Below are 288358 nucleotides of genomic sequence, written 5' to 3'. Positions count from 1 at the left end.
AATAGTATCTCTGATGATGCAGCACCCCCTCAGTGCTGCACAACAATCTCAGCCTGGATTATGTGCTCAAGTCCCAGTGTGGGACTTAAATCCACAGTGTTCTGACCACAGGTCTCCCAACAGAAGTAACTGCTACCAACTGAGCCAATCTGACTTACATTTCCATTGTGTAGTAAATTCATGAAGTCATGTGTTGTAATTACTATGGTGATGGAGATGCAGTCGGGCATCATTAGTAACCAAGGAGATTAGCAGCTAATGCAGACGACAAGTTGGAACAAAGCAGATTAGAAAGCTTACATGAAGGAGAGAGAGGAAATGTCAGGAAATATCTTCCTCTCCTTAGTCCTCTTGTGTCACACACCATTCAGTTGGGAAGGTAGGTCACCCTAATACTGCTCTTGAACTGATTCACTAGAAGATTGCATGTTGTAGCTGTGGGTGTTTTGACTCTGTATTCTACCTCCTTCTCCTCTGCCTTCCACAACTGAACTCACTACTGGGGAATTCCCAGCATGCCTCATGTGGTTTCCCCTCAGTTAACTACCTAGTCCCCTATCTCTGTAACCTCCTCCGGCCCTACAGCCCTCCAAGATCTCTGCGCTCCTCCAGGACTGGCCTGTTGCGCACCCCCGATTTCCTTTATCCCACCATTGGCGGCCGTGCCTTTAGCTGCCTAGGCCCTAAGCTCTGGAATTCCCTCCCTAAACCTCTCCGCCTCTCTACCTCTCTCCTCCTTTAAGATGCTCCTTAAAACCTCCCTCTTTGACCAAGCTTTTGGTCACCTGTCCTAATATCTTCTTATCTGGTTTGGTGTCAGTTTTTGTCTGATTAAGCTCCTGTGAAGCGACGCGGGATGTTAAAGGCGCTATATAAATGCAATTTGTTGTTGTGGGGGGGGTGTTACATTGACCGCAATGTCCCTGGGCTAGGGAGAGGAAAGGTTTACAGCGTCCACCGATCTCTGCTGGAAATTGCATGCGTGTTGTGTACATCGCACAAGGACAAGCCCGGGCACGTCTGATGCCCGCAGAAATATCCTGCTGGTGGTCACAGTTTACAGTCACACGTGATGAATGACTACATAGCCAAGGCATCGGAGGGCAGCTAGGGCCCGTGGAGCTGGACTTACGTCCGAGTCAAGAGGAGGGAACAAAACAGGGTGAAAAAAACATTGGGATATTTATCATGCATTGATTTAGTGAGAAAACTTGAGAATGGAATCATGGCAGGAAATGAGAGACCAATATTTGTAGAACTGGGAGAGAATATAGCCAACTCTTTCCAGTGTATTCTCCTCTGCCCTCCCCTCTCCTGGGCCTGTCCCCATACCTGACACAATCCTCAATTAGGAGGGCAAGCTAATATATCTCCCCCAGGTGACGGAGGTGGGAGAGAAGGAGCTCATTTGGGATGTAGGTTACATTGAGTTACATTGAGTCTACAGCATAGAAACAGGCCATTCGGCCCAACTGATCGATGCCAGCGTTTATGCTCCACACAAGCCTCCTCCTTCCCTACTTTATCTAACCCAATCAGCATACCCTTCTATTCCTTTCTCCTTCGTGTGCTTATCTAACTTCCCTTTAAATGCAGGCAATATGAAGGGTGGGATCTTTGACAAGACCTCACCCTGGGCCTCTGCCGATTGCGTTCCATGACCTACTGCTAACAAGATGGCCTGTGCTGATTTGTTTCCCCTGATTGTTTTTCTTTCTATCCCTCTCCCATTTTATCCAGGACACCCTGACATTAAACAGTGCCGCAGAGCATGACTCTCCAAACTTGAAAAATAAATCAGCCGTTCCATAGAAAACCACAATCCTGCCCCAAGCACTGAGCTGAATTCCACCCTTTGAACACCCTGCAGACTGAGAAATACGATCAATGATTCCACACAGCTGTGAAAGAAATACAGAGTGACGCAGTTTCCCCTGTCAACCTGGAACTCAGCCAGGGTGGGTAACTGCAGCTGCAGGTTTCCATCTGCCGCCTGCCTGACTCAGTTTCCCTGGAAACAGATTTAAACGGGACAGACAAAAGAAACTGACCATTACATCTATCCCAGAGAAGCACAGAAGTCTACAGGTCTGGGCCACTTGAATAAATAAGACATCGGACTGTCATCCCTGGCCTTCCACCAACTGAGCCAAGGAGACACTGTAACGGTCCCTGTAAGGGAGGGAGGAGGCTCATGTGGAGCATAAACGCCGGCATAGACCAGTTGGGCCGAATGGCCTGTTTCTGTGCTATAGACTCAATGTAACCTACATCCAAATGAGCTCCGTCTCTCCCACCTCCGTCACCTGGGGGAGATATATTAGCTTGCCCTCCTAGCTGAGGATAGTGTAAAGTACGGGGACAGGACAAGAGAGGGAAGGGCAGAGGGGAGTATGCTACATAGAATTGGCTATATTCTCTCCCAGTGCAGGGGATTAGACACAACAAAATCAACAACAACGTGCATTTATATAGAGTCTTTATCGTAGTAAAACATCCCAAGGGGCTTCACAGGAGCGATTATCAAACAAAACTTGACACCAAGCCACATAAGGAGATATTAGGACAGGTGACCAAAAGCTTGGTCAAAGAAGTTTTATGGAGGTCTGAAAGGAGGAGAGAGAGGCAGAGAGGTTTAGGGAGGGAATTCTAGAGCTTAGGGCCGAGGCAGCTGAAGGCACGGCCGCCAATAATGGAGCGATTAAAATCAAGAGGCCAGAATTGGAGGAGCGCAGAGATCTCGGAGGGTTGTAGGTCTGGAGGAGGTTACAGAGATAGGGAGGGGGCGAGGCCATGGAGGGATTTGAAAACAATGATGAGAATTTTAAAATTGAGGAGTTCCCGGACCGGCAGCCAATGTAGGTCAGTGAGCGCAGGGATGATGGGTGAACGAGACTTGGTGCGCGTTAGGACACGGACAGCAGAGTATTGGACGAGCTCAAGTTTATGGAGGGTGGAAGATGGGAGGCCGGCCAGGAGACCATTGGAATAGTCCAGTCTACAGGTAACAAGGGCAAGGATGAGGGTTTCAGCAGCAGATGAGCTGAGGCAGGAGCGGAGACGGGCAATGTTACGGAGCCAACTGATGTTACGGACACTGGCCTTTCACCTCTGGGAGTGGGCAGTGTTTGGGGTTAGACACTAGCCTCACCTCTGGGACTGGGCAGTCAAATGGATGTCCAACCCTGATGCCGGTTGATGCTATGGGTTACACCCTGGCTTTTCACCTCTAGGAGCTGGGTTTGAATCCAACCCGACTAGTGGATGACAGTGTTTCTCTCTCTCTCTCTCTCTCTCTCCCTGCCAGCTGTAAGAGAGAGCCCTAACTCAGTCCACAGCATCAGAGTTAGCATCAGACAGCTGAGAGCCTGGTGTGGAAAATGGAAATCTCACCCTGATGCAGAAAAGGGTCCCTTACAGTGTCTCCTTGGCTCAGTTGGTAGCACTGTCCCCTCTTAGTCAGAAGATCGCAGATTCTAGTGCCACATAATGCAGGCTGACACTCCATAGAAACATGGAAACATAGAAAATAGGAGCTGGGGTAGGCAATTCAGCCCTTCGAGCCTGCTCTGCCATTCAATATGATCATGGCTGATCCTCTATCTCAATACCATATTCCCGCTCTCTCCCCATACCCCTTGATGCCTTTTGTGTCTAGAAATCTATCTAGCTCCTTCCTAAATATATTCAGTGACTTGGCCTCCACAGCCTTCTGTGGTAGAGAATTCCACAGGTTCACCACCCTCAGTGAAGAAATTTTGCCTCATCTCAGTCCTAAATGTCCTACCCCGTATCCTGAGACTGTGACCCCTCATTCTGGACCCCCCAGCCAAGGAAAACATCCTCCCTGCATCCAGTCTGTCTAGCCCTGTCAGAATTTTATATGTTTCAATGAGATCCCTTCTCATTCTTCTAAACTCGAGTGAATACAGGCCGAGTCGACCCAATCTCTCCTCATACGACAGTCCTGCCATCCCAGGAATCAGTCTGGTGAACCTTCACTGCACTCCCTCTATGGCAGGTATATCCTTTCTTAGGTAAGGAGACCAAAACTGCACACAATACTCCAGGTGTGGTCTCACCAAGGCCCTGTATAACTGCAATAAGACATCCTTGCTCCTGTACTCAAATCCTCTTGCAACTGCTTGCTGCATCTGCATATTTGCTTTCAGTGACTGGTGTACAAGGGCACCCAGGTCCCTTTGTACATCAACATTCCCCAATCTATCACCATTTAAATAATACTCTGCCTTTCTGTTTTTCCTTCCGAAGTGGATAACTTCACATTTATCCACATTATACTGCATCTGCCATGTATTTGCCCACTCACTCAACTTGTCTAAATCACCTTGAAGCCTCTTTGCATCCTCCTCACAACTCACAATCCCACCTAGTTTTGTGTCGTCAGCAAACTTGGAAATATTACATTTGGTTCCCTCATCCAAATCATTGATATATATTGTGAATAGCTGGGGCCCAAGCACTGATCCCTGCAGTACCCCACTAGTCACTGCCTGCCACCCCGATAAAGACCCATTTATTCCTACTCTGTTTCCTGTCTGTTAACCAATTTTCAATCCATGCCAGTATATTACCCCCAATCCCATGTGCTTTAATTTTGCACACTAACCTCTTATGTGGGACTTTATCAAAGGCCTTCTGAAAATCCAAATAAACCACATCCACTTATCTATTCTATCAGTTACATCCTCAAAAAACTCCAGTAGGTTTGTCAAACATGATTTCCCTTTCATAAATCCATGTTGACTTTGTCTAATCCCATTGATATTTTCTAAATGTCCTGTTATCCTTTATAATAGACTCTAGCATTTTCCCTACTATTGATGTTAGGCTAACCGGTCTGTAGTTCCCTGTTTTCCCTCTCCCTCCTTTTTTAAATAGTGGGGTTACATTTGCCACCCTCCAATCTGCAGGAACTGTTCCATAATCTATAAAATTTTGGAAGATGACAACCAATGCATCCACTATTTCCATGGCTACCTCTTTTAGTGTTCTGGGATGAAGATTATCAGGCCCTGGGGATTTATCGGCTTTCAGTCCCATTAATTTCACCAGCACTATTTTTTTACTAATACTAATTTCCTTTAATTCCTCCTTCTCACTAGTCCCTTGGTTCCCTAGTATTTCTGGGAAGTTATTTGTGTCCTCTTCTGTGAAGACAGAACCAAAGTATTTGTTTAATTACTCTGCCATTTCCTTGTTCCCCATTATAAATTCTCCTGTTTCTGACTGTAAAGGACCTACATTTGTCTTCACTAATCTTTTTCTTTTTACATACTTGTAGAAACTTTTACAGTCCACTTTTATGTTCCTTGCAAGTTTACTCTCATACTCTATTTTTCCTCTCTTAATCAATCTCTTGGTCCTTTTTTGCTGAATTCTAAACTGCTCCCAATCCTCAGGCTTGCTACTTTTTCTGGCAACTTTATATGATTCCTCTTTGGATCTAATACTATCCTTAATTTCTTTTGTTAGCCATGATTAGGCCACTTTTCCTTTTGTGTTTTTGTGCCAGGAAAGAATGTTTAATTGTTGCAATTCATGCATTCGTTCCTTAAATGTTAGCCATTGCCTATCCACCGTCATGCCTTTTAATGAAGCTCCCTAATCTATCATAGCCAACTCACTCCTCATACCTTCGTAATTTCCTTTGTTTAGATTTAGGACCCTAGTTTCGGATTGGACTACTTCACTTTCCATCTTAATGAAGAATTCTATCATGTTATGGTCACTCTTCCCTAAAGGACCCCGCACAACAAGATTATTAATTAACCCCTTCTCATTGCACAATACCCAATCTAGAATAGCCTGTTCCCTGGTTGGCTCCTCAACGTACTGGTCTAAAAAACCATCTCTTTCACTCTATTGCAGTAGTGAGGCAGTGGTGACTAACTTATTGGAGATGACGAGGGAATTCTCCTGGTGTGCTGGCCAACATCCCGTTCATCCCATTGCTGTTTGTTGGGCTTCGCAGTGTGTAAATTGCCTGCTGTATTTAACCACATAATGACAGTCACCGCACTTTGAAATAATTAGTATCAGCTTTGGCTCAGTTGGTAGCCCTCTCGCCTCTGAAGTTAGAAGGTTGTGGGTCCAAGCCCCACTCCAGAGACTTGTGCACATAATCTAGGCTGACACTCCAGTGCAGTACTGAGGGAGTGCTGCACTGTTGGAGATGCCGTCTTTTGGATGAGATGTTAAACTGAGTCCCTGTCTGCCCTCTCAGGTGGATGTAAAAGATCCCATGGCACTATTGGAAGAACTGTAGGGGAGTTCTCCTGGTGTACTGGCTGATATTTATCCCTAAACAGCATCACTACAACAGATTATCTGGTCATTATCACATTGCTGTTTGTGGGAGTTTGCTGGGCACAAATTGGTTGCTACATTACAACAATGACTACACTTCAAAAAGTACTTTATTGGTTGTGAAGTGTTTTGGGCCGTTTTGAGGTTGTGAAAGGCACTATATAAATGCAAGTTCTTTCTTTCTTTAATTCATTGTATGTGAAGCTCCCTTTGGGACAGTTGTGATAAGGCACCATATAAATGCAAGATATCCCTCACTTCTGAAGCTGACACTAATACACATTTAATGATAAAGAGTCTGACTCGATCTAACCCTGCTACACCTGACCAGGGAGTACTTGACGCTGACACTGGTGAGTGTGTGAAATGGAAAGTGTTCTATTCCCGAGCAACAGCATCCCTCAGCTCTATGAATATGATGTATAGAAAAAAATCAATATCGCAGATACTTATATATCTAATTATGGGAATTCTGCGATGCATTTCGAGAAACAAAATGTGCCAACAGAGTACTGACAGGAGACTAGGAACAGGCCAACAAGTAATACCAGTGATCTAAGAACCACCCATGTGCTAAAGTACAAGTGAAGAGGCTTATGTCAGGGTGTGCTGAGTAATTCACTTTAATGACATTGCAAATATTGTGTTACTCAGTTACGCCCCAGTAGATTATACAAGCGTGACTCCACCTGTTTTGTTAAACAGATGTGAAGTGTTTGCTTTCCCTGGTGCAGTGTAAGTGCTGCTCATTCCCTGTACGAGTGTGAGTGTGGTTGTGAGTGTAAGTGTGATTGTGAGAGTGATTGTGATTGTGAATGTGATTGTGAGTGTGATTGTTAGTATGAGTGTGATTGTGAGTGTGAATGTGATTGTGAGTGTGATTGTTAGTGTGTTAGTGTGAATATGATTGTGAGTGTGATTGCTAGTGCAAGTGTTAGTGTGAAAGTGATTGTGCGTGCGATGTTTAGTGTGAGTGTGAGTGTTAGTGTGAATGTGAGTGTGATTGTTAGTGTGAGTGTTAATGTGAGTGTGAGTGCGATTGTTCATGTGAGTGTTAGTGTGAATGTGATTGTGAGTATGAGTGTGATTGTTAGTGTGAGTGTGAATGTGATTGTGAATGTGAGTGTGATTGTGAGTGTGATTGTGAGTATGGGTGTTAGTGAGTGTGAGTGTGATTGTTAGTGTGAATGTTAGTGTGAATGTGACTGTGAGTGTGATTGCTAGTGTGAGTGTTAGTGTGAATGTCATTGTGAGTGCAAGTGTGAGTGAGTGTTAGTGTGAACGTGATTGTGAGTGTGAGTGTGAGTGAGATTGTTAGTGTGAGTTTTAATGTGAGTGTGAGTGTTAGTGTGAATGTGATTGTGAGTGTTATGAGTGTTAGTGTGAATGTGATTGTGAGTGTGAGTGAGATTGTTAGTGTGAGTTTTAATGTGAATGTGAGTGTGATTGTTAGTGTGAGTGTGAATGTGAGTGTGAATGTGATTGTGAGTGTGATTGCTAGTGTGAGTGTTGGTGTGAACGTGATTGTGAGTGTGAGTGTGATTGTTAGTGTGAGTGTTAGTGTGAATGTGATTGTCAGTGTGAGTTTGATTGTTAGTGTGAATGTGAGTGTGATTGTGAATGTGAGTGTTAGTGTGAATGTGAGTGTGATTGTTAGTGTGAATGTTAGTGTGAATGTGATTGTGAGTGAGTGTTAGTGTGAGTGTGATTGTTAGTGTGAGTGTTAGTGTGAATGTGATTTTCAGTGTGAGTGTTAGTGTGAGTGTTAGTGTGAATGTGAGTGTGAGTGCAGGAGTTAGTGTGAGTGTGAATGTGACTGTGAGTGTGAATGTGAGTGTGAGTGTGATTGTTAGTGTGAGTGTGAATGAGAGTGTGAGTGTGATTGTTAGTGTGAATGTTAGTGTGAATGTGATTGAGTGAGTGTTAGTGTGAATGTGATTGTCAGTGTGAGTGTTAGTGTGAATGTGAGTGTGATTGTGAATGTGAGTGTTAGTGTGAATGTGATTGTCAGTGTGAGTTTGATTGTTAGTGTGAATGTGAGTGTGATTGTGAATGTGATTGTCAGTGTTAGTGTGAGTGTGATTGTTAGTGTGAGTGACATTGTGAATGCGAGTGTGATTGTTAGTGTGAGTGTGAATGTGATTGTGAATGTGAGTGTGAGTGTGATTATGAGTATGGGTGTTAGTGAGTGTGAGTGTGATTGTTAGTGTTAGTGTTAGTGTGAATGTGACTGTGTGTGTGATTGCTGGTGTCAGTGTTAGTGTGAATGTCATTTTGAGTGCAAGTGTGAGTTTCAGTGTTAGTGTGAATGTGATTGTGAGTGTGAGTGTGAGTGAGATTGTTAGTGTGAGTTTTAATGTGAGTGTGAGTGTTAGTGTGAGTGTGAATGTGATTGTGAGTGTGATTGTGAATGTGAGTGTGAGTGTGATTGCTAGTGTGAGTATGAATGTGAGTGTGAATGTGATTGTTAGTGTGTGTGTGAATGTGAGTGTGAGTGTTAGTGTGATTGTTAGTGTGAGTGTTAGTGTGAATGTGATTGTGAGTGTTATGAGTGTTAGTGTGAATGTGATTGCGAGTGTGAGTGAGATTGTTAGTGTGAGTTTTAATGTGAATGTGAGTGTGATTGTTAGTGTGAGTGTGAATGTGAGTGTGAGTGTGATTGTGAGTGTGATTGCTAGTGTGAGTGTTGGTGTGAACGTGATTGTGAGTGTGAGTGTTATTGTGAATGTGAGTGTGAGTGTGATTGTTAGTGTGAGTGTGATTGTTAGTGTGAGTGTTAGTGTGAGTGTGAATGTGATTGTTAGTGTGTGTGAATGTGATTGTTAGTGTGAGTGTTAGTGTGAGTGTGATTGTTAGTGTGAGTGTCATTGTGAATGCGAGTGTGATTGTTAGTGTGAGTGTGAATGTGATTGTGAATGTGAGTGTGATTGTTAGTGTGAATGTTAGTGTGAATGTGATTGTGTTAGTGTGAATGTGATTGTCAGTGTGAGTGTGATTGTTAGTGTGAATGTGATTGTGAGTGTGAGTGTGAGTGTTAGTGTGAGTGTGAGTGCTAGTGTGAGTGTGATTGTTAGTGAGTGTTAGTGTGAATGTGAGTGTGATTGTTAGTGTGAGTGTGAGTGTGATTGTTAGTGTGAGTGTTAGTGTGAGTGTGAGTGTTAGTGTGAGTGTGATTGTTAGTGAGTGTTAGTGTGAATGTGATTGTGAGTGTGAGTGTGAGTGTTAGTGTGAGTGTGAGTGTTAGTGTGAGTGTGATTGTTAGTCAGTGTCAGTGTGAATGTGAGTGTGAGTGTGAGTGAGATTGTTAGTGTGAGTGTGATTGTTAGTGAGTTTTAGTGTGAATGTGAGTGTGATTGTTAGTGTGAGTGTGAGTGTGATTGTTAGTGTGAGTGTTAGTGTGAGTGTGATTGTTAGTGAGTGTTAGTGTGAATGTGAGTGTGATTGTTAGTGTGAGTGTGAATGTGATTGTGAGTGTGAGTGAGATTGTTAGTGTGAGTTTTAATGTGTGTGAGTGTGAGTGTTAGTGTGAATGTGATTGTGAGTGTGAGTGTTAGTGTGAGTGTGATTGTTAGTGAGTGTTAGTGTGAATGTGAGTGTGAGTGAGATTGTTAATGTGTGATTTAATGTGAATGTGAGTGTGAGCGTGATTGTTAATGTTAGTGTGAATGTGATTGTGAGTGAGTGTTAGTGTGAGTGTGATTGTTAGTGTGAGTGTTAGTGTGAATGTGATTTTCAGTGTGAGTGTTAGTGTGAGTGTTAGTGTGAATGTGAGTGTGAGTGCGGGAGTTAGTGTGAGTGTGAATGTGACTGTGAGTGTGAATGTGAGTGTGAGTGTGATTGTTAGTGTGAGTGTGAATGAGAGTGTGAGTGTGATTGTTAGTGTGAATGTTAGTGTGAATGTGATTGAGTGAGTGTTAGTGTGAGTGTGATTGTTAGTGTGAGTGTTAGTGTGAATGTGAGTGTGATTGTGAATGTGAGTGTTAGGGTGAATGTGATTGTCAGTGTGAGTTTGATTGTTAGTGTGAATGTGAGTGTGATTGCGAATGTGAGTGTTGGTATGAATGTGATTGTCAGTGTTAGTGTAAGTGTGAGTGTTAGTGTGAGTGTTAGTGTGAATGTTAGTGTGAATGTGATTGTGAGTGTGAGTGTTAGTGTGAGTGTGATTGTTAGTGTGAGTGTTAGTATGAATGTGAGTGTGAGTGTGATTGTTAGTGTGAATGTTAGTGTGAATGTGATTGTGAGTGAGTGTTAGTGTGAGTGTGATTGTTAGTGTGAGTGTTAGTGTGAATGTGATTTTCAGGTGAGTGTTAGTGTGTGTTAGTGTGAATGTGATTGTCGGTGTGAGTGTTAGTGTGAGTGTGATGTGATTGTTAGTGTGAGTGTGATTGTTAGTGTGAATGTGAGTGTGAGTGCGGGAGTTAGTGTGAGTGTGAATGTGATTGTGAGTGTGAATGTGAGTGTGAGTGTGATTGTTAGTGTGAGTGTGAATGAGAGTGTGCGTGTGATTGTTAGTGTGAATGTGATTGAGTGTGAGTGTTAGTGTGAATGTGATTGTGAGTGTGATTGCTAGTGTGTTAGTGTGAATGTAATTGTCAGTGTGAGTGTTAGTGTGAGTGTGATGTGATTGTTAGTGTGAGTGTGATTGTTAGTGTGAGTGTGATTGTGAATACGAGTGTGATTGTTAGTATCAGTGTGAATGTGAGTGTTAGTGTGAATGTGATTGTCAATGAGAGTGTGATTGTTAGTGTGAGTGTGAATGAGAGTGTGAGTGTGATTGTTAGTGTGAATGTTAGTGTGAATGTGTTTGAGTGTGAGTGTTAGTGTGAATGTGATTATCAGTGTGAGTGTTAGTGTGAGTGTGAGTGTTAGTTTGAATGTGAGTGTGATTATGAGTGTGAGTGTGAGTGTGATTGTTAGTGTTAGTGTGAGTGTGATTGTTAGTGTGAGCGTTAGTGTGAATGTGAGTGTGATTGTGAATGTGAGTGTTAGTGTGAATGTGATTGTCAGTGTGAGTTTGATTGTTAGTGTGAGTGTTAGTGTGAGTGTGATTGTTAGTGTGAGTGTTAGTGTGAGTGTGATTGTTAGTGTGAGTGTCATTGTGAATGCGAGTGTGATTGTTAGTGTGAGTGTGAATGTGATTGTGAATGTGAGTGTTAGTGTGAAAGTGATTGTGAGTGTGATTGTTAGTGTGAATGTGAGTGTGATTGTTAGTGTGAATGTTAGTGTGAATGTGATTGTGAGTGTTAGTGTGAATGTGATTGTCAGTGTGAGTGTTAGTGTGAGTGTGATTGTTAGTGTGAGTGTTAGTGTGAATGTGAGTGTGATTGTTAGTGTGAGTGTTAGTGTGAGTGTGATTGTTAGTGTGAGTGTTAGTGTGAATGTGAGTGTGATTGTGAATGTGAGTGTTAGTTGAATGTGATTGTCAGTGTGAGTTTGATTGTTAGTGTGAATGTGAGTGTGATTGTGAATGTGAGTGTTAGTGTGAATGTGATTGTCAGTGTTAGGATGAGTGTGAGTGTTAGTGTGAGTGTTAGTGTGAATGTGAGTGTGATTGTTAGTGTGAGTGTGATTGTTAGTGTGAGTGTTAGTGTGAGTGTGATTGTTAGTGTGAGTGTTAGTGTGAATGTGAGTGTGATTGTGAATGTGAGTGTTAGTTGAATGTGATTGTCAGTGTGAGTTTGATTGTTAGTGTGAATGTGAGTGTGATTGTGAATGTGAGTGTTAGTGTGAATGTGATTGTCAGTGTTAGGATGAGTGTGAATGTTAGTGTGAGTGTGAGTGTGATTGTTAGTGTGAGTGAGTGTTCGTGTGAGTGTGATTGTTAGTGTGAGTGTTCGTGTGAATGTGATTTTCAGTGTGAGTGTTAGTGCGAATGTGATTGTCGGTGTGGGTGTGAGTGTGATTGTTAGTGTGAGTGTTAGTGTGAATGTGAGTGTGAGTGCGGGAGTTAGTGAGTGTGAATGTGAGTGTGAGTGTGATTGTTAGTGTGAATGTGAATGTTAGTGTGAATGTGATTGTCAGTGTAAGTATTAGTGTGAGTGTGTGTGTGATTGTTAGTGTGTGTTAGTGTGAATGTGATTGTGAGTGTGATTGCTAGTGTGAATGTTAGTGTGAATGTGATTGCCAGTGTGAGTATTAGTGTGAGTGTGATTGTTAGTGTGAGTGTTAGTGTGAATGTGATTGTGAGTGTGAATGTTAGTGTGAATGTGATTGTCAGTGTTAGTGTGATTGTGAGTGTGAGTGTGATTGTTAGTGTGACTGTCCCCACGCTGCAAATGAAGAAACTGGAAGCAAAGCCAACAGTTGCTGTCAGGAATCGAGTTTTTGTCACACTTGGCTAGTGTCTTGTGACTTCCCCATGCAATGAGCTGCTGATCTCGGCTGACTCACCAGGAAAGACTCAGGATTGAGGCCTAGATTAAAGGCTAGCTCTTTCCCAAAAGGAACTGTTGGGAAAAACTTCCCGAAAATGCTGGAAACACTCAATCAGCATTTGCGGAGAGATCAGATTAGTTATTGTTTTGGGTGTAACTTTACTATTGGGATGGTTTTGCATCTAGATATGTTAGAGGCCTGGCAGCAGATCCCAGTCCCCTCTCTTAACACAGCCACACGGTCAATATAGAGGACGTTCAAAGTACCCCCCATTAGAAGAGTACAAGCTGGGTGTCTCAGTTAATCATCAAATCCAAAGCATATTCCTTTAGGAAGGTGAATGCATGTGGACAGAGCTGGATCATCTATGATGCTTCAGATACACGGACATACACAAACAGAAATGACAAAAGTAAAAGAGAGGCTTTGGTTGGGCAGTGGGTCTGGGTCACTGTCCTGGGCACTGTAGGTTGGGCAGTGGGTCTGGGTCACTGTCCTGGGCAGTGTAGGTTGGGCAGTGGGTCTGGGTCACTGTCCTGGGCACTGTAGGTTGGGCAGTGGGTCTGGGTCACTGTCCTGGGCACTGTAGGTTGGGCAGTGGGTCTGGGTCACTGTCCTGGGCACTGTAGGTTGGGCAGTGGGTCTGGGTCACTGTCCTGGGCACTGTAGGTTGGGCAGTGGGTCTGGGTCACTGTCCTGGGCACTGTAGGTTGGGCAGTGGGTCTGGGTCACTGTCCTGGGCACTGTAGGTTGGGCAGTGGGTCTGGGTCACTGTCCTGGGCAGTGTAGGTTGGGCAGTGGGTCTGGGTCACTGTCCTGGGCACTGTAGGTTGGGCAGTGGGTCTGGGTCACTGTCCTGGGCACAGTAGGTTGGGCAGTGGGTCTGGGTCACTGTCCTGGGCACTGTAGGTTGGGCAGTGGGTCTGGGTCACTGTCCTGGGCACAGTAGGTTGGGCAGTGGGTCTGGGTCACTGTCCTGGGCACTGTAGGTTGGACAGTGGGTCTGGGTCACTGTCCTGGGCACTGTAGGTTGGGCAGTGGGTCTGGGTCACTGTCCTGGGCACTGTAGGTTGGGCAGTGGGTCTGGGTCACTGTCCTGGGCACTGTAGGTTGGGCAGTGGGTCTGGGTCACTGTCCTGGGCACAGTAGGTTGGGCAGTGGGTCTGGGTCACTGTCCTGGGCAGCGTAGGTTGGGCAGTGGGTCTGGGTCACTGTCCTGGGCAGTGTAGGTTGGGCAGTGGGCCTGGGTCACTGTCCTGGGCACTGTAAGTTGGGCAGTGGGTCTGTCTCACTGTCCTGGGCACTGTAGGTTGGGCAGTGGGTCTGGGTCACTGTCCTGGGCAGTGTAGGTTGGGCAGTGGGCCTGGGTCACTGTCCTGGGCAGTGTAGGTTGAGCAGTGGGTCTGGGTCACTGTCCTGGGCACTGTAGGTTGGGCAGTGGGTCTGGGTCACTGTCCTGGGCACTGTAGGTTGGGCAGTGGGTCTGGGTCACTGTCCTGGGCAGTGTAGGTTGGGCAGTGGGTCTGGGTCACTGTCCTGGGCAGTGTAGGTTGGGCAGTGGGTCTGGGTCACTGTCCTGGGCACTGTAGGTTGGGCGGTGGGTCTGGGTCACTGTCCTGGGCACTGTAGGTTGGGCAGTGGGTCTGGGTCACTGTCCTGGGCACTGTAGGTTGGGCAGTGGGTCTGGGTCACTGTCCTGGGCACTGTAGGTTGGGCAGTGGGTCTGGGTCACTGTCCTGGGCACTGTAGGTTGGGCAGTGGGTCTGGGTCACTGTCCTGGGCACTGTAGGTTGGGCAGTGGGTCTGGGTCACTGTCCTGGGCACTGTAGTTTGGGCAGTGGGTCTGGGTCACTGTCCTGGGCACAGTAGGTTGGGCAGTGGGTCTGGGTCACTGTCCTGGGCACTGTAGGTTGGACAGTGGGTCTGGGTCACTGTCCTGGGCACTGTAGGTTGGGCAGTGGGTCTGGGTCACTGTCCTGGGCACTGTAAGTTGGGCAGTGGGTCTGTCTCACTGTCCTGGGCACTGTAGGTTGGGCAGTGGGTCTGTCTCACTGTCCTGGGCAGTGTAGGTTGGGCAGTGGGTCTGGGTCACTGTCCTGGGCACTGATGGTTGGGCAGTGGGTCTGGGTCATTGAATTATCCCTGGACCAAGTGGAAAAATGACCAACTGTGGGATCCTCGAGTATGTCACGACCACTGTCACTGAGGCTGTCTGAGAGGAAGGCTCCGGAATACCAAAATAGTTTCTGTACAGTGAGCCAGAACAGGGCAAGAAGAAGGAAGATGGGCAGCGGAAGGATACGCTCAAGGACACCCCCGAACTACGTAATATCAAGGTCAAGAGCTGGGAAAATGTCACAGCAGATCTCACGAGCTGGTGAGCAGTGAGGCCAGGCAGTGTAAGCTGGTACGAGCACTGGCCCATCGAAGGGGAGGCAGTGGCAGCCAGTCGATAGGCTATTGGGAAGTGTGGAACATGCGGGAGATCTCGTCTCTGAAATATTGACCTTAACCATTGTCACATTTCGAGATTTTTGATCATTTTTCTTTTCTTTATGGAAAGGATTTTGGGATTGAGTTATGTTTAAGGGTTGGGTTTTAACACCAAGTGAATTTGGAGAGGGTTTAAAAAGAAAAGTCCCAGGTTACAGGTATTGAAGCATATCTATTAAAGCCAGATAAGCCAATAGGGGAGAATGTCACATTTCAAACTGACACACTGAGGACCTATTGTATCATCACAGGCCCATTATCCAGGACGACCAGAGACTTTAAGCATTTCCTCATCTGGTTAACAGATGTTCACACCCATCGTATGAGGATATGGGCACGTGATGAGGTGTCTGCAGAGAATATACTCCCGGGAGAGAGGGTAGTCGGTTTTGCTGACCTGCTACCTGCGAATCCCTGCACAGAGAAGGAGTCTGTTTCCAGGGGTCAGAATTAAAACACGTTCAGGGGGCAGACTGGATTTGAACAAAGACAATTTGCCTTTAACGTAGTAAAACGTCCCAAGGCGCTTCACAGGAGTGATTATCAAACAAAATTTGACACCGAGCCACATAAGGAGATATTAAGACAGGTGACCAAAAGCCTGGTCAAAGAGGTGTGTTGTAAGGAGCATTGTAAAGGAGGAGAGAGAGGTACTGAGGACAAGAGGTTTAGGGAGGGAATTCCAGAGCTTAGGGCCTAGGCAGCTGAAGGCACGGCCGCCAATGGTGGAACGATTAAAAATCAGGGGATGCGCAAGAGGCAAGAATTGGAGGAGCGCAGAGATCTCAGAGGGTTGTAGGGCTGGAGGAGGTTACAGAGATCGGGAGGGGCGAAGCAAAGCCATGGAGGGATTTGAAAACAAGGATTAAAATGTTAAAATTCAGACCAATGTCAAGGATTGTCCCAAGAACTTGCAGGGATTGACCAGCAGGGATTGCTGACATTGATTCTTTAACCAGCACCACTGTATAAACAGACACCTGGAATTTCCATGGGGGTTCTTCAGATCTCCCACGGTCACTTTGGCAGAAGACAGGCGGGACTCCGGGACAAACAGCATTAGCGGCTAAAAGCAGCTGTTTGTGCTATTTCATGGGGGATTCTGCAGATAGTAGGGTGGGAGATCGGAGAAACCTGCGGAAATTCTACCCCGGATTACCCGGTCGTTTATCTCAGTTGCTGTTTGTGGGATCTTGCTGTGCACAGATTGGCTGGCACTGTAATGGAAGGCATTCCATTTCCCAGTGCCACATCCCTTATCTTCAAATCACAAAAATAAGTTAATAAAAGTTAAGCCAATAAAACAAATTCAATTTTGACATGCTCCTTTTCTTGCAGCTGTGGTTGGATGTTGCTGACGACTCAGTTTGCTGGGGCCTCAAATCTAAATCTAAACTATTTAAAAAGGAATGAGATCATTCAAAAGAAAGGGGATGTTGTGGTTACAAAGATGCTTCTGTCAGGAAAGAGTGGGTTTAATCTCAGACTTTGTGTCACGCAGACTGTGACCTTTGAGACATTTTAAAGTTATTTGATAGTGGAATATGTCAAATGGGAAGAACACTCAAACACAGAAACATACATAGACACACACATACAAACAGAAACATACATAGACAGACACACATACAAACAGAAACATACATAGACAGACACACATACAAACAGAAACATACATAGACAGACACACATACAAACAGAAACATACATAGACACACACATACAAACAGAAACATACATAGACAGACATACAAACAGAAACATACATAGACAGACACACACAGAAACATAGATAGACAGACACATACACACAGAAACATAGATAGACAGACACACATACAAACAGAAACATACATAGACAGACACACATACAAACAGAAACATACATAGACAGACACACATACAAACAGAAACATACATAGACAGACACACATACAAACAGAAACATACATAGACAGACATACAAACAGAAACATACATAGACAGACACACATAGAAACATAGATAGACAGACACATACACACAGAAACATAGATAGACAGACACACATACAAACAGAAACATACATAGACAGATACACACATACACACAGAAACATACACACAAAAAGACGCACATACACACAGAAACATAGATAGACAGACACACATACAAACAGAATCATACATAGACAGACATACATACAAACAGAAACATACATAGACAGACACACATACAAACAGAATCATACATAGACAGACACACATACAAACAGAAACATACATAGACAGACACACATACAAACAGAATCATACATAGACAGACACACATACCTACACAGAAACATACATAGACAGACACACACACATACATAGACAGACACACACATACACACAGATAAACATATATAGACTGTCACACATCCATTCATAGACATTCAGACAGACAAACACAGAAACATACACAGACAGATATGCACACACATACATGGACAGACAGGCACACGTACGCACACAGAACTAACATAGACACATACATACATAGAAACATACATAGACAAATAGACACACATACATAGACAGACAGACACATATACATACACAGAAACATACATAGACAGACACACATGCATAGAAACATACATAGACAGACAGATACACATACACAGAAACATACATAGACAGACACACACAAACATAGACAGACAGACGTGCATACATACACAAAAACATATACAGACAGACAGACACACACATACACAGAAACATACATAGACACACACACATACACACAAACATACATAGACAGCCACACATACATATGCACATACATAGCAACATACATAGGAAGACAGACAACATACATTCACAGAAAAATACATGGACAGACACACATGCATACATTCAAAGAAACATACATAGACAGATTCACACACACATATGGACAGCCTGGTACACATACATACAAAAACATACATAGACAAACACACACACACACATACATAGACAGAAACACACAGACAGACAGACAGATAGACACACATACATACACTGAAACATAGAGACACACACCAACACATATACATAGACAGACATGTACATACACAGAATCATAGATAGACAGACACATACACATACATACATAGACAGACAGACGAACACAGAAGCATACATAGACAGATATGCACACACGTACATGGACAGATAGACAACATACATATACAGAAACAGACATAGACAGACACACACATACACAGACAAACATACACACATATACACAGAAACATATATAGACAAATAGACACACATACATAGACAGACAGACACACATACATAAACAGACACACATAGATAGACAGACAGACACACACATATGTAGGCAGACACACATACATACACAAAAACATACAGACACAGACACACCAACACACATAGACAGACACACATACACAGAAACATATATAGACAGAGACACACACATACTCAAACATGCTTAGAAAGCCAGACACACACATACATTGACAGACAGGCACACACATACTTAGACAGACACACATACATACACAGAAACATATAGAGACAGAGACACCAACACACATACATAGACAGACACGTACATACACAGAAACATACATACACAGCCGCACACACATAACCAGAAACGTATATAGACAAGCACACATACATACACAGAAACACATAGATACACACACACACATACACACACAGACTTGCATGCATACCATGCACAGAAATATACATAGACAGACAGACACACACATACATATATAGACGGGCGGGTCCTATAACTGGCGGACGATATGATGCGCCAGGCTACTGCCCAGGCGCTAGAGACAAACTATTACCCCAGTATTTGTAATGCAGCCCCTACAGCTTATAGCGGGTGTGCCCGTGGGAACACGATTTGCCCGCTGTATGGGATGGCCAGTCGAACGGGGTAGAGGTATCACAGTAATCAACAAGAATGTGGTAGATTATGCAGAGACTAAACAAGACTGTGTACAATGCAACTATCTTTATTTAAACTGCAGTCAGTGCTGAGTACAAGCTGTAAACCCACACCACATGGAGGCGATTAGTAGGCCTTATGTACACAAAAGGTAATTGAACATTAACGAGGTGTTATTAACTTATCCTTGTGGTTGCATTCAGTGCACCGTAATGAGGTGTGAACAAGTGAGTTAACACTGCTGTTTTGGCCCGAAATAAACAGAGCTGTTAAGACGCTGTAACCGGCAACTTTAAAATTAACGTTAGTGCAAACGGATAATGGTTATTGCTTTGTGGCCGATATAAGAGACTGCCCATTTTACACGTGGATATTTTAAGTGGCGGGGACAGTATTGTTTAACCACTACCTCATAACATGTGTTTAAAATTCAACTAACTTTATTCTTCTCTCCTGAAAACCCATTCCCAGTTCCTTACGTTAGAAGTTTTTTTTTGCTCTGCCTCCTATGATCAGTTTGCAATATTTCCTGGCTCCGAAATCCCAAAGGGCCATTTATGCTGCTGTTTCACCCTTGAGCTGGACCTTGCCCGGGCCTCTCTACCACTGCAGGGTCACTTCATTTAAATCTCCATTGGTATCAGTGGGAGAGCATTTTGGTGGTAGTGATCATAATTCAGTTAGATTTAGCATAGTTGTGCAAAAGGACAAAGATAGAACAGGAGTAAAAGTTCTGAATTGGGGAAAAGCCAATTTTACTAAGCTGAGAAGTGATTTAGCAAAAGTGGACTGGAAACAGCTACTTGAAGATAAATCAGTGTCTGAGCAGTGGGAGGCATTCAAGGGGGAGATAGTGAGGCTTAAGAGTAAACATGTTCCCACAAAGAAAAAGGGTGGGACTGCCAAATCTGGATGTCAAGGAGCGTACAGGGTAAGATAAGACAGAAAAGGAAAGTTTATATCAGATACCGAGAGCTCAATACTGCAGAAAGCCGAGAGGAGTACAGAAAGTGCAGGGATGAAATTAAAAAGGAAATTAGGAAAGCAAAGAAAGGGCATGAAAAAATATTGGAAAGTAAAATCAAGAAAAACCCAAAGATGCTTTATAAATATATTAAGAGCAAGAGGATAACTAAGGAAAGAGTAGGGCCTATTAGAGACCAAAAAGGTTACCGATGTGTGGAGGTGGAAGATGAGGGTATGGTTCGTAATGAATACTTTGCGTCTGTCTTCACAAAAGAGGGGGATGATGCAGAGATTGTAGTTAAGGAGGAGGAGTGTGAAATATTGGTTGGGATAAACTTAGTGAGAGAGGAAGTATTAAGGGGATTAGCATCTTTGAAAGTAGATAAATCACCAGGGCCGGATGAAATGTATCCCAGGCTGTTAAGAGAAGCAAGGGAGGAAATAGCGGAGGCTCTGACCATCATTTTCCAATCCTCACTGGTTACAGGCGTGGTGCCGGAGGACTGGAGGACTGATAGCATTGTACCATTGTTTAAAAAGGGAGAAAGAGATAGACTGAGTAATTACAGGCCAATCAGTCTAACCTTGGCGGTGGGCAAATTATTGGAAACAATTCTGAGGGACAGTATTAATCGTCATTTAGAAAGGCACAGATTAATCAAGGACAGTCAGCATGGATTTGTTAAGGGAAGGTCGTGTCTGACTAACTTGATTTAATTTTTTGAGGCGGTAACAAGGAGGGTCAATGAGGGTAGCATGTTTGATGTAGTGTACATGGATTTTAGCAAGGCTTTTGACAAAGTCCCTTATGGCAGACTAGTCAAAAAAGTAAAAGCCCATGGGATCCAAAGGAAAGTGACAAGTTGGATCCAAAATTGGCTCTGTGGCAGGAAGCAAAGGGTGATGGTCGATGGGTGTTTTTGTGACTGCGGGGTTCCGCAGGGCTCAGTAATAAGTCCCTTACTTTTTGTGGTATATGTTAATGATTTAGACTTAAATGCTGGGAGCATGATGAAGAAGTTTGCAGATGATACAAAAATTGGTCATGTGATTGATAGTGAGGAGGAAAGCTGTAGACTGCAGGAAGATATCAATGGACTGGTCAGATGGGCAGAAAAGTGGCAAATGGAATTCAATCCAGAGAAGTGTGAGGTAATGCATTTGGGGATGGCAAACAAGGCAAGGGAGTACACAATAAATGGAAGGATACTGAGAGGTGTAGAGGAAGTGAGGGACCTTGGAGTGCATGTCCACAGATCCCTGAAGGTAGAAGGACAGGTAGATAAGGTGGTTAAGAAGGCATACGGGATATTTTCCTTTATTAGCTGAGGCATAGAATATAAGAGCAGGGAGGTTATGCTAGAAATTTATAAAACACTAGTTAGGCCACAGCTTGAGTACTGTGTACAGTTCTGGTCACCACATTACAGGAAAGATGTGATTGCACTAGAGAGGGTACAGAGGAGATTTACAAAGATGTTGCCAGGACTGGAGAATTTTAGCTGTGAGGAAAGATTGGATAGGCTGGGGTTGTTTTCTTTGGAACAGAGGAGGCTGAGGGGAGATTTAATTGAGGTGTATAAAATTATGAGGGGCCTAGATAGAGTGGATAGGGAGGACGTATTTCCCTAAGCAGAGAGGTCAATAACCAGGGGGCATGGATTAAAAGTGATTGATGGGAGGATTAGAGGGGAGCTGAGGAGAAATTTTTTCACCCAGAGGGTGGTGAGGGTCTGGAACTCACTGCCTGAAAGGGTGGTAGAGGCAGAAACCCTCATTACATTTAAAAGGTAGCTGGATGTGCACTTGAAGTGCCGTAATCTACAAGGCTACGGACCAAGTGCTGGAAAGTGGGATGAAGCATGATAGATCTTTTTCGGCCGGCACAGACACGATGGCCTGATTCGTCTCCTTCTGTGCCGTAAATTTCTATGATTCTATGATCGGCAGTTCAGTTCGTGCAAATCCGATGTAAAATGGGATCACTGCACTGGGAGATTAAGAATGCAGCCTTTAAAAAGTCTAGAAAGGCCGTTGTTTGACGCAGCAGGATGGGGGTGTGGCAGGTATGCAGGACAATGTTTGGCTCAGTGAGTTAACTGTCAAGCAGCTGCAATAGGTGGCTCATGTGTACTATAGCATACTATAGTATAATATACAGCAGAGTGAGTTCTTACAGTAAAATATACAGTACAATGTGTTACTATAGTGTAATATACAGCAGAGTGAGTTATTATAGTAAAATATACAGTACAATGTGTTACTATAGTGTAATATACAGCACAGTGTGTTACTATAGTATAATATACACCAGAGTGAGTTATTATAGTAAAATATACAGTACAAGGTGTTACTATAGTGTAATATACAGCACAGTGTGTTACAATAGTATTATATACAGCACAGTGTGTCACTATAGTATAATATACAGCACAATGTGTTACTACAGTATTATATACAGCACAGTGTGTTACTATAGTATTATATACAGCACAGTGTGTCACTATAGTATAATATACAGCACAGTGTGTCACTATAGTATAATATACAGCACAGTGTGTTACTATAGTATAATATTATAGAACAGTGTGTTACTACAGTGTAATATACAGCATATTCTGTTATTATAATATAATATATAGCACAGTGAGTTATTATAGTAAAATATACAGTACAATGTGTTTCTATAGTGTAATATACAGCAAAGTGTGTTACTATAGTACAATATATAGGATGGTGTGTTACTATAGTATAATATACAGCACACTGTGTTACTATAGTATAATATATAGAACAGTGTGTTACTATAGTGTAATATATAGCATATTGTGTTACTATAGTATAATATAAAAGCAGTGTGTTATTATAGTACAATATACAACACAATGTGTCACTACAGTATAATATACAGCACAGCGTGTCAGTATAGTATAATATATAGCACATTGTGTTACTATAGTATAATATACAGTGCAGTGTGTTACTATAGTATAATATACAGCACAGTGTTTAACGACAGTATAATATACAGCACAGTATGTTACTATAGTATTATATACAGCACAGAGTGTCACTATAGTATAATATACAGCACAGTGTGTTACTATAGTGTAATATATAGCATATTGTGTTACTATAGTATAATAAAAAATGCAGTGTGTTACTATAGAATAATATACAGCACAGTGTGTCATTATAGTATAATACACAGCACAGTGTGTCACTATAGTATAACATACAGCACAGTGTGTTACTATAGTATAATATAAAGCGCAGTGTGTTACTATAGTATAATATACAGCACAGAGAGTTACTATAGTATTATATACAGCACAGAGTGTTACTATAATATTATATACAGCACAGAGTGTCACGATAGTATTATGTACAGCACAGTGTGTCACTGTAGTATAATATGCAGCACAGAGTGTCACTATAGTATAATATACAGCACAGTGTGTCACTATAGTATAATATACAGCACAGTGTGTTACTATTGTATAATATACAGCACAGCGTGTCACTATAGTATAATATACAGCAGTGTGTCACGATAGTATACTATACAGCACAGTGTGTTACTATAGTATAATATACAGCAGAGTGTTACTATAGTATTATGTACAGCACAGAGTGTTACCATAGTATTATATACAGCACAGAGTGTCACTATAGTATAATTTTCAGCACAGTGTGTCACTATAGTATAATATAAAGCGCAGTGTGTTACTATAGTATAATATACAGCACAGTGTGTCACGATAGTATAATATACAGCACAGTGTGTTACTATCGTATGATATACAGCACAGTGTGTCACTATAATATTATCTACAGCACACTGTGTCACTATAGTATAACATACAGCACAGAGTGTCACTATAGTATAATATACAGCACAGTGTGTTACTTGTGTGAAATATAGCATATTGTGTTACTAAATTATAATATAAAGCGCAGTGTGTTACTATAGTATAATATACAGCACAGTGTGTCATTATAGTATAATATACAGCAGAGTGTGTTACTATAGTATAATATACAGCACAGTGTGTCATTATAGTATAATATACAGCAGAGTGTGTTACTATAGTCTTATATACAGCACAGTGTGTCACTATAGTATAATATACAGCACAGAGTGTTACTATAGTATTATATACAGCACAGTGTGTCACTATAGTATAATATACAGCACAGTGTGTTACTATAGTATAATATACAGCACAGAGTGTTACTATAGTATAATATACAGCACAGTGTGTCACTATAGTATTACATACAGCACAATGTGTCACTACAATATAATATACAGCACAGCGTGTCACTATATTATAATATACAGCATGGAGAGTTACTATAGTATAATATACAGCACAGTGTGTCACTATAGTATAATATACAGCACAGTTTATTACTATAGTATAATATACAGCACAGTATGTTACTATAGTATTATATACAGCACAGTGTGTCATTATAGTATAATATACAGCACAGTGTGTTACTATAGTCTTATATACAGCACAGTGTGTCACTATAGTATAATATACAGCACAGTGTGTTACTATAGTCTTATATACAGCACAGTGTGTCACTATAGTATAATATACAGCACAGTGTGTTACTATAATATAATATACAGCACAGTGTGTTACTATAGTATAATATACAGCACAGAGTGTTACTATAGTATAATATACAGCACAGTGTGTCACTATAGTATTACATACAGCACAATGTGTCACTACAATATAATATACAGCACAGCGTGTCACTATATTATAATACACAGCATGGAGAGTTACTATAGTATAATATACAGCACAGTGTGTTACTATAGCAAAATATACAGCACAGAGTGTTACTATAGTATTATATACAGCACAGAGTGTTACTATAGTATTATATGCAGCACAGAGTGTCACGATAGTATTATATACAGCAGTGTGTCACTATAGTATAATATACAGCACAGAGTGTTACGATAGTATTATATACAGCACAATGTGTCACTATAGTATAATATGCAGCACAGTGTGTCACTATAGTATAATATACAGCACAATGTGTCACTATAGTATAATATACAGCGCAGTGTGTTACTATAATATAAAATACAGCACAGTGTGTTACTTTACTATAATATACAGCACAGAGTTTTACTATAGTATTATATACAGCACAATGTCTCACTACAATATAATATACAGCACAGTGTGTCACTATAGTATAATATGCAGCACAGAGAGTTACTATAGTATATTATACAGCACAGTGTGTTACTATAATATAATATACAGCACAGTGTGTTACTTTACTATAATATACATCAGAGAGTGTTACTATAGTATTATATACAGCACAATGTGTCACTATAGTATAATATACAGCACAGCGTGTCACTATAGTATAATATACAGCACAGAGAGTTACTATAGTATAATATACAGCACAGTGTGTCACTATAGTATAATATACAGCACAGAGAGTTACTATAGTATTATATACAGCACAGAGTGTTATTATAATATTATATACAGCACAGAGTGTCACTATAGTATAATATACAGCACAGTGTGTCACTATAGTATAATATACAGCACAGTGTGTCACTATAGTATAATATACAGCACAGAGAGTTACTATAGTATTATATGCATCACAGGGTGTTACTATAGTATTATATACAGCACAGAGTGTCACTATAGTATAATATACAGCACAGTGTGTCACTATAGTATAATATACAGCACAGTGTGTGACTATTGTATAATATACAGCACAGCGTGTCACTATAGTATAATATACAGCAGTGTGTCACTATAGTATAATATACAGCACAGTGTGTTACTATAGTATAATATACAGCAGAGTGTTACTATGGTATTATATACAGCACAGTGTGTTACTATAGTATAATATACAGCAGTGTGTCACTATTGTATAATACACAGCACAGAGTGTTACTATAGTATAATATACAGCACAGTGTGTCACGATAGTATAATATACAGCACAGAGTGTCACGATAGTATTATATACAGCACAGTATGTTACTATAGTATAATATACAGCACAGTGTGTCACGATAGTATTATATAAAGCGCAGTGTGTCACTATAGTATAATATACAACACAGTGTGTCACTATAGTATAATATACAGCACAGTGTGTTACTATAGTATAATATACAGCACAGTGTGTCACTATAGTATAATATGCAACAGTGTGTCACTATAGTATAATATACAGCACAGTGTGTTACTATAGTATAATATACAGCAGAGTGTTACTGTAGTATTGTATACAGCACAGAGTGTTACTATAGTATAATATACAGCACAGAGTGTTACTATAGTATAATATACAGCACAGTGTATCACTATAGTATAATATACAGCACAGTGTGTTACTGTAGTATAATATACAGCACAGTGTGTTACTGTAGTATAATATACAGCACAGTGTGTTACTATATTTTTTTCTTTATTCGTTCATGGGATGTGGGTGTTGCTGGCAACACCTGCATTTATTGCCCATCCCTAATTGCCCTTGAGAAGGTGGTGGTGAGCTGCCTTCTTGAACCGCTGCAGTCCGTGTGGTGAATGTTCTCCCACATTGCTGTTAGGAAGGGAGTTCCAGGATTTTGACCCAGCGACGATGAAGGAACGACGATATATTTCCAAGTCGGGATGGTGTGTGACTTGGAGGGGAACGTGCATGTGGTGTTGTTCCCATGTGCCTGCTGCCCTTGTCCTTCTAGGTGGCAGAGGTTGCGGGTTTGGGAGGTGCTGTCGAAGAAGCCTTGGCGAGTTGCTGCAGTGCATCCTGTGGATGGTACACACTGCAGCCACAGTGCGCCAATGGTGAAGTGAGTGAATGTTTAGGGTGGTGGATGGGGTGCCAATCAAGTGGGCTGCTTTGTCCTGGATGGTGTTGAGCTTCTTGACTGTTGTTGGAGTTGCACTCATCCTGGCAAGTGGACAGTATTCCATCACACTCCTGACTTGTGCCTTGTAGATGGTGGAAAGGCTATGGGGAGTCAGGAGGTGGGTCACTCGCCGCAGAATACCCAGCCTCTGACCTGCTCTTGTAGCCACAGTATTTATGTGGCTGGTCCAGTTAAGTTTCTGGTCAACGGTGACCCCCAGGATGTTGATGGTGGGAGATTTGGCGATGGTAATGCCATTGAATGTCAAGGGGAGGTGGTTAGACTCTCTCTTGTTGGAGATGGTCATTGCCTGGCACTTGTCTGGGGAAAATGTTACTTGCCACTTATCAGCCCAAGCCTGGATGTTGTCCAGGTCTTGCTGAATGCAGGCACGGACTGCTTCATTATCTGAGGAGTTGCAAATGGAAGTGAACACTGTGCAATCATCAGCGAACATTTCCATTTCTGACCTTATGATGGAGGGAAGGTCATGAATGAAGCAGCTGAAGATGGTTGGGCCTAGGACACTGCCCTGAGGAACTCCTGCAGCAATGTCCTGGGGCTGAGATGATTGGCCTCCAACAACCACTACCATCTTCCTTTGTGCCAAGTATGACTCCAGCCACTGGAGAGATTTCCCCCTGATTCCCATTGACTTCAATTTTACTAGGGCTCCTTGGTGCCACACTCGGTCAAATGCTGCCTTGATGTCAAGGGCAGTCACTCTCACCTCACCTCTGGATTTCAGCTCTTTTGTGGAGTGAATCGAATTGGCTGAAGACTGGCTTCTGTGATGGTGGGGATATCGGGAGGAGGCCGAGATGGATCATCCACTCGGCACTTCTGGCTGAAGATGGGTGCAAACGCTTCAGCCTTGCCTTTTGCACTCATGTAATGGACTCTGCCATCATTGAGGATGGGGATGTTAAGACAGCCTCCTCCACCCATTGGTTGTTTAATTGTCCACCACCATTCAGGATCGGATGTGGCAGGACTGCAGAGCTTTGATCTCATCCATTGGTGATGGAATCGCTTAGTTCTGTCCATAGTATAATGTACAGTACAGTGCATTACGATAGTATAATGTACAGCACAGTGTGTTACAAAAGTACAATGTACAGTGCAGTGTGTTACTGTAGTATAGTATACAGCAAAGTATGTCACTATAGTGTAATATACAGCACAGTGTGTTACTATAGTATAATATACAACACAGTGTGTTACTATAGTATAATACACAGCACAGTAAGTTACTACACTGTAACATACTGCGCAGTATGTCACTATAGTATAATACACAGCAATGTTCTAATATAGTATAATATACAGCACAGTGTGTCAATGTAGTACAATATACAGCAGAGTGTGTTACTATAGCATAATATACAGCACAGTATGTTACAATAGCATAATGTACAGGACGCTATGTTACTATAATATAATGCACTATAGTATATTATATTATATTATATTAATAGTGTTTTACTATAGTACAATATACAGCACAGTGTCTCACCATAGTATAATATACAACACTGTATATCACAATAGTATAATATACACCATAGTGCATCAATATAGTATAATATACAGCTCAGTGTATCCCTATAGTATAATATACAGCAGATTGTGTTACTATTGTATAATATACAGCACAGTGTATTACTATTGTATAATATACAGCACAGTATGTTCCTATAATATAATATACAGCACAGAGAGTTACTATAGTATTATATGCAGCACAGAGTGTTACTAGAGTATAATATACAGCACAGTGTGTCACTATAGTATAATATAAAGCGCAGTATGTTACTATAGTATTATATACAGCACAGTGTGTCACTATAGTATAATATACAGCACAGAGTTACTATAGTATTATATGCAGCACAGAGTGTTACTATAGTATTATATACAGCACAGAGTGTCACTATAGTATAATATACAGCACAGTGTGTCACTATAGTATAATATAAAGCACAGTGTGTCACTATAGTATAATATACAGCAGTGTGTCACTATAGTATAATATACAGCACAGTGTGTTACTATAGTATAATATACAGCACAGAGTTACTATAGTATTATATGCAGCACAGAGTGTCCCTATAGTATAATATACAGCACAGTGTGTCACTATAGTATAATATAAAGCACAGTGTGTTAAAATAGTATAATATACAGCACAGTGTGTCACTATAGTATAATATACAGCACAGTGTGTTACTATAGTATAATATACAGCACAGTGTGTCACTATAGTATAATATACAGCAGTGTGTCACTATAGTATAATATACAGCACAGTGTGTCACTATAGTATAATATAAAGCACAGTGTGTTACTATAGTATAATATACAGCACAGTGTGTCACTATAGTATAATATACAGCACAGTGTGTCACTATAGTATAATATACAGCAGTGTGTCACTATAGTATAATATACAGCACAGTGTGTTACTATAGTATAATATACAGCACAGAGTTACTATAGTATTATATGCAGCACAGAGTGTCCCTATAGTATAATATACAGCACAGTGTGTCACTATAGTATAATATAAAGCACAGTGTGTTAAAATAGTATAATATACAGCACAGTGTGTCACTATAGTATAATATACAGCACAGTGTGTTACTATAGTATAATATACAGCACAGTGTGTCACTATAGTATAATATACAGCAGTGTGTCACTATAGTATAATATACAGCACAGTGTGTCACTATAGTATAATATAAAGCACAGTGTGTTACTATAGTATAATATACAGCACAGTGTGTCACTATAGTATAATATACAGCAGTGTGTCACTATAGTATAATATACAGCACAGTGTGTTACTATAGTATAATATACCGCAGAGTGTTACTATAGTATTATATACAGCACAGTGTGTCACTATAGTATAATATACAGCATAGAGAGTTACTGTAGTATAATATACAGCACAGAGTGTCACAATAGCATAATATACAGCACAGAGTGTCACTATAGTATTATATACAGCACAGTGTGTCGCAATAGCATAATATACAGCACAGTATGTTCCTATAATATAATATACAGCACAGAGAGTTACTATAGTATTATATGCAGCACAGAGTGTTACTATGGTATAATATACAGCACAGTGTGTCACTATAGTATAATATACAGCACAGAGAGTTACTATAGTATTATATGCAGCACAGAGTGTTACTATAGTATAATATACAGCACAGTGTGTCACTATAGTATAATATACAGCACAGTGTGTCACTATAGTATAATATACAGCATAGTGTGTCACTATAGTATAATATACAGCAGTGTGTCACTATAGTATAATATACAGCACAGAGTGTCACTATAGTATAATATACAGCACAGAGTGTTACTATAGTATTATATACAGCACAGAATGTTACTATGGTATTATATACAGCACAGCGTGTCACTATAGTATAATATACAGCATAGAGAGTTACTATAGTATAATATACAGCACAGTGTGTCACTATAGTATAATATACAGCACAGAGTGTCACTATAGTATAATTTACAGCACAGTGTGTTACTTGTGTGAAATATAGCATATTGTGTTACTATAGTATAATATAAAGCGCAATGTGTTACTATAGTATAATATACAACACAGAGTGTCACTATAGTATAATATACAGCACAGTGTGTTACTTGTGTGAAATATAGCGTATTGTGTTACTATAGTATAATATAAAGCGCAGTGTGTTACAATAGTATAATATACAACACAGAGTGTCACTATAGTATAATATACAGCACAGTGTGTTACTTGTGTGAAATATAGCATATTGTGTTCCTATAGTATAATATAAAGCGCAGTGTGTTACTATAGTATAATATAAAGCGCAGTGTGTTACTATAGTATAATATACAGCACAGTGTGTTACTATAATATAATATACAGCACAGTGTGTCACTATATTATAATATACAGCACAGTGTGTTACTATAGTATTACATACAGCACAATGTGTCACTACAATATAATATACAGCACAGAGTGTCACTATAGTATAATATACAGCACAGAGTGTCACTATAGTATAATATACAGCACAGAGAGTTACTATAGTATTATATACAGCACAGAGTGTTACTATAGTATTATATGCAGCACAGAGTGTCACGATTGTATTATATACAGCACAGTGTGTCACTATAGTATAATATACAGCACAGTGTGTTACTATAGTATAATATACAGCACGGTGTGTTACTATAATATAATATACAGCACAGTGTGTTACTTGTGTGAAATATAGCGTATTGTGTTACTATAGTATAATATAAAGCGCAGTGTGTTACTATAGTATAATATACAACACAGAGTGTCACTATAGTATAATATACAGCACAGTGTGTTACTTGTGTGAAATATAGCATATTGTGTTACTATAGTATAATATAAAGCGCAGTGTGTTACTATAGTATAATATACAGCACAGTGTGTTACTATAATATAATATACAGCACAGTGTGTTACTATAGTATAATATACAGCACAGTGTGTTACTATAGTATAATATGCAGCACAGAGTGTTACTATTGTATTATATACAGCACAGTGTGTCACTATAGTATAATATACAGCACAGTGTGTCACTATATTATAATATACAGCACAGTGTGTTACTATAATATAATATACAGCACAGTGTGTTACTATAGTATTACATACAGCACAATGTGTCACTACAATATAATATACAGCACAGAGTGTCACTATAGTATAATATACAGCACAGAGTGTCACTATAGTATAATATACAGCACAGAGAGTTACTATAGTATTATATACAGCACAGAGTGTTACTATAGTATTATATGCAGCACAGAGTGTCACGATTGTATTATATACAGCACAGTGTGTCACTATAGTATAATATACAGCACAGTGTGTTACTATAGTATAATATACAGCACGGTGTGTTACTATAGTATAATGTAAAGCACAGTACGTACTTTAGTATAATATACCGCACAGTGTGTTATTATAGTATAATATACAGCACAGTGTGTTACTATAGTATAATATTCAGCGGAGTGTGTCACTATAGTGTAATATACAGCACAATGTGTCACTATAGTATAACATACAGCACAGGATGTCACTCTAGTATAATATACAGCACAGTGCGTTACTATAGTATAAAATAGAGCACAGTATGCCATTATAGTCTAATATACAGCACCTTGTGTTACCATAGTTTAATATACAGCAGTGTATTACTATAGTTTAATATGCAGCAGAGTGTGTTACTAGGGTATAATATACAACACAGTGTATTACTATAGTATAATATACAGCACAATGTGTTACTATGGTATAACAGCACAGGATGTCACTCTAGTATAACATACAGCACAGTATGTCACTATAGTATAATATACAGCACAGTATGTCACTATAGTATAATACACAGCACAGTGTGTCACTATAGTATAATATACAGCACAGTGTATTACTATTGTATAATATACAGCACAGTATGTTCCTACAATATAATATACAGCACAGAGAGTTACTATAGTATTATATGCAGCACAGAGTGTTACTATAGTATAATATACAGCACAGTGTGTCACTATAGTATAATATAAAGCGCAGTATGTTACTATAGTATTATATACAGCACAGTGTGTCACTATAGTATAATATACAGCACAGAGAGTTACTATAGTGTTATATGCAGCACAGAGTGTTACTATAATATTATATACAGCACAGAGTGTCACTATAGTATAATATACAGCACAGTGTGTCACTACAGTATAATATAAAGCACAGTGTGTTACTATAGTATAATATACAGCACAGTGTGTCACTATAGTATAATATACAGCACAGTGTGTCACTATAGTATAATATACAGCACAGTGTGTCACTATAGTATAATATACAGCAGTGTGTCACTATAGTATAATATACAGCACAGTGTGTCACTATAGTATAATATACAGCACAGAGTGTTACTATAGTATTATATACAGCACAGAATGTTACTATGGTATTATATACAGCACAGCGTGTCACTATAGTATAATATACAGCATAGAGAGTTACTATAGTATAATATACAGCACAGTGTGTCACTATAGTATAATATACAGCACAGAGTGTCACTATAGTATAATATACAGCACAGTGTGTTACTTGTGTGAAATATAGCATATTGTGTTACTATAGTATAATATAAAGCGCAATGTGTTACTATAGTATAATATACAACACAGAGTGTCACTATAGTATAATATACAGCACAGTGTGTTACTTGTGTGAAATATAGCGTATTGTGTTACTATAGTATAATATAAAGCGCAGTGTGTTACTATAGTATAATATACAACACAGAGTGTCACTATAGTATAATATACAGCACAGTGTGTTACTTGTGTGAAATATAGCATATTGTGTTACTATAGTATAATATAAAGCGCAGTGTGTTACTATAGTATAATATACAGCACAGTGTGTTACTATAATATAATATACAGCACAGTGTGTTACTATAGTATAATATACAGCACAGTGTGTTACTATAGTATAATATGCAGCACAGAGTGTTACTATTGTATTATATACAGCACAGTGTGTCACTATAGTATAATATACAGCACAGTGTGTCACTATATTATAATATACAGCACAGTGTGTTACTATAATATAATATACAGCACAGTGTGTTACTATAGTATTACATACAGCACAATGTGTCACTACAATATAATATACAGCACAGAGTGTCACTATAGTATAATATACAGCACAGAGTGTCACTATAGTATAATATACAGCACAGAGAGTTACTATAGTATTATATACAGCACAGAGTGTTACTATAGTATTATATGCAGCACAGAGTGTCACGATTGTATTATATACAGCACAGTGTGTCACTATAGTATAATATACAGCACAGTGTGTTACTATAGTATAATATACAGCACGGTGTGTTACTATAGTATAATGTAAAGCACAGTACGTACTTTAGTATAATATACCGCACAGTGTGTTATTATAGTATAATATACAGCACAGTGTGTTACTATAGTATAATATTCAGCGGAGTGTGTCACTATAGTGTAATATACAGCACAATGTGTCACTATAGTATAACATACAGCACAGGATGTCACTCTAGTATAATATACAGCACAGTGCGTTACTATAGTATAAAATAGAGCACAGTATGCCATTATAGTCCAATATACAGCACCTTGTGTTACCATAGTTTAATATACAGCAGTGTATTACTATAGTTTAATATGCAGCAGAGTGTGTTACTAGGGTATAATATACAACACAGTGTATTACTATAGTATAATATACAGCACAATGTGTTACTATGGTATAACAGCACAGGATGTCACTCTAGTATAACATACAGCACAGTATGTCACTATAGTATAATATACAGCACAGTATGTCACTATAGTATAATACACAGCACAGTGTGTCACTATAGTATAATATACAGCACAGTGTATTACTATTGTATAATATACAGCACAGTATGTTCCTATAATATAATATACAGCACAGAGAGTTACTATAGTATTATATGCAGCACAGAGTGTTACTATAGTATAATATACAGCACAGTGTGTCACTATAGTATAATATAAAGCGCAGTATGTTACTATAGTATTATATACAGCACAGTGTGTCACTATAGTATAATATACAGCACAGAGAGTTACTATAGTGTTATATGCAGCACAGAGTGTTACTATAATATTATATACAGCACAGAGTGTCACTATAGTATAATATACAGCACAGTGTGTCACTACAGTATAATATAAAGCACAGTGTGTTACTATAGTATAATATACAGCACAGTGTGTCACTATAGTATAATATACAGCACAGTGTGTCACTATAGTATAATATACAGCACAGTGTGTCACTATAGTATAATATACAGCAGTGTGTCACTATAGTATAATATACAGCACAGTGTGTCACTATAGTATAATATACAGCACAGAGTGTTACTATAGTATTATATACAGCACAGAATGTTACTATGGTATTATATACAGCACAGCGTGTCACTATAGTATAATATACAGCACAGTGTGTCACTATAGTATAATATACAGCACAGTGTGTCACTATAGTATAATATACAGCACAGAGTGTCACTATAGTATAATATACAGCACAGTGTGTTACTTGTGTGAAATATAGCATATTGTGTTACTATAGTATAATATAAAGCGCAATGTGTTACTATAGCATAATATACAGCACAGTGTGTCAATATAGTATAATATACAGCACAGTGTGTCAATATAGTATAATATACAGCACAGTGTGTTACTATAATATAATACACAGCACAGTGTGTTACTTTACTATAATATACAGCACAGAGTGTTACTATAGTATTATATACAGCACAATGTGTCACTACAATATAATATAGAGCACAGCGTGTCACTATAGTATAATATACAGCACAGAGAGTTACTATAGTATAATATACAGCACAGTATGTCACTATAGTATAATATACAGCACAGAGTGTTACTATAATATTATATACAGCACAGAGTGTTACTATGATATTATATACAGCACAGAGTGTCCCTATAGTATAATATACAGCACAGTGTGTCACTGTAGTATAATATACAGCACAGTGTGTTACTTGTGTGAAATATAGCATATTGTGTTACTATAGTATAATATAAAGCGCAATGTGTTACTATAGCATAATATACAGCACAGTGTGTCACTATAGTATAATATACAGCACAGAGTGTCACTATAGTATAATATACAGCACAGTGTGTTACTTGTGTGAAATATAGCATATTGTGTTACTATAGTATAATATAAAGCGCAATGTGTTACTATAGCATAATATACAGCACAGTGTGTCAATACAGTATAATATACAGCACAGTGTGTCACTATAGTATAATATACAGCACAGTGTGTTACTATAATATAATACACAGCACAGTGTGTTACTTTACTATAATATACAGCACAGAGTGTTACTATAGTATTATATACAGCACAATGTGTCACTACAATATAATATAGAGCACAGCATGTCACTATAGTATAATATACAGCACAGAGAGTTACTATAGTATAATATACAGCACAGTGTGTCACTATAGTATAATATACAGCACAGAGACTTACAATAGTATTATATACAGCACAGTGTGTTTCTATAGTATAATATACAGCACAGAGTGTCACTATAGTATAATATGCAGCACAGAGTATTACTATAGTATTATATGCAGCACAGAGTGTCACTATAGTATATTATACAGCACAGTGTGTCACTATCGTATAATATAAAGCGCAGTGTGTTACTATGGTATAATATACAGCACAGTGTGTCACGATAGTATAATATGCAGCACAGTGTGTTACTATCGTATTATCTACAGCACAGTGTGTCACTATAGTACAATATACAGCAGTGTGTCACTATTGTATAACATACAGCACAGACTGTTACTATAGTATTATATACAGCACAGAATGTTACGATAGTATAATATACATCACAGAGTGTTACTATAGTATAATATACAGCACAGTGTGTTACTTGTGTGAAATATAGCATATTGTGTTACTATAGTATAATATAAAGCGCAGTGTGTTACTATAGTATAATATACAACACAGAGTGTCAATATAGTATAATATACAGCACAGTGTGTTACTTGTGTGAAATATAGCATATTGTGTTACTATAGTATAATATAAAGCGCAGTGTGTTACTATAGTATAATATACAACACAGAGTGTCACGATAGTATAATATACAGCACATTGTGTTACTTGTGTGAAATATAGCATATTGTGTTACTATAGTATAATATAAAGCGCAGTGTGTTACTATAATATAATATACAGCACAGTGTGTTACTATAGTATAATATACAGCACAGTGTGTTACTATAGTATAATATGCAGCACAGAGTGTTACTGTTGTATTATATACAGCACAGTGTGTCACTATAGTATAATATACAGCACAATGTGTCACTATATTATAATATACAGCACAGTGTGTTACTATAATATAATATACAGCACAGTGTGTTACTATAGTATAATATACAGCACAGTGTGTTACTATAGTATTACATACAGCACAATGTGTCACTACAATATAATATGCAGCACAGCGTGTCACTATAGTATAATATACAGCATAGAGAGTTACTATAGTATAATATACAGCACAGAGTGTCACTATAGTATAATATACAGCACAGAGTGTCACTAAAGTATAATATACAGCACAGAGAGTTACTATAGTATTATATACAGCACAGAGTGTTACTATATTATTATATGCAGCACAGAGTGTCACGATTGTATTATATACAGCACAGTGTGTCACTATAGTATAATATACAGCACAGTGTGTTACTATAGTATAATATACAGCACGGTGTGTTACTATAGTATAATGTAAAGCACAATACGTACTTTAGTATAATATACCGCACAGTGTGTTATTATAGTATAATATACAGCACAGTGTGTTACTATAGTATAATATTCAGCGGAGTGTGTCACTATAGTGTAATATACAGCACAACGTGTCACTATAGTATAACATACAGCACAGGATGTCACTCTAGTATAATATACAGCACAGTGCGTTACTATAGTATAAAATAGAGCACAGTATGCCATTATAGTCTAATATACAGCACCTTGTGTTACCATAGTTTAATATACAGCAGAGTGTATTACTATAGTTTAATATGCAGCAGAGTGTGTTACTAGGGTATAATATACAACACAGTGTATTACTGTAGTATAATATACAGCACAATGTGTTACTATGGTATAACAGCACAGGATGTCACTCTAGTATAACATACAGCACAGTATGTCACTATAGTATAATATACAGCTCAGTATGTCACTTTAGTATAATACACAGCAAAGTGTGTTACTATAGTATAACATATAGCACAGAGTGTTACTATAGTATAATATGCAGCAAAGCGTGTTACTATAGTATAATGTACAGCAGAGTTGTTACTATGGTATATTATACAGCACAGTGTGTCACTGTAGCATGATGTACAAGGCAGTGTGTTACTATAGTTTAATATACATCACAGTGTGATACTACAGTATAACACACAGCACAGTATGTCACTATGGTACAATATACATTGCAGTGTGTTACTGTCGTATAATATATAGCAGTGTGTCACTATAGTATAATATACAGCACAGTTTGTTACAATAGCATAAAATACAGCACTGTGTGTTACTATAGTAAAATATATAACACAGTGTGTTACTATAGTTTAATATACAGCACCGTGTGTTACTATAGTATAATATACAGCACAGTGTATTACTATAGTGTAATATACAGCACAGTGTGCCACTGTAGTATAATATACAAGGCAGTGTGTTACTATAGTTTAATATACAGCACATTGTGTTACTACAATATAACATACAGCACAGTGTGTTACTATCGTGTAATATACAGCACAGTGTGTTACTATCGTATAACATACAGCACAGTATGTCACTATAGTATAATATACAGCATAGTGTGTTACTATAGTATAGCAGAGAGCACAGTAAGCCACTATAGTATAATACACAGAAAAGTGTGTCACTATAGTATAATGTACAGCATAGTGTGTTACTGTAGCATAATATACAGCACAGTATGTCATTATAGTATAATACACAGCACAGTGAGTTACTATGGTATAATATACAGCACAGTGTGTTAATATAGTATAATATACAGCACAGTGTGTCACTATAGTATAATATACAACATAATATGTCACTATAGTATAATATACAGCAATGTACATTACTATAGTATAATATGCAGCACAGTGTGTTTCTATAGTATAACATAAAGCATGGTATGTCACTTTAGTATAATATACAGCACAGTGTGTTACTATGGTATTATATACAACACAGTGTTACTATAGTATATTATACAGGACATTGTTACGAACATGAAGCACAGTGTGTCACTATAGTATAATATACAGCACAGTGTATCACTATAGTATAATATACAGCTCAGTGTGTCACTATAGCATAACATACAGCACAGGATGTCACTCTAGTATAATTTTTAATGTTGCATTTTATGCTATTGTAACACTCTGCTGTATATTATACTATAGTGAGGGCAAGGCTGAATGGCATCTATTTTAATGCAAGGAGTCTTGCGAATAAGGTGGATGAACTGAAGGTGTTGATAAACACATGGGAGTATGATATTGTTGCTGTCACAGAGACATGGTTGAGGGAGGGGCAAGACTGGCAGCTCAATATTCCGGGGTACAGAATCTTCAGGCGAGACAGAGGGGGAGGTATAAGAGGAGGGGGGGGTCGCAATATTAATTAAAGAATCAATTACTGCCATAAGGAGGGATGATATATTAGCAGGTTCCTCTAATGAGGCCATATGGGTGGAGCTTAAAAACAAAAAGGGGGCAAGCACTTTGATGGGAGTGTACTATAGGCCCCCAAACAGTCAGGGGGAGATAGAGGAACAGATATGTAGGCAAATCTCAGAAAATTGTGCAAATAATAGGGTAATAATAGTGGGGGATTTCAACTTCCCCAATATTAACTGGGATACTCAGAGTGTAAAAGGCTTAGAGGGTACAAAATTCTTAACGTGCATCCAGGAGAGCTTTTTGAGCCAGCATGTAGAAAGTCCTACAAGAGAGGGGGCGGTACTGGACCTAATTCTAGGGAATGTGGCCGGCCAAGTGGAAGAAGTGCTAGTAGGTGAGCACTTTGGTGACAGTGACCATAATTCGGTGAGATTTAAGGTGGTCATGGAAAAGGACAGGGAGGGGCCGGAAATAAAGGTTCTAAATTGGGGGAAGGCCGATTTTAATAGGATAAGGCAGGATCTGGCCAAAATGGACTGGGATCAGCTGCTTGTAGGAAAATCCGCATCGGAGCAATGGGAGTCTTTCAGAAGGGAGATTGAGACCATACAATGGCAACATGTTCCCGTAAAGGTCAAGGGTGGTTCCAAGAACTCCAGGGAACCTTGGATGTCAGGGGATATACGAGAATGGATTAGGAAAAAAAGGAGGGCTTTTGGCAGATACAAAAGGCTAAAGACGGAGGAAGCCCTAGAGGAGTACAAAAAGTGCAGGGGGATACTTAAAAAAGAAATTAGGAGATCAAGGAGGGGCCATGAAATAACACTGGCGAGCAAAATAAAGGAAAATCCTAAGATGTTTTATAAGTATATTAAGGGTAAGAGGATGACTAGGGAAAAAATAGGGCCCATTAGGGACAAAAATGGCAATGTGTGTGTGGAGCCGGCAGATGTAGGAGGGGTTCTAAATGAATTTTTTGCATCTGTTTTCACTATGGAGAAGGACGATGTAGACATAGAAATACGGCAGGGGGACTGTGATATACTCGAACATATTAACATCGAGCGGGAGGAGGTATTGGCGGTTTTAGCAGGCCTAAAAATGGATAAATCCCCAGGCCCGGACAAAATGTATCCCAGGCTACTGTGTGAGGCAAAGGAGGAGATTGCGGGGGCTCTAACACATATATTCAGAACCTCTCTGGCCACAGGGGATGTGCCAGAGGACTGGAGAACCGCTAATGTAGTACCATTATTCAAGAAAGGGAGTAGGGAAAAACCAGGGAACTACAGGCCAGTGAGCCTAACATCAGTGGTAGGAAAATTATTGGAAAAAATTCTGAAGGACAAAATTAGTCTCCACTTGGAGAAGCAAGGATTAATCAGGGATAGTCAACATGGCTTTGTCAAGGGAAGATCATGTCTGACTAATTTGATTGAATTTTTTGAGGGGGTGACTAGGCGTGTGGATGAGGGTAACGCAGTGGATGTGGTATACATGGATTTCAGTAAGGCCTTCGATAAAGTCCCCCACAGGAGACTGGTCAAGAAGGTACGAGCCCATGGAATCCAGGGTGCCTTGGCACTTTGGATACAAAACTGGCTTAGTGGCAGAAGGCAGAGGGTGATGGTCGAAGGTTGTTTTTGTGACTGGAAGCCTGTGGCCAGTGGGGTACCACAGGGATCGGTGCTGGGTCCCTTGCTGTTTGTGGTCTACATTAATGACTTGGATATGAATGTAAAAGGTATGATCAGTAAGTTCGCTGATGATACAAAAATTGGTAGGGTGGTAAATAGCGAGGAGGATAGCCTCAGTCTGCAGGACGATATAGATGGGTTGGTCAGATGGGCAGAACAGTGGCAAATGGAATTTAACCTGGAAAAGTGCAAGGTGATGCACTTTGGAGGGACTAACAAGGCAAGGGAATACACAATGAATGGGAGGACCCTAGGCAAGACAAAGGGTCAGAGGGATCTTGGTGTGCAAGTTCACAGATCCCTGAAGGCGGCGGAACAGGTAGATAAGGTGGTAAAGAAGGCATATGGGATACTTGCCTTTATTAGCCGAGGCATAGAATATAAGAGCAAGGAGGTTATGATGGAGCTGTATAAAACACTGGTTAGGCCACAGCTGGAGTACTGTGTGCAGTTCTGGTCGCCACACTACAGGAAGGATGTGATCGCTTTGGAGAGGGTGCAGAGGAGATTCACCAGGATGTTACCAGGGCTGGAGCGCTTCAGCTATGAAGAGAGACTGGGAAGATTGGGTTTGTTTTCCTTGGAGCAGAGGAGGCTGAGGGGGGACATGATTGAGGTGTACAAAATTATGAGGGGCACATATAGGATGGATACTAAGGAGCTTTTTCCCTTCGTTGAGGGTTCTATAACAAGGGGACATAGATTCAAGGTAAAAGGCGGGAGGTTTAGAGGGGATTTGAGAAAGAACTTTTTCACCCAGAGGGTGGTTGGAGTCTGGAACTCACTGCCTGAAAGGGTTGTGGAGGTAGGAACCCTCACAACATTCAAGAAGCATTTGGATGAGCACCTGAAATGCCATAGCATACAAGGCTACGGACCAAATGCTGGAATATGGGATTAGAGTAGACAGGGCTTGATGGCCGGCGCGGACACGATGGGCCGAAGGGCCTCTATCCGTGCTGTATAACTCTATGACTCTATGACTCTAATGCCACTATAGTATAATATACAGCAGAGTATTACAATAGCATAAAATGCAGCACTGTGTGCTACTATAGTATAATATAAAACACAGTATGTCACTATAGTATAACATACAGCACAGAGTGTTAGTATCGTATAATATACATCACAGTCTGTACTATAGTATAATGTACAACAGAGTTTGTTACTATAGTGTAATATACAGCACAGTGTGTTGCTATAGTATAATATACAGCAGTGTGTCACTATAGTATAGTATAGAATACAGCAGTCTATTACTTTAGTATAATATACAGCAGTGTTATTATAGTCTAGTATACAGCACTGTGTATTACTATAGTATAACATAGAGCACAGTGTGTCACTATAGTATAATATTCAGCGGAGTGTGTTACTTTTGTATAACATAGAGCACAGTATATCACTATAGTACAATATACAGCACCAAGTATTACTATAGTATAATATACAGCACAATGTGTTACTATAGTATAACATACAGCACAGGATGTCACTATAGTATAATATACAGCAGAGTGTGTTACAACAGTATAATATACAGCACAGAGTGTTCCAAAGTATAATATACAGCACAATCTGATACTATAGTATAATGTACAGCAAAGTTTGTTACTATAGTATAATATACAGCACGGTGTGTACTATAGTATAATATACAGCACAGTGTGCTGCTGTAGTATAATATACAACACAGTGTGTTACTATAGTTTAATATACAGCACAGTGTGTTACTACAGTATAACATACAGAGCAGTATGTCACTGTGGTAAAATATACATTGCAGTATGTTGCTATCGTATAATATACAGCACAGTGTGTCACTATAGTATAATATACAGCATAGTGTGTTACTGTAGTATAACGGAGAGCACAGTATTTCACTATAGTTTAATTCATAGCAGAATGTGTCACTATAGTATAATATACAGCACAGTACGTCACTATAGTATAATATAGAGTATAGTTTGTTACTATAGTTTAATGTACAGCACAGTGTGTTACTATTGTATAATATACAGCACATTGTGTCACTATGGTATAATATACAGTGGAGTGTGTTACTATAGTATAATATACAGCACATTGTGTCACTATAGTATAATATACAGCACAGTGTGTTACTATAGTATAATATACAGCACATTGTGTCACTATAGTATAATATACAGTGGAGTGTGTTACTATAGTATAACATACAGCAGCGCGTGTCACTGTAGTATAATATACAGCACAGTGTGTTATTATGGTATAATATGCAGCACGGTGTGTTACTACAGTATAATATACAGCACAATGTGTTACTACAGTATAACATACCACACAGGATGTCACTCTAGTATAATATACAGCACAGAATGTCACTATAGTATAATACACAGCATGGTATGTTACTATAGTATAACATACAGTGCAATATGTCACTACGGTATAATATACATCACAGTGTGTTACTATAGTATAAATATACAGCACAGTATGTCATTATAGTATAATATACAGCACATCATGTTACTATAGTATAATGTACAGCATAGTGGGTTACTATAGTATAAGATACAGCCCATTGTGTCACTAAAGTATATTACACAGCACAATGTGCTACTGTAGTATAATATACAGCAGTCTGTTACTATAGTGTAATATATATGTATTATACATATATATTACATATATATGTATATACACATGTTATACATAAAATAATATATGTATAATACAGCACATTGTGTCACTATAGTATAATATACAGCACAGTGTGATACTTTAGTGTAATGTACTACACAGTGTGTTACTATAGTATAATATAGAGCAGTGTGTCACTATAGTGTAGTATACAGCACAGTCTATTGCTTTAGCATAACATACAGCAGCGTTATTATAGTATAGTATGCAGCACAGTGTATTACTATAGTATAATATACAGCACAGTGTGTTAGTGTACAATAATATATGGCACAGTGTGTTATGTTAGTCCAATATACAGCACAGTGTGTCACTATAGTATAAACAGTAGTGTATTGTGTTATAATATATAGCACAGTGTGTTACTATAGTATTATATACAGCACAGTGTGTTACTATAATATAATGTACTGCATAGTGTGCCACTATAGCATAATATACAACACAGTGTGTTTCTGTAGTATAAACAGTAGTGTATTGCTGTGGTATAATGTATAGTGCAGTGTGTATAGTACAATATGCAGCACAGTGTGTTACTGTAGTTTAATATACAACACAGTCTATAACTATAGTATAAACAGTATTGTATTGCTATGGTATGATATATAGCACAGTGTGTTACTATATATATATATATAAAATAGAGTATTGCTAAAGTATTATATATAGCATAGTGTGTTACTATAGCATATACAGTAGTGCATTGCTATAGTATAATACATAGCAAAGTGTGTTACTATAGAATAATATAAACACAATGTGTTACTATAGTATAAACAGCAGTGTATTGTTGTGGTATAATATATAGCACATTGTTTTATTATAGTATGTACAACAGTGCATTGCCATAGTGTAATATATAGCACGGTGTGTTACTATAGAATATACAGTCGTATATTGCAGTGGAATAATATATGACAGTTTGTTGCCATAGTGCGTACGGTAGTGTATTGCTTTGGTAGAATATATAGCAGTGTGTTACTATAGAATATAGTATAATATACAGCGCATTGTGTTACCATAGTATAATACACAGCACAATATGATACTATAGTATAATATACAGACAGTGTGTTACTATGGTATAGTATACTATACAATATACTATATAATGTAATATACTGTGTTACTGTAGTATAAATAGTGTATTTCTGTGGTATAGTATATAGCACAGTTTGTTACTATTGTATATACAATAGTATATTACTATAGTATAATATACAGTGCAGCATGTAACTATAGTATAAACAGTACTGTAATGCTGTGGTATGATATATAGCACAGTGTGTTACTATAGTATATACAATAATGTATTGCTATTGTAGAATATATAGCAGTGTGTTACTATAGTATGTACAGTAGTACATTGCTATAGTATAATATATAGCGCAGTGTGTTACTATAGAATTGTTGGCTAGGGGCTGCAGATGGCTGCCTGGAACCAGTTTGAATTAACCAAGTTTTGTGAAAGACAAAGGAAATGTGATAAGACACAAGTCATTATTTACAAAAGGAGTAATGAGGTAATGCTACCTAAGTCCTTTGGACAGAGCCAATGAGGAGAAGACCCAGGCAAAAGCGAGCAGGCCTTAACCAAAGGGAGAGAGACAGCACAGCTTGAAGAGATAAGATTCGGAATAAGAATGAAGGCTCTGGGGCGTGGAGGCAGAGCAAAGACTCCGGAGACCAACCATCGCAGAAGTGGAAGACCCTACATCAGGGACGTAGAGACGATGTCGAAAGAGAGAGAGAACGGAACGCCTGGCCAGCGTCAGCTCTCCTTTTCGGGTATTATCCTTTATATTCTGTGACCACTCAGGGAGTGTCAGAGAAACCTAGTAGGTGTGCGTTTAGATCTTAGTTTGGGTATAAGACTGTATAACCTGGTGTAAACTGCATGCCTATATCTAACCAGACGTATAAGCTATATGTACATGATCTAACGGCGTGAATAAAGTGAATTGAGAGTTAAGAGAGAATTGACTCTTCTCCTCTGTGTACTAAGCCAGTAACCGTAACCGGTGACCTCCGGTCAACAGAATTTACAGTAGTCTATTGCTGTGGTATAATATATGGCAGTGTGTTACTATAACACATATGGTTGATTATTGCAGTGGTATCATATATAGTAGTGTCTTACTATAGAATATACAATAGTTTATTACTATAATATAATATACTGTGCAGTGTGTTACTACAGTATAAACAGTAGTGTATTGCTTTGGTAGAATATATAGCAGTGTGTTACTATAGAATATAGTATAATATACAGCGCATTGTGTTACCATAGTATAATACACAGCACAATATGATACTATAGTATAATATACAGACAGTGTGTTACTATAGTATAGTATACTATACAATATACTATATAATGTAATATACTGTGTTACTGTAGTATAAATAGTGTATTTCTGTGGTATAGTATATAGCACAGTTTGTTACTATTGTATATACAATAGTATATTACTATAGTATAATATACAGTGCAGCATGTAACTATAGTATAAACAGTACTGTAATGCTGTGGTATGATATATAGCACAGTGTGTTACTATAGTATATACAATAATGTATTGCTATTGTAGAATATATAGCAGTGTGTTACTATAGTATGCACAGTAGTACATTGCTATAGTATAATATATAGCGCAGTGTGTTACTATAGAATTGTTGGCTAGGGGCTGCAGATGGCTGCCTGGAACCAGTTTGAATTAACCAAGTTTTGTGAAAGACAAAGGAAATGTGATAAGACACAAGTCATTATTTACAAAAGGAGTAATGAGGTAATGCTACCTAAGTCCTTTGGACAGAGCCAATGAGGAGAAGACCCAGGCAAAAGCGAGCAGGCCTTAACCAAAGGGAGAGAGACAGCACAGCTTGAAGAGATAAGATTCGGAATAAGAATGAAGGCTCTGGGGTGTGGAGGCAGAGCAAAGACTCCGGAGACCAACCATCGCAGAAGTGGAAGACCCTACATCAGGGACGTAGAGACGATGTCGAAAGAGAGAGAGAACGGAACGCCTGGCCAGCGTCAGCTCTTCTTTTCGGGTATTATCCTTTATATTCTGTGACCACTCAGGGAGTGTCAGAGAAACCTAGTAGGTGTGCGTTTAGATCTTAGTTTGGGTATAAGACTGTATAACCTGGTGTAAACTGCATGCCTATATCTAACCAGATGTATAAGCTATATGTACATGATCTAATGGCGTGAATAAAGTGAATTGAGAGTTAAGAGAGAATTGACTCTTCTCCTCTGTGTACTAAGCCAGTAACCGTAACCGGTGACCTCCGGTCAACAGAATTTACAGTAGTCTATTGCTGTGGTATAATATATGGCAGTGTGTTACTATAACACATATGGTTGATTATTGCAGTGGTATCATATATAGTAGTGTCTTACTATAGAATATACAATAGTTTATTACTATAATATAATATACTGTGCAGTGTGTTACTACAGTATAAACAGTAGTGCATTGCTGTGTTATCATAGAATCATAGAAATTTACAGCACAGACGGAGGCCATTCAGCCCATCGTATCTGTGCCTTCCGAGAAAGAGCCATCCAGCCTAATCGCACTTTCCAGCACTTGGTCCGTAGCCTTGTAGATTACGGCACTTCAAGTGCATATCCAAGCACCTTTTAAATCCGATGAGGATTTCTGCCTCTACCACCCTTCCAGGCAGTGAGTTCCAGACCCCACCATCCTCTGGGTGATTTTTTTTCCTCAGCTCCCCTCTAATCCCTCTACCAATTACTTTAAATCTATGTCCCCTGGTTATTGACCTCTCTGCTAAGGCAAATAGGTCCTTCCTATCCACTCTATCAAGACCCCTTATAATTTTGTACACCTCAATTAAATCTCCCCTCAGCCTCCTCTGTTCCAAAGAAAACAACCCCAGCCTATCCAATCTTTTCTCATAGCTAAAATTCTCCAGTCCTGGCAACATCTTCGTAAATCTCCTCTGTACCCTCCCTAGTGCAATCACATCTTTCCTTAATGTGGTGACCAGAACCGTACACAGGACTCAAGCTGTGGCCTAACTAGTGTTTTATACAGTTCTCGCATAACATCCCTGCTCTTATATTCAATGCCTTCTTAACCACCTGATCTACCTGTCCTGCTACCTTCAGGGATCTGTGTGTTACTATAATATATACAGTAGTGTATTGCAATAGTATAATATATAGCAATGTGTTACTGTAGTATATACAGTAGTAAATTGCTGTGGTATAATATATAGCAGCATGTTATTATACTATATACAGTAGTGTATTGCTATAGCATAGTATATAGCACAGTGTGTTATTATAGTATATAGTATATATAGTAGTGTATTGCTATAGTATAATATATAGCAGTGTGTTACTTCAGTATATACAGTAGTGATTGCTGTGGTATCATATAAAGCATATACAGTAGTGTATTACTATAGTATAATATGTCACACAGTGTGTTACTACAGTATTTATAGTAGTGCATTACTATAGTATAACATATAGCACAGTGTGTTATTATAGCATATAGAGTAGTGTATTACTATAGTACAATATGTCGCAAAATGTGTTACTATAGTATTTATAGGAGTACATTACTATAGTACAATATATAGCACAGTGTGTTACTGATTCCAATACTCTCCTGGCCGGCATCCCATCTTCCACCCTCCATAAACTGGACTTCATCTAAAGCTCTGCTGCCCGTATTCTAACTTGCACCAAGTCCCGTTCTCCCATCACCCCGAGCTTGCTAACCTACATTGGCTCCCGGTCTACCAATGCCTCAAAATTAAAATTCTTATCCTCGTGTTCAAATCCCTCCATAGCCTCGCCCCTCCCTATCTCTGTACCCTCCTCCAGCCCTACAACCCTCCGTGAACTCTGGCCCCTTATGTATGCTCCACTCCCTTAGCCCCACCATTTGTGGCCATGCCTTCAGCTGCTTAGGCTCTGAACTCTGGAATTCCCTCCCTAAACAGATGCATCTGTCCATGACAGTATTGGTAGGAGTGATCACCGTACTGTCCTCGTGAGACAAAGTCCCGTCTTCGCACTGAGGACACCATCCAACGTGTTGTGTGGCACTATCACCGTGCTAAATGGGATAGATTCGGAACAGAACTAGCAGCTCAAAACTGGGCATCCATGAGGCACTGTGGGCCATCAGCAGCAGCAGAATTGTATTCCAGCACAATCTGTAACCTCATGGCCCGGCATATTCCTCACTCTACCATTACCAACAAGCCAGGAGATCAATCCTGGTTCAATGAGGAGTGTAGAAGAGCATGCCAGGAGCAGCACCAGGCGGACCTAAAAATGAAGTGCCAACCTGGTGAAGTTACAACTCAGGACTACATGCGTGCTAAACAGCGGAAGCAGCATGCTATAGACAGAGCTAAGCGATTCCACAACCAACGGATCAGATCAAAGATCTGCAGTCCTGCCACATCCAGTCGTGAATGGTGGTGGACAATTAAACAACTAATGGGAGGAGGAGACTCTGTAAATATCCCCATCCTCAATGATGGCGGAGTCCAGCACGTGAGTGCAAAAGACAAGGCTGAAGCGTTTGCAACCATCTTCAGCCAGAAGTGCCGAGTGGATGATCCATCTCAGCCTCCTCCCGATATCTCCACCATCACAGAAGCCAGTCTTCAGCCAATTCGATTCACTCCATGTGATATCAAGAAACAGCTGAGTGCACTGGATATAGCAAAGGCAATGGGCCCCGACAACATCCCAGCTGTAGTGCTGAAGACTTGTGCTCCAGAACTAGCTGCGCCTCTAGCCAAGCTGTTCCAGTACAGCTACAACACTGGCATCCACATGACTATGTGGAATATTGCCCAGATATGTCCTGTCCACAAAAAGCAGGACAAATCCAATCCAGCCAAATACCGCCCCATCAGTCTACTCTCCATCATCAGCAAAGTGATGGAAGGTGTCGTCGACAGTGCTATCAAGCGACACTTACTCACCAATAACCTGCTCACCGATGCTCAGTTTGGGGTTCCGCCAGGACCACTCAGCTCCAGACCTCATTACAGTCTTGGTCCAAACATGGACAAAAGAGCTGAATTCCAGAGGTGAGGTGAGAGTGACTGCCCTTGACATCAAGGCAGCATTTGACCGAGTGTGGCACCAAGGAGCCCTAGTAAAATTGAAGTCAATGGGAATCAGGGGGAAATCTCTCCAGTGGCTGGAGTCATACTTGGCACAAAGGAAGATGGTAGTGGTTGTTGGAGGCCAATCATCTCAGCCCCAGGACATTGCTGCAGGAGTTCCTCAGGGCAGTGTCCTAGGCCCAACCATCTTCAGCTGCTTCATCAATGGCCTTCCCTCCATCATAAGGTCAGAAATGGGGATGTTCGCTGATGATTGCACAGTGTTCAGTTCCATTCGCAACCCCTCAAATAATGAAGCAGTCCATGCCCACATGCAGCAAGACCTGGACAACATCCAGGCTTGGGCTGATAGGTGGCAAGTAACATTCGTGCCAGGCAATGACCATCTCCAACACGAGAGAGTCTAACCACCTCCCCTTGACATTCAACGGCATTACCATCGCCGAATCCCCCACCATCAACATCCTGGGGGTCACCATTAACCAGAAACTTAACTGGACCAGCCACATAAATACTGTGGCTACAAGAGCAGGTCAGAGACTGGGTATTCTGCAGCGAGTGACTCACCTCCTGACTCCCCAAAGCCTTTCCACCATCTACAAGGCACAAGTCAGGAGTGTGATGGAATACTCTCCACTTGCCTGGATGAGTGCAGCTCCAACAACACTCAAGAAGCTCAACACCATCCAGGACAAAGCAGCCCACTTGATTGGCACCCCATCCATCACCCTAAACATTCACTCCCTTCACCACCGACGCACTGTGGCTGCAGTGTGTACCACCTACAAGATGCACTGCAGCAACTCGCCCAAGGCTTCTTTGACAGCACCTCTCAAACCCATGACCTCTACCACCTAGAAGGACAAGGGCATCAGGCACATAGGAACAACACCACCTGCACGTTCCCGTCCAAGTCACACACCATCCCGACTTGGAAATATATCGCCGTTCCTTCATCGTCGCTGGGTCAAAATCCTGGAACTCCCTACCTAACAGCACTGGGAGAACCTTCACCACACGGACTGCAGCGGTTCAAGAAGGCGGCTCACCACCACCTTCTCAAGGGCAATTAGGGATGGGCAATAAATGCTGGCCTTGCCAGCGAAACCAACATCCCATGAACGAATTTCAAAAAAATACACCTCTCCGCCTCTCTAACCCTCTCTCCTCCTTTAAGTCGTTCCTTAAAACCTACCTCTGACCAAACTTTTGGTCACCTGTCCTAATACCTCCTTCTTTGGCTCAATTTTTGCCTGATTACACTTCTGTGAAGCGCTTTGGGATGTTCAATATGTTAAAGGTGCTATATAAATGCAAGTTCTTATTGTAAAAGCAGTACAAAAATTACTGCAGTATTGATCTGAAATCCTGCTGGGCCTGTGGTGAGTGTGCCCCCCAGTGGTGCAGTTAATGGTGTGGGGACCCATCCTTAATATTTAATTGACCCAGTCCTGGGATTTGGGATGGGATCGAGCCCAGAGCAGACAGTCAGGCGGAAGTCCTACCCTGCCATACATCTGGCAGTGCAGTACCAGCTGAGGACTGATGTTTTTCAGTCAGCGTCAGCGATTCCAGTTACAGCTGGATGGAGACAGGCAATGGTCTGCACATGGACCAGGCAGAGTATCAGCACGGGTGGAGATGGCGTCATTAACCATAGCAAGGGCCCAGGCCAGCTCTGTCTCTTTGCTGGGGGTGGCTGTGTGTAAGGTGAGGAGGGGGCCATTGTAGACTGTGGTCACGGTGCTTCTGATGCAGTGTGTTGTACTGCAGTACCGACCCATCCTTCTCAGGAGTCCGTCTGGGCCGAGCACAGTCATTCACTCATCAGATTGCAACGCGATGTCTTATTACTGAAAGCAGGCCGGCTGATCGACACTAAAGCCAAAATAAAATACTGCAGATGCTGGAAATCTGAAATAAAACCAGAAAATGCCCAGCAAGTGAGGCAGTCTTTGTTGTGAAAGAAACAGAGTTAACGTTTCAGGTCGATGACCTTTCATCAGAACTGGAAGACGTTAGAGATTTAGCAGTTTTTAATCAAGTACAGAGCCAGGGAAACACCCTATCACAGACCTTTCCCTTTGCTCTTCCCTCCCCTGCCTTTTTCCTGACTCTGCTTAAGAAGTGTCAAATCTCTAACTTCTTCCAGTTCTGATTGGGAAGACATGCTGATTGGGAGAGTTGGACCCCTTCTCCAGCACCCATCCCGTTACATGTGTCAGCGGCCCCTCAGTCCCAGGTGGCACTACTTGTGTGTGACCCCAGGCAATGGGCAGCAACTGCCTATTCCACCATGGCGGGCATCACAGTCCGGTCCCCATCCGTTGTCCAGCAGGAGCCACTGCGGACAATCCTCCAACTGCAGTCATCATATCGTATCTTCACAATCCTTCCCTTGGAGAATAGTGTGAAGCAGTGGAAGGATTCGCAGGCTGACAGGCCGTGATGTGAACACGCCTTCCATGGCCGTGACCATCCTTACACCAGCCGATCAAGTGGTTAGTCCTGTACGGTGGGAGGATTTTATGGGCTCCCACAACCCACACCCACCAGACTCGAGTATTCTGTATGTTCTCCCAGATTTCAGAGCTGGAGCTCCAGTCTCCGCTCAGCGGGGCTGTCCGGAGCTCCAGTCTCCGCTCAGCGGGGCTGTCCGGAGCTCCAGTCTCCGCTCAGCGGGGCTGTCCGGAGCTCCAGTCTCCGCTCAGCGGGGCTGTCCGGAGCTCCAGTCTCCGCTCAGCGGGGCTGTCCGGAGCTCCAGTCTCCGCTCAGCGGGGCTGTCCGGAGCTCCAGTCTCCGCTCAGCGGGGCTGTCCGGAGCTCCAGTCTCCGCTCAGCGGGGCTGTCCGGAGCTCCAGTCTCCGCTCAGCGGGGCTGTCCGGAGCTCCAGTCTCCGCTCAGCGGGGCTGTCCGGAGCTCCAGTCTCCGCTCAGCGGGACTGTCTGGTGCAGGGTTCAAACTCTGCATCTCCTGTTTCTGAGGCCATGGGAGGGCAGGGCTGGGGCATTTAAGAAAATAACTTTTCTTAAATTGCATTAAGGCAAAATCATTTCAACTATTGTGTCTCTGTGTCTCTATCTCTTTCTCTCTGTCTAACTCTCTGTCTCCATGTCTATATCTCTCTAACTCTCTCTCTGTGTCTCTAACTCTCTGGGCCCGATTTTACCAGGGGTGCGGGTTGGCAGCGGGTGGTCAGGCGGGCTCGAGGAAAACGCGCCGGCCAAATTGAGTGCGTTGCGCACGCGATCGCGGGATGATTGATGTAATTAGCCGGCAGTTACGGGTTCCGCGCTTCTCAGCTGCGTGCCGGCGGCCTGCGCATGCGCATTGACGTCTGAGCGATGGTTGCGCTCTATTTAAAGGGGCAGTCCACCAAAGCCCCTCCAGCCACAAACTACACTCCATCAAGGATGGAGGAGCACAGGGGTAAGGCTGCTCCCCGTTTCACGGACCACGCCCTCCAGGTGCTGCTGGACGGGGTCCGCATGAGGAGGGAGACGCTGTTCCCCACGGATGGAAGGAGGTGCCCTGCCAGCGCCACCAAGAGGGCATGGGAGGAGGTGGCCGCGGAGGTCACAAGCAGGGGCAACACCACCCGCACTTGGATTCAGTGCCGCAAGAGATTCATTGACCTCACCAGGTCCGGAAAAGTGAGTACACTAACGCACTCTGCCTCACTCTGTCTTCCACATCACCTCAAACACCTCACAACCCCATCTCCACTGACAGCACTGCGCTCCCGCACCAATCCTCACAGCCACCCAACTATCATCCTCACAGTGCCTGCACGTACCCACCGTCCCTGTCCCCACTCGACCACTACCACACACCCCAATGCCCATACAATGGGATGGCCATGTGGCACACGCATCCTCCCATCCATCTGGCACACGCTCAACCCAATCACACCAATGCTTGAAGCGTCTCACATTGTAATCATCACTCAATAATGTTTTTGAGTTTTGCCCTCACAGGAGAAGAGGGCCAGGAACGCACGCGATAGGGCACGCACCGGAGGGGGCCCGCCACACGAGGTGGCCCTGACAGACGCCGAGGTCGAGGCACTGGAGATCAGCCGCACGCTGCATTGCCTGTCGATGGCGGATGGCAAGTCTGGTTCTGGCGAAACGGCCGGTAAGGGAAAGCTGGCACTCATCACTCATGATCGTGAATGATCTTAGCATCACATGGCATATGCCGCACCGCCACATTTGGTCACATGCCTGATATTTCCCTCTGTTCTCTTGCAGGACCGTCTGCGATCGACATCTCGGTTGAGGGCGATTCCTCAGAGGACATGCCCGTCTCTGAGGGTGCATCGTCACACATGAGCCTTGCATCCACCAGCGCAGATACACAGACCTCGGTGGGTCCCCCCCCTCAGCTAGTTGGGATTGCACATGGTGAGTCACCGCGCACACGTGAGCATGAGCAGACCCTGGTGGCAGGGTCAGCTGCGGAGGGTCCGCGTCGGTGGGAGCACTCTTCTCCAGGCTTTGCTCAGCCGGACCCAGATGCTGAACCCAGGGGGCCACCTGTCAAAAGGAGAGTCGTCAAGGGGCACCAGAACATTGCTGAGGTACTGGGAGAGGTGCCACGCGCACTCTCCACAATCGCACGGAGGATGGAGGAGTCCAACTCCTGCATGAGGGGAATGGTGGCACAGGTGCAGGAGGGTATCGCCGAGATAATGTCGCAGGGACGTGAAGGCATCTCTGAGATAGTGTCGCGGGTAGGTGTGGGAACGTCTGCGGTGGAGGACAGGCTAGCCTCCCTCGAGCGTCACGCACAGCTCACCAATGAGTCCATCCAGGCCCTCACAACGGCTGTTCGGATTCAGGGTGAACAACATTCTGCCGCCATCAACAGGTTGACAGATACATTGGAGGTGGCCTTGCAAGGTCTCACCCACGTCATCCAAACTGCCGTCCAGCAGGGTGGAAGGGGTGATGTGGGCCTTGGCCATGAGAGGGAAGATGGTGAACGGGGAAATGGAAGTGTGGACGCTACTCAAGGCGCACGCACGTCTCACCCGTTGCCCCCCTCTCAACCAGTGCCCGCAATAGTCCATCCTCTCCAGGTGGCCGAGTCTGCCCCTGCACAGGTGCAGGAGGAGCAGTCTGTGGAGGTGCCCTCACGGGCACCGAAACCCAGGGGGCGTCGGCCCAAAGCATCTACCCAGTCAGGGCACGAACAGGAGCAACCTGCCACCACCTCTGCTGGAGCCACAGGGGTAGCACCACGTAGGGGGTCCCGAAAACGAACGCCTAAAGTTCCGTGAGCACACAGGGATTGCACCAGGGTGTTTGTCTATTTTAAAAAAAATTTTCCACTCTTTGAATGTCACCACAAAATAAACTCACTTTTTCTCACCAATGCTGCCACCTCTTGTCCATAATTCTGCGGCTTGTGCAACATGTCCCTTCCGTGCGCCTCATCATGACGACGACCACCCCGTCCCACCCATTGGGCATAATCCAGTGGGTGCAGGTGTACAGGCACCACTCTTCTGTGGAGGGAGCCTGTATGGACCCTCGTCTGTGCACGTTATGACATGTGAACGCCTCACACAGTGTGATGTTAGGAGAACCGTTGGCATATGAGTGCCTCCCTGGCCTGACGAGCACGCAGGTGAGCCGGTGTTCGGCGCATGGGTCGTTCCTCCTCCTCTCCCTCTTCCTCCTCCTCCTCTTCCTCCTCCTCCTCCTCCTCATTGTCGTCCTCAATGTGGGTGGCGGGTGTGCATGGGGCCTCCTCCAGCGGCACCCCTCTCTATAGTGCCATGTTATGCAGGGCACAGCAGACAACTATAATTCGTCCCACTCTGAATGGCGTGTATTGAAGCGCTCCCCCGGAACGATCAAGGCACCTGAAGCGCATCTTGAGCAGCCCTATAGCCTGCTCAATTGTAGACCTGGTAGCAATGTGGCTGTCATTATATCGACGCTGCGGCTCGGTAATGGGGTTCCTCAGAGGTGTCATAAGCCACGTGTGCAGGGGATATCCCTTGTCGCCGAGGAGCCAGCCGTTGCCGGCGTTGGGTGCGTGGAAGAGGGGCGGGACGGTGGACTCCCTGAGGACGAAGGCATCGTGGCAGCTGCCGGGGTATCTGGCGCACACGTGTAGGAATCTCTGGCGGTGGTCACAAATGAGCTGGGCGTTCATGGAGTGATACCCCTTCCTGTTGATAAACAGCCCTGGCTCATGTGGAGGTGCCCGTATTGCGATGTGGGTGCAATCGATTACACCCTGCACCCGTGGGAAGCCAGCCACATCATGGAATCCAACCGCCCTCTCCGTCTGGCTGCGCTCATCCATGGCGAAGTTAATGTAGGTCGAGGCCCTGTGGAACAACCCATCGGCGACCTGCCTTATGCACTTGTGTGCAGAGGACTGACAGACCCCGGTGATGTCCCCGGTGGCACCCTGGAAGGATCCGGAGGCGAAGAAGTTGAGGGCAGTGGTGACTTTGACGGCGACGGGTAAGAAGATGCTGCTTGGTCCATCCGGGAGCAGCTCGTCATTGAGGAGGCTGCAGATGTCGGCGACTACCTGGTGAGTGACTCTGAGCCTCCGTATGCACTGCTCCTCGGAGAGGTCCAGGAAGCTGAGCCTCGGTCTGTAGACCCTGTGCGGAGGGTAGTGCCTCCTGCGACGCATCTCTCTCTGCGGATGCCCTCCATCCTGCTGTGCAGGTGGATGTGCCGCAGCACCGTGTTGTGGGGATGCACATCTCTGAGGCGGACGGCGTGGACTGCGAGGCTGGTGAGGCTGGTCATGCTGTTCATCCTCCGAGGATGTCAACGCAGCACCCATCTGGCAGGTTTAGGTTTGCGGGGTTGTGCACGCTAGAAAAGTGTGTCCTCGCACAGGGGTTGGACTTCCACGCCGGTGAATCTTCTTGCTTGGAGGAGGGTGGTGGAGGGCAGGCGTTGCCCAATGTTACGGAGTGGCCTCCTGCGTTGGTGAAGGCTCTCCCCCCATCCCCCCCGACCTGTGGAATGCACCTTGGCAGCTGCCACGGGCTGCTGGCTGCAACACGTCCGTTGAGAGTGTGAGTGTTTCCCCCAGTATGGGAAACAGTCTCATTTCACTGTAAAATCCCACACCTGTTAAATAAACAGCTCAATCAGGTCATTTAATGACCTGAAATACCAAGATAAATACACTCAAGAGGAACCCCGCTGGCTTTAATTGCCTGCGGGATTCCCACCAGCGGGGCCAACGCACACCCCCCCGCACGTCAGCGCGCAACTCGGAAGTGGGCGGGATCGAGGCGCGATCCGGTCCCGCTCCTCGAAACCGGGATTTTAGAGGCCCCCCCGCCGAGAACGCACCCGGAACCGGGTGCTAAAATCGGGCCCTCTGTCTCTGTGTCTCTAACTCTGTCTCTCTAACTCTCTCTCTTGAGTCTCTAACTTTCTCTCTGTCTCTGTCTCTCTAACTCTTTGTCTCTGTGTCTCTGACTCTCTCTCTCTGTCTCTCTAACTCTCTTTCTGTCTCTGTGTTTCTAACTCTCTGTCTCTGTATCTCTAACTTTTTCTCTGTCTCTGTGTCTCTGTCTCTCTAACTCTCTCTCTGTCTCTGTCTCTCTAACTCTCTCTCTGTCTCTCTAACTCTGTCTCTGTCTCTCTAACTCTCTCTCTGTCTCTGTCTCTCTAACTCTTTCTCTGTCTCTCTAACTCTCTCTCTGTCTCTGTCTCTCTAACTCTCTCTCTGTCTCTCTAACTCTCTCTCTCTCTCTCTGTCTCTAACTCTCTCTCTTGAGTCTCTAACTTTCTGTCTCTGTCTCTCTAACTCTTTCTCTGTCTCTGTCTCTGTCTCGCTAACTCTCTGTCTCTCTAACTCTTTCTCTGTCTCTGTCTCTCTAACTCTTTCTCTGTCTCTGTGTCTCTAACTCTCTGTGTCTCTAACTCTTTGTCTCTGTGTCTCTAACTCTCTCTGTTTGTGACTCTCTAACTCTCTCTAACTCTCTCTCTCTGTCTAACTCTGTCTCTCTGTTGTTGCAGGATCCCAAACTCCTGCCTCTTTGCCAGCTGTTGCTGATTTATATGCAGTACCTCGGGCCCATTGCTCAGTATTTGCATTCTATTATTTATTACTTTGTGTCCCCAGGTCTTGTTTTAATTTCTCTATAATTTAGGAGACATTCACTATCTCAGTTACAGTGAGGTCCTTATTTGGATTCCTTCCCTGCTGAGATTTATTTTGCTGGACTGTCGTTTAATTCTTCTACTGTATTATGTTGATTGGTTTTCACCATTATTTTTATATTTATTTTGACGCTGTCCCTAATGTAAACTGATCAGAGGAGCTGAGTGAATTCCCATTGGTCCCATTACCAGTCATGGACTCCAGACTCGGAACCAGCCGCACACTCCCAGCTGGGGCTGGCTTAGCTTCACTAACTCATCCCATTTCCCAGCGAGTGGACTCTGACCCAGCCACTCAATCTCGATAGCCTATTGAAAGCCTTTGGCCCTATAACACCCAATATTTCACATTCCTCCGACTCTGGCCTCTTCTCCATCCCCCACTTCCTTTGTCCCACCACTGGCGGCCGTGCCTTCAGCTGTCTAAGCCCTAAGCTCTGGAATCCCCTCCCTTAAACCTCTCCGCCTTTCTCATCCTTTCAGATCCTCCTTAAAACCTATCACTTTGACTGAGCTTTTAGTCACCCATGCTAATATCTCCTTCTTTGACTTGGTGTCAAATTTTATCTGGTCTGTGCAATGTTAAATCACCAGACCGAGATTAAAATAGCTCACAAATGGATTTCCACTCTCAGTCAATTTTTACGTGAAGTTTTTTTTTTCTTCTCTGTGTTGAGATTTTAATCCCAAAGCTGATGGAAGCATGGCACGATGCAACGTAGGTGGGAGCTCCTCCTTTAAGACATTCCTTAAAACCTACCTCTTTGACCAAGCTGTTGGTCTGTAAATGTACAGATTTTGGAGAACACTTTTGGAGTGCTGTTATGCCCAGTTGTCAGGATGGCCGAGTGACCTAAGGTGCCAGACTTAAGGACTACTTATCCTTACCTTACAAAAGTTGGTGAATTCTGGTCCCTTTCTAGGGACGTGGGTTCAAATCCCACTTCTGACATCAGCGTTTTATCCACACAAATGCCGTCAGCGTCAAAGAACCTGCTCAACTCTGCTTCAATGTACACGTGGCTGCTTTAAGTACCTCAACGGTATTGCTGTTTGCTGACAAAAGGGAATTAGGGGCCACAGTTTAAAAATAAGGGATCTCCCATTTAAGACGGAGATGAGGAAAAAATTTTTCTCTCAGAGGGTTGTGAGTCTGTGGAACTCCCTTCCCCAGAGAGCGGTGGAGGCAGGGTCATTGAATATTTTTAAAGCTGAGTTAGATAGATTCCTGATTAACAAGGGAGTCAAAGGTTATAGTAGGTAGACAGGAGAGTAGGGTTGAGGTCACAATCAGATCAGCCATAATCTTATCAAATGGCAGAGCAGGTTCGAGGGGCTGAATGGCCTACTCCTGCTCTTAATTCGTATGTTCGTATAGATCAATACTTGAAGGGAAAAAATTGCAGGACCATGTGGAAAGAGCAGGGAATGGGACTAATTGGACAGCTCTTTCAAAGAGCCGGGCACAGGCACGATGGGCCGAATGGCCTCGTCTTGTGCTGTACCTACTATAATGCTATGACACCTGTCCTAATATCTCCTTATATGGCTTGGTGTCAGATTTTGTCTGATAACGCTCCTGTTGGAGGTTTTACTATGTTAAAGGCGCTATATAAATGCAATTTGTTGTTGTAGTTAGTCCCTGAGACTGGCTGCTCCTCTCCTTTCTGGCGGTCCTGGGCATCTTTTTGAGCCCTTGGGTTTTTTTTTCAGCTTCAGGAACAGTTCCCGTTGTTCCAGGATCGATATTTTACTGTGAAATCTGCAATACTAAATAAAAGAAAAAGCCGGATGAAAACTGGACAGAACCCCCCAGAGTAAACTAAATGGTGCAATTTTAACGGGGTGCAGGAACAGAGAGACCTGGGGGTGCACATACAAATCTTTGCAGGGGGCAGGACAAGTTGATAAAGCTGTTAAGAAGGCATATGGGATTCTTGGCTTTATTAATAGAGACATGGAATACAAAAGGAAGGAAGTTATGCTAAACCTTCATAAATCACTGGTTAGGCCTCAGCTGGAGTATTGTGTCCAATTCTGGGCACCGCACTTTAGGAAGGATGTCAAGGCCTTGGAGAGGGTGCGGAGGAGATTTACTGGAATGGTACCAGGGATGAGGGACTTCAGTCGTGTGGAGAGATTAGAGAAACTGGAATTGTTCTCTTCAGAGCAGCGAAGGTTAAGGGGAGGTTTAATAGAGGTGTTCAAAGTGATGAGGGGAGTTTTGATAGAGTACACAGGGAGAAACTGTTTCAACTGGCAGCAGGGTCGGTAACCAGAGGACACAGATTTAAAGTAATTCGCAAAAGAACCAGAGGGGAGATGAGGAGACATTTTTAGGCAGCGAGTTGTTCTGATCTGGAATGCGCTGCCTGAAAGGGCGGCGGAAGGCGATTCAATAATAACTCTCAAGAGGGACTTGGATAAATACTTGAAGTGGAAAAATTTACAGGGCTTTGGGGAAAGAGCACGGCAGTGGGACTAATTTGATAGCTCTTTCAAAGAGCCGGCAGAGGCACAGTGGGCTGAATGGCCTCCTTCTGTACTATATCATTCTATAGTTCTATGATTCTAATAATACACTCTGCTGCACAGATTACATCAAAAGTAGAGAGCCCGCATTAAACCAAATAGAAATAAAGACTTGCATTTATATAGCGCCTTTCCCAACCTCAGGACGTCCCAAAGCGCTTTACAGCCAATTAAATAGTGCAGTTACTGTTGTAATGTCGGAAACACAGCATCCAATTTGCACACAGCAAGCTCCCATAGAAACATAGAAACATAGAAAATAAGAGCAAGAATAGGCCATTCGGCCCTTCAGGCCTGCTCCGTCATTCAAAATGATCATGGCTGATCGTCTAACTCAGTACCCTGTTCCCGCCTTTTCCCCATATCCCTTGATCCCTTTAGCATTAAGAAATATATCCATCTCCTTCTTGAATACATCTAATGACTTGGCCTCCACTGCCTTCTGTGGTAGAGAATTCCACAGGTTCACCACCCTCTGAGTGAAGAAATTTCTCCTCATCTCAGTTCTAAATGGCATACCCCATATCCTGAGACTGTGACCCCTGGTTCTGGACTCCCCAGCCATCGGGAACATCCTCCCTGCATCTAGTCTGTCTAATCCTGTTAGAATTTTATATGTTTCGATGAGATCACTTCTCATTCTTCTAAACTCTAGTGAATATAGGCCTAGTCGACCCAATCTCTCCTCATACGTCAGTCCTGCCATCCCAGGAATCAGTCTGGTAAACCTTTGTTGCACTCCCTCATGGCAAGGACATCCTTCCTTAGATAAGGAGACCAAAACTGCACACAATACTCCAGATGTGGTCTCACCAAGGCCCTGTATAACTGCAGTAAGACATCCTTGCTCCTGTACTCAAATCTTCTTGCAATGAAGGCCAACATACCATTCGCCTTCCTAACTGCTTGCTGCACCTGAATGCTCGCTTTCAGCGACTGGTGTACAAGGACACCCAGGTCTCATTGCACCTCCCCTTTTCCCAATCTATCACCACTCAGATAATAATCTGTCTTTCTGTTTTTACAATCAAAGTGGATAACCTCACATTTATCCATGTTATACTGCATCTGCCATGTTCTTGCCCACTCACCCAACTTGTCTAAATCTCATTGGAGCCTCTTTGCATCCTCCTCACAGCTCACATTCCACCCCAGCTTTGTGTCATCTGCAAACTTGGAAATGTTACATTTAATTCCCTCATCCAAATCATTGATATATATTGTGAATAGCTGGGGCCCAAGCACTGATCCCTGCGGTACCCCACTAGTCACTGCCTGCCACCCAGAAAAAGACTCTCTGTCAACCAACAGACAGCAATTTGATAATGACTAGATAATCTGCTATTTTAGTGATGTTGGTTGAGGGATAAATATTGGCCAGGAGACCGGGGAGAACTCCCCTGCTCTTCTTCGAAATAGTTCTATGGGATCTTTTACGTCCACCTGAGAGGGCAGACGGGGCCTCGGTTTAATGTCTCATCTGAAGGACGGCACCTCCGACAGTGCAGCACTCCCTCAGTACTGCACTGGGAGTGTCAGCCTAGATTATGTGCTCAAGTCTCTGCAGTGGGGCTCACAGTTGAACCCACAAACTTTGGACTCAGAGGCGAGAGTGCTACCAATGAGCCAAGGTAGATGTATGTGGAAGTAGAGAGTATAAGTAACTGAAGGCTGTATTGAGATTGTGTGTTCATGGGTTTGTGATAGTAATGCTGATTCCACTAACATAAATTAGGCAGGAGTGCTACCACTGAACCATACCTCATGAATGGGTTAGTGTTAGACTCCATGCAACATAGCGAAAGTCGAGTGGGATTCTAACATAACACTGTTACTGAATTCAACTTGATGTGGGGGAGGGGATAGTTTCTAACAGGAGGCCTGACACAGAGGGAGGGGGGCACCAGAGGCAGAATCTTCCAGGGCCATTCTGTGCATGTCCTGAGGGGAGAGTGGCAATAACAAAGGCCTGAAGGCAGATTTTCTGAATCCTCTCCCTCCCCTCCGCTGAGCATAAATTGATTAAATCTTTTTTTTACTTCCCTCCAATTTTCTTTCCCCCAGGGAACGGCTAAGGAACGGCTGACACGCCTGCAGGGTGGGGAGGGGAGAGGGGAGGGCCTCATGCCTTCCGTTACCTCACCCAGAGCGGCCATTCTTCCCGCGGGAGCCCGGACAGCGAGGCCCTGAAATTCCGTGGGTGTGGGGAGAGGGTCGCTCCCCGTCTCCTGCTTTGACCTCGGGGTGGGAGATCGTCTGATCAGCCACAGCAACGAGCGCAGAGGGTCGTTTTATCTCTTCCGCCACAGTTAGTGCAGGAGATTCCCAGCGGAGTTTCCTGGCAGGAGTGTCGGCAGGCAACCCGACCGAGCCTGATTCTGATCCTGATCCTGATGCTGATCCTGGTCCCGATCCTGATCTGATCCTGATCCTGATTCTGATCCTGCTCCTGATTCTGATCCTGATCCTGATTCTGATCCTGATCCTGTTGCTGATTCTGATTCTGATCCTGGTCCTGATCCTGATTCTGATACTGGTCCTGATTCTGATCCTGGCCCTGGTCCTGATTCTGATCCTAATTCTGATTCTGATCCTGATCCTGATGCTGATCCTGGTCCCGATCCTGATCTGATCCTGATCCTGATTCTGATGCTGCTGCTGATTCTGATCCTGCTCCTGATTCTGATCCTGATCCTGATTCTGATCCTGATCCTGTTGCTGATTCTGATTCTGATCCTGGTCCTGATCCTGATCCTGATCCTGATGCTGATTCTGATCCTGGCCCTGGTCCTGATTCTGATCCTAATTCTGATTCTGATTCTGATCCTAATTCTGATTCTGATCCTGGTCCTGATTCTGATCCTGATCCTGATTCTGATTATCATTCTGATCCTGATCCTGATTCTGATTCTGATCCCGATGCTAATGCTCAATCTGATCCTGATTCTGATCCTGGTCCTGATTCTGATCTTGATCCTGATCCTGACCCTGATTCTGATCCTAATTCTGATTCTGATCCTGATCCTTATTCTGGTACTGATTCTGATTCTGATCCTGATTCTGATCCTGATCCCAATGCTGATGCTCAATCTGATCCTGATTCTGATCCTGGTCCTGATTCTGATCTTGATCCTGATCCTGATCCTGATTCTGATCCTGATTCTGATTCTGATCCTCATCCCAATGCTGATGCTCAATCTGATCCTGATTCTGATCCTGGTCCTGATTCTGATCCTGATTTTGATCTTGATCCTGATGCTGATGCTCAATCTGATCCTGATTCTGATCCTGGACCTGATTCTGATCCTGATTTTGATCTTGATCCTGATGCTAATGCTCAATCTGATCCTGATTCTGATCTTTATCCTGATCCTTATTCTGGTACTGATTCTGATTCTGATCCTGATCCTGATTCTGATCCTAGTCCTGATTCTGATCCTGATTCTGATTCTAGTCCTGATCCTGATCCTAAGCCTGATTCTGATCCCGGATCCTGATCCTGATTCTGATTCTGATCCTGATCCTAATCTTGATCCTGCCCTAACTCCAATGCCGATACAGGTGCACTCTCCTGTAAGTGCCCCTCCCTCCGTGAAGGGACCAGGAGCAGTGACCCTGCCTGAATCCACCCCTCTCTAGCCCACGATGCTGCGAGACTCAAACCTGGAGCCTCCCTGATCTCGACTGCACCAATCCACACCGGGCAGTCGATCCATCAATCTACTGACAGGAGGGAGGGAGGGGGGGGCAGTAAAATAATTCATGGTCCAGAAACTGCTGGAAAATTAACGGTGCGTTTAACGCACGTGTCGTTATTAGCGGGTAAATAACCCAGCAACTTGTGGCGAGGGAGAGATACGCCCAGAGTTGCGAATCACCACAAGTTGCTGGACGATTTGCCACCAAAAGCCTCGCGAAATCAGGAGCTCGCCGTCAACCTCCCCGTGAGCGTCAAGAAATTGCTGCATTTGCGCCGTAAAAACAAACTAAACTCACTTAGTGACGGCGTAAGGACCCGATTAATGGGATAATTTATGCTCCTGAAATGCGCTCAGCCTTGGGGGCCAGAAACTGTGGAGTCTCATTCCTGTGGGTAGTAAATTGTCACTAGAAGTTTTATAAACCTAATATTTAAGAAAAAAAAGCCTTACCTTTCTGTCCCTTTTTTCTTTCTCTCTTAATTTAATTTTACTTTCCCTCTCTTTATTTCTCTTTCTGCATCTAATTCGACTCTAATTTTCCCTATTTCCTCCTCTGTGGTATGCTCGGTGTCTTTATCTTGAAATTTCATTGATTAAGGCGATCGACTGTTGGTCCCGTTGTTCAGGAGGTCCCAGATGGTGTCACCGTGCTGTTATCAGCCTCTGCTTCCAGCAACTTGCAGCACAAAAACAACAGGCCGGATTTTGCTGTGAGCAGCGAACGAACGTTGCCAGCAGTTCACCGGACTTGCAATCGCCCGCAGACTCTCTAGGAGCTTTTGTACGGCAAGTTCCTGGAAATTAGAGATCCAAAAAAGCACGGCGCCCTCTGCGGGGCATCTGGGACCTGTGTGAACGGGGCAAGCAGCTGGGTACCTCCTTAACCAATCAGATTGAAGCATCGTTAATAACGGCACAGAGTCTGAACCAGGAAGTGTTAGTTAGAAAAGTGAATTCAGATCAGGTACAGAAAGCAAAATAAAAAGAGGGAAAGAGAGATTGAATTAAGGGACAGAGATAAAAGAGACAGAAAGAGAAAGCAAAATAAAATTTACATTTTTCTTTAATGTCCAACAATAATTAAAATCTGAAGGAATGAGACTCCACACTTGTAAAAGTTAATTCTCAGTGTCAGAGAGGTTGTTTGGCAGCAATTAAGACTCACCGCGCCGTTAAAAGAGTTCTTTTAGATTTGAAATGACTTGACTTAACTTTTTTTGGCGAATTTAGTTCGTATCTATCAGGTAAGTACAGGAACTTCACACCGTTCAATACATTTGAACGGGGAGCCAGACAGCGAAATGCCATCTTCGAGCAGCTTTTGGCGGAGGATTACATCTCATACTGCGACCGATTTCCATGTTTAACTGCGCACGTGCGGCCACCGGAAGTTACTGTCCGATTTGCACATGAATAACGGTGATCGCTGTTAGCCTCACCATTACTTTTACATTAAAACCCGGCCCATTCAATCTGAAGGCTGAGGAAATAAATGCAATTCATGCAATCGCTGCGAGATGCCCCATTCCGGAAAATTCTGGGCCGATGTTTTAAAAATGGAGGAACAAACAAATGGAATATCGCAAAATGTCATCGTAGAACCTCATAAACAAAATTCATGTTACTTTGACTCCAAGAAATACCAGCCCAGTATCCTAGTTCAGAGCATTCGGCATCTCCGGGTAGCTGAATAATGCCTTTCCCTCCCCCACCGTCCCCGAACCTTTCTTTGATGACCACATTTCAAGACTGGTTGTCTCGGCAACCGTTTGGACCAGAGCTCATGAGCATCTGTCTCTGTGAGAAAACATTAGCACAGCTGAATCTTAACTGGCGCCCAGTAATTGAGCAGGAAGCATAATTTAGCAACAAGGAGCTCAATTAGCCAGCAGGGCAAGCAGGCCTGGGGTGATCGATTTGGGCCTGTCACCAATCTCCTGCGCTCGGAGGGCTTTGAGCTTTGGGCTTTGAGAAACATTGCTATCCTCATGTAGCAGCTTTTCTTGAGGTGATGGATTGTGCTGCTCTCCATCGAATCCTTTATTAAGAGCTGCTGATACGGAGGAAAGAATTGAGACTTTTTTTAACAGATAGTGTGGGAGGTTTTAACTATTGATGCGCAGGACTTGGAGAGGAGTCAGGGCACCTTTTCATGGTAGGGTTGCCAACCCTCCAGGACCGCCCTGGAGTCTCCAGGAATTGAAGATTAAATTGTTTTTTCTTTCATTTCCTTTGAACACCTTCGTTTATTAGTTATAAAAATATTGAAGATGGTGAAAACGATGTTTTGCCAGACATTCAAGAATCGTCCAATCGGCTTTCAAATTGGCCGTGGGAAGGCGGTGCATTGTGAGGATGGGCGTGTTGGGCGACCAATGGCGGGAGGGTGGGGGCGGGGCTGTTGAAGACAGGAGGTCATGTGATGAAACTTCTAGGCCTACATGCAACCAAAGTTGGCAACCCTATTGCAAGGCCGCACCCCACTTTGTGACGCACTGTTTTGGGGGGAGAGGACACAATAGGTCGTCCACCCAGCCTCGTGATGTTGGGAAAGGCTCCCCCCACACCGAGCTCCTTGCCTGCATTAAATGGAGATCCCTGGGATCCGGCCTGCTCAAGTAAGCTTCTTAAAGGGAGACAAAAGTTCTCTTTTCACATTTTCCATGACATTCTACTCCACGTGTTGCTTCATCTCGCTGGGCAGCCCGCCGTCTTTGCATTGCTTTCCCTGCTGGTGCCTCCATTCATCATTCTTCCTGCTACTAGCCTTTAAATAGTACCACACAAAGTGGTGAAGTCAGGTATTCCTTTGGATTTTACGAGTGGCACTGTATGGATTAAATAAGAAGGAGTAATTCTTGAGGGAACAAGTGCAGCAACAAGGGCAACAACGACTGAGGTGTTTTGTCGCTACCCTGGGATCCATTTTAATGGACCCTTCATACAGACCTGGCCACATTAGAGCAGACCTGCCTTCACTGCCTCCAAACCCGCGACCTTCACCACCTAGAACATAAGAGCATAAGAAATAGGAGCAGGAGTAGGCCAATCGGCCCTTCGAGCCTGCTCCGCCATTTAATAAGATCATGGCTGATCTGATCCTAACCTCAAATCTAAATTCATGTCCAATTTCCTGCCCGCTTCCCGTAACCCCTAATTCCCTTTACTTCTAGGAAACTGTCTATTTCTGTTTTAAATTTATCTAATGATGTAGCTTCCACAGCTTCCTGGGGCAGCAAATTCCACAGACCTACTACCCTCTGAGTGAAGAAATTTCTCCTCATCTCAGTTTTGAAGGAGCAGCCCCTTATTCTAAGATTATGCCCCCTAGTTCTAGTTTCACCCATCCTTGGGAACATCCTTACTGCATCCACCCGATCAAGCCCCTTCACAATCTTACATGTTTCAATAAGATTGCCTCTCATTCTTCTGAACTCCAATGAGTAGAGTCCCAATCTACTCAACCTCTCCTCATATGTCCGCTCCCTCATCCCCGGGATTAACCGAGTGAACCTTCTTTGTACTGCCTCGAGAGCAAGTATGTCTTTTCTTAAGTATGGACACCAAAACTGTATGCAGTATTCCAGGTGCGGTCTCACCAATACCTTATATAACTGCAGCAATACCTCCCTGTTTTTATATTCTATCCCCCTAGCAATAGATGCCAACATTCCGTTGGCCTTCTTGATCACCTGCTGCACCTGCATACTAACTTTTTGATTTTCTTGCACTAGGACCCCCAGATCCCTTTGTACTGCAGTACTTTCCAGTTTCTTGCCATTGAGATAATAACTTGCTCTCTGATTTTTCCTGCCAAAGTGCATAACCTCACATTTTCCAATATTGTATTGCATCTGCCAAATCTCCGCCCACTCACCCAGCCTGTCTATATCCCCTTGTAGGTTTTTTATGTCCTCCTCACTCTCTACTTTCCCTCCCATCTTTGTATCATCTGCAAACTTTGATATGTTATACTCGGTCCCCTCCTCCAAATCGTTAATATAGATTGTAAAGAGTTGGGGACCCAGCACCGACCCCTGCGGAACACCACTGGCCACTGGTTGCCAGTCCGAGAATGAACCGTTTATCCCAACTCTCTGCTTCCTGTTAGATAACCAATCCTCCACCCATGCCAGAATATTACCCCCAATCCAGTGATTCTTTATCTTGAGCAATAATCTTTTATGTGGCACCTTGTCGAATGCCTTCTGGAAGTCCAAATACACTACGTCCACTGGTTCCACTTTATCCACCCTATACGTTATGTCCTCAAAGAACTCAAGCAAATTTGTCAGACATGACTTCCCCTTCGTAAAGCCATGCTGACTTTGTCCTATTAAATTATGTTTATCCAAATGTTCCGCTACTGTCTCCTTAATAATAGACTCCAAGATTTTACCCACCACAGATGTTAAGCTAACTGGTCTATAATTTCCAGCCTTCTGCCTACTACCCTTTTTAAATAAGGGTGTTACATTAGCAGTTTTCCAATCTGCCGGGACCTTTGCCGAGTCCAGAGAATTTTGGAAAATTATTACCAAAGCATCCACAATCCCTACTGCCACTTCCCTCAAGACCCTCGGATGTAAGCCATCAGGTCCAGGGGATTTATCCGCCTTGAGTCCCATTAATTTACTGAGTACCAATTCCTTAGTGATTTTAATCGTATTTAGCTCTCCCCCCCTAGAGCCCCCTGTTTGTCCAGTGTTGGGATATTCTTAGTGTCATCTACCGTAAAGACTGAAACAAAATATTTGTTCAGCATTTTTGCCATCTCCATAGAAGGACAAGGGCAACAAACGTAAGGGAACACCATCACCTCCAAGTTACGCACCACCCTGACATGGACATACATTGGCTGTTCCTTCACTGTGGCTGGGTCAAAATCCTGGAACCCCCCACCTAACAGCACCGTGGGAGAACCTTCACCACACGGAATGCAGCGGTTCAAGAAGAAGGCTCACCATCACCTTTTCAAGGGCAACTAGGGATGGGCAATAAATGCCAGCCTTGCCAGCGTGCCCATACCCCCAGAATTAATTTTTAAAAACTCCATACATCAGGCAGTCACAGAGTTGTGCCGTCTGCTGCCAGGTGACCTGCAGCCAACATCTTGATTGAACAACAGCTCTTCCTGTAGAAGTGAAGGTTTCTACGGCACGAAGCTTTCGTGTTACTGGGTCCTTCCAAGCCACCGCAGGGGACATCTGCCACGTCAGGCAGCCTGCCCGGTGCACGTCTGTGTGTCAAACAAGCGGTAAATGCCATGGTTACAAGGGCCCACGCCATCACCACTCTCTCTGTGGAAAGGAGGCTTCGGCTTTTAGAGCACTGAGTTTTCACTGGGTGCCAAGGGTTCCCTTGAATGTAAGGAATTGTAAGATGGCACTGATATGGGCATTGGGGCTTCTCAGGCCAACCCATGGCCTGCATGAACAGCAAAGGGGTACATAATGTTCAGGTGCCATCTGGAACGTCACCATCTCAGTTAATGCCCATTACCCAGGAAGCTTCCATGATGCCTTCATTATAGAAGCAGTCGACGGTGCCTACATTTTTGGAAGAAGAACAAAAGAGATCAGGGCTATTCCTGAATCGCTGGCTGTTGACCCCACTGAGAGACCCTCGACCCCAGAGGACCTCCCCCCCCCCACCCCCCCGCCACCTTAGACTCAAAACCTCGGCATCTGTTTGTTGTTCCACAGACACCGGTTTCCACTAGTGAGAGATGTGGTCCACCCGGTTTGGACGTACTGTGAGCAATTGTGCAAAAGGGCAATGGTTGTGTAAACTGCTTGAAATGATGCCTCCCAGGAAGGTGGGCGTTTCCAGTTTGAGTCTGTGCTGTGCTTGAGGGGCCAGACATGAAATATGTCCAAAAATGAGGAACTCTCTGATTGTCATCTTCCTCTTGACTCAAGAAGACTTCGTCCCTGTTAACAGCCAGGTACGAGGGGCCTGGGTAACTGCATGACATTGACCAAGGAGGTCCCTTTCATGCAGCTTTCACCTGTGCTGGGTGTGCTAATGAGTAGTGTGGCATTGATTGTGAGCATGTTAATGGACAGTGTGACAGCATAAGTGTGCTAACAGGCAGTGTGCATGTGTTAATGGGTGGTGTGTGTGCTCATGGATGTTGTGGTAGTGTGTTTGCTAATGAGTGGTGTGGCAGTGAGTGTGAGTGTGTTAATAGAAGTGTGGCAATGAATGTGTTAATGGCTGGTGTGGCAGTGAGTGTGAGTGTGTTACTGGATGTTGTGGCAGTGAACTCACACACTGCACACCATCTGTGCAAATAGGTGGTGTGGCAATGTGTGTAAGTGTGCAAATGGGTGACGTGGCAGAGTGTGAGTGTGTAAATGGATGATGTGGCCATAAGTGTGAGTGTGTCAATGGGTGGTGTGGCAGTCAGTGCAAGTGTGTTAACAAGTGGTGTGGTAGTGAGTGTGTGTGCAAACAGGTGGTGTGGTAGTGAGTGTGAGTGTGCAAACAGATGGTGTGGTAGTGAGTTTGGATGTGTAAACAGATGGTGCGGTAGTGAGCATGAGTATGTAAATGAATGGAGTGGTAGTGAGTGTGAGTGTGCAAACAGATGGTGTGGTAGTGAGTGTGAATGTGCAAACAGTTGGTGTGTAGTGAGCGTGCACACACAGTGTGGTAGCGAGTGTGGGTTTATGAACAGATGGTGTGGTAGTGAGTGCGAGCGTACAAACAGATGGTGTGGTGGTGAGTGTAAGTGTGCACACAGATGGTATGGTAGTGAATGTGGGTGTGCACACAGACGGTGTGGTAGTGAATATGAATGTACAAGCAGATGGTGTTGTGGTGTCTGAGTGTGCACACAGATGGTGTGGTAGTGAGTGTGAGTGCACAAATAGAAGGTGTGGTAGTGAGTGTGAGTGTGCAAACAGATGGTGTGGTAGTGAGTGTGCAAATAGATGGTGTGGTAGTGAGTGTGAGTGTGCACACAGATGGTATTATGGTGAGTGTGAGTGTGCACACAGATGGTGTGGTAGTGAATATGAGTGTGTAAACAGATGGTGTGGTAGTGAGTGTACACACAGATGGTATGATGATGAGTGTGAGTGTGCACACAGATGGTGTGGTAGTGAGTGTGAGTGTGACACAATGGGGATGTACACTGGTTGAAGTCCGGCTTCACTTAGTACTGGACAGGTCGGAGGGAGAATCAGGGGGGCCACATCTCGGGGCACCTGACACCTCCCAGGGAGGGGCTCATTAACAAGCTGAGAACAAGATGTCGGCTGGCCCTTGAGATTATCTGAAGTATCAGAGCAGGTGGGTGAAGAAGATGGAAATATAAAAGGGGGCAAACAGACCCTCTAAAAAATAAAACCTCCATCAAAAAATAAACCAGAAGAACGTAGGGAAACAGCCTCTCTGTTCCTTTGTTTCCTTAAGGATTATCCATTTTCTTGCGCTCTGTATAATTGAGGGGCTTCTGTTGCCGTGGAAACGCTGAATTGCAGGTTTGTGTTGTGCTTGTGACGGTGGGTTTGTAGAAATTTGTGTTTGTCTTAGAATTGAGATTCAGGGAGAAGGTTTTGGAAGCGATAATCTGGTTGAGAGTGAGGGTTTGTGGACTGCTAATAAATGTGGTGAGCAGTGGGGAGATGGTATCTGTGATTAGGGGCATTACATCAAAATGGTGGACGCCACTGAACCATTAGTTTGTGCAATAGCTGCGCATTACTCAAATTGGTGCAGCTTGCGATCACAGACTGGCTGCTTATTCCTGACAAATGAGTCAATGTACTTAGTATAGATGGAGTACGTACAATTTCAAGTTGAGAAAAGTGCAGAGAGAGAGTGGCCTGTGCTTGTGTCCTGGAGCTGGGGGGAGAGTCAGTTGCCGCTCCTCGCGAGCCTGGCTAGGCCATGGTTGAGATTTTACAGATTAAACCCTTCTTTCATCGCCCGGCCCACGGACACACGGGCTCCTCACAGATCAGTGGTGTGGTTTTCCAGTATTCACTCCCTGAATACTATCGCTGGCGGACTTTAATGACCGATGAACTTACCCAGCATGCACTGCTCACATGCCTCACTTGCTCTGGTGGCGCAGTCTGTAATTGGCCCGTCTACTGAGGAGGGACCCAACCAGCTGATGTTCCACTAACCAGTGTCCCCCTATTGAGACGTCTGCGTGTGGATATTGCACGAGGTCAGGTATGAAGCTCTCACAGCTGACTAGCGTATCAGTCCCCACTTTCTAAGCTTACCCAAGAAGGACGACCTTTCGGCTGAGAGGTCAGAGGGCTGGAAGTGCCCGGGAGCCTTCGTGTGACAATAAGTTTACTGACAATACCACGAGCCCACTCTTCATTGAAGTCATGTCAGTTCTGGGTTTATTTTGCCAGTTTTTCTCCCCATCTGTGAGAAAGGTAAGGAGAGAGAGAGAAGGGAGAAGAGAGAAGGGGAGAGAGAGAGAAGGGAGAAGAGAGAGGGGGAGAGAGAGCAGGGGAGAGAGAGAGAAGGGAGAAGAGAAAGGGGGGAGAGAGAGAAGAGGAGAGAGAGAGAAGGGAGAAGAGAGAGGGGGAGAGAGAGGGAAGGGAGAAGAGAGAAGGGGGAGAGAGAGAAGGGAGAAGAGAGAAGGGAGAAGAGAGAAGGCGAAAGAGAAGGGGCAAGAGAGAGAAGGGAGAAGAGAGAGGGGGGAGAGAGAGAAGGGGGAGAGAGAGAAGGGGCAAGAGAGAGAAGGGAGAAGAGAGAGGGGGAGAGAGAGAAGGGGCAAGAGAGAGAAAGGAGAAGAGAGAAGGGGAGAAGTAAGGGGGAAGATAGAAGTATGGAAAGGAGGTGACGAGAGAAGGGAAAGAGAAGGTAGGGGGTGAAAGGAAGGAAGAGATAGACGGGGGAGATGGGAGAGGATAGAGGGAAGGAGAAAGGGGAGGGGATGAAAAGAGAATGGGGAGGGGCAAGGTGGGGACAGAAGAGGGGGAAAAAACTGACAATAAAAGGAACTGAAATGATTTGGGTGGAGAATGGGAGAGAGACGGTGACACTGTCAGTACAATACTCACACGATGCACAGAAACACGCAGGAAAAGGGAGTTTATTCCGCAACGGTGAAGCATCTTTACAGAATAATTGAAACCACAGTGTAAATTGTGAGGTCTGAACCATGAACAATTGTAATTCAGTGTCTAATAAATGGTGCAAAGAAAAATATGCTAAATAAAAGTCATGTTTTAATCATGAGATGGTAATCGTTACCATGCAGCAAGATGGCGTGTCTTTACGAAATTTGCCAGCAGCTTTAATTCCCTGTCGTGTGTGCTGGGCCTGTCAAAGAGCAGTTTCCTTGACGACTCCCTTCGTAAGCTCATGACATTTCCTGCATGCAGCTGGTCTGTCACTCGATCGCTGACTGCAGGGTCACACAGAGAACTCCACCGCCAATTGCTGCAGTCACTAGGTCTTCCCATCATGCCTTATGCTCTCTAACTGTTAATCTTTAATACTGCTGGTATCTGCACTATTAGATCACACGTTCCTCTCTCTCTGTCCCTCTCACCCTGCCTTCCTCTCCCTCTCTCCCCCTCTCTTGCTCTGCCCCTCTCTCTTTGCCCACTCTCTCTCTCTGCCTCCCTCTCTCTCTCCCTCTCTCTCACTCTGCCTCTCTCTCTATGCCCCTCTCACCCTGCCTTCCTCTCCCTCTCTCCCCCTCTCTTGCTCTGCCCCTCTCTCTTTGCCCACTCTCTCTCTCTGCCTCCCTCTCTCTCGCCCCCTCTCTTGCTCTGCCCCTCTCTCTCTGCCCACTCTCTCTCTCTGCATCCCTCTCTGTCTCCCTCTCTCTCACTCTGCCTCTCTCTCTATGCCCCTCTCACCCTGCCTTCCTCTCCCTCTCTCCCCCTCTCTTGCTCTGCCCCTCTCTCTTTGCCCACTCTCTCTCTCTGCCTCCCTCTCTCTCTCCCTCTCTCTCACTCTGCCTCTCTCTCTATGCCCCTCTCACCCTGCCTTCCTCTCCCTCTCTCCCCCTCTCTTGCTCTGCCCCTCTCTCTTTGCCCACTCTCTCTCTCTGCCTCCCTCTCTCTCGCCCCCTCTCTTGCTCTGCCCCTCTCTCTCTGCCCACTCTCTCTCTCTGCATCCCTCTCTGTCTCCCTCTCTCTCACTCTGCCTCTCTCTCTATGCCCCTCTCACCCTGCCTTCCTCTCCCTCTCTCCCCCTCTCTTGCTCTGCCCCTCTCTCTTTGCCCACTCTCTCTCTCTGCCTCCCTCTCTCTCGCCCCCTCTCTTGCTCTGCCCCTCTCTCTCTGCCCACTCTCTCTCTCTGCATCCCTCTCTCTCTCCCTCTCTCTCACTCTGCCCCTCTCTCTATGCCCCTCTCACCCTGCCTCCCTCTCCGTCTCTCCCCCTCTTTTGCTCTGCCCTCTCGCTCTCCCCCTCTCTGCCCCCTCTTTCCCCCTCTCTCACTCTGCCCCCCCTCTCACTCTGCTGCTCACTCTCCCTCTCTCGCTCTGCCTCTCTCTCTCTGCCCTCTCTCACTCTCTCTCTGCCCCCCCCTCGCTCTGCCCTCTCTGCCGTCTTGCTCTCTCCCCTTCTCTCGCTCTGCCTCCCTCTCTCTTTCCACCTCCTCTCTATCTGCCCCCTCTATCTGTCTCTGCCCTCTCTCTCCCTTTCTCCCCCTCTCTCTCTGCCCTCTTGTGCTCTGCCTTCTCTCTGCCCCTCTCTCTCTGCCTTCCTCTCTCTAACCCTTTCTCTCTGTCCCTCTCTCTCTCTGACCTCCTCTCTCTGCCCTCTCGCTCTCTGCCCTCTCTCTGCTCCTCTCTCTCTGTCCTCCTCTCTTTGCCCCTCTCTCCCTGTCCCTCATTCTCTCTGCCCTCCTCTCTCTATGCTCTTGCACTCTGCCCCCCTCTCCCTCTTCCCCCTTGCTTTCTCTGCCCCTCTCTCTGCCTTTCTCTCTGCCCTCCTCCTCTCTTTCAATGCCTCCTATTTCTTAGCCCCCCTCTCTCTTTCTGCCCTCCTCCCTCCCTCTCTCTTTATGTTCTGCTGAGTTTGAAATTCTGATATTATAGTGCTGGGACCAGTTGCCCTGGTTACCAGCTTAGCAAGCTGCAAGTAAGGCTTGTGTGTGTATCTATATCTGTGTGCAAGAGTGTGTGTGTATACCTGTGTGCAAGTGTGTGTGTATACCTGTGTGCAAGTGTGTGTGTGTATATCTGTGTGCAAGAGTGTGTGTGTATACCTGTGTGCAAGAGCGTGTATGTATACCTGTGTGCAAGTGTGTGTGTGTATACCTGTGTGCAAGAGTGTGTGTGTATATCTGTGTGCAAGTGTGTGTGCAAGCGTGTGTGTGTATATCTGTGTGCAAGTGTGTGTGTATATCTGTGTGCAAGTGTGTGTGTATACCTGTGTGCAAGAGTGTGTGTGTATACCTGTGTGCAAGAGTGTGTGTGTATACCTGTGTGCAAGTGTGTGTGTATACCTGTGTGCAAGTGTGTGTGTGTATATCTGTGTGCAAGAGTGTGTGTGTATATCTGTGTGCAAGTGTGTGTGCAAGCGTGTGTGTGTATATCTGTGTGCAAGTGTGTGTGTATATCTGTGTGCAAGTGTGTGTGTATACCTGTGTGCAAGAGTGTGTGTGTATATCTGCGTGCAGGTGTGTGTATGTATATCAGTGTGTACGCATGTGTGTATCTCTATCTATATGAGATGTTTCGATAGTAAATGAATAGCTGAGGTAATAAGTCAATGTGACTGTATTGTAAGTGGGTGAGGGACCTGCCCCCTCCCACACTGAGAATGATATTTGTCAAAACTTTTGATTGCGAGCTGGCGATGCTGGGCACGGAGGCTCTTAATAGGCAGAGGTGTGACGCAGGGGTTACAGCATCCACCCACTCCCTCCCCCACCTCCAACAAGTTCCAATACTGAGCTGCACTAAGTGGGGAGATGCCAGGCTGATGGAACCCCTATCCGATACCCCTCCTCCTCCCTTCCTGCCAGCCGGGTCAGGGTATCATCATTACGTGCCATCTGAAATTAACCCAAGAGGTCCTACACCCACCCAGGGATACGAGAGTTAGCTAGAGGCTTGAAATGGGGCGGGGGTGTGGGGAGTTGGGGAGGGGGTCCTCGGGATGTGTGCCCTTACGCTGCCCTTGGGACAGGAACATTCGGGAAGAGGAACATTGGTGGTGTTGGCTTTTTCCAGAACCTGATTTCAAGGAGACTGCCTGGTGCTGAGTCATCCTGTATTAATGAGCCGTGAGTCAGTGCAAGAATGTGGAGCTTGTAACCTCTGTACAAGAGAGAACCTGAATGGGCTACAAATCAGAAATTAGGCCAATGTTACTTTGACGTAAGCAGTTCAAAGTCAAGAATTCTGTTCAACAAGCGTTGTTATCCAGATCAGTCTCGCTGCCTTTGAAATGTTTAGTCACTGCACCAAGGTCATGTCGCAGGGCGTCAGTTTAATTGAAAGTCTTTCTTTTGTTCTCTTTCCAGTCCATACATAAGCCCTGATCTACCAGACAATAATGCCGAACGAGCTAATTCCACACTTCTATACCACGGACACAAAGAGCAGCTGTCGATGGGCTGACAGGAAGGTGGCAGTGGGTCGGGGGGAGGGTGGGGGGAGGGTATAAAGTGAAAGGTGACGTCACCCAAGAGCCAATTAAAACCCCAAACAAGCTCCGCAGATCGGGGCAGCGTCGGTGGAGAAACAGAAGTTAGTCAGTCGAGGTCTCAGGTGCAAGCCCCTTCCTCAGGACTGGGGAAAGAGGATAAAACAAACACAGACACAGGAGGAGAAATGGAGTGACCCGTGAGGTGCTTGGGTGGAGAACTGGAGATGGTTCGATCCCTAGTCCCTAAGCTCTGGAATTCCCTCCCTAAAGGGGAACCCCATCACTTCTGAGAGGGGGGAGAAGGGGTGAGGGCAGAAGCACAGGAAATGGGACTCAGTCAAAGGTTCTATCAACCAAGGTGGAGGGGAACCCTTGGCTGCGGAAAAAAAGACATTTTGGGAGCTCTGGTGTGGAAGGTGGCATCATCAGAGGACATGTGGCAGAGATGGAGAAACTGGGAGAAGGGATTGGTGTCCTTAAAGGAGGTGGGGTGAGAAGAAATATAATCCAGGTAGTTGTGGGAATCAGTGGGCTTGCAATCGATATCAGTGGATTGCCTATTCCCAGAGATAGAGATAGAGAAGTCAAGGAAAGGAAAAGAAGAATCAGAGACAGGGTGAGATAGAGGAGTTTAGGGAAGGAATTCCAGAGTGTGGGGCCTAGACGCCTGGAGGCACTGCTGCCAATGGTGGGGTGAAGTGGGTGGGAGTTTCACAAGAGGCCAGAGTTGGAGGAACGGAGAGTTTGAGGGGGTGGGTAGGGCTGGAGTAGATTACAGAGATGGGGAGGGGCAAGGCCATGGAGAGATTTGAAAACAAGGAGGAGAATTTTAAATTGGAAGAAATAAATTCAATTTTTTAATGTTGTAAAGGAGCTGAGGGTAAAGAGCCTAAACACATAGTGCAAGAGAAAGTTGGAGAGAGTGGGAGAGAAGATTGTAGATTGGAGGAGGAAAGGAAGACTGCGGATGGACGGGGGGGAATTCAATGGAAAGAGAAATCTGAAACAAAAACAGAGAGTGCTGGAAATGCACGTCAGGTCAATCAGCGTCTGAAATGGGATTAGGGGTTTGTGATATTTCAGTGTGTACTCCTCAAAACCGAAAGATAAACCAGCATTTTAGTAGAGCTGGAAAACAAATGAGGGCAGGAATACCAATCAATCTCATGGATACATCAAGCCTCTCTTTAAATGCATCAATACTCTCTGCTTCAACCACTCCACGTGGCAGTGAGTTCCTCATTCTCACCGCTCTGTGTAAAGATCCTATATTCTTTATTTGATCTGTTGGTGTTTACCTTATATTTCTGCCCCCAGTTTCTTGACTCACCCACAAGTGGTAATAGTTTCTTCACATTATCATCCTCCATTCTCCATGTCGCACTCCTTCATAATTGTAAAGACCTCGATCAGGTCTCCTCTAAGTCTTTCCAAGAGAAAAGAGCCCCAACCTGTTCAGTCTTTCCAGATAGTCATATTCTCTCAATTCTGGAAAGCTAATGTCAGAAGTGGGATTCGAACCCACGCCCCTAGAAAGGGACCAGAATTCACCAACGTTTAGTAAGGTAAGGATAAGCAGTCCTTGAGTCTGGTGCCTTAGACCACTCAGCCATCCCTAAATTTTGGTCTTTAGCTCAAGGGAATTGTAATTCAAAAGTGAGGAAGTGATGCTTCAGTTGTACAGAGCCCGAGTTAGACCCCATCTGGAGTACCGGGTTCAGTTCTGGGCACTCGCACCTCAGGAATGATATATTGGCCTTGGAGGGGGCACAGTGCAGATTCACCAGAATGATACTGGGGTTTAAAGGGTTAAATTACGAGGCCAGGTTGCATAAACTTGTATTCCCTTGAGTTTAAAAGATTGAGGGGTGATCTAATTGAGGTGATTAAAATGATAAAAGGTTTCAATAGGGTAGATACAGAGAAACTATTCCCTCAAGTGGGGGAATCCAGAACAAGGGGGCACAATCTTCAAATTAGAGCCAGGCCATTTAGTTTTGTCGCCAATTAGTTTCTCAACTAGTTTACTAAATTTGTTGACAGTTATTTTTAAAATTCCCCAATCTTGATAACTAAATAGTAATTAAATTAAATGACTAAAAATCCTGTCAACCAGTCACTAAACCCCAGAACCAACAATCAAATCTGCCACAATCTGAGTTCAGGCAGTCTCAATAATCTGTGTTAATCATAAAGCTCCCTCTATTGGTAGAGAATTAGTACTGTACCAATAAGAATAGCAAGAATCATAGAATCATAGAACGATACAGCACAGAGGGAGACCATTCGGCCCATCGTGCCTGTGCCGGCTCTTTGAAAGATCTATCCAATTAGTCCCACTCCCCTGTCCTTTCCCCATAGCCCTGCAAATTTCCCCCTTCAAGTATTTATCCAATTCCCTTTTGAAAATTATTATTGAATCTGCTTCCACCGTCCTTTCAGGCAGTGCATTCCAGATCATAACAACTCACTGCATCAAAAAGTTTTGCCTCAACTTGCCTCTGGTTCTTTTGTCAATTACCTTAAATCTGTGCCCTCTGGTTACCGATCCTTCTGCCACTTATTTACTCTATCAAAACCCTTCATGATTTTGATCATCTCTATCAAATCTCCCCTTAACCTTCTCTTGTCTAAGGAGAATAATCCCAGCTTCTCTAGTCTTGAAATTATGCCCTGGATATCCAAGTCCAGATCATTAATATATATCAAAAAGAGCAGTGGTCCTAATACAGACCCCTGGGGGGACACCACTGTACACTTCCCTCCAGTCTGAAAAACAACCGTTCACCACTATTCTCTGCTTTCTGTCCCTTAGCCAATTTTGTATCCACATTGCCACTGTCCCTTTAATCCCATGGGCTTTAATTTTACTCATAAGAAATGGTGAGATAACATCCTCACTATAATAACAACTTGCATTTATATAGCGCCTTTAACATAGTAAAACGTCCCAAGGCGCTTCACAGGAGCGATTATCAAACAGAATTTGACACCGAGCCACATAAGGAGACATTAGGACAGGTGACCAAAAGCTTGGTCAAAGAGATAGGTTTTAAGGAGCGTCTTAAAGGAGGAGAGAGAGGTAGAGAGGTTTAGGGAGGGAATTCCAGAACTTAGGGCCTAGGCAGTTGAGGATGCCCGAGAGGTCAGAATTGGAGGAGCGCAGAGATCTCGGAGGGTTGTAGGGCGGGAGGAGGTTACAGAGATAAGGAGGGGGCGAGGCCAGGGAGGGATTTGAAAACAAGGATGAGAATTTTAAAATCGAGGTGTTGCCGGATCTTGAACCAATGTAGGTCAGTGAGCACAGGGGTGATGGGACAACGGGACTTGGTGCGAGTTAAGATACGGGCAGCAGAGTTTTGGATGAGCTGAGTGGGGCTGCCCTCGTCTGGTTCCATTCCTATCTATCCACTTGTAGCCAGAGAATCAACTGCAATGGCTTCTCTTCCTGCTCCCACACCATTACCACTGGAGCCCCCCAAGGATCTATCCTTGACCCCGTTCTATTTCTCATCTACATGCTGCCCCTCAGCGGCATCATCCAAAAAAACAATGTTAGCCCTACAACCCTCCGAGACCTCTGCGCTCCTCCAATTCTGGCCTCTTGTGCATCCCCAATTTTCTTTGTTCCACCATTGGCGGTTATGTCTTCAGCTGCCTAGGCCCTAAGCTCTGGAACTCCCTCCCTAAAACTTTTCCCCTCTCTACCCCTCTCTCCTCCTTTAAGACGCTCCTTAAAACCTACCTCTTTGACCAAGCTTTTGGTCACCTGTCCTAATATCTCCTTATGTGGCTTGGTGTCAAATTTTGTTTGATAATCGCTCCTGTGAAGCGCCTTGGGACGTTTTACTGCGTCAAAGGTGCTATATAAAGGCAAGTTGTTGTTGTTGATCTCTCCTAACTCTTTGCCCATGGATTTTCTGTCTCTAGTCCTACCGTCCCTGGCCATCTCAAGGAACCTATTCCACCCGACCAAACCAATTCCTTCATCAGTTCCTTCATCATTTTAAAGGTCTCACACATGCCCTCCGCCCAAAGCCTGTGTTTCTCTAAAGTAAACAGCCTCAAGGCTGCTTATCAATCAGGTAATCATCCTCCGCACCTTCTCCAAGGCCTCGATATCTTCCACCATGTGCAAGGGATCAAAACGGAACACAATACTCCAAGTAGCGGCATATCAAAGCCTTGTATTGCCTCAGCATAGTGCTCCTTGTTTATGCTCGATGACAGTCTAAAACTCTATTTGCCCTTCCCTGCAGCCACTGCTTGTGCACTTTTGACGAGCTATCAACTATTATCCCCAGGGCTCTCTCGTGACCTGTAACCTTTACTGGGTACCCCTGCACCATATCAACATGCCGAGACTTTCCTCACACCATGTTCATGACATTGCACTTATCCACATTGAAGGCAATCTGTACTGGGATGCAGCCTATTAATTTGGTCTGAAATACTCGCTCTGTGCACATTGTAGTGTCGTTTTATGGTTCCATCAATTCTTTCATCCAAATGATAAGTGAAAATGATGAACAGCAATGGATCCAACACCAAGCCTTGTGGAATTCCACTTGTTACCAGGTCCCATTCAAATCCATAAATGACAACACTCTTCCTACACTATTTCAACTAGTTATCTATCCAGCGTGATATCTATCCTATAATCCAATATAACCTTCTATGCAGTCATTTATTGAAGACCTTTTGGAAAACCTAGTGAACAATGTCAACAGGACTACCATCATGCACCATTCTGGTCACTTCCTGAAAGAACCCAATCAGGTTAGTGAGGCAATATCTCCATTTATTGTAGTGATGCTGGAATCCCTATTAACTGCTGAACTCTCTAAATGATCCTAAGTGGCATCCTGTTTAATGCCTTCCAACAACTTCCCTATAACTGATGTCAATCCGATGGACCAACAATTCCCTGGGTTTCATTTCTCCCCCTGCTTAAATAAGGGGTCACATGAGTTCCACCCAATCCATTAACACCAGCCAGACACCAGCGAGCCAATAAATATTTGAGCTCATTTGTAACCACTCCCTTCCTTAAGCACCCCAGCGTATATGGCAGGCTATGGCAGCCTACTGGTTATGGTATTGGTTATGGTACTGGACTAGCAACCTAGAGGTTGTACATTCATAATCTCACCATGGCAAATTGTGAAATGAATTCAATAATTTCTGGGCTGGCACCAGAAAAGGAGCATGAAAGCTTCTGGAATATTGTACCAATCCAACTGGTTCACTATTCTCCTTCATGGGAGAGGAACCTGCTACTCATATCTGGTCTGTCCTATACATGACTCCAGGTCTACACTATGTGGTTGACTCTTAATGCCCTCAGAGTAAATAGGGATGGACAATAAATGCTCCCTTGCTAGTGTTGTCCACATCCCAAGAGCAAAATAAAATAAACAGAATCAGTTCCAACTGGACAAAAAGCTTTAAGTGCCCCAATCCTAGTCAAAGCAGTTAATTCTACTAAATCAACTCTAGTTGCATCCTCTCCTGTACCACCAGGATTGTAACATCAATTGCAGAAATAGAAACTGATCCAAAGTATCTATTCAACTCATTGGCCATATCTCTATCCTCACACCTAACCTACCCTGGTCAATCCCTCAATGGACCAATGAGGCCTTAGACTGACATAAGTGAAAAAAAAGCTTGGCATCGTTGTTACAATTATCCACTATCATTTTTCCATAACCTTTTTTGGCTTTCCTTTTTTTAACTTCATTTTCAGGATGTGGGTGACACTGGCAAGGCGGGCATTTATTGCCCATCCCTAGTTGCTCTGAGAAGGTGGTGGTGGGTCTTCTCCTTGAACTGCTGCAGTCCTTGTGGTGATGTTGCTCCCACAGTGCTGTTAGGTGGGGAATTCCAGGATACTGACCCAGCGACGATGAAGGAACAAGGATATACGTCCGAGTCCAAAATCCAAGCTGACACTCCAGTGCAGTATTGAGGGAGTGTAGTCTTTCAGATGAAATGTTAAACCGAGGCCCATCAGCCCCCTCAGGTGGATGTAAAAGGTCCCATGGCACTGGCCAACATTTATCCCTCAATCAACATCACTAAAACAGATTATCTGGTTATTATCACATTGCTGTTTGTGGGATCTTGCTGTGCGCAAATTGGCTGCCCCATTTCCCACATTACAACAGTGACTAGACTTCAAAAAGTACTTTATTGGCTGTAAAGCGCTTTGGGACATCCTGAGGTCGTGAAAGACGCTATAGAAATGCAAGTCTTTCTTTTTTCTTCAAGTCAGGATGGAGTGTGACTGGAAGGGGGAATTGATGGTGTTTCCCCGACTTTGCTGCTCTTGTCCTTCCTGGTGGTAAAGGTCGCAGGGGGAGGGAGGTGCTGTCGCAGTAACCTTGGCGTGTTTCCTGAACCTGTGCTGACTTATCCTCAGCTGGTTTTTATACTCGCCCCATCTCTTTTGATAATTGGTCTTTTTATGTCCAGTGAAATTTATTTTTTAGGTTAATTTCTCCACAAACCTCCTTGATTAGTCATTTAAGCTTCACCATGACTCTTCCTTTTAATACACAACCCCTCTCTATTTAGCGTCTTTCTCTTATTGTTTCCTGAGAGAAAATGATACTCACAGACAGATAAAACTACACCCCTCCTTTGTGACCTATCCGACCTCTTCTGAATCCCTTGTACCCTTTCAATTGATCTTCCAATCCATCACTATTATCCAACCTAATTGATAGCCATGGTTAGTCAATAATTCCATTATCGTTGTATATTGCGACTACCAGGATGGTGGAAGGTGAGTTAGATGGACTTTGGACTTTCTTCGTCCATGAATTCCTACGTTCCTAGGTAACCAAGTTTCAAATACCTGGAATACCTCCATATACCTGCACAAACAAACCAACATACGAATTAAGAGCAGTTGGCCATTCAGCCCCTCGAGCCTGCTCTGCCATTTGATAAGATCATGGCTGATCTGATTGTGACCTCAACCCTACTTTCCAGTCTACCTAATATAACCTTTGACTCCCTTGTTAATCAGGAATCTATCTAACTCAACCTTAAAAATATTCAATGACCCTGCCTCCACTGCTCTCTGGGGAAGGGAGTTCCACAGACTCACGACCCTCTGAGAGAAAAAATTTCTCCTCATCTCTGTCTTAAATGGGAGACCCCTTATTTTTAAACTGTGGCCCCTAGTTCTAGTCTCTCCCACAAGGGGAAACATCCTCTCAGCATCTACCCCTTCTAGTCCCCTCAGGATCTTATATGTTTCAATAAGATTCTCATTCTTCTAAACTCCACTGGTGACAAGCCCAGCTTGTCCAACCTTTCCTCATAAGATAACCCCCTCATCCCAGGAATCAGTCGAGTGAACCTTATCTGAACCGCCTCCAAAGCAATTATGTCCTTTCTTAAATAAGGAGACCAAAACTTCACACAGTATTCTAGATGTGGTCTCACCAATGTCCTGTACAACTGTAGCAAAACATCTCTACTTTTATATTCCGTTCCCCTTGCAATAAATGCATTCCATTTGCCTTCCTAACCATCTGCTGTACCTGCATACTAACTTTTTGTGATTCCTGTACTAGGACACCCAGATCCCTCTGTACCTCAGAGTTCTGCAATCTCTCTCCATTTAAATAATATACTGCTTTTCTATTCCTCCCGCCAAAGTGGACAAGTTCACATTTTCCCACATTATAGTCCAACATTTCCAACATTTTATCTCCAACACACCTAGCTTTTGCATAAAGACATTCTAAGGAATTCCCAGCATGCCTCATATGGTTTCCCCTCAGTAAACTACCTTGTCCCCTATCTCTGTAACCTCCTCCAGCCCTACAACCCTCCGCAATCTCTGTGCTCCTCCAATTCTTGCCTCTTGCGCATCCCCGATTTTAATCGCTCCACCATTGGCAGTTATGCCTTCAGCTGCCTAGACCCTAAGCTCTGGAATTCCCTCCCTAAACCTCTCCGCCTCTCTACCTCTCTCTCCTCCTTTAAGACGCTCCTTAAAACCTTCCTCTTCGACCAAGCCTTCGGTTCTAATATCTCCTTATGTGGCTCGGTGTCAAATTTTGTTTGATAATCGCTCCTGTGAAGTGCTTTGGGACGTTTATCTATGTTCAAGGCGCTGTATAAATGCAAGTAGTTGTTGTTGATTAGGTTTGGTTAGGTTTATATCATCGTCAGCTGCTCTAAGCTCACTGTGTTTTCGAGGAACTACACACACTGTCAGCTCCATTAGCCCCTGCCCAAGATTAGTTTAAATAGCTTACAACTGATGGAAATGAACTGAAAACACCATAACACGCAAGAGAACGCAGTGGGGGAGAAAATGCAGAATTAAATTTTTTTTTTCAGAATGGACTTTTGTCGTCCAGGTGCCATTTTGGAAGGTTCCAGAAAGCCCGATCAAAAATCAGATTGCTTGACTATAAAGCAGCTGTAGAATCTGAGGGAGTAAGGAGTTCGTTCATCTTCCTTCAGACCCGATTGAAGTCCGGCAGACAGGGAGTTCTATCTCTCGGAGGTCTGACAGCACTTTCTATCTCCAGAATATTCTAGATACAGCTGCCCCTCCCCCCAGGTCCCCCCGGTGCTGTGTTTGATGAGCTGGGCTGTGCCTCTGCTGAAACAGGGGCTGAGGTTCTGCGTCTGCAGAACAACCTGGCTCCTTCCCAATACTGCGTAACGAGCAATATTGCTGGTCGACCAACCCCACTGATCTGCATCACACCACCCAAACAGGAGCCTGCACCACACTGAGCACTTAATCCGAGCACCAACCTCCAACGCACCAAACCCCTTCCCAACCCCATTGTTCCAAATTACTGATCCAACTGGAACATTTAGACGCATAAAAACAATCGACCATTACACTGCTTGGCATAGTAAATACGGTCAGTCTATTGTCAAATCTCAATCAATCAGCCTGCATGAGAGAACTGGCACTTTGTTTTACTTCCTTTCCATGTTGCTCTGAAGGAGAATGAAACACCCAAAACAAGAGACAGAGAGAGAAAGAGAGACACCGAGAGAGTCAGAGAGAGAGAGGCACAGATAGAGAGACAGAGAGAGAGAAAGAGACAGAGTCAGAGAGAGAGAGACAGAGAGAGTCAGAGAGAGAGAGACACCGAGAGAGTCAGAGAGAGAGACAGAGAGAGATACAGAGAGAGACACCGAGACAGAGAGAGAGAGAGACAGAGAGAGTCAGAGAGAGAGAGAGACAGACAGAGAGACAGACAGAGAGAGACACCGAGACAGAGAGAGAGAGAGAGACAGAGAGAGTCAGAGAGAGAGAGGCACAGATAGAGAGACAGAGAGAGAAAGAGACAGAGTCAGAGAGAGAGACAGAGAGAGTCAGAGAGAGAGAGACCGAGAGAGTCAGAGAGAGAGAGAGACAGAGAGAGTCAGAGAGAGAGAGACACCGAGAGAGTCAGAGAGAGAGAGACAGAGAGAGTCAGAGAGAGAGAGACAGAGAGAGAGACAGAGAGAGACACCGAGACAGAGAGAGAGAGAGAGACAGAGAGAGTCAGAGAGAGAGAGAGACAGAGAGAGACACCGAGACAGAGAGAGAGAGAGACAGAGAGAGTCAGAGAGAGAGACACACAGATAGAGAGACAGAGAGAGTCAGAGAGAGAGACACACAGATAGAGAGACAGAGAAAGTCAGAGAGAGAGACACACAGATAGAGAGACAGAGAGAGAGAAAGAGACAGAGTCAGAGAGAGAGACAGAGAGAGACACAGATAGAGAGACAGAGAGAGAGTCAGAGAGAGAGAGGCACAGATAGAGAGACAGAGAGAGAGAGAGTCAGAGAGAGAGAGACAGAGAGAGTCAGAGAGAGAGAGGCACAGATAGAGAGACAGAGAGAGAGACAGAGTCAGAGAGAGAGAGACAGAGAGAGACAGAGAGAGACACCGAGACAGAGAGAGAGAGAGAGACAGAGAGAGTCAGAGAGAGAGACACACAGATAGAGAGACAGAGAGAGAGGAGAGAGTCAGAGAGAGAGAGACACAGATAGAGAGACAGAGAGAGAGAAACAGACAGAGTCAGAGAGAGAGTCAGAGAGAGAGAGAGACAGAGAGAGTCAGAGAGAGAGAGAGACAGAGAGAGTCAGAGAGAGAGAGACAGAGAGAGTCCGAGAGAGAGAGTCACTGAGAGAGTCAGAGAGAGAGAGTCAGAGTCAGAGAGAGACAGAGAGAGTCAGAGAGAGAGAGGCACAGATAGAGAGACAGAGAGAGAGAGAGTCAGAGTCAGAGAGAGAGAGACAGAGAGAGTCAGAGAGAGAGTAGCACAGATAGAGAGACAGAGAGAGAGAGAGACAGAGTCAGAGAGAGAGAGAGAGAGAGAGTGTCAGAGTGAGAGAGACACTGAGAGAGTCAGAGAGAGAGACAGACAGACAGAGAGAGTCAGAGAGAGAGACAGAGAGAGTCAGAGAGAGAGAGACACCGAGAGAGTCAGAGAGAGAGACAGAGAGAGTCAGAGAGAGAGAGACACCGAGAGAGACAGAGAGAGAGACACCGAGACAGAGAGACACCGAGAGACAGAGAGAGAGAGACACCGAGAGAGACAGAGAGAGAAAAAGACACCAAGAGAGACAGAGAGGGAGAGACACCGAGAGACAGAGAGAGGGACAGAGAGAGTCAGAGAGAAAGAGAGACACCAAGAGACAGAGAGAGAGACACTGAGGGTCAGAGAGAGAGAGATAGAGAGAGTCAGAGAGAGAGAGACACCGAGAGAGACAGAGAGAGAGAGAGATAGAGAGAGTCAGAGAGAGAGACACCGAGAGACAGAGAGAGAGAGACACCGAGAGACAGAGAGAGAGAGACACCGAGAGACAGAGAGAGAGAGAGTCAGAGAGAGACACCGAGAGACAGAGAGAGAGAGATAGAGAGAGTCAGAGAGAGAGACACACCGAGAGACAGAGAGAGAGAGAGAGAGTCAGAGAGAGAGAGACACACCGAGAGACAGAGAGAGAGAGACAGAGAGAGTCAGAGAGAGAGAGAGACACCGAGAGACAGAGAGAGAGACAGAGAGAGTCAGAGAGAGAGAGAGACACCGAGAGATAGAGAGAGAGTCAGAGAGAGAGACACACACCGAGAGATAGAGAGAGAGACAGAGAGAGTCAGAGAGAGAGAGACACACCGAGAGATAGAGAGAGAGACAGAGAGACACCAAGAGTCAGAGAGAGAGAGTCAGAGAGAGAGAGAGACACACCGAGATAGAGAGAGACAGAGACACCAAGAGTCAGAGAGAGAGACACCGAGAGTCGGAGAGAGAGAGACACCGAGAGAGAGAGAGAGAGAGACACCAAGAGTCAGAGAGAGAGAGATAGAGAGAGTCAGAGAGAGAGACACACCGAGAGACAGAGAGAGAGAGATAGAGAGAGTCAGAGAGAGAGACACACCGAGAGACAGAGAGAGAGAGAGAGAGTCAGAGAGAGAGAGACACACCGAGAGATAGAGAGAGAGACAGAGAGAGTCAGAGAGAGACACCAAGAGTCAGAGAGAGAGAGTCAGAGAGTCAGAGAGAGAGAGAGACACACCGAGATAGAGAGAGACAGAGACACCAAGAGTCAGAGAGAGAGACACCGAGAGTCAGAGAGAGAGACACCGAGAGTCGGAGAGAGAGAGACACCGAGAGAGAGAGAGAGACACCAAGAGTCAGAGAGAGAGACACCGAGAGTCAGAGAGACACCGAGAGACAGAACGAGAGAGACACCGAGAGACAGAAAGAGAGAGACACCGAGAGTCAGAGAGAGAGACACCGAGAGTCAGAGAGAGAGACACCGAGAGACAGAAAGAGAGAGACACCGAGAGTCAGAGAGACACCGAGAGACAGAAAGAGAGAGACACCGAGAGACAGAAAGAGAGACACCGAGAGTCAGAGAGAGAGAGACACCGAGAGACAGAAAGAGAGAGACACCGAGAGACAGAAAGAGAGAGACACCGAGAGTCAGAGAGAGAGAGACACAGAGAGTCAGAGAGAGACACCGAGAGTCAGAGAGAGAGAGACACCGAGAGTCAGAGAGAGAGACACCGAGAGTCAGAGAGAGAGAGACACCGAGAGAGAGAGAGAGACACCGAGAGACAGAAAGAGAGAGACAGAGAGAGTCAGAGAAAGAGAGACACTGAGAGACAGAGAGAGAAAGAGACACAGAGAGAGACAGAGAGAGACAGAAAGAGAGAGAAAGACAAAGATAAAGAGGGAGAAAGAGAGAGAGAAAGAGATAAAGGGAGAAGGAGAGAGAGAAAGAGGGAGTGAGAGAAAGAGAAAGAGAGAGAAAGGGAGAGTGAGAGAGAGAGAGAAAGAGAGAAAGAAAGCAAGAAAGGGGGTAAGAGACAGAGAAAGAGACAGAGACAGAGACAGAGAGAGAAAGAGAAAGAGGGAAAGAGACAGAGAAAGAGAGAGAGAGAGAGAGAGAAAGAGAGAAGCGCAGGTAGGAGCCGGGAAATAGAGTAGTAAAACAGTGCACCAGGAGGGAGCAAGTCAGTCAGCAAGTTGGGGCTGAGATCATAGTATCATAATATGTTACAGCATAGAGTGAGGCCATTCGGCCCATCGTGCCTGTGCAGGCTCTTTGAAAGAGTTATCTAATTAGTCCCATTCCCCTGCTCTTTCCCCACAGCCCTGTAATTTTTTTCTTTCAAGTATTTATCCAATTCCCTTTTGAAAGTTACTATTGAATCTACTTCCACCGCCCTTTCAGGCAGTGCATTCCAGATTGTAACAACTCGCTGCGTAAAAAAATGTTTCCTCATGTCGCCTCTGGTTCTTTTGCCGTTCACCTTAAATCTGTGTCCTCTGGTTACCGATCCTTCTGCCACTGGAAACAGTTTCTTCTTATTTACTCTGTCAAAACCATTCGTGATTTTGAACACCTCCATCAAATCTCCCCTTAACCTTCTCTATTCTAAGGAGAACAATCCCAGCTTCTCTAATCTCTCCTCGTAACTGAAGTCCCTCATCCCTGGCACCATTCTAGTAAATCTCCTCTGCACCCTCTCTAGGCCTTGACATCCTTCCTAACGTGTGGTGCCCAGAATTGAACACAATACTCCAGCTGAGGCCTAACCAGTGATTTATGAAAGTTTAACATAACTTCCTTACTTTTGTACTCTAAGTCTCTATTAATAAAGCCCAAGATCCCATATGCTTTTTTAACAGTCTTCTCATCTTGTCCTGCCACCTTCAAAGATTAGTATACATACATCCCCAGGTTTCTCTACTCCTGCACCCCCTTTAAAGTTGTACCATGTAGATTATATTGCCTCTCCTCATTCTTCCTACCAGAATGCATCACTTCACACTTATCTCCATTAAATTTCATCTGCCATGTGTCTGCCCATTCCACCAGTCTGTCTCTGTCCTCCTGAAGTCTGTTACTATCCTCCACATTGTTTACTACATTCCTGAGGATTTGTCAACTACAAACTTTGAAATTATACCCTGTGTACCAAACTCCAGGTCATTAATATATATCAAAGAGAGCAGTGGTCCTAATACCCACCCCTGAGAAACATTTCCCCTCAGTGTGAAAGACAACCATTCATCACTATTTTCTGTCCCGTAGCCAATTTTGTATCCACTGCCACTGTCTCTTTAATCCCAGGGACTTTAATTTTGCTAACAAGTCTATTATGTGGTACTTTATCAAATGATTTTTGAAAGTCCATATACACAACATCAACCGCACTACCCTCATCAACCCTCTCCGTCACTTCATCAAAGAACTCAAATCAAGTTAGTCAAACATGATTTTCCTTTAACAAATCCTTGCTGACTTTCATTTATTAGCCCATGCTTTTCCAAGTGCCAATTAATTTTGTCCCGGATTATTGTCACTAAAAGTTTCCCCACCACTGATGTTAGGCTGACTGGCCTGTAATTGCCGGGTTTATCCCTCTCCCCTTTTTTGAACAGGGATATAAAATTTGCAATCCTCCAGTCCTCCAGCACCGTCCCCATATCTAAGGAGGATTGGAAGATTATGACCAGAGCCTCCACAATTTAAACCTTCCTTCCCTCTGTACCCTAGGATGCATCTCATCTGGACCAGGTGAGTTTTCTACTTTGGGTGCTGCCAATCTTTTAAGTACCTCCTCTTTATTTGTATCCTATCCAATATCACTACCACCTCCTCCTTTACTGCTACAATGGCAACATTCCATTCTCTAGTGAAGATGGATATGAAGTATTCATTTAGTACCTCAGCCATGCCGTCTGCCTCCATAAGAAGATCTCCTTTATTGTCCCTAATCGGTCCCACCCTTCCTTTGACTACGCTTTTACTATTTATATGTTTATAAAAGATTTTTGGGTTCCCTTTTATGTTAGTCACTAATCTATTCTCATACTCTACATCATGAGTGAATACATTTCAAAATAACATAAGAACATAAGAAATAGGAGCAGGAGTAGGCCATCCGGCCCCTCGACCTGCTCCGCCATTCAATAAGATCATGGCTGATCTTCTACCTCAACGCCATTTTCCTGCACCATCCCCATATCCCTTGATGCCTTTATTATCTAGAAATCTATCGATCTCTGTTTTGAATGTACTCAACGACTGAGCCTCCACAGCCCTCTGGGGTAGAGAATTCCAAAGATTCACCACCCTCTGAGTGAAGAAATTTCTCCTCATCTCAGTCCTAAATGGCCGACCCCTTATTCTGAGACTGTGACCCCTGGTTCTGGACCCCCCCAGCCAGGGGAAACACCCTCCCTGCATCTACCCTGTCGAGCCCTGTAAGAGTTTTATATGTTTCAATGAGATCACCTCTCATTCTTCTAAACTCTAGAGAACACAGGAACACAGGCCTAGTCTACACAATCTCTCCTCATACGACAATCTCGCCATCCCAGGGATCAGTCTGGTGAACCTTCCTTGCACTCCCTCTATGGCAAGTATATCCTTTCTTAGGTAAGAAGACCAAAATTGTACACAATACTCCAGGTGTGGTCTTACCAAGGTCCTGTATAATTGTAGTAAGACATCTTGGACACTAAATTGGGCCGTGTAGCGCCTGTTGTTTCAGCGCTAAATGGACTCTCCAACATCCAAGATGGCATCTTAGATGCACATGCATGTTTCCAGCGTGACATGTGCCAGACGCCATCTTGGTATAGGAGTTAGCACAGGCGCAGATAACGAATACTGGAATCATGTAAAGTAGGGAGAAATTGGCTTCAATCAGTGTACAACGTTAATTTAAAGTGATAGACACCATTTTGGGACGTAACGCTCAACTCAACGCACAGTCTTAACCTCGACCATCTGAATGTGTCTTAGAGTGCCTGGAGGACCCCCCACCAGCGCCAGTTAAAGGGACCATGCAGGATTTACAGGTTAGTGGCTGGATTATTGCTTCTGGCTGCCGAGACATTTGTAACTGTTTTTGGAGGTCTCCTAGACTTGAATACTGGGACGCGGGTACATAGCCTAATATTTAGAGCCAGGACGTGCAGGAGTGAAGTTAGGAAATGCTTCTACACGCAAAGGGTGGGAGATGTTTGGAACGCTCTTCTGCGGATGGCAGTTGACACTAGCTCACTTGTGAATGTTAAATCTGAGATTGATAGATTTCTGTGAACCAAGGGTATTAAGGGATATGGGGCTAAGGCGGGTATATGGAGTTAGGTCACAGTCCACCATGATCTCAATGAATGGTTGAACAGGCTCAAGGGGCTAAATGTCACTGCCACTTGCTGCCTCCTGATATGTGCCACTTTCTCCTGCAAGAAAGTGGGATGTGTGTCTGGGTGATGTGCCTGTCATGGATGAATAGCTAGTGTGTGTGGCCTGTGAGTTGTGGGTGGGCGGCTTGAAACAGTGGTAATGTGTAAGGGCAGGAGGAAGCATCTGGTTGGAAGAGTTGAGTACTGATGGAAAGAGTTTATTGGTATGTGGGTGAGGGGGGGTGTAGTGCGTGGTGCAGTTGGTAGGAGACACCACTTGACAGTTGACCTCACTCACCTTGACCACTCATGTCAAAGCATTGAACTTCTTCCTGCACTGCATCCATGTTCACGATGCTGTGCGCCTGGCATTGACTTCGTCCCCCGCTGCCTCCCACTGCCTTTTGGATATATGTCTGGAGGGCCTCTTGCCCCCACCCCACCCCCCCCCCCCCCACCCCCGTGGATATAGGATGCCCCTCCTTCTGTCCACCTCTTGCACCAAGATCTCTAGTGCATCAACAGAGAACCTTGGTGCACGCACTCTCGCAGGCCTGGTACCAACTCAGATCGGCAGATTGGTGATGTCTGGTGTCCAGATTGGAGGATGTGGGATTTAGTAGTGCACAGCCTTTATTCAATGTTTTAATATAACTTATCAATATGTAAACATAGGATAGGAACTGCATCTGTGTTTTACGCGTGCGATGTCTGATCTCCGTTCAGATTCCGTGCAGACAGTAGACTGTTATTTTCAGCAAATAACAGGTACCAGCTACCTTTAAGAGATTTCTAAGAAACATCCTCCCTTTAAGAGATTGAGCTCCCCCTGGTGGTGGAAAGTGCAAATTGCATTGATTCCACGTGCAAGGCCCGGAATGGAACGCTGATTACAGGTGAGTCTTCGGGCCGGCTGAAACTTGCATCCTCCTTGCGCAGGGGTCATTGGGCGCGGGGTAATAGCACATCACGCTACCTACGCCCAAAAACGGTCCTTATCCAATTATTCCCCCCTTTACTCCTGTACTCAAATCCTCTTGTAATAAAGGCCAACATACCATTTGCCTTCCTAATTGCTTGCTGCACCTGCATGTTTGTGACTCATGTACAAGGTCACCCAGGTCCCTTTGAACATCAACATTTCCCAATGTATCACCATTTAAAAAATACTCTGCATTTCTGTTTTTCCTACCAAAGTGGATAACTTCTCATTTTTCCACATTATTGTCCATCTGCCATGTTCTTGCCCACTCACTTAGCCTGTCTATATCCCCTTGAAGCCTCTTAGCATCCTCCTCGCAACTCACATTCCCACCTAGTTTTGTGTCATCAGCAAACTTGGAAGTATTATATTTGGTCCCCTCATCCAAATCATTGATATAGATTGTCAATAGCTGGGGCCCAAGCACCGATCCCTGTGGTACCCCACTAGTCACAGTCTGCCAACCTGAAAAAGACCCGTTTATTCCTACTCTCTGTTTTCTGTCCGTTAACCAATTCTCAATCCATGCCAGAATATTACCCCCAATTCCATGTGCTCTAATTTTGTTCACCAACCTCCTGTGTGGGACCTTATCGAAAGCCTTCTGAAAATCCAAATACACCACATCCACTGGTTCCCCCTTATCTATTCTACTAGTTACATCCTCAAAGAACTCCAGTAGGTTTGTCAAACATGATTTCCCTTTCATAAATCTATGTTGACCCTGACAATGCTATAATTATTTTCTAAGTGTCCTGTTATCACATCCTTTATAATAGATTCTAGCATTTTCCCTTCTACTGATGTCAGACTAACAGATCAGTAGTTCCCTGTTTTCTCTCACCCTCCTTTCTTAAATAGTGGGGTTACATTTGCTACCCTCCAATCTGCAGGAACCGTTCCAGAATCTATATAATTTTGGAAGATGACAACCAATGCATCTACTATCTCTATAGTCACCTCTTTCAAAACCCTGGGATGTAGATCATCAGGTCCTTGGGATTTATCGACTTTCAGTCCCATTAATTTCTCTAGTATTATTTTTTTACTAATACTAATTTCTTTCAGTTCCACATTCTCACCAGACCCTTGGTTCTCTAGTATCTCTGGGAGGCTTCTTCTTCCGTGAAGACAGACACAAAGTATTTGTTCAATTTCTCTGCCATTTCCTTATTCCCCATTATAAATTCTCCCGTCTCTGTCTTTAAGGGACCCACATTTGCCTTCGCCAGTCTTTTCCTTTTTACATAACTATAGAAGCTTTTACAGTCCGTTTTTATGTTTCTCGCTAGTTTACTCTCAAATTCTATTTTCCCTCTTTAACAATTTCTTGGTCCTCCTTTGTTGAATTCTAAAATGCTCCCAATCCTCAGGCTTACTGCTTTTTCTGGCAACATTATATGCCTCTTTCTTTGATTTATTACTATCTTTAATTTCTCTTGTTGGCCAGGGTTGGGCCACTTTTCCTGTTGAGTTTTTGTGTTTTAAAGGAATATATATCTGTTGCAAATTACAAATTCCAAGATTCGCAACCACTGCTGTAAATCCCACACATGTGGTCCCTGAACATCTGGGCAAACAGTTGTTGACTCCACAGAGAGATAAGTACAGTTAGAGGTCTGTCCCACTGGACTGGCAGCCCAGAAGTAGTGAGTTCAAATCCCTTGCGGCAAGTTGTGATATTGAGTTCAATAAATCTGGCAATTTGTGGGCTGGCACCAGAGAAAATGACCATGAAGACTGCGGGAAGGCCCTAAAAACCCAACTGGTTCATTAATGATTCAATATTATTCATAAAAAGTAAATAAACAGAGGGCAGGAGAAACTTCTTCACACAGAGAGTTGTGGGGCTGTGGAATTCACTTCCAGGGTTAGTGGTTGAGGCAGAAACGGCTGAAGACCATTGAAGATTGGTGGATGTGGGACGAAGGGATCTGGGAACAGGGCGGGTAAACGTGATGGGAATTATTTGGTCACATGGAGGGTAAACACCGACACGGACTGGTGGGGTCGAGTGAACTGAGGTAAGAGCGAGGCCATGTTCTTTGGCAGGTGGGAGAGCCAATACTTTGTCCCCTTCACCGTCAGGTCCGACTACCTGAAGGTGCTGGGGATCTGGTTCGGGGGGCCCCTGGCCTGCACAAAGAAGTGGGAGGAGTGGATCGCCAAGGCCAAACAGAAGCTTGGTATTTGAATGGGGCGATCCCTCTCCATAACCGGCAGAACCTGGTGATAGGGTGTGAGGTACTCGTGGTGTTGCTTTATGTGGCCAGGGTCTGGCCCATTCCCCACAACTCCGTCGTCACAGTCACCCGAGCTATCTTCCACTTTGTCTGGAGGTCCAAGGTAGAACGCGTCTGCAGGGTCAGCATGTACAAGTCCCCAACGCTGCTTTGATTCTAATGTAAACAATTTTACAACACCAAGTTATAGTCCAGCAATTTTATTTTAAATTCACAAGCTTTCGGAGGCTACCTCCTTCCTCAGGTGAACAATGTGAAAATCGTTCACCTGACGAAGGAGGTAGCCTCCGAAAGCTTGTGAATTTAAAATAAAATTGCTGGACTATAACTTGGTGTTGTAAAATTGTTTACAATTGTCAACCCCAGTCCATCACCGGCATCTCCACATCTTGATTCTAATGGCCACCTTTGTGTGTAGCTGCCTCAGGATATGTGTAGAGTCCCAGTGCACAAACACCAAGTGTCACGACGTGCTGAGTTTCTACCTGTCCACCACATTGAGAAGGCTGGATCTGGCCACGCTGGCCGAGCGGGCACAGGACATCCCGTCCAGTTGGACCCTCGCCCCCCACCCTCCCCCACCACCTGTCCCAGATGGAGAAGTTCCTGAGACGGAACCCCTCCGACTACAAGGCCGTCAGACAGCGGTCGACACGGAACGTTCTGAGAGTCCTGTAAGGAAAGGAGAGAGTGGACTCGATCGGGTTTTTCCCCGACCAGATGGTTGATGCCATTTGGCAGAACGTCTCGTCCCCAGAGCTGACAAACAGACACCAGGACGCAGCCTGGAGGGTGATGAGAAAGGCCCTCCCAGTGCGGTCCTTCCAACATGCACGGAACCTCAGCGCCACCCCGAGCTGCCCTCGAGTTAGCGACGGGGAGAAGACCGCCATCCACCTCCTGATGGGCTGCCCTGTCGCACAGAGGGTGTGGAGAGAGATGCGTTGGTATCTGTCCCGGTTCATCCCAAACAGTTTGGTAACACAGAATGCTGTGCTCTATGGGCTGTTCCCCGGGACGCATACTGAGACAGATATCACCTGCAGCTGGAAGACCATCAACTCGGTGAAGGAGGCCCTTGGTCCACCAGAAACCTGCTGGTCTTCCAGCTGAAGGAGTTGTCCACGACCGAGTGTTGCTAACTGGCACACTCCAAGGTCAAAGAGTACGTGTTGCGGGACACACTGAAGCAAGGTGTGACCTAAGCAAAGGCCCTATGGGGAAAGGCCACCGTGTAAGGCCACCGCACCTTGTGTTGTACACCATGAGTCATAAGAAATACTGTGTTTGAATTGTAATATGGGGACCGTATTGTGTACAATCTGTAATGAACTGCTTTGAATTGTACTGGTTTGGAATTGTGATATTTACGTTGAACTTTTTTTATTCGTTCATGGGATGTGGGCGTCACTGGCGGGGCTGACATTTATTGCCCGAATTGCCCTTGAGAAGGTGGTGGTGAGCCGCCTTCTTGAACCGGTGCAGTCCGTGTGGTGAAGGTTCTCCCACAGTGCTGTTACGAAGGGAGTTCCAGGATTTTGACCCAGCGACAATGAAGGAACGGCGATATATTTCCAAGTCGGGATGGTGTGTGACTTGGAGGGGAACGTGCAGTGGTGTTGTTCCCATGTACCTGCTGCTCTTGTCCTTCTAGGTGGTAGAGGTCGCGGGTTTGGGAGGTGCTGTCGAAGAAGCCTTGGCAAGTTGCTGCAGTGCATCATGTAGATGGTACGCACTGCAGCCACCGGTGGTGAAGGGAGTGAATGTTTAGGGTGGTGGATGGGGTGCCAATCGAGCGGGCTGCTTTGTCCTCGATGGTGTTGAGCTTCTTGAGTGTTGTTGGAGCTGCACTCATCCAGGCAAGTGGAGAGTATTCCATCACACTCCTGACTTGTGCCTTGTAGATGGTGGAAAGGCTTTGGGGAGTCAGGAGGTGAGTCACTCGCCGCAGAACACCCAGCCTCTGACCTGCTCTTGTAGCCACAGTATTTATATGGCTGGTCCTGTTCAGTTTCTGGTCAATGGTGACCCCCAGGATGTTGATGGTGGGGGATTCGGCGATGGTAATGCCGTTGAATGTCAAGGGGAGGTGGTTAGACTCTCTCTTGTTGGAGATGGTCATTGCCTGGCACTTATCTGTTACTTGCCACTTATCAGCCCAAGCCTGGATGTTGTCCAGGTCTTGCTGCATGCGGGCTCGGATTGCTTCATTATTTGAGGGGCTGCGAATGGAACTGAACACTGTGCAGTCATCAGCGAACATCTCCATTTCTGACCTTATGATGGAGGGAAGGTCATTGATGAAGCAGCTGAAGATGGTTGGGCCTAGGACACTGCCCTGAGGAACTTCTGCAGCAATGCCCTGGGGCTGAGATGATTGGCCTCCAACAACCACTACCATCTTCCTTTGTGCTAGGTATGACTCCAGCCACTGGAGAGTTTTCCCCCTGATTCCCATTGACTTCAATTTTACTAGGGCTTCTTGGTGCCACACTCGGTCAAATGCTGCCTTGATGTCAAAGGGCAGTCATTCTCACCTCACCTCTGGAATTCAGCTCTTTTGTCCATGTTTGGACCAAGGCTGCAATGAGGTCTGGAGCCGAGTGGTCCTGGTGGAACCCAAACTGAGCATCGGTGAGCAGGTTATTGGTGAGTAAGTGCTGCTTGATAGCACTGTCGACGACACCTTCCATCACTTTGCTGATGATTGAGAGTAGACTGATGGGGCGGTAATTGGCCGGATTGGATTTGTCCTGCTTTTTGTGGACAGGACATACCTGGGCAATTTTCCACATTGTCGGGTAGATGCCAGTGTTGTAGCTGTACTGGAACAGCTTGGCTAGAGGTGCAGCTAGTTCTGGAGCACAAGTCTTCAGCACTACAGCCGGGATGTTGTCGGGGCCCATAGCCTTTGCTGTATCCAGTGCACTCAGCCGTTTCTTGATATCACGTGGAGTGAATCGAATTGGCTGAAGACTGGCTTCTGTGATGGAGGGGATATCAGGAAGAGGCCGAGATGGATCATCCACTCGGCACTTCTGGCTGAAGATGGTTGCAAACGCTTCAGCCTTGTCTTTTGCACTCACGCGCTGGACTCCGCTATCATTGAGGATGGGGATGTTTACAGAGCATCCTTCTCCCCTGTGTGTATCTTTAAATTCTGTGAAATAAAGTATATTTTGAAATTTAAAGAAAGTTGGGGTCGAATGGCCTGTTTCCGTGTTGTAACTTCTGTGTCCTTTAGGGAAGGGGACCTGCCACCCCTACCTGGTCTGACCTACACTTGACTCCATCCCCACACTAGGGGTTGTCTCTCAACACCCTCTGATGTGATCTAGCAAACCACCCAGGTATAAAGCAAAGGCTAGTAGGTCCCCCCACCATCTGCTAAGGGTAACTAGCGCTGGGGTAGTGAATGCCAACCTTGCCAGCATCGCCCACATCCCAAGGACAAACAAAAATAAATGATGCATCTCGTTGAGGCCCAGTTATGGTTCAAGTGCCTCTTACTCTGATGTTGAGCGGGAGAGTCTAGTTTTTTGAGCAGGCTGTTCAGAAATTCGTGAAAGATAAACCAGCCACTGGAAATCTTTTAAATCAAAGTCGATTTTTACACTTTGAGGCAGGGATACTAATTATTAAAATTTTCAACAAATTTTCATCAGTTTCAAACCAGTTGTGATGTGACCTCCTGCTCTGCCGAGGGGCGAGGGTGACACGGGGGACCCTTGTGCAGAGGTTGGGTTTGGGCCCCTACACTTTACTAGACAATGATACTAAATATTACCGACTTAACCTAGGATCAAATCCCCAAACGTACAGTCGTGAAAAGGTAGGTAAAATAAAAATAATGGATAGTGATAAGCACGAGATAACACAAGAGTAAAGGACATAACAAAGGTCTTGAACTGTTATTCAGTATATGAGCCCGATGTTGTCAGACACTAGGGGGTCATTTTAACTTTCCGCGATGGTGGAAAATGGACAATATTGAATCAGCCGCCCAATATACACCTCACCTGATTTTCCCATTGAAGTCAACGGAAGGGAGATCGGGCGTGGTGTATAACAGGCGGCCAATCCGATATCGCCAAACTTACACCGTCAGCCAAAATTAAAATTACCCCCTAGCATTCCGTACATTGTCTGCACAGACTCACACACACACGGAGTTACACACTCACACACACACGGAGTTACACACTCACACACACATGGAGTTACACACTCACACACACACACACACAGAGTTACACACACACACTCAAACACATGCTCAAATACACACACTCACACACACAGAGTTACACACACACTCAAACACATGCTCAAATACACACACACAGAGTTACACACACACACTCAAACACATGCTCAAATACACACACTCACACACACAGTTACACACACACTCAAACACATGCTCAAATACACACACACAGAGTTACACACACACACACACACTCAAACACATGCTCAAATGCACACACACACACTTACACACACATGGAGTTACACACTCACACACTCAAACAAATGCTCAAATACACACACTCACACACACATGGAGTTACACACTCACACACACACACTGAGTTACACACACACACACTCAAACACATGCTCAAATACACACACACAGAGTTACACACACACTCAAACACATGCTCAAATACACACACTTACACACACAGAGTTACACACACACATACTCAAACACACGCTCAAATACACACACTCATGCACACACACACTCACGTGGACACACATCACACACATTCTCACATACATACGCTCACACACTAACACTCATGCACACACACATAGTCATGCATACTTACACACTCACACACACATACACTCACACGTCCACTCACACAGACACACATAGAGACACACACACTTATGCCCACAAACACGTACACACACTCACACACAAACACATACACACACTCACACACACATGCACACATACACGTATGTACACTCCTGCCCACAAACACGTACATACACTCATATGTACACACACTCACACACACACACATGCACACATACACGTACATACACTCACACAGAGACACACACATGTCTGGCCACCATGAACTAACTACCAGATGTAGTTCCCAGGGGAGTCCTGCTGTTAGTCTTTGTTCCCCTATCCCTGGTATCCAATAATCATTCGTCTGATGTGGTTAAAGGTGATGTTGGTTGAGGGATAAATATTAACCAGGACACCAGGGAGAACTCCCCTGCTCTTCTTCAAATAATGCCATGGGATCGTTTACGTCCACCTGAGAGGGCAGACGGGGCCTCGGTTATATGGACCATTTGGGTGAGGCACGGGAAGATTGCCAGCAGCCTATGGAACTGTACCCCAGGAGAGGAGAGGAGACAATTCAGAAAACACAAAGAAGTTTTGGGTAGAAGCTACTCTATAAAGATTAACTTGTTAGGAGGTATCCCAGCGACCCTCCTTATATGGAGGTTAACAGGTGGGGTGGTGTCTCTTGCAGCTCAAACAGAGGTTCAGCTGATGTCAAAGACAAGGAAAGAAAGACTTGTATTATTCAGCATCACCCACGACCTCAGGACGTCCCAAAGCGTTTTACAGCCAGTGAAGTACGTTTTTTGAAGTGTAGTCACTGTTGTGATGTAGGAATCGCAGCAGCCAAATTGCACACAGCAAGATCCCACAAACAGCAGTGTGATAATGACCAGATAATCTGTGTTAGTGACGATGTTGGTTGAGGGATAAATATTGACCAGGACACCGGGCAGAACTCCCATGCTCCTCTTCCAACAGTGCCATGGGATCGTTTACCTCCACCTGAAAGGGCAGACGGGGTCTCGGTTTAACGTCTCACCCGAAAGACGGCACCTCTGACAGTGCAGCACTCCCTCAGCACTGCACTGGGAGTGTCAGACTTTGCTCAAGTCTCTGCAGTGGGATTTGAACTCACGGCCTTCTGACTCAGAGGCGACCAACTGAGCCAAAGCTGGCACCTAAATATATAAATATTTCACAAAAACAATTTCATGCCGTGGAGTGGATCAAATATTGACCAGGATGACCTATCTTTTTGTTCCACTTGTTAATAAAATTGAAGGATGAGGTGGAGCAGAGGGAATGCTTACAGCCCCACCATGTGGCCACTACTGGGAGCTGACAGTCGGATGTCCTGTACAGATCGAGAGGGGCTCATTAATGTACAGGGTTATAGGGGCTCGTGCCCAGGGGGTTCAGACAAATATAACCCCGGTAAAACTCGCCATAACGCAACGAGGAACTGCAAACAATCGCTGGATCGAGATATCCTCGCATTTAAAAATACTGTCAGAAGGGGGCGAGGTGATCGGGAGATATGTCACAACATAAACACATAAGCAGTGTGTAAACATTCGACCAGCCTGTATCTTCACGCATTTTATTACACATTTGTGTTTAATAGATTGGGAAGGGGGAGGGGTGGAATTCTTAACCACAGATTCTTTTACAATATAGTGGTCTGAATGTATGTACCTCGGAACAGGAGTAGGCCATTCAGCCCCTCGAGTCTGTTCCGCCATTCAACTAGATCATGGCTTGATCTGTATCCTAACTCCATCCTCCATCCACCCTCCATGGCTCCATATCCCTCAATACCCTTGGCCATCAAAAATCTAGCAATCTCAGTTTTTATATTTTCAATTGACCCCCAGCCTCAACAGCTTTCTGGGGGAGAGAGTTCCAGATTTCCACTCCCCTTTGAGTAAAGTAGTGCTGCCTGACGTCACCCTTGAACGGCCTAGCTCTAATTTTCAGATTATGCCCCCCTGTTCTGGATTATGCCCCTGTGTTCCCGATTATGCCCCCCTGTTCTGGATTATGCCCCCCGTTCTGGATTATAGCCCCAGTTCTGGATTATGCCCCCGTGTTCCCGATTATGCCCCCAGTTCTGGATTATGCCCCCTTATTCTGGATTATGCCCCCTTATTCTGGATTATGCCCCCTGTTCTGGATTATGCCCCCTTATTCTGGATTATGCCCCCTTATTCTGGATTATGCCCCCTGTTCTGGATTATGCCCCTGTGTTCCCGATTATGCCCCCTGTTCTGGATTATGCCCCCCCGTTCTGGATTATAGCCCCAGTTCTGGATTATGCCCCCTTATTCTGGATTATGCCTCCTTATTCTGGATTATGCCCCCTGTTCTGGATTATGCCCCTGTGTTCCTGATTATGCCCCCTTATTCTGGATTATGCCCCCTGTTCTGGATTATGCCCCTGTGTTCCTGATTATGCCCCCTTATTCTGGATTATGCCCCCTGTTCTGGATTATGCCCATGTGTTCCTGATTATGCCCCTTTATTCTGGAATATGCCCCCTTATTCTGGATTATGCCCCCCAGTTCTGGATTACGCTCCCCTGTTATGGATGCAGTAGAAAAAATGGGTGATTTCCAGCCTCGCACTCCCTGTCCACTGGTTAGACAGTCGCTGCTCCCACACCAAGGGTCCCGCCAATGACTTTTATTTAACGTGGGCCCATTTTGTTACATTCCCTGACTGGCCAGTTTGATGACACGGGAGCTCCAGGTTTAAGGGCTCCGATTCCCAGGCTGCTGAGTGAATCCCTTGCATCTTCTTCCGTGTTTTACATTTTACCACCCGGTCCCACGGTGGATCAGTGGCCGTGATAACACGCCACAGACTCCCGGTTCATCACCCCGGGCTCTCCCACTCGGCCCATCTACCTGTCAGGGGCCGGGAATTTCCTCGGAGCTGCTTCTGCTCTGCTCCGTGCACCCCCCGCCCCACCCCCACTGTAGTGTGGCGCAAATCCCAGGAAAGGCACCAGGACGGAGCAGCAGCAGCTCGGAGAGAATCCCCCGCCCCCCTCCCCCCTCCCCCCTCCCCCACCCCCCCCCTTCCCCGTCTCATCCACTTAATATTCCCGAGGGGACCTTCTCCACAAACACTCCCAGCTCCTCAAAGGTAATCGAGAAAACAATCCAGACTATTCCTCCATCCCGCCTCTCCGCTGTTCAACCGGGACAGGCAGCTTCCTGGAGGAGATATTTCTATTTTTGCAACCTCCCAGGAACCCCAGTGTTTATTATCTGGTGAATTCGAGGATATTTACTGGTGTTTTAGGATCAAATTCTGCAATTTGACCACCCCTCAATCATCCATTCCCTTGAGTGTAGGAGACCGAGGGCTGATCTGATTGAGGTGTTTAAAATGTTAAAAGGAGTTGATTGGGTAGATGGACAGAAACTACTTTCTCTGGCGGCGGAGTCCGGAACAAGAGGACGTAATCTGCCCTTTGCTGTAGCCTGGCGTCAGGGTGGAGACAGGACTGGCCGGATGTCTTCGCCCGCCAGAGTTCCTGCCAGTCTGGCCTGTCGGTGCTGCCAACGTACTGAGGCCAACAGGAGTGGAAGTGGGGGCCACCAGAAGAGGCTAAAGCCAGTTTCCTTATAGCGGCCAGGATTTCTGGTGTTCCCCCTGAAGGGGGGCTTTCCCTGAGGCCAGGAATTCAAATGAGACGGGGATGGGGGCACAACTGTCCCTCCCTCCCCCTCATTCCCCCCCACTCCCCCCCCCCCCGCGGCCATCTTGAGGGGCAGCATAAAGGAGTGGGCCGAACTGGGCAAGGGGCATGCAGCAAAGGCCAGAAGGGTGAAAAAAAAAGGAAGTCTCTCTTTTTCTTTCGGAGACAGTAGGACAGTGTTCAGTGTTGGAGGTTCTGAATCCAGTGGCCATTCTCACTGCTTTAGGTCGCTCAGGTTTTAGCAGAACAGGCGATCTCTGGGGTGAGGCAGGATTGGCAGGAGAGCCGTTTGCTTTGGAATGGGCGCTCGTTTTTGGCTTATTGGTAGTATTCCTGCCTCTGAACCAGAATGGAAATTAGGGAGTGCCTCCCCCCTGCACAGGGTACTTACCCTGGGCACAAACGGTAGAGTCTGAGGAGCCCCAGATATTGGGCCATGGACCTCATTTCCAGATGAATGGGGAGGTGGGAGGAGGCCACATAGGTAAGTGGAGGACGTGCAGGCCACTGCCAGCGCCGCAGAAGCCCACCGGGGTGGGGGGGAGTTTCCTTTCAAAATCCTAAAAACCTCAATCAAATCAGCCCGTAAACGTCTATATTCCAGCGAATACAAGCCTAGTTTATATAATCTCTCCTCATAATCTAACCCTTGGAGTCCTGGTAACATTCTGTTGAATCTGCACTGCACTCCTTCCAAAGCCAATATATCCTTTCTAAGGTGACAGTGCCCAGAACTGTACACAATACTCCAGTTATGGTTTAACCAGGGCTTTGTACAGCTGTAACAGAATGTCCTCCCCTTTATATTCTAGCCCTCTAGTTATAAAGACTAACATTCCATTAGCCTTTTTGAATATTTTTTGGACCTGATCACTATATTTTAATGATCAGCGTACATGAACTCCTAAATCTCTTTGGACCTCCACTGTTTCTAGCTTTTCACCATTTAAAAGTACTCGGATCATAGAATCATAGAAAGGTTACAGCACGGAAGGAGGACATTCGGCCCATCCAGTCCGTGCTGGCTCTCTACAACAGCAATCCAGCTAGTCCCACTCCCCTGCCCTAACCCCGTAGCCCTGCAATTTTTTTCCCTTCAAGTACTTATCCAGTTCCCTTTTGAAGGCCATGATTGAATCTGCCTCCACCACCCCCTCGGGCAGTGAATTCCAGATCCTAATCACTCGCTGTGTAAAAAGTTTTTCCTCATGTCACCTTTCGTTCTTTTGCCAATCACCTTAAATCCATGTCCTCTGGTTCTTGTCTCCTCCGCCAATGGGAACAGTTTCTCTCTATCTACTCTGTCCAGACCCTTCATGATTTTGAATACCTCTATCAAATCTCCTCATAACCTTCTCTGTTCTGAGGAGAACAATCCCAGCTTCTCCAGTCTATCCACGTAACTGAAGGCCCTCATCCTGTAAATCTCTCCTGCACCCTCTCTAAGGCATTCACATCCATCCTAAAGTGCGATGCCCAGAACTGGACAGAATACTCCAGTTGTGGCTGAACCAGTGTTTTATAAAGATTCATCATAACTTCCTTGCTTTGGTACTCTACACCCCTATTTATAAAGGCCGTAGAAACATAGAAACATAGAAAATAGGAGCAGGAGTAGGCCATTCAGCCCTTCGAGCCTGCTCCGCCATTCAATATGATCATGGCTGATCCTCTATCTCAATACCATATTCCTGTTCTTTCCCCATACCCCTTGATGCCTTTTGTGTCCAGAAATCTATCCAGCTCCTTCTTAAATATATTCAGTGACTTGGCCTCCACAGCCTTCTGTGGTAGAGAATTCCGCAGGTTCACCACCCTCTGAGTGAAGAAATTTCTCCTCATCTCAGTCCTAAATGTCCTACCCCGTATCCTGAGACTGTGACCCCTCGTTCTGGGCCTCCAGCCAAGGGAAATATCCTCCCTGCATCCAGTCTATCTAGCCCTGTCAGAATTTTATATGTTTCAATGAGATCCCCTCTCGTTCTTCTAAACTCGAGTGAATACAGGCCTAGTCGATCCAATCTCTCCTCATACGACAGTCCCGCCATCCCAGGAATCAGTCTGGTGAACCTCCGCTGCACTCCCTCTATGGCAAGTATATCCTTTCTTAGGCAAGGAGACTAAAACTGCACACAATACTCCAGGTGTGGTCTCACCAAGGTCCTGTATAACTGCAGTAAGACATCCTTGCTCCTGTACTCATATACTCTTGCAATGAAGGCCAACATACCATTTGCCTTCCTAACTGCTTGCTCCACCTGCATGTTTACTTTCAGTGACTGGTGTACAAGGACACCCAGGTCCCTTTGTACATCAACATTTCCCAATCTCTCACCATTTAAATAATACCCTGCCTTTCTGTTTTTCCTTCCGAAGTGGATAACTTCACATTTATCCACATTATACTGCATCTGCCATGTATTTGCCCACTCACTCAACTTGTCTAAATCGCCTTGAAGCCTCTTTGCATCTTCCTCACAACTCACGATCCCACCTAGTTTTGTGTCGTCAGCAAACTTGGAAATATTACATTTGGTCCCCTCATCCAAATCATTGATATATATTGTGAATAGCTGGGGCCCAAGCACTGATCCCTGCGGTACCCCACTAGTCACTGCCTGCCACCCCGAAAAAGACCCATTTATTCCTACTCTCTCTTTCCTGTCTGTTAACCAATTTTCAATCCATGCCAGTATATTACCACCAATCCCATGTGCTCTAATTTTGCACACTAACCAGTTATGTGGGACTTTATCAAAGGCCTTCTGAAAATCCAAATAAACCACATCCACTGGTTCTCCCTTATCTATTCTACCAGTTACATCCTCAAAAAACTCCAGTTGGTTTGTCAAACACGATTTCCCTTTCATAAATCCATGTTGACTTTGTCTAATCCCGTTGATATTTTCTAAGTGTCCTGTTATCACATCCTTTATAATAGACTCTAGCATTTTCCCTACTACTGATGTTAGGCTAAGCAGTCTATAGTTCCCTGTTTTCCCTCCCTCCTTTTTTAAATAGAGGGGTTACATTTGCCACCCTCCAATTTGCAGGAACTGTTCCATAATCTATAGAATTTTGGAAGATGACAACTAATGTATGCAATATTTCCATGGCTACCTCTTTTAGTGTTCTGGGATGCAGATTACCGGGCCTTGGGGATTTATTGGCTTTCAGTCCCATTAATTTCTCCAGCACTATTTTTTTACTAATACTAATTTCCTTTACTTCCTCCTTCTCACTAGTCCCTTGGTTCCCTAGCATTTCTGGGAAGTTATTTGTGTGCTGTTCTATGAAGACAGAACCAAAGTATTTGTTTAATTGTTCTGCCATTTCCTTGTTCCCCATTATAAATTCTCCTGATTCTGACTGTAAGGGACCTACATTTGTCTTCACTAATCTTTTTCTTTTTACATACTTGTAGAAGCTTTTACAGTCCACTTTTATGTTCCTTGCAAGTTTACTCTCATACTCTATTTTTCCCCTCTTAATCAATCTCTAGGATCCCGTATGCTTTTTTAACCGCTTTCTCAACCTGTCCTGCCACCGTCAAAGATTTGTGCACATATACCCCCAGATCTCTCTGTTCCTGCACCCCTTTTAGAATTATACCCTCTAGTTTATATTGCCTCTCCTAGTTCTTCCTACCGAAATGTATCATTTCACACTTTTCTGTGTTGAATTTCATCTGCCACGTATCTGCCCATTCCACCAGCCTGTCTATATCCTCTTGAAGTCTATCACTATCCTCCTCACTGTTCACTATCCTTCCAAGTTTTGTCTCATCTGCAAATTTTGAAATTGTGCCCTGTACACCCAGGTCCAAGTCATTAATATATATCAAAAAAGCAGTGGTCCTAGTACCGACCCCTGGGGAACACCACTGTACACCTCCCTCCAGTCTGAAAAACAACCGTTCACCATTACTCTCTGTTTCCTGTCACTTAGCCAAATTTTTTATCCATGCTGCCACTGCCCCTTTTATTCCATTGGCTTCAACTTTGATGACAAGCCTATTATGCAGCACTTTATCAAACACCTTTTGAAAGTCCATATACACATCAACCGCATTGTCCTCATCGACCCTCTCGGTTACCTCATCAGAAAACTCTATCAAGCTGGTTAAACACGATTTGCCTTTAACAAGTCCGCGCTGACTTTCCTTTATTAATCCACACTTATCCAAGTGACTGTTAATTCTGTCCCGGATTATTGTTTCTAAAAGTTTCCCCACCACCGAGGTTAAACTGACTGGCCTGTAGTTGCAGCATCTTTATCCACGGTAAATACAGATGCAAAGTACTCATTTAGTACCTCAGCTATGCCCTCTGCCTCCATGAGTAGATCTCCTTCATGGTCCCTAACTGGCCCCACCCTCCTTTTACTACCTGTTTACTGTTTATATGCCTGTAGAAGACTTTTGGATTCCCTTGTTTGTTAGCTGCCAGTCTATTCTCATACTCTCTCTTTGCCCCTCTTATTTCCTTTCTCATCTCCCCTCTGAACTTTCTATATTCAGCCAGATTAACCTGACATCTGTCATATGCCCCTTTTTTCTGCTTCATCTTACTATCTCTTTTGTCATCCAGGGAGCTCTGCCTTTAGTTGCCCTACCTTTCCCCCTTGTGGGAATGTACCCAGACTGTACCCGAACCATCTCCCCTTTAAAGGCCGCCCATTATTCAATTACAGTTTTGCCTCCCAATCTTTGATTCCAATATACCCGGGCGAGATCCGTTCTCAACCTAATGAAATTGGCCCTCCTCCAATTGAGTATTTTTACTTTATAGTCATCCTTGTCCTTTTCCATAACTAATCTAATCCTTATGATACTATGATTGCTGTTCCCTAAATGTTTCCCCACTGACACTTGCTCCACTTGACCCACCTAATTTCTGAGAACCAGACCCAGCAATGCCTCCTTCCTCGTTGGGCCGGAAATGTACTGGTCAAGAAATTCCTGCCCCTCTTTGCCCTTTACACTATTACGATTCCAGTCTATATTAGGATAGTTGAAGTCCCCCATTATCACTACTTTATGGTTCTTGCACATCTTTGTAATTTCCCTGCAAATTTGCTCCTCTATATCCTTCCCACTAGTTGGTGGCCTGTAGAATATACCCAATAGTGTAATGGCACCTCCATTGTTTCTTAACTCTAACCAAATAGATTCTGTCCGTGACCCCTCCAGGACATCCTCTCTCTCCAGCACTGCAATATTCTCCTTAATCAATACCGCCACCCCCCCTCCTTTCTTTTCTTCCCTATCTTTCCTGAACACCTTGTATCCAGGAATATTTAGTATCCAATCCTGCCCTTTTTTGAGCCAGGTCTCCGTTATCACCACAACATCATTTTCCCATGTGGCTATTTGCACCTGCAGTTCACCAACCTTATTTATCACGTTTTGTGTGTTTACACACATGCACTGAGACCTATCTTAGACCTTCTTGTATTCTCTCTTAGTCTGATCCCACCTAATACTGTACTATTTCTTACTCTAGTGCTATCAGTCTCTCCCAATCCTTTGTGGTCCTTGTTTCTCCTCTCTAATGCTACATCCTGGTGCCCATCCCCCTGCCAAATGAGTTTAAACCCTCCCCCACAGCACTAGTGAACCTCCCCGCGAGGACATTGGTCCTAGCTCTGTTGAGGTGCAACCCGTCCGGCTTGTACAGGTCCCACTTCCCCCAGAACTGGTCCCAATGCCCCAGGAATCTAAAGCCCTCCCTCCTGCACCATCTCTCCAGCTACGCATTCACCTGCTTTATCCTCCTATTTCTATACTCACTAGCGCGTGGCACCGGGAGTAATCCAGAGATTACTACCCTTGAGGTCCTGCTTATTAATCTCTTTCCTAACTCCCTAAACTCTTCCTGCAGGACCTCATCCCTCTTTCTACCTATGTCGTTGGTACCAATGTGCACCACGACCTTTGGCTGTTCACCCTCCCACTTCAGAATGTTCTGCAGCCGTTCAATGACATCCTGGACCCAGGGAGGCAACGTACCTACTGGAATCACGTCTGCGGCCGTGGAAACGCCTGTCTGCTCCCCTACCTATTGAATCCCCTATCACTATTGCTCTCCTGACCTTTCTCCTCCCCCCTGTGCAGCTGAGCCACCCATGGTGCTGTGGACTTGGCTCTAGCTACACTCCCAAGAGGAACTCTCTCCCTCATCAGTATTCAGAACTGAATACTGGTTAGAGAGTGAGATGCCCTCAGGTCCTCCTTGTCTGTCTGGCGGTCACCCAGTCCCTCTCTGCCTGCACTCTCTTAAGCTGTGGGGTGACCGCCTCCTGAAACGTGCTATCCACGTGGATCTCAGCCTCGCGGATGCACTGCAGTGACACCAGCTGATGTTCAAGCTCCAAAATCCGGAGCTCGAGCTCCTCCTGCTGTCAACACTTCCTGCACCTGTGGTTGTCCAGGACACGGGAAACATCCTGGAGTTCCCACATGGCACAAGATGTGCATTCGACGGGCCGAGGGTCCCCTGCCATGGCTCAATTTATTATATTATTCACCAAACTTAATAAAAATAAAGATAAAGGCTTAAAAAAAACACTCACCAGAAAAAAACACTCACCAGCTACTCACCAATCAGCTCCTTCCCTTGTGCTGACGTCACTTTAGTTGTTTTTTCATCTCTCTCCCAGCTCGTGCATCACTCTCTCTCTCCTCTCTCTCTCCTCTCTCACTCCTCACTCCTCTCTCACTCCTCTCTCTCTCTCCTCTCTCTCTCCTCTCTCACTCCTCTCTCACTCCTCCCTCACTCCTCTCTCACTCCTCTCTCTCTCCTCTCTCACTCCTCTCTCTCTCCTCTCTCACTCCTCTCTCACTCCTCTCTCTCTCCTCTCTCTTCTCTCTCACTCCTCTCTCACTCCTCTCTCTCTCCTCTCTCTCTCTACTCTCACTCCACTCTCTCTCTCTCTCCTCTCTCACTCCTCTCTCTCCTCCCTCTCCTCTCTCTCTCTACTCTCACTCCACTCTCTCTCTCTCTCCTCTCTCACTCCTCTCTCTCCTCTCTCACTCCTCTCTCTCTCCTCTCTCTCTCCTCTCTCTCTCTACTCTCACTCCACTCTATCTCTCTCTCCTCTCTCACTCCTCTCTCTCTCCTCTCTCACTCCTCTCTCTCTCTCTCTCCTCTCTCACTCCTCTCTCTCCTCTCTCACTCCTCTCTCACTCCTCTCTCTCTCCTCTCTCTCTCCTCTCTCACTCCACTCTCTCTCTTCTCTCTCTACTCTGACTCCACTCTCTCTCTCTCTCCTCTCTCACTCCACTCTCTCTCTCTCTCTACTCTCACTCCACTCTCTCTCTCTCTCCTCTCTCACTCCACTCTCTCTCTCTCTCCTCTCTCACTCCTCTCTCTCCTCTCTCACTCCTCTCTCTCTCTCCTCTCTCTCTCCTCTCTCACTCCTCTCTCTCCTCTCTCTCTCCTCTCTCTCTCTACTCTCACTCCACTCTCTCTCTCTCTCCTCTCTCACTCCTCTCTCTCCTCTCTCACTCCTCTCTCACTCCTCTCTCTCTCCTCTCTCTCTCCTCTCTCACTCCTCTCTCTCTCCTCTCTCACTCCTCTCTCACTCCTCTCTCACTCCTCTCTCTCTCCACTCTCTCTCCTCTCTCACTCTCTCTCTCACTCCTCTCTCACTCCTCTCTCTCCTCTCTCTCTCCTCTCTCTCTACTCTCACTCCACTCTCTCTCTCTCCTCTCTCACTCCTCTCTCTCCTCTCTCACTCCTCTCTCTCTCCTCTCTCTCTCCTCTCTCTCTCTACTCTCACTCCACTCTCTCTCTCTCTCCTCTCTCACTCCACTCTCTCTCTCTCTCTCCTCTCTCACTCCTCTCTCTCCTCTCTCACTCCTCTCTCACTCCTCTCTCTCCTCTCACGCCTCTCTCTCTCTCTCTTCTCTTCTCTCTCTACTCTCACTCCACTCTCTCTCTCTCTCCTCTCTCACTCCTCTCTCTCCTCTCTCACTCCTCTCTCTCTCCTCTCTCTCTCCTCTCTCTCTCCTCTCTCACTCCTCTCTCACTCCTCTCTCTCTCCACTCTCTCCTCTCTCTCACTCCTCTCTCACTCCTCTCTCTCCTCTCTCTCTCCTCTCTCTCTCTACTCTCACTCCACTCTCTCTCTCTCTCCTCTCTCACTCCTCTCTCTCCTCTCTCACTCCTCTCTCTCTCCTCTCTCTCTCCTCTCTCTCTCTACTCTCACTCCACTCTCTCTCTCTCTCCTCTCTCACTCCACTCTCTCTCTCTCTCCTCTCTCACTCCTCTCTCTCCTCTCTCACTCTCTCTCTCACTCCTCTCTCTCTCCTCTCTCTCTCCTCTCTCTCTCCACTCTCACTCCACTCTCTCTCCTCTCTCACTCGTCTCTCTCCACTCTCTCCTCCCTCACTCCTCTCTCTCTCCTCTCTCTCTCCTCTCTCACTCCTCTCTCTCCTCTCTCACTCCTCTCTCTCTCTCCTCTCTCTCTCCTCTCTCACTCCTCTCTCTCCTCTCTCTCTCCTCTCTCTCTCTACTCTCTCTCTCCTCTCTCACTCCTCTCTCTCCTCTCTCACTCCACTCTCTCTCCTCTCTCTCTCCTCTCTCTCTCCTCTCTCACTCCTCTCTCACTCCTCTCTCTCTCCTCTCTCTCCTCTCTCTCTCCTCTCTCTCTCTACTCTCACTCCACTCTCTCTCTCTCTCCTCTCTCACTCCTCTCTCTCCTCTCTCACTCCTCTCTCTCCTCTCTCACTCCTCTCTCTCTCCTCTCTCTCTCCTCTCTCTCTCTACTCTCACTCCACTCTCTCTCTCTCTCCTCTCTCACTCCACTCTCTCTCTCTCTCCTCTCTCACTCCTCTCTCTCCTCTCTCACTCTCTCTCTCACTCCTCTCTCTCTCCTCTCTCTCTCCTCTCTCTCTCCACTCTCACTCCACTCTCTCTCCTCTCTCACTCGTCTCTCTCCACTCTCTCCTCCCTCACTCCTCTCTCTCTCCTCTCTCTCTCCTCTCTCACTCCTCTCTCACTCCTCTCTCACTCCTCTCTCTCTCTCCTCTCTCTCTCCTCTCTCACTCCTCTCTCTCCTCTCTCTCTCCTCTCTCTCTCTACTCTCTCTCTCCTCTCTCACTCCTCTCTCTCCTCTCTCACTCCACTCTCTCTCCTCTCTCTCTCCTCTCTCTCTCCTCTCTCACTCCTCTCTCACTCCTCTCTCTCTCCACTCTCTCCTCTCTCTCACTCCTCTCTCACTCCTCTCTCTCCTCTCTCTCTCCTCTCTCTCTCTACTCTCACTCCACTCTCTCTCTCACTCCTCTCTCACTCCTCTCTCTCCTCTCTCACTCCACTCTCTCTCTCTCTCCTCTCTCACTCCTCTCTCTCCTCTCTCACTCTCTCTCTCACTCCTCTCTCTCTCCTCTCTCTCTCCTCTCTCTCTCCACTCTCACTCCACTCTCTCTCCTCTCTCACTCGTCTCTCTCCACTCTCTCCTCCCTCACTCCTCTCTCTCTCCTCTCTCACTCCTCTCTCTCCTCTCTCACTCCTCTCTCTCTCTCCTCTCTCTCTCCTCTCTCACTCCTCTCTCTCCTCTCTCACTCCACTCTCTCTCCTCTCTCTCTCCTCTCTCTCTCCTCTCTCACTCCTCTCTCACTCCTCTCTCTCTCCACTCTCTCCTCTCTCTCACTCCTCTCTCACTCCTCTCTCTCCTCTCTCTCTCCTCTCTCTCTCTACTCTCACTCCACTCTCTCTCTCACTCCTCTCTCACTCCTCTCTCTCCTCTCTCACTCCACTCTCTCTCTCTCTCCTCTCTCACTCCTCTCTCTCCTCTCTCACTCTCTCTCTCACTCCTCTCTCTCTCCTCTCTCTCTCCTCTCTCTCTCCACTCTCACTCCACTCTCTCTCCTCTCTCACTCGTCTCTCTCCACTCTCTCCTCCCTCACTCCTCTCTCTCTCCTCTCTCACTCCTCTCTCTCCTCTCTCTCTCTCCTCTCTCTCTCCTCTCTCACTCCTCTCTCTCCTCTCTCTCTCCTCTCTCTCTCTACTCTCTCTCTACTCTCTCTCTCCTCTCTCACTCCTCTCTCTCCTCTCTCTCTCCTCTCTCACTCCTCTCTCTCCTCTCTCTCTCCTCTCTCTCTCTACTCTCTCTCTACTCTCTCTCTCCTCTCTCACTCCTCTCTCTCCTCTCTCACTCCACTCTCTCTCTCTCTCCTCCCTCACTCCTCTCTCTCTCCTCTCTCTCTCTCCTCTCTCTCTCACTCCTCTCTCTCGCCTCTCTCTCCACACTCTCTCTCCTCTCTCACTCCTCTCTCTCTCCTCCTTTTATCACTGATCCGTGCTCCAGTCTCTCTCCTCTCTCTCTCCTCTCTCGCTCCTCCTTTTATCATTAATCCCACGCTCCTCTCTCACTCCTCTCTCTCCACTTTCTCTCCTCTCTCTCTCCTCTCTCTCCTCTCTCGCTCCTCCTTTTATCACTGATCCCACGCTCCACTCTCTTTCGTCTCTCACTCCTCTCTCACTCCTCTCTCACTCACTCCTCTCTCTCCGCTCTCACTCCTCTCTCTCTCCGCTCTCACTCCTCTCTCTCTCTCCTCTCTCTCTCCTCTCTCACTCCTCTCTCTCTCCTCTCTCTCTCCTCCTTTTATCACTGATCCCACGCTCCATTCTCTTTCGTCTCTCACTCCTCTCTCACTCCTCTCTCACTCACTCCTCTCTCTCTCCGCTCTCACTCCTCTCTCTCTACTCTCTCTCTCCTCTCTCACTCCTCTCTCTCCTCTCTCACTCCACTCTCTCTCTCTCTCCTCTCTCACTCCTCTCTCTCTCCTCTCTCTCTCCTCTCTCACTCCACTCTCTCTCCTCTCTCACTCCTCTCTCTCCACTCTCTCCTCCCTCACTCCTCTCTCTCTCCTCTCTCACTCCTCTCTCTCCACTCTCTCCTCCCTCACTCCTCTCTCTCTCCTCTCTCTCTCCTCTCTCTCCTCTCTCCCTCACTCCTCTCTCTCTCCTCTCTCTCTCTCCTCTCTCTCTCACTCCTCTCTCTCTCCTCTCTCTCCACACTCTCTCTCCTCTCTCACTCCTCTCTCTCTCTCCTTTTATCACTGATCCGTGCTCCAGTCTCTCTCCTCTCTCTCTCCTCTCTCACTCCTCTCTCACACACTCCTCTCACTCCTCTCTCACTCCTCTCTCACTCCTCTCTCACACACTCCTCTCTCTCCTCTCTCACTCCTCTCTCTCTCCTCTCTCACTCCTCTCTCACTCCTCTCTCACACACTCCTCTCTCTCCTCTCTCACTCCTCTCTCTCTCCTCTCTCACTCCTCTCACTCCTCTCTCACTCCTCTCTCTCTACTCTCTCACTCCTCTCTCACACACTCCTCTCTCTCCTCTCTCACTCCTCTCTCTCTCCTCTCACTCCATTGTCCCTCCTCTCTCGCTCCTCCTTTTATCATTAATCCCACGCTCCTCTCTCACTCCTCTCTCTCCACTTTCTCTCCTCTCTCACTCCTCTCTCTCTCCGCTCTCACTCCTCTCTCTCTCTCCTCTCTCTCTCCTCTCTCTCTCCTCTCTCTCCTCTCTCGCTCCTCCTTTTATCACTGATCCCACGCTCCACTCTCTTTCGTCTCTCACTCCTCTCTCACTCCTCTCTCACTCACTCCTCTCTCTCCGCTCTCACTCCTCTCTCTCTCCGCTCTCACTCCTCTCTCTCTCTCACTCCTCTCTCACTCCTCTCTCACTCCTCTCTCTCTCTCCTCTCTCACTCCTCTCTCTCTCTCCTCTCTCACTCCTCTCTCTCTCCTCTCTCGCTCCTCCTTTTATCACTGATCCCACGCTCCATTCTCTTTCGTCTCTCACTCCTCTCTCACTCCTCTCTCACTCACTCCTCTCTCTCTCCGCTCTCACTCCTCTCTCTCTCCGCTCTCACTCCTCTCTCTCTCCTCTCTCACTCCTCTCTCACTCCTCTCTCTCTCCTCTCTCTCTCCTCCTTTTATCACTGATCCCACGCTCCACTCTCTTTCGTCTCTCACTCCTCTCACTCCTCTCTCACTCACTCCTCTCTCTCCTCTCTCTCTCTTCTCTCTCTCCTCTCTCACTCCTCTCTCTCTCCTCTCTCACTCCTCTCTCTCCTCTCTCACTCGACTCTCTCTCTGCTCTCTCTCCTCTCTCACTCCTCTCTCACTCCTCTCTCACTCACTCCTCTCTCTCCTCTCTCTCTCTTCTCTCTCTCCTCTCTCACTCCACTCTCTCTCTGCTCTCTCTCCTCTCTCTCTCCGCTCTCTCACTCGTCTCTCTCCTCTCTCACTCCTCCTTTTATCATTAATCCCGCGCTCTGCTCTCTCTCCGCTCTCTCTCCGCTCTCTCCACTCTCTCTCCACTTTCTCTCCTCTCTCGTTCCTCCTTTTATCGCTGATCCCGCGCTCTGCCCTCTCTCCACTCTCTCTCCACTCTCTCTCCACTTTCTCTCCTCTCTTGTTCCTCCTTTTGTCGCTGATCCCGCACTCTGCTCTCTCTCCGCTCTCTCTCCGCTCTCTCTCCGCTCTCTCTCCACTCTCTCTCCACTCTCTCTCCACTCTCTTTCCACTTTCTCTCCTCTCTTGCTCCTCCTTTTATCGCTGATCCCGCGCTCCACTCTCTCTCTGCTCTCTCTCCGCTCTCTCTCCGCTCTCTCTCCGCTCTCTCTCCGCTCTCTCTCCACTCTCTCTCCACTCTCTTTCCACTTTCTCTCCTCTCTTGCTCCTCCTTTTATCGCTGATCCCGCACTCTGCTCTCTCTCCGCTCTCTCTCCGCTCTCTCTCCGCTCTCTCTCCACTCTCTCTCCACTCTCTCTCCACTCTCTTTCCACTTTCTCTCCTCTCTTGCTCCTCCTTTTATCGCTGATCCCGCGCTCCACTCTCTCTCCGCTCTCTCTCCGCTCTCTCTCCGCTCTCTCTCCACTCTCTCTCCACTCTCTTTCCACTTTCTCTCCTCTCTTGCTCCTCCTTTTATCGCTGATCCCGCGCTCCGCTCTCTCTCCGCTCTCTCTCCGCTCTCTCTCCACTCTCTCTCCTCTCTTGCTCCTCCTTTTATCGCTGATCCCGCGCTCCACTCTCTCTCCGCTCTCTCTCCGCTCTCTCTCCGCTCTCTCTCCACTCTCTCTCCACTCTCTCTCCGCTCTCTCTCCTCTCTCGCTCCTCCTTTTATCGCTGATCCCACGCTCCACTCTCTCTCCTCTCTCTCTCTGCTCTCTCTCCACTCTCTCTCCACTCTCTCTCTGCTCTCTCTCCACTCTCTCTCCACTCTCTCTCCTCTCTCTCTCCACTCTCTCTCCGCTCTCTCTCCGCTCTCTCTCCTCTCTCGCTCCTCCTTTTATCGCTGATCCAGCGCTCCACTCGATCGATCCTTTTTTGGTCCAAAATGGATGACCTCACACTTACCTGCATTCAAATCCATCTGCCACAGGTTTGCTCACTCACTTAATCGATCAATGTTTCTTTGTAATTTTACGCTCCCGTCTACACTACTTACTATGTCACCAATCTTTGTGCCATTGGCAAACTTAGATATATGGCTCTCTATTTTGTTATCTAAGTTATTAATAAATATAATAAATAGTTGAGGCCCCAGCACAGATCCTTGTGGGATACCACTAGTCACTTCCTTCCAATTCAAGTACATACCCATTATCCCTACTCTCTGTCTTCTGCTGCCTAACCAATCTCCTAACCAGGTCAATAATTTGCCTTTAATTCCATGAGCTTTAATTTTAGCTACAGTCTCTTATGTGGAACCTTATCAAATGCCTTCTGGTAGTCCATATACACTACATCCATAGTCATTCCCCTGTCTACTACTTTAGTTACTGTCTCAAAAAATTCAATTATGTTCATTAGACATGACCTTTACAAATCCATGTTGGCTCTCTAATCAGCTCAAATTTCTCTAAGTGCTCAGTCACTCTGTCCTTAATTCTAGGTTTACAGGCATTCTCTAGGCCTGGTTTACCTGACTGCAGCCCATGATGACACTGGTTGCCTCAGGACAAACCAGTCTTGGAACAGGGACCTCAAACAGATGTTCGGCCCCTTATTTCCATAAGCAAAGGGCCTAATGCCTGTTTCAGGCGTGGGTAAAGGACGCCTCTTATTTGTTCTTTTCCAATATGGCGGGTGGCACACTTTCGGTCGGAAATGCACGCATGCTTCCTGCCCGCCCTTTTGGAGACTTAGGAGGCTGCGTAGCGCCCGAAAAACGCCTGTCTTACTCAGTGCAGTCAATCACAGTGCGCTTAAGATTAAATGAGGCTTTAATCATAGTTGTCCTTCGGTCAGACCCCATCGGCCTGTTCACAGGCTAACGTCACAGTCAACTATAACAAAGAAACACAAAGATGCTTCATCTGTTTGGAATGAAAGAAAGAAGAAACAAAGAAACTCTTGCATTTACATAGCGCCTTTCACAATCTCAGGTGCTTTACACAACCAATGAAGTCATTTTGAATTGTAGTCACGGTTGTAATTTAGGAAACATGGCAGCCAATTTGCACAGGGCAAGTTTCCACAAACAGCAATGTGATAATGACCAGATCATCTGTTTTCTTACAGTTGTTGGTTGAGGGATGAATGTTATCCAGGGCACCGGGAAAACTCCCTTCTTCGAATGGGATCTTTTACGCCCACCTTAGAGGGCAGACAGGGCCTCGGTTCAACATCTCATCCAAAAGACGGCCACCTCGACAGTGCAGCCCCCCCTCAGTACTGCACTGGGACTGTCAGCCTGGATTATCTGCTCAAGTCTCCGGAGTGGGACTTGAACCCACAACCTTCAGAGTCAGAGACGAGAGTTGAACATAAATGAAGGGATATAAGAAGCTATTAATCGATGTTTGGACATCTGTTGCTGGTTGTTAAGGAATGACCTTGCTCCTGTGGGCGGAGTCTGTAAATTGTAAATGTGTAAAAGTGATACAGATCCATCGAAAGCTGATAGTAAATTCTCAAACCCCGTCTCGTATCTCCAGTGACACTGATTTTGTCCCTCATCAAACGTGCTGAGATCCTGTGGCCTTGATTGGCGTTCGATGACTGAGCTTTGAGCTTCGAGACGTCACCAACTCGTGAGCAGAAAAAAAAAGGTGTTTAAAACAATGAGAATACGGAATTCCACAGGGATTCTCCTGGTCAACGGGGAAAATGTTCCGCCAGGCCTGGGTAAGGAACATTTCTCAATGTCTGGCACCCGGTGTCAGCACCAAATACTTATACATCAGATATAACAGGGTTTAACTCCCTTGATCCTGCCCGAACAATGCACCTTGGGGGTAAAATTAGTCTTAAATTGAAAAGGAAATTGAGTGTGTTGTAAAACGGGTGGCCAATTCACCATGTGCACATCTCGGACTAGAGCAAAGATTAACCTCACCCCCTTAACGCCAATCTTAGAAGGCAACCTCCTACTACTCCAGTATGAGTTATTCCATTCACCCCCCCTCCCCTCACCCCGGCCATTGTGTGGCCTCCCTGCGTGAGATTGGGAATTTAATTCCAACCAGTGCCCACGTTAGGGGCAAGTCTCCCTTGTGGGCCTGCACCCATTTGAGGGTTTGGCTTGAAATCCAATTTCATTATTTGCCGTCTCCAACATCAAACATCAAATGCTGCTCCCTTTCCAATTTAGTTGTAATTACTCAGGCCTCTGAGTCCTGGGAGGGGCCAGTTCTGGAAGCCCGAGGAGGTTCTTGCCATGACACAAAGAGGCCATGAAATGTGATGGAGGTTATCCCCGTCTCCTGCCGTAACTGTGACAGCACCTCCCAAACCCATGACCTGCACTATCTAGAAGGACAAGGACAGCAGGTGCATGGGAACAACACCTGCACGTTCCCCTCCAAGTCACACACCATCCCGACTTGGACATATATCGCCGTTCCTTCATCGTCGCTGGGTCAAAATCGTGGAACTCCCTTCCTAACAGCACCTTCACCACACGGACTGCAACGGTTCAAGAAGAAGGCCCACCACCACCTTCTCAAGGGCATCTTGGGCAGGAAATCAGTGGCACCCCAGCATTAATGGTCATCACCAGCCGTTTCACCGGTAATTTCGCCGATCTCCGGCCAATGTTACGGCAGGAAATCGGGACAATCTCCGAGTAATTTCCAGACCAGAGTATCGACAAGGAGCTCAGAGTGGTCACACTAAGAAGGCCTTGGCAATCATCTCACATATTCCTCGGGCTCCTGGAAAGATTGTGTGAGGATCCTTCTGATAGGACATCAAACTGTGGTGTCCTGGAAGCAGTGCTGGGAAACTAACCCCTTCGCCTCTTGCTTCACCATCTCCTCGAATCACCAGGATTTCTTACACGGAAAAGGCCCGCTCATTGAGGTCTCTTGTGGCCAAGTGCTGCCTTGTATTGTGGACTACTTTCCCCTTTAACAAGTGGATGAGGGTTAGAACATACTGAGGAGAGTCACTGAAGAAGCCGGTGTCAGAAGGGGGGGGGGAACTGGTAAGAGGAAGAAGGGCTTGTTGAAAATTCATTCTCAGGCAAGTTATTGCCCATCCCTTGCTGGCCTGAAACAGTGGTGGTGGGCCGCCTTCTTAAAGCGCTGGCAGCAGTTTGATAACAACTGAGCGGCTCGCTGGGCCTCTTCAGAGGGCAGTTAAGAGTAATCATGTTGGTGTGGGATTGGAGTCACATATAGGTCAGAATGGGTAAGGACGGCAGGTTCCCTTCCCTTCCCTTCCCTTCCCGTTGGGTTTTTACGACAATCCGACAGTTTTATGGTCACTTTTACTGAGACCAGCTTTTTCTTTCCAGATTCTTTTTAAACTGAATTCAAATTCTCAATCTGTCACGGTGGGATCTGAACTCAGGTTCTGCTAGATTATTAGTGCAGGCCTCTGGATTCCTAGTCCAGTAACAAAATCACTGCATTACTGTGCCCCTGCTCCCAGGGCACCTGCGAAACAAGAGAGGTTGCAAGGAGCAGGATGTGTACTTACCTTCTCCTGGGTGAGGGGCAGTGCCACCCGCTGCCCGATCTTGCCCTTTCAGATGAGGTGGGAGAATTTATTCCGGCGCTGCGGTGAGCAGGTCAGTCGGAGCTCGGTCCCTGTGGCGTCTGCCGTTGTGCTTTGTGTGCAGCTTTCTTCGGAGACAGGGCCGGAAATTGCTCTGAGTGGCAGATTGGCAGTGCTCGCCACTCATTAGATTTAAAGTCGGCCACTAAGTCACCGCGTTCCCTTTTTGGCGGCAACTTCCTTGAACGGCGAGTTCAAAAAAAACGTCAGCGTTCTTTCCCGGGCTGTGTGAGCGGGGGAAGGATCGCTAAGGCCCCTCGACCAATCAGCATGAAGCAAGCCACGCTGTGAGAACCAGGAAGTGCAGTTCATTCAGTGCCAGAGAGGTTGTTTGGCAGTCATTGGTACTTACCACGCTGTTAAAACTTAGTTCAGTCCTAAAAAAACTCAGCGTAGCTGTTTTGTGGCGAGATTAGTTCTTTTCCAGCTGGGAAGTGCAGCAAGTTGGCGCTGGTCCATTGATTGCAGTCAGCGAGGTCCCTTTAAGGCGAAGCTGACAGATCACCGGTGACCCAGGAAGAGCAAGTTCCAGATTTCTGCGTTTGACTGCGCCTGTGCGATTTCATCGCTAATAGCGAAAATTGTGAGCAGCTCACCGTCATTTTGAAAGCAATTTCCGGCCTAGTGTTTTATTTTTTGGCCCAAAGCCTTCTCCAGAACCCACGGCAACACCCACTGGTCTGCCCAACTGCGGGTCCCTCGCGCTGCTGCCACTCTCCTCCTGCCGGAGATACAGAAAGACATGCTGAAAGGGATGGATTGTAAAATCGGCGAATAACACTTACCTTCCAGGGCAGATTTCGGTGGGGGGGTCACAGATCAAAGAAAGAAAGGTATTTATATAGTGCCTTTCACATTCTCAGGACGTCCCAAAGCGTTTCACAACCAATGAAGTACTTTTTGAAGTGTGGCTGTTGTTATAATGCAGGAAACACAGCAGCCAATTTGCGCACAGCAAGATCCCAAAAACTGCAATGTGATGATGAGCAGGTAATCTGTTTAGTGTTTTAGTGATATTGGTTGAGGGATAAATATTGGCCAGGAGACCGGGAGAGCTCCCCTGCTCTTCTTCGAAATGGTGCCATGGGATCTTTTACATCCACCTAAAAGGGCAGCCAGGGCCTTGGTTTAACATCTCATCCAAAAGACGACACCTCTGACAGTGCAGCACTCCCTCAAAACTGCACTGGGAGTGTCTCAAGTCCTTGAAGTGAAGTCTGTTATGAAAAGATTTTGTACTGAACTTTCAGTCAGCTTCAATTCTTTTGTTAAACTTAAAACTATCAGGAGCAGCCGCTTCGATTTTTGCAAGAATCGCAGGGCCACCCGGTAAAGATTCTTCTCCTGCCTCCTCTCGCTCCATATCTCTTTAATCAGCCTCGGGCCTTTACTGCCTGGTGTGACCCTCACTTCCTGTCAGAGTGGCCTGCTCCAATTGCACGTCTCCACGAGTGCAGGAAGTCTGCCCTCCCGAGCCCAGGAAATTGGGGCACCCCAGCACTGCCTGGTGGTCCACACACACACACACATTGTCCCCCCACCCCGGACAGCATCCGCCCAGGAAAACAGTCCCCACTATCTCACCTCCAGGACAGCACTTCCACCACTCCCTCAGCACCGCACTGAAGTGTCAGGCTAGAGTTTGAAACTGGGCTTTGAACCCAATCTAAAGCCACGAATGCTGGCACTGAGCCAAACTGACACACAGAGTAGGAGTTCGGAATTTAAATAGAAATCCAGTTTCATTATTTCCCATTTCTAACATCAAACACTGCTCCCTTCTTATTTTGTTGTAATTACTGAGGCTACTGATGTCTAGTGGCTCAGTGGTAGCATTCTCGCCTCTGAGTCAGGGTTCAGGGTTCAAACCTTACTCCGGACAGTCCCGGGGAGCGGAGACCGGGGCTCCAGACGGTCCCGGGGAGCGGAGACCGGGGCTCCGGACGGTCCCGGGGAGCAGAGACCGGGGCTCCGGACGGTCCCGGGGAGCGGAGACCGGGGCTCCGGACAGTCCCGGGGAGTGGAGGCCGGGGCTCCGGACAGTCCTGGGGAGTGGAGACCGGGGCTCCGGACAGTCCCGGGGAGCGGAGACCGGGGCTCCGGACAGTCCCGGGGAGCGGAGACCGGGGCTCCGGACAGTCCCGGGGAGCGGAGACCGGGGCTCCGGACAGTCCCGGGGAGCGGAGACCGGGGCTCCGGACAGTCCCGGGGAGCAGAGACCGGGGCTCCGGACGGTCCCGGGGAGCGGAGGCCGGGGCTCCGGACAGTCCCGGGGAGTGGAGACCGGGGCTCCGGACAGTCCCGGGGAGCGGAGACCGGGGCTCCGGACGGTCCCGGGGAGTGGAGGCCGGGGCTCCGGACGGTCCCGGGGAGCGGAGACCGGGGCTCCAGACGGTCCCGGGGAGCGGAGGCCGGGGCTCCGGACAGTCCCGGGGAGCAGAGACCGGGGCTCCGGACGGTCCCGGGGAGTGGAGGCCGGGGCTCCGGACGGTCCCGGGGAGCGGAGACCGGGGCTCCAGACGGTCCGACGAGTGGAGACCGGGGCTCCGGACGGTCCCGGGGAGCGGAGACCGGGGCTCCGGACAGTCCCGGGGAGCAGAGACCGGGGCTCCGGACGGTCCCGGGGAGCGGAGACCGGGGGCTCCGGACGGTCCCGGGGAGCGGAGGCCGGGGCTCCAGACGGTCCGACGAGTGGAGACCGGGGCTCCGGACAGTCCCGGGGAGTGGAGGCCGGGGCTCCGGACGGTCCCGGGGAGCGGAGACTGGGGCTCCGGACGGTCCCGGGGAGTGGAGACCGGGGCTCCGGACAGTCCCGGGGAGTGGAGACCGGGGCTCCGGACAGTCCCGGGGAGTGGAGACCGGGGCTCCGGACAGTCCTGGGGAGTGGAGACTGGGGCTCCGGACGGTCCCGGGGAGCGGAGACTGGAACTGCGGCTCTGAATTCTGGGTTAACATCCAGCGGGATACTCGAGTTCGGTGGGTGTGGGTTGTGGGAGCCCATAAAACCCTCCCACCGTACAGGACTAACCCTCTCATCAGCTGGTGTAAGGATGGTCACTGCCATGGAAGGAGCGTTCACATTAAGAACATAAGAAATAGGAGGAGCAGGAGTAGGCCACATGGCCGCTCGAGCCTGCTCCGCCATTCAATCAGATCATGGCTGATCTTCAACCTCAACTCCACTTTCCTGCCCGATCCCCATATCCCTTGATTCCTCTAGAGCCCAAAAATCTATCTCAGCCTTGAATATACTCAGTGACTGAGCATCCACAGCCCTCTGGGGTAGAGAATTCCAAAGATTCACAACCCTCTGAGTGAAGAAATTCCTCCTCATCTCAGTCTTAAACAGCCAACCCATTATCCTGAGACTATGTCCCCTAGTTCTAGACTCTCCAGCCAGAGGAAACAGTCTCTCAGCATTTACCCTGTCAAGCCCCCATAGAATCTTATATGTTTCAATGAAATCGCCTCTCATTCTTCTAAACTCCAGAGAGTATAGGCCCATTCTACTCAACCTCTCCTCATAGGACAACCCTCTCATCCCAGGAATTAATCTAGTGAACCTTCATTGCACCGCCTCTAAGGCGAGTATATCCTTCCTTAGATAAGGAGACCAAAACTGTACACAGTACTCCAGGTGAGGTCTCACCAAAGCCCTGTACAATTGTAGTAAGACTTCCTTACTCTTGTACTCCAACCCCCTTGCAATAAAGGCCAACATGCCATTTGCTTTCCTAATTGCTTGCTGTACCTGCATGCTAACTTTTTGTGTTTCTTGTATGAGGACACCCAAGTCTCTCTGGACACCAACATTTAATAGTTTCTCATAATTTTAAAAATATTCTGTTTTTCTATTCTTCCTACCAAAGTGAATAACCTCACATTTCCCCACATTATACTCCATCTGCCACCTTCTTGCCCACTCACCTAACCTGTCTATGTCCCTTTGCAGATTCTTGGGGCTCAATTTTAAACGTAAATTGCGGGTGTGTTGGGACGGGGTGGGGGGCTGTGAAAATTGCAAAAATGCAGAGCGGGTTCAGAAGCCGGCTCCAACCCACCGACTTCCGAGTTCCCCACAGACGCACCTGAGTGCGCTTCCCAAATCCGGAAGTCCCGCCTGCAATTAAAGCCGGCGGGATGATAGTTAAAGAACCAAATGTGCCTCACTAAGGTACTTAAGGCACTTTACTTGTGACATATTAGGTAGTTACAATGATTTTTAACTTACCTGGGCAGCTTTCCCACGGTTTCTGATTAACACCTGGTGAAACCAGGCGTGAAGGGCTGGATTAGACAAAAATAAACTAAATAAATTAAATAACAAACCATTGCACAAAGTTAAAACACAAAATCAACCTACTTTTCCATCCTGCTCCAATGTCCAATATCTCCTTCTCCGATGTCACTCACAGCCCCCGATGTCACCCCGATCTCCCCCTCTCCCCCCCTCCGATGTCCCCCCGATCTCCCCCTCTCCCCCCCTTCGATGTCCCCCCGATCTCCCCCTCTCCCCCCCTCCGATGTCCCCCCGATCTCCCCCTCTCCCCCCCTCCGATGTCCCCCCGATCTACCCCTCTCCGCCCCCCTCGATGTCCCCGATCTCCCTCTCTTCACCCCCGTTTTCCCCCCGACCTCCCCCTCTTCACCCCCCTCGATGTCCCCCCCGACCTCCCCCTCTTCACCCCCCTCGATGTCCCCCGATCTCCCCCTCTTCACCCCCCTCGATGTCCCCCCGATCTCCCCCTCTTCACCCCCCTCAATGTCCCCCGATCTCCCCTCTTCACCCCTCGATGTCCCCCCGATCTCCCCCTCTTCACCCCTCGATGTCCCCCAATCTCACTCTCTTCACCCCCCTTGATGTCCCCCGATCTCCCCCTCTTCACCCCTCAATGTCCCCCCAATCTCCCTCTCTTCACCCCCCTCGATGTCCCCCCCGACATCCCCCTCTTCACCCCCCTCGATGTCCCCCGATCTCCCCCTCTTCACCCGCCTCGATGTCCCCCCCGATCTCCCCCTCTTCACCCCCCTCGATGTCCCCCCCGACCTCCCCCTCTTCACCCCCCTCGATGTCCCCCCGGTCTCCCCCTCTTCACCCCCCTCGATGTCCCCCCCGACCTCCCCCTCTTCACCCCCCTCGATGTCCCCCCGGTCTCCCCCTCTTCACCCCCCTCGATGTCCCCCCCGACCTCCCCCTCTTCACCCCCCTCGATGTCCCCCCGGTCTCCCCCTCTTCACCCCCCTCGATGTCCCCCCCGACCTCCCCCTCTTCACCCCCCTCGATGTCCCCCCGATCTCCCCCTCTTCACCCCCCTCGATGTCCCCCCCGGTCTCCCCTCTTCACCCCCCTCGATGTCCCCCCTATCTCCCCCTCTTCACCCCCCTCGATGTCCCCCCGATCTCCCCCTCTTCACCCCCTTCGATGTCCCCCCCGATCTCCCCCTCTTCAACCCCTTCGATGTCCCCCCTGATCTCCCTCTCTTCACCCCCCCCGATGTCCCCCCGATCTCCCCCTCTTCACCCCCACGATCTCCCCCTCTTCACCCCCCCGACATTCCCCCCCGATGTTCCCCCCCCGATCTCCCCCTCTTCACCCCCCCGATGTCCCCCCGATCTCCCCCTCTTCACCCCCCCGATGTCCCCCCGATCTCCCCCTCTTCACCCCCCTGATGTCCCCCCCGATCTCCCTCTCTTCACCCCCCCCAATGTTCCCCCGATCTCCCCCTCTTCACCCCCCCGACATTCCCCCCGATGTTCCCCCCCGATCTCCCCCTCTTCACCCCCCTCGATGTCCCCCCCGATCTCCCCCTCTTCACCCCCCCCGATGTCCCCCCGATCTCCCCCTCTTCACCCCCCCGATGTCCCCCCGATCTCCCCCTCTTCACCCCCCTGATGTCCCCCCCGATCTCCCTCTCTTCACCCCCCCCAATGTCCACCCGATCTCCTCATCTTCACCACCCCGATCTCCCCCTCTTCACCCCCCGACATCCCCCTGATCTCCCCCTCTTCACCCCCCCGATCTCCCCCTCTTCACCCCCCCGATGTCTCCCCGATCTTCCACTCTCCCCCCCGATCTTCCACTCTCCCCCCTGATCTTCCCCTCTCCCCCACCGATCTTCCACTCTCCCCCCTACCCCCGATCATCCATACCAGCGCTGGATGACGCCTCGCTCTCTCTCTTTCTCTCCCCCACCCCTCGCGTTGCAGCTCATGTCGACAGACTTGGAAAGAACTTTAATCACCATCAATTACATTGCGATCACGTTGGAAACATAAGGTTTGTTTATTCGGATTTGCCATGCACACCTTCACCCCCCCCACCCCCGCTGCCAACCCACCACCATTTCAAAATTGAGTCCTCTGCGTCCTCCTCACAGATTACTTTCCCACCGAGCTTTGAACTGTCAGCAAACTTGGATACATTTCACTGGGTCCCTTCATCTAAGTCATTAATACAGATTGTAAATAGCCGAGGCCCAAGCACTGATCCTTGCGATACCCCACTAGTTACAGCCTGTCAACCTGAAAATGACCTGTTTATCCCTACTCTCTGTTTTCTGTCCGTTAACCAATCCTCTATCCATGCTAATATATTACCCCAAACCCCATGAGCCCTTATCTTGTGTAACATCCTTTTATGTGGCACCTTATCGAATGCCTTTTGAAAATCCAAATAAACTACATCCACTGGTTCCCCTTTATCCATCCTGCTAGTTATATCCTCAAAAAACTCTAATAGATTTGCCAATCATGATTTCCCTTTCATAAAACCGTGTTGACTCTGTCTAATCATATTGTGATTTTCTAAATGCCCTGTTACCACTTCTTTAAAAATGGATTCCAGCATTTTCCCAATGACTGATGTCTGGCTAACTGGCCTGTAGTTCCCTGTTTTCTCTCTTATTGAATATCAGGGTTACATTTGCTACCTTCCAATCCATCGGGACTGTTCTAGAACCAATGATATTTTGGAAGATCATAATCAATGCATCCACTATCTCTGCAGCCATCTCTTTTAGAACCCTCGGATGTGGGCCATCAGGACCAGGAGATTTATCAGCTTTTAGGTAGATCGAGTAGGCATTGGGGAGAGTTATAGAACAAAGAGATCTAGGAGTACAGGTTCATAGCTCCTTGAAAGTGGAGTCACAGGTGGATAGGGTGGTGAAGAAGGCATTCAGCATGCTTGGTTTCATTGGTCAGAACATTGAATACAGGAGTTGGGATGTCTTGTTGAAGTTGTACAAGACATTAGTAAGGCCACACTTGGAATACTGTGTACAGTTCTGGTCACCCTATTATAGAAAGGATATTATTAAACTAGAAAGAGTGCAGAAAAGATTTACTAGGATGCTACCGGGACTTGATGGTTTGACTTATAGGGAGAGGTTGGATAGACTGAGACTTTTTTCCCTGGAGAGTAGGAGGTTTAGGGGTGATCTTATAGAAGTCTATAAAATAATGAGGGGCATACATAAGGTAGATAGTCAAAATCTTTTCCCAAAGGTAGGGGAGTCTATAACGAGGGGGCATAGATTTAAGGTGAGAGGGGAGAGATACAAAAGGGTCCAGAGGGGCAATTTTTTCACTCAAAGGGTGATGAGTGTCTGGAACGAGCTGCCAGAAGCAGTAGTAGAGGCGGGTACAATTTTGTCTTTTAAAAAGCATTTGGACAGTTACATGTGTAAGATGGGTATAGAGGGATATGGGCCAAGTGCAGGCAATTGGGACTAGCTTAGTGGTATAAACTGGGCAACATGGACATGTTGGGCCGAAGGGCCTGTTTCCATGTTGTAAACTTCTATGATTCTATGATTCTAGTCCCATTAGTTTCTCCAGTACTTTTTCTCTACTGATATTAATTACTTTAAGTTCACCACTCTCATTAGACCCTTGGTTCCCCACTATTTCTGGTATGTTTTTGTGTCTTCCACTGTGAAGAAAGATACAAAATATTTGTTTAACGTCTCTGCCATTTCCTGATTCCCCATTATAATTTCTCCTGTCTCAGCCTCTAAGGGACCAACGTTTACTTTTGCTACTCTCTTCCTTTTGACATACTTGTAGAAGCTCTCACAGTCCGTTTTTATATTTCTTGCTAGTTTTCTTTCATATTCTATTTTCTCCCTTTTTATCATTTTTTTGGTCATCCTTTGCTGGTTTCTAAAACTCTCCCAATCCTCAGGCTTACTACTCTTCTTGGCAACATTATAGGTCTTTACTTTTAATCTAATACTATCCTTAACTTCTTTAGCTAGCCATGGATGGATCACTTTTCCCGTGGAGTTTTTATTTCTCAATGAAATATGTATTTGTTGAGAATGTTGAATTATTTCTTTAAGTATTCACCATTGCTTGTCTACTGTCATACCTTTTAATCTAATTTCCCAATCTACCTTATCCAACTCGGCCTATTATTGCGACCTGTCAGACTGTTAATCGGCCTGAGAATCTTCAAACTATTCTCCAAGGGAAGACATAAAAACAACAACAGCCCCTTCTTTGGCTCCAAGTCCATTCTTGTCTAATTCTGCTCCTGTGAAGAGCCTTGGATCGTTTTTCTATATTAAGGGTTCTATACCAATGCAAGTTGTTGTTGTTGTCATTCCAAGAAAGCAACTAAATTCAGAAATGCTCTTCCACTCAGAATTAGAGCTGATTGAGTGTAAAAGGCAGACAATCACAATTCCGGTCTAATCATTATGCACACTCCCACCTCCAGTTAACTTCAGTCCATGGACTTTGCACAGAATTAGATTTCAAGTTCCATTTGTTCTTCATTGTAGTGGTAGAATGTCATAAAGAACAGACCTGGAGGCATCGTCCAACACCTCGCACTGCAATCACTCAAATCAATCGTTAGAGTGCTTGCCCTGTACACCAGGGAACAACACAAAGTAAAAGACAATCACGACCTTCCTGCAATAACAGCCCTGGTGACGTCAGTATGAACAGGGCAGTTAAAGCTGGGCAAAGGTAATGTAGCTTCCCGCCCCCAGTCACAGTATTTTTATTCATTTACCTCAGTATTATTGTGTAATTTCCCTGTATGATTCAGTAAGTGCTCGAGTATTATTGTCCGATTCCCCACGTATTATTTAGTAAATACTCGTTTTATTCTGTGATCACCCCAGTATCATTGTGTAATTACCTCCATATTACTCAATAAGTATCCCAGTATTATTGTGTACTTACCCCAGTATTATTGTGTAACTACCCCCATATTGTTCTGTAATTACCCCAGTATTATTCTGTAATTACCCCAGTACTATTGTGTAATTACTCCAGTATTATTATTTAATTACCCCAGTACTATTGTGTAATTACCCGAGTATTATTCTGTAATTACCCCAGTATTATTGTGTAATTACCCCAGTATTATTCTGTAATTATCCCAATGATATTCTGTAATTACCCCAGTATTATTGTGTAATTACCCCAGTACTATTGTGTAATTACTCCAGTATTATTATTTAATTACCCCAGTACTATTGTGTAATTACCCGAGTATTATTCTGTAATTACCCCATTATTATTGTATAATTACCCCAGTATTATTCTGTAATTATCCCAATGTTATTCTGTAATTACCCCAGTATTATTGTATAATTACCCCAGTGTTATTCTGTAATTACCCCATTATTATTCTGTAATTACTCCAGTATTATTGTGTAATTACCCCAGTACTATTGTGTAATTACCCAGTATTATTCTGTAATTATCCCAATGTTATTCTGTAATTACCTCGGTATTATTCTGTAATTATCCCAATGTTATTCTGTAATTACCTCGGTATTATTCTGTAATTACCCCAGTAATGAGTCTGTTGTTAGTCTGTTCTTCACAAGTGTTGGTTTTATGCCTCAACATCAGCAGTGTCACTGTGAACTGATCAATTGGTACAGATGGAAGGGACAGCAGTGAAACAGGGTAATAGGAGCAAAGTGAGTTGATAACTGCCTGTGACGGAGCAATGAGACTAAGGGTGTAATTTTAACCTAGCTCGCTGGGCGGGAAACCCATGGGTTCGGGTGGAAGACTGGTTTTACGTCCTGCCCAATATTACTCTCCATTGACTTCAATGAAGAGTAAAATTGGGTGGGGTGTAAAACCAAAGTTGCACCCGATCTCATCAGTTTCCCGATGGGCAGGTTAGGTTAAAATTGCCCGCTATGATCAACCTGAGAAATGGAAATATCATTGATGCCACTTCTAGCCGTGACCATGTGGAGATGTGAGAAACATCTCCTGGGTTCACGAGCCCCATGGGCGGTCGAAGCAGGAGGAGATTACAAAGACCAGCACCCTCCCCCTGCAGCCAGCTCTTCAGACGTTTTATGGTTGCAGGGTTGGAGGTGTGATTGAGGTGAAATGTGTGCAGTTCCCATCTCCATGGAAACACTGGGGATTTTACAGGAAAGTATGTGGTCTAAGGAAAAGTGTGAGAGTGAGCTGGGGACATTGCATGGCCTAGTGGGCCCATTATAGACTGTTCCTTATTGCACTGCAAGAAGGTTATAATATTAGAGACGGTTATACAGTTTGAAGCTGTCCGAACAGATGTGGGGGTCAGTGGATTAACTAATTTAGTGACCTTCGACTGTGAGGAGAAGATGGCACAGATTTTCAACTTGCTGCCAGGTAGGGTCGCCAACCCTCCAGGATTGTCCTGGAGTCTCCAGGAATTCAAGATTAATCTCCTGGTCTCTGATGTGAGCAACACCCAGGAGAAAGATCATAGAGGCATTAAAACAAATTGTGGGTGTTTTTTATTCATTTTCTTTGAATACTTTCATTTATTAATTATAAAAATATTGGCGATGGTGGAAAAAAGGCTGTTTGACCGGGTGGGGTGGTTGGACGCTGGAGGTCATGTGATGAAACCTCCAGGAATACGTCCAACCAGAGTTGGCAACCCTATGTCCGGATATGAAACCGAAATCGCTGGAGATGAGAATCGGGCGGTTTCTATAATGGGTGGCTGATTTGCGATGCCAGTCTGGGCAGCAAATGAAAAATTGACCCTGGGTGTGTGTCGTTTACATGGTAACGTGGTCTCACAAGGGTGAGACTGTGCTCTGTCGGGAGGGGGAAAGGTGTTAGATTTAGCCTCAGAGGTTTTATGACTCAAACTCAACAGAATGATTTCCAATGCAATGGCCCAGTGATTTAGACATTGGCCTTTCACCTTTGAGACACAGCCCACACTGATAAGACGATAGTTTCCTCTCTCTCTCTCTCTCTCTCTTTTTGCAAGTTGTAAGCAGCCGAGGTGAAATGAATTGGGGATCAGTCTCAATTCATCTGCTAACGGGACGAATTGACACCCCAAAGTTTTGATCTCACTCGGCCAGGCCTCAGGATTGCTGGTGTGGGAAACGAGAGTGTCACTCCCGTACAGTAGATGGCGCTCCACTGCGGCTGGGGCCACTACACCTGGTGGGGGCAGAGAGAGAGGGACCCTCACCTCAACCTAGGAGTGCTTGACACTGACACTGGCTGCCAGAAATTAAGCAGGAGATCCATTCCTTGGTTCTATCATCTCCTTACTGTGACAAACACAAAGAACCCACCAAATCAAACCTCGGAAACAAACCCATTTGTCAGAAGTTCAACTAACATCACTTTCTCCTTCAATGTGAGCTTCCTTGAAGCCTGATTTGATGCACCTTCGCAGATATTGCCTTGTGCCCTCTCAGGCTGCCCTATGCCCTCTCAGATATTGTCCCGTGGCCTCTCAGATATTGTCCCGTGGCCTCTCAGATATTGCCCTGTGCCCTGTCAGACATTGACCTGTGCCCTCTCTGGGATTGCCCCATGCCCTCTCAAGCATTATGTGGAGATGCCGGTGATGGACTGGGGTTGACAATTGTAAACAATTTTACAACACCAAGTTATAGTCCAACTATAACTTGGTGTTGTAAAATTGTTTACAACTCTCAAGCATTGACCTGTGCCCTCTCAGATATTGCCCTGTGCCCTCTCAAACATTGACCTGTGCCCTCTCAGATATTGCCCTGTGCCATCTCAAACATTGACCTGTGCCATCTCAGGGACATTGCCCTGCATTCTCTTTGGGGTTTCTCAGTTGCCCTCAGGAATTGCCTTGGACTTTGCTCTACCTCTTCTTAGCCTTCAGGTCCCTCTAAATGCCTAATAACATACCTTGTGTAACTATTTGATTCTTACTGAAGTATTAGTTTCCTTCCCTCAGTTGCTGTGCTACTGATATTATTTTACGGAGTTGTGTGTCTCCGCCAATCGTCCACTGTGCCTCCCCCTACCCCATTGCGTGCGACAACTCAAAGGCCTGGCCCGAGCAATCAGTCCACCCTTGAATTATTGGGAGAAGCCTTAGGATTGAACAGCTGGAGGTGCCCTGTGACTGGGTACACACTGGTCTAGAAGCTGCAAAGAGCTCTCGACAATGTAACCCATGCCACAGTTTGTCATTTAAAACCCTCCCTTAACTTCTCATTCTTCATTCCTGCAGAGATTTCCCTGTCAGGGTATTGAGGTGAGGAAGAGACTCAATGATCAGGTCGGAGGGTCTGTGTTTCCAACAGTTGCAAATGGAAAGAAAAGAACTTGCATTTATAGAGTGCCTGGCACTAATCGCCTGGCACTAATCGCCTGGCACTAATCGCCAACACCAATAGAAGGTTATACTGATAGAGTTGGGTGAAGAAGGGTGGGAAGAGGCAAGTCTGGGACATAAACACTGGCTCCAATGTGTTATACCTCTTGGCTTTATCTGTTGGGTGAGTTTTGTTGGGTGAGTTTTGTACTCGTTAAGATGCAGCCTGTGGGTGCTGGTGAACAAAAGACTTTCTCTTGACTCAGATCTGGAGCACTCGAGGAAGTATTTGTATGATTGCAGTATCATGGTCCCTGGCAGCTGTGCCGGGGGATGTGAAAGTGTTAGAAAAGGGCAGTTTTGCAACAACTGAATTCCTCTTCACTTTTGCAACTCATGACGTTGATTAAATATTACCCCTGCTACCAGCACTGAAACTACTTCCTGGTTAGACAAGAGAAATTAAAGATGGTAATAAATCAAAGAAAGAGGCATATAAAGTTGCCAGAAAAAGCAGTAAGCCTGAGGATTGGGAGCATTTTAGAATTCAGCAAAGGAGGACCAAGAAATTGATAAAGATGAAAAATAGAATATGAGAATAAACTAGCGAGAAACATAAAAATGGACTGTAAAAGCTTCCATAGAACATAAGAACATAAGAAATAGGAGCAGGAGTAGGCCAATCGGCCCCTCGAACCTGCTCCGCCATTCAATAAGATCATGGCTGATCTGATCCTAACCTCAAATCTAAAGAACACAAGAAGTAGGAGCAGGACCCGGCCACTCAGCCCCTGGGCCCTCTCCGCCACCCACAGGGCATTGACCGATCCGAACTCAGCTTCATGTCCAATTTCCTGCCCGCTCCCCGTAACCCCTAATTCCCTTTACTTCTAGGAAACTGTCTATTTCTGTTTTAAATTTATTTAATGATGTAGCTTCCACAGCTTCCTGGGGCATCAAATTCCACAGACCTACCACCCTCTGAGTGAAGAAGTTTCCCCTCATCTCAGTTTTGAAAGAGCAGCCCCTTATTCTAAGATTATGCCCCCTAGTTCTAGTTTCACCCATCTTTGGGAACATCCTTACCGCATCCACCCGATCAAACCCCTTCACAATCTTATATGTTTCAATAAGATCGCCTCTCATTCTTCTGAACTCCAATGAGTAGAGTCCCAATCTACTCAACCTCTCCTCATATGTATGTAAAAAGGAAAAGACTGGCGAAGGCAAATGTGGGTCCCTTACAGAGAGAGACAGGAGAATTTATAATGGGGTATAAGGAAATGGCAGAGAAATTAAACAAATACTTTGGTCCCGATATTACCAGGGACGTGGGATGGCAGCGGGGGGGGCGACTGAGCGCGTGGATAACCCGCCCAGTAAAATCAGTGGGTTCCCCATGCGATTGCGGGTAAATTGAAGCCACTTACCGTGGATTCCGGGTTTGGAAACCTGCGCAGCGGGCGGACTGTGCACCCCCATCACAGGCTGTCAGCTGGAGGAGCCCTATTTAAAGGGGCAGTCCTCCATTGCTGATCTTTCAGCAAACAACCAAAAGAGCAGCATGGAGCAGCCCAGGGGAAAGGCTGTTCCCAGGTTTAATGATGCCTCACTCCAGGTGTTACTGGATGGGGTGAGGAAGAGGAGAGAGATATTCTACCCGGGGGATGCGAGGAAGTGACCTGCCTCTGCCACCAAGAAGGCCTGGCTCAAGGTGGCAGAGGAGGTCACCAGGAGCAGCAACGTCTCCCGCACCTGGATCCAGTGCAGGAAGCGCTTCAATGACCTAACTAGGTCAGTCAAAGTGAGTACACTTACTGATTCACCTACATTCCGTCTTCCACATCACTGCCCCCACCCCACAACTCATTCTGCACTGCTAACACTACTCTATCACATCACTCCTCAAACTCACTCAAACCTCATCCTCAACTTACCTGCACTTCCTCACCTCCCCAGTACTCACTACACCACTACCACTCAACCTAATCCTCATTACAATGTCATGGCTCTGTCTCATACTCACCCTCTGATGCATCTCTTTCACGGTCAGCCTCACCCAAACCAATGCATTCAGCGGTTGGCCACGTCACCATCCCTCACTCACGCCTCTCTACTTTCTCCCCTTATAGGAGAAGAGAGCCCAGAATGCACGGGAGAGGGCGAGGACTGGAGGGGGGCCGCAACATCAGGTCGTCCTCACAGACGCGGAGCAGGAGGCTCTGGAACTGAGCCACACCCTCGAGTGCCTGTCCGTGGGGGACACCGAGACTGGCACCCGACAAACGGCTGGTGACAGAACTTTAACATTCAGCACACACAATAGCAAATGATGTTAACATGCCTTGCCATCGTCAGCACCTCAACATCTGTCGTCATGCTTAATATTGCATTCTGTTCTCATACAGGGCCTTCAGCGACCGCCGTGATGCCGGATGGCAATTCCTCGGAGGGGGCACGTCACATCTGAGCGAGCCATCCACCAGCGCAGATACACACACCTCGGTGGGTCCCCTTCGTCACTTAGTTGGGGTTGCACATGGTGAGGTACCACACACGTGAGCACGAGCAGACACTGGTGGCAGGGGCAGCTGTGGAGAGTCCCGTCGGTGCGAGGACTCTTCTCCAGGCTCTGCTCAGCTGGCCACAGATGCTGAACCCTGGGGGCCATCCATGAAAAGGAGAATGATCGAGGGGCAGCAGCACATTTGCGAGCTGCTGGAACAGGTGCCAGGCGCACTCTCCACAATTGCACAGAGGATGGAGGAGTCCAACTCCTGCATGAGTGGAATGGTGGCACAGATATGTGAGGGCATCTCTGAGATAGTGTCACAGGGACGTGAGGGCATCTCTGAGATAGTGTCGTGGGTAAGTGTGGGAATGTCTGCGATGGAGGGAAGGTTTGCCTCCATGGAGCTTCAAGCACGGCTCAACAATGAGTCCATTCAGGCCCTGACAACGGCCCTTCGGACTCAGGGTGAACAACATTCTGCCGCCTTAAACAGGCAGGCAGATACTCTGGCACTGGCCTTACAAGGCTTCACACATGTCTTCCAAACTGTCGTCCAGCAGGGTGGTAGGAGTGATGTGGGCCTGGCCCAGGAGAGGGAAGATGGTGAAAGGGGACATGGAAGTGGGGACACCACTCAAAGCGCTCCCACGTCTCACCCGTTGCCCCCCCCTCAATCAGTACCCGCAATGCTGCCTCCTCTCCAGGTGGTCGAATCTGCCCCTGCACAGGTGCAGGTGGAGCAGTCTTTGGAGGGGCCCTCATGGGCACCGAAACCCAGAGGGCGTAGGCCCAAAGCATCTAATCGGTCAGGGCAGGACCAAGAGCAACCTGCCACTACCTCTGCTGCAGCCACAAGGGAAGCACCACGTAGAAGTAGTTGGAAGCGAAAGGAGAAGGTTTTGTGAGCACAAAGGGGATGCACAAGGGTGTTTGACGGTTTGTCATGTTTTTTATTTACATTTGATTTTTTTTCCACTCACAATAAATATTATTATTGTCACCACTACTGTCACATCTTGGCCATTCTTGACTGGCTTGTGTAATAAGTCCCTTTCATGAGGTTCACCATGAACACCCACACTTGATGCCACCCATTGGGTCACTCTACAGTGGGTCTATGTGTAGTTGCAGGACTGTTTTATGCAGGGGGCAGGGGGGGAGGGGCTGGTGTGGCCGCTGCTCTATCCAGATGGTGAGGATTGGACTCTTCACACTGTCTGATGTTGGGAGAATCGTTCACATATCAGTGACTCCCTGGCCTCACAAGCAGCCAGGTGAGCCGCTGCTCTGCCCATGGGTTGCTCCTTCTCCTCGGCCTCCTCCTCGTCCTCCTCCCCCTCCTCAATATGGGTGGCAGATGTGGATGGGGCCTCCTCCAGCAGCACCCCTCTCTGTTGTGCCACGTTGTGCAGGGCATAACACACGACTATAATGCGTCCCACTCTGTCTGGTGCGTGTTGAAATGCTCCCCCAGAATGATCAAGGCACCTGAAGTGCATCTTGAGAAGCCCTATAGCATGCTCAATTATAGACCTGGTAGCGATGTGGCTGTCGTTATATCGACGCTGTTGCTCGGTGGTGGGGTTCCTCAGAGGTGTCATGAGCCACGTGTGCAGGGGGTATCCCTTGTCCTCGAGGAGCCAGCCCTTGTGGGTGTTGGGTGCATGGAAGAGGGGTGAGATGTTGGACTCTCAGAGGATGAAGGAATTGTAGCACTGCCAGGGTATCTGGCGCACACGTGAAGGAATCTCTTGCAGTGGTCACAGCTGAGCTGAGTGTTGATGGAGTGATAGCCCTTCCTGTTGATGAACAGTCCTGGCTCGTGTGGAGGTGCTCGTATTGCTATATGGGTGCAATCTATTACACACTGCACCCGTGGGAAACCAGCCACAGTGTGGAATCCCACTGCCCTCTCTGTCTGGCTGAGGTCATCCATGGGGAAGTTGCTATAGTGTGAGGCCCTGCGACACAAGCCGGCGGTGACCTGCCTTACGCACTTGTGTGCAGATGACTGAGAGACCCCAGTGATGTCCCCGGTGGCAACCTGGAAGGATCCGGAGGTGAAGAAGTTGAGGGCAGTGGTGACTTTGACAGCGACAGGTAAGGAGATGCTGCTCGGCCCAGCCGGGAGCAGCTCGGCATGAAGGAGGCTGCAGATATCCTCGACTACCTGGCAACTGAGTCTGAGCCTCCGTATGCACTGCTCCTCAGAGAGGTCCAGGAGGCTGAGCCTCGGTCTGTAGACTCTGTGGCGAGGGTAGTGCCTCCTGCAACGTCACTTTCTCTGTTGTTGCCCTCCGTGCTGTTGTGCAGGTGCCTGTGGCGCAGCACTGTGTTGTGGAGCTCCACGTGGTGGAGGTGGATGCCGTGCCTGGTGAGGCTGGTGATGTTGCTCGTCCTCGGATGAAGTGGTGAATGCAGCTATGGCGCCCCCCATTCTGACAGTGTGAGTTTGAGGGGGTCCGCAAAGTAGGTAAATGTGTTTGCACAGAGAGTTTAGGGTATAAATTAAGAATTTTGAGTGGAAAGACAAAGGTCTTGCAGCCAAAACTTTGTCTGAAGTGACAGAGTGCCCTGCTGCAATAAATGAGGTTTTCTCCCCACCTGTCAAATAATCCTTTGAATCTCCCACTGGCTGCTGGCTGAAACACGTCTGCTCCAACAGGGAGTGTTTCCCACAGCACGGGAAACACGATGAGGATCCTTCAAAATTGCACCCCTGCCAAAATCTCCTGTCAATGAGGTCTCTCAAGTACCTCAACTATCTAAAGAAGTACACGAACGCGTCAATGAGGAACCTGGAAGTGGGCGGGTTGGAGCAGCGCTCCGGATCCGCTCTGGGATTCCGCCATTTACGAGCCCCCTCCACCCCCAACGCACCCACTCGTCCATCCAAAAATCGGCCCCTTTGTGTCTGTCTTCACAGAAGAAGACACAAAAAACCTCCCAGAAATACTAGAGAACCAAGGGTCTGGCGAGAATGGGGAACTGAAGGAAATTAGTATTAGTAAAAAAAAATACTAGAGAAATTAATGGGACTGAAAGTCGATAAATCCCAAGGACCTGATGATCTACATCCCAGTGTTTTGAAAGAGGTGACTATAGAGATCGTGGATGCATTGGTTGTCATCTTCCAAAATTCTATAGATTCTGGAACGGTTCCTGCAGATTGGAGGGTAGCAAATGTAACACCACTATTTAAGACAGGAGGGAGAGAGAAAACAGGGAACTACTGATCTGTTAGTCTGACATCAGTAGTAGGGAAAATGCTAGAATCTATTATAAAGGATGTGATAGCAGGACACTTAGAAAATAATTATAGCATTTGGCAGAGTCAACATAGATTTATGAAAGGGAAATCATGTTTGACAAACCTATTGGAGTTCTTTGAGGATGTAACTAGTAGAATAGATAAGGGGGAACCAGTGGATGTGGTGTATTTGGATTTTCAGAAGGCTTTCGATAAGGTCCCACACAGGAGGTTGGTGAACAAAGTTAGAGCACATGGAATTGGGGGTAATATATTGGCATGGATTGAGAATTGGTTAACAGACAGAAAACAGAGAGTAGGAATAAACGGATCTTTTTCAGGTTGGCAGACTGTGACTAGTGGGGTACCACAGGGATCGGTGCTTGGGCCCCAGCTATTGACAATCTATATCAATGATTTGGATGAGGCGACCAAATATAATACTTCCAAGTTTGCTGATGACACAAAACTAGGTGGGAATGTGAGTTGTGAGGAGGATGCAAAGAGGCTTCAAGAGGATATAGACAGGCTAAGTGAGTGGGCAAGAACATGGCAGATGGAATATAATGTGGAAAAATGAGAAGTTATCCACTTTGGTAGGAAAAACAGAAATGCAGAGTATTTATTAAATGGTGAGAGATTGGGAAATGTTGATATTCAAAGGGACCTGGGTGTCCTTGTACACCAGTCACTGAAAGCTAACATGCAGGTTACAAGGCAAATTACAAGGCAAATGCTATATTGGCCTTTATTACACAAAGGATTCTTACAGGGCTCGACAGGGTAGATGCAAGGAGGATTCCCCTGGCTGGAGTGTCTAGAACCAGGGGTCACAGTCTCAAAATAAAGTGTAGGCCATTTAGGACTAAGATGAGGAGAAATTTCTTCACTCAGAGGGTGGTGAATCTGTGGAATTCTCCACCCCAGAGGGCTGTGGAGGCTCAGTTATTGAGTACATTCAAAACAGAGATCGATAGATTTCTAGAAATTAAAGGCATCAAGGGATATGGGGATGATGCAGGAAAATGGCGTTGAGGTAGAAGATCAGCCACGATCTTATTGAATGGCGGAGCAGGTCGAGGGGCTGGATGGCCTACTCCTGCTCCTATTTCTTATGTTCTTATGTTACTCTCCTTCCCTCGCTGGTCAGCCTCACGTTTTGGAAACTGACGTGAAACTAACATTGCAAACAGCTCAATTCAGCCTTAAAGGTACAGAATGGAGTGATGGGCGGAAGCGAGGAGATAGGGCAGGGTGTTAATAACAGCACCGGACATAGCAACATCCTGAGCTGTTACTATGGTGACACAGAAACGACAGGCACGATGAAAGACAGTGACTAAAATGCATCGAGGCTCTGGTACTGCCAAGGCTTTTTGAATGTTCCTGAGAAGCACTTCCTGGTATGTGCTAAAGTCTCAGGGGGTTCAGGCCCATTTTTGGCACCACATATGGAACCCACGCCCCAGCCGAGAGGCCGGAGGCCGGCCCGAAATTGGACCTCGGGCCTCGTTAATACCAATTGGGTGAGTTGCAGGCATCTGTCGCACCTTCACAGGAAGGAAGTGTCTATCGGGCTGCTTGCCACACTGCCATCGGCCTGAAGGTAAGTTCCAGGAGGGTCGGGGGGGGGTGGTCCCCGATCAGTTGTACTGTGTCGGGGGAGCACTCCTGCTCCTCCTGCCTCCACACCAACAATCGTTAATTATTTTTTAAACGTACCGGCCGCTGTAGATTCCCGAGCCTGCCCAGCTCATTCCTATCCAATCTCGGCAAGGGGGGCAAAAACAGGCATGAACCCCATGTTTACATACGTAAGGGTCCTAACGCCTGTTTTAGGCGGCCGCCAGGGATGACTGGGAAATGGCCCGACCCAATATCGGGTCGGACGCCTTTCAGGTGTACTTTGGGTGTGGGATGTTAGCCCCCAAAATTGACCCTTGTTGCACTCGTTTTATGCCCAATTTCTACCCTCATATACAACAACTGTTAAAATTAAGGAGACTTCAGCTGTCCTTAGAGCATGAAACAAAAAAATCCCAATGGTCCTCAAACACTTTAATCATGCACATCTGTCCCCCATTACTATAGCAACAGCTCAGGATGCTGCACATATAATTCCCATTCAGAGACACAGCAGTGTGGTGGGAGGAACAGGGCCCTGGTGGAGAGAGTAAAGAGAAACAAAAACGCCCAGAGTACAGTAGGGTATTTAGCAGTGTTTTGGAAGGGAGGGACAAGGCGGAGGGATCGGAGGAGGGAGTTCCAGTGTAATGGCTGAATGAGGAACTGTTGATTGTAGAGGGGAGGGAGCAGGGAGTGAACTGGTGTCAGAGGAGTGGAGGGTGTATGTGGGAATGTGCGACTGAAGGAGATTACTGACGCTGGGGAGGGGACCTGCCAACCTTATCCGGTCTGGGCCTACACGGGACTCCAGTCCCACACTCAGTGGTTGACTCTTCCTACTCACAGGTTCTGACGAACCTGAAGCACAGACCTAACTCCTTCTCTCTCCCCAGGTGCTGCCTGACCTGCTGAGTGTTCCCAGCATTTTCTGTTTTGATCGGATTTCCAGCATCTGCAGTAGTTATTTCATTTTTTTCTTGTTTTATTATAAGTCAGTGCTCGAAAAATCCCGACAGTAACTCTCCGTTTACAGCGACAGGCTGCAAATTGAGTGACGTTGCAGAAGTCAGCAGTCACAGCCTGAAAGGACCCCGTGCCCAGGGTTGCCAACCCTCCAGGATTGACCTGGAGTCTCCAGGAAATAAGGAGCAACTCGGGAGAAAAATCATAGAAGCATGAAAAAAAACTGGATGTTCTTTTCATTTTCTTTAAACACTTTCATTTATTAGTCACGAAAATATTGGCGATGGGGAAATAACTGTTTGGGCGGGACACTTGGAGATGGGAGGTCATGTGATGAAACCTCCAGGAATACGTCCAACCAGAGTTGGCAACCCTACCCATGATATTGGAACTGAGGACAGTGGCAACCTTTACCTGGGCTGAGACAGCAGTATGTGTTTGAGAGGCTGTTTGGTGGCCTGGTTATAACAGAGTTCCTGCAATATGTCCTTAGTGAACTAAAGCCTCCGTCAGCAGGCCTCTTCTGATACATCCCTGAAGGAGCAGCATGGTCTGTAGACTCTGGTGAAAAGAAAAGAACTTGCATTTATACATTGCCTTTCGTGGCCTCAGGACGTCCCAAAGGGCTTTACAGCCAATGAAGTACTTCTTGAAGCTTAGTCACTTCAAGTGTAAGGCAGGAAACACGGCAGCCAATTTGCGCACAGCAAGCTCCCACAAACAGCAATGAGATAATGACCAGATAATCTGTTTTAATGATGTTAGTTGAGGGATAAATATTGGGTAGGGCACCAGGGAGAACTCCCCTGCTCTTCTTCAAATAGTGCCATGGGATCTTGTACGCCCACCTGAGAGGGCAGACGGGGCCTCGGTTTAACATCTCATCGAAAGGAGCACTCTGACAGGGCAGCGCTCCCTCACTACTGCACTGGAGTGTTAGCCTGGATTTGAACCCACAACCTCAACCTTCTGACTCAAAGGCGAGAGTGCAATTACCAAAGCCAAGGCTGGTGGAAGGGTACCTCCTAGTAGGTCATCTTCTCCTTTGGTGCAGCCTTATTCTCCATCCCTCTCTCACGTCCTCTTCATCCTGCTGCTCTTCTGTCTCCATTTTGAACCACTATATAAGAATATACTTGCTGTTCGCAAATTGGCTGCTGCGTTTCCTACATTACAACAGTGACTACACTTCATTGGTTGTAAAGTGCTTTGGGATGTCCTGAGATCGTTAAAGGCGGTATATAAATGCTAGTGTTTCTTGTTCTTTTACTTCTGACAACAGACTCTTCCTTATATACTGTGCAGGACGGTGAGCAGAGGTGCAGGAGGAGCCTTCCTGTATATGGGGAGATCCTTTCCTACTGCACCGTTTCATCACTTCTTCCCTTATCTGCAGTTAATTATCTTCACTACTTATCATCAGGACCCTTGATATTCAATGCCACTTCTGTTTATCCCACTTCTTGTGGATCATCTACTCTAAGTCCCCCAGTGCTTGGTTTCAGTGGGGGAGTTAGGTTTGGTAAGGGAGGGGTTGATCTCGAGATTCGACTGACATGGCAGGAGTGGGACCGAGGTAGGAACTGGGGAATGCCAACATACCCGGACTGAAGGCTGGGCTGGGATCCACACAGACTAGCAGGCCGAACCTGGAGGCTGAAGGTGGGGTGACAGAGGTTCCCGGGAGTGAGATGGAGCCGGACCTCAAACCCCTACTAGCTCTGCCATTGCCTGGTTTGATTCCTTTGCTGGAGGGTCTTCTTTCAGATGCCAATACCCATCAGCTGTGAATCTCCCACTCACACTGTACTTTGCTCAGTCAGGTTCATTTCAGTTATCAATGACTTTCTCTGAATTGAACAAACATTGCCTATATAGGACACTTCATTCAGATTAGATGACTTTCATTTTATATAATTATCAGAGGGAGATTGTGAAAGAGCACCTGCCAAAATCACTGTAACCTTAGTCCCGTAATAATATGCTGTCTTCTTGCATTAGTTACCTGATGTGAGTTAATGTCTCGAACTACAATGAGGCCCCAGTTCTAAGGAATAAAGCCAGCATTGATTCTTCCTGGGAGCTCAGGTTTCCAGCCGATTGCAGTGGTGTTGAGGAGCACGTGGGTCTGGTCTGAAGTGTAAGAGGTGGACGGACTGCATTCCTTCATCAGCAGCTCCGTGCAACACAGATGCATTGATAAAGCATACGTGTGACTTGACATCAGTTGTTAATGCAGTAACATTTGAATGGGCAGCCTGAGACAATCCAGATTTTGGAGAGATTATTCATAAGCCTGCGCCAGATAGGATAAATAGGAGAGACTGAAAAATGGACATGAGGAATGAGGGGCTAGATTCTCAATGCATTCATTTAGCATTCAATTTCCTCCAATTAAATATTGGAAAGACTGAAGTCATTGTCTTCGGTTCCTGCCACAAATTCTGTTCCCTCGCCACCGATTCCGTCCCCCTCCCTGGCCACTGTCTGAGGCTGAACAAGACTGTCCGCCTACTTCCAACTCTGTAACAACGCCCGTCTCTGCCTCTGCCTCAGATCATCTGTTGCTGAAACCCTCACCAATGCTTTAGTTACCTCCAGACTCGACTATTCCAATGCTCTCCTGGCCGTCCTCCACCCTCCATAAACTTCAGCTCATACACAACTGTGCTTCCCGTATCCTAACTCACACCAAGTCCTGTTCACCCATCACCCCCTGTATTCGTTGACCTACATTGGCTCCTGGTCCAGCAAAGCTTCAAATTTAATCTCATCCTTGTGTTCAAAGCATGGCCTCGCCCCTCCCTATCTCTGTAACCTCCTCCAGCTCTACAACCCTCCGAGATCTCTGCGCTCCTCCAATTCTGGCCTCTTGAGCACCCCGATTTCCTTCGCCCCATCATTGATGGCTGTGTCTTTAGCTGCCTAGGCTCCAAGTCTGGAATTCCCTCCCTAAGCCTCTCCGCCTCTCTACTTCTCTCTCCTCCTTTAAGAAGCTCCTCATAACCTACCTTTTTGACCAAGCTTTTGGTCACCTGTCCTAATATCTCCTTATGGGGCTCGGTGTCAAATTTTGCCTGATTACGCTCTTGTGAAACACCTTGGGACGTTTTACTACGTTAAAAGTTCTATATAAAGGCAAGTTGTTGTTGTTGCCCATTTAACGCACCTGTCAACTCATTTGTTTCAAATGGATTATCTGCTCTGGTTTAAAAAAAAGGAATCTGAGAGGGAAGTGAAGTCTGTCCATCAATCTCATTTCGCACCTTTCCTTTTTTGATTTTTAGAATTTGCTCTTTTTTTCTAAATCAGAGACCCAGCCACTTAGAATCATAGAATCATATCAGCACAGAAGGAGGCCATTTGGCCCATCAAGCCTATGACTTTCATCACAGGACATGACCAGGACAGGTTTCCCAATCGGTGGAGCAGGAGGAAACTGGGCCTTGTGGGGTTTATAAAACAGGTGTCCAGGGTAAGCAAGGGACTGTGTTGTATGTAAACGTGCATTTAAAATGGTCTATAAGACTTTTGCCGTATATTGAGGCTGTTTTGCTAGTTCCCAACCTGTCAGCAGTTGGGTGGTTTTAGGAACATTAAGAATAGGAGGAGGCCATTCAGCCCCTTGAGCCTGTTCCGCCATTCAATTAGATCATGGCTGATCTGTACATCAACTCTATTTACTCACCTTTGCCCTGTATCCCTTAATACCCTTACCTGATAAAAATCTATCAATCTCAATTCATCTTCAATTGCAGGAACATAGGTTTGTTTTACCAAATGTTTTGGCATTCACATTTTTATGGAACATCTGCAATATTGGCTCAAAAGAAAGCAATGAAAGAAAAAAAGAACTTGCATTTATATAGCGCCTTTCACAACCTCAGGACATCCCAAAGCACTTTACAGCCAATGAAGTCCTTTTCAAGTGTAGTCACTGTTGTAAAAGTGTTGGCCAAGGGGAATCTCTCTAATTTTGATGAAGAAGAGGAGGAGCAAGAGGGGGTGACAAGCAGAGGAGGACTGCCCTTAGCCGATGATACCCTCACTCCTGCATTTATAGGCCTGGATATGTCAGCTAATCACCAGGGAGGCTGTGACAGAGCTGTGCCGCCCGCTGTGAGGACGCCTGCAGCCAATATGCACTAGGCCTGGCACTGCCAGTAGTATTAATGGCCTGCTGCGCCCTCAAGTTCTCTACCCTACCTCATCCCAGGCATGCGGCAATGGGCAGGGTGCCCTGGAGTGGCAAACAGAAACCCCCTCCTTCCTATCATCTCGTAGCATCACTTAACCAGCCATCAAACATGGAGTTCAATTGTTGCACCACTTCTGCCTCCACAGTTACTGTGCCTACTGCTGGGTTTCGTTGCCCATTTTGGTTACCCAATTAGCCTTTCCAAGGATGAATTGTACATTGGAAATATTAGCAGCCATTTTAAAGGCTACCAACATATTTGTCCTCTTATGTGACCACTTACCTTTAAGAGGTCGCATCCCTTCAGTTTTAACCAGCTAGCCTTCTTTGAGGGTTATATATCGGTCATTTCCTGCCCCCACCCACCTGGGGTGAGTTGCCAACACCAAGTCCAGTATGGGCTGGGGGCTCACCCGCACCATGTAAATGAAGCTGACCACCCTCACCCATCTCCCTCCCCGAACTCAACACATTAACAGTTAGATGAGTGGTAATAACACACTGCCAACTAATGCTAGAGACCTGGTCTGAAAACCAACACTATGGCCGATCAGGAATTCAATAGAGATGGAGGATCTAAAGCCATTTCCTCCTGTTGAATGGTTTGCACTGAGTCATGATGTCATGTTTCTATCCTTATGTAAGGCAGAGGGAAGCAAAGCTTTGTGTATACGTGCTCAAACACACACCAAGAGTGCTGCTCGATGACCTGCCACTGCCAGCACAGATGGAAAAGTGCCCACAAGACAGTCAACACTTCTCCAACATTGAAAACCTAAAGTTGGCCCAGCAGGCAGCCTGGAATCTCATAAAGTTTCATTTCAAAGCTAAAAAAAAAGTGGCACAGTGTGAGATCGCCTTGCAGATAGTTGACACCAGTTCAGCTAGGACATCCCAAAGTGCTTCACAGTCAATGAAGTGAAGTCACTGTTGTAATGTAGGGAAATTTGTGCACAGCAAGGTCCCACATACTGCTCACCATCATTTTCCACGATGCAGAGCCAATATTGCAGCAACTCAAGCTGTGCAGTATAACTGCATTCTCTAGGGATGGAGCTACTTTTAGTCAACGGGGTATCTGACAGGTGCAGAAACCCATCAGTCTGCTTAAGAATCCCTAAACCAAACTACTGCCGAATGGCCTGTTTCTGTGCTATAGATTCTATGTACGTAATTCTATATAAAAATGGATACGTCCCTCTTACCTAGGTCCAGAGAACTTAGACAGCGGCCAACACTTAGGGACTCCTGAATGTTGCAGGATTACTGCTGAAGATGGAGCAACTAAAGCTATGCAGCTACCAACACACAGCCCTGGTCATCTTCCTGTAGCTTGTCTAGCCAGGGCCATACTGAAAGAACTTGCATTTATATAGCGCCTTTCACGACCTCAGGATGACCCTTTACAAGTTTAAGTATTTTTGAAGTATAGTCACTGTCGTGTAGAGAAACACAGCCCTTTCCCTCACAATATTAAGTGGAGCAGAGTCGTTGATAGAGTTGATTGTAGATGGAACGGGTTTGATGGGATCTACAATCTTTTCTTTATCAGCTCGGCCTTTTATCTGATTTTCAGCATTTATTTTTATATGGAGCCCTCCGTAGCATCTTTAACATGGTAAAACATCCCAAGGCTCTTCACAGGAACGTAATCAGACAAAAAAATGACACCAATGAGATATTAGAAGCGGTGACTAAAAGCTTGGTCAAAGAGGTAGGTTTAAGAGGGTCTTAAAGGAGGAGGGGGTGGTGGAGAGGAGGAGAGGTTTAGGGAGGGAATTCCAGAGCTTAGGGCCTAGACAGCTGAAGGCACGGCTGCCAATGGTGGGGTGAAGGGAGTGAGGGATGGACAAGAGGTCAGAGTTGGAGGAAAGCAGAGATCCCGGAGGGTTGCAGGGCTGAAGGAGGTTACAGAGGTAGGGAGAGGCGAGGCCATGGAGGGATTTGAAAACAACGACAAAAATTTTAAAATTGAGACGTTGGTGGACCTGAGAGTCATTGTAGGTCAGAGAGCGCAGGGGTGATGGGTGAATGGGACTTGGTGCGAGTTAGGATACAGGCAGCAGAGTTTTAGATTTTGAGAAAGGCTATTATATGTCATCCAAACACAAATGCCCTGTGTTATTAAACTCAGACATGAAAAATCTGCAGCTTCAGTTATACTGTTAGCCTGAAGATTGGAGTTATACTGCTGACTGTGGATCAGCCCAATAAGATCAGCCCAAAGGAGCTCTGCGCATGTCTGATGGACCATGTGCAGGGATCTACTGCCGCACACAGGGCTGGGGGCAGAGGGTGAAAGTTTCTAGGATGTCCAGTGAGTCTCCTGGGCTTTGCACTGGGCTGGAGTTATACTGCAGGCTGTGCAAATCCAAACCGGTGTGAAATGGCAGGGATGCGCTCGGGCATTAGATGGGGATTTGCCACCTGAGTTGTACTGCCTGTTGCATATCTGAAGCTGCTTTGCTTGGGCAGGAGAGTGGGAGTATAACTGGGATAAAGTCCCTGCTAGGGATTCATTAACTATCTAGTGTCCTATCAGCACACACGCTATATATAAAGAGAGAAAGAACAAACTTGCATTTATATAGCGCCTTTCATGTCATCAGGACATTTGAAGTGTAGTCGAAATGTGAGCAAATGCAGCAGCCAATTTGCACACGGCAAGGTCCCACAAATAGAGAGATAAATAACCAGTTAATCGTGATGTTGCTTGAAGGATAAAATAGGCTAGGACATCGGTGAGAACTCCCCTGCTCTTCTGCTAGATAGTGCCATGGGATCTTTTACATCCACCTGAGAGTGCGGACAGCCTAACCTCTCATTCATTTCACATCGTTCACCTGACGAAGGGGGAAGCCTCCGAAAGCTTGTGAATTTAAAATAAAATTGCTGGACTATAACTTGGTGTTGTAAAATTGTTTACAATTCTCATTCTCCGACAGTGCAGCACTCCATCAGTACTGCACCAGAGTGTCGACCTGGATTTTGTGCTCAGGCCTCTGGAGTGGGACTTGAACCCACGACCTTCTGACTCAGAGTGCTACTCACTGAGCCAAGGCTGAGATATTTGTGGATTATTAATAATTGCATTGTATTTTGAGCTATTGGTTAAAGTCCTGATTAGAACGAGGTTGCACTTTAGGGGAGAGGAAAAGAATGTCCTTTATTGCACAAAGCTGGCTTTATTTCCTGGTTTTATTATTAACAGAAGGTAGGAGAAACCACACCTTAAATGCCGAGATATAAAAGCAGGGCTGAAGGAATTATCCAACCATCCCTGTGTGTGTGAGCCTAGTGTGTCGGTCTAGGACCCTCTGCTCAGAAGCGACAATGGAGCCCAGCACGGTTCCCGCGGGGAGCGGCACCATCCCGACCGAGGCCACCCCCAACCCCTCGGTGGCCGTCAACAACCCGGCCGACATCTCGGTCATTGTCATCTACTTCTTGGTGGTTCTGGCTGTGGGGATCTGGGTGAGTGCGGGGAAGCAGGAGAGCAGGTGTCAGAACTCCACAGAGAGTTCAACGTACAGTGGGAATAATATAGGCGTCTTTTAAAGGTATAAAGTTTTGTAAGAAGTTAGAGAAAGTTATAACTATATGGAAATTATATTCAATCTCTATTTAATATCAATATCTCAATATATTCACGCTCTATAAAGAACATTTTCTTCTGGCTTTATTAATTAAATGTTTTTTTTAGAACCAGCCTTGTTATTTGAGTTCCCATTAAATCTTTATCTATTTACCTTGCTCCTGTTCATTCACAGCCATGGTGCAATTTATCTCCAAAGACTTTTCAAGACTTAAAGAGGACTTTAGAGATGGATTACTGCAGCCAGTCCTGACTGGAGAAGAGTGAGATCCTCTCACTGAAAGAGGACTTGTCCTCACTGACACAGTCACCCCTGGCCTGTGCTGGTCATGTATGACCAGACAAGTATCAGTCACCACCTCTGGTCATCAGCCTGTGTTGGGAAGCCTCCTCCTCTCCGCACCCCCTGTGGGATGTTGGTGTAATTGGGCCAGGATTTGCCTTAGCGGGGCATCTGCCGTTAGTTAGACTTGCCCCCTGTACCCTTCAGGTCAAAACATTTTTGCCCACAAAGTTGCTGAAAGTGCGAGCTGATAACGCTGCAGCGAGAGAAACTGGGCATCTGGGACCTGAGTAAACAGGGCGAGCAACAGGGTATCTCCTTAAACAATCAGAATTAAGGATTGGGAAATAAACAGCGGAAGGTCTGAGAAGGAGGGTGAATTAAAGGTAATTCAATGTCAAATCAGGTACAGAAAGAGAAATAAAGAAAGATTGGATTAAGAGAGAGATAAAAAAGACAGAGAGGATTAGTAAGAAAAAAAATGTAAATTTAACATTTGGCATTTTTAAAATCTCCCCGAAAAATTCAAAACCTGAAGGAATGAGGCTCCACACTTGTAATAGTTAATCTTCACTGCCAGAGAGGTTGTTGGTAGTAATTAACAATTATCACATCGTTAAGAGGGCACTTACGCTACTAATTACTGGCCCTAAATATCTGCGGCAGGTTTAGTTCATATCTACTGAGCAATTACAGCAATTTCACAACATTCATTGCATGTTGCGGTGAGGCAGACAGTGAGATGCTGTTTCTGCGAAGCTAACAGTGCAATTCAGACAGCAACTTCTGGACATTCATTTAACCACGCATCTGTTTCTTACCTGAAATTGCTGTACCATTTACACATAAATAACGGAAGTGCCAGTTAGCCTCATTGTTATTTTGAAAGCAATTAACTCTCATCTGGAGAATCATGGGTTCATAAAGGACAGCCAGCACGGATTTGTTAAAGGCAAATCGGGTCTGACAAACCTGATTGATTTCTTTGATGAAGTAAAAGAGAGGGTTGATGAGTGCAGTAGATGTTGTATATCTGGACTTTCAAAAGACATTTGATAAAGAACCATACAACAGACTTATTTGGAAAATAATGACGGTGGTAACTTGGGTACGTAATTGGCTAAGGGATAAGGAGGTAGAGAGTAATGGTGAACGGATGTTTTTCTGACTGGTCAGTATTAGGACCAGTGCTTTTCTTGTTATATATAAATGACCTGGACTTGGGTATAGGGAGTACAATTTTGAAGTTTGTGGATGATACAAAACTTGACAACTTAGTAAATAGTGAGGAGGATGATAGCAGACTTCAGGAGGACATAGACGGACTGGTGAAATGGGCAGACACATGACAGAAGCAATCTAATGTGGATAGGTGTGAAGTGATGCACTTTGGGAGGAACAACATGGAGAGACAATATAATCTAAATGGGATTATTTTGAGGGGGGTGCGAAAGCAGAGGGACCTGGGGGTGAATATTCACAAATCTTTGAAGGTGGCAGGACAAGTTGATAAGGTGATTAAAAAAGTGTATGGGATACTTGGCTTTGTAAATAGGGGCATTGAATACAAAAACAAGGAAGTCATGCTAAATCTTTACAAATCACTGGTTAGGCCTCAGCTGGACTACACTTTAGGAAGGATGTCAAGGCCTTGGAGAGGGTACAGAGGAGGTTTACCAGGATGATACCGGAGATGAGGGACTTCAGTCATGTGGAGAGATGGGAGAAGCTGGGATTGTTCCCCTTAGAGCAGAGGTTAAGGGGAGAATGGATAGAGGTATTCAAAATAATGAGAGGTTTTGATAGAGCAATAGGGAGAAACTGTTTCCTCTGGTAAGTGAGTCGGTAACCAGAGGTAATAGATTTAAAATAATTGGCAAAAGAACTAGAGGGGAAATGAAGAGGATTTTTTTTCACACAGAGCACACTAGCTGAAAGGGCGGTAGATGCAGATTCCACAGGAACTTTCAAAAGGAATTGGACATGTACTTGAAGAGGATTAATTTGCTGGGTTATGGGGAAAAGGCTGGGGTGTGGGACTAAACTGAACAACTCTTTCAAAGAGCCGGCACAGGCATGACGGGCTGAATGGCCTCCTTCTGTGCTGTAAGATTCTATGATTCTAAATCCTATGATTCTAAATCCTGGCCCATTGATTTAATGAGTTATTATCCAAGAAACATCCTCTCTAAGCTCCCCTCTCTTCACCTCACTGTTGGCGGCCGTGCCTTCAGCTGCTTTGGTCCCATTCTCTGGAATTCCCTCCCTAAAATTCTCCACCTCTCTCGCCTCCTTTAAGACCCTCCTTAAAACCCACCTAACCCTTCCTAATATCTCCTTCTTTGGCTGGGCGTCCATTTTTATCTGATCACGCCTCAGTGAAGCCCGTGGGTCGTTTTCCTGTATAAAATGCAAGTTGTTGTCGCTGTGCGATTGAAAGAAACGCTGCCTCTGTGAAACTTGTCATTCATTTACTTGGCTCATGATATCTGTATGTCTGTCCTCTTGAGGTGGTAGTTGGAGAGCACGGGTCTAAGATCAGCACCGAAAGGGAAAGAAGAAACTTTTTTGTGCGGAGGGATGGAATCCCCCTCGAGAAAGAGCGGTGGAGGCACGTTTGATAATAGGATTTGAAAAGAAAGTTGATAAATGTTTGAAAGAGAACATTCTAAGAGTATGGGGAAAGGGCAGGGGAATGGGACTAAGGGACTTTCAGAGAGTCAGCACAGGCCACGATGAGCCATTGGGCTCCTTCAGGACTATAAAATTCCATGATTCCATGAATAGAGTTTGTCTCTTTATTGGGATTATTTATTTCACCACAAACAATGGCCACTATATTTTCCTTCTCCATTTCGCCCCTGAGTATGCTGGGTATGGATCCACGGGACTGACAGCCATCCGTTACCTCACCCGATTGACCATTCCACTGTCAGGAGCACCATAATCTAGTCCCCAATCCCCTTCCCACCTGACGTCCAGCAGCGGTCACTAAAGAGTGAATAGAAGCTGAAACCCTGCTGATTTTTTGCCTCACTAGCCCAGGGTCGCCCAGGCCGATTTGCACTACCCCCCCGGCTAAGACCAGCAAGTTCAGTGCAGGCCAGGGATCGCGACTGGAACCCGTCATTTAATGGCTCAGATCTATACCAGGCTGTGTATTTAACCACCGAGTCACGGGGAGGTCCCATCACCTTTAGAGACATGTCATGAGGTACGCAGGAACACACCTGGGGTGTCCCATTCCCTTGTGTCTCCTTGTCTGATGGGAAAGTGCCAGGCCCCTGCTCAGAACCTTCCCACAGCGGCTTGGCTGAGGTCAGAAGCTCCACCCTGTGTGAGAACTGAACCCCACCATCACTGTACTACCATGGGTGGGTACCGCATTGAGCTGAGTCTTCAGCTACCTTTAGCCTTAACTTTTAAAACAAACTGTGACAGTCTCTGTAGAACCGATGCTGTTGTCACTCCCATTAGAGTTGGTTACTAACTCTGATTACTAACCTCAGTGTCCTTTGAGGGAATTCACCAGGTGACACTGTCCCTTTAAAAAAAATGTTCTTCCGTCACAAAGACAAACATAATGGACAAACAAAGTTATGAATTAAAACAGGAAAAACTGGCAAACATTTAGCGACGAATTATTGCTCACAAACATCAATGAAACAAACGTGTTGTGTGATTTACATTGATCCAGATTTTTAATTGTTCCATAACTTGCTAATACAGGGAGTGAAGTAGATACCCAGTCCTGCCTTATAGTGGCTGGGGCTGGAGTCAAAACATTTGTGTAACATTGTATGTTAAACCTAAGCGATATCGCAGGGAAGGGTAGCTCTAGAGATGTGTACAGGTAGATCTTACCTGTCAATCATCTCCCTGCACTATCACAGACAACAACAACTTGCATCTCTGTAGCGTCTTTAATGTAGTAAAACATCTTAAGGTGCTTCACAGGAGCATAATCAGACAAAAAAATTGACACTGAGCCAAAGAAGGAGACATTACGACAAGTGACCAATAGTTGGGTTATAGAGGTAGGTTTTAAGGAGGCAAAGAGGTTTAGGGAGAGAATTCCAGAGCTTAGGGCCTAGACGGCTGACGGCATGGCCACTAATGTTGAAGCAAGGAAAGTGGGGGATGGGCAAAAGGCCAAAGTTTGGAGGAATTTTAAAATCGAGGCATTGCTGAACTGAGAGCCAATGTGTGGAGCATAAATACCCACATGGACCTGTTGGGCCGAATGGCCTGTTTCTGTGCTGTACATTCAATGTAAATCAGTGAGGACAGGACGTCAGGTAAATATATATCAGTTAAACAAAGAATGATTTAGAGCTTGGGGATAATCTTCACCTCCAGGCCTCCTTGATGATTCTGGGACTTGAGTTACTAGATTGTAATGAGAGACTTGCAGAGCTCAACCTCTTTTTGTTGGATTTTAAAGATTACATCTGGCCCAGTGCCCCGAGGCCCTTGTAGATGATGGAGGTGCAGGTCCAGCTATTTAACATACGGGCTGTGAGCCCAGAACTAGAGGTCACAGCTTTAAAATGAACCAATCTCAAGTGAGATTAGAGATTCAAACATTTACTTTCCCGGAACAGTGAATGTGGGAGAGACTCCTAATTGTGTGAATTAACTCCTTCAAGAAGGAGCTGAAGGAATCTGGGAGTGGGAATGGGATTGGAGACTATTGGGACAGACTGAAATAATCAACTACTCCGGGAACATCGGGACCCTGCACTACTGGGAGGGGGGAGGGACACTGGGGGCTGTTGTGAGTGGCGAGCAGTCCTGGGTTAAATGGTGAGGACGTGCCCTTGGCTTACTATCCCAGAGTTTTGCTTTGGCAATTAGGGCATATTTAAACAGGAAATTAAGCAGGTGCGGTCCAGCACAGTTCATGAAAGAGTAGATTGTATTTGGTCTGGAGAAAAAACAGACTTTATAAGCCAAATAGTCTTATCATATGATCTTATCAACTGTGCAAACTTCCATCTCAGGCGATTGAAATGTTTGAGTCTGCGGTTGAAATATTTATTTATTCACACGTATATATAAATAAATACACAGATTTTCCAATGTAGCTCAAGACCATTCTATTGAGAAATACTGATTTAAGTTGCTATTGGATTTATTTCTGGCCCATCGAGGAAGGAGGCATTGCTGGACTTGGTTCTAGGGAATGAGGTGGGTCAAATGGAGCAAGTGTCATTGGGAGAACATTTAGGGAGCAGCGATCATAAGAACATAAGAACATAAGAAATTGGAGCAGGAGTAGGCCAATCGGCCCCTCGAGCCTGCTCCGCCATTCAATAAGATCATGGCTGATCTGATCCCAACCACAAATCTAAAGAACACAAGAAGACGGAGCAGGACCCGGCCACATAGCCCCTGGGCCCTCTCCGCCACCCACAGGGCATTGACCGATCCGAACTCAGCTTCATGTCCAATTTCCTGCCCGCTCCCCATAACCCCTAATTCCCTTTACTTCTAGGAAACTGTCTATTTCTGTTTTAAATTTATCTAATGATGTAGCTTCCACAGCTTCCTGGGGCAGCAAATTCCACAGACCTACCACCCTCTGAGTGAAGAAGTTTCTCCTCATCTCAGTTTTGAAAGAGCAGCCCCTTATTCTAAGATTATGCCCCCTAGTTCTAGTTTCACCCATCTTTGGGAACATCCTTACTGCATCCACCCGATCAAGACCCTTCACAATCTTATATGTTTCAATAAGATCGCCTCTCATTCTTCTGAACTCCAATGAGTAGAGTCCCAATCTACTCAACCTCTCCTCATATGTCCGCCCCCTCATCCCCGGGATTAACCGAGTGAACCTTCTTTGTACTGCCTCGAGAGCAAGTATGTCTTTTCTTAAGTATGGAGACCAAAACTGTATGCAGTATTCCAGGTGCGGTCTCACCAATACCTTATATAACTGCAGCAATACCTCCTTGTTTTTATATTCTATCCCCCTAGCAATAAAAGCCAACATTCCGTTGGCTTTCTTGATCACCTGCTGCACCTGCATACCAACTTTTTGATTTTCTTGCACTAGGACCCCCAGATCCCTTTGTACTGCAGTACTTTCCAGTCTCTCGCCATTAAGAAAATAACTTGCTCTCTGATTTTTCCTGCCAAAGTGCATAACCTCACATTTTCCAATATTATATTGCATCTGCCAAATCTCCGCCCACTCACCCAGCCTGTCTATATCCCCTTGCAGGTTTTTTATGTCCTCCTCACTCTCTACTTTCCCTCCCATCTTTGTATCATCTGCAAATTTTGATATGTTGCACTCGGTCCCCTCCTCCAAATCGTTAATATAGATTGTAAAGAGTTGGGGACCCAGCACCGACCCCTGTGGAACACCACTGGTTACTGGTTGCCAGTCCGAAAATGAACCATTTATCCCAACTCTCTGCTTCCTGTTCGATAACCAATCCTCCACCCATGCCAGAATATTACCCCCAATCCCGTGATTTTTTATCTTAAGTAATAATCTTTTATGTGGCACCTTGTCGAATGCCTTCTGGAAGTCTAAATACACTATGTCCACTGGTTCCCCTTTATCCACCCTATACGTTATATCCTCGAAGAACTCAAGCAAATTTGTCAGACATGACTTCCCCTTCATAAAGCCATGCTGACTTTGTCCTACTAAATTATGCTTATCTAAATGTTCCGTTAGTATCATAAGGTTTCGAATAGCTATGGAAAAGGACACGGACCACTCTAAAGTAAAAATACTCAATTGGAGTAAGGCCAATTTCAGTGGGATGGGAACAGATCTGGCCCGGGTAAATTGGAATCAAAGATTGGCAGGCAAATCTGTAATTGAACAGTGAGCAGCCTTTGAGGAGGAGATGGTTCAGGTACAGTCTAGGCACATTCCCACGAGGGAGAAAGGTAGGGCAACTAAAGCCAGAGCTCCCTGAATGACAAAAGAGATAGTGAGTAAGATGTCAGGTTGATAACATAAGTGAGAACCAGGCAGAATATAGAAAGTTCAGAGGGGAAGTGAAAAAGGAAATTAAAGGGGCAAAGAGAGAGTATGAGAATAGACTGGCGGCCAACATAAAAGGGAATCCAAAAGTCTTCTACAGGCATGTAAACAGTAAACGGGTAGTAAGAGAAGAGGTGGGGCCAGTTAGGGACCATGAAGGAGATCTACTCATGGAGGCAGAGGGGATGGCTGAGGTACTAAATGAGTACTTTGCATCTGTCTTTACCAAGGAAGAAGATCCTGCCACAGTCTCAGTAAAGGAAGATATAGTTGAGATACTGGATAGGCTAAAAATTGATAAAGAAGAGGTACTAGAAAGGCTAGCTGTACTTAAAGTAGATAAGTCACCCGGTCCGGATGGGATGCATCCTAGGTTGCTGAGAGAAGTAAGGCTGGAAATTGCGGAGGTACTGGCCATAATCTTCCAAACATCTGTAGATGCGGGGCTGGTGCCAGAGGACTGGAGAATTGCAAATGTTTTACCCTTGTTCAAAAAAGGGTGTAAGGATAAACCCAGCAACTATAGGCCAGTCAGTTTAACCTCAGTGGTGGGGAAACTTTTAGAAACGTTAATCCGGGACAAAATTAACAGTCACTTGGACAAGTGTGGATTAATTAGGGAAAGCCAGCACCGATTTGTTAAAGGCAAATCGTGTTTAACTAACCTGATAGAGAGTTTTTTGATGAGGTAACCGGAGGGTAGATGAGGGCAATGCAGCTGATGTGGTGTATCTGGATTTTCAAAAGGGGTTTGATAAAGTGCTGCATGGTAGGCTTATCATCAAGATTGCAGCCCATGGAATAAAGGGGGCAGTAGCAACATGGATACAGAATTGGCTAAGGACAGGAAACAGAGAGTAGTGGTGAACGGTTGTTTTTTGGACTGGAGGGAGGTGTACAGTGGTGTTCCCCAGGGGTCAGTGCTGGGACCACTGCTTTACTTGATATATATTAATGACTTGGACTTGGGAGTACAGGGCACAATTTCAAAATTTGCAGATGACACAAAACTTGGAAGGGTAGTAAACAGTGAGGAGGATAGTGATAGACTTCAAGAGGACATAGACAGGCTGGTGGCATGGGCGGACACGTGGCAGATGAAATTTAACACAGAAAAATGCAAAGTGATACATTTCGGTAGGAAGAACGAGGAGAGGCAATATAACTAGAGGGCACAACTCTAAAAGGGGTGGAGGAACAGAGATATCTGGGGGTATCTGTGCACAAATCGTTGAAGGTGGCAGGACAGGTTGAGAAAGTGGTTAAAAAAGCATACAGGATCCTGGGCTTTATAAATACATGCATAGAGTATCTATGTTGCTACTGCCCCCTTTATTCCATGGGTTGCAATCTTGATGATAAGCCTACCATGCGGCACTTTATCAAACCCCTTTTGAACCTTTATAAAACTCTGGTTCGGCCACAACTGGAGTATTGTGTCCAGTTCTGGGCACCGCACTTCAGGAAAGATGTGAAGGCCTAAGAAAAGGTGCAGAAGAGATTTACTAGAGTGATTCCAGGGATGAAGGACTTTAGTTACATGGATAGACTGGAGAAGCTGGGGTTGTTCTCCTTGGAACAGAAACGGTTGCGAGGAGATTTGATAGAGGTATTCAAAATCATGAAAGGTCTAGACATAGTAGATAGAGAGAAACTGTTCCCATTGGTGGAAGGGTCAAGAACCAGAGGACATAGATTTAAGGTGATTGGCAAAAGCACCAAAGGCGACATGAGGGAAAACTTTTTTACACAGCGAGTGGTTATGATCTGGAATTCACTGCCCGAGGGGGTGGTGGAGGCAGATTCAATCATGGCCTTCAAAATAGAATTGGATAATTACTTGAAAGGAAAAAGGTTTCAGGGCTACTGGAAAAGGGCGGGGGAGTGGGACTCGCTGGATTGCTTGTGCATAGAGCCGGCGCGGACTCGATGGGCCGAATGGCCTCCTTCCACGCTGTAACCTTTCTATGATTCTATGATTTCTTTGATTTCATGGTTTCCTCAAGAAAGTTGGAGGTTTTCTGACTTGTTCAGGCCCGTTAGGTAGTAATTGGCCGAAAATTAATTGACTGACTGCCCAAGCAAGAATGGAGGAATCTCCAGATCACAGGGGCTGAACGTAAAAAACCCAATCAGAAGTCAACAGCTCAAAACGGCCGCCTCAAGTCATTTGTTTTTTTCTAAAGTCTCGTAATTCTATATTTCTCTTTTGGTCTCAGCTGTGATTACGCAGTAGCAAGTCTAACTGCAGTATGCAATGATCACCAGAGCCCCCAAATATTTACTCATCTCCTGGTTACTTGTCAGGCTTTTTTTTTCACACCAGTTTTCTCCAGTCCTGTCCTAATGTTGGCTCCTCACTAGTGAGGTCGTAGGAGACATCACTGCCAAGCCCGATCTCATCCTCGGCCAATATCCCTGTGCACGTACTTGCAGTAGGGGTTGCTGGCTGGTAACCAGGAACCGGAGGCCTGTCCGATTTTGCCTAGCCTAACCCTCGGCCCTGAAACCAATCGTAGCGACTTCATGCTGCCTCCGCTGACTCTGTGCTGACTGGAGATTGAACTTAAACTTTCCTAGTCCACAAGGCTCAGTGTCTCCTGCAGCCTCAGAGGAGCCCACTTGTAGATTTGACTGGTTGCTAAGCATTTCATTGACTATATACATTATCTTGCCCAGGACACTGCTTCAGATATTAGGGTAAATTTTAGGAAGGTATGCTCCCAGAGTGGAGCAGAGCCCACCGGGTGCACGTCTCAGCAAATCATGATGCCCACAACTTCCTGTCCTGATGAATGGGCACGTGGATTCTGGATATACACTCCCTGTGGGCGAGGCTCTTTGCCTGGACCACACATTACAAACACGAAAATGACGGGCAGGAAAAGGCCAGCTGGTCCATCAAGCCTGCTCCACACTCATGATGGCTGGAACATCATGACTTGATTAGGCACATCCCAACTGCCACCCCCCCAACCCCACCCTCCCACCCCCACCTACCCCCCCCACCCTCCCCCGCACCAGCAGCCATGTAATCTCCTGGGAGAGGAAGAAAACAAGATTAAAATCCAGGGCCAATAAGGGAAAAAATACTCTGGGAGATTCCTCTCCGATCCCCTCAGGTGATCAAAACCAGTTCAGGAGATCACATGGACCAAATGTTATCTATAAGCCCGAAAAAAGTGTCCCCTTTTTCAGAGATAGGCTCCACTGACCTGCCTTCACCCGAATCCTCAATCCCTTCTCTCCTGAATTGTCTCTTCAACCCAATTATTCTGTCTGCTCCAGTGATCCGTAAGCTCTAAAGAAACCCTGTTGAGGGGAACGTGACCTGATGACAATGACGAATCAGATATATTTGAAAAGCTTTTTTTATTCTGGCACTAGTTCTGGGTGTAACTGTGCACCGGTACAGCCACCAGGACAATAAAGAACGCAACGTTCAAAAACTTCCTTATTCACCGTCTGATTGTTAAGCAGTGGGGCAGGGACAGGCCACACGAGCTCGGACCAGTGCCAGAACCAGTCCGCAGATATGCGGCTATTGGCCCAAGGCAGCTCTCAAACACTCTCCAATTAGCATTCAGAATGTTTGGAGCAAAAAGGAAAAGATTTTTCAGCCAATCAGTAGTAGAGTTATGTAATGAGTCATCAGCGAAGGACATTAAGGCTGACAGAATCGATTTGGTTCAAGAGACAATTCTTTGAAGAGGGGAAAGGGGTGAGGATTATGGTGGGAAGGTGGCTGGGTGGGGCTGACCAATGAAAAGGTGATGCACTTGGTTGCTCTGAAAGACTTTCAAGGTTCCGAAAATCTTTGAACCTTCTGCTGTTGTCAACTATCGTTTCCTGAGCTGCAATAGAACAGGGAAGTGGGGTTGCCAACTCCGGTTGGACATATTCCAGGAGGTTTCATCACATGACCTCCCGCCAGCAACTGTCTTCCCCCGCCCATTGGAAAGTGAAAAGACACTTTGTGACCCAATTGCATGATTCTTGACTGTTCATTCACACAGCCTTTTCTCCCCATCTCTAATCAACAAAAAAATTGTGTGTTTTTCCATTTTTTTGAAATGTTCAAAAGTGCATTGATCATTTTTCTCCCGGGTTACTGGCAGCAGTGTCCTGGAAATAGATCCTTAATTCGTGCAGACTCCAGGACAATCCTGAAGGATTGGCAAACCTACAAGAAGGAGACACAGTTTGTTGTCATCACAGTAATATTAATGTTTCTGTTTCCACAGGCAATGGTGAGGACCAACCGGGGCACGGTTGGGGGCTTTTTCCTTGCGAGCAGGAGCATGATCTGGTGGCCGGTAAGAAGGCTTCTACCTAGCTTCTCAGGTTTGTGATGACAGAGAGGTGTAACATTACCATGGAACGGAGGGATGTATAATATCACCATTCGACTAAGAGGCGTATAATATCACTATGGGACAGAGTAGTGTAAAATATCACTATGGGATAGAGTAGTGTAAAATATCTCCATGGGACAGAGAGGTGTACAATATCTCCACGGGACAGAGAGGTGTATAATATCTCCATGGGACAGAGAGGTGTATAATATCACCATGTGACAGAGAGGTGTATAATATCACCATGGGACAGAGAGGTGTATAATATCACCATGTGACAGAGAGGTGTATAATATCACCATGTGACAGAGAGGTGTACAATATCACCATGGGACAGAGAGGTGTATAATATCACCATGGGACAGAGAGATGTGTAATATCACCATGGGACAGAGAGGTGTATAATATCAAGATGGGACAGAGAGGTGTACAATATAACCATGGGACAGAGAGGTGTATAATATCACGATGGGACAGAAAGGTGGATAATATCACCATGGGACAGAGAGGTGGAAAATATCATCATGGGACAGAGATGTGTAATATCACCATGGGACAGAAAGGTGGAAAATATCATCATGGGACAGAGAGGTGTGTAATATCACCATGGGACAGAGAGGTGTATAATATCACCATGGGACAGAGAGGTGTCTAATATCACCATGGGACAGAGAGGGGTATAATATCTCCATGGGACAGAGAGGTGTATAATATCACCATGGGACAGGGAGATGCATAATATCACCATGGGACAGAGAGGTGTATAATATCACCATGGGACAGAGAGGTGTCTAATAACACCATGGGACAGAGAGGTGGAAAATATCGCCATGGGGCAGAGAGGTGTATAATATCACGATGGGTCAGAGAGATGTGTAATATCACAATCGGACAGAGAGATGTATAATATCACCATGGGACAGAGAGATGTATAATATCACCATGGGGCAGAGAGGTGTATAATATCACCATGGGACAGAGAGGTGTATAATATCACCATGGGACAGAGTGGTGTATAATATCACCATGGGACAGGCAGGTCTATAATATCACCATGGGACAGAGAGGGGTATAAAATCATCATGGGACAGAGAGGTGTATAATGTCACCATGGGACAGAGTGGTGTATAATATCACCATGGGACAGAGAGGTCTATAATATCACCATGGGACAGAGAGGGGTATAAAATCATCATGGGACAGAGAGGTGTATAATATCATCATGGGACAGAGAGGTGTATAATGTCACCCTGGGACAGAGTGGTGTATAATATCACCATAGGACAGGCAGGTCTATAATATCACCATGGGACAGAGAGGGGTATAAAATCATCATGGGACAGAGAGGTGTATAATATCATCATGGGACAGAGAGGTGTATAATATCACCATGGGACAGAGTGGTGTATAATATCATCATGGGACAGAGAGGTGTATAATATCATCATGGGACAGAGAGGTGTATAATATCATCATGGGACAGAGAGGTGTATAATATCACCATGGGACAGAGTGGTGTATAATATCACCATGGGACAGAGTGGTGTATAATATCACCATGGAGCAGAGAGGTGTATAATATCACCATGGGACAGAGAGGGGTATAATATCCACATGGGACAGAGAGGTGTATAATATCATCATGGGACAGAGAGGGGTATAATATCCCCATGGGACAGAGAGGTGTATAATATCACCATGGGACAGAGAGTTGTATAATATCACCATGGGAGAGAAAGGTGTATAATATCACCATGGAACAGAGAGGTGTATAATATCACCATGGGACAGAGAGGTGTATAATATCACCATGGGACAGAGTGGTGTATAATATCACCATGGGACAGAGAGATGTGTAATATCACCATGGGACAGAGAGGTGTATAATATCACCATGGGACAGAGAGGTGTCTAATATCACCATGGGACAGAGAGGGGTATAATATCACAATTGGACAGAGAGATGTATAATATCACCATGGGACAGAGAGATGTATAATATCACCATGGGACAGAGAGATGTATAATATCTCCATGGGACAGAGAAATGTATAATATCACCATGGGACAGAGAGATGTATAATATCACCATGGGACAGAGTGGTGTATAATATCACCATGGGACAGAGAGATGTATAATATCTCCATGGGACAGAGAGATGTATAATATCACCATGGGACAGAGAGGTGTAAAATATCACCATGGGACAGAGAGGTGTATAATTTCACCATGGGACAGAGAGGTATATAATATCACCATTGGACAGAGAGGTGGATAGTATAACCATGGGACAGGCAGGTCTATAATATCACCATGGGACAGAGAGATGTATAATATACCCATATGACAGGGAGATGTATAATATCAACATGGGACAGAGAGGTGTATAATATCACCATGGGACAGAAAGCTGTATAATATCACCATGGGACAGGCAGGTCTATAATATCACCAAGGGAGAGAGAGATGTAAAATATCACCATGGGAGAGAAAGGTGTATAATATCACCATGGATCAGAGAGGTGTATAATATCACCATGGGACAGAGAGGTGTATAATATCACTATGTGACAGAGAGATGTATAATATCACCATGGGACAGAGTGGTGTATAATATCACCATGGGACAGAGAGATGTGTAATATCACCATGGGACAGAGAGGTGTATAATATCACCATGGGGCAGAGAGGTGTATAATATCTCCGTGGGACAGAGAGGTGTATAATATCACCATGGGACAGAGAGATGTGTAATATCACCATGGGATAGAGAGGTGTATAATATCACCATGTGACAGAGAGGTGTATAATATTAGCATGGGACAGAGAGGTGTATAATATTAGCATGGGACAGAGAGGTGTCTAATATCACCATGGGGCAGAGAGGTGTATAATATCACCATGGGACAGAGAGGTGTATAATATCACCATGGGACAGAGAGGTGTATAATATCACCATGGGACAGAGAGATGTGTAATATCACCATGTGACAGAGAGGTGTATAATATCACCATGGGACAGAGAGGTGTATAATATCACCATGGGACAGAGAGGTGTATAATATCACGATGGGACAGAGAGGTGTATAATATCACCATGGGACAGAGAGGTGTATAATATCACCATGGGACAGAGAGGTGTATAATATCACCATGGGACAGAGAGGTGTATAATATCACGATTGGACAGAGAGGTGTATAATATCATCATGGGACAGAGAGGTGTCTAATATCATCATGGGACAGGGAGGTGTATAATATCACCATGGGACAGGGAGGTGTATAATATCACCATGGGACAGAGAGGTGTATAATATCACCATGGGACAAGGAGGTGTATAATATCACCATGGGACAGAGAGGTGTATAATATCACCATGGGACAAGGAGGTGTATAATATCACCCTGGGACAGAGAGGTGTATAATATCACCCTGGGACAGAGAGGTGTATAATATCACCATGGGACAAGGAGGTGTATAATATCACCATGGGGCAGAGAGGTGTATAATATCACCATGGGGCAGAGAGGTGTATAATATCATCATGGGACAGAGAGGTGTCTAATATCATCATGGGACAGGGAGGTGTATAATATCACCATGGGACAGGGAGGTGTATAATATCACCATGGGACAGAGAGGTGTATAATATCACCATGGGACAAGGAGGTGTATAATATCACAATGGGACAGAGAGGTGTATAATATCACCATGGGACAAGGAGGTGTATAATATCACCCTGGGACAGAGAGGTGTGTAATATCACCATGGGAAAAGGAGGTGTATAATATCACCATGGGGCAGAGAGGTGTATAATATCACCATGGGACAAGGAGGTGTATAATATCACCATGGGGCAGAGAGGTGTATAATATCACCATGGGGCAGAGAGGTGTATAATATCACCATGGGGCAGAGAGGTGTATAATATCACCATGGGGCAGAGAGGTGTATAATATCTCCCTGGGACAGAGAGGTGTGTAATATTAGCATGGGACAGAGAGGTGTATAATATCGCCATGGGACAGAGGTGTATAATATCGCCATGGGACAGGGGTGTATAATATCACCATGGGACAGAGAGGTGCATAATATCATCCTGGGACAGAGAGGTGTATAATATCACCATGGGACAGAGAGGTGTATCATATCATCCTGGGACAGAGAGGTGCATAGTATCATCCTGGGGCAGAGAGATGTATAATATCACCATGGGACAGAGACGTGTATAATATCACCATGGGACAGAGAGGTGTATAATATCACCATGGGACATGCAGGTCTATAATATCACCAAGGGAGAGAGAGATGTAAAATATCACCATGGGACAGAAAGGTGTATAATATCACCATGGGACAGAGAGGTGTATAATATCACCATGGGACAGAGAGGTGTATAATATCACCATGGGACAGGGAGGTGTATAATATCACCATGGGACAGGGAGGTGTATAATAGCACCATGGGACAAGGAGGTGTATAATATCACCATGGGGCAGAGAGGTGTATAATATCTCCGTGGGACAGAGAGGTGTATAATATCACCATGGGACAGAGAGATGTGTAATATCACCATGGGATAGAGAGGTGTATAATATCACCATGTGACAGAGAGGTGTATAATATCACCATGGGACAGAGAGGTGTATCATATCATCCTGGGACAGAGAGGTGCATAATATCATCCTGGGGCAGAGAGGTGTATAATATCACCATGGGACAGAGACGTGTATAATATCACCATGGGACAGAGAGGTGTATATAATATCACCATGGGACATGCAGGTCTATAATATCACCAAGGGAGAGAGAGATGTAAAATATCACCATGGGACAGAAAGGTGTATAATATCACCATGGGACAGAGAGGTGTATAATATCACCATGGGACAGAGAGGTGTATAATATCACCATGGGACAGGGAGGTGTATAATATCACCATGGGACAGGGAGGTGTATAATATCACCATGGGACAAGGAGGTGTATAATATCACCATGGGGCAGAGAGGTGTATAATATCTCCGTGGGACAGAGAGGTGTATAATATCACCATGGGACAGAGAGGTGTATAATATTAGCATGGGACAGAGAGGTGTATAATATTAGCATGGGACAGAGAGGTGTCTAATATCACCATGGGGCAGAGAGGTGTATAATATCACCATGGGACAGAGAGGTGTATAATATTAGCATGGGACAGAGAGGTGTATAATATTAGCATGGGACAGAGAGGTGTCTAATATCACCATGGGGCAGAGAGGTGTATAATATCACCATGGGACAGAGAGGTGTATAATATCACCATGGGACAGAGAGGTGTATAATATCACCATGGGACAGAGAGATGTGTAATATCACCATGTGACAGAGAGGTGTATAATATCACCATGGGACAGAGAGATGTGTCATATCACCATGTGACAGAGAGATGTGTAATAGCACCGTGGGACAGAGAGATGGTGTCGTCTGAGAGTATTTGTTGTGTGTGCTGTTAAGATGTGTGTGACCGTCTGTATTTCAGAAGTGAATCTTGTGCTCATGAAGGGTACACGATATAATATTACAGCACAGAAGGAGAGCCCATCGTGCCTTTGCTGGCTGTCTGAATGAGCTCTTTACTTGGTCCCATTCCCTGCCTTTTCCTCATGCCCTCTACTTTCTTTGAATATTTTACCATTCAGGATATAGTATCATGGAGTCATACAGCACAGAAGGAGCACATTTGGCCCTTTGTGCCTCTGCCGATCTTTGAAAGAGCTATCCAGTTAGTCCCACTCCCCTGCTCTTTCCCCATAGCTCTGTAAATTTTTACCTTTTCAAGTATGTATCCAATTCCATTTTGGAAGTTACTTTTGAATCTGATTCCTCCGCAGTTTTCGGCAGTGCATTCCCGATCGTAACAACTCACTGTGTAAAAAAACATTCTCATCTTCCTTTGCCAATTGTCTTAAATCTGTGTCCTCCGGTTACCAACCCTCCTGCTAGTTTATTCCCTCTCCTTATTCATCGGCCCAAAATTGATCATCTCTCATTTCTGCACATTAAATTCCATCTGACATCTACCTGCTCGATCTCCGAACCTGTCGCATCTTCCTGAACTCACTCGCAGTCCTCTTCACAATTACCCACGCTGCATCTTTTTGTATCACTGTTGGAGAATGAAACACTTTTGCCAATTTTATTACACTCCCAGATCAGGAATGGTACAGCCAGATGCAGAATAAATAAAGAACGACCTTATTCAACTTCCAAAGCTCTTTGCAGCCGATGGATTGCTTCTGAACTGCAGTCATTGTTGTTATGTAGAGAATCGCCATGACCAATTTGACCATATTAAATCCCACAAACAGCAGGGCCGCAATATTTATGGGGAGGGAGCGGGGAGTGGGGTGGGGGGCAGGGGTGCGGTCATTGCGGCCGGGAAACCCGGAAATTCCGCTAACGCAGAGGTCCGGCCGAGTTTAACGGCAGGACCTCATTTGAATTTTTTGTCTCTGTTTCTCAGTCTCCGAGACTGGCTGGCTGTCGGGCGGGAAGTCCTGCGGCACCAGGCCACAGCCAGGGAGTGGAGAGGAGGGAGAGTGGGAAAGATCGTGGGCTGGAGGGGTGATTGTGGGTCGGGAGGGAGACTTCGGCGGGGGGGGTGCTGGTGGGGGCATTGGATCATGGGGAGGGAGGCCAATCGCGGAGGGGGTCTAGTTGGCGGTGGGGGTTCAGATCACGGGGAGGGGCCGTGGATCGCGGGGGGGAAGCAGGTTAGCTTGAGGGGCCAGGGAAGCACTCTTGCTCTTCCTAGCCCACAAGCAGTTCTGGAAAAGTACTTACCTAGAATTACATTGAATGTACAACACAGAAACGGGCCATTCAGCCCAACTGGTCTATGCCGGTGTTTATGCTCCACATGAGCCTCCTCCCTGCCCTCTTCATCTAACCCCATCAACATCTCTGTCTATTCCTTTCTCCCTCATGTGTTTATCTCGCTTCCCCTTAAATGCATCTTTGCTATTCACGTCAACCACTCCACATAGTAGCGAGTTCCACATTCTAACCACTCTCTGGGTAAAGAAATTTCTCCTGAATTCCTTGTTGGATTTATTAGTGACTGTCTTATATTTATGGCCCTTAGTCTGGTCTCCCCCACAAGTGGAAACATCTCTATATCTACCCTATCAAACCCTTTCACAAAGTGCTCTATCAGGTCACTCCTCAACTTTCTCTTTTCTAGAGAAAAGAGTCCCAACCTGTTCAGTCTGTGCACAGATCCCTTTAGAAATGAACCCCAGTGCTTTGTTTGCTTTTTGTATGGCCTTATTAACCTGCATCTCTACTTTTAGTGATTTGTGTGTCCGTGCCCCCAGATCCCTCTGCTCCTCTAACCCATTTCAACTCTTATTTTCCAAGGAGTATGTGGCCTCCTTATTCTTCCTACCAAAATGCCCATCCTCACACTTAACTATATTGAAATTAATTTGCCAATTACATGCCCATTCTACAAGTTTATTAATATCTTGTATTTTGTCGCAGTCCTCCTCGGTATTTGGTGTCATCCCCAAATTTTGAAATTGTACTTCTGATTCCGGAGTCCAAATTGTTTATGTAAATAGTGAACAACAGTGGTCCCAGCACCGATCCTTGTGGAACACCACTTCCCACATTTTACCAGTCTAAGTAATTAGCCTTAACCCCTGTTTTAATCAGGAATAGTCAGCATGGATTTGTTCAGGGAAGGTCATGCCTTACAAATCTGATTAAATTCTTTGAGGAAGTGACAAGGAGGATTGATGAGGGTAGTGCAGTGGATGTTGTCTACATGGATTTTAGTAAGGCATTTGACAAGGTCCCACATGGCAGACTTGTCAGAAAGGTAAAAGCCCATGGGATACAGGGAAATGTGGCAAATTGGATCCAAAATTGGCTCAGTAACAGGAAACAAAGGGTAAAAGTCGATGGATGTCTTTGCGAATGGAAATCCGTTTCCAGTGGTGTGCCACAGGGCTCAGTGTTGGGTCCCTTGCTGTTTGTGGTATATATTAATGATTTGGACTTGAATGTAGGGGGCATGATTGGCAAATTTGCAGATGACACAAAAATTGGCCGTGTCGTTGATAGTGAAGAGGATAGCTGTAGACTCCAAGAAGATATCAATGGGTTGGTGGAGTGGGTGGAAAAGTGGCAAATGGAGTTCAACCCGGAGAAGTGTGAGGTAATGCACTTAGGGAGGGCAAACAGTAAAAGGGAATACGCAGTAAACGGGAATATATTGAGAGGGGTAGAGGAAGTGAGAGACCTTGGAGTGCATGTGCACAGGTCCCTGAAGGTGGCAGTACAGGTAGATAATGTTGTGAAGAAGGCATACGGAATGCTCTCCGTTATTAGCCGAGGTATAGAATACAAAAGCAGGGATGTAATGATGGAACTGTATAAAACGCTGATAAGGCCACAGCTGGAGTATTGTGCACAGTTCTGGTCACCACATTACAGGAAGGACGTAATTGCTCTGGAGAGAGTGCAGAGAAGATTTACAAGAATATTGCCAGGGCTTGAAAATTGCAGCTACAAGGAGAGATTGGATAGGCTGGGGTTGATTTCTTTTGAGGTGTACAAAATTATGAGTGGCCCAGATAGAGTAGACAGGAAGTATCTGTTTCCCCTAGCGGAGAGTTCAAGAACTAGTGGACATAGATTTAAGCTGATTGGCGGAAGGATTAGAGGGGACATGAGGAAAAACTTTTTTACCCAGAGGGTGGTGGGTGTATGGAATTCACTGCCCGAATTGGTGGTAGAGGCAGGGACCCTCAACTCTTTTAAAAAGTACCTGGACCTGCATCTAAACGGTGTAAGCTGCAGGGCTACGGACCGGGTGCTGGAAGGTGGGATTAGAATGGGCACCTGGTTGTTCTTCGAGCCGGCACGGACACGATGGGCCGAATGGCCCCCTTCTGTGCTGTATCTTTTCTATGGTTCTACTCTCTGTTCTCTGTTTTGTAGCGAGCTTGCTACCCATTCTGCTACTTGTCCCCTGACTCCACATGCTCTGTCCTTAGTCATGAGTCTACTCTGCAAAACCTTATCAAAGGCCTTTTGAAAATCCAAATATATTACATCTACTACATTACCCTGATCTACCCTTTCTGTTGCTTCTTCAAAGAATTCAATAAGGTTGGTCAAGAATGACCTTCTCTTTTGAAATCCGTGCTGACTATTCTTTATTATATTTTCGGTTTCTAGATACCTGCTGGATCCAGCCGTTCTTGCCTCCCTTCAGCTGACAGGTTTCCCGAGCTCTGGGAAACCCAGCCCGCAGCCGTTAAATTTAAAACTGTGGTCAAATTTGAGGCAAGCAGCCTCATTGAAATATTTAAATTATGGACCCGCCTCTGGAGAGCCGGTTAGTCGCCCACCCCCCAACCCGCCTCCGTTAAAACCGGAAGTGGCCGGGTTGGGGTCGGGTTTCCGATTTTTGAAATTTGAATCACAACCCCCCCTCCACCCGCCCGGCCTGGGGGGGTTAAAAGTCCCCCCCCCCCCCCCCGACTGTTTTTGTTGCTGGTGTTGTTTGAAGGATAAATGTTGGCCAGGATGAATGCTTTTGTCGGTTATTGCTGCAGTTGTTATTGCTGCTGTTTGAAACAAGGGGAGGTTTCAATCCCATCGTGCAGGGCTGGATTTAGATTAACTGCTCATTTATCTCATTGCTGTTTGTGGGTCCTTACTGTGCACTGTGTTTGCCTACAAAACAATAGCTCTTTCTTTTTTAGATTGCTGTACTATGTATCATGCACCTGGAGTTTAACTCATGACATATGGCTGGAAAATTAATGACTGTATATAGCTAGAATATAACTCATAGTACATGACTAGAATATAATTCATAGTATATGGCTGCATTACAAATCATGGTATACAACTAGAATATAACTCATGGTATACAACTAGAATATAACTCATGGTACATGACTAGAATACAACTCATGGTACATGACTAGAATATAATTCATAGTATAGGGCTGCATTACAAATCATGGTATACAACTAGAATATAACTCATGGTATATGACTAGAATACAAATCATAGTATATGACTAGAATATAATTCATGGTATATGACTGGATTACAAATCATGGTATATGGCTGGATTAAAGCTCATGGTAAAAGGATAAATTATAACTGGCCATATACAGCTGGAATCTAACTCATAGTACATGGATGGAATATAACTGTTGCTATTTGGCTGGAATGTAATTCAAAGTATATAATGAAATGTAACTCATAGTATATGATCATAATATAACTCATGGTATATGGCTAGAACCTAACTTCTGTTTTATAGCTGGAATCTGACTCCTGGAACATAGCTAGAATCTAACTCCTGGTATATGGCTATAATCTAATTCCTGGTATGTGGTTATAATTTAACTCCTGGTATATAGCTAGAATCTAACTCCTGGTATATGGCTATAATCTAACTCGTGATATATGAATGGAATCTAACTCCAGGTATATGGCTATAATCTAGCTCCTGCTTTTTGAGTGGAATCTAACTCCTGGTATATGGCTATAATCTAATTCCTGGTATGTGGCTATAATTTAACTCCTGGTATATAGCTAGAATCTAACTCCTGGTATATGGCTATAATCTAATTCCTGGTATGTGGCTATAATTTAACTCCTGGTATATAGCTAGAATCTAACTCCTGGTATACGGCTATAATCTAATTCCTGGTATGTGGCTATAATTTAACTCCTGGAACATAGCTAGAATCTAACTCCTGGTATATGGCTATAATCTAATTCCTGGTATGTGGCTATAATTTAACTCCTGGTATATAGCTAGAATCTAACTCCTGGTATATGGCTATAATCTAACTCGTGATATATGAATGGAATCTAACTCCAGGTATATGGCTATAATCTAGCTCCTGCTTTTTGAGTGGAATGTAACTCCTGGTATATGGCTATAATCTAATTCTTAGTATACGGCTAGAAACTTACTCCTGGTTTATGACTGGAATTTAATTCCTGGTATATGGCTATAATCTAACTCCTGGTTTATAGCTGGAATCTAACTCCTGGCATATGGCTATAATCTAATTCTTGATATATGGCTGGAATCTAACTCCTGGCATATGGCTATAATCTAACTCTTGGTTTATGGCTATAATCTAACTCCTAGTATATGGCTGGAATCTAATTCCTGGTATATGGCTATAATCTAACTCCTGGCATATGGCTATAATCTAACTCTTGGTTTATGGCTATAATCTAACTCCTAGTATATGGCTGGAATCTAATTCCTGGTATATGGCTATAATCTAACTCCTAGTATATGGCTATAATCTAATTCCTGGTATGTGGTTATAATTTAACTCCTGGTATATAGCTAGAATCTAACTCTTGGTTTATGGCTATAATCTAACTCCTAGTATATGGCTGGAATCTAATTCCTGGTATATGGCTATAATCTAACTCTTGGTTTATGGCTATAATCTAATTCCTGGTATATGGCTGGAATCTAAACCTGTTTCTTTCTTCCTCAGATTGGAGCCTCCCTGTTTGCCAGTAACATTGGCAGTGGTCACTTTGTGGGATTGGCTGGGAATGGAGCAGCTGGCGGAATAGCGACGGGAGGATTTGAATGGAATGTACGTGCAGATCCGATTATTTCTGGTGCATACAAAGCGCAGCATTTATAAACCCAGCCCTGGGTAACGTGCCACAAGGTTCAGGGGTCAGGGGAGCGGTAAATTGCAGTTTAAGATATCTGTTTTTTTCCAAAGAGCAATCAGCCATTGAGTCAGTTTATGCCAAACAAGCAAACACACTTCAAGATACATTGCACAGAAGGATTAAATACATTTCAGTCTCTTTTCATTTTTTCTCCTGAAGCCACTGACTCATGTTGTGTACAGATCCATGGGTTCTAGCCCCTAATATCTCATCCAAATGGCCATTCTCCAAGTTTGAGTCTAGCAAATTGGGGTGAGCAGGATATGTAACCTGTGAGCACCATCATGTCACAGCTGAGCCTGCTCCTGCTCCCATCCAACGTCCGTACCCATATCTCCCAGCGGGAGTCGGTACAGGAGCAGGACCCTGACCCAGGTACTGATGCCAATGGTTTTGGCCCAACATCTGCCCTCTGATTGAGCCCCAACATCTGCCCTATGATTGTGTCCCAACAGCTGACCTGTGATTGTGTCCCAACAGCTGCCCTGTGATTGTGCTCCAACATCTGCCCTATGATTGTGCCCCAACAGTTACCCTGTGATTGTGCTCCAACATCTGCCCTATGATTGTGCCCCAGCAGCTGCCCTGTGATTGTGTCCCAACATCTGCCCTATGATTGTGTCCCAACAGCAGACCTGTGATTGTGTCCCAATATCTGCCCTATGATTGTGCTCCAACATCTGCCCTCTCATTGTGTCCCAACAGCTGACCTGTGATTGTGTCCCAACAACTGTCCTGTGATTGTGCTTCAACATCTGCCCTATGATTGTGTCCCAACAGCTGCTCTGTGATTGTGCTCCAACATCTGCCCTATGATTGTGCCCCAACAGCTGCCCTGTGATTGTGCCACATCACCTACCCTGTGATTATGTCCCAACAGCTGCCTTGTAATTGTGTCCCAACAGCTGCCCTGTGATTGTGCCCCAGCAGCTGCCCTGATTGTGCCCCAACAGCTGCCCTGAGGTTTTCCCCCAGCATCTGCACTCTCATTTTCCCCCAGCATCTGCCCTCTCATTGTGCCCCACCATCTGCCCTATGATTGTGCCCCAGCAGCTGTCCTGTGATTGTTCCCCAAGAGCTGCCCTGTGATTGTGTCCCAACATCTGCTGTGCGACTGTGCTCCAACAGCTACCCTGTGATTGTGCCGCAACATCTGCCCTATGAGTGTGTCCCACCAGCTGTCCTATGAGTGTGCTCCAACATCTGCCTTGTGTTTGTGTCCCAACATCTGCCTTATGAGTGTGCCCGAACAGCTGTCCTATGATTGTGCCCCAATAGCTGCCCTGTGATTGTGCCCCAACAGCTGCCCTGTGATTGTGCCCCAACATCTGCCCTCTTATTCTGCCCCAACAGCTGCCCACGCATTGTGCCCCAACATCTGCCCACTCATTGTGCCCCAACATCTGCCCACTCATTGTGCTCCAACAACTGCCCTATGATTGTGGCCCAACAGCTGACGTGTGATTGTGTCCCAACATCTGCCCTATGATTGTGCCCCAACAGCTGCCCTGTGATTGTGCTCCAACATCTGCCCTCTCATTGTGTCCCAACAGCTGACCTGTGATTGTGTCCCAACATCTGCCCTATGATTGTGCCACATCACCTACCCTGTGATTATGTCCCAACAGCTGCCTTGTGATTGTGCCCCAGCAGCTGCCCTGATTGTGCCCCAACAGCTGCCCTGAGGTTTTCCCCCAGCACCTGCCCTCTCATTTTCCCCCAGCATCTGCCCTCTCATTGTGCCCCACCATCTGCCCTATAATTGTGCCCCACCATTTGCCCTATGATTGTGCCCTAACAGCTATTCTGTGATTGTTCCCCAAGAGCTGCCCTGTGATTGTGTCCCAACATCTGCTGTGCGACTGTGCTCCAACAGCTACCCTGTGATTGTGCCGCAACATCTGCCCTATGAGTGTGTCCCACCAGCTGTCCTATGAGTGTGCTCCAACATCTGCCTTGTGTTTGTATCCCAACATCTGCCTTATGAGTGTGCCCGAACAGCTGTCCTATGATTGTGCCCCAATAGCTGCCCTGTGATTGTGCCCCAACAGCTGCCCTGTGGTTGTGCTCCAACATCTACCCTCTCAATTTGCACCAACAGCTGCCCACTCATTGTGCCCCAACATCTGCCCTCTCATTGTGCCCCATCATCTGCCCTCTTATCGTGTCCCAACATCTGCCCTATGATTAAGCCCCAACAGCTGCCCTGTGATTGTGCCTCAACTGCTGTCCTATGAGTGTGCTCCAACATCTGTCCTCTGATTTTTCCCCAACAGCTGCCCTGTGATTATGCCCCCATCATCTGCCCTATGATTGTGCCACAACACCTACCCTGCGAGTGTGCCCCAACAGCTGCCGTGTGATTATGTCCCAGCAGCTGCCCTATGATTGTGTCCCAACATCTGCCTTATGAGAGTGCCCCAACAGCGGTCCTATGAGTGTCCTCCAACAGCTGTCCTATGAGTGTGCTCCAACAGCTGTCCTATGAGTGTTCCCCAACAGCTACCCTGTGATTGTATCCAAACAGCTGTCCTATGAGACTGTCCCAACAGCTGTCCTATGAGAGTGCCCCAACAACTGTCCTATGAGAGTACCCCAACAGCTGTCCTATGAGTGTGCCCCAACAGCTGTCCTATGAGTCTGCTCCAAGAGCAGCCCTATGATTGTGCCCCAACAGCTGCCCTGTAATTGACGCCAACATCTGCCCTCTCATTGTGCCCCAACCGCTGCCCTATGATTGTGTCCTAACATCTGCCCTCTCAGTGTTCCCAAACAGCTGCCCTGTGATTGCGTCCCAACATCTGCCCTATGATTGTGCCCCCACAGCTGCCCTGTGATTGTGCCCCAACAGCTACCCAGTGATTGTACCCCCACAGCTGCCCTATGATTGTGCCACAACAGCTGCCCTGTGATTGCACCCCAACTTCTGCCCTATGAGTGTGCCCTAGCAGCATGTTCTATGAGTGTGCCCTAACCGCTGCCCTGTGATTGTGTCACAACCTCTGTCCTATGAGTGAGCTCCAACAGCTGTCCTATGAGTGAGCTCCAACAGCCGTCCGACGAGTGTTCCCCAACAGCTGCCCTGTGATTGTGCCCCAACAGCTGCCCTCCGATTGTGCTCCAACATCTGCCCTCTCATTCTGCCCCAACAGCTGACCTATGATTGCGTCCCAACCTCTGCCCTATGATTGTGCCCCAACAGCTGCCCTGTGATTGTGCCAAAACATCTGCCCTATGATTCTGCCGCCAGAGCTGCCCTGTGATTGTGCCCCAACAGCTGCCCAGTGATTGTGCCCCAACAGCTGCCCTATGATTGTGTCCCAACAGCCGCCCTGTGATTGTGCTCCAACATCTGCCCTATGATTGTGCCCCAACAGCTGCCCTGTGATTGTGCTCCAACATCTGCCCTATGATTGTGCCCCAACAGTTGCCCTGTGATTGTGCTCCAACATCTGCCCTATGATTGTGCCCCAACAGCTGCCCTGTGATTGTGCCACATCATCTACCCTGTGATTATGTCCCAACAGCTGCCTTGTGATTGTGCCCTAGCAGCTGCCCTGATTGTGCCCCAACAGCTGTCCTGAGGTTTTCCCCCAGCATCTGCCCTCCCATTTTCCCCCACCATCTGCCCTATGATTGTGCCCCAGCAGCTGTCCTGTGATTGTTCCCCAACAGCTGCCCTGTGATTGTGTCCCAACATCTGCTGTGCGACTGTGCTCCAACAGCTACTCTGTGATTGTGCCGCAACATCTGCCCTATGAGTGTGTCCCACCAGCTGTCCTATGAGTGTGCTCCAACATCTGCCTTGTGATTGTGTCCCAATATCTGCCTTATGAGTGTGCCCGAACAGCTGTCCTATGATTGTGTCCCAATAGCTGCCCTGTGATTGTGCCCCAACAGCTGCCCTGTGATTGTGCCCCAACATCTGCCCTCTCAATTTGCACCAACAGCTGCCCACTCATTGTGCCCCAACATCTGCCCACTCATTGTGCCCCAACATCTGCCCTCTCATTGTGCTCCAACAACTGCCCTATGATTGTGCCCCACCAGCTGCCCTGTGATTGTGCCCCCATCATCTGCCCTCTCATCGTGTCCCAACATCTGCCCTATGATAATGCCTCAACAGCTGCCCTGTGATTGTGCCTCAACAGCTGCCTTTGATTATGCCCCAACTGCTGTCCTATGAGTGTGCTCCAACATCTGTCCTCTGATTGTTCCCCAACAGCTGCCCTGTGATTGTGCCCCCATCATCTGCCCTATGATTGTGAACACCTAACCTGCGAGTGTGCCCCAACAGCTGCCCTGTGATTATGTCCCAGCAGCTGCCCGATGATTGTGTCCCAACATCTGTCTTATGAGAGTGCCCCAACAGCGGTCCTATGAGTGTTCCTCAACAGTTGCCCTGTGATTGTGCCCCAACAGCTGCCCTCCGATTGTGCTCCAACATCTGCCCTCTCATTGTGCCCCAACAGCTAACCTATGATTGTGTCCCAACATCTGCCCTGTGATTGTGCCCCAACAGCTGCCCTGTGATTGTGCCCCAACAGCTGCCCTGTGATTGTGCCCCAACAGCTGCCCTGTGATTGTGCCCCAACAGCCGCCCTGTGATTGTGCCCCAACAGCCGCCATGTGGTTTTGCCCCCAACATCTGCCCTCTCATTTTGTCCCAGCATCTGCCCTATGATTATGCCCCAACAACTGCCCTGATTTTGCCCCAGCAGCTGACCTGTGATTGTGTCCCAACATTTTATGAATGTGTTCCAACAGCTGTCCTATGAGTGTTCCCCAACAGCTGCCCTGTGATTATGCCACAACAGTTGCCCGGGGATTGCGCCCCAACATCTGCCCTGTGATTGTGCTCCAACAGTTACACTGTTTCGCAACATCTGCCCTGTGATTGTGTCCCAACATCTGCCTTATGAGTGTGACTCAACAGTTGTCTTGTGATTGTGCCTCAACAGCTGCCCACTCATTGTGCCCCAACAGCTGCCCACTCATTGTGCTCCAACAGCTGCCCACTTATGGTGCTCCAACATCTGCCCTATGATTGTGCCCCAACAGCTGCCCTGTGATTGTGCCCCAATAGCTGCCCTGTGATTATGCCACAATAGCCCTATAATTAGGCCCCACCATCTGCCCTCTCATTGTGCCCCAGCAACTGTCCTGTGATTGTTCCCCACCAGCCGCCCTATGAGTGTGCCTCACCAGCTGTCTTATAAGTATGCTCCAACATCTGCCCTGTGATTGTGTCCCAACATCTGCCTTATGAGTGTGCCCCAACAGCTGTCCTATGAGAGTGCCCCAACAGCTGTTCTGAGTGTGCCCCAACATCTGTCCTATAACTGTGCTCCAACAGCAGCCCTATGATTGTGCCTCAACAGCTGCCCTGTGATTGTGTCCTAACACCTGCCCTCTCAGTGTTCCCAAACATCTGCCCTGTGATTGCATCCCAACATCTGCCCCATGATTGTGCCCCCACAGCTGCCCAGTGATTGTGCCCCAACAGCTGCCCAGTGATTGTAGCACAACAGCTACCCCGTGATTGTGCCCCAACTTCTGCCTATGAGTGTGCCCTAACAGCTGTTCTATGAATGTGCCCTAACAGCTGCCTTGTGATTGTGTCCCAACATCTGCCCTATGAGTGTGCTCCAACAGCTGTCCTATGAGTGTTCCCCAACAGCTACCCTGTGATTGTATCCCAACAGCTGTCCTATGAGAGTGCCCCAACAGCTGTCCTTTGAGTGTGCCCCAACATCTGTCCTATGAGTCTGCTCCAACAGCAGCCCTATGATTGTGCCCCAACCGCTGCCCTATGATTTAGTCCCAACAGCTGCCCTGTGATTGTGTCCCAACATCTGCCTTATGAGTGAGCTCCAACAGCTGTCCGATGAGTGAGCTCCAACAGCCGCCCGATGAGTGTTCCCCAACAGCTGCCCTGTGATTGTGCCCCAGCAGCTGCCCTCTGATTGTGCTTCAACATCTGCCCTCTCATTCTGCCCCAACAGCTGACCTATGATTGCGTCCCAACCTCTGCCCTATGATTGTGCCCCAACAGCTGCCCAGTGATTGTGCCCCAACAGCTGCCCTATGATTGTGTCCCAACAGCTGCCCTGTGATTGTGCTCCAACATCTGCCCTATGATTGTGCCCCAACAGCTGCCCTGTGATTGTGCTCCAACATCTGCCCTATGATTGTGCCCCAACAGTTGCACTGTGATTGTGCTCCAACATCTGCCCTATGATTGTGCCCCAACAGCTGCCCTGTGATTGTGCCACATCATCTACCCTGTGATTATGTCCCAACAGCTGCCTTGTGATTGTGCCCTAGCAGCTGCCCTGATTGTGCCCCAACAGCTGCCCTGAGGTTTTCCCCCAGCATCTGCCCTCCCATTTTCCCCCACCATCTGCCCTATGATTGTGCCCCAGCAGCTGTCCTGTGATTGTTCCCCAACAGCTGCCCTGTGATTGTGTCCCAACATCTGCTGTGCGACTGTGCTCCAACAGCTACTCTGTGATTGTGCCGCAACATCTGCCCTATGAGTGTGTCCCACCAGCTGTCCTATGAGTGTGCTTCAACATCTGCCTTGTGATTGTGTCCCAATATCTGCCTTATGAGTGTGCCCGAACAGCTGTCCTATGATTGTGTCCCAATAGCTGCCCTGTGATTGTGCCCCAACAGCTGCCCTGTGATTGTGCCCCAACATCTGCCCTCTCAATTTGCACCAACAGCTGCCCACTCATTGTGCTCCAACATCTGCCCACTCATTGTGCCCCAACATCTGCCCTCTCATTGTGCTCCAACAACTGCCCTATGATTGTGCCCCACCAGCTGCCCTGTGATTGTGCCCCCATCATCTGCCCTCTCATCGTGTCCCAACATCTGCCCTATGATAATGCCTCAACAGCTGCCCTGTGATTGTGCCTCAACAGCTGCCTTTGATTATGCCCCAACTGCTGTCCTATGAGTGTGCTCCAACATCTGTCCTCTGATTGTTCCCCAACAGCTGCCCTGTGATTGTGCCCCCATCATCTGCCCTATGATTGTGAACACCTAACCTGCGAGTGTGCCCCAACAGCTGCCCTGTGATTATGTCCCAGCAGCTGCCCGATGATTGTGTCCCAACATCTGTCTTATGAGAGTGCCCCAACAGCGGTCCTATGAGTGTTCCTCAACAGTTGCCCTGTGATTGTGCCCCAACAGCTGCCCTCCGATTGTGCTCCAACATCTGCCCTCTCATTGTGCCCCAACAGCTAACCTATGATTGTGTCCCAACATCTGCCCTGTGATTGTGCCCCAACAGCTGCCCTGTGATTGTGCCCCAACAGCTGCCCTGTGATTGTGCCCCAAGCCGCCATGTGGTTCTGCCCCCAACAACTGCTCTCTCATTTTGTCCCAGCATCTGCCCTATGATTATGCCCCAACAACTGCCCTGATTTTGCCCCAGCAGCTGACCTGTGATTGTGTCCCAACATTTTATGAATGTGTTCAACAGCTGTCCTATGAGTGTTCCTCAACAGCTGCCCTGTGATTATGCCACAACAGTTGCCCGGGGATTGCGCCCCAACATCTGCCCTGTGATTGTGCTCCAACAGTTACGCTGTTTCGCAACATCTGCCCTGTGATTGTGTCCCAACATCTGCCTTATGAGTGTGACTCAACAGTTGTCCTGTGATTGTGCCTCAACAGCTGCCCACTCATTGTGCCCCAACAGCTGCCTACTCATTGTGCCCCAACAGCTGCCCACTCATTGTGCTCCAACAGCTGCCCACTTATGGTGCTCCAACATCTGCCCTATGATTGTGCCCCAACAGCTGCCCTGTGATTATGCCACAATAGCCCTATAATTAGGCCCCACCAGCTGCCCTGTGATTGTGCCACAATAGCCCTATAATTAGGCCCCACCATCTGCCCTCTCATTGTGCCCCAGCAACTGTCCTGTGAGTGTTCCCCACCAGCCGCCCTATGAGTGTGCCTCACCAGCTGTCTTATAAGTATGCTCCAACATCTGCCCTGTGATTGTGTCCCAACATCTGCCTTATGAGTGTGCCCCAACAGCTGTCCTATGAGAGTGCCCCAACAGCTGTTCTGAGTGTGCCCCAACATCTGTCCTATAACTGTGCTCCAACAGCAGCCCTATGATTGTGCCTCAACAGCTGCCCTGTGATTGTGTCCTAACACCTGCTCTCTCAGTGTTCCCAAACATCTGCCCTGTGATTGCGTCCCAACATCTGCCCTATGATTGTGCCCCCACAGCTGCCCAGTGATTGTGCCCCAACAGCTGCCCAGTGATTGTACCACAACAGCTACCCCGTGATTGTGCCCCAACTTCTGCCTATGAGTGTGCCCTAACAGCTGTTCTATGAGTGTGCCCTAACAGCTGCCTTGTGATTGTGTCCCAACATCTGCCCTATGAGTGTGCTCCAACAGCTGTCCTATGAGTGTTCCCCAACAGCTACCCTGTGATTGTATCCCAACAGCTGTCCTATGAGAGTGCCCCAACAGCTGTCCTATGAGAGTGCCCCAACAGCTGTCCTTTGAGTGTGCCCCAACATCTGTCCTATGAGTCTGCTCCAACAGCAGCCCTATGATTGTGCCCCAACAGCTGCCCTGTGATTGACCCCAACATCTACCCTCTCATTGTGCCCCAACCGCTGCCCTATGATTTAGTCCCAACAGCTGCCCTGTGATTGTGTCCCAACATCTGCCTTATGAGTGAGCTCCAACAGCTGTCCGATGAGTGAGCTTCAACAGCCGCCCGATGAGTGTTCCCCAACAGCTGCCCTGTGATTGTGCTTCAACATATGCCCTCTCATTCTGCCCCAACAGCTGACCTATGATTGCGTCCCAACCTCTGCCCTATGATTGTGCCCCAACAGCTGCCCTGTGATTGTGCCAAAACATCTGCCCTGCGATTGTGCTCCAACAGCTGCCCACTCATTGTGCTCCAACACCTGCCCTCTTATTGTGCTCCAACATCTGCCCTATGATTGTGCCCCAACAGCTGCCCTCCGATTGTGCTCCAACATCTGCCCTCTCATTGTGCCCCAACAGCTAACCCATGATTGTGTCCCAACATCTGCCCTGTGATTGTGCCCCAACAGCTGCCCTGTGATTGTGCCCCAACAGCTGCCCTGTGATTGTGCCCCAACAGCTGCCCTGTGATTGTGCCCCAACAGCCGCCATGTGGTTCTGCCCCCAACATCTGCCCTCTCATTTTGTCCCAGCATCTGCCCTATGATTATGCCCCAACAACTGCCCTGATTTTGCCCCAGCAGCTGACCTGTGATTGTGTCCCAACATTTTATGAATGTGTTCCAACAGCTGTCCTATGAGTGTTCCCCAACAGCTGCCCTGTGATTATGCCACAACAGTTGCCCGGGGATTGCGCCCCAACATCTGCCCTGTGATTGTGCTCCAACAGTTACGCTGTTTCGCAACATCTGCCCTGTGATTGTGTCCCAACATCTGCCTTATGAGTGTGACTCAACAGTTGTCCTGTGATTGTGCCTCAACAGCTGCCCACTCATTGTGCCCCAACAGCTGCCTACTCATTGTGCCCCAACAGCTGCCCACTCATTGTGCTCCAACAGCTGCCCACTTATGGTGCTCCAACATCTGCCCTATGATTGTGCCCCAACAGCTGCCCTGTGATTGTGCCCCAATAGCTGCCCTGTGATTGTGCCACAATAGCCCTATAATTAGGCCCCACCATCTGCCCTCTCACTGTGCCCCAGCAACTGTCCTGTGATTGTTCCCCACCAGCCGCCCTATGAGTGTGCCTCACCAGCTGTCTTATAAGTATGCTCCAACATCTGCCCTGTGATTGTGTCCCAACATCTGCCTTATGAGTGTGCCCCAACAGCTGTCCTATGAGAGTGCCCCAACAGCTGTTCTGAGTGTGCCCCAACATCTGTCCTATAACTGTGCTCCAACAGCAGCCCTATGATTGTGCCTCAACAGCTGCCCTGTGATTGGGTCCTAACACCTGCCCTCTCAGTGTTCCCAAACATCTGCCCTGTGATTGCGTCCCAACATCTGCCCTATGATTGTGCCCCCACAGCTGCCCAGTGATTGTGCCCCAACAGCTGCCCAGTGATTGTACCACAACAGCTACCCCGTGATTGTGCCCCAACTTCTGCCTATGAGTGTGCCCTAACAGCTGTTCTATGAATGTGCCCTAACAGCTGCCTTGTGATTGTGTCCCAACATCTGCCCTATGAGTGTGCTCCAACAGCTGTCCTATGAGTGTTCCCCAACAGCTACCCTGTGATTGTATCCCAACAGCTGTCCTATGAGAGTGCCCCAACAGCTGTCCTTTGAGTGTGCCCCAACATCTGTCCTATGAGTCTGCTCCAACAGCAGCCCTATGATTGTGCCCCAACAGCTGCCCTGTGATTGACCCCAACATCTACCCTCTCATTGTGCCCCAACCGCTGCCCTATGATTTAGTCCCAACAGCTGCCCTGTGATTGTGTCCCAACATCTGCCTTATGAGTGAGCTCCAACAGCTGTCCGATGAGTGAGCTCCAACAGCCGCCCGATGAGTGTTCCCCAACAGCTGCCCTGTGATTGTGCCCCAGCAGCTGCCCTCTGATTGTGCTTCAACATCTGCCCTCTCATTCTGCCCCAACAGCTGACCTATGATTGCGTCCCAACCTCTGCCCTATGATTGTGCCCCAACAGCTGCCCAGTGATTGTGCCCCAACAGCTGCCCTATGATTGTGTCCCAACAGCTGCCCTGTGATTGTGCTCCAACATCTGCCCTATGATTGTGCCCCAACAGCTGCCCTGTGATTGTGCTCCAACATCTGCCCTATGATTGTGCCCCAACAGTTGCCCTGTGATTGTGCTCCAACATCTGCCCTATGATTGTGCCCCAACAGCTGCCCTGTGATTGTGCCACATCATCTACCCTGTGATTATGTCCCAACAGCTGCCTTGTGATTGTGCCCTAGCAGCTGCCCTGATTGTGCCCCAACAGCTGCCCTGAGGTTTTCCCCCAGCATCTGCCCTCCCATTTTCCCCCACCATCTGCCCTATGATTGTGCCCCAGCAGCTGTCCTGTGATTTTTCCCCAACAGCTGCCCTGTGATTGTGTCCCAACATCTGCTGTGCGACTGTGCTCCAACAGCTACCCTGTGATTGTGCCGCAACATCTGCCCTATGAGTGTGTCCCACCAGCTGTCCTATGAGTGTGCTCCAACATCTGCCTTGTGATTGTGTCCCAATATCTGCCTTATGATTGTGCCCCAACATCTGCCCTCTCAATTTGCACCAACAGCTGCCCACTCATTGTGCTCCAACATCTGCCCACTCATTGTGCCCCAACATCTGCCCTCTCATTGTGCTCCAACAACTGCCCTATGATTGTGCCCCACCAGCTGCCCTGTGATTGTGCCCCCATCATCTGCCCTCTCATCGTGTCCCAACATCTGCCCTATGATAATGCCTCAACAGCTGCCCTGTGATTGTGCCTCAACAGCTGCCTTTGATTATGCCCCAACTGCTGTCCTATGAGTGTGCTCCAACATCTGTCCTCTGATTGTTCCCCAACAGCTGCCCTGTGATTGTGCCCCCATCATCTGCCCTATGATTGTGAACACCTAACCTGCGAGTGTGCCCCAACAGCTGCCCTGTGATTATGTCCCAGCAGCTGCCCGATGATTGTGTCCCAACATCTGTCTTATGAGAGTGCCCCAACAGCGGTCCTATGAGTGTTCCTCAACAGTTGCCCTGTGATTGTGCCCCAACAGCTGCCCTCCGATTGTGCTCCAACATCTGCCCTCTCATTGTGCCCCAACAGCTAACCTATGATTGTGTCCCAACATCTGCCCTGTGATTGTGCCCCAACAGCTGCCCTGTGATTGTGCCCCAACAGCTGCCCTGTGATTGTGCCCCAAGCCGCCATGTGGTTCTGCCCCCAACAACTGCTCTCTCATTTTGTCCCAGCATCTGCCCTATGATTATGCCCCAACAACTGCCCTGATTTTGCCCCAGCAGCTGACCTGTGATTGTGTCCCAACATTTTATGAATGTGTTCAACAGCTGTCCTATGAGTGTTCCTCAACAGCTGCCCTGTGATTATGCCACAACAGTTGCCCGGGGATTGCGCCCCAACATCTGCCCTGTGATTGTGCTCCAACAGTTACGCTGTTTCGCAACATCTGCCCTGTGATTGTGTCCCAACATCTGCCTTATGAGTGTGACTCAACAGTTGTCCTGTGATTGTGCCTCAACAGCTGCCCACTCATTGTGCCCCAACAGCTGCCTACTCATTGTGCCCCAACAGCTGCCCACTCATTGTGCTCCAACAGCTGCCCACTTATGGTGCTCCAACATCTGCCCTATGATTGTGCCCCAACAGCTGCCCTGTGATTATGCCACAATAGCCCTATAATTAGGCCCCACCAGCTGCCCTGTGATTGTGCCACAATAGCCCTATAATTAGGCCCCACCATCTGCCCTCTCATTGTGCCCCAGCAACTGTCCTGTGAGTGTTCCCCACCAGCCGCCCTATGAGTGTGCCTCACCAGCTGTCTTATAAGTATGCTCCAACATCTGCCCTGTGATTGTGTCCCAACATCTGCCTTATGAGTGTGCCCCAACAGCTGTCCTATGAGAGTGCCCCAACAGCTGTTCTGAGTGTGCCCCAACATCTGTCCTATAACTGTGCTCCAACAGCAGCCCTATGATTGTGCCTCAACAGCTGCCCTGTGATTGTGTCCTAACACCTGCTCTCTCAGTGTTCCCAAACATCTGCCCTGTGATTGCGTCCCAACATCTGCCCTATGATTGTGCCCCCACAGCTGCCCAGTGATTGTGCCCCAACAGCTGCCCAGTGATTGTACCACAACAGCTACCCCGTGATTGTGCCCCAACTTCTGCCTATGAGTGTGCCCTAACAGCTGTTCTATGAGTGTGCCCTAACAGCTGCCTTGTGATTGTGTCCCAACATCTGCCCTATGAGTGTGCTCCAACAGCTGTCCTATGAGTGTTCCCCAACAGCTACCCTGTGATTGTATCCCAACAGCTGTCCTATGAGAGTGCCCCAACAGCTGTCCTATGAGAGTGCCCCAACAGCTGTCCTTTGAGTGTGCCCCAACATCTGTCCTATGAGTCTGCTCCAACAGCAGCCCTATGATTGTGCCCCAACAGCTGCCCTGTGATTGACCCCAACATCTACCCTCTCATTGTGCCCCAACCGCTGCCCTATGATTTAGTCCCAACAGCTGCCCTGTGATTGTGTCCCAACATCTGCCTTATGAGTGAGCTCCAACAGCTGTCCGATGAGTGAGCTTCAACAGCCGCCCGATGAGTGTTCCCCAACAGCTGCCCTGTGATTGTGCTTCAACATATGCCCTCTCATTCTGCCCCAACAGCTGACCTATGATTGCGTCCCAACCTCTGCCCTATGATTGTGCCCCAACAGCTGCCCTGTGATTGTGCCAAAACATCTGCCCTGCGATTGTGCTCCAACAGCTGCCCACTCATTGTGCTCCAACACCTGCCCTCTTATTGTGCTCCAACATCTGCCCTATGATTGTGCCCCAACAGCTGCCCTCCGATTGTGCTCCAACATCTGCCCTCTCATTGTGCCCCAACAGCTAACCCATGATTGTGTCCCAACATCTGCCCTGTGATTGTGCCCCAACAGCTGCCCTGTGATTGTGCCCCAACAGCTGCCCTGTGATTGTGCCCCAACAGCTGCCCTGTGATTGTGCCCCAACAGCCGCCATGTGGTTCTGCCCCCAACATCTGCCCTCTCATTTTGTCCCAGCATCTGCCCTATGATTATGCCCCAACAACTGCCCTGATTTTGCCCCAGCAGCTGACCTGTGATTGTGTCCCAACATTTTATGAATGTGTTCCAACAGCTGTCCTATGAGTGTTCCCCAACAGCTGCCCTGTGATTATGCCACAACAGTTGCCCGGGGATTGCGCCCCAACATCTGCCCTGTGATTGTGCTCCAACAGTTACGCTGTTTCGCAACATCTGCCCTGTGATTGTGTCCCAACATCTGCCTTATGAGTGTGACTCAACAGTTGTCCTGTGATTGTGCCTCAACAGCTGCCCACTCATTGTGCCCCAACAGCTGCCTACTCATTGTGCCCCAACAGCTGCCCACTCATTGTGCTCCAACAGCTGCCCACTTATGGTGCTCCAACATCTGCCCTATGATTGTGCCCCAACAGCTGCCCTGTGATTGTGCCCCAATAGCTGCCCTGTGATTGTGCCACAATAGCCCTATAATTAGGCCCCACCATCTGCCCTCTCACTGTGCCCCAGCAACTGTCCTGTGATTGTTCCCCACCAGCCGCCCTATGAGTGTGCCTCACCAGCTGTCTTATAAGTATGCTCCAACATCTGCCCTGTGATTGTGTCCCAACATCTGCCTTATGAGTGTGCCCCAACAGCTGTCCTATGAGAGTGCCCCAACAGCTGTTCTGAGTGTGCCCCAACATCTGTCCTATAACTGTGCTCCAACAGCAGCCCTATGATTGTGCCTCAACAGCTGCCCTGTGATTGGGTCCTAACACCTGCCCTCTCAGTGTTCCCAAACATCTGCCCTGTGATTGCGTCCCAACATCTGCCCTATGATTGTGCCCCCACAGCTGCCCAGTGATTGTGCCCCAACAGCTGCCCAGTGATTGTACCACAACAGCTACCCCGTGATTGTGCCCCAACTTCTGCCTATGAGTGTGCCCTAACAGCTGTTCTATGAATGTGCCCTAACAGCTGCCTTGTGATTGTGTCCCAACATCTGCCCTATGAGTGTGCTCCAACAGCTGTCCTATGAGTGTTCCCCAACAGCTACCCTGTGATTGTATCCCAACAGCTGTCCTATGAGAGTGCCCCAACAGCTGTCCTTTGAGTGTGCCCCAACATCTGTCCTATGAGTCTGCTCCAACAGCAGCCCTATGATTGTGCCCCAACAGCTGCCCTGTGATTGACCCCAACATCTACCCTCTCATTGTGCCCCAACCGCTGCCCTATGATTTAGTCCCAACAGCTGCCCTGTGATTGTGTCCCAACATCTGCCTTATGAGTGAGCTCCAACAGCTGTCCGATGAGTGAGCTCCAACAGCCGCCCGATGAGTGTTCCCCAACAGCTGCCCTGTGATTGTGCCCCAGCAGCTGCCCTCTGATTGTGCTTCAACATCTGCCCTCTCATTCTGCCCCAACAGCTGACCTATGATTGCGTCCCAACCTCTGCCCTATGATTGTGCCCCAACAGCTGCCCAGTGATTGTGCCCCAACAGCTGCCCTATGATTGTGTCCCAACAGCTGCCCTGTGATTGTGCTCCAACATCTGCCCTATGATTGTGCCCCAACAGCTGCCCTGTGATTGTGCTCCAACATCTGCCCTATGATTGTGCCCCAACAGTTGCCCTGTGATTGTGCTCCAACATCTGCCCTATGATTGTGCCCCAACAGCTGCCCTGTGATTGTGCCACATCATCTACCCTGTGATTATGTCCCAACAGCTGCCTTGTGATTGTGCCCTAGCAGCTGCCCTGATTGTGCCCCAACAGCTGCCCTGAGGTTTTCCCCCAGCATCTGCCCTCCCATTTTCCCCCACCATCTGCCCTATGATTGTGCCCCAGCAGCTGTCCTGTGATTTTTCCCCAACAGCTGCCCTGTGATTGTGTCCCAACATCTGCTGTGCGACTGTGCTCCAACAGCTACCCTGTGATTGTGCCGCAACATCTGCCCTATGAGTGTGTCCCACCAGCTGTCCTATGAGTGTGCTCCAACATCTGCCTTGTGATTGTGTCCCAATATCTGCCTTATGATTGTGCCCCAACATCTGCCCTCTCAATTTGCACCAACAGCTGCCCACTCATTGTGCTCCAACATCTGCCCACTCATTGTGCCCCAACATCTGCCCTCTCATTGTGCTCCAACAACTGCCCTATGATTGTGCCCCACCAGCTGCCCTGTGATTGTGCCCCCATCATCTGCCCTCTCATCGTGTCCCAACATCTGCCCTATGATAATGCCTCAACAGCTGCCCTGTGATTGTGCCTCAACAGCTGCCTTTGATTATGCCCCAACTGCTGTCCTATGAGTGTGCTCCAACATCTGTCCTCTGATTGTTCCCCAACAGCTGCCCTGTGATTGTGCCCCCATCATCTGCCCTATGATTGTGAACACCTAACCTGCGAGTGTGCCCCAACAGCTGCCCTGTGATTATGTCCCAGCAGCTGCCCGATGATTGTGTCCCAACATCTGTCTTATGAGAGTGCCCCAACAGCGGTCCTATGAGTGTTCCTCAACAGTTGCCCTGTGATTGTGCCCCAACAGCTGCCCTCCGATTGTGCTCCAACATCTGCCCTCTCATTGTGCCCCAACAGCTAACCTATGATTGTGTCCCAACATCTGCCCTGTGATTGTGCCCCAACAGCTGCCCTGTGATTGTGCCCCAACAGCTGCCCTGTGATTGTGCCCCAACAGCCGCCATGTGGTTCTGCCCCCAACAACTGCTCTCTCATTTTGTCCCAGCATCTGCCCTATGATTATGCCCCAACAACTGCCCTGATTTTGCCCCAGCAGCTGACCTGTGATTGTGTCCCAACATTTTATGAATGTGTTCCAACAGCTGTCCTATGAGTGTTCCTCAACAGCTGCCCTGTGATTATGCCACAACAGTTGCCCGGGGATTGCGCCCCAACATCTGCCCTGTGATTGTGCTCCAACAGTTACGCTGTTTCGCAACATCTGCCCTGTGATTGTGTCCCAACATCTGCCTTATGAGTGTGACTCAACAGTTGTCCTGTGATTGTGCCCCAACAGCTGCCTACTCATTGTGCCCCAACAGCTGCCCACTCATTGTGCTCCAACAGCTGCCCACTTATGGTGCTCCAACATCTGCCCTATGATTGTGCCCCAACAGCTGCCCTGTGATTGTGCCCCAATAGCCCTATAATTAGGCCCCACCATCTGCCCTCTCATTGTGCCTCAGCAGCGGTCCTGTGAGTGTTCCCCACCAGCCGCCCTATGAGAGTGCCCCAACAGCTGTTGAGTGTGCCCCAACATCTGTCCTATAACTGTGCTCCAACAGCAGCCCTATGATTGTGCCTCAACAGCTGCCCTGTGATTGTGTCCTAACACCTGCCCTCTCAGTGTTCCCAAACATCTGCCCTGTGATTGCGTCCTAACATCTGCCCTATGATTGTGCCCCCACAGCTGCCCAGTGATTGTGCCCCAACAGCTGCCCAGTGATTGTACCACAACAGCTACCCCGTGATTGTGCCCCAACTTCTGCCTATGAGTGTGCCCTAACAGCTGTTCTATGAGTGTTCCCCAACAGCTGCCCTGTGATTGTGCCCCAGCAGCTGCCCTCCGATTGTGCTCCAACATCTGCCCTCTCATTCTGCCCCAACAGCTGACCTATGATTGCGTCCCAACCTCTGCCCTATGATTGTGCCCCAACAGCTGCCCTGTGATTGTGCCAAAACATCTGCCCTGTGATTGTGCCCCAACAGCTGCCCACTCATTGTGCTCCAACATCTGCCCTATCATTGTGCTCCAACATCTGCCCTATGATTGTGCCCCAATAGTTGCCCTGTGATTGTGCCACAACAGCTGCCCTATGATTGTGCCCCACAAGCTGCCCTCTCATTGTGCCCCTGCATCCGTCCTGTGATTGTTCCCCAAAAGCTACCCAGTGATTGTACCCCACAGCTGCCCTATGTTTGTGCCCCAACAGCTGCTCTATGATTGTGCCCCAACAGTTGCCCTGTGATTGTGCCCCAACTTCTGCCCTATGAGTGTGCCCTTACAGCTGCCCTGTGATTGTGTCCCAACATCTGCCCTGTGAGTGTGCTCCAACAACTTCCCTTCGATTGTGCTCCAACATCTGTCCTCTCATTGTGCCCCAACAGCTGACCGATGATTGTGTCCCAACAGCTGCCCTGTGATTGTGCCAAAACAACTGCCCTGCGATTGTGCCCCAACAGCTGCCCTGTGGTTCTGCCCCCAATATCTGCCCTCTCATTGTGTCTCAGCATCTGTCCTATGATTACACCCCAACAACTGCCCTGATTTTCCCCAGCAGCTGCCCTGTGATTGTGTCCCAACAGTTGTCCGGGGATTGCGCCCCAACATCTGCCCTGTGATTGTGCTCCAACAGCTACTCTGTGATTGTGCCACAACATCTGCCCTATGAGTTTGCTCCAAGATCTACCCTGTGATTGTGCCCCAACATCTGCCTTATGAATGTGACCCAACAGCTGTCCCATGAGTGTGCCCCAACAGCTGCCCTGTGATTGCACCCTAACAGCTGCCCTATGATTGTGCCCCAACAGCTACCCACTCATTGTGCTCCAACATCTGCCCTCCAATTGTGCTCCAACATCTGCCCTATGATTGTGCCCCAACAGCTGCCCTGTGATTGTGCCCCACCAGTTGCCCTCTCATTGTGCCCCAGCATCTGTCCTGTAATTGTTCCCCAACAGCTGCCCTATGATTGTGCCCCACCGGCTGCCCTCTCATTGTGCCCCAGCAGCTGCCCTGTGATTGTGTCCCAACATGAGGGGCATAGATAGGATGGATACTAAGGAGCTTTTTCCCTTCGTTGAGGGTTCTATAACAAGGGGACATAGATTCAAGGTAAAAGGCGGGAGGTTTAGAGGGGATTTGAGAAAGAACTTTTTCACCCAGAGGGTGGTTGGAGTCTGGAACTCACTGCCTAAAAGGGTTGTGGAGGCAGGAACCCTCACAACATTCAAGAAGCATTTGGATGAGCACTTGAAATGCCATAGCATACAAGGCTACGGACCAAATGCTGGAATATGGGATTAGATTAGACTGGGCTTGATGGCCGGTGCGGACACGATGGGCCGAAGGGCCTCTATCCGTGCTGTATAACTCTATGACTCTATGACTCTATGATCTGCCCTGCGACCTTTGCTCCAACAGCTACCCTGGGATTGTGCCACAACATCTGCCCTGAGAGTGTGCCTCACCAGCTGTCCTATGAGTGTGCTCCAACTGCTGTCCTATGAGTGTTCCCCAACAGCTGCCCTGTGATTGTGCCGCAACATCTGCCCCAACAACCGCCCTGTAATTGTGTCCCAACATCTGCCCTGTGATTATGTCCCAACTGCTACCCTGTGAGAGTGCCCCAACATCTGTCCTATGAGTGTGCTCCAAAAGCTGCCCTGTAATTGTCCTCAACAGCTGCCCTGTGGTCATTCCCCAACATCTGCCCACTCATTGTGCCCCAACAGCCACCCAATGAGTGTGCTCCATCAGCTGCCCTGTGATTGACCCCAACATCTGCCCTCTCATTATGCCCCAACCGCTGCCCTATGATTTAGCCCCAACAGCTGCGCTGCGATTGTGTCCCAACATCCGCCCTCTCAGTGTTCCCACACAGCTGCCCTGTGATTGCGTCCCAACATCTGCCTTATGATTGTGCCCCGACAGCTGCCCTGTGATTGTGCCCCCACAGCTGCCCTGTGATTGTGCCCCAACAGCTGCCCTGTGATTGTGCCCCAACAGCTGCCCTGTGATTGTGCCCCAACAGCTGCCCTGTGATTGTGCCCCAACAGCTGCCCTGTGATTGTGCCCCAACAGCTGCCCTGTGATTGTGCCCCAGCAGCTGCCCTGTGATTGTGCCCCAACTTCTGCCCTATGAGTGTGCCCTAACAGCTGTTCTATGAGTGTGCCCTAACAGCTGTTCTATGAATGTGCCCTAACAGCTGCCCTGTGATTGTGTCCCAACAACTGCCCCGTGATTGTGCCCCAACAGCTGCCCTGTGATTGTGCCCCAACAGCTGCCCTGTGATTGTGCCCCAACAGCTGCCCTGTGATTATGCCCCAACAGCTGCCCTGTGATTGTGCCCCAGCAGCTGCCCTGTGATTGTGCCCCAGCAGCTGCCCTGTGATTGTGCCCCAACAGCTGCCCTGTGATTGTGCCCCAACTTCTGCCCTATGAGTGTGCCCTAACATCTGCCCTATGAGTGTGCCCCAACATCTGCCCTATGAGTGTGCCCCAACATCTGCCCTATGAGTGTGCCCCAACATCTGCCCTATGAGTGTGCCCCAATATCTGCCCTATGAGTATGCCGCAACAGCTGTCCTGTGAGAGTTCTCCAACAGCTGCCCAGATCTGGAATTCTACACCACTTGAGTGAATGGGGAGTGAGTTGATCATTTGTCTGGGGCCAGATGTATGTTATAACACTCATTACACTTCAGTACTTTCCCATATGTCTTCCTCAGTATTGGCTGTCTCCTGTTTCTAGTCATGTGACCACACAGGCCAATCTAAATTGGAAAAGATGACACACAGCTTCAAAAGAGATGACACAGTCCCGCCCAAAAAAGCTAACAACTCCAAAACAACATACAACTGAATGTAGAGGCTGGTGATGAAGCCCAGGGTGCCTGAATAAATTAAATGGCCTCACATATGATGTATGAAAAGAAGTATTTACAATTGGAGTGCAGTGGGATATGAAGTGGTCAAAAAACATCAAAAATTGTGAAGAATTTAGTTCTCAAGATGACAGATTCTGCAAACAAATTCTATGAGGATTTATGTCACTCTGAAAACAATGTGAAATCAAACAACAAAACAAATCTGACACTGAACTCATTCCAACAAATATTGTGACCGGAGAGCTGGGCTAAGCAACTTTTTGATATTTCGTTAGGGTTCAGAGAATATGTTAAAGAACCATTATCACAGGTACATCGTGACTGACTGTGCTTTATTATTTCCACAAACAAAATCACATTCTCTGGGATCACAACGCTTCCAAACTGCGTTTCCACCATTTTGTTAGAAATAGTTGAGGCAGAAGCTATTGCAACTCGCCAAGGCTTCTTCGACAGCGCCTCCCAAACCCGCGACCTCTACCACCTAGAAAGACAAGGACAGCAGGTGCATGGGAACAACACCACCTGCACGTTCCCCTCCAAGTCACAAACCATCCTGACTTGGAAATATATCACCGTTCCTTCATCGTCGCTGGGTCAAAATCCTGAAACTCTCTACCTCACAGCACTGTGGGAGATCCTTCACCACACGGACTGCAGCGGTTCAAGAAGGCGGCTCACCACCACCTTCTCAAGGGCAATTAGGGATGGGCAATAAATGCTGGCCTCACCAGCGATGCCCACATTCCATGAATGAATAAAAAAAATCTTTTAAGGAAAGCGAGGAAATAATGATTAGAAAACTGGTGACTCTCCTGCTTTAGGGCACAGGCACAGAAAGCTTCCTACTGCACTGAGATTTCTGTGATTCCGTGTCACCAATATAATCTGAAGCTCTCTCGGTACAATCCAGTAATCTTTCACTCCTATCAAACCCACAGGCACTGGTCATTGTCATTATCCTGGGATGGCTGTTTGTACCGATCTACATCAGAGCTGGGGTAAGTAACTTCTCAGTTTGGTCCACTTGCTATTCTGTACACTGGTGGTTGTGGTGATCCCAGCCCATTTGTACTACCTCCTGATTGAGTCCTGACACCGACTGTCTCCTCTCTTCAAGGTTGTGACAATGCCTGAGTACCTGAAGAAGCGATTCGGGGGCAACCGGATCAGGATTTATCTGTCAGTCCTCTCGCTGTGCCTCTACATATTCACCAAGATATCGGTGAGTTACCAGCGGTGTTGAGCCCAGTATAGACTGGGATAGATGCTTGTGCTACATAGATATAGAATGTACAGCACAGAAACAGGCTGATCTTCGACCTCAACTCCACTTTGCTGCCCGATCCCCATATCCCTTGATTCCCCTAGAGTCCAAAAATCTATCGACCTAAGTCTTGAAAATACTCAACGACTCAGCATCCACAGTCCTCTGGGTTAGAGAATTTTAAAGATTCACAACCCTCTGAGTGTAGAAATTTCTCCTCGTCTCAGTCCTAAATGGCCGACCCATTATCCTGAGACTATGGCCTCTAGTTCTAGATTCTCCAGCCAGCGGAAACAGCCTCTCAGCATCTACCCTGTCAAGCCCTCTCGGAATCTTATATTTCAATGAGATCACCTCTCATTCTTCTAAACTCCAGAGAGTATAGGCCCATTCTACTCAACCTCTCCTCATGGGACAACCCTCTCATCCCAGGAATCAATCTAGCGAACCTTTGTTGCGCCGCCTCTAAGGCAAGTATATCCTTCCTTAGATAAGGAGACCAAACTGTACACAGTACTCCAGGTGAGGTCTCACCAAAGCCCTGTGCAATTGCAGCAAGACTTCCTTACTCTTGTACTCCAACCCCCTTGCAATAAAGGCCAACATACCATTTGCCTTCCTAATTGCTTGCTGTACCGGCATGTTAATTTTCTGTGCTTTGTGTACAAGGACACCCAAATCCCTTCCTATTTAATAGTTTCTCACCATTTAAAAAATATTCCATTTTTCTATTCTTCCTACCAAAGTGAATAACCTCACATTTCCCCACTTTATACTCCATCTGCCACCTTCTTGCCCACTCACTTAACCTGTCTATATCCCTTTGCAGACTCTTTGTGTCCTCCTCACAGCTTAATTTCCCACCTAGCTTTATATCATCAGCAAACTTGGATACATTACACTTGGTCCCTTTATCTAAGTCATTTATGGGACTGAACGTCAATAAATCCCAAGGACCTGATGATCTACATTCCCAAGGTTTTGAAAGAGGTGGCTATAGAGATAGTGCATGCATTGGTTGTCATCTTCCAAAATTTTATAGATAATGGAACAGTTCCTGCAGATTGGAGGGTAGCAAATGTAACCCCACTATTTAAGAAAGGAGGGAGAGAGAAAACAGGGAACTACAGACCTATTAGCCTGACATCAGTAGTAGGGAAAATGCTAGAATCTATTATAAAGGATGTGATAACAGGACACTTAGAAAATAATAATAGGATTTGGCAGAGCCAACATGGATTTACAAAAGGGAAATCATGTTTGACAAACGTATTGGAGTTCTTTGAGGATGTAACTAGTAGAATAGATAAGGGGGAACCAGTGGATGTGGTGTATTTGGATTTTCAGATGGCTTTCGATAAGGTCCCACACAGGAGGTTGGTGAACAAAATTAGAGCACATGGAATTGGGGGTAACATACTGGCATGGATTGAGAATTGGTTAACAGACAGAAAACAGAGAGTAGGAATAAACGGATCTTTTTCAGGTTGGCAGAGTGTGACTAGTGGGGTACCACAGGGATCGGTGCTTGGGCCCCAGCTATTGACAATCTATATCAATGATTTGGATGAGGGGACCAAATGTAATATTTCCAAGTTTGCTGATGACACAAAACTAGGTGGGAATGTGAGTTGTGAGGAGGATGCTAAGAGGCTTCAAGGGGATATAGACAGGCTAAGTGAGTGGGCAAGAACATGGCAGATGGACTACAATGTGGAAAAATGTGAAGTTATCCACTTTGGTAGGAAAAACAGAAATGCAGAGTATTTTTTAAATGGTGAGAGATTGGGAAATGTTGATATTCAAAGGGACCTGGGTGTCCTTGTACATGAGTCACTGAAAGCTAACATGCAGATGTAGCAAGCAATTAGGAAGGCAAATGGTACGTTGGCCTTTATTACAAGAGGATTTGAGTACAGGAGTAAAGATGTCTTACTGCAATTATATAGGGCCTTGGTGAGACCGCACCTGGAGTATTGAGTACAATTTTGGTCTCCTTACCTAAGAAAGGATATACTTGCCATAGAGAGAGTGCAATGAAGGTTCACCAGACTGATTCCTGGGATGGCGGGATTGTCGTATGAGGAGAGATTGTGTAGACTAGGCCTGTATTCTTTAGAGTGATTTCATTCTTACAGGGCTCGATAGGAGGATGTTTCCCCTGGCTGGGGGGTCTAGAACCAGGGGTCACAGTCTCAGAATAAGGGGTCAGCCATTTAGGACTGAGTTGAGGAGAAATTTCTTCACTCAGAGGGTGGTGAATCTTTGGAATTCTCTACCCCAGAGGGCTGTGGAGGCTCAGTTATTGAGTACATTCAAAACAGAGATCAATAGATTTCTAGATATTAAAGGCATCAAGGGATATGGGGATAGTGCAGGAAAATGAGGTAGAAGATCAGCCATGATCTTGTTGAATGCCGGATGGCCTACTCCTGATTCTATTTCTTATGTTTTTTATGTTCTTATTAATATTGATTGTAAATAGCTGAGGCCCAAGCAGTGATCCTAGCGGCACCCCACTAGTTACTGCCTGCCAACCTGAAAATGACCTGTTTATTCCTACTCTCTGTTTTCTGTCCATTAACCAATCCTCTATCCATGGTAATAAATTACCCCCAACCCCATGAGCCCTTATCTTGTGTAACAACCTCTTGTGTGACACTTTATCGAATGTCTTTTGAAAATCCAAATATACTACATCCACTGGTCCCCCCTTATCTACCCCTGCTAGTTACACACTCAAAAAGCTCCAGTAGATTTGTCAAACACGATTTCCCTTTCATAAAACCATGTTGACTCTGCCTAATCATATTATGATTTTCTAAGTGCCCCGTTACCACGTCCTTAATAATAGATTCCAGCATTTTCCCGACGACTGATGTCAGGCTAACTGGCCTGTAGTTCCCTGTTTTCTCTCTCCCTCCTTTCTTGAATAGCAGGGTTATATTTGCTACCTTCCAATTCACTGGGATCATTTTAGAATCTAGGGAATTTTGGAAGATCACAACCAATGCATCCACTTTTAGAACCCTAGGATGTAGGTCTTCAGGCCTTAGGGATTTATTGGCTTTTAGTCCCATTAATTTTTCCGGTACTTTTTCTTTACTGATATTAATTACTTTATGTTCCTCACGCTCATTACCCACTATTTCTGGTATTTTTTTTGTGTCTTCTACTGTGAATTCTTCTCTTCCATTTCCTATTCCCCATTATCATTTCTCCTGTCTCTGCCTCTAAGGGACCCATGTTTACTTTCGCTAATCTCTTTTTGCATACTTTTAGAAGCTCTTGCATTCTGTTTTTATAGTTCTTACTAGTTTACTCTCATATCCTGTTTTCTCTCTCTTTATCAATTTTTTGGTCATCCTTTGCTGGTTTCTAAAATTCTTCCAATTCTCAGGCTTACTACTCTTCTTGGCAACATTATAAACCTCTTTTTTTAATCTAATACTATCCTTAACTTCTTTAGTTAGCCACGGATAGATCACTTTTCCTGTGGAGTTTTTATTCCTCAAGGGAATGCATATTGGTTGAGAATTATGAATTATTTCTTTAAATGTTCACCATTGCTTATTTACCATCATATCTTTTAATCTAATTTTCCAATCAGCCGTAGCCAACTCGTTCCTCATACCAATATAATTGGCTTTGTTTAAGTTTAAGTCTCTAGTTTCGTACTTAAGTACGTCACTCTCGAAATCAATATGAAATTCTATCATATTATGATCGCTCTTCCCCAGAGGATCCCTTACTAAGCAATTACTAATTAACCCTGACTCATTACACAAGACAAGATTTAAAATAGCCTGTTCCCTGGTTGGTTCCACGACGTATGGTTTTAGGAAACTGTCTCGAATGCATTCCATGAACTTGTCCTCCAAACTACTTTTGCCAATTTGATTTGTCCAGTCTATATGAAGATTAAAGTCCCTCACAATTATTGCATTACCTAGGTTACAAGCTCCACTAATTTCTTGATTAATATTCTGTCCAACGGTATAACTATTGTTAGGGGGCCTGTAAACTACTCCCACCATTGTTTTCTGCCCCTTGTTATTTCTTATCTCCACCTATACTGATTCTACTTCCTCATCTTCTGAGCCAAGATCCTTTCTCACCACTGTCCTTATCTCATCCTTTATTATCAGGGCTACACCCCCCTCCTTTTCCATTTTGTCTGTCTTTTCGAAAAGTCAAGTACCCTGGAATTTTTAGTTCCCAACCTTGGTCACTCTGCAACCACGTCTCAGTAATGGCTACTAGATCATCCCATCCAATCCATTTATCTCTATTTGTGCCATTAATTTGTTAATCTTGTTATGAATGCTTCGTGCATTCAGATAAACCACCTTTAATTTTAACATTTTACTATTTTTCCCTGATTTGACCTTATTCACTGATGCACTATTACTGTTAAACTCTCTGTCCCTTCCAGACACACTCTGCTTATCTTTACCTAAATCGCTACTCTGCTCTACAGCCTGGACTTTTCTCTTCAGATTTATAAATTTACCCTCACCCATACCCTCCCCCACACTTTTTAGTTTAAAGCCCTATATACCGCCCTAGTTATTCGATTTGCCAGGACACTGGTCCCAGCCCAGTTTAAGTGGAGTCCATCCCAGTGGAACAGCTCCCTCTTTCCCCAGTACTGGTGCCAGTGCCCCATGAATCGAAATCCCTCCCTCCCACACTACTCTTTGAGCCACACATTTAACTGTCTGATCTGTTTGTCCCTATGCCGATTTACACGTGGCTCAGGTAGTAATCCAGAGATTATCACCTTTTGAGGTTCTGATTTTAATTTGGACCCTAGCTCCTCAAACTCCCTCAGCAGAACCTCATTCCTAGTTCTACGTTGTGGACCACGACAACTGGATCCTCCCCCTCATGCTCCAAGTTCTTCTCCAGCCCTGAGGAGATGTCCGTAACCCTGGCTGAAGAGAACAGTGTCTATCCCCCTGACTATACTATCCCCTAACACTACTACATTCCTTTTTACTCCTCCCATTTGAATGGCCTCTCGTATCACGGTGCCGTGATCAAATTGCTCATCCGCCCTGCAATCTTTGTTCTCATCCACACAGGAAGCAAGTACCTCGTACCTGTTGGACAAGGTCAAAGGCTGAGGCTCCTCCACCAATACATCCTGGGTCCCCATACCTGCCTGACTCGCAGTCACACCCTCCTGTCCCTGACCATTGAACAAATCTAAACTACTAACCTAAGGGGTATGACTGCCTCCCGGATCAAAGTGTCCAGATAACTCTTCCCCTCCCTGATACATCGTAATGTCTGCACCTCGGACTCTAGCTCAACAACTCTGAGCCGACATTCCTTGAGTTGCAGACACTTACCGCAGATGTGGTTGCCTGGGATCACACTGCTCTCCACAAACTCCCACATGCTGCAGTTACAGCACACCACCTGCACTGCCATCTCTATCCAACCTTGATTTATATATTTAATTAGTTAAAGTTTTTATTCACTCGATTATTTTTAGTTTTATTAACTATTTAGTTTATCTAGTTTAAGTTATTAATTTAATAAAGTAATAGCAAGTTATAGTTTCTCAGCTCTTAGTTTAAACCACTGCCCAAGCAAAAAAAAACGGTTAACTCACAATCAATCACCGACCTACTTTCCTGTGATGTTACTCCTTGATTATTTTTTTGCTTTTTTTTTTGTTTTTGATTTCACCGTTTCATTGGGAGTGGTTCCTGGGCCTCGCGCTCAGGTCCGCTCTCTCCCGTTCAGGTCCGCTCTCTCCCGTTCAGGTCCGTTCTCTCGCGCTCAGGTCCGCTCTCTCCCGTTCAGGTCCGCTCTCTCCCGTTCAGGTCCGCTCTCTCCCGTTCAGGTCCGCTCTCTCCCGTTCAGGTCCGCTCTCTCCCGTTCAGGTCCGCTCTCTCCCGTTCAGGTCCGCTCTCTCCCGTTCAGGTCCGTTCTCTCGCGCTCAAGTCCGCTCTCTTCCGTTCAGGTCCGCTCTCTCCCGTTCAGGTCCGCTCTCTCCCGTTCAGGTCCGCTCTCTCCCGTTCAGGTCCGTTCTCTCGCGCTCAGGTCCGCTCTCTGGCGTTCAGGTCCGCTCTCTCGCATTCAGGTCCGTTCTCTCGCGCTCAGGTCCGCTCTCTGGCGTTCAGGTCCGCTCTCTCGCATTCAGGTCCGTTCTCTCGCGCTCAGGTCCGCTCTCTCGCGCTCAGGTCCGCTCTCTCGCGCTCAGATCCGCTCTCTGGCGCTCAGGTCCGCTCTCTGGCGCTCAGGGTCCGTTCTCTCGCGCTCAGGTCCGCTCTCTCGCGCTCAGATCCGCTCTCTGGCGCTCAGGTCCACTCTCTCGTGCTCAGATCCGCTCTCTCGCGCTCAGATCCATTCTCTGGCGCTCAGATCCACTCTCTGGCGCTCAGATCCACTCTCTGGCGCTCAGATCCATTCTCTGGCGCTCAGATCCGCTCTCTCGCGCTCAGGTCCACTCTCTCGCGCTCAGATCCACTCTCTGGCGCTCAGATCCGCTCTCTCGCGCTCAGATCCGCTCTCTCGCGCTCAGATCCGCTCTCTCGCGCTCAGATCCGCTCTCTCGCGCTCAGGTCCACTCTCTCGCGCTCAGATCCACTCTCTGGCGCTCAGATCCGCTCTCTCGCGCTCAGATCCGCTCTCTCGCGCTCAGGTCCACTCTCTCGCGCTCAGATCCATTCTCTGGCGCTCAGATCCATTCTCTGGCGCTCAGGTCCGCTCTCTCGCGCTCAGGTCCGCTCTCTCGCGCTCAAGAAATTCATAGACTTGTTTGTATAAACATTACTAAATTTAAAATTCTGAACCTTGTATTCAAATCCCTCCATGGCCTTGCCCCTCCCGATCTCTGTAACCTCCTCCAGCCCTACAACCCTCCGAGAACTCCGTGTTTCTCGTACTTTGGCCTCTTATGCATCCTCGATTTCCTTCGCCCCACCATTGGCGGCCGTGCCTTCAGCTGTCTAGGCCCTAAACTCTGGAATTTCCACCCAAAACCTCTCTGCATCTCCACCTCTCCTATTTTATGACGTTCCATAAAACCAACATCTTTGACCAAGCTTTTGGTCACCTGCTCTAATATATCCTTATTTGGCTTGGTGTCACATTTGGTCTGATCATGCTTCCGTGAAGCGCCTTGTAACGTTTAAGTAAATAAGCAGAAACTGTTTCCATTGGCAGAAGGGTCAGTAACCAGAGGACACAGATTTAAGGTAATTGGCAAAAGAACCAGAGGAGGAGAATTTTTTTTAATGCAGCGAGTTGTTCTGATCTGGAATGCACTGCCTGAAAGGACGGTGGGAGCAGATTCAATAGTAACTTTCAGAAGAGAATTGGATAAATATTTGAAGGGGAAAAATTTGGAGGGTGATGGGGAAAGGGCGGGGGAGTGGGACTATTGGATAGCTCTTTCAAAGAGCTGGCACAGGCATGATGGGCTGAATGGCCCACTTCTCTGCTGTATCATTCTATGATTCTATAGAGGCGCTCTATAAATGCAAGTTGTTGTTGTCAATATCTTCAAAATCTCTGATAACTGGGGCGTACTCCTTTCCCGTTGTTAGATATTTGTGAGACTTTGAAGACTGCCCTTATACACAGGTCTCAAGTCTATGTGTGCCTAGAATATATAACAAACAGAATCAGTGGTGGCATAGCCTGAAGGTTGACCCGTGTAACTGCTTTCACATATCTTTATTGTCTTCACTCTTGCTGACACGTATAATAATACTTAATTTGTTGAGATGGATTGTTCCATTTAATTTAATAACATAAACCTTCATAAACAAGAATTCAGAGGCCACTTCATTCTTCCGCAGTACTGCCTGGGTGTAATCAATGATTACATTCCACTATGATATTCAGATACTGTCTCAGAATCAATTATCTCAGATGGGGAATACCACAGAATGGTTTATACATCAGTTTTTTTGTTATTCGTTCATGGGATGTGGACATCGCTGGCGAGGCCGGCATTTATTGCCCATCCCTAATTGCCCTTGAGAAGGTGGTGGTGAGCCGCCTTTTTGAACCGCTGCAGTCCGTGTGGTGAAGGTTCTCCCACAGTGCTGTTAGGTAGGGAGTTCCAGGATTTTGACCCAGCGATGATGAAGGAACGGCGATATAGTTCCAAGTCAGGATGGTGAGTCACTCGCCGCAGAATACCCAGCTTCTGACCTGCTCTTGTAGCCACAGTATTTATATGGCTGGTCCAGTTAAGTTTCTGGTCAATGGTGACCCCCAGGCTGTTGATGGTGGAGGATTCAACGATGGTAATGCTGTTGAGTGTCAAGGGGAGGTGGTTAGACTCTCTCTTGTTGGAGATGGTCATTGCTTGGCACTTGTCTGGCGCGAATGTTACTTGCCACTTATCAGCCCAAGCCTGGATGTTGTCCAGGTCTTGCTGCATGCGGGCTCATTATCTGAAGGGTTGCGAATGGAACTGAACACTGTGCAATCATCAGCGAACATCCCCATTTCTGACCTTATGATGGAGGGAAGGTCATTGATGAAGCAGTTGAAGATGGTTGGGCCTAGGACACTGCCCTGAGGAATTCCTGCAGCAATGTCCTGGGGCTGAGATGATTGGCCTCCAACAACCACTACCATCTTCCTTTGTGCTAGGTATGACTCCAGCCACTGGAGAGTTTTCCCCCTGAATCCCATTGACTTAAATTTTACTAGGGCTCCTTGGTGCCACACTCGGTCAAATGCTGCCTTGATATCAAGGGCAGTCACTCTCACCTCACCTCTGGAATTCAGCTCTTTTGTCCATGTTTGGACCAAGGCTGTAAAGAGGTCTGGAGCCGAGTGGTCTTGGCAGAACCCAAACTGAGCATCGGTGAGCAGGTTATTGGTGAGTAAGTGCCGCTTGATAGCACTGTCGACGACACCTTCCATCACTTTGCTGATGATTGAGAGTAGACTGATGGGGCGGTAATTGGCCGGATTGGATTTGTCCTGCTTTTTGTGGACAGGACATACCTGGGCAATTTTTCACATTGTCAGGTAGATGCCAGTGTTGTAGCTGTACTGGAACAGCTTGGCTAGAGGCGCAGCTCGTTCTGGGGCACAAGTCTTCAGCACTACAGCTGGGATGTTGTCGGGGCCCATAGCCTTTGCTGTATCCAGTGCACTCAGCCATTTCTTGAATGAATCGAATTGGCTGAAGACTGGCTTCTGTGATGGTGGGGATATCGGGAGGAGGCAGAGATGGATCATCCACTTGGCACTTCTGACTAAAGATAGTTGCAAACACTTCAGCCTTGTTTTTTGCACTCATGTGCTGGACTCTGCGATCATTGAGGATGGGGATGTTTACAGAGCCGCCTCCTCCAGTTAGTTGTTTAATTGTCCACCATCATTCACGACTGGGTGTGGCAGGACTGCAGAGCTTTGATCTGATCCATTGGTTGTAGAATCGCTTAGCTTTGTCTTATAGCATGTTGCTTCCGCTGTTTAGCATGCATGTAGTCCTGAGTTGTAGCTTCACCAGGTTGGCACCTCATTTTTAGGTACGCCTGGTGCTGCTCTTCTACACTCCTCATTGAGCCAGGGTTGATCTCCTGGCTTGTTGGTAATGGTAGAGTGAGGAATATGCCGGGCTATGAGGTTACAGGTTGTGCTGGAATACAATTCTGCTGCTGCTGATGGCCCACAGCGCCTCATGGATGCCCAGTTTTGAGCTGCTAGATCTGTACTGAATCTATCCCATTTAGCACGGTGATAGTGCCACACAACACGTTGGATGGTGTCCTCAGTGCAAAGACGGGACTTCGTCTCCACGAGGACTGTGCGGTGGTCACTCCTACTAATACCGTCATGGACAGCTGCATCTGCGACAGGTAGATTGGTGAGGACGAGGTCAAGTAGGTTTTTCCCCTTGTGTTGCTTCGCTCACCACCTGCCACAGGCCCAGTCGAGCAGCTATGTCCTTTAGAACTCAGCCAGCAGTGGTGCTACCGAGCCACTCTTGGTGACGGACATTGAAACCCCCACCCATAGTACATTCTGTGCCTTTGCTACCCTCAATGTTTCCTCCAAGTGGTGTTCAACATGGAGGAGGACTGATTCATCAGCTGAGGGAGGGCGGTAGGTGGTAATCAGCAGGAGGTTTCCTTGCCCATGTTTGACCTGATGCCATGAGATCCAGAGTCAATGTTGAGGACTCCCAGGGCCATTCCCTCCTGACTGTATATCACTGTACCGCCACCTCTGGTGGGTCTAGTACTGCCGGTGGGACAGGACATACCCAGGGATGGTGATGGAAGAGTCTGGGACATTGGCTGTAAGGTATGATTCTGTGAGTATGGCGATTGCTTGACTAGTCTGTGGGACAGCTCTCCCAATTTTAGCACAAGTCCCCAGATGTTAGTGAGGAGGACTTTGCTTGGTTTGCCTTTGTTATGTCCAGTGCCTGGTGGTCCATCCAGTTTTATTCTTATTATGACATTTTGTAGCGAGATTGAACAACTGAGTGACTTGCTCGGTCAAGTCAGAGGGCAATTAAGAATCAACCACATTTCTGGAGTCACACACAAGCCAGACCGGGTAAGGACAGCAGGTTTCCTTCCCCATTAGTGAACCCGATGGGCTTTTACAACAATCCAGTAGTTTCATGGCCACTATGGTGCTCATTTTTTTTATTCCCGATTTTATTTAATTAATTGAATTTAAATTCCCCAGCTGCCATGGCAGGATTTGAACTTATGATTCTGGATTATTACTCCAGGCCTCTGGATTACTAATCCAGTAACATAACCACTATGCTACTGTACCCCAGTGGGGTAAATACTTTAAGGATGAGGTTGCATCAGGTCAATATTCTTTAACCCTCACCCCCATCCCCCGGGCTGACTTTATTTGAAGGTGAGGGATGTTGGTCCTGGGGAATGAAACACTTTCCTATTTCAGACACCCAGTACCAGCATTGAGCACTCCCAGGTTAGGTTTAGTACAGCCAACTGCAGAGCAACATTCCCAAAGATATGTACAAATGTGGGAGGCCATTTGGCCCATCCACTTCATCCTTCTATCCCCCATCGAACTGTCTAACTGCCTCTGTATGATTCCAGCCTCTGCCTCCCCTCGAGTTTATTCCGGGTTTCACTCTTTGTTTGAAGTGGTATTAAGTCATCAGGCCTGAATTTTCCCTTTGCTAATGTCCCTTTGTCCTGCAGTCATGGTTTAACTTAAAATAATGCTTAGAATTAACCTTTCCCATTCCACTCAGTATCTTACATCCCTCTACAAGGGTTCCCTCACATTCATCTCCTTTCAAAGCTGAAGATTGAATGTTTTTCTAACTCCCTCTGAAGCTCTTTCCGCTCGGCTTCAACGATGCACCTTAGTTCCGACCTTGGCAGTGACCCTTCCTCCACCCCTGCACCAGGCATGCTTCCCACCTCGACGAGTGACGTCTCTAATGGAGTGCCAATTCTCCAGTAGCCCTACATACACCATTTCAGAGGGTGGAGGGGGAGCCTGAACATACAGCACCAATGATACATGAAAGGGATTCCCGAGTCACTCCAACATGTTCACTCCAGTCTGTGTGACCCGATCATACAGGGATTGAACTTCCTGATCGTCCACTGGAACTCAGCAGAAGATCTGTAGAAATCCTGGGGAAACTGTGTAAACAGACCAATAAGTCTATCAAACCCACTGTATCCAGGTAACAGCGCACCATTCACACATAGAACCAAACAGCACAGAAGGAGACCATTCGGCCCATCGTCTCTATTTTGGCTCTTTGCTAGAACAGTCCAAGACTAATCCCACTGTCCCGCTCTCTCCTCATAGCCATGTATCTTCCTCTGCTTCAGATCTTTAACTCCCCACTATCCTTAAAAGATGCAATGGTTACTGCCTCATCTATTCCCTGCGACAAGGCATTCAATTCTCCAATGACTCTCTGCATAAAGAAATTTCTCCTGTATTATGTCCTGACTAACTTAATGACAGTTTTAAATTGTTGACCCCTCATCACTGACTCCCCACCTAGAAGAAATAGATCTTTTCTATTCACTCCATCAACACCTTTCATGATTTTAAAAGCCTCTATGAAACCTCCTCTTCGCCTTCTCTTCTCCAGTAGAACGAATTCCAGTACCTCATGTACCTCCTGATAACTATAGAATCCATTCTAATCATCCCTAAACACGTACACCTAGAATTTCTAACATAGTAACATTAGGAACAGGAGGAGGTTATTCAGCCCCTTGAGCCTGTTCCACCATTCAATTAGATCATGCCTTTTTTATATTTGTTCATGGGATGTGGGCGACGCTGGCGAGGCCGGCATTTATTGCCCATCCCTAATTGCCCTTGAGAAGGTGGTGGTGAGCCGTCTTCTTGAACCGCTGCAGTCCGTGTGGTGAAGGTTCTCCCACAGTGCTGTTAGGAAGGGAGTTCCAGGATTTTGACCCAGCGACGATGAAGGAACGGCGATATATTTCCAAGTCGGGATGGTGTGTGACTTGGAGGGGAACGTGCAGGTGGTGTTGTTCCATGTGCCTGCTGCTGTTGTCCTTCTAGGTGGTAGAGCTCGCGGGTTTGGGAGGTGCTGTCGAAGAAGCCTTGGTGAGTTGCTGCAGTGCATCCTGTGCATGGTACACACTGCAGCCACTGTGCGCCGGTGGTGAAGGGAGTGAATGTTTAGGGTGGTGGATGGGGTGCCAATCAAGTGGGCTGCTTTGTCCTGGATGGTGTCGAGCTTCTTGAGTGTTGTTGGAGCTGCATTCATCCAAGCAAGTGGAGAGTATTCCATCACACTCCTGACTTGTGCCTTGTAGATGGTGGAAAGGCTTTGGGGAGTCAGGAGGTGGGTCACTCGCCGCAGAATACCCAGCCTCTGACCTGCTCTTGTAGCCACACTATTTATATGGCTGGTCCAGTTACGTTTCTGGTCAATGGTGACCCCCAGGATGTTGATGATGGGGGATTCGGCGATGGTAATGCCGTTGAATGTCAAGGGGAGGTGGTTAGATGCTCTCTTGTTGGAGATGGTCATTGCCTGGCACTTGTCTGGCGCGAAAGTTACTTACCACTTATGAGCCCAAGCCTGGATGTTGTCCAGGTCTTGCTGCATGCGGGCTCGGACTGCTTCATTATTTAAGGGGTTGCGAATGGAACTGAACACTGTGCAATCATCAGCGAACATCCCCATTTCTGACCTTATGATGGAGGGAATGTCATTGATGAAGCAGCTGAAGATGGTTGGGCCGAGGACACTGTCCTGATCTGTACATCAACTCCATTTACCCGCCTTTGCTCCATATCCCTTGATACCCTTACCTAATAAAAATCTATCTATCTCAGTCTTGAAAGCTCCAATTGTCCCACCATCCTCAGCCTTTTGGGGGCAAGAATTTCAAATTTTTACTAATCTTTGTGTGAAAAAGTGCTTCCTGATTTCACTCCTGAACGGCCTGGCTCTAATTTTAAGATTATGTTCCTATGTTCTTTATTTCCCCACTAGAGGAAATGGTTTCTCCGTATCTAACCTATCAATTCCTTTTAACATTCTAAACACCTCGATCAGATCACCCCATTATCTTCTATACTCAACAGAATACAAGCCTAGTCTATGCAACCTGTCCTCATAATTTAACCCTTTGAGCCCCAATACCATTCTTGTCAATCTGCACTACACCCTCTCCAAGGGCAATATATTTTTTCTGAGGTGCAGTGCCCAGAACTGAACCCAGTGCTCCAGATGGGGTCTGACCAAGGCTCTGTACAACTGAAACATAACTTCCTCTCCTTTGTATTCCAGGGATCTCCTGCCTTAATGTTTGGTGGAAGATCAGAGAAAATCCCGGAGTAATGGCGTAAATGGCTGTTTATACCAATTCCACTGAAATGACACTGGGAGAACATCCCCAGGAATTATACCCTGTAATCTCTAGGAATAGGCAAAAAACTGTGTCCAATTCAGTAAAAACTTTGGGAAATTCCTCTCCGACCTCCAAAGGCAATCGAGGAAAGCTCGAGGGTATAACTCCTCGCAGGCACAGTAAGCTCGCAACTTACCCCCTGTAACTGGATGTGTTCTCTCAGGAACTTGTCAAGTTCCCTTTATATAGAATTCTCCATAATTCTCCTTTAAAAACTCTCCTTTATTGAGACTGAGCCCAGGGAGTGGTTTAGAAATGTTGGCGCTGAGCTGAGTTTAGGACAATGTGGCCTGTGAGAAGTGCCCCAAACACCGAGCCCACTGCCCTTTGTGCAACCTCTCAGTCCGGTTCAGGTCGGTCTGTGTGGCCAGTTTTGACATATGAAGTCCAAGTTCAGATCGGCACGAGGAAAAAAGAGACACAAAAATGATATTTACTGAGCGTGGTTTTGTTACCTCTTTCTTGCAGGCTGACATGTTTTCAGGAGCCATATTTATCCGGGAGGCGCTGGGGTTGAACCTGTACGTTGCTGTGGTGATTCTGCTTTCCATCACTGCCCTCTACACCGTGACGGGTAAGACCAGCCCTTCTCTCCCCTCAGAGCTTGGCAGCAAAGGCCGACTCTCCAACTGTTGGCCTCCCAAAGATTGCCCTGTGTGGTGTTGCCAAGAATCATTAAAGCCAGTTTAAAAACCAGGCAGAGCCAGTGCAAGGGCATGATCCTGGTGTAACCACTGGGATCTCATCCCACTGATTTTTCTGGGGGTCCCTATTTTTAGGCACTTACCTGCCACGATGATGGTGGCATAATACAAGGTCCTGAAGATTGCACACAGTGGAAGGGGGAGGGGGGAGTAGTGGCAACCTTGCTTTTGGTAAACGATGCCTTGGTGCGTGACTTGAGTTAGCGTTTGCTTGCTGACCTAAGGGAACAATCAGTGTGCTAACTGTGTAAGTCCACTGCCGTCCTTACTCCACACCTAACTACTGTGTTCAGTTCTGGGCACCTCACCTCAGGAAGGATCTATTGGCCTTGGAGGGGGTGCAGCGCAGATTAGCAGAATGATACCTAAACTAAAGGAGTTACATTATGAGGACAGGTTGCATAGACTAGGCTTGTATTCCCTTGAGTATAGAAGATTAAGGGGTGAGGTAATTGAGGTGTTTGGGATGATTAGAAGGGTTGAAAAGATAAATGGGGAGGAACTATTTCCTCTGGTGGGGGAATCCAGAAAAAGGGGGCATAAAAGGCTAGTCAGAGGAAGGATGGGGCCGATTAGGGACCAAAAGGAGATCTTCTCGTGGAAGCAGAGGACATGGCTGAGGTGCTAAATGAATACTTTGCAACTGTCTTCACTAAAGAAGAGAATGTCACAGTAAAGGAGGAGGTGGTAGAGAAATTAGATAGAATAAAAATAGAGAAAGAGGAGGTACTTAAAAGGTTGGCAGCACTCAAAGTAGAAAAGTCACCTGGTCCGGATGGGATGTATCCTAGGTTGCTGAGGGGAGTAAGGGTGGAAATTGCGGAGGCTCTGGCCACAATCTTCCAATCCTCCTTAGATATGGGAGTGGTGCCAGAGGACTGGAGGATTGCAAATGTTACACCCATGTTCAAAAAAGGGGAGAGGGATAAACCTGGCCAGTCAGTCTGACGTCAGTGGTGGATAAACTTTTAGGGGCATTAATCCGGGACAAAATGAATTGGCACTTGGAAAAATATGGGTTAATAAATGAAACCCAGCATGGATTTGTTAAAGGCAAATCATGTTTGACTAACTTGATTAAGTTCTTTGATGAAGTAACAGAGAGGGTTGATGAGGGTAGTGTGGTTGATGTTGTGTATATGGACTTTCAAAAGGCATTTGATAAAGTGCCACATAATAGACTTGTTAGAAAAATTGAAGCCCATGGGATTAAAGGGACAGTAGCAGCGTGGATACAAAATTGACTAAGGGACAGAAAGCAGAGAGTAGTGGTGAACGGTAGTTTTTCAGACTAGAGGGAAGTATATAGTGGTGTTCCCCAGGAGTTGAGTATACAGGGTATAATTTCAAAGTTTGAAGATGACACAAAACTTTGGAATGTAGTAAACAATGTGGAGGATAGTAACAGACTTCAGGAGGACATAGACAGACTGGTGAAATAGGCAGACACACAGCAAATGAAATTTAATGTAGAGAAGTGTGAAGTGATACATTTTGGTAGGAAGAATGATGAAAGGAAATATAAACTAAATGGTACAATTTTAAAGGAGGTGCAGGAACAGAGACACCTGGGGGTGTATGTGCACAAATCTTTGAAGGTGGCAGGACAAGTTGAGACGGCATACGGGATCCTGGGCTTTATTAACAGAGACATGGGACTCGATTTTCGCACCCCCGAGCGGGTGCGTTCGTGGCGGGGGGGCTGCAAAAATCGGGGATTCCCGGGGCGGGTCCGGAGCCCGGCTCCAACCCGCCCACTTACGGGTTTCCCCACTGACGCGCTGACATGCCGCGCAGCCCCCGCATGTGGGACTCCCGCCAGCAATTAAAGCCAGCGGAGTGCCACTTAAAGTACTTAAACAGGTACTTCAGGTCGTTTACAGACCTGATTAACATGATATTTTAGGAGGGGTGGGATTTTCCAAACAACTGGGACTGTTTCCCGTACTGGGGGATACACTCCCAGTTCAAATGGACGTGTTGCAGCCATCAGCCTGTGGCAGCTGCAAAGGTCCATTTGACAGGTGGGGGGGGGGAAGACCCTCACTCATTGCAGGAGGCCACTCTGTCACTTTGGACAAAGTTTGGCCTCCACCACCCTCCTCCTAACAATAAAATTCACCAACTTGCACACTCACCCCGGTGTCCAGACACATGTACCTACCTTGCGGACCCCCTCAAATGTACATCTTCTGGATGGGGGCCGCCGTAGCTGCAGTCATGACCTCCTCAGAGGGCGAACAGCATCACCAGCCTCGCTGGCCACGCCGTCCACCTCTGACACGTGGAGCTCCACAACACAGTGCTGTGACACATCCACCTGCACAGCAGGAGGGAGGGCAAAGGCAGAGAGAGATGCGTCGCAGAGGGCACTACCCTCACCACAGGGTCCACAGACCGAGGCTCAGCTTCCTGGACCTCTCTGAGCAGCAGTGCACACGGAGGCTCAGAGTCACTCGACATGTAGTCGTGGACATCTGCAGCCTCCTTCATGCCGAGCTGCTCCTGGCTGGCCCGAGCACCATCTTCTTACCTGTCGCTGTCAAAGCCACCACTGCCCTCAACAACTTCTCCTCCGCATCCTTCCAGGGTGCAACCGGAGACATCGCCGACGTCTCTCAGTCGTCTGCACAAAATAGCCCTGCAAATACACCTACACCCACTGGGTGGTATCAGGTGTGGGTCTTCATTGTGATCCTCAGGAAAGGGCATTATTGCACAAACCAGACAAGATTCGCGAAGACATGGCAGTAGTGGTGACAATATAATATGTAATGTGAGTTGCTCAGAAATTAAATATAAGTAAAAACCATGACAAACCCTCAAACACCCTTGTGCATCCCCTTCATGCTCACGACACGTTTGCCTTACGCTGCCTACTGCACATATGTGATGCATGCCCTGTGGCTGCAGCACAGGTAGTGGCAGGTTGAGTGAGGCTGGCCGTGAAAGAGATGCATGAGAGGGTGAGTATGAGATAGAGCCATGAGATTGTATGAGGGTGGGGTTGAGTGGTAGTGGCGGGATGAGTACTGGCGAGGTGAGTAGGTGCAGGTAGGATGAGGATGAGCTTTGAGTGGGTGTGAGGGGTGATGTGATAGAGTAGTGTTGGCAGTGCAGAAGGAGATGTGGGGTGGGGGTGGTGATGTGGCAGACGGAGTGTAGGGGAATGAGTAAGTGTACTCACTTTGGCTGACCTACTGAGGTCATTGCAGCGCCTCCTGCACTGTATGCAGGTGGGCGATATGTTGGTGGTGCTGGTGACCCCCTCTGCCACCTCGAGCCAGGCCTTCTTGATGGCAGAGGCAGGCCACTTCCTCCCGCCCACCGGGGGGATGATCTCTGTCCTCCCCCTCCTCCTCACCCCATCCAATAATACCTGGAGTGAGGCATCATTAAACCTGGGAGCAGCCTTCTCCCTGGGCTGCTCCATGCTGTAATTTTTCCTATTTTCTGCAGCATCAGTCAGTGGAGGACGGCCCCTTTAAATAGAGCTCCTCCAGCTGACAGACCTTGCTGCGCATGAGCAGTCCGTCTGCTGCGCAGCTTACCAGCGCAAAACCCGGAAGCAAAGGTAAGTGGCTGCAATTAGCCTGTGATTGTGTGCGGAGCACCCCGATTTCACTGGGTGCATTACCCACGCGCCCAGTCGACCCCCCGCTGCAAACCCACTGCCCTCCTAATATCGGGCCCATAGAGTACAAAAGCAAGGAAGTTATGTTAAACCTTTATAAAACACTGGTTGGGCCTCAGCTGGAATATTGTGTTCAATTCTGGGCACCGCACTTCAGAAAGGATGTCAAGGCCTTAGAGAGGGTGCAGAGGGGATTTATTAGAATGGTACCAGGGATGAAAGACTTCATTTATGTGGAGAGACTTGAGAAACTGAGGTTGTTCTCCATAGAGCAGAGAAGGTTAAGGAGAGATTTGAGAGGTGTTCAAAATCATGAAGGGTTTTGACAGAGTAAATAAGGAGAAACTATTTCCAGTGGCAGATGTGTCAGTAATCAGAGGGCACAGATTTAAGGTAATTGGCAAAAGAACCAAAGGCGCGATGAGGAAAAATATTTTATGCTGCAAGTTGTTCTGATCTGGAATGCACTGCCTGAAAGGGCGGTGGAAGCAGATTCAGTTATAACTTTCAAAAGGGAATCGGATAAATACTTGAAGTGGAAAAAATTGCAGGGCTATGGGGAAAGAGCAGGGGAGTGGGACTAATTGGATAGTTTGTTCAAAGAGCCGGCACAGGCATGATGGGCTGAATGGCCTCCTCCTGTGCTATTTGAATCTACGATTCTGTGATAACCTTGGAATTGGATCTAGGCCATTCAGGGGTGATGTCAGGAAGCACTTCTTCACACAAAGGGGAGTGGAAATCTGGAACTCTCTCCCCCAAAAAGCTGTTGGGGCTGGGGGTCAATTGAAAATTTCAAAACCGAGATTGTTAAGGAAGGGTATTAAGGGTTACAGAACCAAAGTGGGTAGATGGAGTTAAGATACAGATCAGCCATGATCTAATCGAATGGCGGAACAGGCTCGATGGGCTGAATGGCCTACTTCCGTTCCTATTTTCCTAGCTAGGAATGAGAGGCTGATGTTTGCTGCAGTATAAAGAATACGTTAGGAATGAATTACATTAAAAACGGGTGACATTTATAAATCAAAATGTGCACCGAATGAGTGGGAATGGGTGAGTGTGTCAGTCGCTCAGGCTCCATGAAGGTTCCTCTTACTTCAGTGAAACAGGAGAGGGACAAGCGATTTGTGACTGTTTCGATCTACTCAGAAGCCGACATTTTAACGGCAGTATAATGAGTCCCGTCCGTGAGGTCAGCACCCGATGAACAGCCCGCAGTGCGCCTCGTGCCATTGCAGGTATGACAGGTGTGGATCTCCAGACTGAATCATGGTAGGAAAACAATGGGACATTCCAGCAACCAATTCCTTTTCTCTCAGGTTCGGGAAGAACATAGGAACATTAGGAATAGGAGTCGGCCATTCAGCCCATCGAGCCTGTTCCGCCATCCAATCAGATCGCAGCTGATCTGTATCTTAACTCCATTTTCCCGAAAATTGAGTTTTTTAAAAATTCGTTCATGGGATGTGGGCGTCGCTGGCGAGGCCGGCATTTATTGCCCATCCCTAATTGCCCTTGAGAAGGTGGTGGTGAGCCGTCTTCTTGAACCGCTGCAGTCCGTGTGGTGAAGGTTCTCCGACAGTGCTGTTAGGAAGGGAGTTCCAGGATTTTGACCCAGCGACGATGAAGGAACGGCGATATATTTCCAAGTCGGGATGGTGTGTGACTTGGAGGGGAACGTGCAGATGGTGTTGTTCCCATGTTCCTGCTGCCCTTATCCTTCTAGGTGGTAGAGGTTGCAGGTTTGGGAGGGTCTGTCGAAGAAGCCTTGGCGAGTTGCTGCAGTGCATCCTGTGGATGGTACACACTGCAGCCACTGTGCGCCGGTGGTGGAGGGAGTGAATGTTTAGGGTGGCGGATGGGGTGCCAATCAAGCCGGTTGCTTTGTCCTGGATGGTGTCGAGCTTCTTGAGTGTTGTTGGAGCTGCACTCAAAATGGAGTTAAGATACAGATCAGCTGCGACCTGAGTGAATGGCTTGGTACTCCTTCATACTCTTCCCTTATCAAAAATCTGTCGATCTCAGTTTTGAAAGCTCCAATCGCCCCCCAACATCCGCAGCCTTTTGGGGGGAGAGAGTTTCCCATAAGCGGCCATGGTTTGAATGTGTTGGCAAAACTGCGTCCAGTTTGCAGTTAGTTCCGGTGATGGAATTTTTAAAAAAACGTGCAACCTGTTCAGTTGTGGAGGAAGACACAGATGTCAGGATTTAGACCTCAAGATCTGGCCAGGTGGCTGTCAGCAAGGTAAGTTGTGGGGGAGAGGGGGTGGGGGAGGTTAGTGGTCCTGATCGCGGAGGGTGGGAGTCCTCACACAAATGTTTCGACACTAGCCTCTGCCGGGCCTCTTTGGTTCCATCGCTCATGGAAGTGCATTGCGCAGGTTCCGACCGAAAATGGCGATCGGGGACCTACTTATATTATAGGGCCCCGATTTCCACATTTAAAGGGGCTCTACGCCTGAAACAGGCGGGCGCTTTGGATACCTGGCGGTAGGCCCCTTTCAGAATGGAGCCGGCTGCCTTGCCGGTGTTAACGGGGGGAGGGGGGTGGAGGGGGAGGTTAGTGACTCCATTTTGAGGCCGTTACCACCCCGTTAACGCCAGGCAAAGGCGATCAAAATCCACCCCAATGAGTCAGGATCAGCCGCGTTGTTTCCAAGTTTCCGATATACGCTCCCAGTGGAGATGCCTCCTAGTCCTGGAGATCACATTGGCCCTGCTTTATATTACAGGATACCTACCTCTTATACAAGGTGATCTCCGACCCAACCACAAGCAGGCCCAGCTCTCGCTTGAAGGAATTCAACGAATCAGCGTCCACCGTACGAGCCGACAGTCAGTTTCACAGGTCCACTATTCTCTGGGATAAATTCTGGCCTTAAATAACTTGTAAGAATGACCCCTGGGCCTCCCTAATACATCCAATTGAAATAATTGCTCTACATAAACACAATCTGGTCCCATCGTTATTTTTGAAACCTCGGTAAAATTGGGCCATTGGCTATGATTTTCTAAAGTACACAGACCCAGCTTTTTGAGCCTCTCTGGGTAACTAAGGTGTTTTAAACTGGAAATTAGTCTAGTGGCCCTCCTCTGCACCCTTTCCAAAGCCTCAATATCACCCACCATGTGGGGAGAACAAAACTGGACACGGTATTCTAACTGAGGCCTGACCAAGGTCATGTACAAGGACAAAATAGTAAGCTTTGCTTTTTTCATGAATTGTCCTGTGAATGCACCCTAAAACCCTGTTTGCTTTAGCTATGGCTTTACAGCATTGGTCATGAACCTTCAGAGACTGATGTACTAAAACACCCAGATCTATTTCTTTCACCACTGGTTTAATTCTGTTCCCTGTAGGGTGTAAGTATATTCGGCATTTGACCTGCCCACGTGCATAATACCACACTTACCTAAGTTAAACCTCATTTGCTAATCACTGGCCCATTCTTCCAAGACACCAAGATATGTTGCAATAGTTGAGTATCCTCTACAGTCCTCACACATATCTTGATATTGTTCACAAACATTCCCCCCAACACCCACATCCAAATCATTAATGAATATAGTAAATAGCAGCAGTCCTAACACCGATCCCTGTGGGACAACACTGGTAACCGGGCTCCAAACAGATCCATTGACAACCAATTTTATGCCTACAGGCATTCAGCCAATTCTCAATCCACCCCAGCACAAGTTCCACAAGACTGTAGCTTGTAGAGAAGAGAGGCACTGTATCAAAAGCTTTCTGAAAGTCCAGGTAGATAGTGTCTACCCTCATCCACTAAGCTGATGACGTCTTCAAAAAAATCCATCAAATTCATAAGACACGACCTTCTTTAATGGAAGCTGTGTTGGGTGTCTCTGAGAAGACCTTCTCTATTTATGTGGTCATATAGAACATCCCTAATGATACCTTCGAGCATCTTACCTATTATTATTGATTATTGAAGTCAAGCTAATAGGCCTATAGTTACCCAGCTCTGCCTTATTACCCTTTTTGAAAATTAGAACTATATTGGCATCCTTCCAGTCCTGGGGGACAGTCTCAGACTCCAGTGAGCTATTAAAGGTACAGACTAGGGGCTCACACAGCCTCATTTCCTTAAGGACCTTCGGGGGGATATCATCTGGGCTGGCAGCCCGATTTATTTTAAGGTTCCCAATCTATCTAAGACAATATCCTCATCTATCTCAATATTAACAGTTTTACTGTGAACAGTATCACTTACTGCTGTCCGTTGAGCATTGTCTTCAAGAGTAAAGATTGATGCAAAGTAGTCATTCCGTATCTTCACCGTACCCTGACAATCCTTTCTGACCAGTCCTTGAGCATCTTTCAATGGCCCAATGCAGTCTTCGATGGTCCTCTGACTCTTCACATAGCAGAAAAAAGCTTTTCCCATTTTCCCGGCACAGACACGATGGGCCGAATGGCCTCCTTCTGTGCTGTAACTTTCTATGATTCTGTGATTCATTGCTACTGCCAGTTATCCACTAACCTTTCCAATAATCTTTTAGCAGCCTTAGTTTTCTTTAACTGTTCACTTTGCTTTGCTGAATATTATATACTTTTCATTTATAAAAACATTTATGTTAATATCTTAGCTTAATGGCCCCGGAATTGTGCAGCCCTAAGGTGCAGCAGTAGGTTACAATGGAGCTCAGCGCCCTAGGCCAGAGTTCCCAGTCCTGATCGCGGTCCAGCCATCCCTGTGGGAAAGTGTGCGGAGTCGGGTGAGGACAGGCTCGGGCTCCGTTGTGAAGTTCCCCGTGGTTGAATAGCCTCGCCTGCCATCTCTGTCAAGACCCGCGAAAATAACGAGGACCTGAGTGATGTATTAGAGGATATCTAGTGGCCCTGGTGGCACCATCTCTCAGCAAGGAATAAAGAGATTCAGGAGAGAAGGGAAGAAAAATTAACAAGAGAGAGAAATGTAAGGATGCATCAGCACTGCTGGTAACCATGGGAGCAGTGACGCTCCTGACTCGAGGACAGTTTGACCTATTATATCAATGGGAGAATCGGAGCAATGAAAACATAACCCTGGAGACTTGTGTATGTCTGTGTGTGGCTCTGTGTCTGTGTGTGCATGGCTCTGTGTGTGTGTGTGTGTGTGTGGCTCTGTGTGTGTGTGTGCGGCTGTGTGTAGCTTTGAGTGTGTGTGAGTGTGTGGTTCTGTGTGTGTGTGGCTCTGTGTGTGTGTGTGTGTGTGGCTGTGTGTGTGTGGCTCTGTGTGTGTGTGCGGCTGTGTGTCGCTTTGAGTGTGTGTGAGTGTGTGGTTCTGTGTGTGTGTGGCTCTGTGTGTGTGTGTGTGTGTGTGGCTGTGTGTGTGTGGCTCTGTGTGTGTGTGCGGCTGTGTGTGCGGCTGTGTGTGTGTGGCTCTGTGTGTGTGTGGCTCAGCGGGTGTGTGTGAGTGTGCGGCTGTGTGTGTGTGTGCCTGTGTGTGTGTGTGTGTGGCTCTGTGTGTGTGTGCGGCTGTGTGTGTGTGCGACTGTGTGTGTGTGTGTGTGCAGCTCTGTGTGTGTGTGTGTGTGTGTGTGTGTGCGGCCGTGTGTGTGTGCGACTGTGCGTGTGTGCGGCTGTGTGAGGCTCTGTGTGTGGCTCTGTGTGTGTGTGTCTGTGTGTGTGTTTGTACGTGTGTTTGTGTGTGTGTTTGTACGTGTGTTTGTGTGTGTGTTTGTACGTGTGTTTGTGTGTGTGTTTGTACGTGTGTTTGTGTACGTGGTGCATGACTGTATGTGTGCAGTATGTGAGGAACTTTAATTCTCCCACTAAAGTTGCAAAGGGTCAATTCCACAGTTTGAGAATCAGCAGAGGAGTGTCTTCATTGGCCTTGGATTCCTGGTGTGAAAGATAATGTAAGTTATTCAGTTACTCACAAAGGAGAATGTAATCAGGGGCTGATCGAACCAGGCTTCATTGCCAACAGGAAACAACAGGGAATAGCTCATGAGAAGGCGTAGGGTGATATCAAGTTCCAAGGGATTAGTTCATGTCTCCCCACAAACCTCTACTTAGAAGCTTTTAAACCCAGTGATTTAATGGGTGAGCATGGTGTGGTACTGAGCCATAAACCAGACCATGCAGCTCCCAAATTCAGCTTCTGGGCTCTACTGAATTAATCTCAACAATAACAACTTGCATTTACTTAGAGCCTTTAACATAGTAAAATGTCCTAAGGCACTTCACAGGAGTATAATTAGACAAAACAAATTGACATTGAGCCAAAGAAGGAGGCATTGGGACAGGTGACCAAAAGCTTGGTCAAAGAGGTAGGTTTTAAGAAGCATCTTAAAGGAGGAGAGAGAGGTGGAGGGGTGAGAAGTTTCGGGAGAGAATACCAGAGCTTAGGGCCTAGACAGCTGAAGGCACGGCCAATGGTGGGGCAAAGGGAGTGGTGTATTGGTGAGGGAACAGTACAATTGACCTCAGCAGCCCTGGCCCAAGGATGGCAGATCAACGAGGGTTCCTGCTCTTCATTGCTTCCAGTTGACCCCTGCTGGAAAGTGCACATGTGCTGACCTTAGGTGAGGATTAGATCAGGCTTGCCTACGATGCACCCTGTTGTCGAACAGACTGACAGTTATATGGACCATTTGGGTGAGGCACGGGAAGATTGGCAGCAGCCAATGGAACTGTACCCCAGGAGAGGAGAGGAGACAATTTAGGAAACACAAAGAAGTTTTGGGTAGAAGCTACTCTATAAAGATTAACTTGTTAGGAGGTATCCCAGCGACCCTCCTTATATGGAGGTTAACAGGTGGGGTGGAGTCTCTTGTAGCTCAAACAGAGGTTCATTGAAAAGAAACAAAAGAATTTGCATTTAAATAGCGTGTTTAACGACCTCAGGACGTCCCAAAGCGCTTTACAGCCAATGAAATACTTTTGAAGTGTAGTCACTGTTATTATGTAGGAAACGCAGCAGCCGATTTGCGCACAGCAAGATCCCACAAACAGCAATGTGATAAAGACCAGATAATCTGTTTTTTTAGTGGTGTTGGTTGAGGGATAAATATTGGCCAGGACACCGGAGAGAACTCCCCTGCTCTTCTTCGACTAATGCCATGGGATCTTTCACAAGACCCTCCCGAAACCCTGTCCCCGCCACTTACCTGAAAACCAGCAGGCGGCCCTTGGCGTCCATTCTGGGCAGGATGTGGACTGACAGAATTTAAATGAGGTGAGGCCAGCCACCGTCCAACCGCCCAAAGCCCGCTCCAGGATAATATAAACCCCATTAAAAACGTTATATACTTACCTTAACCAAATGGGGGCGGAGGAGGGGGAAGAGCAGCTATCACGGAGAATGAGGAGAGAAAGCCCCCTTTAACCAGTACCACTTTCTCCTTCCAACTTTTCAGATGGGAAAACATAAGAAGGGGAGAGAGTCAAATACATGAAACAATGAAAGGCAGTAAATCAGTGGCGTGTGAACAAAACCCTTTGATACTCATTCTCCGTCTGATTCACCTTATGATGGATGAACGCCTCGACCAGTAAAAGAGAATACTCCCTCAGATGGGCTCCCAGACATTAAAACAGCAAAGAAAGAAAGAGAGGGCGAGAGAACTCGCATTGATTCAGCACCTTAAAACATCTCTCAGGATGCCCCAAAGAGTGTCTTAGTGATAGTATTCTTGCCTCTAAATCAGAAGGTTGTGGGTTTGAGCCCCACTCTGTGCAATTTGGCTGTTGCGTTTCCTACCTTGCAGCAGTGCCTACACTTCAAAGGTACTCCATTGGTTGTAAAGTGCTTTGGAACGTCATGAAAGGCATTATATAAATGAAAGTTCCTTCTTTCACATCTGATTAATCACATTTTGAAGAGCAGTTACTGTTGTTATGTGGGTAAACACTTCAGCCAGTCAAACAGCAAAAGAGATGAATGGCCGGTTAATGGCGGTATTGATTGAGGAATATTGCCAGGGTGAAACTATTTGAACACAATGTCCACATTCATAACAAAACAGAAATCAGCTGACAGAGCGTCTCACCCACTGGGCTTGATCAACACGTAAACTATTCCTGAGTGCATTTGGGAACCTTGTGGTGGACTGTGGGAATTGCAGGTTTTGTTGTTGCTTCGATCTGTACACACAATGGGGGGGTGGGGGGAGGGTGGAGGATGTCCTGATGGGTAGAATCCATCCCTGATTTTATAGGTGTTTCCCTCCATTTGCTCCCTCTTTCTCCCCTTTCTCTGGTGGCTCTTGCAGGGGCACAGTTCCACTTTGGGTGATAGCCCCTCTAGCTCCTCACTGACGCGGGCATTCTTCACGTACTGGTTTAGACAATCAGTCGTTGTGTTTTTTGGGGTCTTTTCTACCCTCCTTACTACAGATTTTAGAGCCAATGGACCCCCACCATTTCCCTGGTGGTTTCTCCAGTCTCAAATTATAGAGCCGGTCGGTGGGTCCACCATTTCCCTGGGGTGGGGTTCCTGCGGTCTCCTATTGAAGCTCTGGCAGGTCTTTGCCATTTCCCTAGAGGGTCCATTGGTCTCCCACTGGAGTTATGGCAGGAGACCTGGGGAACCCCTGCAATAATTTCAGTTCCCTTGTGTATTATGACTGGACTTAAAGAGACAGCAACCAAGCCAAAACTAGACAAAAATGCTTCGTTTTTTACGATGAGTGTAGATGGCTATTCAACCACAGAAGGCATCTCAGTTGAGCCCAAACCTTTCCTCTCACTACTGCACTTCCAGCAGGGGTTGCTGGAGTGGGGCATCCGGAGTTTTGCCTTCCCTAGCCTAGGGGCACTGAAGTTAACTGTAGCACACTTACTACTGCCCCAGCTGGGATCAGCCAAGTCAACACATGCCAGGGACAGAATCTGGGCTCCTCCTGTATGGTATAGTACCCCAACAGGTGGGGCATTTACCCGCTCAGCCATTTGGAGAGCAGCTGACCAAGCTTTTGGTCACCTGTCCTAATATCTCCTTATGTGGCTCGGTGTCTAATTTTTATTTGATAATCGTTCCTGTGAAGCACCTTGGGATGCTTTACTACGTTAAAGGCGCTATATAAATGCAAGATGTTGGAGTTGTTTTCCAGTTTATAAATGAAATTGTGGGTGAAATTAGTCATCCAGGTTACAGGATGAGTGAACCATAGAACCATAGACAAGATCCAGCACAGGAGGGGCCATTCAGCCCATCGTGTCCGCGCCGGCTCAGGATGAGTGAGTTCCAGTGTCTAATATTCCAAAAGTTTAATGTTGCAAAATCTCTTTAAAGCTGTGTGTTATTTTCCTGAGAATTTCCCTTATCAGTCGCTCGAACTTTAATTGGGGGAAATTGATGCTGAAAGGGAATATAATGCAGTCTCTATATCAATGAAGAGTTGCTCAGCGGTGTCGGGGAGAGTTACAGCAGCTGATACAGCAAGACGATCAAACAAGAAGCAGTGGAGGATTGGAGATGGGACAGCGCAGATAAACACGTCAACGGGCCGGACCTTACTGGAGTGGGGCATCTCGCAGTGTGTGTCATTAGTTGGACTTTTTCCCGCACCCTTCGACTCGAAAATGTTTAGCACCGTAATTTGTTGCGGGTGCAACGGGCACCTGGGATCTCAGTGAAAGGCGGGACCAACAGTCCAGCTCCCTAATCAATGAGATTTAAGGATTGAGAAAGGAACAGAGAAGGAGGGTGAATTAGAGTCAAATCAGGTACAGAAAGAGAAATAAAGAGAGGGAAGGACAGATTGGATTAAGAGAGAGAGAAAAAAAAGAGACAGAAAGGAAAAGGAAGAAAAAGAATTTGAAAATTGAAATTTTGTAAATCCCTAACAGCAATTTACTACCTGTAGGAATGAGACTGAACAGTTTAAACTGTTCCCTTTCAGGGCCAGAGAGGTTGATTGGCATTGCATTAACAATTATCATGTCATTAAAAGGGTACTTACGCTGTTAATCACCAGCCTTAACCTTCTGCGGGGAGTTTAATGGGCAATTTATGTGCAAATCCAACAAGTTCTTAAAAATAACGAGGCAGTTGAGGGTGAGATGCCGTTTGTGTGAAGCAAACGACAAAGTGGGGTAAATCAACCAGCAAGTTCTGGAAATCAGCAGCTCACGGGGTATCTCTTAATCTCCTGAATTTGCTGGACGATTTCCGCATTAATAATGGCGTGCGTGGTTAACTGAGCGGCTGGGCTTCCATTCCATCAAAGTCATCCCGGGACGACTTGTGTGTGGAATTTTCCATCCCCGGATAAGGTCTCAGCATTAGGGACAGTTACTAATTGTTCCGTTGAGATGTTCTAATTAAATCAGCCAATTAAGGCCAGCAATGGGAAAGTTAACTATAGGAACATAAGAAAAAGCCATTGCACTTATTGCAGCTCCTGATTCTAGTGCCCTAACTCTCCCATTGAAGTCCATCCCTCCAGTATCCCAACTCTCCCATCAAAGCCCATCTCTCCAATACCCTAACTCTCCCATTGAAGTCCATCCCTCCAGTATCCCAACTCTCCCATTGAAATCCATCCCACCAATCTCACATTGGAATTCATCCCTCCACTATCCTAACTCTCACATTGAAGCCCATCCCACCAGTACCCTCAACCAACTGTGGAGTATAAATGGTGCAACTTTGCTCATTTGGCTGTGGAATACAAAATGTCTATGAAAAATTGATCAAGAGCAGATTTAGAAGGCCCATTTTCCAGACCAGGCTCTGGAGATGATGGTCAGCATTTGAAGGAGCGACATCTGTGAATTTTGAGTGGAGGAGAATAGCGCCCCCACCCCCCAAAAATGCAAAGGAAGCAATGAGCGGGGCAGGAAGTTAAGAAGAGAGATACTGCCATCTCAGTAACTCTGAAGATCTGGTGGAAAGTCTGGAACAAGTTGTACAATTTAAGGCACAAATATTACTGTAAAGTAGCAGCTTGAGATGGAAATGAAGGAAAATATGATTTGTTGTGAAATATGCAAGAATACTGTATTCACACCTGGAAATGTTAGTACACGTGTAGTAAGACAGGGGGTGATGAGGTTACGTGTTCCTGGGCCACCCCCTCTTGCTCTTACATTACAATATATCGTTGAATGGTCATTACACCCAAGATCTCTGACAAAAACCTACTGCTCACCGTTCACTTCTGTCTCTGCTGATAGTCTCAAATCTCACTGATCGTTCAGCCGACTAACTCCAGGAGGAGTAAAATACTCACGATTCCATTTATTGGTGCATGAGTTCTTCGTTAATGATTTTACTAAGGTCTTAACAAACAGAAATGGGCTACAGCTGTCCCTTAGGGAAGAATTCCTGGCTCTACTCTGCCTCTCATCTTAATTAATGAGCTGGTAGATGTCATCAAATGTGATGTCCTCTTTGCTGGTCACGCCCCATTGTCAGAGTGGTTAACTCCCCATCTGAAAGACAAGGAGCATCATATCAATCTCCTCTCGCAGCTTCCTTTGTTCCTCAGAATTATTTACTGTGCCTCCTATTTTAGTATCATCTGCAAATTTGGACACTACGCCCTCTAGCCCGCTATCCAAACCATTGATATGCATAGTGAACAGAAGTGGCCCCAGACAGAACCCTGTGGGACACCACTACCCGCTTCCATCTCCTCTGAGGAACTTCCCTTAACTCCCACTCTCTTTTTCGTCCCTTCTAACCAGTCTTTAATCCAATTTGCTGCCTTCCCCTTGATTCCATATCTCCTTAATCTTCTCCAATAGTCTCCTGTGTGGTACCTTATCAAAGACGTACTGAAAATTCATGTACATCACATCCACTGCAATTTCCCCCATCCACCATCGCCTCAAAGAACTCTCAGGTTTGTCAAGCCTGGATCTTCCATCCTGAAATCTGGCCTTGCCTGTTGGGACACATTTTGCAAACTTGTCAACATTAATAACCTCTTTTACCCCATCACTTCTCTATTAATGGAAAGTTACTCTGTGTTGTTGACAGGTGGCTTGGCAGCTGTGATCTACACCGACACATTGCAGACCATCATCATGGTGGTGGGCTCTTTCATTCTAATGGGTTTTGGTAAGTCTATCTGTGCTGTGTGCTTTGGTGTCCACAATGTTTGCAATGCTTTACAATACTCTCTTTCCCCTCCTGGGTCACAGATGGTGTCAGTGAAAGGAATCAGCTCCCTCGGGCAAAATTCCCCATTAGCTCAAAATGACTAAAAGAGAACTCAAATCTCAATACAAAAGCGAAATACTGCGGATGCTGGAAATCTGAAATAAAAACAGAAAATGCTGAAAATACTCAGCAAGTCAGGCAGCATCTGTGGAGAGAGAAACAGAGTTAATGTTTCAGGCCGATGACCCTTCTATCAGAACTGGAAGATCTTAAAGATTTAACAGATTTTAAACAAATACAGAGCCAGGGAAAGTGAGGGAGGGAGGGGAGGGGTGGAAAGAACAAAGGTCTGTGATAGGGTGGAGGGCAGGAGTGATTAAATGATGGGATGATGGTGCAAGGCAAGGAGGGTGAGAATGGGACAAGTAAAGAAACAAAAGATGGGTCTGGAGGAGCTGTAAATGGCAACATCAGAACCATTAGCAGCACTGGCGTCCGAAAAAATGGGAGCAGTGGTTCTGATCCAAAGTTACTGAAATCAGTGTTGAGTCCGGAAGGTTGTAAAATGCCTAATCTAAAGATGAGGTGCTGTTCCTCGAGCTTCCGTTGAGCTTCATTAAAACAGTGTAAGAGACCGAGGACAGTGAGGTCAGAGTGGGAGTGGGACAGGGAATTAAAATGGCAAGCGGCCGGCAGGTCAGGGTCACGCTTGCAGTCTGAGCGGAGGTGATCGGCAAAGTGATCACCCAATCTGCGTTTAGTCTCCCCAGTGTAGAGGAGACCGCATTGTGAGCAGCGAATACAGTGTAGAAAGAAGTACAAGTAAATCGCTGCTTCACCTGGAAGGAGTGTTTGGGGCCCTGGACGGTGGGAAGGGAAATCTCAATAGTTCGCTCTGAAAAGAAGTGTTCTGAATTGCATACCACTGGGAGGTGGAAGAATCAAACTGTAGTGTCACTTTTTCCCCACCAGATGGCTCCCAATGCTTCTCCTTCATGCAGTGCATTGTGAGCAAAATGTCAGTACTATAGTGTACTTGTGCTTTCCTTCCACCTGGTATTTGATCTATTTGGATGTTACAGAAGGGATCTACAGTGCCTGTCAATTTACACTGATACATGGAATGTCGCTGGTGTACATCATAAATACCAAATCATACTGAGTCACCAGGAGGGAGCTGGGAATTTTTGCCTTACCTATTTTCTCACTACTTGTGTGGCTCCAACAATCACCTCACCATCTCCGTACAGCAGAGGGCACACCTCTTTAAACCTCTTGAGAGTCCTTCAGATGTTAAACTGAGGCCCCGTCTGCCTTCTTAGGTGGACGTAAAAAATCCCATGGCACTATTTGAAGTAGAGCCGGGGAGTTCTCCCCGGTGTCCTGGCCAATATTTATCCCTCAACCAACACCTAAAAAAGATTATCTGGTCATTATCACTTTGCTGTTTGTGGGATCTTGCTGTGCACAAATTGGCTGCTGCGTTTCCTACATTACAACAGTGACTACACTTCAAAAATACTTCATTGGCTGTAAAGTTCTTTGGGATGTCCTGAGGTCATGAAAGGCATGAAATGCAAGTCTTTCTTCGTTTTTCCTTTCTTTCTTTCGTCATTGGTGGGGTGACTGCTGTATTATGTATGATTCCACGAACACAAAACGATACAGGGACAGTGTAGGGATAGCTCCAGCTCTCACCAACACAGGCACGATGGGACGAATGGCCTCCTTCTATGATTTCTACGATCCCGGTACTCCTCTTGTATTTATGCAGCTTACATCTAGGAGAATATTTTCTCCAATATCTGACTCCTGAGCTTTGGACACAGGAGTCTAAACCATTCCAATTAAAATCTCCCAATAAACCTTTGGCTAATTGATTTCAATTTTGTAATATTTTCCTTCTGTGATAAATCTCTTTTCCTACTTCACACGGAATGGCATCAACTCACAGGAGCCTAAAGCCCGTCTGATCCAGATGTTTGTTATTGAATAAATTTACCTCTTCTATTTGCTGCCACTTTGATTTTTTTTCCCGGTGAGAAAGTCCAGAGGAACTTTTTGACTCTGGGTGATGTTCAATAATAAATGTACCTGGTCGCCCACTTGCCTAATGAAAAATCCCTTCCGCCTCAGGGCGACAGTAACCGTTTATGTTGCGATGCAGGTACATGCCCAGAATTTCACTCGTGTTGTGTTTCCAATTCCAAGTGGCCATTTGTGGGAGGAGCTTCTTTCCAGGGCAAGGCGAATCGTGGAACTTCCGAGTGACCGTCTCACGGGGACAGAGGTTTGGGAGGTTGTAGATCTGTCCATTTGATCAGTGAATGGCATCCCATGTTTAATTGAGGTCCATGTGGGCCGCAGGTGCCAAACCCACCAATGGGGAGTGATGACTGTCCCTCCTGTTTGAGCTTTGCAGGCCTGCAGTTTATAAGAGAGGGACAGTCCCGTGCTGGAACTAATGGTCACCAACAATCAAAGGCAGCATTCCGGCAAAGTTACGGCAGAGCAGGAGCAGCTCCGAGGAAATTCCCAGCCCATGCTTCCCTTATAAGGTTCCTCAGCTCAGGGTGAATCATCCGCCGATATTTTTCCTCTCTCCCTGTACACACCCACCATTCCACTGATGGTTCAGGATCAGGGATTACAATGTATCATAGAATCATACAGTACAGAAGGAGGCCATTCGGCCCACCATGCCTGTGCTGGCTCTTTGAAAGAGCTATCCAATTATTCCCACTCCCCTGCTCTTTCCCCACAGCTTTGCAAATCTTTCCCCTTCAATTATTTATCTAACTCCTGTTTGAAAGTTATTATTGAATCTGCTCCCACCACCCTTTCAGGCAGTGCATTCCAGATCAGAACAACTCGCTGTGTAAAAAAAATTCTCCTCATCTCCCCTCTGGTTCTTTTGCCCTTTATCTTAAATCTGTGTCCTCTGGTTACTGACCCTCCTGCCACTGGAAACAGTATCTCCTTATTTACACTGTCAAAACCATTCACAATTTTGAACAACTCTATTAAATCTCCCCTTAACCGTCTCTGCTCGAAGGAGAAAAACCTCAGCCTCTCTCATCGCTCTAGTCTTTAAAATGTAATTTAAAATTTTACAAGGGTCACATGTCACTACTGTCGTGAGTGAAAATAAAAATTATATCAAAGCTGGTGGCAAACGCACCATGTGGGTCATCCTGGCCCATACAGACCAGGAAGGGCTAAGGATTAATCCTGATCTTTACTCAGTTACCTGATTTTAGCCAGGGCGATGATGGAGGTGTCACAGTTGGCCACAGTGTCCTCTGGCTGGCAAGGGGAATAAGCAGACAGGTGTCCCACTTCTGGTAACTATCCATTGATCCCCGTTGGATGATGTGCAAGTGTGGAATTCAGAGCCGGAGCCCCGGTCTCCGCTCCCCGGGACCGTCCGGAGCCCCGGCCTCCGCTCCCCGGGACCGTCCGGAGCCCCGGTCTCCGCTCCCCGGGACCGTCCGGAGCCCCGGCCTCCGCTCCCCGGGACCGTCCGGAGCCCCGGCCTCCGCTCCCCGGGACCGTCCGGAGCCCCGGCCTCCGCTCCCCGGGACCGTCCGGAGCCCCGGCCTCCGCTCCCCGGGACCGTCCGGAGCTCCGGCCTCCGCTCCCCGGGACCGTCCGGAGCCCCGGCCTCCGCTCCCCGGGACCGTCCGGAGCCCCGGCCTCCGCTCCCCGGGACCGTCCGGAGCCCCGGCCTCCGCTCCCCGGGACCGTCCGGAGCCCCGGCCTCCGCTCCCCGGGACCGTCCGGAGCCCCGGCCTCCGCTCCCCGGGACCGTCCGGAGCCCCGGCCTCCGCTCCCCGGGACTGTCCGGAGCGGGGTTTGAACCCTGAACCACTGGCCAGAATTCTACCACTGAGCCAAAGGCTGGCTCCACAACAATGAGGTGAGGTTGGGAAATATGGACTGAACGTTGTGGTGGTGCCAATATCGACCGATGGACTATTGAGCCTGATTGCAGCTGCAAGGCACTTTGCCCAGTTTCATCACACATCAGAATATCTGGGTCTCCCCACCAGTGCGTTCCTTGGAAAATTACTCTCACTGAGGCGAGATTTTAACTCCCAGCCAGTATTGGGCAGGTTGGGGGGGGGTGCAGGGCGAGTGCAAAATGCACTTGCAGGCCCAGAATTCAGGCCTGGGCTATTTTAACTCCTGGGCCTCAACTGCATGCCCGCCCGAAACAGGAGGAAAACGGCAGCTGGCTAGCGGGTGGGAGTGGACGGTCGGGCGGCCAGAGACCGCAGGCCCAGACCAAAGAAAGGCTCACTGACAAAAAAGTAAGTCGCAGAGAGGGGGCTTCAGAAGGGTCTCACAGGAGGAAAAGCTGGGTAAGACTCCGGGGCAGGGGAGGCCATGATTTCCTTGTGGGCATGGGGCATGGAGGAGCACTCCTGCTCCTCCTGGACCCACAAAGGAAAGATTTTGATTTACCTTGGAGGGCCTCTTCATCCTCCCGACAACTTCTGACCTGCCTTCATAGAAACATAGAAAATAGGAGTAGGAGTAGGCCATTCGGTCCTTTGAGCTGCTTCGCCATTCAATAAGATCATGGCTGATCCTCTATCTCAATACCATATTCCCGCTCTCTCCCCATACCCCTTGATGCCTTTTGTGTCTAGAAATCTATCTAGCTCCTTCTTAAATATATTCAGTGACTTGGCCTCCACAGCCTTCTGTGGTAGAGAATTCCACAGGTTCACCACCCTCTGAGTGAAGAAATTTCTCCTCATCTCAGTCCTAAATGTTCTACCCCGTATCCTGAGACTGTGACCCCTCATTCTAGAACCCCAGCCAGGGGAAACATCCTCCCCATCCAGTCTGTCTAGCCCTGTCAGAATTTTATATGTTTCAATGAGATCCCCTCTCATTCTTCTAAACTCGAGTGAATACAGGCCGAGTCGACCCGATCTCTCCTCATACAACAGTCCTGCCATCCCAGGAATCAGTCTGGTGAACCTTCGCTGCACTCCCTCTGTGGCAAATATATTCTTTCTTAGGTAAGGAGACAAAAACTGTACATAATACTCCAGGTGTGGTCTCACCAAGGCCCTGTTGCACTGCAGTAAGACATCCTTGCTCCTGTACTCAAATCCTCTTGCAATGAAGGCCAACATACCATTTGCCTTCCTAACTGCTTGCTGCACCTGCATGTTTGCTTTCAGTGACTGGTGTACAAGGACACCCAGGTCCCTTTGTCCATCAATATTTCCCAATCTATCACCATTTAAATAATACTCAGCCTTTCTGTTTTTCCTTCCAAAGTGGATAACTTCACATTTATCCACATTATACTGCATCTGCCATGTATTTGCCCACTCACTCAATTTGTCTAAATCGCTTTGAAGCCTCTTTGCATCTTCCTCACAACTCACGATCCCACCTAGTTTTATATCGACAGCAAACTTGGAAATATTACATTTGGTTCCCTCATCCAAATTATTGATATATATTGTGAATAGCTGGGGCCCAAGCACTGATCCCTGCGGTACCCCACTAGTCACTGCCTGCCACCCCGATAAAGACCCATTTATTCCTACTCTCTGTTTCCTGTCTGTTAACCAAATTTCAATCCTTGCCAGTATATTACCACCAATCCCATGTGCTTTAATTTTGCACACTAACCTCTTATGGGACTTTATCAAAGGCCTTCTGAAAATCCAAATAAACCACATCCACTGGTTCTCCCTTATCTATTCTACCAGTTACATCCTCAAAAAACTCCAGTAGGTTTGTCAAACATGATTTCCCTTTCATAAATCCATGTGGACTTTGTCTAATCCCGTTGATATTTTCTAAGTGTCCTGTTATCACATGCTTTATAATAGACCCTAGCATTTTCCTTACTACTGGTGTTAGGCTAACCAGTCTGTAGTTCCCTGTTTTCTCTCTCCCTCCTTTTTTTAAATAGTGGGGTTACATTTGCCACCCTCCAATCTGCAGGAACTTCCATAATATATAGAATTTTGGAAGATGACAACTTCAACCTTCACCTGACAGGATTGTCATGGCAACTTTCCTGCTCAGGCCTGAGTTAAAATCAAACTGGGGCTCCATTCGCATAACGGGACTGCGATTCATATAAATTTACCAGGCTCTGGCCTGCTTTCAGCGGACGCCAGAGCCACCAAACTACAGTGATTAGTTAAAATGGTGGCCAGCAGCTTCTAGCAGCAAGAGGGCAGTCAGGCTGATTGCTCCATTTTAAGGGCCCCACCCTTCTTTGCTTCATTCCCCGCCGGGTGGGATGGGTTAAAATTACCCCCATCCCCCCACCCCGATATATGAATTTTATGTTGTTTCTGCGATTCGGTAAACAGACAATCCTTTTGTGCATTGCCAGGGACTAAGCCCAGATATTTTGTGTCGCAGCATTCAACGAAGTGGGTGGCTATGATGCCATGATGGATAAGTACATGAACGCCATCACGAGCCAGGTCACCGACCCCAACGTGAACATCAGCGCAGCCTGTTACACACCCAGACCGGATTCATTCCACTTGTTCCGCAATCCCATCTCCGGTGATTTACCCTGGCCAGGCCTTATCTTTGGCCTAAGTATCTTGGCCATCTGGTACTGGTGCACTGATCAGGTAAGATAGTCACACAAACCCTGAATAGAAAAATCACACTGGCTCCCTTGTTCTAATTAATGTTAGCTATTGGAGGGTAGAAGTGTCGAGCACTTTATAAAAGGTAAGTAAATAACTGAGGTCCCTGTGTAAATATTTAAGAAACCTATAAATATACATTGGGAGTATTTTTAAACTGTTAACGTATGAATTTAGCCGTGTTTATTCTGTGACTCAACTGGCAGAATACCATCACCTCCAAAAGTTCCTCTCCAAGTCACACACCATCCTGACTTGGAAATATATCGCCGTTCCTTCATCGTCGTTGGGTCAAAATCCTGGAACTCCCTTCCTAACAGCGCTGTGGGAGAACCTTCACCACACGGACTGCAGCGGTTCAAGAAGACGGCTCACCACCACCTTCTCAAGGGCAACTAGGGATGGGCAATAAATGCCGGCCTCGCCAGCGACGCCCACGTCCCCAGAATGAATGAAAAAAAAGTCCAAGGTGGATTCCAGTTTGAGAGAAACTGTACAGGGAAAGACAGACTCTGAGCTCACCTGCACTAAATGTGCTTGCTGCTGCTTCTTGTTACCAGGCAACACATCCCCCCACCCAAACACCACTACCTGACCCAGGTGTCATTGCCTTTAATGGGCAGTTATCCACCATGAGATTGTGTCCTGTTAGGGTGAGGGCAATCCATAATCACCACTGTTGAGATAGTGCCTTGTGATATGAGCACTGCATGAGGTTCCCTCGTCCACTGTTTTAACAAAGATGTGGAGATGCCGGTGATGGACTGGGGTTGACAATTGTAAACTATTTTACAACAACAAGTTATAGTCCAACAATTTTATTTTAAAATCCACAAGCTTTCGGAGGCTTCCTCCTTCCTCAGGTGAATGTGGAAATGAAATCCTCGAACCTATCGCATTTATAAATCACAGAACAATGCCTGGTGATTACAGATAGTCTTTTCAACCGCCAGTTGCCAAGGCAACCAAAGTGTTCAGACAGATAGGTGTTACCTACAGGGCCACCGGATATACAAACGGCCAGAACTAAAAAAACAGATGATGTGGAGATGCCAACTAAAAAAACAGAGCGAGAGAGGCAGAAACATAGAAACATCCGGAAGGAAAAGACAGCAATTGACCCGTTATATTAAAAACAGATAACATTTGGTCGCTGGTGGGGTAACGTGTAGCGTGACATGAACCCAAGATCCCGGTTGAGGCCGTCCTCATGGGTGCGGAACTTGGCTATCAATTTCTGCTCGACAATTTTGCGTTGTCGAGTGTCTCGAAGGCTGCCTTGGAGTACGCTTACCCGAAGGTCGGTGGCTGAATGTCCTTGACTGCTGAAGTGTTCCCCGACTGGGAGGGAACCCTCCTGTCTGGCGATTGTTGCGCGGTGTCCATTCATCCGTTGTCGCAGTGTCTGCATGGTCTCGCCAATGTACCATGCTCTGGGGCATCCTTTCCTGCAACGTATGAGGTAGACAACATTGGTGAAGTCACAGGAGTATGAACCATGCACCTGGTGGGTGGTGTCCTCTCGTGTGATGGTGGTATCTGTGTCGATGATCTGGCATGTCTTGCACAGGTTACCGTGGCAGGGTTGTGTGGTGTCGTGGACGCTGTTCTCCTGAAAGCTGGGTAATTTGCTGCGAACTATGGTCTGTTTGAGGTTGGGTGGCTGTTTAAAGGCAAGTAGTGGAGGTGTGGGGATGGCCATAGCGAGGTGTTCGTCGTCATTGATGACATGTTGAAGGCTGCGGAGAACATGGCGTAGTTTCTCTGCTCCGGGGAAGTATTGGACGACGAAGGGTACTCTGTTGGTTGCGTCCCGTGTTAGTCTTCTGAGGAGGTCTATGCGATTTTTCGCTGTGGCCCATCAGAACTGTCGATCGATGAGTCGAGCGTCATATCCCGTTCTTACTAGGGCATCTTTCAGCGTCTGTAGGTGTCCATCGCGTTCCTCCTCGTCTGAGCAGACCCTGTGTATTTGCAGGGCCTGTCCATAGGGGATGGCCTCCTTGACGTGGTTAGGGTGGAAGCTGGAAAAGTGGAGCATCGTGAGGTTGTCCGTGGGCTTGCGGTAGAGTGAGGTGCTGAGGTGCCCGTCTTTGATGGAGATTCGTGTGTCCAAGAAAGAAACTGATTCTGAGGAGTAGTCCATGGTGAGCTTGATGGTGGGATGGAACTTGTTAATGTTATCGTGTAGTCTCTTTAGTGATTCTTCGCCGTGGATCCATAGAAAGAAAATGTCGTCGGTGTATCTGGCGTATAGTGTTGGTTGGAGGTCTTGTGCAGTGAAGAAGTTGTGCTCAAACTTGTGCATGAAAATGTTGGCGTATTGGGGTGCGAATTTGGTCCCCATGGCTGTTCCGTGTGTTTGGGTAAAGAACTGGTTATCGAAGGTGAAGACATTGTGATCCAGGATGAAGCGGATGAGTTGTAGGATGGTGTCTGGAGATTGGCTGTTGTTGGTGTTGAGTATTGATGCTGTCGCAGCGATGCCGTCATGGTGGGGGATACTGGTGTATAGTGCCGAGACGTCCACATACAACTCGGATTACGCTGAGAACACTATAGGAACACTACAGATGGTTACCCGCAGATCCGACCAAAGAACACATCCACCAGCTCAACAAACTGATCAAGACCTTCGATCCAGACCTTCAAAGCATCCTACGCGCTCTCATCCCACGTGGGAGACTTCTACTGCCTCCCAAAGATACACAAAGCTAACACACCCGGACGTCCTATCGTATCAGGCAACGGAACCCTGTGTGAGAACCTCTCTGGATACATCGAGGTCATCCTGAAACCCATCGTACAGGGAACCCCCAGCTTCTGTCGCGACACTACAGACTTCCTACAAAAACTCAGTACCCACGGACCAGTTGAACCAGGAACACTTCTCACCACGATGGACGTCTCGGCACTCTACACCAGTATCCCCCACGATGACGGCATCGCTGCGACAGCATCAATACTCAACACCAACAACAGCCAATCTCCAGACGCCATCCTACAACTCATCCGCTTCATCCTGGATCACAATGTCTTCACCTTCGATAACCAGTTCTTTACCCAAACACAAGGAACAGCCATGGGGACCAAATTCACACCCCAATACGCCAACATTTTCATGCACAAGTTCGAGCGGGACTTCTTCACTGCACAGGACCTCCAACCAACGCTATACACCAGATACATCGACGACATTTTCTTTCTATGGATCCACGGCGAAGAATCACTGAAGAGACTACACGATAACATTAACAAGTTCCATCCCACCATCAAGCTCACCATGGACTACTCCTCAGAATCAGTTTCTTTCTTGGACACACGAATCTCCATCAAAGACGGGCACCTCAGCACCTCACTCTACCGCAAGCCCACGGATAATCTCACGATGCTCCACTTTTCCAGCTTCCACCCTAACCATGTCAAGGAGGCCATCCCCTATGGACAGGCCCTGCGAATACACAGGGTCTGCTCAGACGAGGAGGAACGCGATGGACACCTACAGACGCTGAAAGATGCCCTAGTAAGAACGGGATATGACGCTCGACTCATCGATTGACAGTTCCGACGGGCCACAGCGAAAAATCGCGTAGACCTCCTCAGAAGACTAACACGGGACGCAACCAACAGAGTACCCTTCGTCGTCCAGTACTTCCCCGGAGCAGAGAAACTACGCCATGTTCTCCGCAGCCTTCAACATGTCATCAATGACAACGAACACCTCGCTAAGGCCATCCCCACACCTCCACTACTTGCCTTTAAACAGCCACCCAACCTCAAACAGACCATCGTTCGCAGCAAATTACCCAGCTTTCAGGAGAACAGCGTCCACGACACCACACAACCCTGCCACGGTAACCTGTGCAAGACATGCCAGATCATCGACACAGATACCACCATCACACGAGAGGACACCACCCACCAGGTACATGGTTCATACTCCTGTGACTTCACCAATGTTGTCTACCTCATACGTTGCAAGAAAGGATGCCCCGGAGCATGGTACATTGGCGAGACCATGCAGACACTGTGACAACGGATGAACGGACACCGCGCAACAATCGCCAGACAGGAGGGTTCCCTCCTAGTCGGGGAACACTTCAGCAGTCAAGGACATTCAGCCACCGACCTTCGGGTAAGCGTACTCCAAGGCGGCCTTCGAGACACTCGACAACGCAAAATCATCGAGCAGAAATTGATAGCCAAGTTCCGCACCCATGAGGACGGCCTCAACCAGGATCTTGGGTTCATGTCACGCTACACGTTACCCCACCAGCGACCAAATGTTATCTGTTTTTAATATAACGGGTCAATTGCTGTCTTTTCCTTCCGGATGTTTCTATGTTTCTGCCTCTCTCGCTCTTTTTTTAATTGGCATCTCCACATCATCTGTTTTTTTAGTTCTGGCCGTTTGTATATTCGGTGGCCCTGTAGGTAACACCTATCTGGCTGAACACTTTGGTTGCCTTGGCAACGGGCAGTTGAAAAGACTATCTGTAATCACCAGGCATTGTTCTGTGATTTATAAATACGAAGGGTTCGAGGATTTCATTTCCACATTCACCTGAGGAAGGAGGAAGCCTCCGAAAGCTTGTGGATTTTAAAATAAAATTGTTGGACTATAACTTGGTGTTGTAAAATTGTTTACAATTGTTTTAACAAAGGCATCAACCCATTGATTTTGAGGAATTTCGTATGAACTGAAGACATTCTTTATTAATATGTCAAAACGGTTTCAACACAAACATCATTTCACAGTGTTTACGCTCATTTCTGGAGCTTTGACACAGCTCAGGTTGTGAGCTACCCAGTGCCCAGATGTCAGCCCAGTGTCAACTTATGTAGGTTTCCTTAGGGTAGGAAGCCATTGGAAATTCACATTCGCCTGGTGCAACTCTGCAGATGTGCTGCAGCTGTTCTATCCTATCCCCAAAGGTGGCCATGCAACTTGAGGCCTGAAGACCTAAGGGTGATAGCCATTCCACGCTCAAGGGAGTTCAGTGTAGGGTTATCCTCACTGTAATCCTCAGGTCACATGGCACTACAAACTCTTTAAAGGGTCATTTTGCTAGTTTGTTTTACTGATGGGGAAGCTCACCCACCGACGCATTGCCCACTATTTCCTGGCCATTGTTGGTGCTGTGCCCACGGTTGGTGCGCCTCGTGGGTGAGGGTCCCTTACCAACAGCACAGACCCCGAAGCAATGGCGGAGAACCTGAGCAGAAAAATTACAAAGGGGGCAACAGCTTTGACAGCTGCAAGAATGGCAAGCACCATGCTGAGGTATCCATGGCGACTGACCCGAAGATGCCAATCATCCAGCCTGGAGATTATCCAAACGGCAAAAAAAATAAAAAGGACCCTGCCTTCCCCTCCCATCCCATGTTCTTCAGCGCCTGGGAAATCTCCAGAATACTGAGTGCTAACTGGTTCCGCTGGAATCCTCAGGCCAATGAGAGGAAATTAAGGCTCCAAAGCCAAATCCTACAAGTCAATCAGGCAATATATTTGTGCACCAGCACACTGGTCACCCCATCTCCTAGGAGCCTAACGCCTCAGTGGGAATCCATGGTTATAGAATTTGTTTTGCTGCAGGAATAGCCCAAAGAGAAGCAGATCATAATCTCTAAAAAGGCCGTTTCCAAGATTTAAATCCGATTGTGTCACCCTTGATTACATCTTTATTCGTGTCCCTCTTTATTCTATCTCACAGGTAATTGTTCAACGCTGTCTCTCTGCAAAAAATATGAGCCATGTCAAGGGTGGTTGTATCCTATGTGGCTACCTCAAGCTTCTGCCCATGTACCTCATGGTCTTCCCGGGAATGATCAGTCGAATTCTGTACACAGGTAAGGGATTATCATGGAATCATAGAAGGAGGCTTTTTTTTGGCCTGTCAGACCTCTGCAAGCTTTCCTTCCAATTTCCTGTTCTTTCCCCATTCCTCTCTTCCCTTAGGTGTTAATGGTGGTTCAGTGGGTAGTGCTCTCACCTTTCACATTAGATGACTTATGGGTTTAAGTCCCACTCCAGACACTTGAGCATGTAATCCAGGCTGATACTCCAGTTTAGTCGCCCTGATGTGGAATAGTTACTTGGCTGAAATACTGAATGGTAGCCCAGTGTAAATTGCTGCCTCAAGAGAAAATTGGGAAAATGGAAGGTTTTTTTACTAAGTCCATAGACCACTGCTGATTGTATCCTGAATCAGCCGTGTCAGCCTTGGCCCAGTGGGTAGCACTCTCACTTCTGAGTCAGAAGATTGTGGGTTCAAGTCCCACGCCAGACAATTGAGCATAGGCTGACACTCCAGTTTAGTACCGATGAAGTGATGCAGTGTCAGAGGTGCCGTCTTTCAGCAGGAGATATTAAACTGAGGCCCTGTCTGCCCTCTCAGGTGGATGTAACAGATCCCATGACAATGGTCAACGAAGAGCAGGGGAGTTCTCTGAGTGTCCTGGCCAATATTTATCCCTCAACCAACATCACTAAAACAGATTATCTGATAGTGATCACATTACTGTTTGTGGGATCTTGCTGTGTGCAAATTGGCTGCTGCGTTTCCTACATTACAACAGTGATTACACTTCGAAAGTAGCTCATTGGCTGTAAAGGGCTTTGAGGTCGTGAGAGGTGCGATATAAATGCAAGTCTTTCTTCTTGAATGTATTTGGATTGATCAAAGCTGATTGATGTTTCTTTGTTCTCCTTTTGTGCCAGATGTCATAGCTTGTGTTGTACCCAGTATTTGCAAAGAGTATTGTGATACTGAAGTTGGATGCAGCAACATTGCCTATCCCAGGCTGGTGGTGAAGCTAATGCCGGCGGGTGAGTACCAGTCTTTAAAGATAGAAAGAAGATTTTTTTTTAAAAGAGCAAAATACATGGAAAAGTTAAAGGAGTAGATTTTTAACTTGCCACCTGGGTGTAAGACTGGCTCAGTGGATGGGCCGCCCGATATACAAACCGCCCGATATACAAACCGCCCGCTATACAAACCGCCCGATATACAAACCACCCGATAAAATACCACCCGATATACAAACCGCCCGATATACAAACCGCCCGATATACAAACGCCCGCTATACATACCACCCGATATACAAACCGCCCGATATACAAACAGTCCGATATACAAGCAGTCCAATACACAAACTGCCCGATATACAAACAGTCCAATATACAAACCGCCCGATATAGAAACAGTCCAATATACAAACAGACCAATATACAAACCGCCCGATATACAAACCGCCCGATATACAAACAGTCCAATATACAAACCGCCCGATATAGAAACAGTCCAATATACAAACCGCCCGGTATGCAAGCCGCCCGATATGCAAAAGGTCCAATATACAAACCGCCCGATATACATAACACCCGATATACAAACTGCCTAATATACAAACAGTCCAATATACAAACTGCTCAATACACATACCACCCGATATACAAACCGCCCAATGTACAAACCACTCGATATACAAACCGCCCAATATACAAACCACCTGATATACAAACCGCCCGGTATGCAAGCCGCCCGATATACAAACCACCCGATATACAAACCGCTTGGTATGCAAGCCGCCCGACATACAAACCGCCCGGTATGCAAGCTGCCCGATATACAAACTGCCTGGTATGCAAGCCGCCCGATATACAAACCGCCTGGTATGCAAGCCGCCCGATATACAAACCGCCTGGTATGCAAGCCGCCCGATATACAAACCGCCCGATATACAAACCACCCGGTATGGAAGCCGCCCGATATACAATACACCTGATTATCAGCTCCATCAATTGGAGTGGAAATGAAAATCGGCCGGTTTGTACATCGAGCAGTTTGTATATCGAGCGGTTTCTATACTGGGCGGTTGACATACCGGGTGGTTTCTATACCGGGTAGTTTGTATATAGGGCAGCTTGTATATAGGGCGGTTTCTATACCGGGCGGTTTGTATATCGGACGGTTTCTATATCAGGCGGTTTGTATATCGGAAGATTTGTATATCAGGCGGTTTGTATATCGGGCGGTTTGTATATCGGATGGTTTGTATATCGGGCGGTTTGTATATCGGATGGTTTCTATATCGGACGGTTTGTATATCGGGCGGTTTCTATATTGGGCGTTTTGGATATCGGACGGTTTCTATATCGGGCGGTTTGTATATTGGACGGTTTCTATATCGGGCGGTTTGTATATTGGACGGTTTCTATATCGGGCGGTTTGTATATCGGGCGGTTTGTATATCGGACGGTTTGTATATTGGACGGTTTCTATATCGGGCGGTTCGTATATTGGACGGTTTCTATATCGGGCGGTTTGTATATTGCACGGTTTCTATATCGGGCGGTTTGTATATTGGACGGTTTCTATATCGGGCGGTTTGTATATTGGACGGTTTCTATATCGGGCGGTTTGTATATTGGACGGTTGCTATATCGGGCGGTTTGTATATTGGACGGTTTCGATATCGAACGGTTTGTATATTGGACGGTTTCTATATCGGGCGGTTTGTATATCGGGCGGTTTCTATATCAGGCGGTTTGTATATTGGACGGTTTCTATATCGGGCGGTTTGTATATTGAACGGTTTCTATATCGGGCGGTTTGTATATTGAACGGTTTCTATATCGGGCGGTTTGTATATTGGACGGTTTCTATATTGGACGGTTTCTATAACGGGTGGTTTGTATATCGGGCGGTTTGTATATTGGACGGTTTCTACATTGGACGGTTTCTATATCGGGCGGTTTGTATATCGGGCGGTTTGTATATTGGACGGTTTCTATATCGGGCGGTTTCTATATCGGGCGGTTTCTATATCGGGCGGTTTCTATATCGGGCGGTTTCTATATCGGGCGGTTTCTATATTGGACGGTTTCTATATCGGACGGTTTGTATATCGGGCGGTTTCTATGTTGGGCGGTTTGTATATCGGGCGGTTTCTATATCGGGCGGTTGGTATATTGGACGGTTTCTATATCGGGCGGTTTGTATATTGGACGGTTTCTATATCGGGCGGTTTGTATATTGGACGGTTTCTATATCGGGCGGTTTGTATATTGGACGGTTGCTATATCGGGCGGTTTGTATATCGGGCGGTTTGTATATCGGGCGGTTTGTATATTGGACGGTTTCTATATCGGGCGGTTTGTATATCGGGCGGTTTCTATATCGGGCGGTTTCTATATCGGATGGTTTCTATATCGGGCGGTATGTATATCGGGCGGTTTGTATATTGGACGGTTTCTATATCGGGCGGCTTGTATATCGGGCGGTTTCTATATCGGGCGGTTTCTATATCGGGCGGTTTCTATATCGGACGGTTTGTATATTGGACGGTTTCCATATCGGACGGTTTGTATATCGGGCGATTTCTATGTGGGGCGGTTTGTATATCGGGCGGATTCTATATCGGGCGGTTGGTATATTGGACGGTTTCTATATCGGGCGGTTTGTATATTGGACGGTTTCTATATCGGGCGGTTTGTATATTGGACGGTTTCTATATCGGGCGGTTTGTATATTGGACGGTTGCTATATCGGGCGGTTTGTATATCGGGCGGTTTGTATATCGGGCGGTTTGTATATTGGACGGTTTCTATATCGGGCGGTTTGTATATCGGGCGGTTTCTATATCGGGCGGTTTCTATATCGGGCGGTTTCTATGTTGGGCGGTTTGTATATCGGGCGGTTTCTATATCGGGCGGTTGGTATATTGGACGGTTTCTATATCGGGCGGTTTGTATATTGGACGGTTTCTATATCGGGCGGTTTCTATATCGGGCGGTTTGTATATCGGACGGTTTCTATATCGGACGGTTTCTATATCGGACGGTTTGTATATTGGACGGTTTCTATATCGGACGGTTTGTATATTGGACGGTTTCTATATCGGATAGATTCTATATTGGGCGGTTTCTATATCGGGCGGTTTGTATATCGGGCGATTTGTATATTGGACGGTTTCTATATCGGACGGTTTGTCTATCGGGCAGTTTCTATATTGGACGGTTTGTATATTGGACGGTTTCTATATCGGGCGGTTTGTATATTGGACCGTTTCTATATCGGGCGGTTTGTACATTGGACGGTTTCTATATCGGGCGGTTTTAATATTGGACGGTTTCTTTTTCGGGCGGTTTGTATATTGGACGGTTTCTATATCGGGCGGTTTGTATTCTGGACGGTTTCTATATCGGGCGGTTTGTATATCGGGCGGTTTCTATATTGGGCGGTTTGTATATTGGACGGTTTCTATATCGGGCGGTTTGGATATTGGATGATTTCGATATCGGGCGGTCTGTATATTGGATTGTTTCTATATCAGGCGGTTTCTATATCGGGCGGTTTCCATATCGGACAGTTTGTATATTGGACGGTTTCTATATCGGACCGTTTGTATATCGGGCGGTTTCTATATCGGACGGTTTGTATATCGGGCGGTTTCTATATTGGACGGTTTCTATATCGGGCGGTTTCTATATCGGGCGGTTTGTATATTGGACGGTTTCTATATCGGACAGTTTGTATATCGGGCGGTTTCTATATCGGACGGTTTGTATATTGGACGTTTTCTATATTGGACGGTTTCTATATCGGACACTTTGTATATCGGGCGGTTTCTATATTGGACGGTTTCTATATCGGGCGGTTTGTATTCTGGATGGTTTCTATATCGGGCGGTTTGTATATCGGGCGGTTTCTATATTGGGCGGTTTGTATATTGGACGGTTTCTATATCGGACAGTTTGTATATTGGACGTTTTCTATATTGGACGGTTTCTATATCGGACACTTTGTATATCGGGCGGTTTCTATATTGGGCGGTTTGTATATTGGACGGTTTCTATATCGGGCAGTTTGTATATTGGACGATTTCTATATCGGGCGGTCTGTATATTGGATTGTTTCTATATCGGGCGGTTTCTATATCGGGCAGTTTCTATATCGGACAGTTTGTATATCGGGCGGTTTCTATATCGGACGGTTTGTATATCGGGCGGTTTCTATATCGGACGGTTTCTATATCGGGCGGTTTGTATATTGGACGGTTTCTATATCGGACGGTTTGTATATCGGGCGGTTTGTATATTGGATTGTTTCTATATCGGGCGGTTTCTATATCGGACGGTTTGTATATCGGGCGGTTTCTATATTGGACGGTTTGTATATTGGACGGTTTCTATATTGGGCGGTTTGTATATTGGATTGTTTCTATATCGGGCGGTTTCTATATCGGACGGTTTGTATATCGGGCGGTTTCTATATTGGACGGTTTGTATATTGGACGGTTTCTATATTGGGCGGTTTGTATATTGGACGGTTTCTATATCGGACAGTTTGTATATCGGGCGGTTTCTATATCGGACAGTTGTATATCGGGCGGTTTCTATATCGGACAGTTTCTATATCGGGCGGTTTGTATATCGGACGGTTTGTATATCGGGCGGTTTCTATATTGGACGGTTTGTATATTGGACGGTTTCTATATTGGGCGGTTTGTATATTGGACGGTTTCTATATCGGGCGCTTTGTATATTGGACGATTTCTATATCGGGCGGTCTGCATATTGGATTGTTTCTATATCGGGCGGTTTCTATATCGGGCGGTTTCTATATCGGACCGTTTGTATATCGGGCGGTTTCTATATCGGACTGTTTGTATATCGGGCGGTTTCTATATTGGACGGTTTCTATATCGGGCGGTTTGTATATTGGACGTTTTCTATATTGGACGGTTTCTATATCGGACACTTTGTATATCGGGCGGTTTCTATATTGGACGGTTTCTATATCGGGCGGTTTGTATTCTGGACGGTTTCTATATCGGGCGGTTTGTATATCGGGCGGTTTCTATATTGGGCGGTTTGTATATTGGACGGTTTCTATATCGGGCGGTTTGTATATCGGGCGGTTTGTATATCGGGCGGTTTATATATTGGGCGGTTTGTATATCGGGCGGTTTCTATATCGGGCGGTTTCTATATTGGACGGTTTCTATATTGGACAGTTTCTATATTGGACGGTTTCTATATTGGACGGTTTCTATATTGGACGGTTTGTATATTGAACGGTTTCTATGTCGGGCGGTTTGTATATCGGGCGGTTTGTATATCGGGCGGTTTGTATATTGGACGGTTTCTATATCGGGCGGTTTGTATATCGGGCGGTTTCTATATATCGGGCGGTTTTTTTCTTGGACAGTTTCTATATTGGACGTTTTCTATATCGGGCGGTTTGTATATTGGACGGTTTCTATATCGGGCGGTTTGTATATCGGGCGGTTTGTATATTGGACGGTTTCTACATTGGACGGTTTGTATTTCGGGCGGTTTCTGTATTGGACGGTTTCTATATTGGGCGGTTTGTATATTGGATTGTTTCTATATCGGGCGGTTTCTATATCGGACAGTTTGTATATCGGGCGGTTTCTATATTGGACGGTTTGTATATTGGACGGTTTCTATATCGGACGGTTTGTATATTGGACGGTTTCTATATCGGACGGTTTGTATATTGGACGGTTTCCATATCGGGCGGTTTGTATATTGGACGGTTTCTATATCGGGCGGTTTGTATATCGGGCGGTTTGTATATTGGACGGTTTCTACATTGGACGGTTTGTATTTCGGGCGGTTTCTGTATTGGACGGTTTCTATATTGGGCGGTTTGTATATTGGATTTTTTCTATATCGGGCGCTTTCTATATCGGACGGTTTGTATATCGGGCGGTTTCTATATTGGACGGTTTGTATATTGGACGGTTTCTATATTGGGCGGTTTGTATATTGGACGGTTTCTATATCGGACAGTTTGTATATCGGGCGGTTTCTATATTGGACGGTTTGTATATCGGACGGTTTCTATATTGGGCGGTTTGTATATTGGACGGTTTCTATATCGGGCGGTTTGTATATTGGACGATTTCTATATCGGGCGGTCTGTATATTGGACGGTTTCTGTATCGGGCGGTTTGTATATTGAACGGTTTCTGTATCGGACAGTTGTATATCGGGCGGTTTCGATATCTGACGGTTTGTATATCAGGCGGTTTCTATATCGGACGGTTTGTATATCGGGCGGTTTCTATATCGGGCGTTTTTTTTCTTGGACAGTTTCTATATCGGGCGGTCTGTATATTGGATTGTTTCTATATCGGGCGGTTTGTATCTTGGACGATTTCTATATCGGGCGGTCTGTATATTGGATTGTTTCTATATCGGGCGGTTTCTATATCGGGCGGTTTCTATATCGGACCGTTTGTATATCGGGCGGTTTCTATATCGGACGGTTTGTATATCGGGCGGTTTCTATATTGGACGGTTTCTATATCGGGCGGTTTCTATATCGGGCGGTTTGTATATTGGACGGTTTCTATATCGGACAGTTTGTATATCGGGCGGTTTCTATATCGGACGGTTTGTGTATTGGACGTTTTCTATATTGGACGGTTTCTATATCGGACACTTTGTATATCGGGCGGTTTCTATATTGGACGGTTTCTATATCGGGCGGTTTGTATTCTGGACGGTTTCTATATCGGGCGGTTTGTATATCGGGCGGTTTCTATATTGGGCGGTTTGTATATTGGACGGTTTCTATATCGGGCGGTTTGTATATTGGACGATTTCTATATCGGGCGGTCTGTATATTGGATTGTTTCTATATCGGGCGGTTTCTATATCGGGCGGTTTCTATATCGGACAGTTTGTATATCGGGCGGTTTCTATATCGGACGGTTTGTATATCGGGCGGTTTCTATATCGGACGGTTTCTATATCGGGCGGTTTGTATTCTGGACGGTTTCTATATCGGGCGGTTTGTATATCGGGCGGTTTCTATATTGGGCGGTTTGTATATTGGACGGTTTCTATATCGGGCGGTTTGTATATTGGACGATTTCTATATCGGGCGGTCTGTATATTGGATTGTTTCTATATCGGGCGGTTTCTATATCGGGCGGTTTCTATATCGGACAGTTTGTATATCGGGCGGTTTCTATATCGGACGGTTTGTATATCGGGCGGTTTCTATATCGGACGGTTTCTATATCGGGCGGTTTGTATATTGGACGGTTTCTATATCGGACGGTTTGTATATCGGGCGGTTTGTATATTGGATTGTTTCTATATCGGGCGGTTTCTATATCGGACGGTTTGTATATCGGGCGGTTTCTATATTGGACGGTTTGTATATTGGACGGTTTCTATATTGGGCGGTTTGTATGTTGGACGGTTTCTATATCGGACAGTTTGTATATCGGGCGGTTTCTATATCGGACGGTTTGTATATCGGGCGGTTTCTATATTGGACGGTTTGTATATTGGACGGTTTCTATATTGGGCCGTTTGTATATTGGACGGTTTCTATATCGGGCGGTTTGTATATTGGACGATTTCTATATCGGGCGGTCTGTATATTGGACGGTTTCTGTATCGGGCGGTTTGTTTATTGGACGGTTTGTGTATTGGACGGTTTCTATATCGGGCGGTTTGTATATTGAACGGTTTCTATATCGGACAGTTGTATATCGGGCGGTTTCTATATCGGACGGTTTGTATATCAGGCGGTTTCTATATCGGACGGTTTGTGTGTCGGGCGGTTTCTATATCGGGCGTTTTTTTTCTTGGACAGTTTCTATATTGGACGGTTTCTATATTGGACGGTTTCTATATCGGGCGGTTTGTATATTGGACGGTTTCTATATCGGTCGGTTTCTATATCGGGCGGTTTATATATTGGACGGTTTCTATATCGGACAGTTTGTATATCGGGCGGTTTCTATATCGGACGGTTTGTATATCGGGCGGTTTCTATATTGGACGGTTTGTATATTGGACGGTTTCTATATCGGGCGGTTTGTATATTGGACGATTTCTATATCGGGCGGTCTGTATATTGGATTGTTTCTATATCGGGCGGTTTCTGTATCGGGCGGTTTCTATATCGGACCGTTTGTATATCGGGCGGTTTCTATATCGGACGGTTTCTATATCGGGCGGTTTGTATTCTGGACGGTTTCTATATCGGGCGGTTTGTATATCGGGCGGTTTCTATATTGGGCGGTTTGTGTATTGGACGGTTTCTCTATCGGGCGGTTTGTATATCGGGCGGTTTATATATCGGGCGGTTTGTATATCGGGCGGTTTCTATATTGGACGGTTTCTATATCGGGCGGTTTGTATATTGGACGGTTTCTATATCGGACGGTTTGTATATCGGGCGGTTTGTATATCGGGCGGTTTATATATCGGGCGGTTTGTATATCGGGCGGTTTCTATATTGGACGGTTTCTATATCGGGCCGTTTGTATATCGGACGGTTTCTATATCGGGCGGTTTGTATATTGGGCGGTTTCTATATCGGGCGGTTTTTTTCTTGGACAGTTTCTATATTGGACGGTTTCTATATTGGACGGTTTCTATATTGGACGGTTTGTATATTGAACGGTTTCTATATCGGACACTTTGTATATCGGGCGGTTTCTATATTGGACGGTTTCTATATCGGGCGGTTTGTATTCTGGACGGTTTCTATATCGGGCGGTTTGTATATCGGGCGGTTTCTATATTGGGCGGTTTGTATATTGGACGGTTTCTATATCGGGCGGTTTGTATATCGGGCGGTTTATATATCGGGCGGTTTGTATATCGGGCGGTTTCTATATTGGACGGTTTCTATATCGGGCGGTTTGTATATTGGACGGTTTCTATATCGGACGGTTTGTATATTGGGCGGTTTGTATATCGGGCGGTTTATATATCGGGCGGTTTGTATATCGGGCGGTTTCTATATTGGACGGTTTCTATATCGGGCCGTTTGTATATCGGACGGTTTCTATATCGGGCGGTTTGTATATCGGGCGGTTTCTATATCGGGCGGTTTTTTTCTTGGACAGTTTCTATATTGGACGGTTTCTATATTGGACGGTTTCTATATTGGACGGTTTGTATATTGAACGGTTTCTATATCGGACAGTTTGTATATCGGGCGGTTTGTATATCAGGCGGTTTCTATATTGGACGGTTTCTATATCGGGCCGTTTGTATATCGGGCGGTTTGTATATCGGGCGGTTTGTATATCGGGCGGTTTCTATATCGGGCGGTTTGTATATCGGGCGGTTTTTTTCTTGGACAGTTTCTATATTGGACGGTTTCTATATTGGACGGTTTCTATATCGGGCGGTTTGTATATCGGGCGGTTTGTATATTGGACGGTTTCTACATTGGACGGTTTGTATTTCGGGCGGTTTCTGTATTGGACGGTTTCTATATTGGGCGGTTTGTATATTGGATTGTTTCTGTATCGGGCGGTTTCTATATCGGACAGTTTGTATATCGGGCGGTTTCTATATCGGACGGTTTGTATATCGGGCGGTTTCTATATTGGACGGTTTGTATATTGGACGGTTTCTATATTGGGCGGTTTGTATATTGGACGGTTTCTATATCGGACAGTTTGTATATCGGGCGGTTTCTATATCGGACGGTTTGTATATTGGACGGTTTCTATATTGGGCGGTTTGTATATTGGACGGTTTCTATATTGGGCGGTTTGTATATTGGACGATTTCTATATCGGGCGGTCTGTATATTGGATTGTTTCTATATCGGGCGGTTTCTATATCGGACCGTTTGTATATCGGGCGGTTTCTATATCGGACGGTTTGTATATCGGGCGGTTTCTATATTGGACGGTTTCTATATCGGGCGGTTTGTATATTGGACGTTTTCTATATTGGACGGTTTCTGTATCGGGCGGTTTGTTTATTGGACGGTTTCTATATCGGGCGGTTTGTATATTGAACGGTTTCTATATCGGACAGTTGTATATCGGGCGGTTTCTATATCGGACGGTTTGTATATCGGGCGGTTTCTATATCGGACGGTTTGTATATCGGGCGGTTTCTATATCGGGCGGTTTTTTTCTTGGACAGTTTCTATATCGGGCGGTTTCTATATCGGGCGGTTTGTATATTGGACGATTTCTATATTGGGCGGTTTGTATATTGGACGGTTTCTATATTGGACGGTTTGTATTTCGGGCGGTTTCTGTATTGGACGGTTTCTATATTGGACGGTTTCTATATTGGACGGTTTCTATATTGGACGGTTTCTATATCGGGCGGTTTGTATAGTGGACGGTTTCTATATCGGGCGGTTTGTATATTGGACGGTTTCTATATCGGGCGGTTTGTTTCTTGGATGGTTTCTATATCGGGCGGTTTGTATATTGGACGGTTTCTATATCGGGCGGTTTGTATATTGGACGGTTTCTATATCGGGCGGTTTGTTTCTTGGATGGTTTCTCTATCGGGCGGTTTGTATATTGGACGGTTTCTATATCGGGCGGTTTGTATATTGGACGGTTTCTATATCGGGCGGTTTGTATATTGGACGGTTTGTATATTGGATGGTTTCTATATCGGGCGGTTTGTATATTGGATGGTTTCTATATCGGGCGGTTTGCATACCGGGCGGTTTCTATATCAGGCGGCCCACCAGGTTTATGCTCAGGTGGCAAGTTGAAAATCTATCCCATAATGTCTGCGAGCACAGAGGTTGCCCCGATGACTGCTTGGCTACATACACTGCCTGGTGTACTTCTGAAGCAGATCGACCAAGGAGGCTCCAGGATAGATCCCTGGTTAGCTGAATCATTGCTACTAAATTATGGCGTTGGATATTTTTAAGCCACTTCTGTGATAATTGCTCCCATCCATTCAAACGGATGGGAATTTTGGTGGTCAGTGTCGGTGCTGGGAATGGAACGACTTTCCAGATTTTACGCCCAGTATCGGCTCGAACAGTGGCGGGGGCAGCAGTACGAGCGTTAGGAAAATGATGGGCAAACTGGTCCGTCAAGCCTGCCCTACACCATGATGGTTGGAGCATCATGACTAAACACTTCATACCCCCCATCCCCCACTCCAGAAGGGCCTAGCTCTAATTTTAGAGCACCATTGTCAATATCCATCGACGCCCCTCAATATCCATCGACGCCCCTCAATATCCATCGATGCCCCTCAATATCCACTGACGCCCCTCAATATCCATCGACGCCCCTCAATATCCATCGACGCCTGGGCTCACACATAACACTGGCCACTTGGGCAAGATACGGAAGGACTATCAGTGCCTGTGGGACTGTGCACCAGCAAGAGTCAGACCCTTCAGGGGAGGAGGGGAAAAAAGATATTGAGGGGTGTAAATAGATATTGAAGAATGTCGATAGATTTTGAGGGGCGTCGATAGATATTGAGGGGCGTCGATGGATATTGAGGGGCGTCGATAGATATTGACAATGGTGCTCTATCTGTGAGCAACATCACCGGAGGTCAGCTAGAAGTTTTTCCGAGTGGCAATCAATCACTCAGTTAGTAACCAGAATTTCATCAATCTTGGAAGCTCCACTTCCATCATGATCTAATCCTGGTATGGGCATGCTTAGTGTTGGGCCCACAGAGATGGAACAGGCAGGAATTCCAGCGGATGATATCATCCCACCAACCCTGCCACTTGCACCCCCATTCCTAGTGCAGCCAGGCCCTGCTCCAAATCCCTCAGTACTGCACTGAAGTGTCAGCCTAGATTAGGTGCCTCGATGTCTGGAGTGGGGTTTGATCCCACAACCTTCTAACAGTGCTACCACTGAACCAAGGCTGACACTTACCACAATCTTGCCCAGTTCTGCATCACAGCTGTAGCATGGGGTAGATGCAAAGTGATGCTCCCATCTAAACTGCCCAAATAATGGCCCTGCAAATGCCCAGAACCAATTCAATGGATACTAGTGACCTCCGTACCTGACCCTACCGAAGTAGTCAAGGGCTGGGGTCAAGGGGAGGTCACCTCATTTCAATATTACTGGTGGGAGCCTGTGCTGGTTCCCGCTAGAATAAGGAGGGTGAGAAATGAGGCTCTGACCAACTGCTCGGCTAGCTGCCATCATCACCAGCTGACCACATGTTTTTCCCTTTCCCTATCAGCCCCCTTTACTAGAGGATTTCTATATATCTTATCTCTAGCACACGTCTGTCGGGTTTTAGATGGTACACTAAAAAATATCAAAAGTAGATATAAAAAAAAGAGAAGGGAAGCCAGTCATTTCCTGCTGGTTTTTCTGACCTTGATAATCTGGCCTGAAACCTCCCTCAGAAATTAACTTCTAATTGACCACAGAATGAGCCTGTTCAGACCATTCCCCCACAGAAATGACCAGAGCAGTGACCTGAAAGGCCAGGTTAGACACAGTTCCAGTTTAGCAACTAAACGTGACAACCGTGCTCTATCTGTGAGCAACGTCACCGGAGGTCAGCTAGTAAATATGGAAATACATTAGCGACTAGAGCCTTTTGCCTCAGTTTGTCCTAGTATTTTCACAGTGCTGTAAGGCAGGATAGATACCGAAATAGCCATGATATATTGCTATATTAAACTGTTATTTGTTTTCTGTTAGGTCTACGTGGTTTGATGCTGTCTGTGATGTTGGCTTCTCTGATGAGCTCCCTGACATCCATCTTTAACAGTGCCAGTACGCTCTTCACCATGGACATCTGGACCAAGATCAGGCCCAAGGCCTCAGAAAAAGAACTTATGTTAGCAGGGAGGTAAGGACAATCTCCACGCTGAAGATTCAACCTGATTTGAGATCTTAACGTTGACCTCAATACAACATCAAACTTCAGAAGAAAACATAACCTGAATATCAAAGGGGAAGGAAAGTAGGTGGAGAGTGTTTCCTTGGCCAGTTCTGCATCACAGCAGAAACTGCAGTGTTGGGTATTTGCAGAGTGACGCTCCCGTCTACACTGCCCAAATAGGGGGCACAGTCTCAGGATAAGGGGTCGGCCATTTAGGACTGAGAGGAGGAGAAATTTCTACACTCAGAGGGTGGTGAATCTTTGGAATTCTCCACCCCAGAGGGCTGTGGATGCTCAGTCGTTGAGTATATTCAAGACTGAGATCGATAGATTTTTGGACACTAAGGGAATCAAGGGATATGGGGATAGGGCGGGAAAGTGGAGTTGAGGTTGAAAATCAGCCATGATCTTATTGAATGGTGGAGCAGGCTCGAGGGGCCGTATGGCCTACTCCTGCTCCTGTTTCTATGTTCTTATAAGGCCCCATAAATGAGCAGAACCGGATACCGGTGAGCTCTGCTCCTGACCCCACCAACTACCTGGTTGCCTGTTTTATACAGGCAGGTAAATTACTGAGCATTATTCCGGGGGAAACACTGGGAAATCGGATAGCTCTGTAAAGGGCATTATTGGATCCTAATTTGAATAAAATTAATTGCTGTCAGTACAAAGCCCGACTGGATACTTGGATGGGGTATTATAAGGGTGGAAATCTGGCTTGATGGGTCTTCTACTAATGTCCTGATTAGTTGCGTCCACTTTGCACTCATTAATCAGGTGCAATTGATCGGAAACTACTCTCCAGTGCCTTTCATTCCAAGATCAGTTACAGCTTGGCTGAAATGCAGAGTAAAGCTTCCCTGGTCTGCTCTTACCCATGGTCCTGAATTTCTGTGGAGGTTGTCCCAATCCCCAGTCCTAACTCGAGCAGGAGTCAGGAGTTTGCATCATTCCTCTTTGTGGGGATCTGCCGATTTCCCACTGAAGTTATGGCAGGAGATTGGGAGAATCCCCATGGAATTCAGAGCCAAAAGCCCCGATATTTCCGGGGAGGCGGGGAGGGAGCGGGAGTGCCTGTCAGCAGCCGGGAAACCCGGAATACTGGGATAGTGGAGGTTCTGCCAAATTTAACAGCAGAACCTCATTAGAATCTTTTGATTGGCCGGCAGCCGGCCAAAAAGAGAGGCTGGTCACTGTCGGGTGGGAAACCCAGCAGGAGAAGGCAGCAGCTGGGGACCGGTGGGGAAGGGAGGGAGGGAGGGAGGGGAGATCGGATCGCAGGGGGAGAGATCGGAACGGGGGGGGAGAGATCGTGGAGGGAGAGATCGGATCGCAGGGGGAGAGATCGTGGGGGGAGAGATCAGATCGTGGGGGGAGAGATCATGGGGGGAGAGATCGGATCGCAGGGGGAGAGATCGCGGGGGGAGAGATTGCAGGGGGAGAGATCGCAGTGGGAGAGATCGTGGGGGGAGAGATCGCGGGGGAGAGATCGTGGGGGGAGAGATCATGGGGGGAGAGATCGGATCGTGTGGGAGAGTTTGCCGAGGGAGGGATCGGATCGTGGGGGAGAGTTTGCTGAGGGAGGGATCGAATCGTGGGGGAGAGTTTGTTGGGGGGGTGTCGGCCAATTGCGACAAGTTTGCTTGGCGGGCCGGAGGAAGAACTCCTGCTCCTTCTGGCCCACAAGCAGTGCTGGAAAAGCACTTAAATGGTGGATCAGGCAGATCCCGCCTCCCTTTAGCTGTCGGGTTTTCTGAGCCCTGGGAAACCCTTGCTGGAGGCGTGAAATCCAAATCACTGACAAAATCTGAGGCAACAGTGACCATACTTCAAAAGTACTTAATTAGCTGTGAAACGCTGTGAGTCGTCCTGAGGTCGTGAAAGGCACGATAGAAGTGCAAATCTATCTTTCTTTCGATGGGCCTACAATTCACATTTAGCCCAGTAAGCAATATTGGACCGTGGAGCGCACTTAGCAACTCAGCCAAAGGCAAACCTAACCATTTATATTTTTAACCCCAGTCAATATACCTCTCGTATTATCGAATTGGCTACATCACTATTCCCTTTTTTTTATTGAATCATGGAAAGTTTAGGCACTTTCTTGCGTCACTGGTCGGCAATTTCCTGGGAGCCGCTCCCACTCCACCGCAAGTCGGTGCAGCGGGAGCAGCTCCGTGTCCAAAGTGCGGTGCAAGTTACGTGGCACTTGCAGAATCTGTACGTTGAGGATTCCACCCGGTTCCGTACGTTTGGGCAGCGCCGGGCATCGAGCAGTGCTGGGGCCGACATCACTGGTTGGCAGGAGGCTTCGGCCCAGCAGGGAGGATGGGTCTGGGGATGTTGTTCATTGGGTGTGGGCCGGATGCAGTCCCTCAGGGCATTTAGGTGTGTGGAGGCTGATGCGACCTTACTATCCATCAGCTAATCTTAAACTGTATTGTCTTAATTCCAATTTCTTTACTTTTGCAGGTGATGGGGGAGGAAGGGATATTTTCTGCTCGTTTTGTTGAGAAATGGGAATGGAAGAGAGTAGAATCGTTTTCTCCCTTCATTATTTGTGACTGTTGTATTCTCAGAGTCTTCACCTTGTTCCTGATTGGGGTCAGTATTGCCTGGATTCCAATTGTACAGACGGCACAGAGTGGACAACTCTTTGACTACATCCAGTCCATCACCAGCTATCTGGGGCCACCTATAGCCTCGGTCTTCTTACTGGCCATCTTTGTCAAACGTGTCAATGAACAAGTAAGTTCCCATTATTTTTATATTATGCCGCCTATGGCCCTCCTTGATTCCTATTGCTTCATCTTCACCCATCGGATCCATTTGGTTTCAGGAGGTTTGGAAGAGGTTGCTGTTCCAGTTCAGGCTTTTCCTCCAACCCCCTTTCCTCATGTAAATGGTCTACTGACAGTTCCCATAAGCAAACCGGGTCTCTCATGAACTGAAGCACATGGGTAGATTTTCAACCTGCCACCTGGAGGGTTACACCTGGCGTCATATATCAGACGCTCATCATCACCCCTGTGCTCGCTGACCCACATTGGCTCCCGGTCTGGCAACACCTCGATTTATTCTTCCTTGTTTTCAAATCCCTCCATGCCCTCGCCCTTCCCTATCTCTAACCTCCTCCAGCCCTACAACTCTCCGAGACCTCTGCGTTCCTCCAATTCTGGCCTCTAGCGCATCCCTGATTTTCATCGCTCCACCATTGGCGGCCGTGCCTTCAGCTGCCTAGGCCCTAAGCTCTGGAATTCTCTCCCTAAACCTCTCCGCCTCTCTCTCCTCCTTTAAGATGCTCCTTAAAATCTACCTCTTTGACCAAGCTTTTGGTCACTTGTCATAATATCTCCTTTTGTGGCTGGGTGTCAAATTGATAACGCTCCTGTGAAGCACCTTGGGGCGTTTTACTACATTAAATGCGTTATAAAAAGGCAAGTTGTGGAGAAATCGCCCAATTTTAATTTCCATTGAGTTTGTAACAGGTGGCCAATTGACAACACCAGTTCTATGCTCAGGTGGCAAGTGCAAAATCTGCCCCAAAGGAACGTAGGAATGTACAGGACTGGAGAAAGACCATTGTAGTTCCTCGGTCTGATCCCATTTTGTGGGAGACATCATATCCCACGATATCACACATACCCCTCTAGTAAATGTTTCTCCAGGTACTCATCCAACTCTCTCTTGAATTTGCAGATACAGTTAGTTCCCTTGGCAGGCCATTGAATGTACTCGTCAACCATCTGTATAAAGTAGCCAAATCTAAACTGTCTTTGCTCAGTGGATATCACTCTCGCCTCCGAGTCAGAAGGTTATGGGTTCAAGTCCCACTCCAGAGACTTGAGCACATAATCTATGCTGATACTTCAGTGCAGTACTGAGGGAGTGCTGCAATGTCGGAGGTGCCGTCTTTCGGCTGAGACGTTAGACCGAGGCCTCATCTGCCCTCTCAGGTGGGTGTAAAAAATCCCATGGCACTATTGGAAGAGGAGCAGGGGAGTTCTCTCGGTGTCCTGACCAATATTTATCCCTCAACCAACATCACTAAAACAGATTGTCTGATCATTACCACATTGCTGTTTGTGGGATCTTGCTGTGTGCACATTTACCTCTACCACCTAGAAGAACAAGAGCAGCAGGCACATGGGAACAACACCACCTACACGTTCCCCTCCAAGTCACACACCATCCCGACTTGGAAATATATCGCCGTTCCTTCATCGTCGCTGGGTCAAAATCCTGGAACTCCCTTCCTAACAGCACTGTGGGAGAACCGTCACCACACGGACTGCAGCGGTTCAAGAAGGCGGCTCACCACCACCTTCTCAAGGGCAATTAGGGATGGGCAATAAATGCCGGCCTTGCCAGCGACGCCCACATCCCATGAACGAAAAAAAAATTACCTGCTGTATTTCCTACATTACAAAAGTGACTACACTTCAAAAGTACTTCATTGGTGCTTTGGGACATCCTGAAGTCGTGAAAGTCGCTATAGAAATACAAGTCTTTCTTTCTTTCTTTCCCTCTTCTGAGTCTACACCCTCCAGTTGTAGAATCTCTGACTATTTTTTGAATGTATCAGGGCCCGAAATTCCTCGGGATGTGATCCCGGACGTTACGCAGGACGGTGCCCACCAGTACCCCTGGGGCACTGCCCTTGCTGGAGTTTGTGGGGGTCAATGAGGGGGCATGGACGAGCGGCCGCAATCACCAGCTCAGGTGGTTCTCTGGTGCCTGCCCCATGCAGCCTGATCAAGGGGCCTGATTTAAATCACCCCAGGTTTGTGTGGGGCTCCAGGCCACTTCCCAGGCCTGGGCCCCACCAGCTGGTCCACCTCTGCCTATGTGGAGGCCCATACACCTCACCCTCATTGGCCCTACTGAGCCCAGTGAGTGGTGAACTCTGTTCTCTGGGGGGTTTTGTCGGCGTCCCTTTTGGAGTTACGGTGGAGAACTGACGGAACCCTGAGGAATTTCAGCCCCATTGACATTTATCGTCTATACTCTCCAGGGCCGTGAGTACAAATCCTGCATCTTTACTGCACTGTGTTCGTGTACCCCAGGTTTAACAACTAACCCCAGTCACTAACTGGAGGGTATGGGGAATGTCCATTGCATCCCCTATCACTTCGAACGGCAGAAAATGTTGTGCTGCTAGACCAACTAATACAGGCTAAACTACTGTTCTGGATTTATTTATAAGTAAAATGATACACAGAGGCAAAAAGACAAACAATATCTGTATCAAAGAACTGGAATTGGTCAATAAGATTAGTTAACGAAATACCATTTTCTGACAGCTGCCTTGTGCAGTCCCCTGGAAAGTAACAGTGTCATTGGCCATTCTCAGCACAAGGACTGCAGTGGTTCAAGGAGAAGGCCCACTACCAACTTCTCAGGGCGACCAGGGAGGAGGGATGGGCAATAAATGGGGCCTTACCAGCATTGCCTACATCCTGAGAACAAATATTAAAGAAACCATACAACAGAGCTTTCTCTTTCCTTGCTACAAAGAACAGAATCTTTTTGCATTGAAATGTTACACAAACACGATGGGTTAAGTGTGTACACAGAGCCACTTCAAAAGAGTTATTAACGGTCTCCATACCTCGGCAGACATTGGGATAATGGCTTGGAACTGCCCCTTTAGTAATAAATAGCCTGCTTGTTTTTGCACCTGAGACTGGGAACTACAAAGTGTATATTCATTAGCATTTTATGGAGATGGAAATGGCGTAGTTTCGGTATTGGGTGGCTGATCGGCAGCACCAGTTTTACGTCCAGGTGGCAGGACAAAAATATACCCCAATAAGTTCAGGTGCCAACCATCAACTAAAGCCAAAGCTCAGACCTCAGTAGGGTGCAATACAGGCACAGGCTGCATCACAGTGACAAGGGGTCTAAGTTTAACCTAACCCGCTGGGTGGGAAATAGGGGAATTTGGGTCAGATTTCCGTTTCACGCCCCACCCGATTTGTCTCTCCATGGAGAGTAAAATGGGGCAGGTTGTAAAGTGAGGAGCTGACCCAAACCTACCCATTTTCCACCTGGCGGGTTAGACTAAAATGATGCCCCTTGGTTGGATCTTGTCATCAGGGCAGTTTTTCTCTAGGAGTTTTGGCTAAAATGACAGAAAATACGCAGTCCACTAACGCAGTCCACCCTTTCAATCATGACCCAACACGGCAGTAAGTTAGACGTGATCTTTTCCAGAGCTGGCTGTTAAATGGTAGCTCTGTAAAAGCTCTGGATCTTTATACGCTGCACAGACATTGTGGGGCTTCGTTGGCAGTGCAAATTGGGTGCTGGCGAATCAGCAGCCCATATTACACTCCGCCCGTATTACACTCTGCCCGCATTATACTCCGCCCGTATTACACTCTGCTCGTATTACACTCCGCCCGTATTACACTCCGCCCGTATTACACTCTGCCCGCATTATACTCCGCCCGTATTACACTCTGCTCGTATTACACTCCGCCCGTATTACACTCTGCTCGTATTACACTCCGCCCATATTACACTCTGCCCGTATTATACTCTGCCCAGATTGCATTCCACCCATTTTACACTCTGCCCGTATTACACTCCGCCCGTATTACACTCTGCTCGTATTACACTCCGCCCGTATTACACTCTGCTCGTATTACACTCCGCCCATATTACACTCTGCCCGTATTATACTCTGCCCAGATTGCATTCCACCCATTTTACACTCTGCCCGTATTACACTCCGCCCGTATTACACTCTGCCTGTATTACACTCCGCCCATATTACACTCTGCCCGTATTATACTCTGCCCAGATTGCATTCCACCCATTTTACACTCTGCCCGTATTACACTCCGCCCGTATTACACTCCGCCCGTATTACACTCTGCCTGTATTACACTCCGCCCATATTACACTCTGCTCGTATTACACTCCACCCGTATTACACTCTGCCCGTATTATACTCTGCCCAGATTGCATTCCACCCATTTTACACTCCGCCCATTTTACACCCCGCCCGTTTTACACTCCACCCATTTTACACCCTGCTCGTATTACACTCCGCCCATATTACACTCTGCTCGTATTACACTCCGCCCATATTACACTCTGCTCGTATTACACTCCACCCATTTTACACTCTGCCCGTATTACACTCTGCCCAGATTGCATTCTACCCATTTTACACTCCGCCCATTTTACACTCCGCCCGTTTTACACTCCGCCCGTTTTACACTATGCCCGATTTTCTTTTCCATTGGAACATTGCAAAACGTGTTAAACAGGATGCTGATTCGCTGTCCCCCAGTTTTGTGCTACTGTTCGAGACAAATATCATGCCCAAGATATATTAAAGTGTTCTCTTTGTTTCAGGGGGCATTTTGGGGGTTGATTTTTGGCCTTGCTGTCGGCCTGTCCCGAATGATCACTGAATTTGTGTATGGAACTGGCAGCTGTGTGATGCCGAGCAACTGCCCCACGATCATTTGTGGCATCCACTACCTGTACTTCGCAATCATCCTCTTTGTTGCTACCTGCCTGATGGTGCTCATCGTGTCCTTCATGACAAAACCAATAGATGACATACACGTGAGTGTGATATTCATTTACTGCAAGGATTTTTTTCTCGGTGCTTTGGTGTGATCAAGTGTTTGGCATTGTCAATGTGCTCAGAGTGCTTAGTATGACAGAGGTGATCAGTGTGAGTGGGGGAGGAGTGTAGGGTAGGGTAGGTGGGATAGTTGATGTCAGCAGTGTGTTTGTGTTGGTCCGTTTGTTTGTGATAGTCAGTGTGCTTCTGATGGTCAGTGTATTTGTGATGGTCCGTGTGTTTTGTGATGGTCAGTGTGTTTGTGATGGTCAGTGTGTTTTGTGATGGTCCGTGTGTTTGTGTTGGTCAGTGTGCTTGTGGTGGTCAGTGTGTTTGTGATGGTCAGTGTGTTTGTGATGGTCCGTGTGTTTTGTGATGGTCAGTGTGTTTGTGATGGTCAGTGTGTTTTGTGATGGTCCGTGTGTTTGTGTTGGTCAGTGTGCTTGTGGTGGTCAGTGTGTTTGTGATGGTCAGTGTGTTTGTGTTGGTCAGTGTGTTTGTGGTGGTCAGTGTGTTTGTGATGGTCAGTGTGTTTGTGGTGGTCAGTGTGTTTGTGTTGGTCAGTGTGCTTGTGATGGTCAGTGTGCTTGAGATGGTCAGTGTGTTTGTGTTGGTCAGTGTGCTTGTGATGTTCAGTGTGTTTGTGATGGTCAGTCTGCTTGTGATGGTCAGTGTGTTTGTGATGGTCTGTCTGTTTGTGATGGTCGGTCTGCTCATTACACAGGACCAGGTCCAAGGTTGCTTGCCCCCTTGTAGGATCAGTTACATACTGCTCAAGAAATCCATCCCTAATACACTCAATAAACTCTTCCTCAAGGCTGCCCTGCCCAATTTGATTTGTCCAGTTAATATGATAGTTAAAATCCCCCATAATTATAGCTGTTCCCTTATTACATGCCCCGACCATTTCCTGATTAATACTTCTTCCAGCAGAGTTGCAACTATTAGGAGGCCTATATACTACGCCCACTAGTGTTTTTTCCCCTTATTATTCCTTATTTCTACCCAAACTGTTTCATTATCCTGATCCTTTGTCCCAATATCATTTCTCTGTATTACAGTGATTCCTTCCTTTATTAACATAGCCACCCCACCTCCCCTTCCTTCCTGCCTGTCCTTCCTGATTGTTAAATACCCTGGCATATTTAATTCCCAGTCGTTGTCACCCTGCAGCCATGTTTCTGTAATGGCCACAAGATCATACCCATACGTAGTTATTTGTGCCGTTAACTCGTCCATTTTGTTACGAATTCTACGTGCATTCAGATAAAAACTTTCAAATATGTTTTGTGACACTTAGTTCCTGCTTTTTCCTTTTTTAACACTTTACCTTTTACTCCATACTTTCTGAACCTTCCTGATACGCTTTCCTCTGTCTCCCTGCTCGGGTTCCCAACCCCCTGCCACTTTAGTTTAAACCCTCCCCAATAGCACTAGCAAACACTCCTCCTAGGACAGCGGTCCCGGCCCTGCCCAGGTGCAGACCATCCGGTTTGTACTGGTCCCACCTCCCCCAGAACCGTTTCCAGTGTCCCAGGAATTTGAATCCCTCCCCCTTGCACCATTCCTCTAGCCACGTATTCATTTGAAATATCCTCCTATTTCTACTCTGACAAGCCCGTGGCACTGGTAGCAATCCTGAGATTACTACCTTTGAGGTCCTATTTTTTAATTTACCTCCTAACTCCCTATATTCTGCTTTAAGGACCTCATCCCCTTTTTTACCTATATCGTTGGTGCCTATGTGCACCACGACAACTGGCTGTTCGCCCTCCCCCTCCAAAATGTTCTGTAGCCGCTCCGAGACGTCCTTGACCCTTGCACCAGGGAGGCAACACACCATCCTGGAGTCTCGGTTGCGGCCGCAGAAACGCCTGTCTATTCCCCTTACAATTGAGTCCCCTATCACTATAGCTCTTCCACTCTTTTTCCTCCCAGCCTGTGCAGCAGAGCCACCCGTGGTGCCAGGAAGTTGGCTGCTGCTGCCTTCTCCTGATAAGTCATCCCCCCCAACAGTATCCAAAGTGGTATATCTGTGAGAGGGGGGTGGCCACAGGGGACCCCTGCACTACCTGCCTGCACCTCTTACTCTGCCTGGTGGTCACCCATTCACTTCCTGCCTGTACACCCTTTACCTGCGGTGTGACCAACTCGCTAAACGTGCTATCCACGTGGTTCTCAGCATCGCGAATGCACCAGTATGTATCCATCCGCAGCTCCAGTGCCGCAATGCGGTCTGTCAATAGCTGCAGCTGGATACACTTCCCGCACACATGGTCGTCAGGGACACAGAAAGTGTCCCTGATTTCCCACATAGAGCAGGAGGAGCATGGCACGGGGCCGAGCTGTCCTGCCATGACTTACCCTTTAATTGATTTAAATTAAATTTAAATTAAATGGATCCCACCAATCACACTGGAATTAAGTGATATACTCAAGGGCCCCTGTTTAACAGTCGTCCCCGCGACACAAAGAGACCGGAGTAACCACAAAATATAAGTTTAGAAAAATTGAGAAAGAAAATACTCACCAACCAATCACTTACCTGCTTTTTGGTGACGTCACACTACGAATACCTTTTGCTTCCCTCTCCCGGAACCTGGATTTGTCGCCCCCTCGGGGCTCACCTTTAGTACGGCCCCTCGCCCCCTCGGGGCTCACCTTTAGTACGGCCCCTCGCCCCCTCGGGGCTCACCTTCAGTACGGCCCCTCGCCCCCTCGGGGCTCACCTTTAGTACGGCCCCTCGCCCCCTCGGGGCTCACCTTTAGTACGGCCCCTCGCCCCCTCGGGGCTCACCTTTAGTACGGCCCCTCGCCCCCTCGGGGCTCACCTTCAGTACGGCCCCTCGCCCCCTCGGGGCTCACCTTTAGTACGGCCCCTCGCCCCCTCGGGGCTCACCTTTAGTACGGCCCCTCGCCCCCTCGGGGCTCACCTTTAGTACGGCCCCTCGCCCCCTCGGGGCTCACCTTCAGTACGGCCCCTCGCCCCCTCGGGGCTCACCTTTAGTACGGCCCCTCGCCCCCTCGGGGCTCACCTTTACTACGGCCCCTCGCCCCCTCGGGGCTCACCTTTAGTACGGCCCCTCGCCCCCTCGGGGCTCACCTTCAGTACGGCCCCTCGCCCCCTCGGGGCTCACCTTTAGTACGGCCCCTCGCCCCCTCGGGGCTCACCTTTAGTACGGCCCCTCGCCCCCTCGGGGCTCACCTTTAGTACGGCCCCTCGCCCCCTCGGGGCTCACCTTCAGTACGGCCCCTCGCCCCCTCGGGGCTCACCTTTAGTACGGCCCCTCGCCCCCTCGGGGTTCACCTTTAGTACGGCCCCTCGCCCCCTCGGGGCTCACCTTTAGTGCGGCCGCTCCCCCTCGGGGCTCACCTTTAGTACGGCCGCTCCCCGCCTCTGTATCCTCGCAGGTCCGCCGCCTCTGCCGCCTCGCCGCTCTTGGTCACTGTGTTTAGGATGGTCAGTGTGTTTGTGACGGTCCATGTGTTTGTGATGGTCAGTGTGTTTAGGATGGTCCGTGTGTTTGGGATGGTCAGTTTGTTTAGCATGATCCGCGTGTTTGTGGTGGTCAGTGTGTTTGGGGTGAAGAGTGTGTTTGTGACGGTCAGTGTGTTTGTGATGGTCAGTGTGTTTGTGATGATCAGTGTGTTTGTGATGGTCAGTGTGTTTAGGATGGTCAGTATGTTTAGGATGGTCAGTGTGTTTGTGATGGTCAGTGTGTTTGTGGTGGTCAGTGTGTTTGTTATGGTCAGTGTGTTTGTTATGGTCAGTCTGTTTGTGGTGGTCAGTGTGTTTGTGATGGTCAGTGTGTTTGTTATGGTCAGTGTGTTTGTGATAGTCAGTCTGTTTGTGGTGGTCAGTGTGTTTGTGATGGTCAGTGTGTTTGTGATGGTCAGTGTGTTTGTGATGGTCAGTGTGTTTGTGATAGTCAGTCTGTTTGTGATGGTCAGTGTGTTTGTGGTGGTCAGTCTGTTTGTGATAGTCAATGTGTTTGTGATGGTCCGTGAGTTTGGGATGGTCAGTTTGTTTAGCATGATCCGTGTGTTTGTGATGGTCAGTGTGTTTGTGATGGCCCCTGTGTTTGGGATGGTCAGTTTGTTTAGCATGATCCGTGTGTTTGTGATGGTCAGTGTGTTTGTGATGGTCAGTGTGTTTGTGGTGGTCAGTGTGTTTGTGATGGTCAGTGTGTTTAGGATGGTCCCTGTGTTTGTGATGGTCAGTGTGTTTGTGATGGTCAGTGTGTTTAGGATGGTCCCTGTGTTTGTGGTGGTCAGTGTGTTTGTGATGGTCAGTGTGTTTAGGATGGTCCCTGTGTTTGTGGTGGTCAGTGTGTTTGTGATGGTCAGTGTGTTTAGGATGGTCAGTGTGTTTGTGACGGTCAGTGTGTTTGGGAGTTTGGGGTCATTAGGGTAGTTGCTATTTGAATATTCATATTGCATTGTTTGAAATGTGGTGCACAACAGCCTGACATACTCTGCTCGCTGTAGATGGTGACAAGGGGCGTTAGTTTCAGTGACATATTAATTATAGTAAACAGATTATTTTCACTCTAGCTATACCGTCTATGTTGGACCTTGCGGAATAGCACAGAAGTACGTGAAGATTTGGATTTTGATGACTGGAAAAATGAAGACAATGACAGCAAAATGGACGTTGATGAAGGTGAAATTACAAACTGATCTCACAGAAAAACAAGAAAAAAGCATCTGTCTTCCTGGAACAATCTCTCTGCTCGTCTCTCACTCTTTAATTCCTTCGGTTTCTCTTTCTTTCTCTTTCACTTTGTCTTTCACTCTTTCGGTCTCCCTTATTCTCTCTCCTATGGCTCCCATGCACTTTTGTTGTTGCCTCTGATTCTAATAGTTTTGATCATCTTTCTCTACCATTTCTCTGTAAGTTTGTCATTCCCTCTGTTTCCTCTCCTCTGTATGCCTTACTCTATGTCTCTCATATACTTTCTCTCTGTACGTCCATCTGTCCTTTCTCTGTACGTCTCCCATTCTCTTTCCTCTCATTTCCCATCAAAACCTGAAGCCAAACTTGGGGAATCTGACCCTCTGATAGTCACAATATTGCCCCCACCGCTCACTAGGTATGAAGGGGTGGGAGGCAGGACACATTGCAGTGCGACTTGAACTGGAAGGAAGTGGGGTCTGGGGCTGGACCCTGGCCTAAGGTGGAATGAGTGAATCAGGCTAGGAGGGAACGGTGGCCTAGTATTGCGGCTGAGAGGAAGTGTGGGGCCTGTAGCAGGAGGAGCTGCGGACCAGACCTGGCCTTGGGAGAGCACAGACAACAATGAGCAGATTTAATTTATATATAATATTCTTTTTAAAATCTTACATCTACACACACTTCCAGTCTGTGAAACCTTAATTGCTGGTGTCAGGTATTAGAATGATACAGCACAGAAGGAGGCCATTCAGCCCATCATGCCTGTGCCGGCTCTTTGAAAGAGCTTTTCAATTATCCCCATTTTCCTTTAGTCATACTTTTGAGGCAACTTTTTTACCCATTATAAATTCTTATGTCCACATTTTTCTGCATTAAATTTCATCTGCCACGTGTCCACCCATGCCACCAACCTGTCTATAATCCTCTTGAAGTCTATCACTATCCTCCCCACTGTTACTACCCTTCCAAGTTTTCTGTCGTCTGCAAATTTTGAAATTGTGCCCTGTACACCCAAGTCCAAGTCATTAATATATATCAAGAAAAGCAATAGTTCCAGCACTGACCCCTAGGGAACACCACTATACACCTCCCTCCAGTCCGAAAAACAACTGTTCACCACTACTCTCTGTTTCCTGTCACTTAGCCAGTTCTGTGTCCATGTTACTACTGCCCCCTTTATTCCATGGGCCACAATCTTGATGATAAGCCTACAATGCAGCACCTTATCAAACCCCTTTTGAAAATCCATATACGCCACATCAACTGCATTGCCCTCATCTACCCTCTCTGTTACCTCATCGAAAAACTCTATCAGGTTAGATAAACACGATTTGCGTTTAACAAATCCATGCTGGCTTTCCCTAATCAATCCACACTCTTGCATTCCTGTTGGGCGACAGTGCTGCTGCAAAATGGCTGCCATATTTGCCTAGACAGCAACAGTCAGTGCAAAGTAATTCATTGCCTGAATCACTTTGAAAGGTTTTGACATGATAAGACATTTTATAAGTGCAAGTATTCTCTGTTTAGCTGACTGACTTATGTTTCTTGACTCATCTTACACCCTTGAGTCCACTTAGCCTTGGGTAGATAGAGAAAGGCGATTTTCTCTGGTGGGGGAATCAAGAACGAGGGGAGATAATCTTAAAATGAGATCTCGGCCATTTAGGAATGAAATCAGGAAACTTTTTTACACAAAGGGTAGTAGAAATCTGAAGCTCACCCTCCCCCACAAAAGGCTATGGACGCTGGAGGTCAATTGGAGCTTTCAAGACTGAGATCGACAGATTTTTGTTAGATAAGGGTATCAAGGAATAAGGAACAAAGGAGATTAAATGGAGTCAAGATACAGATCAGCTGTGATCTGATTGAATGGCAGAACAGGCTTGATGGGCAGAATGACCTACTCCTGTCCCTATGTTCCTTCAAACCCCAAGAGGTGGAACTCACATCCTATGTTTTGTGTTGTTCTTCTTGTTGCCACAGACTCGCCACCCCGGGACGTAAGCTGCTGGAAGAAAGCCTACAACTGGTTCTGCGGGTTTGAGGACAAAGCCAAGAAGCTGAGCAAAGAGGAGCAGGAGGCCCTGCAGCAACAGCTGACAGACATTACAGAGGTGCCCCTGTGGAAAAACGTGGTTAACATTAACGCCATCATCTTGCTGGCTGTCTGCGTCTTCTTCTGGGCATATTACGCATAGCCCAACTCCGCAAGGAAATTACCTCGAGACCATCCTCTACAAGTTGATTCAACCATATCGATCATGCATTGCTTTCACACTGCTGACAGACGGGTGCACATTGGACTAGATTTAAACACAGTACTGTAAGCACCTGTCTGTATCGGCCTTTAAGATATGGTGTTTTAAGGCCTTAATAGTTCCTTTTTTATATCAAAAAGCAGAATAAAACCGGTGGCCTTGTTTTTTAATTAATTTTTATTTTTCTTATTGAGAATCATAGATCGAGGCCGAGGCCTAAACATCTTCCCTTCTCCTGGTTGCCAATTCGCATCAGCTACAGGGCTGTTGAGTTAGGAGACTATCTCCCGAAGTGTGTGTGACAATCTGGGCTCCCAGTCTCCAGGGGCCTTCAGCCAAGCAACCCTGGAGAGACTTTTATTTTAAAAAAAAGAATAATTCATTACATTTTTTTAGATAAGTGCAACAATCCAGTTCTGACGACAGATCTTCGACCTGAAACGGTAACTCTGTTTCTCTCTCCACAGATGCAGCCTTCCTTGCTGAGCTTTTCCAGCATTTTCTGTTTTTATTTCAGATTTCCAGCATGTGGCTTTCAATAATACTGCTGTAGGAAATAAAATGATAATTGCAGATATAATAAAATCCAACTTCCTGTTTTTCCCCTTGGATGTCAGATTCTAAATGTCCTTTAAATGTTCATTTTTACTGGGTTCAGTTCAATTTTTTTTTAAAGAAAGAACTTGCATTTATATAGGGCCTTTCACCACCTCAGGACATCCCAAAGCAAATTTGTTCACAACAAGGCCCCACAAACAGCAATGTGATAAATAACCAGGTTTTAGTGATGTTGGTTGAGGGATAAATATTGACCAGGTCACCAGGGAGAACTCCCCTGCTCTTCTTTGAAATAGTGCCATGGGATCCTTTACATCCACCTAAGAGGGCAGACAGGGCCTCGGTTAAACGTCTCATCCGAAAGACGGCACCTCCGACTGTGCAGCACTCCCTCAGTATTGCACTGAAAATCCAGAACTTCTCTTTTGTCAAGTTTTGTTCCCTCTTCAGCACTCTTGCTGGGATACAGTTCAATATTAACTCAAGTGGTCATTCACCATGTGTGGGCTTGTACAATAATTGCCAGTAGGGGTAGTCAACTATAGGGAGCCTCCACAACCCAGTCTTACCCTGTCTTCCTCACCCTGTATTGGATAGTGGTTAGGAGAGGAGGCCTGACTAGTTGTAGTGTCTACACCATTACCCTGGCTGAGACCCTTTGGCCTAGAAATTGGTCTGCACAGCACCCGTTTCTTGGGTGCTACTCGGTCTACAAAGGCCCCAATATGGCGGGCAGGAAGCACATTTCCTGCCGCCTCCCCCATCAATCCACAAGTCTCGAGAGCTGCTGGTCCGGTGATGCCTGGAGACACCCAAGGGAGGATACATTGCCTTGAATTTCCTCGGGATTAGCGTAACCCAGACGCAAACCAATTCCGTGGCTTAAAAGATTGCAGAACTCGGGGTGGGAGTTACGCATGTAAATACGACACATCCAAAACTCCTCGATCTTTTACGGCTGTTTGTCGTTCCCTCGTCCCGAACGCATCTTCGCCCGTAAAATTGCCCTCCCCCACCAAGTTACAGAGTCTCATGTACGAGTTTCTTACAGTTGTGCTTGCTCAGAGGCTTTCTACAAATTACCACCACATTTTCAGGAGCAGCAGGAAACAAAGAGCCCGAAATTGCTGCAACAGCGGGTTTGGCAGTGAACGCTGTTAATTGGACTTATGCTCACCATTGACATCGCGCTATACTTGCGCTGTAAATTGCTGGAACATCAATCCAATAAAGGTGCATCGATGTCAATGTCGCATCTGGGACCTCATAAACGCCGTGCCCAGTGGCTTATCACCTTAACCAATGAAAGAAAAGGATAGAGAAAGAAACACAGCGAAAGATGGAGAAGGAAATAGGGTGAATTAGAATCAAACAAAATATAGACGTAAAGAGAAGGAAATCAGATTAAGAGAGAGTGAGAGACAAAAGAGACGGAAAGGAAAAGTAAGAAAAACATTAAAAATAACAAGCAGAAGAGAACATTGTAATCCAGTTGTATTTGGGAATTGCTGTATTGGTCCTTGAGAAGTTAATGAGTGAATGGCAGGGTAGGTGAACGAAATGTACAAACATTCTTGACCCATGAAGTATAGAACCAGCAGCCCTGTCCATCATGATCTGGAATAGTGGAACACCCAGTGGGTGCACCTTTGCGCTGCTTTCATAGGAAAATAGGAATTGCTAGACCAAAAAATCCAAGGTCCATCTAATTCGCTTTCTACCATTCTGGTAGTCGCAGGACACAATGATAATGGAGTTATTGACTAATCATAGCAATCAATCTCCTATCAATGAGTCCACAACAGACCCAGAAATCTCACCAAGAAAACCCCAGTGGTGGAGAGCTTTGGGAACCATAGGTCCAAAGTCAGCTGTTCCTCCCAAGCACGCTACACTTACCACATCATATCTCAAATTATTCATTTATTGTATCCCAAAAATGTTATTTTCTGAAAGAAATTTATCTAGTTTGCATTTGAATGAGTGATCCAATTCAGAGTGCCGAAACAGCTTTGCATCCTGAAAATTATTGTCTTCCCACACTAACAGGAATGTGGACGGCAGGATCGACACGAAAGTACTGCCATGACAGATAAAAAGAATAAAAAACCTTTAAGAACAATTCACTACCTGCTGGAGTGAGAATTCCCAGCCTCATTTATCTTTATGGGCCTCCAAGGTGGGAATAGTTCCTAATAAGTCGTAAATCCAGCAATTTCACAATCACTGTTAAGTTTCACGGCGAGAAGGGACTTTTATTTGGTTTTAGCAATGCTAACGGTGGCACAAAGCGTCCAGCAATTTGCGGAGGATCGGAACTCATGGCATATCTCTTTTACTCCGCAAATTGCTGGATATTTGACGAATTAATAATGTCCCAATAATGCATCATTCTAATGGCGTGACTTCCTGGCAATTTCTGGCCCAAAGTCACCCTTTTTGGTCTTTTTTTCAGTGCATTTTATCCTCACTGGGACCTGATCTGTATTTTCAGTTTCTTTGAATGGATTTTTGTGGCATCTGTCACATTGGGAACGGAAAAGCTTCCCCGATTGCAGGTCCTGAAACGTGCTGCACCTGATGTGCATGAATGATGGTTGAATGAGTTGAAACTTGAATTTTCACACTTAAAGAAGGAGTATAATGGTGTGGGTTCAGTGCTTTCCTTGGGCCCCATTTTTGTGTGCGGGCGAATTCTAATGAATTTGGCAGGAAGTTTGAGCGTAATTTGGGTCTTTTTGGGTCTAACTTCCGGGTTGCACCCACAGAGGAAATTCCAGGCCCAGTCTGGTGTTGCCTGGACACACTGAGAATACAAGTTCTGCATACTGAGATTATAGATACTGTACATTGAGAATACAATAGTGTATACTGAGATTACAGGTACTATACACTGAAATTATAAACATAGAAAATAGAAGCAGGAGTAGGCCATTAGGCCCTTCGAGCCTGCTCCGTCATTCAATATGATCATGGCTGATCCTCTATCTCAATACCATATTCCTGCGCTCTCCCCATACCCCTTGACACCTTTTGCGTCCAGAAATCTATCTAGCTCCTTCTTAAATATATTCAGTGACTTGGCCTCCACAGCCTTCTGTGGTAGAGAATTCTACAGGTTCACCACCCTCCGAGTGAAGACATTTCTCCTCATCTCAGTCCTAAATGTCCTACCCCGTATCCTGAGACTGTGACCCCTCATTCTGGATCCCCCCAGCCCAGGGGAAACATCCTCCCCATCCAGTCTGTCTAGTCCTGTCAGAATTTTATATGTTTCAATGAGATCCCCTCTCATTCTTCTAAACTTGAGTGAATACAGGCCGAGTCGACCCAGTCTCTCCTCAAATGACAGTCCTGCCGTCCCAGGAATCAGTCTGGTGAACCTCCGCTGCACTCTTTCTATGGCAAGTATATCCTTTCTTAGGTAAGGAGACCAAAACTGCACACAATACTCCAGGTGTGGTCTCACTAAGGCCCTGTATAACTGCACTAAGACATCCTTGCTCCTGTACTCAAATCCTCTTGCAATAAAGGCCAACATACCATTTGCCTTCCTATCTGCTTGCTGCACCTGCATGTTTGCTTTCAGTGACTGGTGTACAAGGACACCCAGGTCCCTTTGTACATCAACATTCCCCAATCTATCACCACTTAAATAATACTCTGCCTTTCTGTTTTTCCTTCCGAAGTGGATAACTTCACATTTATCCACATTATACTGCATCTGCCATGTATTTGCCCACTCACTCAATTTGTCTAAATCGCCTTGAAGCCTCTTTGCACCCTCCTCTCAACTCACGATCCCACCTAGTTTTGTGTCATCACTGTTGTGCTGTACACTGAGATTATAGGTACTGTACACAGATTACAGGTACTGTACACTGAGATTACGGGTACTGTAAACAGGAGGGGTCAGAGAGAGTGTGAATAACAGGGAATAATGGTATCAACTTTGAGCTCTTGAAATCTCGTAAATCAGCTGATACCAGGAGGAACCTCACAATTGTATCCAAATTCTCACTGTGAATTGTATAAAATGCTTGAATCCCCAGATTGGATTACTCACTTTTCCACATCACTCACAAAATACAAACTGTATTATCCACTATAAGGAAATAGAGGTGTTGAGGTGAATGTATGGTGAGAATACAGGTACTGTACACTGACACTGTACACTGAGACATCATGTACGTACACCAAGACTATATGTGATGTATACTGAGACTGTGCAGGTACTGAGATTACAGGTATTGTACACCAAAACTCTATGTGCTGTGCACAGAGTTTGCACGCTGAGATTACAGTACACAACAACAACAACTTGCACTTATATAGCACCTTTAACCAAGGTGCTTCCCAGGAGAGATTATCAAACAATATTTGTCACCGAGCCACATAAGGAGATTTTAGAACAAGTGACCAAAAGCTTGATCAAAGAGGTAGGTTTTAAGGAGCGCCTTAAAGGAGGAGAGCGAGGTAGAGAGGCGGAGAGGTTTAGGGAGGGAATTCCAGAGCTTAGGCCCTGGGCAGCTGAAGGCACGGCCGCCAATGGTGGAGCGATTAAAATCAGGGGATGCGCAAGAGGCCAGAATTGGAGGAGCGCAGAGATCTCGGAGGGTTGTAGGGCTGGAGGAGGTTACAAAGATAGGGAGGGGCGAGGCGAGGGAGGGATTTAAAAACAAGGATACACCAAGACCATAAGCACTATATACTCAGACTTTACAGGTAGAATATTATAAACTAAAATGTGCAATTCAATAAAACTAATTGTGGAGACAAAAAAGAATTTTGTACAATGTTGAGTGAAGCCAGCTGCTCTCGTCACTGTTGGTATGATGGGATGTATATATTACTGAGGAGTAATGGCAGTGCCATCAAGCATCATTCACATACATAACCTGCTCACCGATGCTCAGTTTGGATTCTGCCAGAACAACTCAGTTTCAGACTACATCACGGCCTTCGACATCAAGGCTGCATTCAACCGAGTGTGGCACCAAGGGATCCGAGCATAACTGAGGTCAATGGGGTCAATGGGAAAACCCTCCAGGAGCTGGAGTCATACCTGCAAAGGAAGCCAGTAGTGGTTGTTGAAGGCTATTCTATCTCAGCCCCAGGACATCGCTGCAGGAGTTCTTCAGAGAAACAACCTTAGCCCATCATTCTTCAGCTGATTCATCAATGACCTTCCCTCCATTATAAGCGTCAAGAGTGGAGCTGTTTGCAGATGATTCCACAGTGTTTAGCTCCATTCCCAACTCCTTTGATAATGAAGCAGCCCATGCCAGCCTACAGCCGGACCTGAGTAATAACCAGGCTTGGGCTGACAAATGGCAGGTAACGTTCACACCACTTCAGTACCAGAACAAGAGAAAGTCCAGCCATTTACCCTTGACCTTCAGTGGCACCACCATTTCTGAGTCCCTCATCACCAGCGTCTTTAGGGTCATCACTGACCGGAAGCTGGAGTGGACCAGCCAGATCAACAATGTGGCAACAAAGGGCAGACGGTTGTTACTCTCCAACGAGTAGCTCGCCTACTGACCCCTTAAAGCCTCTCCTCCATCTAGAAGGCTAAAGTCAGGCGTGTGATGGACTCTCACCACTTGCTGGGCGGACGCAGCCGCCACAACACTCAAGAAGCTCAACACGATCCAGGACAGTGCAGTCTGCTTGATTGGTGTCCCTGCCACTGTATTCAATATCCACCACCAGAGCACTCTAGTTGCAGTGTGTATGATCTACAGGATGCATTGCAGCAACTCACCAAGGTTACTTTGACAGCACCTCCCTCGCCTGCGACCTCTACCACTGAGAAGGACAAGAGCAGCAATGATGTGAGGACACCACCAACTTTTTAAAAATGTTTTCATTCTCGGGACGTGGGCGTCACTGGCAAGACTGGCATTTATTTCCCATCTCTAGTTGCCCTGACTGACTTGCTAGACCACTTCAAAGGGCAGTTAAGAATCAACCACGTTGGTGTGGGACTGGAGTCACATAAAGGCCAGACCAGGTAAGGACGGCAGATTTCCCTTCCTGAAGGACGTTAATGAACCAGTTGGGTTTTTACAACAATCCGAGAGCTTCATGGTCACTTTTTCCGATCCCAGCTTTTTGTTTCCAGTCCAGTAACATAACCACTGCACTACTGTACCAAAAGCAAAATACAGCGGATGCTGGAAATCTGAAATAAAAACAGAAAATGCTGGAAACATTCTGCAGGTCAGGCAGCATCTGTGGAGAAAGAAACAGAGTTAACGTTTCAGGTCAATGACCTTTCATCAGAACTTCTGGCGAAGGGTCATCGACCTGAAACACTAACTCTGTTTCTTTCTCCGCACTACTGTACCCGTCTCCAAGTCTCCCTCTAAGTCGCATACCATCCTGACTTGGACAAATATCACCGTTCCTTCATCATATCTGGGTCAGTATCCTGGAATTCCCTACCTAACACCATTGTGGGAGCGCCATCACCACAAGGACTGCAGTGCTTCAAAGAGAAGACCCACCATCTCCTTCTCAGGGTCACTAAGGATGGGCAATAAATCGGCCTTGTCAGTGGCAACTACATCCCGAAAAAAAATGAAAAACATACCTTTGTGTGTTCAGTTACTTCCCCACCACGTATGATCCAATTGTGTTGTGTGATTATAAGTGCATGACTTTTATTGTTATGCTTGAAATATTAAGAAACTGAGATGTCAGAGAGTGCTATTAGTTTCAGGCTCTCAGAAGCCCAGACTCCCAGTCAGACGAGAACAAGGGAGAACATAACCAACGACATGAAGCAGAAAGGAGACAATAAAAAGGCAACTGAAGTGAAACTGCCCGTGGGCTTTAATCTCTACGTGAACATTTGTAACCCTGGTGACTAGAATCAATCTTGTGCAAATAAGCTGCTGGCCAAAGACTGCAATCTAACAAATAAGGCCGCCCACATGAAAAACTAATCAAGAAACCACACAATAAAACAAAGCCAATTGTTTATAGGTTTCTCTTGGCACCAATTCTGACTTCCAGTTCTCTTATCTAAAGAAATGATGTGGAGATGCCGGTGATGGACTGGGGTGGACAAATGTAAGGAGTCTTACAACACCAGGTTATAGTCCAACAGTTTTATTTGAAATCACAAGCTTTCGGAGGCTTCCTCCTTCGTCAGGTGATTTCAAATAAAACTGTTGGACTATAACCTGGTGTTGTAAGACTCCTTACATTTATCTAAAGAAAGAACTTGCATTTATATATCGCCTTTCACAACCTCAGGACATCCCAAAGCGTTTTACACCCAATGAAGTACTTTTGAAGTGTAGTCACTGTTGTAATGTGGGGAAACGCAGCAGCCAATTTGTGCACAGCAAGCTCCCACAAGCAGATAATGAGATAATGCTCGATAATCTGTTTTACTGGTGTTGGTTGAGGGACAAGTATCTTGCAGAAGATTGTTGATTTCCCTAACACTTGCACTGTCCCCCTCCCCTGTAGACATATCCTGCTTATGTGACTGCTTGGGGGGGTTGCTGGTGGAACAGCAGGTTTGACAATATCTCACTAAAGGTGGGTGTGTGGAAGGTGTGGTGATGGGTAGCTGTGGGATACAGTGCGTGTCTATGCTGTGGTTAGGAGGATGGTGGCTGTGCACTCACCTATCTTACGATGAGTTGGACAGCTCACCGTGCCCACTCAGGAAGAGCTCAAATTCACGTTTGTCTGACAACCAACTAGTGGCTTTACTCCGTTGGGTTGAGGTGGCTCAGAGTTGACACATCTGGAGATGGAAGCTCAGAACCAAGTCAATGCTCTGTAGCACTCAGTCGTCCGATACCTGGACTAGGCAGGTCTGCAGTACCCCCAGGTCTGGGGGGCTGGAATTCTTCCCACTCAGCTCCCGATAACCCTTCAAGCCAATGATTCTAGCATGGACAAGCAGTGGGAAGCAGCTCTGGTGAGCTGTCCAGTGTTGGCCGGTTAGACTCCAGCATCACACCTTTAAGAACATAACAACATAAGAAATAGGAGCAGGAGTAGGCCATACAGCCCCTCGAGCCTGCTCCGCCATTCAATCAGATCATGGCCGATCTTCTACCTCAACTCACTTATACGTCCGATCCCCATATCCCTTGATTCCCCTAGAGTCCAAAAATCTATCGCTCTCAGTCTTGAATATACTCAATGACTCAGCATCCATAGCCCTCTGAGGTAGAGAATTCCAAAGATTCACAACCCTCTGAGTGAAGAAATTTTTCCTTATCTCAGTCCTAAATGTCCGACACCTTATTCTGAGACTATGCCCCCTAGTTCTAGACTCTCCAGCCAGGAGAAACAGGCTCTCAGCATCTACCCTGTCGAGGCCTCTCAGAATCTTATATCTTTCAATAAGATCACCTCTCATTCTTCTAAAGTCCAGAGAGTATTGGCCCATTCTACTCAATCTCTCCTCATAGGAAAACCTTCCATTCCCAGGAATCAATTTAGTGAACCTTCGTTGCACCCCCTCTAAGGCAAATATATCCTTCCTTAGATAAGGAGACCAAAACTGGACACAGTACTCCAGATGTGGTCTCACCAAAGCCCTGTATAATTGCAGCAAGACTTCATTACTGTTGTAATCCAACCCTCCCTTGCAATAAAGGCCAACATGCCATTTGCCTTCCTAATTGCTTGCTATACCTGCATGTTAACTTTTTGTGTTTCTTGTACGAGGACACCCAAGTCTTTCTGGACATCAACATGTAATAGTTTCTCACCATTTAAAAAAATTCTGTTTTCCTATTCTTCCCACCAAAATGAATAATCTCACATTTCCTCACATTATAATCCATCTGCCACCTTCTTGCCCATTCATTTAACCTGTCTATATCCCTTTATATCTATATATCTTTGTGTCCTCCACAAAGCTTACTTTCCCACCTAGCTTTGTATCGTCAGCAAACTTGAATACATTACACTCAATCCCTTCATCTAGGTTATTAATATAGATTTGTAAATAGCTGAGGCCCAAGCACTGATCTTTTCGGCACCCCACCAGTTACAGCCTGCCAACCTGAGAATGACCCGTTTATCCCTACTCTGTTTCCTGTCCGTTAACCAATCCTCTATCCATGCTAATATATTACCCCCAGCCCATGAGTCCTTATCTTGTGTAACAACCTTTCATGTGGCACCTTATCAAACGCCTTTTGAAATTCCAAATATACTACATCCACTGGTTCCCCTTTATCTACCCTGCTAGTTACATCCTCAAAACAATTGCCTTGGTCGGCTCAGATAACCTGTGGGAGATACAAAAGCTGAAGGGCACATAACCACTTCATTGTCCTTGGATTTGAATATCCTTACTTGATGGCCTGGTGAGGAAATTCACTGTCAGTGTGACACAACACCTTACAGATTAGGAAAGTCCCAGGTACACCCTGAGACCATCCTGTGTTATCTGATCCTAGCCTGGCTGGCAGTGGAGGTGCTACAATTGGCCGCAGAACACCTATGGCAGGGATGGGAATAAAAATCAGCTCGGGCTCCCGATCCTGTTGGCCAAGGTGTGACCTCTGCTGGAAAGTGTGTGTTGTGGAGAAGGATGGGGTCAGGCTTGGCTCTGATGGCCCCACGGCCAAGAGAGCCTGGGAAAACTGAAGAGGTAAGGCTCGGAGTGAAGAGTGTGAGTGAGGCACTGAAGGAGCCCCTAGGAGTGTACCCCGGCAAGAATCAGCACCTTTATCGAAAATTAAAAAACAAAATGTGCAGTGACCAACAGAATTACACCTTTATAATAAGTAGCTATGGAGCACTGAGTTTGTCAGCTGGTGCATGTGCTGAGGGTTACGTGCTCGGAACAAGGGCCCAGTCTTCACTTGGCACAGCAGCGAGATTCTCCAGTGTGCTTCAATCAAACATGATGGAAGGTTATAGAGACAACAGGAATAAAGATAGTTCTGTAACCTCCTCCAGCCCTACAACCGCCGCCCCCCCACCCCCGAGAGCTCTGCGTTCCTCCAACTCTGGACTTTTTTGCATCCCACACTTCCTACGCCCCACCATTGGCAGATGTGCCTTCGGCAGTCTAGGCCCTGGACTTCCCTCCCTCACCCTCTCCATCCCTCTCTCCTCCTTTAAGATGCTTCTTAAAACCGACCTCTGATCAAGCTTTTGGTCACCTGTCCTAATTTCTCCTTCTTTGCTCGATGTCAATCTTTGTCTGATGACTCTCCTGTGAAGCCCCTTGGAATGTTTCGCTATGTATAAATCCAAGTTGTTGTTGTAAATACTCCATACGATGGTTCCTGTATCACTGAGACCAAGGAATCGCCACCTGTGGAAAGCAGTTGGCCAAGGTTAAACAATCAAGGTCGAGGAATATTCTGCATTTAACTTGATAACAGCTGTGGATAAGGGAGTGTTTACCTAGAAAAAATTTGTCTTTGTATTGAGAACCTAAGATTCAGAGAGTAGACCACCACCAAGGCTGAAATGAGGAAAAGGGAAGAGATAAATATGGCATCAGTGACCAGGAGATGGCAAACTGGGAATCCTACAGGTCTTTATTTCTTCTTTTCTCTTTGCCCCTCCCTGGGCCCCCCTCTCCTGTCATCATGGCTTCTTTCATTTCTCCCCTCATGGGTACTCTGCTCCCCCAAATCCCTACCCCAACCCTTTACCACTCCTCGACCTTCCTAATCTCTTGCGATCCCGGGCTTGACTCCCTCTTGGATAAGCCTACAGCCTCCCTCTGTGCTTCACTTGGCATCCTCCGAAAGGCCCATCGAGACACTCGTCGTTGCCTCCTTAAGAGCAGCAACCTCCACTGCCCCACCCTACTCTCTCACCGACTTTCCCACCCAGCACGCCCACTGAGAGCCAATCTTGCCAATCTCCTTCCCGTCCCACTCACCCCACCCAGCGCTGACCCTGTGCACTCTGCCAGTGGATCGGCTAACATCGTCCCTCTCCACATCTCCCTCCAGAACATCCATTCACTTGTGAACAAGGCCCTTGCCGTCCATGAGCTTATTGTGGATGACTGCATCAACATCATGGCCTTGATGGAAACCTGGGTGACGGGTGATGACACCTTCCCCCTTAATGAAGCCTCCCTGCCTGGCCATACCTTCCACCACTTGCCCCACCCAGACCACCGCTGTGGCGGTTTGGCCCTTATCACCTAATCACACCTTGGTCTGTCCCCCTGCTCCTCTGGCACCTTCTCTTCCTTTGAGCATCTCACCTTGTTCCACGCCCCTCGCCTCTCCTTTAAAATCCTCGTTCTCCACCGCCCACCCAAGTACCACGCCAAGTTTCTCACCGAGATATCTTCACTGCTTTCCTCCCTCAGCCTCTGCACCGAGCGACTTCTCATCCTTGCTGATTTCAACCTCCATCTCAACTCATCATGCTCTCTCTCTTCCGAGTTCACTGCCCTCCTAATCTCCCTTAATCTCTCCCTCCATATAAACTCCCCTACCCATATTCACGGCCACCCCCTCCACCTTGCCATCTCACGTGGCCTCTCTACTCCCATCATGTCAATCACCGACACGGCCTCTCTGATCACTTCCTTGTATCTCTCTCCACCCACATCTCCCTCCCCCTCCCAATCCCACTTCCTTCTGTGTCCGCCCCGGAAAAAACTCTCTCCCAAGTCACTTACAACGACACTTTCAAATTCCCAACTGTTTAGCCTTTGGTCCTCCATTCACCACGACATTTCTGCAGCTACTGATTTGCTCAATCACACCCTCACCTTCACCTTTGATGCCCTTGTCCCCATTAAAACCATTACTCTCTCTCACCCTGGTCACTCCCCCTGATACGGCCTTCATCTCTGCTCCCTTAAGTCCAAGAGATGCAGGCTTGAATGTTTATGATAGACAACTGGTTTAGCCATTCATCCCCAGATCTGGTTGGACCACATTAAGCACTATCAGGTCCTTTGCCAAAAATGCTCACTATTCCAGGATCATCCTGGAATGCAAAGATAACCCCGGCTTCTCTTCTCCACTACAAACCATCGTCTTAAACCCCTCTCCCCTGCCTCCTCCACCCTCACCTCCAAAAGCAAGTGCGAGGAGCTCAGTCCTTGTCACTAAGATTGAGACCATCCGTTCAGCTGCCTCTGCCGCTTCCCTCCCTTCCCCTAGCCCACCGAGCCAAACTTCCCCTACAGCTCCCCCCTGCCCTAGCCCTGAATTCACATCTTCCTCTAGTTTCTCTCCCATCTCCCCTCATGCCCTCTCCGAGTTTATCTTGACCATGAGACCCACCTCCTGCTCCCTCGATCCTATTCCCACCAAACTGCTGACCACCCAACTTCCCTTCCTGACCCCCATGTTAGTTGATATTGTTAACGGTTCCCTCTCCTCAGGTACTATCCCCCTCCCCTTTAAATCTGCCGTCATCACCCCCCTCCTCAGAACACCCATCCTTGACCCCTCTGTCCTTGCAAAATATCACCCCATCTCCAACCTCCCTTTCCTCTCCAAAGTCCTTGAACGTGTTATCACCTCCCAAATCCATGTCCATCTTTCCCGCAACTCCATATTTGAATTCCTCCAATCAGGTTTCCGCCCCGCCACATGACTGAAATGGCCCTAATCAAAGTCACAAATGACATCCTATGTGACTGTGACGATGGTAAACTCTCCCTCCTAAACCTTCTTGACCTGTCTGCAGCCTTTGACACGGTTGACCACACCATCCTCCTCCAATGCCTCTTCTCCGTCGTCCAGCTGGGTGGGACTGCGCTCGCCTGGTTCCATTCCTACCTATCCAGTCATAGCCAGAGAATCTCCTGCGATGGCTTCTCTTCCCACTCCTGCACCGTTACCTCTGGAGTCCCCCAAGGATCTATCCTTGGCCCCCTCCTATTTCTGATCCACATGCTGCCCTTGGTGACATCATCTGAAAATACAACGTCCCGGCTTCCATCTTCCACCCTCTGCTGGCGCGGGGCACCTGTTTACAAAATGTACTGAGGGCCCGAGAAATTATTTAAATTAAGGGGGGTCCTGATTATGTGTCTCACAAAGTGTACTTCGCAGAAGTCCCGTAGGTAGAATAGAATCATAGGATGATACCGCATAGAAGGAGGCCTTTCGGCCCATCGTGCCTGTGCCGGCTCTTTGAAAGAGCTATTCAATTAGTCCCACTCCCCTGCTCATTCCCCATAGCCCTGTAAATTGTTCCTTTTCAAGTATTTATCCAATTCCCTTTTGAAAATTACTATTGAATCTGCTTCCACCGCCCTTTCAGGCAGTGCATTCCAGATCATAACAACTCGCTGCGTAAAATAATTTCTCCTCGTCTCCCCTCTGGTTCTTTTGCCAATTACTTGAAATCTGTGTCCTCTGGTTACCGACCCACCTGCCACTGGAAACAGTTTCTCCCTATTTATTCTATCAAAATCCTTCATAATTTTCAACACCTTTATTAAATCTCCCCTTAACCTTCTTTGTTGTAAGGAGAACAATCCCGACTTCTCCAGTCTCTCCACGTAACTGAAGTTCCTCATCCCTGGTACCTTTCTGGTAAATCTCCCCTTGCACCCTCTCCAAGGATGAGTTGCTGTACAATTTGACTTTCAGTATTAGTTTACAGACCATTGGTGCAATATTTCACCTCTGAGGGGTGAGCTCAATGGGCTGAACAACCTCTTCTCATCGTTTATTTTCTCTTCTGTTCTTATTTGAACCTGACACTGGTTACTTGGGCTGATGGTGGGGATTCTGGGATGGCCTTGCTAGGTTCTATATCGTTTCTCACCAGCTATCCAACTGCACTTTCAGTGGTACGAAGTTGAAATGCTAACCTGGGCGGTAACTCTGTGAAACTATTGCCCAATTACAGCAGCCCCGGTGATTAAATTCTGACCAACGATCTCTGCCAGACCCTAAAAGCCTTTTACCGTTTCTGGATGCAGGTCTACAAATTTTCCACTGCATTTTCTTTCTTGGCAACAAACCAAGTTTATGATAATGGGAGTTTAGTGAAAGAACATCTCCAAATGCCTGTGTAGACTTCCAAAATGATTTTTACTGTTATATTAGCCAAAGGTAAACATATGGTGACTGTAAATCACCCGTGCCTGGTTCCCAAGGGGCAATCAAAGAAAAATCGAAAGGCTGCTTTTTATTTACATGCTTTGCTTATCTCTTCCAGGATCCTGATGAGTGAGTGAAGTCACGCTGTCTTATAGACTCTGTTCAATTCAGCTGTTGATTCCGACAGCAGAAGGTTGAATGACATCCATGTATTGCTGGAGTTTCATTCTCATCTTTTACCATGTCACGTGAATCTCGCTGTCAAATTTCGTGACTATTGCTCCCAAATGTCCACATTTGTACATGTAGTTTGTGCAAAATCACAATATACGAATAATTAGAAAAACTTGTATTACAATAAAGGGGCTCATTCGATGGACTGCAGCGGTTCAAGAAGGCCCAACATCACCTTCTCAGGGCAACCAGGGTTGGGCAATAAATGTGGCCTTGCCAACAACACCCACATCCCGAGAACAAATACAAACAAATTGCAGACCAGGATCAATCCAGGTTCAGTCCCTGGTCTATGTTGAGTTGGCTGAGCTCAGTGCTACAGCTGGAGTCAGGTAACGGAGAGGAAAATGGGAAAACTGGACACAATATTCTAATTGTGGCGTAGTAATGATTTGTATAGGTTTAACGTGATACCTTTGCTTTTGTACTCTATGCGCCTGTTACTAAAATGTGTCAACCCACCTTTAAAGATTTGTGTTCCTGAGCCTCACTACTCCTTTTAAAGTTTTAGTGCATCTGACCTCTCATTCTTCTTCCCAAAATGTATCACCTCTCATTTCTCTGCATTAAACTTCATTTTTTAAAATTCATTCTGGGGATGTGGTCATCGCTGGAAAGGCCAGCATTTATTGCCCATCTCTAGTTGCCCTGAGAAGGTGGTGATACACTAAGTGACTTGCTAGGCTACTTCAGAGGGCAGTTAAGAGTCAACCAAGTGAGACTGGAGTCACATATCGGCCAGGCCGGGTAAGGACGGCAGGTTTCCTTCCCTAAAGGACATTAATGAACCAGTTGGGTTTTTAACGACAATCCGACAGCTTCATGGTCACTTTTACTGAAAGTGTTTTTTTATTTCCAGATTTTTAAACTGAATTCAAATTCTCAAACTGCTTTGAGGGGGACCTGAACTGATGTTCGCTGCATTATGGGTCCCCAACTCTTTACAATCTATATTAACGATTTGGAGGAGGGGACCGAGTGCAACATATCAAAATTTGCAGATGATACAAAGATGGGAGGGAAAGTAGAGAGTGAGGAGGACATAAAAAACCTGCAGGGGGATATAGACAGGCTGGGTGAGTGGGCGGAGATTTGGCAGATGCAATATAATATTGGAAAATGTGAGGTTATGCACTTTGGCAGGAAAAATCAGAGAGCAAGTTATTTTCTTAATGGCGAGAGACTGGAAAGTACTGCAGTACAAAGGGATCTGGGGGTCCTAGTGCAAGAAAATCAAAAAGTTGGTATGCAGGTGCAGCAGGTGATCAAGAAAGCCAACGGAATGTTGGCTTTTATTGCTAGGGGGATAGAATATAAAAACAGGGAGGTATTGCTGCAGTTATATAGGGTATTGGTGAGACCGCACTTGGAATACTGCATACAGTTTTGGTCTCCATACTTAAGAAAAGTCATACTTGCTCTCGAGGCAGTACAAAGAAGGTTCACTCGGTTAATCCCGGGGATGAGGGGGCAGACATATGAGGAGAGGTTGAGTAGATTGGGACTCTACTCATTGGAGTTCAGAAGAATGAGAGGCGATCTTATTGAAACATATAAGATTGTGAAGGGGCTTGATCGGGTGGATGCAGTAAGGATGTTCCCAAAGATGGGTGAAACTAGAACTAGGGGGCATAATCTTAGAATAAGGGGCTGCTCTTTCAAAACTGAGATGAGGAGAAACTTCTTCACTCAGAGGGTGGTAGGTCTGTGGAATTTGCTGCCCCAGGAAGCTGTGGAAGCTACATCATTAGATAAATTTAAAACAGAAATAGACAGTTTTCTAGAAGTAAAGGGAATTAGGGGTTATGGGGAGCGGGCAGGAAATTGGACATGAAGCTGAGTTCGGATCGGTCAATGCCCTGTGGGTGGCGGAGAGGGCCCAGGGGCTGAGTGGCCGGGTCCTGCTCCTACTTCTTGTGTTCTTTAGATTTGTGGTTGGGATCAGATCAGCCATGATCTTATTGAATGGCGGAGCAGGCTCGAGGGGCCGATTGGCCTACTCCTGCTCCAATTTCTTATGTTCTTATTAGCCCAGGCCTTTGTCCAGTAACATAAGCACTTCATTACCCTACACCAACATACTCTGACATCTGTCTGCCCCATCTGGCAGCCTATGTCTTCTTGAAGTTCCTTACATTCCTCTTCACTGTTAAACACACTCCATATTTTTGTGTCGTATTCAAATTTTGATACTGTGCCCCCGTACCCAAGTCCAGGTCATTTGTATATATTAAGAACATTTGTATATATTAAGAGCATTTATATACTTTAAGGAACAGTAAAGGATACGGCTTTATTCCAATTTTAAGAAAGTGGCCTTTTACGAGTGGACAGTCATTGTTACGTGTTTTTATTTATCTGGGAGAGGAAAGGATGCTCCCCTAGAATAAGGAGGGAATTTGCTTATGGCCTTAGTCACCATGTGATGCTTTAATTGAGTATTCATTCAGGGCTGCTTATCACAGAGAGAAATGCCAACATAGTGAATGAATCTCCATCATTTGACAGAGCATTTTGGTGGTACTGATCATAATCCAGTTAGATTTAGCATAGTTATGGAAAAGGACAGAGATAGAACAGGAGTAAAAGTTCTAAATTGGGGAAAGGCCAATTTTACTAAGCTGAGAAGTGATTTAGCAAAAGTGGTCTGGAAACAGCTACTAGAAGGTAAATCAGTGTCAGAGCAGTGGGAGGCATTCAAGGGGGAGATTCAAGGGGTGCAGAGTAAACATGTTCCCACAAAGAAAAAGAGTGGGGCTGCCAAATCTAGAGCCCCCTGGATGACAAGGAGCATACAAGGTAAGATAAGGCAAAAAAGGAAAGCTTATGTCAAACACCGAGAGCTCAATACTACAGAAAGCCTAGAGGAGTATAGAAAGTGCAGGGGTGAAATTAAAAAGGAAATTAGGAAAGCAAAGAGAGGGCATGAAAAAATACTGGGAAGTAAAATTAAGGAAAACCCCAAAAATGTTTTATAAATAAATAAACAGCAGGAGGATAACTAAGGAAAGAGTAGGGCCTATTAGAGACCAAAAAGGTTACCGATGTGTGGAGGCGGAAGATGAGGGTATGGTTCTTAATGAATACTTTGCGTCTGTCTTCACAAAAGAGGCGGATGATGCAGACATTGTAGTTAAGGAGGAGGAGTGTGAAATATTGGTTGGGATAAACTTAGTGAGAGAGGAAGTATTAAGGGGATTAGCATTTTTGAAAGTAGATAAATCACCAGGGCTGGATGAAATGTATCCCAGGCTGTTAAGAGAAGCAAGGGAGGAAACAGTGGAGACTCTGACCATCATTTTCCAATCCTCACTGGTTACAGGCATGGTGCCGGAGGATTGGAGGACTGATAGCATTGTACCGTTGTTTAAAAAAGGATAGACCAAGTAATTACAGGCCAGTCAGTCTAACCTCGGTGGTGGGCAAATTATTGGAATCAATTCTGAGGGACAGGATAAACCATCATTTAGAAAGACATGTGTTAATCAAGGACAGTCAGCATGGATTTGTTAAGGGAAGGTCATATCTGACTAACTTGATTGAATTTTTTGAGGCGGTAACAATGAGGGTCGATGAGGGTAACGCGTGTGATGTAGTCTACATAGATTTTAGCAAGGCTTTTGACAAGGTCCCACATGGCAGTCAAAAAAGTAAAACCCCATGGGATCCAAGGGAAAGAGGCTCGTTGGATCCAAAATTGTCTCAGTGACAGGAAGCAAAGGGTAATGGTTGACGGGAGTTTTTGTGACTGGAAAGCTGTTTCCAGTGGGGTCCTGCATGGCTCAGTACTAGGTCCTTTGCTTTTTATGGTATATATTAATGGTTTGGACTTGAATGTGGGGGGCTTGATCAAGAAGTTTGCAGATGATACAAAAATTGGCCGTGTGGTTGATAGTGAGGAGGAAAGCTGTAGATTGTAGGAAGATATCAATGTACTGGTCAGATGGGCAGAAAAGTGGCAAATGGAGTTCAATCCTGAGAAGTGTGAGGTAATGCATTTGGGGATGGCAAACAAGGCAAGGGAGTACACAATAAATGGGAGGATACTGAGAGGTGTAGAGGAACAGAGGGACCTTGGAGTGCATGTCCACAGATCCCTGAAGGTAGGAGGACAGGTAGATAAGGTGGTTAAGAAGGCAGTAGGGATATTTCCTTTATTAGCAGAGGCATTAAATATAAGAGCAGGGAGGTTATGCTAGAACTGTACAAAACATTGGTTAGGCCACAGCTCGAGTACTGCCTCCAGTTCTGGTCACCACATTACAGGAAAGATGTGATTGCACTAGAGAGGGTGCAGAGGAGATTTACGAGGATGTTGCCAGTACTTGGGTGTGCACTTGAAGTGCTGTAACCTAAAGGGCTACGGACCAAGTGCTGGAAAGTGGGATTAAGCTGGATAGCTCTTTTTCGGCCGGCACAGACACGATGGGCCGAATGGCCTCTTTCTGTGCCGTAACTTTCGATGATTCTATGAACTGCAGACCTAAACTGGACATGTTGGGCTCGATTTTGAAAGGGCCCAGGCTGGCAGCGGGGGAGGGGGGGGTCAATGGGTGCAGGGATAATCCGACTAATAAAATCTTACCGTTTCCCACACAATCGCGAGTTAACTGGTGGCCCTTAACCTGGCTTCTGGGTTTGCCGTCCGAAAGCTGCACAGCGGGTGGACTGTGCACCCACATCACAGGCTGTCAGCTGGAGCGGCTCCATTGCTCCAAAGGCTTTTGCTAGAGCAAAGACCCAGAAATCACAATGGAGCAGCACAGGGGCAAGGCTGCTCCAAGTTTCAGCGATGCCTCACTGCAGCAGCTACTGGATGGGGTGAGGAGAAGGAGGGAAATGTTTTACCCCGTGGACGGGAGGAAGTGCCCTGCCTCTGCCACCAAAAAGGCCTGGCTCGAGGTGGCAGAGGAGGTCACCAGCAGCAGCAATATCTCCTGCACCTGGTTCCAGTGCAGGAAGCGTTTCAATGACCTAACTAGGTCAGCAAAAGTGAGTACACTTACTGATTCTCCTGCATTCTGTCTGCCACATCACCGCCCCCATCCCCCAACTCATTCTGCACTGCTAAGACTACTCTGTCACATCACTCCTCACACCCACTTAAGGCTCATCCTCAACTTACCTGTACTTCCTCATTACTTCCTTACTCCCCATTAGTCACCCCACCACTACCACTCATCCCAATCCTCATCCAATGTGATGGCTCTGTCACATACTCACCCTCTGATGCACCTCTTTCACGGTCAGCCTCACCCAAAGCAATGCATTCATCAATTGGCCACTTCACCATCACTCACTCAAACGTCAGTTCTTTCTCCCCTTCCAGAAGAGAGTGCAAAATACATGCGAGAGGGCGAGGACTGGAGGGGGGCCACAACAAGTAGTGGTCCTCACAGACACATAGCAGGAGGCGCTGGAGATCAGCCGAACCCTCGAGTGTCTGTCTGTCGGGGACGGCAAGATTGGCACCCCAGAAACGTCTGGTGACACAACTTTAACATTCATCACACACAACATGAATTGATCTTAACAATGTTTGCCATGTTGAACACCTCAGTATGCTCATCACAACATGACACATCTGTGATGATGCTTGATATTTCCTTCTGTTCTCTTACAGGCCCTTCAACGATGGCAGACAGCGATTCCTCAGAGGGCCAGCCGGCTTCTGAGGGTGCACCGTCACATCGTAGCAAGCCATCCACCAGCACAGATACTCACACCTCGGTGGGTCCTAGGCCTCAGTTAGTTGGGTTGGCACCTAGTGAGTCACCACACACAAGTGAGCACGAGCAGACACTGGTGGCAGGGGCAGCTGCGGAGAGTCCCCATCGGTGGGTGCACTCCTCTCTAGGCTCTGCGCAGCTGGATGCAGATGCTTAACCCCGGGGGTCATCCTTTAAAAGGAGAATGATCGAGGGGCAACAGTACTTTTGCGAGGTGCTGGAACAGGTGCAACGTGCACTCTCCACAATAGCCCAGAGGATGGAGGAGTCCAACTCCTGCATGAGTGAAATGGTGGCCAGATACGGGAGGAAATGTTTGAGGTAGTGTCACAGGTAAGTGCGGGAATGTCTGCGATGGAGAGAAGGCTAGCCTCTATTGAGTTTCTAGCACAAATGAGTCTGTTCAGGCTCTGACAACGGCCGTTCAGACTCGGTGAACAATGTTCTATCGCCTTAAACAGGCAGGCAGATACACTAGCACTGGCCTTACAAGGCTTCACATATGTCCTCCAAACTATTGTCCAGCGGGGTGATAGGAGTAATGTGAGCCTGGACCAGGAGAGGATGATGGCGAAAGGGGACATGGAAGTGGGGACGTGTCCATACTATTTCCCGCACTTCTACCTGCACCCCTTCCCCACCCTCCCAGAACCATAATAGGGTCCCCCTTGTCCTCACCTTCCACCCCACAATCAACAGATCATCCTCCGCCTTTTCCGCCACCTCCAATGCGATGCCACCACCAAACACATCTTCCCCTCCCCTCCCCTCCCAGCTTTCTGAAGGGACCGCTCCCTCCGTAACACCCTGATCCACTCCTCCATCGCACCCAACACCGGCTCTCCTCCCCACGGCACCGTCCCGTGCGAGCGCAGGAGATGCAACACCTGCCCTTTCACCTCCCCACTTCCCACCGTCCAGGGCCCCAAACACTCCTTCCAGGTGAAGCAGCGATTTACTTGTACTTCTTTCAATACTGTATTCGCTGCTCACGATGCGGTCTCCTCTACAATGGGGAGACCAAATGCAGATTGGGCGATTGCTTTGCTGAACACCTCCGCTCTGTCCGCAAGCATGACCCTGACCTGCCGGTCGCTTGCCATTTTAATTCTCCGTCCCACTCCCACCCTGACCTCTCTGTCTTCAGTCTCCTACACTGTTTCAATGAAGCTCGAGGAACAGCACCTCATCTTTCGATTAGGCATTTTACAACCTTCTGGACTCAATACTGATTTCAGTAACTTTAGATCATAACCACTGCTCCCATTCTTTTGGACGCCAGTGCTGCTAATGGTTCTGATGTTGCCATTTACAGCTCCTCTAGACCCATCTTTTGTTTCTTTACTTGTCCCATTCCCACCCTCCTTGCCTTGCACCATCCTCCCTTTTGTCATCTAATCACTCCTGCCCTCCACCCTATCACAGATGCCCCCTTTTGTTCTTTCCTCCCCTCCCTTCCTCTCCCACTTTGCCTTGTTCTGTTCTTGCTTAAAATCTGTTAAA

The 288358-nt window shown here is 46.5% G+C and overlaps 1 protein-coding gene and 1 non-coding gene across 3 annotated transcripts; both read left to right on the top strand.

The window, feature by feature from the left end:
- The first annotated feature begins 58975 nt into the window (after positions 1–58975).
- trnal-uaa (transfer RNA leucine (anticodon UAA)) lies at positions 58976–59093 on the top strand. Its single transcript has 2 exons — positions 58976–59013; positions 59048–59093. It is a non-coding gene; the product is annotated as a tRNA-Leu (tRNA).
- Positions 59094–130215: 71122 nt separating this feature from the next.
- Positions 130216–266910, top strand: slc5a1 (solute carrier family 5 member 1). 2 transcript variants are annotated; one of them, XM_068005511.1, is made up of 15 exons: positions 130216–130402; positions 161681–161752; positions 173335–173439; positions 194855–194914; positions 195034–195138; positions 209550–209655; positions 225359–225439; positions 231887–232107; positions 237840–237975; positions 238847–238954; positions 251597–251747; positions 254360–254528; positions 259149–259364; positions 263920–264028; positions 266027–266910. In XM_068005511.1, exons 2-15 carry the CDS (start codon positions 161684–161686, stop codon positions 266239–266241), a joined length of 1851 nt encoding a protein of 616 aa, XP_067861612.1. In that variant the 5' UTR covers positions 130216–130402; positions 161681–161683; the 3' UTR covers positions 266242–266910. The 2 variants fall into 2 exon arrangements, with proteins under 2 accessions (XP_067861612.1, XP_067861611.1); XM_068005510.1 differs by lacking the exon at positions 130216–130402 and adding an exon at positions 149818–150026.
- The last annotated feature ends 21448 nt before the right edge of the window (positions 266911–288358 follow it).

Source organism: Heptranchias perlo, chromosome 25 (assembly GCF_035084215.1).
Source record: "Heptranchias perlo isolate sHepPer1 chromosome 25, sHepPer1.hap1, whole genome shotgun sequence".
Lineage (NCBI taxonomy): Eukaryota > Metazoa > Chordata > Chondrichthyes > Hexanchiformes > Hexanchidae > Heptranchias > Heptranchias perlo.
This window is presented reverse-complemented; position numbering and strand designations above follow the sequence as displayed.

Coding starts and splice junctions, on each gene's coding strand:
- slc5a1 (XM_068005510.1), top strand. CDS start 149,886: ATGGAGCCCAGCACGGTTCCCGCGGGGAGCGGCACCATCCCGACCGAG. Junction 209,656..225,358: donor TGCCCTCTACACCGTGACGG/GTAAGACCAGCC, acceptor TGTTGTTGACAG/GTGGCTTGGCAGCTGTGATC. Junction 237,976..238,846: donor CAGTCGAATTCTGTACACAG/GTAAGGGATTAT, acceptor CTTTTGTGCCAG/ATGTCATAGCTTGTGTTGTA.